The 288358-nt window shown below is 44.9% G+C and overlaps 4 protein-coding genes across 9 annotated transcripts in view; 3 read left to right on the top strand and 1 right to left on the bottom strand.

The window, feature by feature from the left end:
• Positions 1-44507, top strand: part of tenm4 (teneurin transmembrane protein 4) — an 811512-nt gene extending 767005 nt beyond the window's left edge. The window contains exons 24-36 of one of the 5 annotated variants that reach the window (XM_031895582.1): positions 661-928; positions 1499-1642; positions 1736-1985; positions 3646-3666; positions 9620-9852; positions 12445-12599; positions 19622-20499; positions 28973-29145; positions 29517-29752; positions 30659-30955; positions 31454-33068; positions 35907-36049; positions 41433-44507. In XM_031895582.1, coding sequence (XP_031751442.1) covers positions 661-928; positions 1499-1642; positions 1736-1985; positions 3646-3666; positions 9620-9852; positions 12445-12599; positions 19622-20499; positions 28973-29145; positions 29517-29752; positions 30659-30955; positions 31454-33068; positions 35907-36049; positions 41433-42191 — 5172 coding nt within the window. In that variant the 3' untranslated portion in view covers positions 42192-44507. 5 annotated transcript variants of the gene reach the window in all.
• A 78349-nt stretch (positions 44508-122856) lies between these two features.
• Positions 122857-150002, top strand: nars2 (asparaginyl-tRNA synthetase 2, mitochondrial). The gene is made up of 14 exons (XM_031896237.1): positions 122857-123343; positions 125327-125521; positions 127284-127393; positions 127783-127903; positions 128087-128332; positions 131149-131249; positions 132822-132954; positions 136413-136511; positions 137981-138018; positions 139994-140060; positions 144900-145037; positions 148736-148833; positions 148957-148983; positions 149829-150002. Exons 1-14 carry the CDS (start codon positions 123008-123010, stop codon positions 149971-149973), a joined length of 1854 nt encoding a protein of 617 aa, XP_031752097.1. The 5' UTR covers positions 122857-123007; the 3' UTR covers positions 149974-150002.
• Positions 150003-164667: 14665 nt separating this feature from the next.
• Positions 164668-251915, top strand: gab2 (GRB2 associated binding protein 2). Of its 2 annotated transcripts, none has more exons than XM_004912182.4 (10): positions 164668-165186; positions 213387-213687; positions 237590-237833; positions 239652-240223; positions 244181-244275; positions 244740-245028; positions 246147-246237; positions 246906-247008; positions 248144-248269; positions 250563-251915. In XM_004912182.4, exons 1-10 carry the CDS (start codon positions 165115-165117, stop codon positions 250704-250706), a joined length of 2037 nt encoding a protein of 678 aa, XP_004912239.1. In that variant the 5' UTR covers positions 164668-165114; the 3' UTR covers positions 250707-251915. The 2 variants fall into 2 exon arrangements, with proteins under 2 accessions (XP_004912239.1, XP_002936593.1); XM_002936547.5 differs by having other exon boundaries at positions 239649-240223.
• Positions 251916-259113: 7198 nt separating this feature from the next.
• usp35 (ubiquitin specific peptidase 35) lies at positions 259114-283142 on the bottom strand. Its single transcript, XM_002936548.5, has 11 exons — positions 282256-283142; positions 279030-279726; positions 272781-272916; positions 272349-272478; positions 268082-268183; positions 266254-266412; positions 264382-264575; positions 264212-264305; positions 263301-263407; positions 260384-261608; positions 259114-259759 (listed from the first exon to the last, which is right to left on the bottom strand). The coding sequence occupies exons 2-11, from the start codon at positions 279709-279711 to the stop codon at positions 259595-259597; spliced, it is 2994 nt and encodes a 997-aa protein (XP_002936594.2). The 5' UTR covers positions 279712-279726; positions 282256-283142; the 3' UTR covers positions 259114-259594.
• Positions 283143-288358: the final 5216 nt, after the last annotated feature.

The raw sequence follows: 288358 nt of genomic DNA, 5'->3' as shown, positions 1-288358 counted from the left end.
AAATGTTCAATCTGCTGCCTTCTAGCTGTTGTTAAACTGCAATCCCTAAAATTCTCCCCTCTTTTCCGCTGCATTCCTTGGTTAAGTACTTTTCAACAATTTAATGTAAATGGGCCATTGCTCAAGGCCAAACGTGGCCCGACGGTTATTGGGTACATGGTACTTGCCGAGGTAAGGAGAGGGCCCCACACCAAATGTTGTACATAGGCCATTAGGCTTCAGAAATCATTGCTCAAAACCAAATATCTGATTGGTCAACCACAACCAATAATAGAATGGGACCACCCTTGTATGTAGCAGTCTACAAAAAATTCCTGTATGGGATTGGTGTTGGTTGGCTAGGCATATGTGCGTGGCATTGCACAAGGGTTAGGGCAGGCACTGAATACTTGGATACCCTCAAAACCAACCCATGTAAGGCCATCCCATACCCAAGAAATGCTTTGCTGAAGTTTAATGCTCAGTTAGGCAAGTATTCAGCCACTTTGATGATAGCCTGGGCTTTGAGTGGCGCTGTTGTATTTAAGCTTATAAAGTCCAGACAGCCAGTATTATCTGTATACTGTATCATACTGATTTGGGAACCTTTTGGGGGCTTATTGGACCATGCTTTTAATATAGGGGGTTTTTTCAAAATACAACTTTTTTGAATTTCCTTAGGCCCTGCAAGAGGAAATTCCGATCCCGGGAAGCAAAATCAGACTAAGTTATCTGAGCAGCCGGAACGCTGGTTACAAATCTGTCCTGAGAATCAGCCTGACCCATCCCACCATCCCCTTCAACCTTATGAAAGTCCATCTGATGGTGGCCGTGGAGGGACGCCTCTTCCGGAAGTGGTTTTCTGCTGCCCCCGATCTCTCGTACTTTTTCATCTGGGATAAGACCGATGTCTACAGCCAGAAAGTCTATGGACTGTCGGAGGCTTTTGGTAAGAGCCTGAATCTTGTGAACGTTTGCTTTGTAATAGTGTCCAACTTGTATGTGGGGTAGGTTGTAAAATGGATAACATTTGCCAGTACTCAAACAACAAACCAATCGGATATTTGCTTTCATTATTCTACCTACTATCAGTCACCATGTATGCCCTTGTCCTAAGCAAGGCACTCACACATTAGGGCCAGTATGGTAGAAAGTACTTTTTGGGGATATTCTTTATTTGTCAGTCACCGAAACATACACGAAGCATCAAATTATAATGCTATCCGCCCTTCCTTGTGTTCCGGCCAGAGAGGTGGATCTAATAATATTCCTTGTACTTCAATCAATAAAGTCTATTGACATAACCTATTACACTTTATACCATTCCAACTGCATTTTTTTCCCATTTATATGTTCATGAAAACGAATGCCACCCGTGGGGTCAATGTTCCATTTGGGATTCAGAGCAGGCTTTAGAGGGGGGGGGAATACTAAGCAGCCACATTAATGTGATGGGTTTTCAAGTCATTGTAGCTGTATTATTTAGGAAATTTAGGTCAGTTTTATTTTCCCTTTGCAGTCTCCGTGGGATATGAATACGAATCCTGTCCAGACCTGATCCTCTGGGAGAAGAGAACTGCTGTTCTTCAAGGCTATGAGATAGAGTCATCTAAGTTGGGCGGTTGGTCTTTGGACAAGCATCATGCTCTCAATATACAAAGTGGTAAGAGGAATATGGGATCATGAAAGTCAGTGTTGACCATGACATATGTTGGCTTATGGGACACAGGGTGAATTTATGGTGTTTGTTCTACAGGCATCTTGCACAAGGGCAACGGAGAGAACCAGTTCATATCCCAGCAGCCCCCTGTGATTGGCAGCACCATGGGAAATGGGCGCAGAAGGAGCATCTCTTGCCCCAGCTGTAATGGGCTTGCCGATGGGAATAAGCTATTAGCTCCTGTCGCTCTGACATGCGGACCAGACGGAAGCATTTACGTGGGTGACTTCAACTTCATCAGGAGGATTTTCCCCTCTGGAAATGTCACCAGCATCTTAGAGCTAAGGTATGGTTGGGATCAAATGATTCTCTGTCACCTCTGTAGCTGCATTTTGTTGTGTGTTGCATGGTGACATTACCCACAGTCCAGGAAGCAGGTCTCTTAAAGATTTCATTATTACTATTCTTACTCATTGCCCAGATATTATCTCTCCTTGGAGCCACATTGGTCCTTAAATGCAGTAAACTGATAAATTCTATGGCTCCCATGGAAGCAACTTCAGCACCAGCCAAATTGGTCACACAGGATGGCCAATATCAGTGATCCCCAACCAGTGGCTCAGGGGGAACATGTTGCTCCCCAACCCCTTGGATGTTGCTCTCAGTGCCCCCAAACCAGGGAGTTATTTTTGAATTCCTGGCTTGGGGGCAAGTTTTGGTTGGATAAAAACAAGATTTACTACCAAATAAAGCCCCTGTAAGCTGATAGGGTGCATAGAGGCCCCTAATAGCCAATCACAGCCCTTATTTGGCTCCTCCATGAACTTTTATGGTGCTCGTTTTGCTCTCCAAGTCTTTTTACATTTGACTGTGGATCTCGAGTAAGAAAGGTTGGCCAACATGGTCGGGCAGGATTCAGGGATGTCACTGTCTATGGGGAAATAAATTGTTGGCCAAACGTACTGCTACTATACATGTCTTTCTTTATAAACATGTATAATAGCTTTGGAATAAAAGAATAAATATCCAATGTGAGCATTTGTATATCCCAATAAACGTAGGGCTGCCCTAGGAATGGAATAAATGCGGGTAGGACAGACGTAGACAATGCTCAGATAGGACAGATTATTTTCTCCTGTCTATGTGATAGAATAGTGAATAGTGAAGGGCAAGTCTCCCGCCTCCCCATCGCAATGATATGCATCTCGCACTGATTTAATTAAGATGCAGATCTAGGAGCAATGCATTCCCCAGAGGGGATTATACTAAGAGAAACATCAAAACAAAAGAAAATCCCCAAACCACCCCTCGAGAATGATGGCCTTGATCTTCATATCCTCCTAAAGCAACTAAAGCAAGGATGGGAATCTGCATCCCTCAATGGGGGGAATTGCTCGTCCCTGTCCTACAATGCAATAATGGTTTCCACCTTTAGAATCCCTGTGCTGCAGGGCTAATTAGCAATGAATTGGGATTCCTTCTCCACAAAAAAGCAGTGCCATCTGCAGCCTGCACCTAAATTAATTTCCAATAAGCCAGACAGGCGGCTGATTTAATATGTGTCTGCTTTTAAGAGATTGAGGTGGCAACTCTAGTAGCAATCCTGTCATCCCGCTAAAGGTGAAATTTAGTTGGCGAGGGAATGAGCGCTCCCCGAGGAACGCGGGACAAATTCAATAATCCTGCGCCGGGCACGGAAAAAGCCATAAATCAGATTGCTGCCACTTGGACACTTGTCCTAATCGGAGAGCCTGATAAGCGCCTTTCACAGCTGCACTGTCTTCTGGAAAGTATTGAGGCCGCTGACAGAAATTTCTCTTGCACAACGACTGTCCATCTTCAGAGAGTCTGCCCATCACAGGGACTCTCGGCTGGGTCTCGCTGCTATGGGGACATGTTGTTTTCTGATTGCTTTATTAACCTGCTCTTCTCTCTGCCTGCTGACTCTGTTACTAACACCTGCCTTTTCTTTCCTCTATCCCTCTTGGCCTTCCCGTTTCTCTCAGAAATAAAGAGTTCAGACATAGGTAAGCTATCCCGGAGGATTTATTCAATTAACTGATATCGTTCAATTAATAAATATCATTCAATTCAAGCGGACACGTGCCTCAGCATAGGGAGAGTTTTCGAATTTGCCCAGCGCTGTGCAAGTTTACACATTGTGTAGTGGGTCCGTAAAGGTCCCCATACACGGGCCAATAGTAGCTGCCGATATGGGTCCCTTAGACCGATTCTGCAGCTTATCGGCCCGTGTATGGGCACTACAGACGGGCCTGCCCAACCGACCTCTGGCCTGAAATAGGGCAGATCTCGATTGGGCAGGTTAGAAAATCTAGTCGGATTGGGGACCGCATCAGCTAGTTGATATGGTCCCCGGACCGACTTTGCCTATACCCGTCATTATAATTCGATTGTTTGGCCCCAGGGCCAAACAATCGAATTACCCTGGATTCTCCCGATATCACCCATCCATAGGTGGGGGACATCGGGGGAAGATCCACTCTCTGGGCGACATTGCCAAGTTAGCAGATCTGCCCGTGTATGGGAACCTTTACTGTTAAATGATAAAATCATACAAAGAATTCACACTGAGACCATAAATATCTGCTGGACTGTAATTGGCAGATTTTAATGAATGCCTGGGGGGAGCTAAGCCCCCCTAAACCAACACTAGTGAATTTCATGGAAATTGGCACTTATATATCCTGCTGTGTGTTCTGGGGCATAAACATGAAATTATACATGAAATGGCCACTGGATTTATCATGCACTGTTTTTATCACTCCATGTGTTGTGGGGGTATTATACCTGGAATTGGCACTGTATTTATCCTGCTGTGGGTTCTGGGGTATTATTCATGGAATTGGCACTGTATTTATCCTGCTGTGGGTTCTGGGGTATTATTCATGGAATTGGCACTGTATTTATCCCGCTGTGGGTTCTGGGGTATTATACCTGGAATTGGCACTGTATTTATCCTGCTGTGGGTTCTGGGGTATTATACATGGAATTGGCACTGTATTTATCCTGCTGTGGGTTCTGGGGTATTATTCATGGAATTGGCACTGTATTTATCCTGCTGTGGGTTCTGGGGTATTATTCATGAAATTGGCACTGTATTTATCCTGCTGTGGGTTCTGGGGTATTATACATGGAATTGGCACTGTATTTATCCTGCTGTGGGTTCTGGGGTATTATACATGGAATTGGCACTGTATTTATCCTGCTGTGTGTTCTGGGGTATTATACATGGAATTGGCACTGTATATATCCTGCTGTGGGTTCTGGGGTATTATACATGGAATTGGCACTGTATTTATCCTGCTGTGGGTTCTGGGGTATTATACATGGAATTGGCACTGTATTTATCCTGCTGTGGGTTCTGGGGTATTATACATGGAATTGGCACTGTATTTATCCCGCTGTGGGTTCTGGGGTATTATACATGGAATTGGCGCTGTATTTATCTGCTGTGGGTTCTGGGGTATTATACATGGAATTGGCACTGTATTTATCCTGCTGTGGGTTCTGGGGTATTATACATGGAACTGGCACTGTGTTTATCCTGCTGTGGGTTCTGGGGTATTATACATGAAATTGGCACTGTATTTATCCTGCTGTGGGTTCTGGGGTATTATACATGGAATTGGCACTGTAATTATCCTGCTGTGGGTTCTGGGGTATTATACATGGAATTGGCGCTGTATTTATCCTGCTGTGGGTTCTGGGGTATTATACATGGAATTGGCACTGTATTTATCCTGCTGTGGGTTCTGGGGTATTATACATGGAATTGGCACTGTATTTATCCCGCTGTGGGTTCTGGGGTATTATACATGGAATTGGCGCTGTATTTATCCCGCTGTGGGTTCTGGGGTATTATACATGGAATTGGCGCTGTATTTATCCTGCTGTGTGTTCTGGGGTATTATACATGGAATTGGCACTGTATTTATCCTGCTGTGGGTTCTGGGGTATTATACATGGAATTGGCACTGTATTTATCCTGCTGTGGGTTCTGGGGTATTATACATGGAATTGGCACTGTATTTATCCTGCTGTGGGTTCTGGGGTATTATACATGGAATTGGCACTGTATTTATCCTGCTGTGGGTTCTGGGGTATTATACATTGGATTGGCGCTGTATTAAGGAATTTGTTTAGATAATGCCTTTACATAGTGTTCCCAAACACAGATAATGGCATTCTGGGACCAGTTTGGTTTGTTGCCTGCTTGTATTTATCTCCCATTAGACAGTTTGCCTCTGCTCCTTTCAGTGTACTTAAAGTTGATTTAAAGGTGGAACTCCCCTTTAATCAGAGAGAGTGGGGTGGGAAAGTGGAACGGGGAGATATTTTATTGCGGCATCTAATTACCTAATTGCACAAAAGAAACCATCATTATCCAGTTATAACCCACCTCATTCTCATCCATGCAGTTCAGCCTAATAAATAATGATATTATGTGTTATTGTGTCCAGCTTGCTGCATTCCTTCTTCTTAGAACAGTGTGTCTTTCATGGATAATTAGGCGCCCCACCGTGATTGCTGGATGGTTTTCGTTGAGGTCTAAATAAAGCTTTGCCACCTCATGTAACCCTCCATACGTGACTTAACCAGCATTCTGGGTAAATAAGTGTTTTTCTGCCAGCAAGCAACCCCTTCCTCAAAATATATATGGATTATATATCTCTCATCTGTCTCTCTCATCTATCTATCATCTATCATCTATCCTATCTATCTATCCTATCTATCTATCTATCTATCTATCTATCTATCTATCTATCTATCTATCATCTATCTATCTATCTATCATCTATCTATCTATTTATCATATATCATCTATCATCTATCTGCCTGTTTGTCTGTCTATCTATCTCACATCTCTAAACATTAAATAAACCCAATAGGGCTGTTCTGCCCCCAATAAGGGGTAATTATATCTTAGTTGGGATCAAGTACAGGTACTGTTTTATTATTACAGAGAAAAGGGAATCATTTAACCATGAAATAAACCCAATAGGGCTGTTCTGCCCCCAATAAGGGGTAATTATATCTTAGTTGGGATCAAGTACAGGTACTGTTTTATTATTACAGAGAAAAGGGAATCATTTAACCATGAAATAAACCCAATAGGGCTGTTCTGCCCCAATAAGGGGTAATTATATCTTAGTTGGGATCAAGTACAGGTACTGTTTTATTATTACAGAGAAAAGGGAATCATTTAACCATGAAATAAACCCAATAGGACTGTTCTGCCCCAATAAGGGGTAATTATATCTTAGTTGGGATCAAGTACAGGTACTGTTTTATTATTACAGAGAAAAGGGAATCATTTAACCATTAAATAAACCCAATAGGGCTGTTCTGCCCCCAATAAGGGGTAATTATATCTTAGTTGGGATCAAGTACAGGTACTGTTTTATTATTACAAAGAAAAAGGAAATATATTTTTAACATTTAAATTATTTGATTAAAGTGCATTCTATGGGAGATGACCTTCCCGTAATTCGGAGCTTTCTGGATAATGGGTTTCCGGATAACGGGTCCGATGCCTGTATCTTGTGAGTGTCACAAAGGGCCTTGTTTAGGGTAGGGCAGAAAGGGTGTTTTCCGTAAGGCCCCTGGTGGGCTAAAATAATAAATATCCAGAAAGCTCCAAATTAAGGGAAGGCCATCTCCCATAGACTCCATTTTTAATCAAATAATTCAGATTTTAAAAAAGGATTTCCTTTTTTTCCGTAGTAAGAAAACAGTACTTTGATCCAAAAATATTAAATATAATTAATCCTTATTGAAGGCAAAACAATCCTGTCAGGTTTAATTAATTGGGTTTAGCAGACTTAAGGTATGGAGATCCAAATTATGGAAAGATCCCTTATACAGAACACCCCAGATCCTGAGCATTCTGGATAACAGGCCCCAGATCTGTATTTCTATGCATGATCTAGTCATATATAGTCATCTGTATTATAGTATGTAAGCAGAATGGGCTCAGATGAGGCTGTAGCAGATAATAATAGTACGGCTGAGGGACGGTGGCTTTACACCTGGGACAGAGAAACTAGAGGAAGCATGGGGCCCTATCTGGCCATTCCCAGGGGCCCCAGAGCCACCTGCTTAATGTGAGTGACATGCAGGTAAATGTAATAATATCCCAGCAGCCGTGCTGTCAAGCCCAAGAAACACAGATGGGACGCAGGCTGCCAGCGGGGGCTTGTCTTGAAGGTCAGACCATTTTATTAAGCCAGGAACAGTGTCATTTGTCGAGATGAGATCTGCCCACGATTTAATTGGATAACTGACTGGGGATATACAGGAATATATCAAACCGACACGTCCCTTTTCCCCTATCTCAGGGCTGTTGTGGAGCAGCGAGAGGCTTGTAGCTCATAATATCATTCTTAGCATGGAGATATAAAAATCACTTACACCCCTCGTTGGTGCAAGTGGCTGGAGATATTCGGCCTTTTGAATATTTTTGTTTGGGTGTCGGTGCTTTACATTCAGTAGTGCAGGTATGGGACCTGTTATCCAGAATGCTCGGGACCTGGGGTTTTCCGGATAAGGGATCTTTCTGTAATTTGGATCTCCATAACTTAAGTCTGCTAAAAATCATAAAAATATTGAATAAACCCAATAGGGCTGTTCTGCCCCAATAAGGGGTAATTATATCTTAGTTGGGATCAAGTACAGGTACTGTTTTATTATTACAGAGAAAAGGGAATCATTTAACCATTAAATAAACCCAATAGGGCTGTTCTGCCCCCAATAAGGGGTAATTATATCTTAGTTGGGATCAAGTACAGGTACTGTTTTATTATTACAGAGAAAAGGGAATCATTTAACCATTAAATAAACCCAATAGGGCTGTTCTGCCCCAATAAGGGGTAATTATATCTTAGTTGGGATCAAGTACAGGTACTGTTTTATTATTACAGAGAAAAGGGAATCATTTAACCATGAAATAAACCCAATAGGGCTGTTCTGCCCCCAATAAGGGGTAATTATATCTTAGCTGGGATCAAGTACAGGTACTGTTTTATTATTACAGAGAAAAGGGAATCATTTTTAAAACTTAGATTTATTTGCTTACAATGGAGTCAATGGGAGATGGCCTTTCCATAATTCGGAACTTACTTGATAACGGGTTTCCGGATAAGGGACCCCATACCCATATTAGCAGTTGTAACAGGCAGACATGGGTTTCCATGTCCTCTGCTTGAAGGCAGTGCCCATTATAAATCTTTATGTGCCGTTAGTCTATAGGTTTTATCCAGGTTGAGAATAGGCAATTGGCATCTATCTTTGAGAATTTCATAAACTTATTCCATGGGGGGAAAGACAGGCAAATCTCATACTGAAACGACATAGAACATATTGCGGCGGATAGTGGCCTGTGTGCCTGCCAAGCAGGGCAGATATAAAGCAATCGCCTTGCATATAAAACTTCTGATTATCCCCCCTATCCCCCTGATCCTTCACAGAGCGCCATATTGCAGCCCTGCCATCCATGGCTGTGCGTCACACAAATGACTTCTTATCCAAATTAGATGAATTTAAACCAGCGCTTCAATTTCATGGTGAATAAAAAGCAATAAGGAACCCGCTGAACTCCATAATGTTACAGATGCAGAGGAGTTTACAGGGTTGGCGGCTACCGGGGGTTTGGGGCGAAGAAGCTTGACATGGAGCTCGGCAGATTCAGGCTTGCTGGTCATTTATTTAGAGAATATGCACAGCGCTGAGGGGAATTTTCCCTTTAAATTAACTCTTAAAAGGGAGTAATGTAATGTACCAGGCATAGCAACCTATCGAGGCCTAATGTTAATACTTGGAATTGGATTTTGTAAAATAAAACTCAGTTTTTATTGCTTTAATTAAGTTCTTCTGCTGTTCTGTTCTACCCAATGTCTGTTGTTTGGGCTCAGTCGCTTGAATAACACAGTTCTGTCCCCCCTTTTCTTGCTTTAATTACAGTCACAGTCCCGCCCATAAATATTACCTGGCCACAGACCCAATCACAGGCGCCATTCTCCTCTCCGATACCAATAGCCGGCGGGTTTACAAGATCAAGTCAACGAACGTGGTGAAGGAATTTGCCAAGAACTCGGAGGTGATAGCCGGAACTGGGGACCAGTGCCTTCCCTTCGATGATACTCGATGCGGGGATGGGGGCAAAGCTATCGAAGCTTCTCTCAACAACCCAAGAGGTAAGGATATTATTATGTACCCCCTACTGTAAATGATAAGGATATTAGCAGTCACTGAGGGGTTCTGTGCCCATATAAAGGCACAAGGCTGCAGGCTGAGTTATACAGGGAACTCTGAGTATCACTCCTGTATTATAAGGGATAATGTACCCCCTACTGTAAATGATAAGGATATTAGCAGTCACTGAGGGGTTCTGTGCCCATATAAAGGCACAAGGCTGCAGGCTGAGTTATACAGGGAACTCTGAGTATCACTCATGTATTATAAGGGATAATGTACCCCCTACTGTAAATGATAAGGATATTAGCAGTCACTGAGGGGTTCTGTGCCCATATAAAGGCACAAGGCTGCAGGCTGAGTTATACAGGGAACTCTGAGTATCACTCATGTATTATAAGGGATAATGTACCCCCTACTGTAAATGATAAGGATATTAGCAGTCACTGAGGGGTTCTGTGCCCATATAAAGGCACAAGGCTGCAGGCTGAGTTATACAGGGAACTCTGAGTATCACTCATGTATTATAAGGGATAATGTACCCCCTACTGTAAATGATAAGGATATTAGCAGTCACTGAGGGGTTCTGTGCCCCCCATATAAAGGCACAAGGCTGCAGGCTGAGTTATACAGGGAACTCTGAGTATCACTCATGTATTATAAGGGATACTGTACCCCCTACTGTAAATGATAAGGATATTAGCAGTCAATGAGGGGTTCTGTGCCCATATAAAGGCACAAGGCTGCAGGCTGAGTTATACAGGGAACTCTGAGTATCACTCATGTATTATAAGGGATAATGTACCCCCTACTGTAAATGATAAGGATATTAGCAGTCACTGAGGGGTTCTGTGCCCATATAAAAGTGCTAATTAGTGACACATTGGTAAATCAAGCGCAACTTGCGTCGCATGCTTTTTAGCAACCAGTCTGTATTGCAGTAGAATTCTGGGGGTACAGAGAAATGGCGCTCCGTGTTTTTCTGGAATTCCAGCTGTGCGCAATATGTATAAAAGCAAATGAAATGACATTTCCCTTTCTCCATGCTCCTCATCCTTGAGAACATGATCAATGAGAGCCCCGAAGCCTTTGTGCTCATCATCTGACGAAATCAAAGGATTTCTTGAAATTAAAAATGATAACTCCCCCTAAATAATGCAAATGGTATTATATATCAGCCCCAGCCGGACTCCTGCAGAGGGTATCTGGGGATTTAAACTCCCTATCAATTCCAAGCGGAGTTCAAAGGGATATTTAAATAGACGCCTCGGCCTCGGCTTATAAGCCCCTCCCACCAGTTGGGTTCATTTTGGGAGCTGGTTTTTGGCCCTAACTGTGCGACAGCTCCTTCTGCACTAATAACATTGCAGTGTTTGTAGGTTTCATTAGCCAAAAGGAAACCCTCCGTGCATTATATAAAGCATGTCTGTGCCATCAAAGCAATAACAAGAGCCGCCTCCAGTCACACAAGCACCACGAGGGGCTTTTAAATCAATCCATATGAGATCCAGGCTGCGCCTTTTTATCATTTCATTGTAATCCGGGCCGCAAATGTCTCTGCCATATGTACAACTGCACATCGTGAAGTCTCCTTTCCAACGGGAAATTTTAGGGGGAAACAAGTCTGCAAGTCTGTCACCGCGATGAATCGGGAATCAGCCATATCCTCCATAACTTGCCCTTAATATGGCTATCTAAACTATATTAACCTGAATATTAACCTGCCCTGTGCCATTTATTGCCTCTCTACTGTATTTGTGTAATTGGCCAACATCGCTGCGCTACTCTTCATTTCCAAAATAGGAATGGAGGGAAGGGGGCGAATCACAGTTGGCGGATGGAGGGGGGCAAGCTGGCCTGTGCAGGGAGTGGACTGGTTTTTGGGGGTCTGTCCAATCAGCCTAGAGCAGCTGGGGGAGCAGCTGGGGGTCTGTCCAATCAGCCTAGAGCAGCTGGGGGTCTGTCCAATCAGCCTAGAGCAGCTGGGGGTCTGTCCAATCAGCCTAGAGCAGCTGGGGTTCTGTCCAATCAGCCTAGAGCAGCTGGGGGTCTGTCCAATCAGCCTAGAGCAGCTGGGGTTCTGTCCAATCAGCCTAGAGCAGCTGGGGTTCTGTCCAATCAGCCTAGAGCAGCTGGGGTTCTGTCCAATCAGCCTAGAGCAGCTGGGGGTCTGTCCAATCAGCCTAGAGCAGCTGGGGGTCTGTCCAATCAGCCTAGAGCAGCTGGGGGTCTGTCCAATTAGCCTAGAGCAGCTGGGGGTCTGTCCAATCAGCCTAGAGCAGCTGGGGGTCTGTCCAATCAGCCTAGAGCAGCTGGGGGTCTGTCCAATCTTAACCTGTGGGTCGGGACCCCTTTGGGGGTCAAACGACCCTTTCACAAGGGTCGCCTAAGACCATCGGAAAACACATATTTCCAATGGTTTTAGGAATAATTTTATGGTTGGGGGTCACCACAACATGAGGATCTGTATTAAAGGGTCACGGCATTAGGAAGGTTGAGACTATTAGACTATATTCAACAGTAAAGAGAATATTGTGATTTCTTCCAATGGAATGCTCTGTGCTGATCTCTGCTCTACAATTATTCCTTAACAGGCATCACGGTAGATAAATTCGGGTTGATTTACTTCGTCGATGGAACGATGATCCGTCGCATTGACCAGAATGGCATCATCTCCACCTTGCTGGGATCCAATGACCTGACCTCGGCCAGGCCCCTGAGCTGTGATTCTGTAATGGATATTTCCCAGGTACCCAGATAAACACACCGGCCCTCAAAAGGGCCACATTTGTTCTACTCCATCATCTTCTGGGATCCATGTTTGCTTATATAGGTGACTTTTCCGCAAGGGATGGAATCAGATTGGTTTGTACTGGTTTGATGCCTCCCTCCTGGGGTTGGTTTTGGGTTTGGCCCCCCAGCTCTGAGGAGCCCCCTGTAACTTCTCATTATTTGTTTTACATGTTTATGTAGAAAATTCTAACAGCAAAACTAGGACATATTATTTTGCTAAGTTAAGATGACTAAAAAGTTTGCCCATCAGAGGTAAAATCAGGATTACTATATAAAAAGTAGAAATAAGTTAAAAAAAGGCACATTAATACTATACAAATGTTCAATATTTTCAACCGGAGGTGCAATAGTTAAACTGCAGCTCTCAACGCCTGCTATAGGTTGGGCATGCCTAATAAGAATATTTTTCTCCCTGAGCTGGGGTCCCCATCCATCCTGCCCTGGTACCTCCCCCCCCCCCCCACCCCTCGGCTCTAACTAAAATCAGCAGATTTGGGGCTGTATCGGATTGCTAATTAGTTGCAGTCGGACTCACGCTGTGCTTTAGAGAGCTGAAGATAAAAACAAGCTCCTCCAGATTAGCGCTAATGATAAATGTATCCGACGATGGATGTTGTTTAAGGCGATGGTCTTAATACCGCGGCGAGGCATAGATTTATTAATTATTCCTCCGCATTTTAAAGGCAAAGCAAACATTTCTAGTTCTCTTATAAGTTGTCTAATGGCAAGGGTAAGGGTCCCCATACACGTGAAGATTCGCTTGCTTGGCAAGGTCGCCAAGCGGGCGGATCTTCACCCGTTATCCCCACCTACGGGTGGGCGATATCGGGGAACATGTAGGCTAATTCCCTGGGGCCAAACAATCGAATTATAATGGCGGCAGTGGGGCAGTTGGTTCAGAGACGGCATCAACGAGCCGATGAGGTCCCCGATCCGACCGAATCTTTTAACCTGCCCAATCAATATCTGCCCAATTTCAGGTCAGATGTCGGTCGGGTATGGCCGTCGTTTCTGCCCCTACACGGACCGATAAGCTGCCGAATCGGTCCAAGGGCAGCTACAATCGGCTACAATCACCTTAAGAGGTGAATCATTATGTTTCAGTTGCTGGGCTTTCCCTAGATCACTGATCCCCAACCAATGTAGGCGCCATTTTTACATTTTTGGCTTGGAAGTAAGTTTTGGAAACCCAGAGACACAGTTTTACCCCAAGCAGAACCTCCTGCAGGCCAGAAGTCACATGGGGCTACCAAATAGCCAATCACAGCCCTTATTTGGCATCCCCAAAGAACTTGTTTCATGCTTGTGTGGCTCACAAGGTTGGGGATCCCTGCCCTAGATTCTATAGAAGTGTTACTGCCTCTGCCCGAAGAGCTGCTTCTTCCCATAATTCTCCCCTGCAGGTAGTTAGTGGCCAAGGAGGCAGTATTGGTATCCTCCTATACTAGGCACACATTGGCAATATGGCTGAGTTATGAGTGTATAATAAGCCCTACCCTTATACTATTCTATATAATGGGGGCATCATGGTAGCGCCCACACATATGTATATAAACAAGGAATGTTCTGTGCATAGAAGGTTATCCTTATGCATTTCTAGTTTTTAAGCAAGATAAACAATACTTTCCCTTTAGCAATAAACTGACAATAAATATCTAATCGCCGTTATACATGCAAGTGACTGTGTGGAATCGACCCCGTCGGTTTCTGAGTTATTGCAACGGCACCGCTGGGGCCCCCTAGAGAGGAACAAGAAAAAAACCATCTCAGTGACGGAAATTGATGAGGACGGTGGGGGAAGTGAAGGCAGATGAGTATTAATTTGGCTCAGCTGGGTGGCTGGGATACATGGCAGCTACAATACTGATTGGCTAGGGGGGTCTCTCTGTGGGCAGATAATATTTTAAAAAGAAAAATGTCATATTAGTGTCATGTAGTATATAATATTAACAATGAAACCTTCCTATAAAGGGATACAATTATATGTGATATTCGTCCCTACTCCCTTCAGATTAGGGGTCTCAAGGTGGGAGGAGGTTGAAGCTGGCGTAATGATGCCAAATGGTCACTAGTAGCAGGATGTAATGACTGGTATGCTGTGCCCATAGGGTTGGTGCTGGTTTACTGTCAACCACAAGGTGCAAGAACGTTGGGGCTGCCATACTGCTGGCCAAAATGGTAAAATTCAACTATAGGGGCCATAAAGTCCCGGGAGGTAGGTGCTGGCCATAATGTACAGGGTTATGGCTAATACACTGCTGGCCACAAGATTAAGATTCAGCTTTAGGAGTCACAAAATGAGAGGATGTTGAAGCTGGTATAGTGTTCGCCACCAGGTCCTGATTGAGATTCAAAATAGGACCAAGCATATGAAGTACATAGAAGCCCAAGCAGCCCCCAAACAGGCCCAGTAAATAGCGTGGCATGTCCCAGAGTCCACAGATTGCCAGTCTGTGCCTGCTGGCCGCACAGTGCAGGAGGTAGGGGTTGGCATACTGCTTCCCATAAGGGGTTGGGGTTGGCATATGGTCAACTACAAGGTTCAAGGAAGTTTGCATAGTGCCGGTTATAAGAGTAAACTCACTCCGTTACGTTCCCAGGGAACTGCCCACTCATGCCCAAGACCCAATTAATGTAGCCTTCCAAAACCATTTGGATTCATGGGCTAATGTTCAAAGCAAACAATATGGCAGCTCCTACCAACCTATCAAAAAAATATACTGAGAGTTTGTGCACAGTAAGCTCGTGTCCTTAGACCGTCTAATGGAAACACTATGGCAGCTTCTTCCTTAGGGAATGAATATAACGCTCACCATAAGCTATACCCCCATAATTTAGTGCCTATTTATATGAAAAGAAATTGCAGTTAAATCAAACTTATACACGGGGAATATTTTCCTTTTTATAGGTCTTCAGCAAACCCTATTCTGGCAGTAATAGAGTTCCTTTAATAATTCATTTCTATCCCCCCTTTTTAATAGGAGTGACTGTATTCCGTGCAGATATTTATTGTTAGCAGATATTGGGCAGGTCGCGCTCGGGCAGCATTTTGCTCCGGCTGTAGACAATCTATTTTGCCTTTAGTGGCTGTCCAAACAGCGCGGGGTGAAATAGAGCAGCCTAATACAGTATAAATATATTATATATATACCGCCACTTCCCAATGCAAGACATAAATCTCATCCCTGGCAGCCAGAAAGGTTCCGCAGTCAGGTCTCTGGGGCACAACAAGTCCGAGGCCCATAAATTATTTTCGCTGTCAGCGATGACAAGGAATGGGGTTTAAAAAATGGAAAATTCCCTTGTCGGCTGGGAGTGAGCGGTGTTCTTGATGCTAACATGAAGCTGCAGTGTAAGCCGAGCTCCTCGCATTATTGCAAGCTATGGAGACATGCATTATTAAAGAGCAAACCGCACACTGTACTCTACTAGTACAGAAAGGCAGGCGCGCAGCCAACTGGGAATCCATCCAGGGCCTGCCTCCAATGCACACAAGCTTCGGGTCAGCCAAGTAAGGGGGGAGGCAGCCTAACTTGTTTATCTTCCACGGACGGTCCCCTTGGGGATAAAATATATGTTCAACGGACTATAAAAGTGTTGGTGATATCTTATTATAGACATCAGGTTGTCTATCCGACATCTTTACAGCAAAGTGGTGTTGGCGGGGCGCTGGGAGTTGTAGCTTAACAACAGTTAGAGGCTCGTATGTGTGATAAACGCAGCCCCGAGTAAGTTCTTTAATGAAGGGGGTCTTTATTTGTATTTGAAAAAAGTGTTGGGGGTTGCTATTGTGTTTCCTGAGATATCCTCCGTAGCCTTCATTGGAATATGGCGGTATATTTGCTTGGTTCTGAGGCTCAGCTTCTTGCAGGAATGGGCAGGGCCAGATTTGTGGGTGCCCACAAAAGTCCAGGACTAAAGGTGGCCATACACAGGAAGATTCACTCGTTTGGCAAGGTTGCCAAGCAAGAAGGGTCTTCTCCCGATATGTCCACCTAAAGGTGGGTGATATTGGGATAATTTGATTGTTTGGACTTAGGGCCAAATGATCGAATTACAGAGGTGGGCATAGGCGCCATCAGATCGGGGACCGCATCAACAAGCCAATGCGGTCCCCAATCCCCAAACTTGCCCAATCTGCCTAAAATTTGCCAGATTTCAGTTGGTTAGGCCCATTGGAGGTGCCCATACACCAGCAGCTTAAATCTGCCCGTGTATGGCCACCTTTAGGCAACCGACTACTCCTGTTCCGGTGACTTCCAGGGTATAAATGACCTGTAGGTGCACCTTAAAGTGCTGCCATCAGTAATTATAGGGGGGTCCCATATTATTAAGTTAGCAGGGACCTCCCCCTAGGGCAGTGGTTCTCAACCTTCTTAATGCCGCAACCCCCAACCATAAAATGATTCCTAAGACCATCGGAAATATGTGTTTTCCGATGGTCTTAGGCAACCCCCTGTGAAAGGGTTGTTCCACCCCCAAAAGGGTTCCTGACCCATAGGCTGAGAACCGCTGCCCTAGGGACTCCAATTATTTGCACACTAGTTACCTGGACCTCCCTGGGTTGTGGGCCCTGCCCCTTGCCTGCCCCACCCTGCCGTACCCCAAAGTATGCCAAGGATTCATCCACAATCCACCTATTGAGTCCCCCTCTGCCACCGGGCCCCTGACTGCTGGTGGCCCTGGAACCTTTGAAGTTAATATTGTAAACAAGAGAGTTGCTCAAGTCTATCCAGGGCCACCCTTTTAGCCTGGAATTCTCTAACTCTACTCACCATTAAGGCACCCTGTATTGTTACACCTATTCATAGTACAGCACTATTGGTACAAAGCCTAACACAACAACATGTTGTTCCAAAACCCAAATCTGCTCTTCGCCCTGTCACTCGCAAACTGTCAACCAGCCCCAATAAACTTCATTCTGGTCTCAAAATATTTTGAAACAGAAAAATAATTGGCTCATCAAAGCCAAAAAGTCGCAGCCTATTTTTAAGACAACATTGTTTTTTTGGTTTTTTTGCCGCTGCTGCTTCCTGGCATACCAAAGCTTTCTGTCATCTTCCGCTGCCTGCCTGACACTTGCTAGTTTGTTAGTGGCACTTTAGAGGAGGCCACCCGCTGATGCCCATCTCACATGCTGGAAACCCAGCGCAGGAGATGACACATATTTCAGGTTCAATCAGCCAGCGAAAAACCCGAACACATCCATCCGTTGTCGTAACAAAATACTCTTTTCTTTGTATTGTTTTAGAGGCTAAAGGGAAAATATTCCAAGTCTCATATTTATTTATAGCGCTGGTATCAAAGGGCTCCATATTCTGATTGTGTTCCCGTGCCTTCAAGTTGTTAATATTTTAGCAGGAGATGTGCGTCGGTGGGTTGCACGCTCTTCCAATGCTTTCTTTTTATTCTTTTCTATGATGTTATTTGATATAAAGGAAGAACAATGGCGTTCACTGATGGCGCATGTAGCAGGCTGCATCATCTGCCCAACCTACATCATGGCCAGGCCCAGGTGGGAAAGCTGGATATTCTCACAAATGCCAAAGGGGCTGCTGTTAGATGGCAATAACTGGAATTTTTTGTTGGATCAGATTGTACATAAAATGCTCATCAGGTGTTCTGGTTCTCAGTCCATTCATGATGGTGCTACTGTACTACTACCTGCCTTCATAGTTACATAGGGTTGAAAAAAGACCAGAGTCCATCAAGTTCAACCCTTCCAAGTAAACCCAGCACACACAACCTATACTTACCAATCTATACACTCACATACATAAACTATATATACCACCACTAATACTAACTGTAGATATTAGTATCACAAGAGCCTTGGATACTATGCTTGGATGTCTGTGGTACCTGTAAAATTGTCTACTGATAATCAGCTATGTTGAGGGTTTTATGTGATTTTCATCCACTTTTAGGGTGAAGAGACACTGAGCTACTAGTAGCAGCTACTTTTTCATGGCTACTAAACACCAGAAAATACCCTGCCATAGACAATACTTAGAATTGCCTCTGCTAAAACACACAATGAGACAGTTATCAGTAAATGATCAGCATTGTCTATTTTAGTAGCCACTACAAGTAGCTGCTACTAGTAGCTCTGTGTGTCTTCACCCTTAGGGTGAAGACACATGGAGCTACTAGTAGCAGCTATTTTTTCATGGCTACTAAACGCCAGAAAATCCCCTGCCATAGACAATACTGAGAATTGCCTCTGCTAAAACACACATAGAGACAATTATCAGTAAATGATCAGCATTGTCTATTTTAGTAGCCACTACAAGTAGCTGCTACTAGTAGCTCTGTGTGTCTTCACCCTTAGGGTGAAGACACATGGAGCTACTAGTAGCAGCTATTTTTTCATGGCTACTAAACGCCAGAAAATCCCCTGCCATAGACAATATTGAGAATTGCCTCTGCTAAAACACATGTAGAGACAGTTATCAGTAAATAATCAGCATTGTCTGTTTTAGTAGCCACAACAAGTAGCTGCTACTAGTAGCTCCGTGTGTCTTTACCCTAATAGTAGAGCAAAGAAAATGCCCTTACGTTCCACACCACTAAGTATTAGGGCAATGAGTGTAGAAGCCGAGTAGCATTGCAATAAGAAAGCAAAATGGTATCTCCCACCTACATGTATAAGTACAAACACAGCAAGGAATGTTCTATGTACATAATAATCTATAGTCGCCACCGTACTAAGGGTGAAGACACACGGAGCTACTAGTAGCAGCTACTTTTCCATGGATACTAAACAGAAAATCCCCTGCAATAGACAATACTGAGAATTGCCTCTGCTAAAACACACATAGAGACAATTATCAGTAAATGATCAGCATTGTCTATTTTAGTAGCCAGGACAAGTAGCTGCTACTAGTTGCTCTGTGTGTCTTTGAGGGGTCAATCCAATCTTTATTGGGTAGGCTTTGGCTGGAAATGATCGATGTATCTACTTTATTTCTATTTCAGGTTCGACTGGAATGGCCAACAGACTTAGCAGTAAATCCCATGGACAACTCACTGTATGTCCTTGACAACAACGTGGTTTTACAGATCTCCGAGAACCACCAAGTGCGCATTGTAGCAGGAAGGCCGATGCACTGCCAGGTCCCAGGGATTGACCATTTCCTGCTGAGTAAAGTGGCCATCCATGCCACCCTGGAAGCAGCCGTCGCGTTGGCTGTGTCACATAATGGAATTCTGTACATTTCTGAAACGGATGAGAAAAAGATTAACAGAATCAGACAGGTCACCACCAATGGGGAAATCTCATTGGTCGCTGGGGCCCCTAGTGGATGTGACTGCAAGAACGATGCCAATTGTGAGTGCTTTTCTGGGGATGATGGCTATGCCAAGGATGCAAAATTAAATTCCCCATCATCCCTGGCTGTTTGCGCAGACGGTGAGCTGTATGTAGCCGATCTGGGAAATATACGGATACGATTTATTCGCACTAACAAGCCGTTCCTCAACAGTCAGAACATGTATGAAGTTTCATCTCCGATCGATCAGGAGTTGTATCTGTTCGACACCACGGGAAGACACCTTTATACCCAGAGTCTAACCACCGGAGACTATCTCTACAACTTCACATACACTGGGGAGGGAGATTTAACCCTCATTACCGATAACAATGGAAATACTTTGAACGTAAGGCGGGACTCAACCGGAATGCCACTTTGGTTGGTGGTACCTGATGGACAAGTCTACTGGTTGACCATAGGTACAAACAGTGCTCTAAAAAGTGTGTCCGCGCAAGGTCATGAGTTGGCCATGATGACCTACCATGGAAATTCAGGTCTGCTCGCCACCAAGAGTAATGAAGACGGCTGGACGACATTTTATGAGTAAGTATTGCTACCCCTAATTCTTATTTGGATATTTTTAACCCATAGAACTTTTTGAACTTAATAGCAAGGCAGCAAAGGTTCCAAACAACAACACCAGAGATCTCATTATTCTTATCAATTCCTTGGAGTAGGTTGTCTCCAAGCACATGTGTCATTTTAGCCATGACTTATGTAGCTTGGATCAAACTGCCATTACTCACCTCCCACATGGAGAAATATTACGTATGCTATATAAGCTGGAGTGTACAAAACCAATATAGATCACAGGACAGGACAGGCCCGCCCATACATCAGCTTCCATGACCACCACCAACATTAAATTAAAATAAAAATAAATTTGTAAATACATATAGGTGGTCAGTAACGCCGATGGAAAAGCATTTTCGAAAGATAAGTTGCCTGCGGTGACTAATCTCCACATGTGCCGTAGCACTTTGACTTCAGAGAGCTTCAGGCAGAACAGCCCTATCGGGTTTATTTAATGGTTAAATGATTCCCTTTTCTCTGTAATAATAAAACAGTACCTGTACTTGATCCCAACTAAGATATAATTACCCCTTATTGGGGGCAGAACAGCCCTATTGGGTTTATTTAATGGTTAAATGATTCCCTTTTCTCTGTAATAATAAAACAGTACCTGTACTTGATCCCAACTAAGATATAATTACCCCTTATTGGGGCAGAACAGTCCTATTGGGTTTATTTCATGGTTAAATGATTCCCTTTTCTCTGTAATAATAAAACAGTACCTGTACTTGATCCCAACTAAGATATAATTACCCCTTATTGGGGCAGAACAGCCCTATTGGGTTTATTTCATGGTTAAATGATTCCCTTTTCTCTGTAATAATAAAACAGTACCTGTACTTGATCCCAACTAAGATATAATTACCCCTTATTGGGGGCAGAACAGCCCTATTGGGTTTATTTAATGGTTAAATGATTCCCTTTTCTCTGTAATAATAAAACAGTACCTGTACTTGATCCCAACTAAGATATAATTACCCCTTATTGGGGCAGAACAGCCCTATTGGGTTTATTTCATGGTTAAATGATTCCCTTTTCTCTGTAATAATAAAACAGTACCTGTACTTGATCCCAACTAAGATATAATTACCCCTTATTGGGGGCAGAACAGCCCTATTGGGTTTATTTAATGGTTAAATGATTCCCTTTTCTCTGTAATAATAAAACAGTACCTGTACTTGATCCCAACTAAGATATAATTACCCCTTATTGGGGCAGAACAGCCCTATTGGGTTTATTTAATGGTTAAATGATTCCCTTTTCTCTGTAATAATAAAACAGTACCTGTACTTGATCCCAACTAAGATATAATTACCCCTTATTGGGGGCAGAACAGCCCTATTGGGTTTAATTAATGTTTTATTGATTTTTTAGTAGACGTAAGGTATGAAGATCAAAATTATCCGGAATACCCTTGGTCCCAAGCATTCTGGATAACGGGTCCTATACCTGTATCTTCATATTTTCTTAAATGCCAATTTTTCCCAAGCCCTTGACCAGAAATGAAACTTACCAGGGAACATTTTTATCTGTTGTCGAGAAAGAATATCTTTTTAGTTTTTTTTTTTAAACATGAAGACGTAAATTACTGACCACCTTCAAATGGGGTTGCGGATACAAATGTAATTCTGGCTATATTAAATTGGCTGCAAATAGGCAGGGTCAGATCTTTCCATCTGTGACTATTTCCATTATGATGACAATTGATGAATGGCGCTGAGCAGAGAAATTAGATTGCGAGGTTAGATCTTACACTGTGATTTAGCTTTAACATAGAGGGAGGGGGGAACCGATTGGGAGATGGGGATTATTTAGCTACATGAAAGGAAGGAGAGAGAAATATTCCCAATGTATTCATGATGAAGGCAGCACAGAGAAAACCAAAACCAGATTTTATTTTTACTTCAATACTAACATAGGCCTTGTAATGTATCTGTATGGAGTTAACTCTAACAGATTTGTCAAAAATATTGGATATATTTCAACCTTTTTTTACCAGGTTATTAACTCGTAAAACGTGCCTTTTTTTGTCTTATTATTAGAGAGTTCGTTCTCAACCATAGCCTAATTTCAGTAGCAACATCATGGGGGAGGAGTCAACTTTTTAAGAAAGTGAAAAAAATTGGGCCATTGAAAAAAAACATTTGTAGTAGATATCAACCTGGGGAAGAACCTTAACTTTATCTCTATATCTTCCCCAAACTGTGCACTACAGGATGAGCACCATTTGTAGTAGATACTGATCCAGGGGAAATAAGTCTGCACTTAAGGTGGCCATACACGTTAAGATCTGCTTGCTTGGTGAGGTCGCCAAGCGAGCGGATCTTCTCCCGATATCCCCACTTACGGGTGGGCGATATCGGGGAACATGTAGGCCCTGGGGCCAAACGATCGAATTATAATGGCGGCAATGGGGCAATCGGTTTGGGGACCGCATCAACGAGCCGATGAGGTCCCCGATCCGACTAAATCTTTTAACCTGCCCGATCGATATCTGGCCAATTTCAGGCCAGATATCGGTCGGACAGGCCCCTTGTTCCTGCCCCTACACGGGCCGATAAGCTGCCGAATCAGTCTAAGGGGCCCATATCGGCAGCTACAATCGGCCCGTGTATGGGGACCTTTAATACAGTGTATCTGCACCAAATTTTGCTTAAGTAAATAGGGAAAAATATGTTTAAAAGTGCTGGAAAACTACTGTAATAAGGGCCATTTTTATGAAATGATTCTTATGAATGTGAAAAAAGGGGAAACAGGTATTTTTAATACTTTTGAGAAATGTTTGTTTGATTTGTTAAATTTTGGCTTTGATTTTTTTTTTTGGAGACTAAAGCTTCTTATTAGTGATGGGCGAAATAATTATTCAGGCATGGATATGGGGCAAATTTCTGTTTTTCGCCATTGGCAGATTGTTTCGGTGGTGTGGAAAATTTCAGCCTGCATCAAAAAATTGTCGCCCGTGTAAAAAAATTTGTTGCCGCATAAAAAAATGCGACAATTTTTTGATGAGCAACATTTTTGCAGTTGCGTGAATTTTCTGCCGAACTTTGTGGCGAAGCAAAACGGGACAGATTCGCTCATCTCTACTTCTTATCCATTTTCTTGGCCAGGTATCACTGGATATATTTTAGGCTGATGCATTCCACCCTTAGTCCAGTGTCCACAGCAGGGGTCCCCAACCTTTCTTACTCGTGAGCCACAGTCAAATATAAAAAGACTTGGGGAGCAACACAAGCACCATAAACGTTCATGGAGGAGCCAAATAAGGGCTGTGATTGGCTATTAGGGGCCTCTATGCACCCTATCAGCTTACAGGGGCTTTATTTGGTAGGAAATCTTGTTTTTATTCAACCAAAACTTGCCCCCAAGTCAGGAATTCAAAAATAACTCCCTGGTTTGGGGGCACTGGGAGCAACACCCAAGGGGTTGGTGAGCAACATGTTGCCCCTGAGCCACTGGTTGGGGATCAGTGTCTATACTAGTGTCCCCAAAACAGAGACCTACAGTCAGATTTTGTCAACCAACACAAAGTATTCAAAGCACAGCGTCAAATCTACAGAAGGCTTCTTGCTGGGCAAGTCCCTTAGATTAATAATTGAAGCTCCTTATTTTGTTTGCAGCATTCTGATTTAAGAAAGATGTGTAGCTTTCAGTGTTAAATCTTTCATTACCTTTGGGCTGGACCTTATCGCATTCGGCTGCCTCCCAGAAGCCCCATTGCTAGTAGGAAGCAAGGCTAATTTGCACCCCATGCACTTGTGTGGATTGTGCACTATGCTGCATTTCTGTTGCTAACGACCTTTAGCCAAACAAACACGGCGTGCACTGGATGATGTCATTTCCATTTTCACACTAAATTGCTCATTTGTTTTACATTAGTGATATTAACTCAAACTTAATGAAGCTTGCTCAATCTAGGTCTTAATGCACTTCTAATCTATAACCAGTATCATAAAAATCTCCTTACCTTGCAATCAGCATCAACTGCATATTAACAGGCCTCCATCAACTCCGAGTAAATGGGGCCATAAATCAAGTTAAGCTCTTCTTTCCATTTATCCTTGAAGATTGTGAAAAGGGGTTGAAGTTCAAAAAGGTCTATAGCCGCACATCTAGGGTAGATTGGCTTCCAAAGGGTGAAGGATACTTCCACTAAAGGCGGCCATACACGGGCCGATTGTAGCTGCTGATATGGGTCCCTTAAGGTGGCCATACACGTTAAGATCCACTCGTTTGGCGAGGTCGCCAAGTGAGCGGATCTTCTCCCAATATCCCCACCTACGAATAGGCGATATCGGGGAACATGTAGGCTAATTTAATTGTTTGGCCCTGGGGCCAAATGATCGAATTATATTGGCGGCAATGGGGCAGTCGGTTTGGGGACCGCTTCAACGAGCCAATGCGGTCCCTGATCCAACTGAATCTTTTAACCTACCCGATCGATATCTGGCCAATTTCAGACAAGATATCGGTCGGGTATGGCCGTCATTTCTGCCCCTACATGGGCCAATAAGCTGCCAAATCGGTCCAAGGGACCCATATCAGCAGCTACAGTCGGCCCATGTATGGGTGGGCGATATCGGGAGAATTCAGGCTAATTCGATCGTTTCATTCGATTGTTTATCCTTGGGGCCAAATGATCAAATTATAACAACGGGTATAGGCAAAGTCGGTCCAGGGACCGCATCAACGAGCCGATGCGGTCCCCGATCCGACTAGATTTTTTAACCTGCCCGATCGATATCTGGCCGATTTCAGGCCAGATATCGGTCGGGCAGGCCCATCGATAGTGCCCCTACACAGGCCGATTAGCTGCCAAATCAGTCCAAGGGACCCATATCGGCAGAAAGAATTGGCCTGTGTATGGGGACCTTAACACAAATGTGTTGGCCTAGATGTTCTTGGAGCTATAGAAGGTATACAGTGATATCAGAATATTCATATATAAGTGTAAGCTCATTACATTTAAGGCCATCACCGGCCAAGCATTGGTCCACAAAGACGTGTTTTGTTTGGACCAAAAAGTTCTGAAGATCACAAAGCTAGCTGGTTGCACAACTGTATGTGTAGAACCTTCACGGAGGCCATGTTAAGCACTTCAGGTGCCTAATTTTATGTTCAAGAAAAACCCCCATATACGAAAGGGCATTTTCAATGGAAAGCCCCAAGTGAAGACTTTTGGTGGAACCATGCAGCTAGAAACCAATTCAAAGATGGTGTTCCTTGCTGTGTTGGGCAACTAAGGCTTTGAAGGATAAACAGAGCCCTCCATGTCTGGGAATCTCTTCATCTGGAATGTCCTTTTATAGACTTGCATAACTAGATGAACCCACCGGTGGCCAATCGAGGATACCCTTACCTTCTGAAGGAGCGATTGGATTTCTTATCAAAGAGAAGATTTCCATTTTATTTATTTTTTTACCCTTCCAACCTCTTTTCAAAGCAAAGCTCAATGTCATATAAAGGTTAGAGTCTCATTTCCCAGCTCGGAGTTTACACATGGCTGGATTTGATATTATGGGAGCAGTCAAACATCTTCTGGCTTTTGTCTGAGGATCTAATGGCCACGCGCATATTCACTCACTAACCATAATGGTTTGAAGTCTCTATTTTTAATTATAGGGGCTTGTTTCTATTATTTTCCTTTTATATCATCATATCATTTCGCAGAGTTAATACAATTTAATTAGCGTGCGTGTTTGAGTAGCGCGGCATAGTGTCTGTGAGGAATGGATTTTATCAAATAATGTAATTTTTAAGTTACTTTGGGTTTGACATCTGTCCTTTAATTAACATTTTTCTGAGGGTCTTCAAGTCCCAGAATCCATCACTTCTCAATAGAACAGCTTGAGGGGGAGGGGTTGCATTACACTGTGCCTAAGAGGGGTTGGATAGGTGTACTGTATGTTTAACTGGACGTCAAATATTATTACTTTTACATATGTCATGATGAAAAAAAGACATTTTTGGGGGTGGGCCAGTGTTCATGAGGCATTACAAAGCCCACCTACGGGGCAGCTAGGGGCGGAGGATAACCCCTGGGGCCAGTGTTCATGAGGGATGTGGGCCAGTGTGTATGAGGGGGTGTGGGCCAGTGTGTATGAGGGGGTGTGGGCCAGTGTGTATGAGGGGGTGTGGGCCAGTGTGTATGAGGGGGTGTGGGCCAGTGTGTATGAGGGGGTGTGGGCCAGTGTGTATGAGGGGGTGTGGGCCAGTGTGTATGAGGGGGTGTGGGCCAGTGTGTATGAGGGGGTGTGGGCCAGTGTGTATGAGGGGGGTGTTGGGCCAGTGTGTATGAGGGGGTGTGGGCCAGTGTGTATGAGGGGGTGTGGGCCAGTGTGTATGAGGGAAGTGGGCCAGTGTGTATGAGGGGGTGTGGGCCAGTGTGTATGAGGGGGTGTGGGCCAGTGTGTATGAGGGGTGTGGGCCAGTGTGTATGAGGGGGTGTGGGCCAGTGTGTATGAGGGGGTGTGGGCCAGTGTGTATGAGGGAAGTGGGCCAGTGTGTATGAGGGGTGTGGGCCAGTGTGTATGAGGGGTGTGGGCCAGTGTGTATGAGGGAAGTGGGCCAGTGTGTATGAGGGGTGTGGGCCAGTGTGTATGAGGGGTGTGGGCCAGTGTGTATGAGGGAAGTGGGCCAGTGTGTATGAGGGGTGTGGGCCAGTGTGTATGAGGGGTGTGGGCCAGTGTGTATGAGGGGGTGTGGGCCAGTGTGTATGAGGGAAGTGGGCCAGTGTGTATGAGGGGTGTGGGCCAGTGTGTATGAGGGAAGTGGGCCAGGGGGGGTGGCCAGTGTGTATTGAGGGGTGTGGGCCAGTGTGTATGAGGGGGTGTGGGCCAGTGTGTATGAGGGGGTGTGGGCCAGTGTGTATGAGGGGGTGTGGGCCAGTGTGTATGAGGGGGTGTGGGCCGTGTGTATGAGGGGTGTGGGCCAGTGTGTATGAGGGGTGTGGGCCAGTGTGTATGAGGGGGTGGTGGGCCAGTGTGTATGAGGGGGTGTGGGCCAAGTTGTGTATGAGGGGGTGTGGGCCAGTGTGTATGAGGGGTGTGGGCCAGTGTGTATGAGGGGGTGTGGGCCAGTGTGTATGCAGGGGGTGTGGGCCAGTGGTGTATGAGGGGGTGTGGGCCAGTGTGTATGAGGGGGTGTGGCCAGTGTGTATGAGGGGGTGTGGGCCAGTGTGTATGAGGGGGTGTGGGCCAGTGTGTTATGAGGGGGTGGGCCAGTGTGTTTGAGGGGTGGGGCCAGTGTGTATGAGGGGGTGTGGGCCAGTGTGTATGAGGGGGTGTGGGCCAGTGTGTATGAGGGGGTGTGGGCCAGTGTGTATGAGGGGGTGTGGGCCAGTGTGTATGAGGGGGTGTGGGCCAGTGTGTATGAGGGGTGTGGGCCAGTGTGTATGAGGGGTGTGGGCCAGTGTGTAGGGGGTGTGGCAGTGTATGAGGGGTGTGGGCCAGTGTGTATGAGGGGGTGTGGGCCAGTGTGTATGAGGGGGTGTGGGCCAGTGTGTATGAGGGGGTGTGGGCCAGTGTGGAACAGGCAGAACAGAAACGATAGGATATAAAAGGGCTTAATTTGAACCCAAGGAACAGAAGAAATGTATTTTTTCGGAACAAATGCTTATCGTATTATATCACTCCCAGGGAACCAGCCGTAAATTGTACTCGCCAATATATATTTTTTTCATAGCTCGTAATTCACATTCAGGTGAAGCATTCATTGCCGCCTTGAAGTTTGAGGCGAAATACTATTAAATCAATAGTTTTCAATCTTTTAAGTTACACAGATTCCTTTTAAAAAAAATTCCTCAGGACCCGAAGGCACAGAGACACATAAAAATGTCCACATTCGCCTTTCCCGCCCTATAGAAACCATGTATTTTTTAACAACACATGTGATTAAATGTTTATAAAGGTTCTGCACGTTGTATTGCATTGTTATGGGGGTCTCTACAATCCTGTGTGGGGCTATGAAATGTGTATAAGGTTCTAGATAGCGCCGGAGATTTAATAGATTTAATAGAGGTCAGCCATTGCACAAGTCTACCATAAGGTCATGGCACACAAGGGGGGTCATTTATCAACACTGGGCAAGTTTGCACATGGGCAGTAACCTATGGCAACCAATCAAATTGCTGAATTCATTTTTCTACATGCAGCTGGCTGGAAAAAGAGAAATACTGATTGGTTGCTATGGGTTACTGCCCATGTGCAAATTTGCCCAGTGTTCATAGATGAGCCCCAAGGCGTATTCTCCTCTGCTGGTAGAGTAGTGGCCAACAGTCATTGCATTTGGGAGCTTCTCCACTTTGGTGTCCACTTTGTAGACCCAGGACAATCACAAAATCCCTCTTTTTGGGCATTTTGGCAGGTTGAGCATTCTGGGAGTTCTAGCTGATGGACCTATGTAAACCCTCACACCTCATGCACCTTCTCTGCTCCTTTTCCAGATATGACACCTTTGGGCGTCTCACCAACGTTACCTTCCCAACGGGTCAAGTCAGCAGTTTCCGCGGCGACACGGACAGTTCGGTGCATGTCCAGATGGAGACGTCCAATAAGGAAGATGTCACCATTACGACCAATCTGTCCGCCTCGGGGGCCTTTTACACTCTGCTACAAGGTGAGCAGCTTTGCTTTTATCCCTACGCCCTACGGACGTGACTGTATATACATGGTGCCTTAGTGATCTTTCCCACACTGCTGCTCTCATGGGTGCCAGGGAAGGGACCCCTCCTTGCATTGCCCCCCCCCCCAAGTCATCTCTAATCCTGATGAGCTGTCTTCTCTTTTTATGGGAAACCTCTGGCAGGGTCCTCGGTGACCGCTTAAACTCTATTTTATAGACTTCATGTTAGAGATGCAACAATCCTGCCGCTCCTAGCAGCCTGGTGTGTGCAAATGGCACCGCCGAGACCCCATTTTATGAGTCTTGCATTGCTCTGCTGTACTGTAACACTGACAAATGTCTGACAAACATGTTTCCTTTTGCAGACCAAGTACGAAACAGCTATTACATAGGTGCCGATGGCTCTCTCAGGCTTATTTTGGCTAATGGCATGGAAGTGGCCTTGCAGACTGAGCCTCATCTATTGGCTGGGACGGTGAACCCCACGGTTGGCAAAAGGAACGTCACGCTGCCCATAGACAATGGACTGAACTTGGTAGAGTGGAGGCAACGGAAGGAGCAAGCGAGGGGACAAGTCACTGTGTTTGGGCGAAGGCTGAGGGTAAATCCTATAAAGATTACATTCACCTACCCACTATGAAACCCCTCCTCAATCAACTTTGTGCCATATGTACAATCGCACATAGTTTGCACTTGGTACCCTGTAAAATATCAGGACAGGGCAACAGTCTGGCTTCTCCAGCCATGTTATCATTTTTACCCCTGGGATTTAATATAAAGGTCATGGCAACCCAAAAATACAATTTTGAATAATCGTAGTCAACATTCTTTACTATTTTTCAATGTTTAATTGTATAAGTAATTGCTATTGAATAGTGATGAGCGAATGTGTTCCGTTTCACTTTGCCGAAAAACTTGCGAATCTTTCAAAAGATCCGCGAAACTGCAAAAAATTTGCGAAACGGCGAAAATGTTGTGCAACAAAAAAAATTGTTGCACGGCTATTGTTTCGTCGCCTGCGGCTATTATTTTGTCACGCGGCTATTATTTTGTCGCGCGGCTATTGTTTCGTCGCCCATGGCTATTATTTTGTCGCGCGGCTATTATTTTGTCGCCCACGGCTATTATTTTGTCGCGCAGCTATTGTTTCATTGCCCGTGGCTATTATTTTGTCGCACGGCTATTATTTTGTCGCCCACAGCTATTATTTTGTCGCGCGGCTATTGTTTTGTCGCCCGCGGCTATTATTTTGTCGCGCGGCTATTGTTTCGTCGCCCGCGGCTATTGTTTTGTCACGCGGCTATTATTTTGTCACGCGGCTATTATTTTGTCACACGGCTATTATTTTTTCGCCCGCGACTATTCTTTTTTGACGCCGGCGACAATTTTTGGACGACAAATCCATGCCTGGCGAAACATTTCGCCCATCACTACTATTGAAAGCAGTGCTTGTCTGTCCCTTTCTATTCTCTGCCAGTTATTCATTTATATATATATGTTCCAATAGGTGCACAACAGGAACTTGCTCTCTCTTGATTTCGACCGAGTTACAAGAACGGAAAAGATTTATGACGATCACCGCAAGTTTACCCTGAGAATCCTGTATGACCAAGCGGGTAGGCCAAGCCTTTGGTCCCCGAGCAGCAGGCTAAATGGAGTCAATGTTACCTACTCGCCAGGGGGACATGTAGCGGGGATTCAAAGGGGGACAATGTCCGAGAGAATGGAATATGATCAAACTGGAAGGATCATATCGCGGACATTCGCTGATGGCAAGACATGGGGCTACACTTATCTAGAGAAGGTAAGCAACATGTTGAATGAATGTTACAAAGACTGTACATAGACTCCTATAGAATAAGTTATCTAGTATAAATAAATCTAAAGCAACTGGAATTGTTAAGTAATCACTGGAGACGTTTCACTACTCATCCGAGCAGCTTCTTCAGTTCAACTGACTGGTATGGGAAGTTACAAAGTGCCATTGTGATTGGATTAGTGGAAGAGTACATATGCTGAGGACTTCCCATACCAGTCAGTTGAACTGAAGAAGCTGCTCGGATGAGTAGTGAAATGTCTTCAATGATTATATAACAAGTCCAGTTGCTTTAGATGTATTTATACTAGATATACCATGACCTGGATGAATGAAAATCTTCATAGTTATAGAATAAGTTGTTGTAGGGCCACACCAGGTCTAAACAAAAAACCTCTTTTAAACTATGTTTTTGTAAAAGTATTGCTCCACCGGCTGGTTGTTATCCATTCACTGCTGACCCAAAGTCTTCTCCTTTCTCTCCAGTCCATGGTGTTGCTCCTGCATAGCCAGAGACAGTACATATTCGAGTTTGACAAGAACGATCGCTTATCTTCAGTCACAATGCCCAATGTTGCAAGACAGACCATGGAGACCGTCCGCTCTATTGGATACTACAGAAATATCTACCGGCCCCATGAGGGAAATGCCTCTGTCATCCAGGACTTCTCAGAGGAAGGGCAGCTCCTGCAAACCCTCCACATGGGCACGGGGAGACGTATCATATACAAATATGGAAAGCTGTCCAAACTTGCAGAGATCTTGTATGACACCACCAGAATCGCTTTCTCTTACGACGAGACTGCCGGCATGCTGAAGGCTATCAACCTGCAGAATGAGGGGTTTACTTGCATTATAAGATACAGGCAAATAGGACCTCTGATTGATAGGCAGATATTTCGCTTCACGGAGGAAGGCATGGTAAATGCCCGATTCGACTACAACTATGATAACAGTTTCAGGGTCACCAGCATGCAGGCCGTCATCAACGAGACTCCGCTGCCCATCGACCTGTACAGGTATGATGACGTCTCCGGCAAAACGGAGCAGTTTGGTAAATTTGGAGTGATCTATTATGATATTAACCAAATCATCACCACAGCCGTTATGACCCATACGAAACACTTCGACACCTATGGAAGAGTCAAGGAGGTGCAGTATGAGATCTTCAGATCCCTTATGTATTGGATGACTGTGCAGTACGATAATATGGGCAGAGTCGTGAAGAAAGAGCTGAAAGTAGGTCCCTATGCAAATACTACCAGATACTCTTACGAGTATGATTCCGACGGGCAGCTACAAACTGTGTCCATAAACGATAAGCCACTATGGCGTTACAGCTACGATCTCAATGGGAATTTGCATCTACTGAGCCCCGGAAATAGCGCTCGTCTCACACCGCTCAGATACGACCTGAGAGATAGGATCACAAGACTGGGGGATGTTCAGTACAGGATGGACGAAGATGGATTTTTGAGACAGAGAGGTGGGGACGTGTTCGAGTACAGTTCTGCTGGTCTTCTCGTTAAAGCGTACAACAAGGCTGCGGGCTGGAGTGTGAGATACCGCTATGATGGGCTTGGAAGGAGAGTCTCCAGGAAAACCAACTTGGGACACCACCTACAGTTCTTCTATGCAGATCTTGCAAACCCAACCCGGGTTACCCACTTCTACAACCATTCCAGTTCCGAGATTGCTTCCCTTTATTACGACCTTCAGGGGCACCTGTTCGCCATGGAGCTGAGCAGCGGGGATGAGTTCTACATTGCATGTGACAACATTGGGACACCGCTGGCCGTCTTCAGCGGAACGGGGCTAATGATCAAGCAGATTCTGTACACAGCCTATGGTGAGATCTACCTTGACTCCAATCCTGGATTCCAGATCATTATTGGTTACCATGGTGGCCTTTACGATCCTCTCACTAAACTTATCCATATGGGCCGGCGGGAATATGATGTCTTAGCTGGGCGATGGACAAGTCCAGACCATGACATATGGAAGCGCTTGAGTACCACCAACGTAATGCCGTTCAACCTCTACATGTTCAAGAACAACAATCCAGTTAGCAATGCTCAGGACACCAAATGTTACATGACAGGTAAGGAAATAAAGCTTTTGCACTGGGGTCTATGGTTAATAACAGTCACTGTTACATAGGGTAGTGTCAGTAAGGGGCTACAAAAGCCAGCACCATGATCTAATGTACAAACAGAGGCCAGTTAAAAACAGATTTGGGTAGAATGTCTGTTTGCTCTACTAGATACTCCTGCTCATACTACAATCAGATAGAAACTCCTGATATCCTACATATTTATGGTACCATGGCTGAAGGACAAATACAATAGTGCCTTTATAAGCATTGGGCCTCAGCAGTGGCTTAAAACAAATAAGCCAGACAACCCTCTGATTGATTGTTTTTGTTCTGAAACAGTCACATGATGTAGACATCATCGGTCAACCTGCTTCTCTGTCTAAAGGTGCCCATACACGTGAAGATCCGTTTGCTTGGTGAGGTCGCCAAACGAGCGGATCTTCTCCCGATATCCCCACCTACGATTGGGCGATATCGGGGAAAATGTAGGCTAATTCTATCGTTTGGCGAATTATAATGGTGACTAAATCTTTTAACCTGCCCGATCGATATCTGGCCAATTTCAGGCCAGATATTGGTCGGGCATGCCCCTCGTTACTGCCCCTACATGGGCCGATAAACTGCTGAATCGGTCCAGTGACCCATATCGGCAGCTACAATCGGCCCGTGTTTGGGAACCTTTAGCCAGTGATCAACCCAAAGCTTGACTGACCAAAGTGCTCAAAATTGTGGCCTTCAAATTAACCAATCACAATGCACTTTTCTTAATCTAATTGGCTCTATATAAATAATGATTATAATATGAATTTGTGTGTGTGGCCACCTTAACCCCCTAGTGAGGCAATATCAGAGCTTTCTTAAGGTGGGGGGTCAAGCAGGGCAAAAGGCCCCCATTCATTAGGGCCACAGAAACCAGCGTTTGTATGCAGAAGGAAAGTTGAGAAACTCCCCTCAGAAATTATTTCTTCATTTTGAATAGCCAGCACTGGGGGATAGCGTGGAGAATCAAGGCAAAGGGGGGTCAGTATTACAAGGTTAGGGGTTGTGGCCCTAGGGTTTATTTGTTGAAAGCCATAACATAGAGTGATTGACTATGAATGTGTATCATTAGCCCAACAACAGACGGACGGAAAGTCCAGAGGACTGCGCTACACGCCGCGTTTAACGCCATGATTAACTGTCCGTGGGTTGGGCAGATGCTTCTCTTAAGAAGCGCTCACATCTGGTTAATTATTCTCCCATTGGCTCCCAGTGTGTAGATTCCAATGTTCAGCTCCGTCAATCAGAACCTTCCGCACTTGCGCTTTTTCCTTTACTAAGATTCCCGGGGGAAAATAGTCATCGACTTTGTTGTTAAAGATCATTTTTTTGGGGGGGGGGGCTGGCATTGCTGTCTGCACAGGCTGGTCCTTCTGTTACCCCAGAGCAGCCGGCTGTCGGCAGACTGATTCATGGCCTCATCTCATACAAGTGCTGAGCGCTGAATGCCGATGTACAGCCCTTTGCTCTTACACTGAATATAGAGAATTAGGCCTTTGGTCATAGCTAAAGCTCTATATAAATACTACTAACCTTGATTAGGGATTAGCCACAAGTGGGTCTCTGAAAGCCTAAAGGCAAAATGGACCTTCCCTTTTACATAGAGAGTATAGCTTATACCACACAGTGGGAGCTGCCACAGTGATTATTGCAACTAACCCATATACAGTAGCTAATGTACCATGTTAATGTCCTTGTTAGTGCAAGCTATAGAGGAAGCAATATGGCGGCCCTCACTCAGTTGGAAAGATAGAATGATACACTGCAACATCTACTCATTTGGGAAGTTTGGATCTGTGGCCCCTTTTGTGCACTCACTTGGTTTAATCCGATTTGGGACACCTGGGGTGGTCATTGTTAAGAACCCATACACAAGCCAGTAGACTGGGTCTAGAGGGGCCATGTTTGCAGCTAATATTTCCCCCTAGATGGGCACCTGAAGAGTCCTTCGTGCACACTGTGGGGAATATTTTCCCATTCAGAACATCAAGCACTGAGGGTAAATCACTCTATAAAGGGCAAGGCCAGTTGCCATCGGTTACAAGGGGCCCTTGGAGCCCCACAACAGCTTTCAGAATTACTGCACTGTGTCCAGTCAGGTACAGGATTTAATGGACATGGTGGGGCCTAGAGAACTATTGGTCACAAAGTTAAAGGGAAACTATACCCCCAGAATGAATACGTAACCAACAGACAGTTTATATCATATTAAGTGGCCTATTAAAGAATCTCCCCAAACTGGAATATATATATATCAGTAAATATTGCCCTTTTACATCCTTTCCCTTGAGCCGCCATTTAGTGATGGGCTGTGTGCTCCCTCAGAGATCAGCTGACAGGAAGTGATGCAGCTCTAACTGTAACAGGAAGTAGTGTGGGAGTAACAGGCAGAACTCTGCCCATTCATTGGCTGATGGGGCCTAGCATGTATGTATGCCTTGGCTTGTTTGTATGCACTGTGAATCCTATGATCCCAGGGGGCTTAGTACTTAAAATGGCAGTTTCCTATTTAGGATTACCCAATGGCACATACTGCTAATAAAGTATATTTCTATGAAAATGGTTTATTTAGATGCAGCAGGGTTTTACATATGAGCTGTTTATGCAATATATTATTATAGAGACCTACATTGTTTGGGGGGTATAGTTTTATGGGGGCTGGGGGCTATGTGCAGAGACTCGGCCTGTATGCCCTAATGCATATGGGAAATCCCTTTCCTACTCTCCCTATGTGTCTGTATGAGAATTCCCCCCGGTACCCAGGCGCCTGTATGTACTAACCCCCCCTCCTCTCACCCCCCCCAGATGTGAACAGTTGGCTGCTGACTTTCGGCTTCCAGCTGCACAACGTGATCCCCGGCTACCCCAAGCCCGATATCGACGCCATGGAGCCGTCCTACGAACTCATCAACACCCAGATGAAGACTCAAGAGTGGGACAACAGCAAGGTAATCCCCAGCATTCCCCGGGGCGGTGGGGACGGCGCTCTCGCCCCCGGCTGGAAATAGAAAGCAGATTCTCGTTTCGCTGCCTCTCGAATGAGTCCCCAAGCGAGACTGCTATTAACTTCAGCCGCAAATCCAATCCTTGTATTACAGGGAGGGGAGAAATATATAGTTATAGGGTTTCTCCCTTTCTGTTCTCTGGTTCTGACTCTTGAAACAATGTAGCATTTCCCTTGTCTTCACTTCAGGATTATTTATGTTTTACACATGAGGCAATATGTTAATAAATGTCACTTCCGTGTCAGATCAAATTGCGTGATGAGACCCGCGTGTGGCGCAGTTGCTCTGGGCCCGTCGTAGAGAGATATTAAGAATACACCGCTGTCAGTTAAACACGATAATGCGGTTTCAGCCGCGTGGGCCCCATGCAGTTGTCATGTTCGTCACAGTCTGGCGAGTGTACATTAAAGCCCTATCAGTGTGGCAGCCGTGACACGGCGTTTAAAACGCGTCTCTGGAGAGGTGACCTGATTCCGAATCAGAAGGGGGCGGCTGCATAATGTAACGGCATCTGTTTTGCGTAGGGAGTCGTACAATTCAGTGTGTGGTTAAGGGAGGATAAAGGGGAAATAACCCTCGTGGTAAAGTAGTGTATATTTGTTAGGGGGTCTCGGGGGGTTCCAGTGAGGCCGGGGGAGCCTGTGAGGTTTCACACCTAATGGATTTTACACTTCTAAGTGGTTTTACCTAAACTCCATCTTAATTTGTCATGCAATCAATTATGTATGGCTGCGGGTGCATTAGCCGGGGAGAGCTGGCAGCGCAGCTTTAATTAGCAGAAAGCGGCACTTTGGCCTAAGTGCAAAGAGGTTCTGCCTCTGTCCGACATGGGACACGGGGGTGTGAGATTTACAGAACCCACAGGGGGGGGGGCCTTATGTAGCACCAACGGGGCATAGACGGGGCTCTGGGGAAAGTCTGGGGAGCCAACCTGGGACACACTGATAGATATGCACTTGTTCATAAACAAATGTTCCTCTGTTGTAAGCAGCAGTCCTGCCCTGCTTTATGGCTGAGATTCTAGCTATCTGTATAACAGAGCATTCTGTCACAGTGGCACAGATCCTATCTGATCCCCCCATTGTAAGCAGCAGTCCTGCCCTGCTTTATGGCTGAGATTCTAGCTATCTGTATAACAGAGCATTCTGTCACAGTGGCACAGATCCTATCTGATTCCCCCATTGTAAGCAGCAGTCCTGTCCTGCTTTATGGCTGAGATTCTAGCTATCTGTATAACAGAGCATTCTGTCACAGTGGCACAGATCCTATCTGATCCCCCCATTGTAAGCAGCAGTCCTGCCCTGCTTTATGGCTGAGATTCTAGCTATCTGTATAACAGAGCATTCTGTCACAGTGGCACAGATCCTATCTGATCCCCCCATTGTAAGCAGCAGTCCTGTCCTGCTTTATGGCTGAGATTCTAGCTATCTGTATAACAGAGCATTCTGTCACAGTGGCACAGATCCTATCTGATCCCCCCATTGTAAGCAGCAGTCCTGCCCTGCTTTATGGCTGAGATTCTAGCTATCTGTATAACAGAGCATTCTGTCACAGTGGCACAGATCCTATCTGATCCCCCCATTGTAAGCAGCAGTCCTGCCCTGCTTTATGGCTGAGATTCTAGGTATCTGTATAACAGAGCATTCTGTCACAGTGGCACAGATCCTATCTGATCCCCCCCCCATTGTAAGCAGCAGTCCTGCCCTGCTTTATGGCTGAGATTCTAGCTATCTGAAACATACATACAAGTGAGATTAGTGTAGATTTTTAGCTGCTTACAAGGTGGTCTGCTCTCCGTTGCTCTATGTACAATATAGAAATTGTGAGCCGGGGGCCGATATCTGCCTCTCCAGAAAGCCCGTCACCTCTCCAAGGTGCTTTTGATCAGAATATTCCTCTGCTGATATTCATTCCAAGCATGTTCCGCCCGAAATCAAAGGGCCGAGCCGGCAGAATTCCATGGTTCATAGAGGGGATCAGTCATGGCTGACATTTACCCACATGTGCGCGACTCAGATTGTCTGGCCGTTCAGAAGTGTAATCCCCTCAAAGGGGAAACTGTCACTAACATACAGGCTGTTCCTGCACAAAGGGAAAGTATTAATAATACATTGTAACCACTTTCTTCCGAGTACACACAACCCAATGTAATTATTTCCAGTTTCATTTATTTCAAGAGTCAGAACCACCGGTGCAGAGAATACAAACAGCAATATACTGCTTTCCATGGCAATTGTATTTATATTATTCATCTAAAGACCCCAGAGGGTCTGAGATACGGGGCCCTAGGTCTGTCTGCCCCCCAGTCCCCTAACTCAAGCCCCTAAATATCTCCATTCCAAACAAACATAGCGGCGAGCAATCAATCCCAACATCGCTGCCTGAATTTCCATTGCTATAAACAAGCAGCCGTCTCACTGAAAAGGTCAGCCATATTTTAGTAAGTTCAGGAGACAATAAAGGGAGGGTTGGTGAGATACCTGCCCCGATTAATAAACTCCGGATCTGTCTCTTAAGGTCAGGCTCATTGTAATGGGCAGGGAAAGGCTGCCGGCCGTGCAACCGATTTGTGTTCTGATTCCTGCCGTCTTGGTAATGACCTGTAACCCCAAACTCATCTCCCCTCATAGGCACGAAGGGAATGTCTAATAAATGATTGAGAAAAGGATGAGAGGGCATCCACCTACCTCCCCTGGAACATAAACTTTATAAAACTTCATTTGTGCAGTTGGTGTTTTACTTATAGTAGCCTCTGGGAAGGGACTGGGGCTGTGGGATAGCAGGTATAGTAGGGAGAGATGGTGCCTATAGTAGCAGTGGGGGGATAATAGCCTCTGGGAAGGGACTGGGGCTGTGGGATAGCAGGTATAGTAGGGAGAGATGGTGCCTATAGTAGCAGTGGGATAATAGCCTCTGGGAAGGGACTGGGGCTGTGGGATAGCAGGTATAGTAGGGAGAGATGGTGCCTATAGTAGCAGTGGGGGGATAATAGCCTCTGGGAAGGGACTGGGGCTGTGGGATAGCAGGTATAGTAGGGAGAGATGGTGCCTATAGTAACAGTGGGGGGATAATAGCCTCTGGGAAGGGACTGGGGCTGTGGGATAGCAGGTATAGTAGGGAGAGATGGTGCCTATAGTAGCAGTGGGGGGATAATAGCCTCTGGGAAGGGACTGGGGCTGTGGGATAGCAGGTATAGTAGGGAGAGATGGTGCCTATAGTAGCAGTGGGGGGATAATAGCCTCTGGGAAGGGACTGGGGCTGTGGGATAGCAGGTATAGTAGGGAGAGATGGTGCCTATAGTAGCAGTGGGGGGATAATAGCCTCTGGGAAGGGACTGGGATTGTGGGATAGCAGGTATAGTAGGGAGAGATGGTGCCTATAGTAGCAGTGGAGGGATAATAGCCTCTGGGAAGGGACTGGGGCTGTGGGATAGCAGGTATAGTAGGGAGAGATGGTGCCTATAGTAGCAGTGGGGGGATAATAGCCTCTGGGAAGGGACTGGGGCTGTGGGATAGCAGGTATAGTAGGGAGAGATGGTGCCTATAGTAGCAGTGGGGGGATAATAGCCTCTGGGAAGGGACTGGGGCTGTGGGATAGCAGGTATAGTAGGGAGAGATGGTGCCTATAGTAGCAGTGGGGGGGATAATAGCCTCTGGGAAGGGACTGGGGCTGTGGGATAGCAGGTATAGTAGGGAGAGATGGTGCCTATAGTAGCAGTGGAGGGATAATAGCCTCTGGGAAGGGACTGGGGCTGTGGGATAGCAGGTATAGTAGGGAGAGATGGTGCCTATAGTAGCAGTGGGGGATAATAGCCTCTGGGAAGGGACTGGGGCTGTGGGATAGCAGGTATATTAGGGAGAGATGGTGCCTATAGTAGCAGTGGGGGGATAATAGCCTCTGGGAAGGGACTGGGGCTGTGGGATAGCAGGTATAGTAGGGAGAGATGGTGCCTATAGTAGCAGTGGGATAATAGCCTCTGGGAAGGGACTGGGGCTGGGGGATAGCAGGTATAGTAGGGAGAGATGGTGCCTATAGTAACAGTGGGGGGATAATAGCCTCTGGGAAGGGACTGGGGCTGTGGGATAGCAGGTATAGTAGGGAGAGATCGTGCCTATAGTAGCAGTGGGATAATAGCCTCTGGGAAGGGACTGGGGCTGTGGGATAGCAGGTATAGTAGGGAGAGATGGTGCCTATAGTAGCAGTGGGGGGATAATAGCCTCTGGGAAGGGACTGGGGCTGTGGGATAGCAGGTATAGTAGGGAGAGATGGTGCCTATAGTAGCAGTGGGGGGATAATAGCCTCTGGGAAGGGACTGGGGCTGTGGGATAGCAGGTATAGTAGGGAGAGATGGTGCCTATAGTAGCAGTGGGGGGATAATAGCCTCTGGGAAGGGACTGGGGCTGTGGGATAGCAGGTATAGTAGGGAGAGATGGTGCCTATAGTAGCAGTGGGGGGATAATAGCCTCTGGGAAGGGACTGGGATTGTGGGATAGCAGGTATAGTAGGGAGAGATGGTGCCTATAGTAGCAGTGGAGGGATAATAGCCTCTGGGAAGGGACTGGGGCTGTGGGATAGCAGGTATAGTAGGGAGAGATGGTGCCTATAGTAGCAGTGGAGGGATAATAGCCTCTGGGAAGGGACTGGGGCTGTGGGATAGCAGGTATAGTAGGGAGAGATGGTGCCTATAGTAGCAGTGGGGGATAATAGCCTCTGGGAAGGGACTGGGGCTGTGGGATAGCAGGTATATTAGGGAGAGATGGTGCCTATAGTAGCAGTGGGGGGATAATAGCCTCTGGGAAGGGACTGGGGCTGTGGGATAGCAGGTATAGTAGGGAGAGATGGTGCCTATAGTAGCAGTGGGATAATAGCCTCTGGGAAGGGACTGGGGCTGGGGGATAGCAGGTATAGTAGGGAGAGATGGTGCCTATAGTAACAGTGGGGGGATAATAGCCTCTGGGAAGGGACTGGGGCTGTGGGATAGCAGGTATAGTAGGGAGAGATCGTGCCTATAGTAGCAGTGGGATAATAGCCTCTGGGAAGGGACTGGGGCTGTGGGATAGCAGGTATAGTAGGGAGAGATGGTGCCTATAGTAGCAGAGCGGCTCCATTAGTTGTACAACTTTATGTTGTTGTAGCAGTGCTAGAAGATCCAGATATAGATTATAGGGAACTGTATATTTGTATAGACCTGGCCCACCCACCATTAAACACAGCCCTAAAAAATGTGTTAAGTGGGAAATGGCAGCTCTCACACCCCTGGTGTAATTTAATTAGGTTTTGTACTTTTAATTGAATTCTAAATGTCACCTTCTCTGTTTTTTTCCAGTCTATTTTGGGAGTGCAGTGCGAGGTGCAGAAACAACTGAAAGCATTCGTCACCTTGGAGCGATTCGGTCAGATCTATAGCTCCACCATTGCCGGCTGTCACTTGGAATCGGAGAACAGGAAGTTCGCCACCCTCGGATCCATCTTTGGAAAGGGCGTTAAGTTTGCCATGAAAGACGGGAGGGTAACCACCGACATCATAAGCGTCGCCAACGAGGACGGAAGGAGGATTGCCGCCATTTTGAACAACGCCCAGTATCTGGAGAACTTACACTTCACCACCGACGGCATCGACACTCATTACTTCATCAAACAGGGACCTTCGGAGAACGACCTCTCCATACTGGGTCTCACCGGTGGGAGGAGAACCTTGGAGAACGGAGTCAACGTAACCGTATCGCAAATCAACACCGTTCTGGGTGCAAGGACTAGACGTTATACGGACATACAGCTCCAGTACGGCACGCTGTGCCTAAACACACGATACGGCACCACGCTGGATGAGGAAAAGGTCCGTGTGCTGGAACTGTCCAGGCAGAGGGCGGTGACCCAAGCCTGGCAGAGAGAGCAGCAAAGACTGCGGGATGGGGAGGAGGGGACACGTGTATGGACAGAAGGAGAGAAACAGCAGTTGCTAAACACGGGCCGCGTGCAGGGCTACGATGGCTACTTTGTTATTTCAGTGGAGCAGTATCCAGAACTGTCAGACAGCGCCAACAACATCCATTTTATGAGACAGAGTGAGATGGGCAGAAGGTGACAGAGAGGGGTGAGGTGTTGACTTCTTGCCAAAGACAGCTACGGTTGTGGCCACATACCTGAACTGTGTTGGAACCAATCCTTTTTTCTAACGGACATAAAAGAGGAGGCGACCATTCTGTTGCACTGTTAACCCCGCAATGTTTATCCCCCCCTCCTGCCCCCCACTTTGGTTTCTTTTATACATTTGGCCTTCACGCGTTTTGCAATGAACAGGAAGTGGGGGATTTTTTTGCCGTAGCGTGATCACAGTGAGATTTTACCGTCTCTTGTTTTTTTAATAACCCCCCCACCCAGCGTCACCACGACATGACCAAGTGTGAATTGCAAAATGGATGTCTCTAATAATTTCCATCATCAACTCTCGAGCAGGGAACAACTCACCTTGAAAAAGGAAGGAGGGGGGGGGAACAAAATCTAAAGAACTGAAAATTTGCCTTGATTTAACCAAAACTGCTCATCCTCATTTCCTTTGTGTCTCAACGGCAGTATGTGACAGAATGAATCTCTGTCCCAATGTGTTGCAAATGATAGTATTTCCCAACAGGTTTGGATGACACTTGAGACTTGACTCGTTTTCTCATGTTCTTTTACGGACGAGACGTGACGGGGCTGGCAAGGCCTGTCTCCAAAAACAGAGTATCAATACGAATTGTGTGCCTCTAGAGAACAGCAGGACCTTCTCCGTTTTCACGTGGGACAATAAGTGTTTTTTTTGGGCTCCTAGTGCACAGAATGTTGTTAGGATCAGGAACGTAGACCCGGAACCCACCTCTAAGGGTTCTCCAGTAGATAAACGTCCGCCTGGTTTGGTTGCGAATCGAAGCCGTCTTGTGGGTTTTTGTTGTATAGTTTCTTATTCATTGTCAGTGTCCTTATCCGAATACATGCTTTCCTTTTCTGAAGGAACTCACTGGGTTCACGTTCAGTGTATTAGCGCTTTACCTGTTGTCATGTGTACTGTGTACATCTTACAGAATGCTTCACACCTACTCATGAGTTCAACGATTCAAAGATTTGGCTTCCCTTGAGCCTTTGTCTCCCCTCATTAATTGTGGAATTAATTGCATCGTTCTTGCCCTTGGGTCATGTTGGACTCCACTTGGGAGATCTACAAGTCCTGAATCTAATGAACCACTCGCTGATTGAACATGCACTCGGGGTGTTCAGCCAGGCCCGAATCATTGATCCAACAACTTGAATGCACTTGGGTACTCAACAAGGCCTGTGTCAATGAGCCACTTACTGTATCAATGAGCCACTTACTGTATCAATGTCCACATAAAGCACTTGGACGTGCAGCAACTTTTTCCTCTTGAAGACCACAAACTCCAACCCTAATCCTCCTGAAAGGTGGTAGCAATGTAGGGACTGGAGATTGTGCCAGAACATTCATGGTTCAGTCTCTGATTCACCATTTCCATGTTTGAGTAGCCTTATCCTTCTTTTTTTAATCTATTTAATTTATTGAAAAAATTGGTGAGCGGAGATAAATGCATTTCAGCCGAGAAAGAAAATCCTGTATAGGAAGCTCATACGTTTAATTCCTAATCACAGGGCCAGGCTTAAGGTCCCCATACACGGGCCGATTCTAGCTGCCGATATGGGTCCCTTAGACTTATACGGCAGCTAATCGGCCCATGTATGGACACTACTGACGGGACTTCCCAACCGATATCTGGCCTGAAATCGACCAGGTCTCGATCGGGCAGGTCTAAAAATCTAATCAGATCGGGGACCGCATCGGCTTGTTGATGCGGTCCATGGACAGACTTTGCCTGTACCTGTCATTTATAATTCGATCATTTGGCCCCAGGGCCAAACGATTGAATTGGCCTGGATTCTCCCAATATCGCCTACCGATAGGTGGGGATATCGGGAGAAGATCCGCTCGCTTGGAGACATCGCCAAGCGAGCAGATCTTAAGGGACCTTTAGAGAAGGACAAAGACAAGGCAAAGAACTGGGGCTTTGGTCTGAAGATGCTCAACTTGTGATGCTAAACTTTTTTTTTTTTTTTAATTGGGCCCCTATTCTAAAACTGGCCCTGGCCGATCATCGGTGACAGATGAAGGAAAGCCCTCGTGGGAGCCCAAAATGATGGTTCTGCAGCTGTATTTGGTTACACACAATTCCGAGCATCATGCTAAGTAACTTGCCGCGTCACAGAACAAATTCCGGTGTAGATATAGTTACGGGGGACCCGGTTCCCTAATAAAGATCGTTATATCCCTCCCATTTATGGAAGGAATTAGAAAAAGATATTTTGTAAAAAAAAAAAAATTGAAAATAAAAATTAAAAAAAAAAATATCCAAAATTGCAATCTTTTTATTGTTGTTTTGCTTGTAAGAGTGTAAGTATATATAGTTACAGTGTTATACTGACAATCAGAACCATGGGCCGGTACCAACAACAGAGGTGTGAGGAGTACATGACTCATGGAAACACATAGGGTCAAGGGACCGTTCATTAAGAAGTGGGACCATCCAAGAACCATATGGTTAGAAATGAATAGGGTCAAGGAAGCATCAATTATTAGATTCACATTAATGAATAATAGGTTAGGACACAAGTAGAATCAAGTTGACAGGCATTAAGGAAGGGTCATCATCAAAGAATGAAAGATATGGAGCAGGGTCAAAGAGCCATCTATTAAAAGAGAAACACTAAAGAACCATATGGTTAGAAATGAGTTGGGTCAAAGAACGATATAATAAGAAGACAGCTTCATCAAAAGAAAAGGGATATATATTAAGAAAAAGGTTTCATTAAATAACCATATGGCTATAAATGAGTTAGGTCAATAACCCATAAATTAAGAAGAGGGCACCATTAAAGAACCATATGGTTAGGGATAAATAGGGCCAAGGGACCATTAGTTAAGAAGAGGGCTTCATCAAAGAACCATATGGTTAGAAATGATTTGGGTCAGAGAACCATAAAATAAGGAAGAGAGCACCATCAAAGAACCATATGGTTAGAAATGAGTTGGGTCAAGGGACCATATATATATTAAGAAGAGGGCTTCTTGAAAGAACCATCTGATTAGAAATGAGTTAGGAACCATAAAATGAGAAGAAGGCACCATCAAATAATCATATGGTTAGAAATAAGTTGGGTTTAGGAACCAAAAAATAAGAAGAGGGTTTCATTAAATAAGCATATGGTTAGAAATAAGTAGGGTCAGGGAAGCATATTGTGACATGCTGAATGCCTGTACACGCAATTTTGGGGGAATTAGCATTGGTAGGCAGGCAGGCATGCAGAGGATCTGGAGCATAGAGACAGGGACACCAAGTCTTCAGGCAAAACTCAGGTTTATTTAGGGCCAGTTCTTCCCAACAGAAACATAAAGACAATAGTTCATACCCAGTTCAGGGTTTTGAGATGTCCCTTCTTCAGGGTTCTCACCTTCCAGGGTTATTTCCACACTCTGGAACACTCAGGCTTCACATTAAGCCTTGTCGGGCCCTCCCAGCACTCATCTGTTTGGTCAGAACTCCCTCTGCTTCCTGGCAGTGGCAAGGTGGCACCCCCAGCTCCTCTGGGAGTTCCTCACACAGGCAGCCCTCCTGCTCTGTGCCCTGCTCTGAGAGTGATCTTCACATAGTCACGGTTCAATTCCAACTCCCTCTGTGTAAATCATACAGCCCTTTTATTGGCTGCTCACCTGCAGCCTAATCAGGCAGCTCTCTACAGCTGGCCAAATCAAACCTTAAAGGAGATTTACTCCAACACAGCATTACCTGCTGTAAAACCAGGCATTTTACCTTGGGCCATTTGTATCCCACCTTAAACACTGGTGGAAATACACCAAATAAGGACCTTTCCCATTGCATCTCTCACAATATGTTAAGAAGAGTGCTTCATTAAAGAACCATATGGTTAGAAATGAGTAGGGTCAAGGAACCATAAAATAAGAATAAGGCACCATCACAAAACCATATGGTTAGAAATGGGTTTGTTGGGAGTTGGGTCAAGGAACCATATATATTAAGAAGAGGGCTTCATTAGAGAACCATATGGTTAGAAATGAGTAGGGTCAAGGGACCATATATATTAAGAAGAAGGCTTCATGAAAGAACCATCTGATTAGAAATGAGTAGGGTCAAGGAACCATAAAATAAGAAGAAGGCACCATCAAATAATCATATGGTTAGAAATAAGTAGGGTCAGGGAAGCATATATGTTAAGAAGAGGGCTTCATTAAAGAACCATATGGTTAGAAATAAGTAGGGTCAAGGGACCATATATATATTAAGAAGAGGGCTTCTTGAAAGAACCATCTGATTAGAAATGAGTTAGGAACCATAAAATGAGAAGAAGGCACCATCAAATAATCATATGGTTAGAAATAAGTTGGGTTTAGGAACCAAAAAATAAGAAGAGGGTTTCATTAAATAAGCATATGGTTAGAAATAAGTAGGGTCAGGGAAGCATATGTTAAGAAGAGTGCTTCATTAAAGAACCATATGGTTAGAAATGAGTAGGGTCAAGGAACCATAAAATAAGAATAAGGCACCATCACAAAACCATATGGTTAGAAATGGGTTTGTTGGGAGTTGGGTCAAGGAACCATATATATTAAGAAGAGGGCTTCATTAGAGAACCATATGGTTAGAAATGAGTAGGGTCAAGGGACCATATATATTAAGAAGAAGGCTTCATGAAAGAACCATCTGATTAGAAATGAGTAGGGTCAAGGAACCATAAAATAAGAAGAAGGCACCATCAAATAATCATATGGTTAGAAATAAGTAGGGTCAGGGAAGCATATATGTTAAGAAGAGGGCTTCATTAAAGAACCATATGGTTAGAAATGAGTAGGGTCAAGGAACCATAAAATAAGAATAAGGCTTTGTGCAAAACCATATGGTTAGAAATGGGTTTGTTGGGAGTTGGGTCAAGGAACCATATATATTAAGAAGAGGGCTTCATTAGAGAACCATATGGTTAGAAATGAGTAGGGTCAAGGGACCATAAAATAAGAATAAGACACCATCAAAGAACCATTTGGTTAGAAATGGGTTTGTTGGGAGTTGGGTCAAGGAACCATATATATTAAGAAGAGGGATTTATTAGAGAACCATATGGTTAGAAATGAGTAGGGTCAAGGGACCATTTGTTAAGACAAGAGATTTATCAAAGAACCAAATGGCTAGAAATGAGTAGGGCCAAGGAAGCATCAGTTATAATGGTTCACACAAATGAGTAATATATTAGAACACAATTAGGGTCACGTTACTGTACATTAAGAAATGGTCATCATCAAAACAACAGAAATGAATAGGGCCAAGAAACCATATATTAGCACAACTAAAGAACTATAGACTCACACCTGCACGGGATGAGCTGGAGAGCAGCGCACTGACTCATGGGAAGGACCAGCTAAAATGGAACATGCTGGCAGAACAGGCAGTTGCAGGCCAGTAAAGCGGGCTGAATCACATGCCATTCTTCTGCAGCTATATTTGTATCACCCCAAGATCTTGTGTATGCGCCAGGATGAGGGACCTGATGCCCATGTACATGCACAGGATACACAGCTATAGGTGGTGAGGAGGGTGGGGAATGTGAAGTGTGCAGTGACATCTAGGAAGTGCTGCATGGAAAGTGAAAGTAACTGCCTACACCTCCTCTATTGCCGAGGCATAGCGGTAGGGCAGGCAATATATGATTGACAGCTGAGATATTTAAATACCTTTATAACAGATATAAGAAGCAGCACTGTCAATTATAACTGAAAAACACCATACAATATAGACAATGAAGACCAACTGAAAGGATGCTTAGCATAGGTCCATCTATTCATACTCAAAGATTATTTGAAGGAGAAGTAAACCCATACTTATATCATCTAATAATCATAGGGCCAACGAACAGCCCCCCCCCCCCCAACTGCAATGGACAACCCACAGCCTCATTCTGCACTGAAAAAGTGGGGGTGCCCAGCATGGTCATCTGGCCTCATCATTTCCCGTCCTTGTTCCCTGGGGACGATCACTGAAGAGGAGCACACACACTGGAACCCAGTCACTTCCTGCCGCTGCTGATTGGTGATCACTGTCAGGAACTGGATGCAAAGTGGTAGCGGACATGGCAGCTGCCAACCACACTGTGCAAGTCCAGGGGGTGCAGGGCCATATATATATAGATATATACAGTAAATGTACAGCTGTAGAGCTCCAAGTCTGTTGACTGGTGAAGTGGAGGTGCTGGGAGTTGTTCTAGATTCGTGGGTAGGGTTGCCACCTTATTTTTACTATTATGCTGGCCTTTGGGTCAGGGGAGCAGGCAGGGGTGTCACATGGGGCAGGAAAATGGGTGAAGTGGGCAGGGAAATGGGTGGAGTGCGCAGGGAAATGGGTGGAGTGGGCAGGGAAATGGGTGGAGTTGTCGGGGAAATGGGAGGAGTGGGCAGGGAAATGGGTGGAGTTGTCGGGGAAATGGGAGGAGTGGGCAGGGGGATGGGAGGGGTTTGCGGGGAAATGGGTGGAGTGAGCGGAGAGATGGATGGAGTGGGTGGGGAATGGGAGGAGGGGGCAGGGAAATGGGCAGAGTACGGCCTTATGTGGGATAATCCTTCAGCCGAGAAGGTCAGGGAAGGGAGGGATTCATAGGATTTTACAAATTTACCAGCAATTACATTATAATTCAGGCCCTAGCTGCTGGGCCCGGTCGGATAGCAGGGTGGGACTGGGCCGACGGGACACTGGGAAAAAATGGTGGGCTCTGGCCATAGTCGGCCCTGTGGCCCCAGCTGACCCAGCCAGATCCTCCTGCACTGTGGAACTGTAGAACTGTGGGTGCCGTCACTCATTGAGGAGGGTACAAGGGGGGAGCAGGGGCTTGTGACTGGGGTTGGGGCCCCCAGATGGCATCTCCAGTGGCCCCTGACACCCCAGTCTGACGCTGCCTATTAGTGGGGCACCATAGGATGCTGACAATACTCTCCCCGCAGTACGGAGCCGGCCTGGGGTAGAAAGGAGTTAATAGGGATCCCCAGTAGGGGGGGGCTCCCCGGCACATGTTTCATGTTACCCACAACCTGCTGGATTTGAGTGCAGGTGTAGCGAGCTGTGGCGCGGCCGCATTAGCGAGGTGCTGGCAGATGCCGTTCCTGCAGATTATTACTTTTCCAGCATGGCTCCGCCGGGAATTCCTACACTTAATGGAATAAAGATTGTGCCGGGATCCGAACAAATATTACAAGCTCATTCCACAAAACCGCCCCCCATTTCTGGTTCATGTGCCGTTTATTCCTTTTCATTCTGTTTGAGCCCCGGGGCCCCCCCTCCCCCCCACACATAGGAACAATGTTTTCTGGATATGGAATTGATGAAAGGTCCCCCATTGCCTTATTGATGGGCACAAGGTGCCGCCGTGCCCCCCCATTGGGTAAGCCCGCTGCCATCCCTTTCATATTCCCTTCAGCAATTAAACACTGCTCGTTATTCCTATTAGAATTAGATACAGTTACAGCGCGCGCAGCGTAATCCTATAATGCTAAAGTCGTTTGGAACTGATTAACTGATTAAAATAATTACACATTGGGCTGGAAATGTATATATGATACTTTATGTCATTCCTATTGGGACTGGAACTGTAGCCAAACAGAAAGGAGAATGGGAAGGGAGGTTATTTAGGAGGGGTTATTAGCCCCACTTTCACTGGGACCCACTTGCAAAGAACAGCAAACCCCCCCCCATCCACCCCTGCCATGCCCCTACCTTGCCTCTATCCACCCCTGCCATGCCCCTACCTTGCCTTGATCCACCCCTGCCATGCCCCTACCTTGCCTCTATCCACCCCTGCCATGCCCCTACCTTGCCTCTATCCACCCCTGCCATGCCCCTACCTTGCCTCTATCCACCCCTGCCATGCCCCTACCTTGCCTCTATCCACCCCTGCCATGCCCCTACCTTGCCTTGATCCACCCCTTCCATGCCCCTACCTTGCCTCTATCCACCCCTGCCATGCCCCTACCTTGCCTCTATCCACCCCTGCCATGCCCCTACCTTGCCTTGATCCACCCCTGCCATGCCCCTACCTTGCCTTGATCCACCCCTGCCATGCCCCTACCTTGCCTCTATCCACCCCTGCCATGCCCCTACCTTGCCTTGATCCACCCCTGCCATGCCCCTACCTTGCCTCTATCCACCCCTGCCATGCCCCTACCTTGCCTCTATCCACCCCTGCCATGCCCCTACCTTGCCTCTATCCACCCCTGCCATGCCCCTACCTTGCCTTGATCCACCCCTTCCATGCCCCTACCTTGCCTCTATCCACCCCTGCCATGCCCCTACCTTGCCTCTATCCACCCCTGCCATGCCCCTACCTTGCCTTGATCCACCCCTGCCATGCCCCTACCTTGCCTTGATCCACCCCTGCCATGCCCCTACCTTGCCTCTATCCACCCCTGCCATGCCCCTACCTTGCCTTGATCCACCCCTGCCATGCCCCTACCTTGCCTTGATCCACCCCTGCCATGCCCCTACCTTGCCTCTATCCACCCCTGCCATGCCCCTACCTTGCCTCTATCCACCCCTGCCATGCCCCTACCTTGCCTCGATCCACCCCTGCCATGCCCCTACCTTGCCTCTATCCACCCCTGCCATGCCCCTACCTTGCCTTGATCCACCCCTGCCATGCCCCTACCTTGCCTCGATCCACCCCTGCCATGCCCCCTACCTAGGGTCAGACTAGAGGGAGCAGGGCCCATGGGGGGGCCCCCACTGCAGCCCCCACACCACCCGCAGGGCCCACCACCACCCACCTGACCCCCACCCCGGAACAAGCATAAATTAAACTTTCCTTCAGCATGTCAGGGGAGGGAGACCGACGGCCGGGGGAGCACCCAGCAGGGATCAGGTCTTGGACCAGTCCAACTCTGCCCCTACCATGCCTTTATCCACCCCTCCCATGCCCCTAGCATGCCTTGATCTACTGCCACAGTACCCCTTACAGGATTCCCACCTGTCCCACCCGGATTACAGCCTTTGGCTGGACCAACCTGTAGCCAATCAGAGCATTAGAGTAGGAATTGAAGGCCCTAGCCTAGAACATGATTATGTTTTGGTTCCCCCTCACTTTAAAATTTGTCAAGGAACATACAAAGAACATACTTAATGACATTAATCTCAAGCCCACAAAGCCCCCATGGATTCTGGGTCCAGAGTTCCAGCACCGGCCGCACTATGATGGTTCATCCGTCAGAATCAGCCAGATCCCATCACACCGATTTGGTCCAACCATTTTGCCCAAAAGCCTTTGTGCGGCCAGTTGCTTAAGCCAAAGCTGGAGAACAAGTGCTGACTGCCCCTCAAATGCTAAAATAGCCAATCAGTGGCCTTCCCTGGGGTGAGTTATGAGTGGGTCCCTAAGGGCAGGTAGGTGACTGGAGCCTGTGCAGGGAATCAGCAGAAAAGAAGATGGGGGGCTACTGGCCATCTTTGGGGGCACAGATCGTCTCTGCTGGCTGTTAGAGAAGCATAGGGTACAACATTTCTATCCTAACAACTCCCTAGCAACTCCTGACTGCGGTGAGGGCCCCAGTGGCCCCGGACACCCCAGTTCAACACTGCCAGCTCAGGAGGTGGCAGTAGCTCTATGGTTTGCCCCGCAGATCCTCATTCCTAACAGACGGCGGAAAGGACTGAGTGGCGACCAGTGCAACTATATAGAAGAGTAAGGAGCGTGTTTTGCTGAGCTGCCCTTTAGCAAACAGAGAAGGCGGCGGCTTGGGAGACAGAGTTGTTTGGCTAATGAAATAATTCACAAACAGGTTTCGCCCAATTAGAGCTCATTAATTTAGACCTGTTTTCCCGTGAAACGAGTCCCCGTGCAACTTGTGTGTGAGTTACAATCCGGCGGAGGCGGCGCTGGGCGTTCAGCTTGAAACAAGAGACCCTTTGGGTGCCCCCAAGCGTGCCCCCCCCCCTCACAGGGCCGGCATTCTGCACTGGGGAACTGGAAACAGGTGCACCCAGCGCTTCCACCGACACAAATGGGGGCTATTATTAGTGGCGCACAAATAAACATTATTAACATTATGATGCTTGATGGTCTGAAGTACGTTAATGGGGCAGCAGGTAGGAAGGAACGTGCGTTACACCCCTGTCATAATTACACTTATCAGCCGGGCAATGCCATTCAGCAAATAGGAGAGGGGGAAGAAAAATGGAGTTTTATAGAAACCCCGGGCCCTTCTTTTCATTGTGGTAATTAGTTCTGTATAGGGATGCACCGAACCCCCGAATACATCATAAGGCTGAATTCCAAACCGAATCTGAATCCTAACTAGCAAACGCTAAGAATTTGGAAGGGTTAAATGTCACCGCGGGCAGCGAAAAATGTTCTACTTCCGCGTTCACATGGCAACATTTAACCCTTCCAAATGCTAATTAGGATTTTATTCGGCTGAATCCGAACCCTGCCGAAAAAGGCCGAATCCTGGCTGAATACCGAACCGAATCCTGGATTCGCTGCATCCCTCGTTCTGTAGCAGGAAGAACTCGTTTTATTGTCGGACGCCCAGACATACGGAGATGGATAATGCCCCGCCGGGCAGTTCTGCAAAGGGAAAGGAAAAATTAGAATGCGGGGGGGTGAGTCCGTCACACAGGGCGGGAGCTACGGGATGTGAGTAGTGATGAGCGAATCTGTTCCGTTTCGCTTCGCCAAAAAATTAGCAAATCTTTCAAAAGATCCGAAGAAGAATTCTCGAAACGGCGAAAATGTCATGCAGCATACGGCTATTATTTTGTCGCATGACTATTCTTTTGTCGCCCGCGGCTATTATTTTGTCGCACGACTATTCTTTTTTCTCCCGCGGCTATTATTCTGTCACGTGGCTATTATTTTGTCACCCGCAGCTATTATTTTGTCGCCCGCAGCTATAATTTTGTCACCCGCGACTATTATTTTGTCACCCGCAGCTATTATTTTGTCGCCCGCAGCTATTATTTTGTCACCCGCAGCTATTATTTTGTCGCCCGCAGCTATTATTTTGTCACCCGCAGCTATTATTTTGTCGCCCGCAGCTATTATTTTGTCACCCGCAGCTATTATTTTGTCACCCGCAGCTATTATTTTGTCGCCCGCAGCTATTATTTTGTCACCCGCGGCTATTATTTAGTCGTGCGGCTATTCTTTTGATGCCAGCAACTATTTTTTTTTTTTTACGCCGGTGTCAATTTTTGGACGTGCGGCGAATTTTTCCACGGCTAATTTTTTCATCCGTTCCGCGAAACAATCCGCCAATGGCGAAACGCGGAAATTCGTTGCGAATCCATGCCTGGCAAAACATTTCGCCCATCACTAGATGTGAGATATCTCTGCCAATCACGTTCATGTACAGCTGTATGTAGGGCCCATTTAGACATGGGGGGCGGCACGGCTACATGCGACTGTATGAAAGAACAAACAAACTACTGCCAGGGGCCAGTCATTTTACTGAAGCCCAAAAAGTGCAAAGTGCAAAGTGCATTACACACATGCTCTAAAAGTCACCCATCTAGAAGGCATAAAGGAAAAAAAGAAACTTCTTCAGATCCACCTTTGACTGAAAGTTAGGGTAGATCCCTGACCGCCGCCCCCACCAGGGCCAAAATTCCCACAGGGCGAAGGGTCTTCAGACTCCCGTCACCACAAGTCTAGGGGAGTTCCACTATCCAGATCCCTCCAGCCAGAAGGCTTCCAAGGGAAGAGGTCTGGATACAAATGCTCCCTTGGCGGGGCCAGGTTTAAGGGGGTAACGGCCACAGACACCCCCTGGATGACAGAAATCCAAAGTGCCAAAGATAAAGAGCACAAGTGCCGTAATGATGGTTCCCAGGGGCACAAAAACCCTTGGGCTCTATAGCGTCCAGCCCTTTGTCCAGAGCACAGTTTCTCACCAGGAGCTCCCTGATAGGAACAGACACGATACTTAATCTAGCTAAAAGGGCAAGATAATGTTGGGGCTGATTTATATTTTAAAGCCTGAGGTCAGGGGGCGTATTTAGGTGTGTGTGATGTCACGCACACGTCATTTAGGTAATTTAGGCACCCGGGGGCCTTATTATAAATACGTCCCTGCCCGAGGTCAGTGCTTTCATATCCTAAGTGCAAAAGTGCAAAATCACATGTGCAGAAAGGGTGCAAAAAGCCATAATCAGGTCTCACAGGCCAAAAGGCACTTGTCTTTAAGCCAGGGCTCCCCAACCTTTCTTACTCGTGAGCCACAGTCAAATGCAAAAAGACTTGGGGAGCAACACAAGCACCATAAAAGTTCATGGAGGAGCCAAATAAGGGCTGTGATTGGCTATTAGGGGCCTCTATGCACCCTATCAGCTTACAGGGGCTTTATTTGGTAGCAAATCTTGTTTTTATTCAACCAAAACTTGCCCCCAAGTCAGGAATTCAAAAATAACTCCCTGGTTTGGGGGCACTGGGAGCAACACCCAAGGGGTTGGTGAGCAACATGTTGGCCCTGAGCCACTGGTTGGGGATCACTGCTTTAAGCCCTCCTAGCCAAAGCTAGGGAAACCCCAACCCCCAGGCATCAAGGGTCTTCAGACTCTCCATCGCCTCACAGCAAGGGTTCAGCCAAAGCTTCTCCCAGGGTTTCTTCCATGGCCGAAGTCTTGTTCTTTGGTTCAGGGAGAACCAGAGCCTGATGGCCACACATTCCTCCCCTAGGTCCGTGGGGCACCCCCTAATGGGACAACTGCACCCTCAAACCTTAGTGAGAAAAGTCACATACAAAAAGTCCATAATAAATAAACAATTGGTAAAAATGAGAAAATGTGCTGTATATATGGCCCCGACCAGCAGCCAAAATTATTATTATATATTGTTATTTTCTTTGCATCAACCAAAAGGCCGGGGAAAAAGAAGTGAGTGCAGAATAAAAACATAAAGTGCCATGTGGAAAGTGCCATAATAGTGCCGCGTGAGCCGTCACCTCAATGTGCAATTTCGGGGGCACCTTGGGCTTTCATGCCAGCGCCCCTTTGGCCAGAGGATCAAGGTCGTATATGGAGTAGCAGCCAGATTCCTCTCCTAAGAACAGATACTACACTTTATCTTAGCCAAAAGGTGGCTGATAATGCATCAGAAAAACTTTAATTTATTGCACTGTAAACCACATTATAGGGTGAGGTTGGTGCTAGGGAGAAGGGGTTGTTTATATGGAACCCATATACACAAGCCCATGCAGTGGGAAATAATTCAGCAAAATGAGATGTATATAAACCATAATTAGGGTACTAAGGAACAAGGGTGGCATTTTAAACCTTCTGCCCCTGGTCAATGTCACTCTTGTATAAAAACAAACCAGCCCTGGGGTACTTTACTAGGGGTAGTAGCACCACTATTTCCCCTCTGCTCCCAGGTGTTTGGCTGGGGGGGTGTACAATCTAGCAAATGCTGGGAAGCAGAGGTGCCCTGTATATGTGCCAATACCCAAACCCATGGAATGCCTGGGGGAAGAATTAAACTGGTGCCCCAGCAAGGAACCTGGGCCAGTTCATTTTTTATAGACGGGCCAACTGGTTCTGTTTAGATTAGATTCTATGTACTACAGGTTGTCTAGCAAAGGATAACCATAATACCTGGAGTATCTGTGAATAATGTCACCTTATTACGGTAATAATGATACACGGAGAGAGCATACCCCCCCGGGGCTGAACTAATGATAGTGAAGCAGTTCCAAGTATTTATATCCTATAATCTGTGGGGAAGTCAGAGCTCGCTAAGCAATTAGATTAAGCCGGTAGCTCTTCTGAGACGGAGAAGCACATTTTCAGCATTGGCCCACCCAAGAGAGGGGTTCCCTGGGAGGCAGCTGTAAGCAGAGGCGGCAGGGAGTTGTTATATTATTCCCGATACCCAGAGCGACACATTCCTCAGAGCTGTATCTATAGCCTGACTGCTGCTCAGAGAAGAGCTAGGGCTTAGTCTATACTTTATACTGTACATACTTGGATCCGTTATCCGAAATCCGTTATCCAGAAAGCTCTGAATTAGTGGAAGGCCTTCTCCCATTGACTCCATTGTAATCAAATAATTCACATTTTTACAGATGATTCCCTTTTTCTCTGTAATAATAAAACAGTACCTGTACTTGATCCCAACTAAGATATAATTACCCCTTATTGGGGCAGAACAGCCCTATTGGGTTTATTTAATGGTTAAATGATTCCCTTTTCTCTGTAATAATAAAACAGTACCTGTACTTGATCCCAACTAAGATATAATTACCCCTTATTGGGGGCAGAACAGCCCTATTGGGTTTATTTAATGGTTAAATGATTCCCTTTTCTCTGTAATAATAAAACAGTACCTGTACTTGATCCCAACTAAGATATAATTACCCCTTATTGGGGCAGAACAGCCCTATTGGGTTTACTTAATGGTTAAATGATTCCCTTTTCTCTGTAATAATAAAACAGTACCTGTACTTGATCCCAACTAAGATATAATTACCCCTTATTGGGGGCAGAACAGCCCTATTGGGTTTACTTAATGGTTAAATGATTCCCTTTTCTCTGTAATAATAAAACAGTACCTGTACTTGATCCCAACTAAGATATAATTACCCCTTATTGGGGCAGAACAGCCCTATTGGGTTTATTTCATGGTTAAATGATTCCCTTTTCTCTGTAATAATAAAACAGTACCTGTACTTGATCCCAACTAAGATATAATTACCCCTTATTGGGGCAGAACAGCCCTATTGGGTTTATTTCATGGTTAAATGATTCCCTTTTCTCTGTAATAATAAAACAGTACCTGTACTTGATCCCAACTAAGATATAATTACCCCTTATTGGGGGCAGAACAGCCCTATTGGGTTTATTTCATGGTTAAATGATTCCCTTTTCTCTGTAATAATAAAACAGTACCTGTACTTGATCCCAACTAAGATATAATTACCCCTTATTGGGGGCAGAACAGCCCTATTGGGTTTATTTAATGGTTAAATGATTCCCTTTTCTCTGTAATAATAAAACAGTACCTGTACTTGATCCCAACTAAGATATAATTACCCCTTATTGGGGCAGAACAGCCCTATTGGGTTTATTTAATGTTTAAATTATTTTTTGTAGACAAAGTATGAAAATCTAAATTACGGAAAGATCCCTTATCCGGAAAGCCCAGGTCCTGAGCATTCTGGATATCCTGTAGGTCGGCTCATTTAAACTATGTTTAATCTAGGGTCAAGTTGCTAAAATTGTTGACCCGCATCCAACCCTAGGCCTGACATTTCCCTTCTATTATACGACTGGAGGGGATGGGAACACGTCATTATATAAACCAGCAGCGGGGCCCCATCAATAGAGGGTCTTGGAGCAGTGCGGATAGTGGTTTCAGGCTGACCTGGACATCACCACTGCTGAAATTCTTGGGAAATCCTTTGGTTCTGTAAGTTGTGGCTCTAGAAAGCTACAGATGCCCATCCCTTATCTGTGGAAAACCTAATTGTGCCAAGATATAGCCTGCATGGGGCCATGGAGCCACAACCCCATGATACTGCAAGGTGCCAATGTCTCTTCTGAAGAAGGGTGAGGAAACTGTCCTTCACCCCTGGGGCAGTGTAGGTAAGGAGGGAGTCAGTAGGTCTCATCTTCCACCTCTTGCTTGATTATCCTCATTAATCTCTTCTCAAAATCACTTTCTCCCGATATCCCCACCTACGGGTGGGCGATATCAGGAGAATCCAGGCTAACTCGATCATTTGGCCCTGGGGCCAAACGATCAAATTATAATGACGGGAATAGGAAAAGTCAGTCCGGGGACCGCATCAACGAGCCAATGTGGTCCCTGATTCGACTAGATTTTCTAACCTGCCCGATCAAGATCTGGCCGATTTCTGGCCAGATGTCAGGCAGGCAGGCCCGTCGGTAGTGCCCATACATGGGCTGATTAGCTGCTGAATCTGTCTAAGGGACCTATATCAGCAGCTAGAATCGGCCCGTGTATGGGGACCTTTACTCCTATAGTTTCTGTCCATTCGACCCAGGCCTTCAGTATTCAGACCAAAGTGGTCAGAGATCCCATCTCAACCCCACTGTTTGCATCACAGCAGGATTCTGAGCCCTTAGGCATATCTAGCAGATCAGAAGAGCATTACCATGAAATGCCCATGTCTACTGTCTAGTTCTTTTTGAGACCTGATTTTGCTTTGTATAGATCAGCGGTTCTCAACCTGTGGGTCGGACCCCTTTGGGGGTGGAACAACACATATTTCCGATGGTCTTAGGAATAATTTTCTGGTTGGGGGTCACCACAACATGAGGAACTGTATTAAAGGGTCGCGGCATTAGGAAGGTTGAGAACCACTGGTATAGACAGAAGGTTCTCCAGCCACTCCCATTGGCCCCTACTGTGAGTTATAGATCACAACAACCGTGGCGACGCGAGTTCCATGTAGCAATTCATAAAAGACTCCACTCTGACAAGCAGCGGCCATTCGTTCTGTCCCCAAAAGGGAAAGCTAAGCTGAAACATCTGGGTCGGCATGAAGGAAAGCAGGTAATAATGTCGTAATTGGAGAAGCCAAATAATCTATAGTAAGCCCATCTGGAGTTGAAAGGGCTAGTTATGTTCCAGATTTAGGAAATGGATCCCGAGGTGAGCATGCCTAACTGCTCTCAGCCTTCTTACGGGCGGAGGGTAGAGTTTCAAGCAGAACCTGATATTTATAAAAGGGGCCGCAATAAATTTACACAAATGCACCCCCCGGGACTAGAGACCCCCAACCCCACACTGGCTGAGAAGCTTTAAGGGAAAGGTTGATGCAGAAGAACATACGTCCTTACTGATATGCCGGGGAGTTATAATACACAGCATATCAAAGCACAGGGCCACAGCTTGAACTGGTTTCCATTCCGGAGCAGTAAAACAAGAGAATTCTTATACTTATTATTCTCATTATTTACAGACAGCAAAGCAATTTATGTACTTTAGCCTATAATCACATATTCTGCATTGCAGCTGCCCAACATCACCTAAATAAAAACTGGCTCCATCCATGGAAGTGTATTTGAATGTGTCACGTGGTCCAATGAAATTAGTAAAGGCAAAATAAACCTAGATATCAGGAACCCACCCAGTTACCCATCATGGATGAGTCACATGGTTGGCTATAAAGGGGGCAGGGGTTGTATTGGATGGAGGGTGTATTGGGTAGGGATGCACCGAATTCAGGATTCGGTATTTGGCCAGGATTTGGGTTCGGATTCGGTTCAGTATTCGCCCGAATCCTTTACAATAGATTCGGGGGGTTCGGCCAAACCCGAAAAACTGGGTTTGGTGCATCCCTAGTATTGGGGCAGAAATATGTTTTAGGACATATGGGGTAACTCGGTGCAGTAACAACAGGGGGTGGCTACATTTACTGGCTAGGCTGGGGATATATTGGCCAGGTGGCGGCCATAACTAGAGTATAGGCTGCTGACTTGCTTGGTTCTTGGCTGGCATTCTGGGGGTCATTTATCAACACTGGGTAAATTTGCCTGTGGCCAGTAACCAATCAGGTTGTTTCACTAATTGTTCTAAAGAAACTGGCTAAAAAAGCCAATCATTGATTGGTTGCTTGGGGTTACTGCCCACAGTCAAATTTACCCAGTGGTAATAAATCTCTATCTCCAAAAATGTTTCCCCGCTCTTAAAGCTTGGATGACGAGCCCTTCCTAGTTGGAAGGCATCGTTGTATGGGATTGATTTTCCTTCTTTTCCAATAGTGCTTTTCTCCTGCCAGTTTGTGCTACTATGTACATCTACTAAATAAGGGATTCACAGTATTTGTAGCAAATATGTTTTTTAGACAAATATCACAGTTCCAAAAGCAATGGGTGACCAAATACAAGGTGTATGGGGTAAGTTGTTCTGTCCAATAGAGATGACATTAGAAATGACGTTAGGTTTGTCCCTCCTGAGTAGTTGAGTTGCCTCTGTGGCCCCAACCTTAGGCAATGGGTAAATTATGTCTGCAAACACCAGAGCAAACTCAATACAACCAGCACCAGAATACAAATGTGGGCAACTACCTGTCCAATGTGTGATTCCAAAAGCAAGGTTGTTAGTATGAAGTTGGTCCTCTCTTTACTGCTAAAGGAGACCTTATCCCTGGGATCCCAGCTTTTTTACTTGCGAGCCAACAAGTGTTGGGGAGCCACACAAGCATGAATAAAGTTCTTTGGGGGTGCCAAATAAGGGCTATGATTGGCTATTGGGTAGCCCCATAGGGGGCTTCTAGCCTGCAGGAGGTTCTGCTTGGGGTAAAACTGTGTCTCTGGGCTTCCAAAACTTGCCTCCAAGCCAGAAATGTAAAAATGGCTCCGACTTTGGGGCCACTGAGAGCAACATCAAAGGGGGTGGTGGGCAACATGGTGCCCCTGAGTCACTGGTTGGGGATGACTGCTTTTCTGGGATGTTGGAACCTTGCTGATAAATTTGCTTTCATTAGGTTGGGCACTGATGTTGGGGATCAGGCCTGGCGTCCATTGACATCCCAATTCATACCACGGGTGTTCAGTTGGTTTCAGGGCTCTGTAAAAGAGAGTCAGGTTCTTCCACTCCGATCTCAGCAAACCAATCTGTATGGATCTCACATTGTGTCACTGGTTAAAGGAATACTGTCATGGGAAAACATGTTTTTTTTTTCAAAACCCATCAGTTAATAGAGCTTCCCCAGCAGAATCCTGCATTGTAATCTGTTTTTCCCATGGGGCTAGCCATATTCTTCATTTCCCAGGGTGCCACAGCCATGTGACCTGTGCTCTCATAAACTTCACTCACACTTTACTGCTACGCTGCAAGTTGGAGTGATACCCCCTCCCCCTCCAGCAGCCGATCAGCAGAACAATGGGAAGGGAGCAAGATAGCAGCTCCCAGTAGGTATCAGAATAGCACTCAATAGTAAGAAATCCAAGTCCGGCTTGGGACTCCTCCAGTTACATGGGAGTAGGAGAAACAATAGGTTAGCTGAAAGCAGTTCTAATGTGTAGCGCTGGCTGAAAGCTCAGACTCAGGCACAATGCAATGAGATGGCGCCTACACACCAATATTACAGCTACAAATATTACAGAAAATCCTACAATATTATAACCTACAACATCAAATTTCATGTCCCCCCCCCCCCCTCGCCGTGATATTGAAGCAAAGTGTGAATATTAATGGCTCTGACATTGGAAGAACTGAATCTGATCGTTTGGTTTATGCGAAGAGAAAAAAAAATCCTTCTTGAATCAGGATTAAAATTCATCTTGGTATTTACTTTACTGCGGCTGCAATAATTGCTCGGCACGATCCATAATTTTCAGCGACGTATATGAAATGTCACTCGATCCGTTTGTTCTTTGGGGAGAGCTGCCTAATCATATATTTGCTTGCTTTGTAATTCTCTTGTAAAATTTATAACACACTCGCTAGCAGGTGTGAAATTAAACTTGCCTCCTGTCCCCGGATTTACTAGCCCCAGAGCAATGGGGGGCACAAACACTGTAGGAAATGAGGCTTTTTCAAACTAAGGAGGTTTAGAGAGATAAGAGGTAATTTAGTTTGTAAGATTATTGGAAAATATTAATGGAAAATCAACTATTTAGTGAAAAGGGCCACTATACCCTTAGTAAGGCTGAATACCCCCCAACGAATACCAAACAGAAGATGAAATTGGAACTGAATTTATCCTGCCGTGGGTTCTGGGGTATTATACATGGAATTGGCACTGTATTTATCCTGCTGTGGGTTCTGGGGTATTATACATGGAATTGGCACTGTATTTATCCTGCTGTGGGTTCTGGGGTATTATACATGGAATTGGCACTGTATTTATCCCGCTGTGGGTTCTGGGGTATTATACATTGAATTGGCACTGTATTTATCCTGTCGTTGGTTCTGGGGTATTATACATGGAATTGGCGCTGTATTTATCCTGCCGTGGGTTCTGGGGTATTATACATGGAATTGGCACTGTATTTATCCCGCTGTGTGTTCTGGGGTATTATACATGGAATTGGCACTGTATTTATCCCGCTGTGGGTTCTGGGGTATTATACATGGAATTGGCACTGTATTTATCCCACTGTGGGTTCTGGGGTATTATACATGGAATTGGCACTGTATTTATCCCACTGTGGGTTCTGGGGTATTATACATGGAATTGGCACTGTATTTATCCCGCTGTGGGTTCTGGGGTATTACACATGGAATTGACACTGTATTTATCCCGCTGTGGGTTCTGGGGTATTATACATGGAATTGGCACTGTATTTATCCCGCTGTGTGTTCTGGGGTATTATACATGGAATTGGCACTGTATTTATCCCGCTGTGGGTTCTGGGGTATTACACATGGAATTGACACTGTATTTATCCCGCTGTGGGTTCTGGGGTATTATACATGGAATTGGCACTGTATTTATCCCGCTGTGGGTTCTGGGGTATTATACATGGAATTGGCACTGTATTTATCTGCTGTGGGTTCCGGGGTATTATACATGGAATTGGCACTGTATTTATCTGCTGTGGGTTCTGGGGTATTATACATGGAATTGACACTGTATTTATCCCGCTGTGGGTTCTGGGGTATTATACATGGAATTGGGATCCTATATCTGTACATTTATAGGTGGTTTTGTGAGATGTGCGTAATGCCCCTAGGTATATTACTGTGCATGCAATTTTAAAATGATTTCAGTCTGAGGTCAAATTCCAGCCATAAAGCAGCCCCCACTGCGATGAACAAAACCCCTTCTTCTCTGCTCAGATCGGGGATTATCAAATCAGTCTGTATGTTTAAACATGAACTGTGCTCTATCAATTAGTTTCCAAGGATAACGCGTAGCTTAAAGGCAGGGGTATTTGTCTTCAAAAACAGAATTAATCTTTATCCAATTCATCTTCAAAAACAAAATCAATTTTTCTTTTATTAGAAACAACAGGCGGGATGTGTTTCCATTTAATATTTCTACTATTGACCTATCGGTTGCTGGGGTTTACATGCTTTCGATTGCATTTTAAAGAACCTTCCCGATGGCCAAAGGCTCCAAGCTGGAACAGCCTGACTTCAATTTATAATGCATTGTGGTTTTACTACCTACAATAGGGCCATAACTCCCTAGCCCCCAATAAAACCTCTGCCCAGCCCCCTCAATCTGTACAAAAGTCAAGTCTAATTAATCAGACCTCCTTAACTAGCATTACTGCCATACTTGTCACAGTGCTGTTAGCATGATATAGGGATAACTGCTGGCTGAGCTGGGAATAAATGTAATATACCCATTAGGGGAGAGGGCATCGCTGTTAAGGTAGGGAGAGGCCTCAATCTAGAGGAAGAAAATAAATGAACCATTACCAACCAGTAATATTTAGCCTATATCAGCTCCAGCTGTTGTTAAGGTGGTCATACACGGGCAGATTTCAGCTGCCAATTTGGGTCCTTAAGGCTGACTTGGCAGCTTATCTGGCGTCCTCCGACAGGCCTCCCCGAGCAATATCTGGCCAAAAATTGAGCAGATGTCGATCAGGCATCATTGGATCGGGGACCACATTTGACTCAATTTGACTTTTCCTATCCCCTTCATTGTAATGTGATCATTTGGCCCTAGGGCCATAGGTCGCATTATCACGATGTTGCCCACCTAAGGTGAGATATTGGGGGGATTCCCAAATGGGCAATGATACCATGTATGGCCACCTTTACCTGGTACTATCCTTCCTTTCCCTGCTGGTTTGATATACAGTAAAGCAGTGATCCCCAACCAGTGACTCGGGGCAACATGTTGCTCCCCAACCCCTTGGGTGTTGCTCTCAGTGCCCCAAAGTAAGTGCCATTTTTAAATTTCTGGCTTGGAGACAAGTTTTGGAAGCCCAAAGACACAGTTTTACCCCAAGCAGAACCCCCTGCAGACCAGCAGTCCCCATGGGGCTACCAAAACCAGGGAGTTATTTTTGAATTCCTGACTTGGGGGCAAGTTTTGGTTGAATAAAAACAAGATTTCCTACCAAATAAAGCCCCTGTAAGCTGATAGGGTGCATAGAGGCCCCTAATAGCCAATCACAGCCCTTATTTGGCTCCTCCATGGACTTTTATGGTGCTTGTGTTGCTCCCCAAGTCTTTTTACATTTGACTGTGGCTCACAAGTAAGAAAGGTTTGGGATCCCTGCAGTAAAGCATAGGTTACACTTGGACCTATTAGTGTCGATCTCTAGGAAGAGGTCCCTGCCATATCATGTAGCTGCTCACCTTCTGGGCTCTACCTATCTAGCTCTGTTCCAGCACCTCAACATTGCAGTTATCCAGCACCTTAACTATTGGCTGGTATCCATCACTCTGGAGGTCCCAAACGGCCCTATGCAGATGCCACATCCGGGCAAGTGGTTGGAACATCAGCATACAGTACGTAGAATAGAGAAGAGCTGCAGTTCCCTCTTAGGTCTGCTCAGATCAACTTCATTGGAACAATGCTACTTGGCTAAAATGAATTCAACTAGTGTGTGACCTTCTAAAAAAAAATAAGGGAAGCAAATGTCTCATTCTTAGGATATATTCCATTAAAATATTTTGTTAAAAAATAGAGCAATTTTTTTTCATTACTTTGCAATATTTCTCCTGTCACCCATGACACCAATCAATGATGATTGTAGTAATGCAGACTACTGCAGCGAACAGTCTGCCAATAATCTAATGCAACATGGACAATAAAACTAATAAAAATTGTCAGTTTTAAAAAAAAAAAATTGAGCGATTTGTTGTGCTACATGAATTGCTTGTTATAACAAACCCATCCCAGTTAAAGCCTAACTTAATCCCTGTTATCCATATAGGTAAGGGCTGTCTAACTGGAGGCCTGTGGGCTGGATGTTGGCCCTGCAAAGGATTTTGATCTTTTCAAAATCTTATTTGTCGCAACGAGTACGAAAGTTTCGGATTCATTCAAGCTTTGGCATGGTGACTTTCCTTGGGCCGGGTTGGAGCTGCAGAGTGCCATTGAGCCCTATGGGAGACTTTCCTTGGGCCGGGTTGGAGCTGCAGAGTGCCATTGAGCCCTATGGGAGACTTTCCTTGGGCCGGGTTGGAGCTGCAGAGTGCCATTGAGCCCTATGGGAGACTTTCCTTGGGCCGGGTTGGAGCTGCAGAGTGCCATTGAGCCCTATGGGAGGCTTTCCTTGGGCCGGGTTGGAGCTGCAGAGTGCCATTGAGCCCTATGGGAGGCTTTCCTTGGGCCGGGTTGGAGCTGCAGAGTGCCATTGAGCCCTATGGGAGGCTTTCCTTGGGCAGGGTTGGAGCTGCAGAGTGCCATTGAGCCCTATGGGAGACTTTCCTTGGGCCGGGTTGGAGCTGCAGAGTGCCATTGAGCCCTATGGGAGACTTTCCTTGGGCCGGGTTGGAGCTGCAGAGTGCCATTGAGCCCTATGGGAGACTTTCCTTGGGCCAGGTTGGAGCTGCAGAGTGCCATTGAGCCCTATGGGAGGCTTTCCTTGGGCCAGGTTGGAGCTGCAGAGTGCCATTGAGCCCTATGGGAGACTTTCCTTGGGCCAGGTTGGAGCTGCAGAGTGCCATTGAGCCCTATGGGAGACTTTCCTTGGGCCAGGTTGGAGCTGCAGAGTGCCATTGAGCCCTATGGGAGGCTTTCCTTGGGCCAGGTTGGAGCTGCAGAGTGCCATTGAGCCCTATGGGAGACTTTCCTTGGGCCAGGTTGGAGCTGCAGAGTGCCATTGAGCCCTATGGGAGACTTTCCTTGGGCCGGGTTGGAGCTGCAGAGTGCCATTGAGCCCTATGGGAGACTTTCCTTGGGCCGGGTTGGAGCTGCAGAGTGCCATTGAGCCCTATGGGAGGCTTTCCTTGGGCCGGGTTGGAGCTGCAGAGTGCCATTGAGCCCTATGGGAGGCTTCCCTTGGGCCAGGTTGGAGCTGCAGAGTGCCATTGAGCCCTATGGGAGACTTTCCTTGGGCCGGGTTGGAGCTGCAGAGTGCCATTGAGCCCTATGGGAGACGTTCCTTGGGCCGGGTTGGAGCTGCAGAGTGCCATTGAGCCCTATGGGAGACTTTCCTTCAGTTGGAGCTGCAGAGTGCCATTGAGCCCTATGGGTGACTTTCCTTGGGCCAGGTTGGAGCTGCAGAGTGCCATTGAGCCCTATGGGAGACTTTCCTTGGGCCGGGTTGGAGCTGCAGAGTGCCATTGAGCCCTATGGGAGGCTTTCCTTGGGCCGGGTTGGAGCTGCAGAGTGCCATTGAGCCCTATGGGAGACTTTCCTTGGGCCGGGTTGGAGCTGCAGAGTGCCATTGAGCCCTATGGGAGACTTTCCTTGGGCCGGGTTGGAGCTGCAGAGTGCCATTGAGCCCTATGGGAGACTTTCCTTGGGCCAGGTTGGAGCTGCAGAGTGCCATTGAGCCCTATGGGAGACTTTCCTTGGGCCGGGTTGGAGCTGCAGAGTGCCATTGAGCCCTATGGGAGACTTTCCTTGGGCCGGGTTGGAGCTGCAGAGTGCCATTGAGCCCTATGGGAGACTTTCCTTCAGTTGGAGCTGCAGAGTGCCATTGAGCCCTATGGGAGACTTTCCTTGGGCCGGGTTGGAGCTGCAGAGTGCCATTGAGCCCTATGGGAGACTTTCCTTGGGCCGGGTCGGAGCTGCAGAGTGCCATTGAGCCCTATGGGAGACTTTCCTTGGGCCGGGTTGGAGCTGCAGAGTGCCATTGAGCCCTATGGGAGACTTTCCTTGGGCCGGGTTGGCCCCTAAGTGTCAACAGGAATGAGCAGACAACCCATAGCAACCCATCAGTAGGAGGCATTTACTGGTCACCTGTTTAAAAGCAAATGTCTTTTTGGTTGCTATGGGTTACTGCTCCTGGGCAAACTTAGTGCCTCTTATTACATATGAGGGTAAGTGTATATATATATATATAGTGTGGATTCTGAGCAATATAAGGAATATTTTACCGGTCTGGCACAGGCGGCAGTCACTGTCCCACAATGAATGCCAGCTGAGGCTTGGGTACAGGGAACACAGGAGGCCCCAATGAATAGGAAAATGCTTCTTTTCTTTATATTCTGACAGATTTCTTTTTATCGCGGCTGTCACGTCTCATAACATTTCTCCTGGAGACTGAAGTCATTTCATTTTGCCGTTTGCATCAAATTTGCAACTCACTTTGGCAGTCTGTGTCCCCTGAGCAAATTTCTATCATCAGCTTATCTGGCAACCTGAGATCGACTGATCGGCGCAAGAAAGCGCTTTGTATTCTATTTCTCACCTAAATCATTCCTGATTTTATCTCAGAGCAGGGAAAACGAATATGCATATGTCTAAAAATAAGAAAATAATGTTTTAACCCTGTGCTCTGCTAATGTAGAACCTGTCATGTTAATGTGGCTTAAATATGGGTTGGATTCAGCTTGACCAGTGGTTCCTAAACTAGGGGTATTGGAGCGGCTGCAGGAGGGGCTCAACCTGAAGTTATTTTTCAAAACCCATCAGTTAATAGAGCTTCTCCAGCAGAATCCTGTATTGTAATCTGTTTTTCCCATGGGGCTAGCCATATTCTTAATTTCCCAGGGTGCCACAGCCATGTGACCTGTGTCCTGATAAACTTCAGTCACACTTTACTGCTGCGCTGCAAGTTGGAGTGATATCCCCCCCCCCTCCCCCCCAGCAGCCGATCAGCAGAACAATGGGAAGGGAGCAAGATAGCAGCTCCCAGTAGGTATCAGAATAGCACTCAATAGTAAGAAATCCAAGTCCGGCTTGGGACTCCTCCAGTTACATGGGAGTAGGAGAAACAATAGGTTAGCTGAAAGCAGTTCTAATGTGTAGCGCTGGCTGAAAGCTCAGACTCAGGCACAAGGCACTGAGATGGCGCCTACACACCAATATTACAGCTACAAATACATTTGTTGGTTCAAGAATAAAATTTTAAATGGCAGAGGGAATTATTTGCTATGTAAACAGTGTAATTTAGAAATAAAAAGTACCCCATAGAAATCATGACAGAATCCCTTTAATGTTCCTCTATGACTTTATTTTACTATTACTTGGCAGATTCCCATGTATCTATATTTGAATTTACATATACCTGTATTATTGGCCCATAAGGCTTACAACCACTTCCTGCCACACTTTGATACAGTGTTTAGCAGGGGGTGGATCTTTCTTTTTGACCTGAATCTGTTGTACTAGGTGAATGCTCCAGGGAGCCTGGGATCAACAAGGCCCACAAGTTTCTGCCCTAGAGCAGGGGTGGGCAAACTTTTAGGCTCAGAGGCCACATTGACTTTTAAAATTTGAGAGATGGGCCGGGCCAGCGCCGTCTCCGCTCGTCAGTCCCCTAGGTTTTGCGTCACTGCGCTTACGTGCAGTCTTGATGCCAATTCTCGCATGATGAGACTTTGCGGAGTCGGGATTTTCTGTAAGACAGAATATTGTCTCTGTTAGGAAAAGCGAGACACAACAATCCTCGGCGGGCCGAATTAAAAAGACCAACGGGCCGGATGTGGTCCATGGGCCGTAGTTTGCCCACCCCTGCCCTAGAGAGACCTGTACCTCTAGTAAAGTCAGGGAGCAGGGAAGCTGTGAACAAGGATAGTAAGAGCAGGTTAATTATCTAATAGCACTTTAAAGGAAAGTGAGTCTTAGTTAGTAAGAGCAGCTTCTTTGCTCCAACCAGGAGAGACAGTGGGGAGTATTCTCCTTTACAGGCTCTGCTGCCTTAGTGAAGGGTATCAGGTTTAGATTGATTCTCTCTCAAGCCCACTGTTGGGATCCGGACCATTTAAGGTGAAAACCCTAATGATATTAATCTACTTGCCCAGCTGGTCCTCTATAGTGGTGCACTAAGTAACTGGACATGGTCTATTCTAGCCAAAAAGGGGTTATATCTCATTTCCTGAAGGATGGAGCTGGAGGGCCCTGGCCAAAGGCTGACCATTCAAGTTGAGCTTAAACTAAAAAGGTTGGACATTTGACTAGTATACCATCTAGTTAAGCCACCAACATGGGCTAAATAATAAAATAACACAAAGCAGCAGCAATTTTCTACTTAAGCTTAGACCTAAAACCATGAAAATTCTATGCTTTTTTTTATAATTAAAAAGCAGAAAATGTTATTTATGCTGCACTCATAATTATTTATTTCAGCAAAAGAAATGATCAACAGACCCAAAGCAATGACCTCACGAGCCGCGGATCCAGATATATGAAACACATCATGCAAACGGCTCCATTCCGGGGTTATTCGCGTATCTATAAATTACCGGCTGTAAGTCGGGTCGCAGTTCCATAAATGTGTTTCATATTGTCTGGGAATTTGATTTCAAACTCCAGCGGCCGAATGAGCTGTCAGGTCATTAGAGACATTAAACAGAGCCGTACAAGTCATTCTGAATGGGAGACGGGGCATGAAACCCGCTTGTTACGGTGACCAGTCCGGAGCGCATGTTATTGGAACACAACTCAGCATTTAAAGGGAAATACCATTACAGGTATGGGATCCCTTATCCGGAAACCCATTATCCAGAAAGTTCCGCATTACGGAAAGGCCATCTCCCATAGACTCCATTATAAGCAAATAATTCTAATTTTTAAAAATGATTTCTTTTTGCGCTATAATAATAAACAGTACCTGTACTTGATCCCAACTAAGATATAATTACCCCTTATTGGGGCAGAACAGCCCTATTGGGTTTATTTAATGGTTAAATGATTCCCTTTTCTCTGTAATAATAAAACAGTACCTGTACTTGATCCCAACTAAGATATAATTACCCCTTATTGGGGCAGAACAGCCCTATTGGGTTTATTTAATGGTTAAATGATTCCCTTTTCTCTGTAATAATAAAACAGTACCTGTACTTGATCCCAACTAAGATATAATTACCCCTTATTGGGGCAGAACAGCCCTATTGGGTTTATTTAATGGTTAAATGATTCCCTTTTCTCTGTAATAATAAAACAGTACCTGTACTTGATCCCAACTAAGATATAATTACTCCTTATTGGGGGCAGAACAGCCCTATTGGGTTTATTTAATGGTTAAATGATTCCCTTTTCTCTGTAATAATAAAACAGTACCTGTACTTGATCCCAACTAAGATATAATTACCCCTTATTGGGGCAGAACAGCCCTATTGGGTTTATTTAATGGTTAAATGATTCCCTTTTATCTGTAATAATAAAACAGTACCTGTACTTGATCCCAACTAAGATATAATTACCCCTTATTGGGGCAGAACAGCCCTATTGGGTTTATTTAATGGTTAAATGATTCCCTTTTATCTGTAATAATAAAACAGTACCTGTACTTGATCCCAACTAAGATATAATTACCCCTTATTGGGGGCAGAACAGCCCTATTGGGTTTATTTAATGGTTAAATGATTCCCTTTTCTCTGTAATAATAAAACAGTACCTGTACTTGATCCCAACTAAGATATAATTACCCCTTATTGGGGCAGAACAGCCCTATTGGGTTTATTTAATGGTTAAATGATTCCCTTTTCTCTGTAATAATAAAACAGTACCTGTACTTGATCCCAACTAAGATATAATTACCCCTTATTGGGGCAGAACAGCCCTATTGGGTTTATTTAATGGTTAAATGATTCCCTTTTCTCTGTAATAATAAAACAGTACCTGTACTTGATCCCAACTAAGATATAATTACCCCTTATTGGGGCAGAACAGCCCTATTGGGTTTATTTAATGGTTAAATGATTCCCTTTTATCTGTAATAATAAAACAGTACCTGTACTTGATCCCAACTAAGATATAATTACCCCTTATTGGGGGCAGAACAGCCCTATTGGGTTTATTTAATGGTTAAATGATTCCCTTTTCTCTGTAATAATAAAACAGTACCTGTACTTGATCCCAACTAAGATATAATTACCCCTTATTGGGGCAGAACAGCCCTATTGGGTTTATTTAATGGTTAAATGATTCCCTTTTATCTGTAATAATAAAACAGTACCTGTACTTGATCCCAACTAAGATATAATTACCCCTTATTGGGGGCAGAACAGCCCTATTGGGTTTATTTAATGGTTAAATGATTCCCTTTTCTCTGTAATAATAAAACAGTACCTGTACTTGATCCCAACTAAGATATAATTACCCCTTATTGGGGGCAGAACAGCCCTATTGGGTTTATTTAATGGTTAAATGATTCCCTTTTATCTGTAATAATAAAACAGTACCTGTACTTGATCCCAACTAAGATATAATTACCCCTTATTGGGGGCAGAACAGCCCTATTGGGTTTATTTAATGGTTAAATGATTCCCTTTTCTCTGTAATAATAAAACAGTACCTGTACTTGATCCCAACTAAGATATAATTACCCCTTATTGTGGGCCAAAAAATCCTATTAATTCAATACTTAAATGATATTTAACAGACTCAAGTTATGGAGTTTCAAATTACGGAAAGATCCCTTATCCGGAAACCCCCAGGTCCCGAGCATTCTGGATAACAGGTCCCATACCTGTATTAGCATGTTACATGCTGTCGTGAATGCTTATTTACTGACTTGGATACTGAATACCTGAACCTATAGATCAGTGACTGTTACAGCCATGTTTTCATAGCACCAAAGGGGCTATAGACCTCTGGCCTAAAGGGGACAATAATGGTTAAAACTATACGCCCAGAATGAATACGTAACCAACAGACAGTTTATATCATACTAAGTGGCCTATTACCGGCCCAAAGCCACCACAGCCCTTTAGCAGGGAAGATCTGTGCCCCCAAAGATGCCCCCAGTAGCCCCCATCTTTTTTTCTGCTGACTCAAAGTACATACTCTGGGCTGCTGTCACTTACCTGAGCTTAGTGACCCGCTCACAATATACTGTATCTATACAATAGAAATGTCACAATATAAGGCTGATTAGTATTACTGAATGGAAACCAGTGCAATTAGTATGAAATATTAATCAGCCCTATAGCATCACCCTCTATGACAGACAAACCTGTTATTCTGCTTGATAATTTGCTACGGACTCTAAGCATAGCAACAGCAGCCTAGAGCGCACTGAGCATGAGCAGTGCCACTGACACCCCCAAACAAAAACAGGGAGCTGCAATGACAACTTTGAAGGCCTGGATGTTATAGAGATGCTGAAACTATAGTCCGGTGCTCTGTATATAAAATATGGCATTTCTACCTATATTTGTCTTTAGGGCTTAGTTCTCCTTTAAAGCACTGACAGCAAAACCCAATATATTTCGATGTGAATTTATCCTTTGGGTCTACTGTATAAAGAATCCCAGTGTGGTGAATTGAATTGCTGTACTGTAAAGCAGAAAAGACAACTTTGCAGGCTGCAGACCCTTACATTCAAACGGATCTATTTACAGCTGTAAATTGTCTGCACTATATTCTACAGCGGAGTCATAATTGTCTCTCGGAATTCAAGTGCTCGCTGTAATTTACAGTAAATCTGTGTTGTAGAGGCGAGGGAGGCTCGAGCCTTGCTCAGAACAATAGCGTACCTCTTAAAATAATTGGCCCTTAATTTAGCAGAAGTGTATCCCGGATAGGAAAATACACAGGGCAATGATTTTGCATTGAAAGTCAGTGAGTGCTGAGGGCGGTGAGGCCTTATTTACAGGGAAGCTCTCGTCAGAGCAATAAAAGGTTATTATTAATGAGTTAATGCTCAAAAAAAGGAGATTTTACTCTTAGTTACTAAGCATAAGGCACTTGTGGCTAATGATGCCACCCACTAAAGGGGCCACAAGGGGCCCCTCATTCTCTAACGCCACCCCAAGCGGAACCTGCGTGCTGTGCCGGCAGCACTCATCTACAAAGGGGAGGCTCTGGGGCTCAGGGAAAGGGTATGTAAATACAATAGGTGCCATTTAAAGGCTAATGCCAGGCAAGGATGGAGTTGCCAAGGAGACGGGCATCAATGTGATGAAGACGGAAGAGGGAAAAATAAAAGGTGAGAATAACAAGCAGAGTGAATGCTGGGAGCCGAGCGGCCATGAAGGCTTTGCCCTGTGACCTTTCATACAAATGTGCCAACATTCCTGCCCATTTACATGGTGAGTATAAAGTGTAGCAGAGTGTCAGATCAAGGGGGCACTAGTTACACATGTACCCCGGGGAATTAAACCTGAACCCTTAGCTTCATAGAGGGGCCCCATTTAATAGAAATACCCTTGGCTCTTAGATTTGTAGATTGTTAGCTTTTCATTACTAGAACACTAGTAATGTCAGGGGCAACTAGCAGCCTTCAGGTCTCTAGATAATGGGCCCCACAGAGCCCTAGTGGGAAGTGAGGTGTGAGAATGTCTAGTTATAAACCACATATTCACTGTGGGATAGCACATATAGTAGGGAGAGATGGTGCCTATAGTAACAGTGGGGGGATAATAGCCTCTGGGAAGGGACTGGGGCTGTGGGATAGCAGGTATAGTAGGGAGAGATGGTGCCTATAGTAGCAGTGGGATAATAGCCTCTGGGAAGGGACTGGGGCTGTGGGATAGCAGGTATAGTAGGGAGAGATGGTGCCTATAGTAGCAGTGGGGGGATAATAGCCTCTGGGAAGGGACTGGGGCTGGGGGATAGCAGGTATAGTAGGGAGAGATGGTGCCTATAGTAGCAGTGGGGGGATAATAGCCTCTGGGAAGGGACTGGGGCTGGGGGATAGCAGGTATAGTAGGGAGAGATGGTGCCTATAGTAGCAGTGGGGGGATAATAGCCTCTGGGAAGGGGCTGGGGCTGTGGGATAGCAGGTATAGTAGGGACAGATGGTGCCTATAGTAGCAGTGGGATAATAGCCTCTGGGAAGGGACTGGGGCTGTGGGATAGCAGGTATAGTAGGGAGAGATGGTGCCTATAGTAGCAGTGGGATAATAGCCTCTGGGAAGGGACTGGGGCTGTGGGATAGCAGGTATAGTAGGGAGAGATGGTGCCTATAGTAGCAGTGGGGGGATAATAGCCTCTGGGAAGGGACTGGGGCTGTGGGATAGCAGGTATAGTAGGGAGAGATGGTGCCTATAGTAGCAGTGGGGGGGATAATAGCCTCTGGGAAGGGACTGGGGCTGTGGGATAGCAGGTATAGTAGGGAGAGATGGTGCCTATAATAGCAGTGGGATAATAACCTCTGGGAAGGGACTGGGGCTGTGGGATAGCAGGTATAGTAGGGAGAGATGGTGCCTATAGTAGCAGTGGGATAATAGCCTCTGGGAAGGGACTGGGGCTGTGGGATAGCAGGTATAGTAGGGAGAGATGGTGCCTATAGTAGCAGTGGGGGGGATAATAGCCTCTGGGAAGGGACTGGGGCTGTGGGATAGCGGGTATAGTAAGGAGAGATGGTGTCTATAGTAGCAGTGGGGGGATAATAGCCTCTGGGAAGGGACTGGGGCTGTGGGATAGCGGGTAAAGCAGGGAGAGATGGTGTCTATAGTAGCAGTGGGGGGATAATAGCCTCTGGGAAGGGACTGGGGCTGTGGGATAGCAGGTATAGTAGGGAGAGATGGTGCCTATAGTAGCAGTGGGGGGATAATAGCCTCTGGGAAGGGACTGGGGCTGTGGGATAGCGGGTATAGTAAGGAGAGATGGTGTCTATAGTAGCAGTGGGGGGATAATAGCCTCTGGGAAGGGACTGGGGCTGTGGGATAGCGGGTAAAGCAGGGAGAGATGGTGTCTATAGTAGCAGTGGGGGGATAATAGCCTCTGGGAAGGGACTGGGGCTGTGGGATAGCAGGTATAGTAGGGAGAGATGGTGCCTATAGTAGCAGTGGGGGGATAATAGCCTCTGGGAAGGGACTGGGGCTGTGGGATAGCGGGTATAGTAGGGAGAGATGGTGCCTATAGTAGCAGTGGGGCATCACTACTCCCAACACACACTGCCTTCTATAGGCATATGTACTGTATATAATGGAGTTTAGAAGAATGCAGGTTATCATTAGTTATGTGCTGTTTCACAATACATACACACATATATATATATAGAGAGAGAGCAATAGAGGCTATTTTTCTTTACTGGCTGAATGTTTACATTTCAGATTAAATAGCACGTGAATCCCAACAGCTGCTTTCCTTGCAGAAAGAGAGAAATCGATTGCAGAAAAGGACGAAACGTTATCCGAAGCCAAAGGAAGGTATTGACATAACATATACAAACGCAGCCTTTATCAGCGATGCTATCAGAGAAGGAGAGATAGGAGAGATAGGAGAGAGCAGTGTCATATTCATTCTCCCCAGACTCTCACAATATTGATTTATCCGCAGGTGGGATCTGTGGAACTGCACATCACAAGGTCATTGCTGCCTCCCCCTCTCTGTCCTCTTGGTTCCCCCCAACCAGTTAATAATGGAAACCAGTCACCAAGGGGAGCGTTTAAGACCTTGGGGCCCCTGCGCCACATCTGAAAGAGAAGTCAGGATTGTCCACTTTGCAGCTCTTCAGATGTTGCTGCACTACAACTCCCAGCATGCTGCACTGAAAAGCAGCTGGAGACCTTTGGCTTGGGCAGGACTGATGTGTACGGGAAAAGGTATGGGAAAGCTCCGAATTACTAGAAAGCCTGTCTCCCATAGACTCCATTTTAATCAAATAATTCAGAATTTTAAAAATGATTTCCTTTTTCTCTGTAATAATAAAACAGTACCTGTACTTGATCCCAACTAAGATATAATTACCCCTTATTGGGGCAGAACAGCCCTATTGGGTTTATTTCCATGTTAAATGATTCCTTTTTCTCTGTAATAATAAAACAGTACCTGTACTTGATCCCAACTAAGATATAATTACCCCTATTGGGGGCAGAACAGCCCTATTGGGTTTATTTCATGGTTAAATGATTCCCTTTTCTCTGTAATAATAAAACAGTACCTGTACTTGATCCCAACTAAGCTATAAAGAATCCTTTTGGATGCAAAACAATCCTATTGGGTTTAATTAATGTTTTATTGATTTTTTAGTAGACTTAAGGTATGGAGATCCAAATTATGGAAAGACCCCTTATCAGGAATACCCTTGGTCCCGAGCATTCTGGATAATGGGTCCTATACCTGTACTGTGAAAAATCTAGCCCATGTCATTTCCAGCATTTGGCGTGTAAGTGACACGTGAGTCCTATTCTTGCAACTTTTGGAACCCTGGAGACATTACCCGGTTTGGAGGCTGCGGTAGCCCCAGGGTTCCCCTGCGTCAATAGGCGTAGCAGCGCTCAAATCAGAAAAGGGGGTGGGAGGGACTGAGTGGCGCTGAGGGCCACCATACGGAATTCCAAGGGGCGCCTTTTGATGCAAATACCTTGAATGAATTGGATGTTTCATGCAACTGACTGCTCCCCGCAACTATAATTGATCCCCATATACTGCAGATCCAATTTCCCAAAACAACAGTTCAGCCCGCAGAGCTTGGCATTTTCTGGTCAATTAATGACCCCCAACAGTCCCATGGGGGCCTACAAGAATTTTAGGGTTCCAGCCAGTAACATAACTTTTATGGACAGGGCCTGGGTGCAGGACGTGCACCCCCCCAGCACCCCTCTAAATGCAATTTTCTCTCAGGGGCAGGCAGGACCACTACCCGCACCCCCGGTAGTTCCGCCACTGGTTCCAGCATCATCTCTAGACAGGGGGATATTTTTGCCCGTAGACGTAGGTGCCAATGTGATGCCCACGGGCGGCAAATAAATGAGCCCATAGGCCTGGGGAAATCAGGTTTTGCTTATTCACAGGAAACAGAGTGTCTGTAAGTCACGTAGCGACTCCACTCAGAGCCATATCTCTGCCACTTGCTGTACTGTATGTAGCGTCCCTATGTGATTTGTAGGTTACAATAAGCCTTTAATGAGCCGCCATATACGCGAGGCAAATTACGCTCCGGCATCAAATGGCAAATCGTGACGTGACTCACTTCCATAATGATAATAAACACGAGCCTCTGTGATCCAAAGCGTGTCAGTTAGTGATCAGCCAAGTTTTTCACCAGGCATGAGTGAGGGAAAAGTTGCAGTCACATCAAAAAGGTCACGTAAAAAAATTGGGGCCATGATGAAAAACTTGTCAAATAAGTTGTGGTTGCATCAAAAAAGTTGCACAGTAGCCACATTATGGGCTAGTAGGATAACTATCTATATGCTGCTATATACAGGATAATGACCCCACTGCATGAAATACAGGATAATGAACCCACTGTATGATATACAGGATAATGACCCCACTGTATGATATACAGGATAATGACCCCACTGCATGAAATACAGGATAATGAACCCACTGTATGATATACAGGATAATGACCCCACTGCATGAAATACAGGATAATGAACCCACTGCTCATTATTACAGTGTGAATGTTACATATCCCCAGTAGTTCAGTGACCATATCAAGGCAAAAAGTTGCAGGCTAAGCTATACATGTGGGGAAACTCTATTGCTCGTGTATTATAAGGGATAATGTACCCCCTACTGTAAATGATAAGGATATTAGCAGTCACTGAGGGGTTCTGTGCCCATATAAAGGCACAAGGCTGCAGGCTGAGTTATACAGGGAACTCTGAGTATCACTCATGTATTATAAGGGATAATGTACCCCCTACTGTAAATGATAAGGATATTAGCAGTCACTGAGGGGTTCTGTGCCCATATAAAGGCACAAGGCTGCAGGCTGAGTTATACAGGGAACTCTGAGTATCACTCATGTATTATAAGGGATAATGTACCCCCTACTGTAAATGATAAGGATATTAGCAGTCACTGAGGGGTTCTGTGCCCATATAAAGGCACAAGGCTGCAGGCTGAGTTATACAGGGAACTCTGAGTATCACTCATGTATTATAAGGGATAATGTACCCCCTACTGTAAATGATAAGGATATTAGCAGTCACTGAGGGGTTCTGTGCCCATATAAAGGCACAAGGCTGCAGGCTGAGTTATACAGGGAACTCTGAGTATCACTCATGTATTATAAGGGATAATGTACCCCCTACTGTAAATGATAAGGATATTAGCAGTCACTGAGGGGTTCTGTGCCCATATAAAGGCACAAGGCTGCAGGCTGAGTTATACAGGGAACTCTGAGTATCACTCATGTATTATAAGGGATACTGTACCCCCTACTGTAAATGATAAGGATATTAGCAGTCACTGAGGGGTTCTGTGCCCATATAAAGGCACAAGGCTGCAGGCTGAGTTATACAGGGAACTCTGAGTATCACTCATGTATTATAAGGGATACTGTACCCCCTACTGTAAATGATAAGGATATTAGCAGTCACTGAGGGGTTCTGTGCCCATATAAAGGCACAAGGCTGCAGGCTGAGTTATACAGGGAACTCTGAGTATCACTCATGTATTATAAGGGATAATGTACCCCCTACTGTAAATGATAAGGATATTAGCAGTCACTGAGGGGTTCTGTGCCCCCCATATAAAGGCACAAGGCTACAGGCTGAGTTATACAGGGAACTCTGAGTATCACTCATGTATTATAAGGGATAATGTACCCCCTACTGTAAATGATAAGGATATTAGCAGTCACTGAGGGGTTCTGTGCCCATATAAAGGCACAAGGCTGCAGGCTGAGTTATACAGGGAACTCTGAGTATCACTCATGTATTATAAGGGATAATGTACCCCCTACTGTAAATGATAAGGATATTAGCAGTCACTGAGGGGTTCTGTGCCCATATAAAGGCACAAGGCTGCAGGCTGAGTTATACAGGGAACTCTGAGTATCACTCATGTATTATAAGGGATACTGTACCCCCTACTGTAAATGATAAGGATATTAGCAGTCACTGAGGGGTTCTGTGCCCATATAAAGGCACAAGGCTGCAGGCTGAGTTATACAGGGAACTCTGAGTATCACTCATGTATTATAAGGGATACTGTACCCCCTACTGTAAATGATAAGGATATTAGCAGTCACTGAGGGGTTCTGTGCCCATATAAAGGCACAAGGCTGCAGGCTGAGTTATACAGGGAACTCTGAGTATCACTCATGTATTATAAGGGATAATGTACCCCCTACTGTAAATGATAAGGATATTAGCAGTCACTGAGGGGTTCTGTGCCCCCCATATAAAGGCACAAGGCTACAGGCTGAGTTATACAGGGAACTCTGAGTATCACTCATGTATTATAAGGGATAATGTACCCCCTACTGTAAATGATAAGGATATTAGCAGTCACTGAGGGGTTCTGTGCCCATATAAAGGCACAAGGCTGCAGGCTGAGTTATACAGGGAACTCTGAGTATCACTCATGTATTATAAGGGATAATGTACCCCCTACTGTAAATGATAAGGATATTAGCAGTCACTGAGGGGTTCTGTGCCCCCCATATAAAGGCACAAGGCTGCAGGCTGAGTTATACAGGGAACTCTGAGTCAAAGTGTCTGAAGCAGCCCCCCACAGGCTTGAGTATAAGTTGCCCCCGTTACTGCATATTGGCAGTTATCACAGCCGGGCCATGGATCTCTGTGCCTTTCTGGGCTACTGTTGCCGGATGTGCCGGCTGATGTGCAGATTTACACACGGGAGGAGACCAAGGGCCACATATCAGGTCACATCCAATATGAATCCTACACGCAAAGGCCGAGCACATTAAAATGAATAGGACATACATCTGATTTAGCCATTGACACAATCACTATGAAAACTTGTAACTGTGTATCGAATTCAAGTAGCAGAAAAAAAGAATGCAAAAGAAAATGTAATTATAATTAACATAAGCTGGCCCTGGTATCGACCTGCTATTTGCAGAGAGAGACGGGCGCATAAACATAATTAAAATGTCACAAAATAATGAAAATCACACTACAAAAGCCGCGTGTTAAACAGCAGTGCAGGAGTAACGCCATAGGCTGCAAGGCCCGGCTATTCTTTCATAAGTATTAATTAGAATAATCACTATTTACAGATGGCTTATCCACCGGTTATTTTCCCTTTAAAGAGACATTATACCGATTAATTATAAATCCTGAAAATAATAACAGTTTTCCTTGCAGAATGGAACAAGGAGCTGCACAGAACAAGCCGCAATGTAGTGGGTCACCGTGATCCATCAGAATACAGCGTCATTGGCCTTCACAATAGCTGTGCCAATATGTAGCCTAGAGCTAATAGAGTGCAAGCCTTTGTGTTCTGTACACAGCCTTGAGCTGTGATCAAGGATCTTTTGCATCCAAGGGAAGGGAGGTGATCTCCACTCTTCCAGTGCCCCCCCCCCCCCACCATGGTTCCACCACACCATCTGGGCCAGAACTAGGGGTAGGAACTAGGGGTAGGAACTAGGGGTAGGAACTAGGGGTAGGAACTAGGGGTAGGAACTAGGGGTAGGAAGTAAACGTAGGAACTAGGGGTAGGAATTAGAGTTTGGAACTAGGGGCAGGAACTAGGGGCAGGAACTAGAGGTAGAAACTAGGGGTATGAACTAGAGGTAGGAATTAAACATAGGAACTCGGGGTAGGAACTGGGGGCAGGAACTAGAGGTAGGGACTAGGGGTAGGAAGTAAACATAAGAATTAGAGGTAGGAACTAGGGGTAGGAAGCAAACGTAGGAACTAGGGGTAGGAATAAGAGGTAGGAACTAGGGGCAGGAAGTAAATGTAGGAACTAGGGGTAGGAACTAGAGGTAGGAACTAGGGGTAGGAACTAGAGGTAGGAACTAGGGGCAGGAACTGGAGGTAGGAACTAGGTGCAGGAACTAGAGGTAGGAACTAAAGGTAGGAACTAGAGGTAGGAACTAGAGGTAGGAACTAGGGGTAGGAACTAGGGGTAGGAACTAGAGGTAGGAACTAGAGGTAGGAACTAGGGGCAGGAACTGGAGGTAGGAACTAGAGGTAGGAACTAGGGGTAGGAACTAGGGGTAGGAACTAGAGGTAGGAACTAGAGGTAGGAACTAGGGGCAGGAACTAGAGGTAGGAACTAGAGGTAGGAACTAGGGGCAGGAACTAGAGGTAGGAACTAGGGGTAAGAACTAGGGGTACGAACTAGGGGTAGGAACTAGAGGTAGGAACTAGGGGTAGGAACTAGAGGTAGGAACTAGAGGTAGGAACTAGGGGCAGGAACTGGAGGTAGGAACTAGGGGTAGGAACTAGAGGTAGGAACTAGAGTTAGGAACTAGAGGTAGGAACTAGGGGTAGGAACTAGAGGTAGGAACTAGAGGTAGGAACTGGAGGTAGGACCTAGAGGTAGGAACTAGGGGTAAGAACTAGGGGTAGGAACTAGGGGTAGGTAGAAGAGGCACCTGCCTAGGGTGCAATGAAGGAGGGTGCTAGACTTCTAGTCCGGGCTCTCTTGCAAGGTGGCTGCCCAAGTTGCCAAGGGTACCCGGCCAGCTTGGCCTGCCTCTGCCCACCATTTCCCCTTCTTGACATAGGAAAGTTAAGGATGAGCTTCTCACATAGTGTCCATATTGCAATAAACACATTTTCTGGAATTTTACAAGCCTTTTTCATAAACAGAGGCACCCCAGGGAGACCCACAGCCTACCAGTAGGTGTTTGGACTGTGTGGTCGGGCACCATAGTTCCCAGAATAAACCAAGCCTACATATGGGAGCTAAACCAAAAGGAAGCTTAGTGACTACATTTTGTATGTAACAATAACCAATGTATATGGAATAGGAAATAGCAATAACGTGGGATAGAGTAAAGGCTTAGGCATAACAAGGAGAGAACAATAAGAGAGCAAATGAACACTTGGGGGGTTAGCAAACCCGGAGCCTTTTATTGCACTGGGCCCAGATATTAATGAAGGCACAACTAAAGGGGCAGTATGCCAAAGATAACTAATGGGCAGTGGGCACCGTGTGAATTAGAGATGTAAGAACCAGAAGCCCACAGTTCAGATGCCACCTAACTAGAAAGGAACAATAAGTAATCATTTCTGCAAGCAAAGCCGCAGTGGGTTTCCATCTTCAATAAGTGGCAGAATTGCACTGCTTGGAGCCAAATACACCTGCAACACAGACATTGTAGTAAATAGAAAATCAGCTTCATGAGGCTGTGAGAATGGACTCGGGTAAGTACCTTTCCATAACTCACCTGAATGCTCTGATGAACCGCTCCGTGCCAGCGTAGTATGAATTGAGGGATGATTGCAATTAGCCGATGGCACAACAAGCTTCCTTCTAGTCTCTGGGCCTAAGGATGTGATTGGAGAGCACTCTCTCCTTCCATGGGGAAACTCACACCTGTATAAGTGGAGAACACACAGCAGTCTGATTTTATAGTTATATTTCAAAAGTTTGAAGCATAGTGATCAGTCATTTCTGGCAGATTTTAGATTTTCCTTTGGAATTATGGGAATTAGTAAAGGGTTAGGGTTGGGCAAAGAGGGTAACCGTCTTGAAGGCCCAGCACTATGATGGGGGAAAAGTTGTGAAAAGTACTTAAGGCTCATTAAAGGGGAAATTCACATTTTAAATCAGCTTATAGCATGATAAAGGCAGTAGTAATGGAGGCTTGGACTGGCTTAGCCTCCCCAAACAAATGCTAATGAATAAATATAGGTATTATTGGAGCTGGCACTGTATCTGTCCTACCGTGTGTTCTGGTGTTATTATATCTTAAATTGAAATTCCAATTAACATGTGTTCTGGGTATTGTATATTCCACCGGCATTATATTTGTCCTGCAAGATGTGATGGGAGGTATTTTATGGGAAATTGCCATGGCATATATCCTGATATCTGTTCTGGGGTGTTATACATGGAATTGGCACTGTATTTATCCTGCTGTGGGTTCTGGGGTATTATACATGGAATTGGCACTGTATTTATCCTGCTGTGTGTTCTGGGGTATTATACATGGAATTGGCACTGTATTTATCCTGCTGTGGGTTCTGGGGTATTATACATGGAATTGGCACTGTATTTATCCCGCTGTGGGTTCTGGGGTATTATACATGGAATTGGCACTGTATTTATCCCGCTGTGGGTTCTGGGGTATTATACATGGAATTGGCACTGTATTTATCCCGCTGTGGGTTCTGGGGTATTATACATGGAATTGGCACTGTATTTATCCCGCTGTGGGTTCTGGGGTATTATACATGGAATTGGCGCTGTATTTATCCTGCTGTGGGTTCTGGGGTATTATACATGGAATTGGCACTGTATTTATCCCGCTGTGGGTTCTGGGGTATTATACATGGAATTGGCACTGTATTTATCCTGCTGTGGGTTCTGGGGTATTATACATGGAATTGGCACTGTATTTTTCCTGCTGTGGGTTCTGGGGTATTATACATGGAATTGGCACTGTATTTATCCTGCTGTGGGTTCTGGGGTATTATACATGGAATTGGCACTGTATTTATCCCGCTGTGGGTTCTGGGGTATTATACATGGAATTGGCACTGTATTTATCCCGCTGTGGGTTCTGGGGTATTATACATGGAATTGGCACTGTATTTATCCCGCTGTGGGTTCTGGGGTATTATACATGGAATTGGCACTGTATTTATCCCGCTGTGGGTTCTGGGGTATTATACATGGAATTGGCGCTGTATTTATCCTGCTGTGGGTTCTGGGGTATTATACATGGAATTGGCACTGTATTTATCCCGCTGTGGGTTCTGGGGTATTATACATGGAATTGGCACTGTATTTATCCTGCTGTGGGTTCTGGGGTATTATACATGGAATTGGCACTGTATTTTTCCTGCTGTGGGTTCTGGGGTATTATACATGGAATTGGCACTGTATTTATCCTGCTGTGGGTTCTGGGGTATTATACATGGAATTGGCACTGTATTTATCTGATGTGGGTTCTGGGGTATTATACATGGAATTGGCGCTGTATTTATCCTGCTCTGGGTTCTGGGGTATTATACATGGAATTGGCACTGTATTTATCCTGCTGTGGGTTCTGGGTATTATACATGGAATTGGCACTGTATTTTATCTGCTGTGGGTTCTGGGGTATTATACATGGAATTGGCACTGTATTTATCCTGCTGTGGGTTCTGGGGTATTATACATGGAATTGGCACTGTATTTATCCTGCTGTGGGTTCTGGGGTATTATACATGGAACTGGCACTGTATTTATCCTGCTGTGGGTTCTGGGGTATTATACATGGAATTGGCACTGTATTTTATCCCGCTGTGGGTTCTGGGGTATTATACATGGAATTGGCACTGTATTTATCCTGCTCTGGGTTCTGGGGTATTATACATGGAATTGGCACTGTATTTATCCTGCTGTGGGTTCTGGGGTATTATACATGGAATTGGCACTGTATTTATCTGCTGTGGGTTCTGGGGTATTATACATGGAATTGGCACTGTATTTATCCTGCTGTGGGTTCTGGGGTATTATACATGGAATTGGCACTGTATTTATCCTGCTGTGGGTTCTGGGGTATTATACATGGAATTGGCACTGTATTTATCCTGCTGTGGGTTCTGGGGTATTATACATGGAATTGGCACTGTATTTATCCTGCTGTGGGTTCTGGGGTATTATACATGGAATTGGCACTGTATTTATCCTGCTGTGGGTTCTGGGGTATTATACCTGGAACTGGCACTGTATTTATCCTGCTGTGGGTTCTGGGGTATTATACATGGAATTGGCGCTGTATTTATCCTGCTGTGGGTTCTGGGGTATTATACATGGAATTGGCACTGTATTTATCCCGCTGTGGGTTCTGGGGTATTATACATGGAATTGGCACTGTATTTATCCTGCTGTGGGTTCTGGGGTATTATACATGGAATTGGCACTGTATTTATCCTGCTGTGGGTTCTGGGGTATTATATATGGAATTGGACCTTGGGCACTATGAAGGAGGTTTTGTTGTAATTGTCTTTAATTAACATCCCCAAACACAAAAATCACCCTCTGCTATAGTTTCTAGAAACGTTGGCAACCTTATGGGCCACACCCTTCCTGATTGTAAACCATAGACCTCCTGTTGTGTTATAATCAGCATGCAAAAGCCAGAAAGCTGTTTGTATGACATCATTGGGAGTGCTGCCAATAAAAAAGGGTTATAAGTATAACTCAGCTGTTGTACAATACCCAATTCTGCAGGATATAAAAGGGTATAATGGTCCCTTATTTAGAAAAGAAGATGCAATAAAGCCTTTATAAATTGAGTGTGCTTTCCCTTTAAGCATTTGGCAGCAGGAATAACAAGCCGTGTTGGTGTAGAACACCTTGTTTTATTCATATGCAGCTATCAGGGGCGAGCGGCACACTCTCTGCTGTGTGACATTCATTTGCCACTAAGTGGAATTCTCTGAACCGAAAATCCGTATTCTGCCCAGCGTGATTAAAAGTCAAGCGGCACATTTCATTATACTGTTAGGATGACAGAGGCACCACGCATGCATTTTTAATTTTCCATGATATTCAGATTAGATTAGCAGGCTTGTGACGTACGGATAGAAAGTGTGGACATATATATATATTTATTTTTATATATAATAAGACAAAATTTTTATATATATATATTATAGGGATGCACCACATCCAGGTTTCATTTCGGGACTGGGCCAATATTGTGCATTCGGTGCATCCCTATTATATATATTTATATATAGAGATAGAGAGAGAGAAACAAAGGACTCAGCACTCGCAGGATTTGTAGAAAAAATAAAAAAATTCTTTTATGTGCAATATCAAGATGAAAAAGGTCCCAAGATGTGACTGAAACGTTGATATTGCACATTAAAGAATTTTTTTATTTTTTCTACAAATCCTGCGAATGCTGAGTCCTTTGTTTCTCTCTCTCTATCTCTATATATAAATATATATAATAGGGATACACCGAATGCACAATATTGGCCCAGTCCCGAAATGAAACCTGGATGTGGTGCATCCCTATAATATATATATATATATATATATATAAAAAATTTGTCTTATTATATATAAAAATAAATATATATATATATGTCCACACTTTCTATCTGTTGTTTAGGTGGTGAGTGCTGATTATGTTATTATATATATATATGTACAGCTGCAACATTACTAATAATACACTCTGTTCTGCTGGGGGTTAAATTCTAATAGAATATCATGGAGCACTTTAGGGTGTAAATAACCTTGGAAATGTGAAGTTCCGGCAATTGTAGAATTGGGGGGATTGATCAGTCTGTCTGTGGAGAAGTGCAGATAGGCGGCGACTGTTGCAGTCATTATATACAGTGGGGCCCCACAGAGCAGAAGTTGCAGGTAGTGGGGGGTAATAGGGACAATAGGTGATGTCTATTAAGGGTTTAGGGTTATATTTTCTATAAAGGCTCTTGAGTAGGACGTAAGCTTTTGGGGCCTTGGCTGCCTATGTACAAACATAAACGTTTCCCCACAGCCTGATGCTTGCCGGTACATCTGTAATACCTGTAACCCATTTTTGGCTGTAACAGACCTTGTCCAGTTAGTTATGGTGGCCATAGACCAATTCAGCAGCTTATCGGCCTGTGTAGGGGCACAAACGACAGGCCAGCCCTACCGACATTTGGCCTGAAATCGCCCAGATATTGTTTGGGCAGGTTAAAAAATGTATTTGGATCGGGGACTGCATTGGCTCGTTGATGCGGTCCCCCAGGGCCAAATTACCAAATTAGCCTAAATTCACCTGATATTGCCCACCTATAGGTGCGGATATCGGGAGAAGATCCACTCACTTGGCGACCTCGCCAAGCGAGCGGATCTTAATGTGTATGGGCGCGTTTAGGTTAGTGCATGGGGTAACACTCGATTCTTTTTCAAAGGATGGGCCTTCGCTATGTTTATATGGAGGGTGTTGGACTACACCTCCCACTGCTATATGTAAAGTAATGATGCAAAACTGGGACTAATAACTTTATTGTCCAAGACAATAGAAATGCAGGGTTATCAGAACTCACAAATGCAGATGGAAATAGCAGCAGAATCAGAATGATGCACCACTGCAGAGGACCAACTTGGGGCAAGTAGATTAATATCCTTAGGGTTTCCACCTTAAATGGCCCAAATCCCAACAGCCAACTTGCTCAGGGAGAATCAATTTAAGCCTGATACCCTTGTCCCTCCTGTGGTCCCCCCAAAGGAGAATACTTCCCACTGTCTCTCCTGGTTGGAGCACAAAAGAGTTGCTGCTACTAACTAAGACTTACTATTTTGCTTTCGTAGAAAGAGCTGTTACAAAGTTAACCTGCTCTTACTATTCAAAACACTAGAGAATCACAGTTTAAGCATGTTCAAAGTGGAAATTTTACCCTTAGAACAGGTGGGTCTGGGTGCTCATTGCTCATGCCCCAGACCTTCAGCTTAGGGAGCCAATAGGTAAATCACATTGGAAGTATTGCTGGCAGGCACATCAAAAAGTAATAATCAGGAAGCAGCGTTGTTAAAATAAAAACTCTGAAAGTTTATTTATCCATACATAAAAGCCAGGAAAGTAGCCTTACACGTTTCGTAAGCTCATGATTAAGTACCCTTCTGGTACGAAATGCGTAAGGCTACTTCCTGATTATTACTTTTGATATCCGGAAGTGCCTGCCTGTTCTTAGTATCATGAACATGCTTAAACTGTGATTCTCTATTGTTTTGAATAGTAAGAGCAGGTTAACTTTGTAACAGCTCTTTCTACGAAAGCAAAATATTCAGTCTTAGTTAGTAGCAGCAACTGTTTTGTGCTCCAACCAGGAGAGACAGTGGGAAGTATTCTCCTTTAGGGGGACCACAGGAGTGACAAGAGTATCAGGCTTAAATTGATTCTCCCTGATCAAGTCGGCTGTTGGGATTTGGGCCATTTAAGGTGGAAACCCTAAGGATATTAATCTACTTGCCCCAAGTTGGTCCTCTGCAGTGGTGCATCATTCTGATTCTTGTTCAAGGGGTCCCTGTTTCCCCAACTTTTCACTAGAGAGAGACCTTATCTAGGGCTACAGCCTTCTGGTTCTTGTTGATGCCAGGCTCCCTGGAGCACATCCACCTGGGTCAAGAAAGGAAGGCCAAAGAGGAAGGACCACCCCTAGCTAAGCGCTGTATTAAAGTGTGGCGGGAAGGTGTCATAAGCCTTATGGGCCAATGATATAGAAATATGTATGTACAGAAATGGTAACATGTAGTCTAATAAGCCTAATAAAAGTAGAATAAGAAAGTGCAGGGTTTAAAGCCATAGGGGCATATTTACCCTATGGGTCCCTATATACCGTTACGGCCGACGACACATGAGGAGATTAGTCGCCCTGTGATTTATGTCCCATCTCTGAATGTCTCTTGTAGGATGGTGGGAGTCGTAGTTCAATATCAGTTGAATACACTAAGGAACTAAAAATGGCTGAGAAATCCGGCAGATCCGGCAATGGAACAGAACATAAATGCCGCCACATTGTCGATCGCTGCCGTTACTACAAAAGGCTGCACATTGTAATGTATGTGTTTTATGTTCCCTTCACCTGTAACCGGGTTAAGTGCTTAGAAAAATGATTGCGATTATAATGCTTTGCGCTTACAAGTGCAGCCATCAGTACACACTGCTGTTACTTAATATCCCCAGCCCTATCTCCCAATCTTGGATTCATATCGGCCCTGGATCGGAGCCACACCACATATAAGGGATGCTCCGTAAGGCTCTCTGCTTGATTTGCTCAGAGAATTCTCTTTGCCAAGACACAGACGTCGGCTTTATAAACCGTTAGAAACTCGGTGTTTATTTTCCCAGTGTGCAGTTCTGCACCTGCATCGTCTAATCAAACTGTTTTGTGCCCGCAGTCTGGGGTGTCAACTTTAAAGGGCAAGTAAAGCATTTATGCTTGTGTGTTTAGGGCTGCCCTATGGCACTAAAGATATTCCTCCATAAAGATGCATAGTGGTGGCTTCTGTAGCCCTGCCAACCAGGGCTGCCCTAGGTACCTGGCCCCCCTTTACATGGCCGCTTGGTGTATGTGAGTCTACACAGGAGCCGATCACAAGGAAGGGGGTACCCCCTCAGCTGAAAATGGGATTTTTTTCTTTTCTTTCTCTTTTTTTCTTGCTTTTCTTCTTTTTTTTTTTTTTTTCCTATATAGGCAGCACCTGACAACTAAACCCGGCACTCTAGGCACGGGCCCTTGACTGACAGCCTGGCTGTATATTGGGGGCCACTCTAGGCACGGGCCCTTGACTGACAGCCTGGCTGTATATTGGGGGCCACTCTAGGCACGGGCCCTTGACTGACAGCCTGGCTGTATATTGGGGGCCACTCTAGGCACGGGCCCTTGACTGACAGCCTGGCTGTATATTGGGGGCCACTCTAGGCACGGGCCCTTGACTGACAGCCTGGCTGTATATTGGGGGCTACTCTAGGCACGGGCCCTTGAGTGACAGCCTGGCTGTATATTGGGGGCCACTCTAGGCACGGGCCCTTGAGTGACAGCCTGGCTGTATATTGGGGGCCACTCTAGGCACGGGCCCTTGAGTGACAGCCTTGCTGTATATTGGGGGCCACTCTAGGCACGGGCCCTTGAGTGACAGCCTGGCTGTATAATGGGGGCCCAATGAAAAAAGTTCCCTTGAGTACATGCACCTGGCAACACACCATTATACCAAAATCCAACCCAATATCCCCACCTACGGGCGGGCGATATTGGTCTAATTTGGGCGTTTGGCCCTGGGGGTCGGGTATAGGCATCTCAGTTTGGGGACCATATCAATGAGCCGATGCGGTCCCTGATCCGACTAGGTTTTTTAACCTGCCCGATCGATATCTGGCCTATTTCAGGCCAGATGACGGTCGGGCAGGCCCGTCGTTAGTGCCCATACACAGGCTGATAATCTGTCTAAGGCCACTTTAAGATTAAGGACCCACAGAGCGATTCAGTCACCCGTGGTAGATCTCTTCTATCTCAGGCAACTAACCACTCCGAAATGGCTTTCCACCGGCAACAACAGAAGTCACCTGTGGAAAGCCCTTCGGTTTCCCAAAGTCACGTGAAGTTGCTACAGGAGGAAACTTTGCGCGACTTCGGAATACGGAAACGATGCAAAAGGGCTTTCCACGGGCGATTCCTATTGTTGCCGGTGGGAAGTTACTGAGCGGTTAGTTGCTGGAGATAGTAGAGATCTATCTCGGACGACTGAATCACTCTGTGGGTCCTTACTTTAAGACACACGGAACTACCAGTAGCAGCTACTTGTCACGGCTACAAAAATATAAGGGCTTTAGCAGCGCCCCCTGTTCTACTAACTTACCAACTGTTTCTAGCTCAATATTAGAACATAAATCAATAATTAAAGTTATATGCAACTTTTCAATTGGTCTTCCTTATTTATTTTTTACAGTTTTTTTTATTATTTGCCTTTTTCTTCTCACTCTTTCCCACTCTCAAATGGGGGTCACTGACCCCCCGCAGCAAACATTGCTCTGTGAGGCTACACTTTTATTGTTATTGTTACTTTTTATTACTTATCTCTCTATTTAGGTCCTCTCCTAATCAAATACCAGTCTCTCATTCAATCTACTCTGTGGTTGCTAAGGTAATAGGAACCCTAGCAACCAGATAACTGCTGAAATTCCAAACTAGAGAAATGCCGAACAAAAAGTAAAATATTTACAAAACCACAAATTATGAAAAAAAAATGCACCAATTGCAGTTTATCTTAGAATATTACTCTTCCCATCATACTTTAATGGGGCGGTTCACCTTGAAGCTAACTTTTAGTATGCAATAGAATGGCCCATTCTAAGCAACTGTTTGAATTGGTTTTCATTATTTATTTGTTATAGATTTTTAATTATTTGCCTTCTTCTTCCAACTCTTTGCAATTTCTAAATGTGGGTCACTGACCCCGGCAGCCAAAACCTATTGCTCTGTGAGGCTCCAGTTTTATTGTTATTGTTACTTTTTGTACCTTTCTTTTCTATTCAGTCCCTCTCCTAATCATATGCCAGTTTCTGATCCCAACCACTCCCTGGTTGCTAAGTTAACTTGGAACCTAGCAACCAGATAGCTGCTGAAACTCCAAACTGGAGAGCTCCTGAATTAAAAAATGAAATAACTTAAAAACTACAAACAATAAAAAATTAAGACCAATTGCAAATTGTCTCAGAATATTACTCTATACATCATACTCAAACATGAACAACCCCTTTAAAATGCTCCATTTCCCCAAGGCATGGCTAAAGCAGATTGCCCATAATTCCCTGCAATATTTGCAACCCATCATGGATGGAAAGTAATCCAAAGCACTTGAGTTGGATATATTATTGACTTTTTTGCTGTTCCTTCACTTTTTTTCCCAGAATGCACTGGGGCCCCTATAGGTGCCTTTGAATTACACCTTCCTCTTGTAGTTCAACATATGGAGACGAGGAGGCTGCCGACGCCCGGCTTCTGAAAGCAAAAGAGAGATATAGGAGAGGGAGAAGCGGCAGGCAGCGCATAGGGACGCCAGTCGATCCATAGAAGTTCATTTACTAGCAGATTACATGTGTGTTCCCTCTTGCTGATTATCATAAGGAACAAGTAACCTCATTACTGCCAAAGCCTCAGACTGACAACGTAACCCCGACCCTTCTGCCTGCGCCACAGCCCAATTTCTGCGGCTCCGAATAAATTACTGTCATGCTCTTCCCAGATCAATAAATTGCCAAAGTGCTAGGAACGGCACAGAGCTCCAGGAGCGGCGCAAAGGTGATGTCGAGATGAAACACATAATAAATTAATAGCATAGTTTAATATATTAGACAGCGAACGCGGGGATACAGAAATCCGCCGCGCAGCTGAGACACGCCGTGTCACGCCGAGGGCACCGCTAAAGTCGTGTTGTTGCTGTACTACAATTCCCAGCATGCCCTGACATCCCCGCTTGCATTTGGAGATGAATTTAATTACGGTACTGTTGTTTCACAACTAGTGATGAGTGATTTTTTTTTGCATGGATTGGCGGCACAATTCCGCATTTAGCCATTGGCAAATTGTTTTGTAAAAAACTTTATCAAAGTTTCACCGCAAAACATTCGCGGTCATGTCAAAAAGGGCGAGGGTGCCTAAAAAAATAGAAAAAAGGCCATAGAAAAAGGTGCAGCCGTGTCAAAAAAGTTGCATGGTACCCACAATTCTCTCATCACAATCAGCGCCGGATTTCAAAGGCCGCCCCATATTCGCTCCCCCTGTGCATGCACGAACAAACCCCCCTCCCCCCATGCCGCGCAGATGCAAGCGTGCATGAGCAAGCATTTAACTCCCATACGGAGCAGTGGGGAGAAATCCTCTTTGCTCCGTATGGGAGCAAAATGTTAAAATTTCGTTGTGGCGGGGCGGCATGCTGCCCTAGGCCCGGGCCTTTGTGGCCTCACCACAAATCCAGGCCTAATCACAATTGTGACCGCCTAATTTTGTTTTGTGCCTCCGGCACCCAGAGCACTTTGAATTCTCAGCCACATCGGAAGGGGTGATGTTTTTTTGGGGGTTTGGGGTGTCCTGCAGCTGCACTGAACAGTGGTGTAAATACAGAGAAAGCAGATGAGGGAATCTGTCCCGTTTTGCTTTGCCATAAAATTCACAAAAGGCCAAGAAAATTCACGAAAATGGTGAAAAATCCTCGAAACTCATTTGCTGAATGACTTTTTTGTCATCTGCGTCTTATATTTGTCTGCCAATTGGATGCAACAGTGGCATTTTTGATGCAACTGCCAAAAAAATTCTCTCATCACTAGACCCCACAGTTGCAGGGACAGGGGGGATCGGACCGTGGCGTCTGCTTCCTCCATAGGTTTAGCCAGTGATCCCCAAGCAGTGGCTCGGGGGCAACATGTTGCTCCCCAACCCCTTGGATGTTGCTCCCAGTGCCCCCAAACCAGGGAGTTATTTTTGAATTCCTGACTTGGGGGCAAGTTTTGGTTGAATAAAAACAAGATTTCCTACCAAATAAAGCCCCTGTAAGCTGATAGGGTGCATAGAGACCCCTAATAGCCAATCACAGCCCTTATTTGGCTCCTCCATGAACTTTTATGGTGCTTGTGTTGCTCCCCAAGTCTTTTTACATTTGCCTGTGGCTCACGAGTAAGAAAGGTGGGGGACCCCTGGGTTTAGCGATCTCCCCTCCCCAATGCTGAGAGGGACACGAGGGAGTGACTGGCAGGGAATTGGGACATGAGGGCTGGGCGGGAAAAGGACATAAGCAGGTCTGGACTGGCATTCAAAATAGATTCTGGCATTTCAAGTACACAGAGGCCCAATCAGCCCCCATAGGCCCAATAAATAAGTCTGTGGCATCTTACAGCCCCTCTGGCATTTGCCAGAACCCACAGATTATCAGTCCGGGCCTGGACATAAAGGGCAAGTAGGTGCTTAATGGGAGGGGTGGGTAGAGCTTGCCTTGAGCACTGGGCCCCTCTGAAGATTTTATATGCAGGGAGGGCCGGCGTAGTCTAGGAACACCACTGGCACCGAACTCTGAACTCTGGTTGATTGACCTCCATAACTGTGCCCAGAATTGACTTTACTCCATTATGTTTCATCCAACACCGGCTGAATCGTACAATGATCCCCGTAACTGTAAGCAGCCATTATACTGCGCATTGAAGGGGAACTCTGCCCAAATCAACATTTTCAACAGTTGTATACGTAACTGCAATTGGAACTGGAGTCCTGGCTGGCCACACTGATTCCACAGTCAGAACCAGCAGTGCAGAAGGGGACAAACAAACTCTACCTTCAGTTGAAAATAAATTACAAATAAATTTAATGGACTTATTTATCCATTTTCAAGTTTGTGAATTCGAGTTTGTTGTTCTAAATTGAATAAACTGGCATATCGAATGCTCACTTTGAAAACTCGTTCGAATAAAAAACTTGAATATCTCAAATTTTTAGAGTTTACGAGCTCTGTTCATCAAATTCTTCATTTTGTCACTATATAGAAGGGAGTGATATTTCCCTCATCCGCCAAGTGTGCCTCGTTTTGCTTACACAGCCGTCTCAGTGTTCTGACCCGTAATTGATTGCTCTGACTCCGTGATTCCGTTTAGCCGAGTTTGCCTTTGCCCCGATAAGCTGCTTTAATTAACGGGGTTTTAATCATAGCGTTATGGGCTTCCCGCCATCAGGTTGGAGGGGCGGCCGCGCCACTAATGAGATTCCCTTTACTTCCAAGTAGAGCAGTAACTTTCCAGAATCGTTGCCTTTATGCTGATGGAGAAGAAGAGGTGGCCCCTGTATGCACCCGGGGGGGTATGAAGTCCGGGGCCCATCGGGTTTTTCCCGGTATGTTTGGCACATGATGCACATTATGCTGCAAAATGAGCCTGCCCACTCTTAAAGCTGCTGTGTAGCCATGGGGACAGCCATTTAAACTGAAAAAAGGCAGGGGTTACATAGCAGATAACAGATAAGCTGTGTAGAATGCCATTGTATTCTACAGAGCTCATTGGTTATCTGCCCTTTCTCTTTTTAACACATTTTAAACAGTTACTGTTCCTTTAAAGTTTGTTGTCACATGGTTTTATGGGACCATATTGTAACACTGCAGAAATCCACGAGATGACTGGTTGCTCTGTATAGATTTATAAGCCTATAGCAAACTGCAAAGTAAAGTATTAATTGATGAACCATGGAAGCTGCAGATCAGTGACCCCCAAGATCTACAGTAGTCAAATTACCATAAAGGAACACTGTCATGGGAAAACATGTTTTTCAAAACCCATCAGTTATTAGAGCTTCTCCAGCAGAATCCTGCATTGTAATCTGTTTTTCCCATGGGGCTAGCCATATTCTTCATTTCCCAGGGTGCCACAGCCATGTGACCTGTGCTCTGATAAACTTCAGTCTCACTTTACTGCTGCGCTGCAAGTTGGAGTGATATCCCCCCCCCCCCCCCCTCCAGCAGCCGATCAGCAGAACAATGGGAAGGGAGCAAGATAGCAGCTCCCAGTAGGTATCAGAATAGCACTCAATAGTAAGAAATCCAAGTCTGGCTTGGGACTCCTCCAGTTACATGGGAGTAGGAGAAACAATAGGTTAGCTGAAAGCAGTTCTAATGTGTAGCGCTGGCTGAAAGCTCAGACTCAGGCACACTTTACTGCTGCGCTGCAAGTTGGAGTGATATCCCCCCCCAGCAGCCAATCGGCAGAACAATGGGAAGGGAGCAAGATAGCAGCTCCCAGTAGGTATCAGAATAGCACTCAATAGTAAGAAATCCAAGTCTGGCTTGGGACTCCTCCAGTTACATGGGAGTAGGAGAAACAATAGGTTAGCTGAAAGCAGCTCTAATGTGTAGCGCCGGCTCCTTCTGAAAGCTCAGACTCAGGCACACTTTACTGCTGCGCTGCAAGTTGGAGTGATATCCCCCCTCCCCCCCAGCAGCCGATCAGCAGAACAATGGGAAGGGAGCAAGATAGCAGCTCCCAGTAGGTATCAGAATAGCACTCAATAGTAAGAAATCCAAGTCCGACTTGGGACTCCTCCAGTTACATGGGAGTAGGAGAAACAATAGGTTAGCTGAAAGCAGTTCTAATGTGTAGCGCTGGCTGAAAGCTCAGACTCAGGCACAAGGCACCTACACGCCTACACACCAATATTACAGCTAGAATAAAATGTTAAATGGCAGAGGAAATTATTTGCTATATAAAAGTGTGCTGGGTGACTTTAGTAGTGGAGACCTAGCTTTATTATATAGATAGAGACAGTGGGAACTGGCACCCCAAGCACATTATACAATGAAGCCAATACGCATTATGCAAGAGTCTCTGGATACTGCACATTATATACAATATGAAATGGTGGGAACTGGCAGCCTAAGCACATGGGTTCCAGCACCCATGTAATTATTTTTAAAGAAAATCAGTGGGTACGGGCACCCCAACCATATAATACATTGAGAGTGAAAAATACATATTATTTTATGTTTTTGTTTACCTCTATATAAAGGTAATGTGCCAGCTAGTCATTGCTTGCCCTTTTTTTTTTTTGTTTCCAAAAACATTAAGGGACTGACAGTGTGGGGTGGGGCAATTGCACAAGCGTTTAGGGGCAAAGATCTGGACCAAGGCATTGAAGGCAGAAGTCCATGGATAGTCTCTAGCGCCTCTGTCCCCCCCACAACATGGCAGTGGTATGGCCTAATGGAAGACTGTGTGAAGATCTTTGCAAACAAACATTATTGCCATAATTGCTCCTTCGAGCTGAAAGTTCTGTGAAACAATCTTATATTTAATGCATGGTGCTGTGTATTTATAGGAACAGCCGAATGTGGGAAAATGTAGCGAGTGTGAAGGCTTTTTACAAGGCGCTGTAGATAAATCTGGCACGGGCCCTTTGCCCTGGGGAGTTACAAGCCCTAAGAACAATATGTGATCACTCTCAGGAAGGGGTTTCCATTGATAGTATAGGATTTTTCCTGACGATATATATACAGTACTGGCGGAAACACAAAACTGCAATTGAGGGACCCCCCCACCTTTTGTTTAAGAGAGATTAATTCGACCACACACAAGCTGACTGGCCAAGCGGGCTAAACGTGATCCAGTTTGATACCTCTAATTATGGGGCCCATACATAGAGTTGCCACATGGCCGTTATTCAACCAATCTAGCCAGTAAGTTACCAGCTAGGGATGGCACCGGTATTGCTAATGTACCGGCAATGTACTTCCCAGTAAATTTGTAATACTCTATGTAATACTCTATAAATCCCTCCCATTCCTTACCTTCTCCACTGCTGACCAGCCTTTATAGTCATAGGCCCACCTCTGCCCCGCCTCTTTCCCCACTCAGTCCTTGCCCATTTTCCGGCTCCATCTGCCTTTTCCCCACCCAACCCAACCGCCTACCCATTTCCCCTGCCCACCCATTTCCACTGCCCCTTAAGGTGGCCATACATGTACCAATAACAATCTTTCCTGCAACCATTGGTCATAGACCATTGGTCTCAGGAAAGATTGTTCGTTCCCTCCATTGATGTTCAGGGCTGAATCGTCAGATACGGAGGTAGAAACAATAGGAAGTCTATCTCCACCTGATGATTCAGCCCTAAACGCAGATTTTGCTTGGGCTCCTTCAGCAACTCCCAATCAAAATCTTTTGACCCGCCTGATAAATTAGACCAGGGCTCCCCAACCACCGATCCGGGGACCGGTGTCGGGCCGTGGGCTGTGCTGAACTGGGCCACCTCTGGTCCCAATTACCTGTGATCCCAACTCCCCGATGTGTTACACAGCCATGACAACCCAGGCAGCTTTCTACTGATCAGTACAAGGACCAAAGTACTTTATTAAGCTGTATTTAATTATAATAAAGTGCATAATATAACATTTAATAATTACATTTACATTATATATGTAATAATTAAAATTATATACTATGCACTAGTTGCACCACCCCCAAATCCCCGGTCCTTGGAAAAATTGTCTTGCTTGAAACTGGTCCGTGGAGCAAAAAAGGTTGGGAACCACTGAATTAGACAATCGATATCCAAAGCATTTGCGATATTGGTCATCTTGATCCGCCATACACACGTTGAATTTTGTACGAAACTAGGCTTTGTATACTACTGGTGCGTGTATGGCCAGCTTTCCATCATAACCCCACCCCACAAATGACATCAAGGCCAGCACCCCCACCCAAAGGCCAATATTAGAAAAGGTGGTAACCCATACATGCACATTGTGGGGCTCATTTGCAACTGTAAGTGCAGTCTCAAAAGTGGATGCAAATTGTCGTGTTTTTTACCAGAATACATCTTTCCCACAATTCCAGAGCAGTGTTTTAACCACAACGCAGCATTTATTCTCTAAACTCCAGTCCCATTCACCAGGGGGAGTTGCTCTCACACTTTGACGCAATTCAAACACCAATTGGGCTGAGTCTAGTTGGACTGTTTCTGGCGTTTACCTTGATCTGCACTACGCCTATTGACGCAATGGGAACCCCGGAGCCATCACCTGATTGGGACATGAAGGCAGCTCCAGGGCTCCTGTGTGTCAATAGATGGAGCAGTTCCCAAATGGAACAGACGCCAGGAGGAATGAAGGGGCACAGTACAGAACTGCAAGGAGCCCATACTGATGAAGTGCCTATATACGTAATAATAGAAAAAACATACACATTAAAATGGTTACTTGCAGTCTATGTAAATACAGCCATAAGCACTCACAGAAACGCTGCACTGACTTCTCTGTCAAAGGATTTGTTGTGTCTGTTTTCCTCTCTCACAGACACGCAGCTCTCTCCCCTCTCCCCTCTCCTGCCCCCCCCCCTCAAGAATGCTAAGAACTCACCCCCCGCTTATGAATGTGGATCTGAGCCAATCAGCAGGAAGCTGACTCATAGGGGCTGATTTACTAACCCACGAATCCGACCCGAATTGGAAAAGTTCTGACTTGAAAACGAACATTTTGCGACTTTTTCGTATGTTTTGCGATTTTTTCGGCGTCTTTACGAATTTTTCGTTACCAATACGATTTTTGCGTAAAAACGTGAGTTTTTCGTAGCCTTTACGAAAGTTGCGTAAAATCAGCCCCATAGTCTTAATAACTGAGCATGTACACCGGTCTTGGTCTTGGTGCAGGAGCGAGGTATTATGGGAACTTTCTTTGCAGAGCTCAGCATTTTTTTTCAGGCTTCTGATCATCTGAATGGGAGAAATATGGGGAGACTTAAGGGCACTATTGAGATAACTGAAGGTATGCCTGCAGCTTGAGATTAACTCTTTACTAGCCTTTCCTTCTCCCTTAACAAAAATCCGGCTTTTCTGCTCAACTGCACATTCGTCGGCCCCGGGATTCTGAAGAAAAGAGACAGAGGGAAGTGGAATACTTCTCACCTATATCCCAGGCCGGTGCAGTTTTCTTTTACCAGCCAGGGGTATCAGGGAAGCGATTACAATCACTGGGGGGTACCTAGCATAAAGGGGTGCCTGACCTAATGTAATATTAGGCACCCCCCGTTCCTTGTCCTTTCAGCAATGCTTCCCGTAAGCGGCCCCCGGGGGGGACGCTGGCTACTGTGCCACAAAGGGTGTTAACTATTCCAGTTTATTACTCACAAGTGTTGATGGACTTCTGACCACAGTTCTTGGCACGGACCCGATGCTAAGAAAGTAGATTAGTAGGCACAGATGGGGCTTTGTGCCCTGGATGAGACAAGTGTGCAAATACTCCATCCCATAATAGCAAAGCCGATGGTTTCACTGGTACTCCGAGGGCAGAATCCCACAGCCTGAGGAATAGCGGAACCCTTCCTGTGTATATGTGTTAGAATCTACGCATTATCATGTAACCAACACATGTGCTTTATTTGTCACTGTATTTTTGTTTCCTGAGAAAACACTTTACACCTCATTTTTCTGCATGAAGGGAACCGATTACACTAGTTGTGTTTATAAATCAAGTGGCATATTTATAAATATAAAGTAATTAAAAACATTTTTTTGTCCTGCGTCAGTACACACACTGCAGCCAATGTGTATATTTTGAATAAATAGCATTTTTATATGCTGAAATCCAGCTGCAAAACAGTTCTACTCTTTCTGCATCATTTGAAATCCTGGCAGGGGAGGAGGGACTAAAACACTGATGTTACCAATTGTAACAACTTCCCCACAGCATGCAGGAACTACATAACCCACAATGCATTGCACTGGGATGTTCCTTTCCTTATTGACATCACGTGTGCAGCAGGGGATTGTGGGATTGGGGGGAGGCAGGCTGAGGACAGGCGACTACTGTTACATTTTATTTGAGTCACAAAGTAGTCAGCCAATCAGCAGGGGAACAGGGGGTGGGGCTTAGGGAACTGTTCCAAACCAGATTATTACATTAAACATCATATTTTTTAATTGTATATTGCAACGTTGCTTGAAATTATGTTGTGTTTGGGTGGAGTTCCCCTTTAAGTTGAACTAAAGCCCAAATGCTAAAGATAAAATGGACTGTATTGAAATAAAAGGGAATGACTATCATAAGACTCAACATGCTCGGAATGTCCATATACCTTGGTTGGCAGGAGAACTAGCAGACACCTTGCCGGTGCTTTAATGTGGATATTTTGGTGCCAGCTATAGCATTAGATATGTAGCTGTTGGCACATACATCCCATTGCCAGATGGCTGATTTAGCATTGATTGAGCTCCAGCATAGCTCCCGCTGATTCTCCGCCACGTCCTCCAGCCCCAACTATCTGAACTGAAGATAACACAGCTGACATCTTGGCAATTCTGGCAAAGAAGAAACATTACATCAAATGGCTGGCACAATAATGCCCCCCGGCCAGGTAGCTAATGCAGGGCAGGCGGGGAGGAAAACAGCTACTGGGAAAGTTTTACCCACAACCACAAAACCTTTTAACTGAAGAAGCAGGGAAGGAATAAGGGTCACCCAGTTAACTCATATTAAAGGTCATTGGGATGTTTTGTGCAGAAAAGGGTTATTTGTTAATATACAGCATTTGTAATATAATGAATCCAAATTAAATCCAAGTTATTGCTGCTCGGCCAATCCGACGTTCGGTTCTATTTGATTCATTCAGAATTCCAACATTTGTTGTTATGTATGGACGTCGTTTTAACAACGGTTTGCTTTGCCGAGGTTACAGTTCTAATATGGTTGAGTGGAAACCACAGGGATCACTGGGAAAGATGCTGGGATGAAGGAAGGAAGATACGGCAAGGAGACTGGCAATGCTCTTGCAGAATTTAATAGCAAAAGGGAAGATCTTAACGTAATTAAGGCTAAGTGCAGAGCATATACTTTGTGTGGGTGGAATACAACTTGAAAGTATACTGAAAGTATGAGAGAAGGCTAAAGGTGCCCATACACGGGCCGATTCTAGCTGCCGCTATGGGTCCCTTAGACCGATTCGGCAGCTTATCGGGCCGTGTATGGGCACTACAAATGAGCCTGCCCGACCGATATCTGGCCTGAAATCGGCCAGATCTCGATCGGGCAGGTTAGAAAATCTAGTCGGATCGGGGACCGCATTGGCTCGTTGATGTGGTCCCCGCAGGGCCGCTGCTGGCCAAATGGGTGCCCTAAGCAGAAATTTACTTTTGTGCCCCCTCCACCAAATATTACGGAAGTAAAAATAAAATAATAAAAAAAAAACACCTACTATAGGGGCCCCACACACAGTGCCCCCAATTGCCCCCATAGACAATGCCCCCATAGTAAGTGCCCCCAATAGCCCCCATAGATTGATTGAACTATCCGGGGAAGCGGGATGCGCTATAAAAACCGGCGGGACAGTGTTGGGGGGTATGTTATAATATATAAAAATGTTTTGGTTTTTTTTGGAGCAGCTGGGATGGTGCCTCCCTGGGAGTTGGTGCCCTATGCAGACTGAGTACTCTGCTTATAGGGAGCGGCGGCCCTGGGTCCCCGGACCGACTTTTGCTATGCCCCTCGTTATAATTCGATCGTTTGCACCCAGGGCCAAACGAGCGAATTATCCTGGATTCTCCCGATATCGCCCACCCGTAGGTGGGGGATATCGGGAGAAGATTCGCTCGCTTGGCAACATCTCATTGCGATCCGACAAATTATGGTAAGGTTAGTGGGCACCAAACAATCGCACATCTGGTGATTTTTCATCTGATGTCGGTCAGAAAATGTGACCAAAATTTTCATCTGCCCATTGTCCAATTGTTTGCAGGACCAAGCACGTAGTTTTCCTGGCTTCAGCTAGACCAGAGCTTACTCGTGAGCCACAGTCAACTGAAAAAGGACTTGGAGAGCAACACAAGCACCATAAAAATTAATGGAGGAGCCAAATAAAGGCTGTGATTGGCTATTAGGGGCCTCTATGCACCCTATCAGCTTACAGGGGCTTTATTTGGTAGGAAATCTTGTTTTTATTCAACCAAACTTGCCCCCAAGTCAGGAATTCAAAAATATCTACCTGGTTTGGGGGCACTGAGAGCAACATCCAAGGGGTTGGGGAGCAACATGTTGCCCCTGAGCCACTGGTTGGGGATCACTGATTTGTTATTTTTAGGACTTTACTCCTACAATTTCAATCTGAATGTTCGTTTTAGATCGTTGCCTTATAACGTACAATCGATACCCGAACGTTCATCGTAAGAAGACTAATAATTAAACGGGTATGGCCAGCTTAGGATCCAAGAAAGTAAAGGGAGCTATCACTGTTATGCAGAGTTTGTATTAAAACTTCAGTCAACTGGATTCCCAAAAATATAAATTCATCAAACATATCAGTTCACACTGGATTTCTCATTTCTCTCTGGATTTCTCATTTCTCTTGGTTTTTTGCTCTTAAGGCTACATTGACTTTATTGGCAAAGCAAATCAAGACTTTTCGAGTAAGTGGCGTGATAGAAACTTCCATTCATATGTAGTGCCCAATGGTTTTAATGGATCTCAGCAAGTTCAAACGGCCAGATTTTTGGGTCCAAGGAAAAACGGTGGCAAAAAGGTGCCAGAGAAATTGATAGAATAAAATTGAACCTGCTGGAGAAGAGTGATTTGTTTTAGTCATAAAATTTGCCTTAAAACAGCCATTGAGCAACAATAGCAGCTTATGCAAAACTGAAACTTCACTAACACCTTTGTAGAAGCTCGGGGAATAATAAGCAAAGGGAATATAATAATGCCTTGGGCTTTTGATAATTTAGTTTGGACAAAGACAACACTGAGATATATTGGCTCTTTAACATGAAGCTTGAAGTTCTCCTTTGCTTTGTGTATTTAGATCCTGGCAAACACATCACAATGAGAGCACGGACAAAGAATCTGGGGGGGGGGGGTTATGTATGTGACGGGTCTATATTTGCATTGGAATGTGTATAGAAAAGCTTCCCTGTGTGGAACAATGGCTAAAGGAATACCAGCCAAATGCCGTACATATTCTCACATCTACTGGCCCGTCTCTTAATCTCCAGAACATTCAGATGTTCAGCTTCTCACTTTCATCCGCCCAGAATAAAAGATCAGACAATCCTGAGTCATCTGAGGCAATGACTACGCCGTGTTTAATCCACCCTGTTATATATATCCCCAGACAACTCTCTTGCTCTCTTTAGGGGCGAGACATCTCAGCAGGATCTTCTTTAGATGTTGGGAGTTGGACTCTGATGGGCACCTCCAAAGAAAAGGCACATTTATATCTTATATACTGAAACAAGAATATCAAATCCATAAAAAGAAAGCTATACGTATTGTTCCCTTTATCTGTCCAATGGAAATATTCATTCAATATTCAATAATTCTCAATAGCTTCCCCAAACCCCCATAACCAAACCCCACTTTACAAGTGGCCACACCCAGAAGTTGTAATGTAGTGCATCTTTGGTTGGTTTGGCTACCTATGTGCTGGAATAAATCTGCCTGATTCAATAATTTGGCCCCTAGGCCAATGATCAGATGATACTACTAGCCTATGCAGACCCATTAGGGTAGATTTATCAAAGTGTGAAATGAGAGAATTTCCGACTGTCTGTATTCAGTTCTATGGGACTTTTAGAGGCACATTTATCAATGGGTGAACATTAGAGTTCACCATTTGATGAATATGCCTCTAAAAACCGATAGAGAATGGTGGAATTTTACTATACTGAGCTCTAATTTCACATTTTGATAAACCTGCCCCCATTGAGAGAGGCTATAATGTACATCAACAAGTCAGTGTGGTTCCTGTACAATGGGATTTTTACACCCATAGATATCTATCCAGTTTTCTGATACTGGCAATGTGGACTCTATGATTGATGCTGTAGATAGTGGCACTATGAGATATGTGAAGGATTGATAATGGCACATTGAGCTCTGTGATGGACCAATATCAACACTGTAAGATCTATATCGGACCAACAGTGGGGCTATGAGCTATATGAAGGACTTATATTGTCGCTGTGGGCTATGGGAAGGACTGAAAGTAGCATTGTGGGGTATGTGATAGAATGATAGTGGCACTGAGTGCTATGTGATGGGCTAATAGTAGCACAGTTGGCTTTGTAATGGGCCTATAGCAGCACTGTGGGTTCTAGACGTTAGACGTTATTCCATAGCGGCACTATAAGCCATGTGATGAGATTTTGTAAGAAATTACATCTGTATGTAAACAGAAAAGGAAAATGGATGCCAAACAAATTACTGGTGGCTACTTAGTAGCGGCTACTTGTCAAGGCTACTAAATGCCAGAAAATACACTGCCATAGACAATACTGAGAATTGCCTCTGCTAAAACACACATAGAGACAATTATCAGTAAATGATCAGCATTGTCTATTTTAGTAGCCATGACAATAGCTGCTACTAGTAGCTCCGTGTGTCTTCATCCATATGCTTTACTGAAGCCTCTGGGGAAAGCGTCTGAGCCAACTAGTGTTTAAATTTGAATCCTAAACCCAACACTAATACACTTACCCTGACCTTCACCCTAACCCAAATACAAAACCCTAACCCTAGCCTTAATACACCCTAACCCTAGCCTTAATACACCCTAACCCTAGCCTTAATACACCCTAACCCTAGCCTTAATATACCCTAACCCTAGCCTTAATACACCCTAACCCTAGCCTTAATATACCCTAACCCTAGCCTTAATATACCCTAACCCTAGCCTTAATATACCCTAACCCTAGCCTTAATACACCCTAACCCTAGCCTTAATACACCCTAACCCTAGCCTTAATACACCCTAACCCTAGCCTTAATACACCCTAACCCTAACCTTAATACACCCTAACCCTAGCCTTAATACACCCTAACCCTAGCCTTAATACACCCTAACCCTAGCCTTAATACACCCTAACCCTAACCTTAATACACCCTAACCCTAGCCTTAATACACCCTAACCCTAGCCTTAATACACCCTAACCCTAGCCTTAATACACCCTAACCCTAGCCTTAATACACCCTAACCCTAGCCTAACCCCTAACCTTAATACACCCTAACCCTAGCCTTAATACACCCTAACCCTAGCCTTAATACACCCTAACCCTAGCCTTAATACACCCTAACCCTAGCCTTAATACACCCTAACCCTAGCCTTAATACACGCTAACCCTAGCCTTAATACACCCTAACCCTAGATATAACCATGGATTAAAAAACTAATAGGCAAATTCCTTGAAAAACATCACTGCAGCAAAGGCAATGGGCATATATATTGATATGAGCTCTTTTGTGCATACAATAACATAAATGCTTAGGGTGGCCATACACCAACTATTCTAATGAATGTCCTGCCCCAAGATAACAAGTAAGTAGCGTATTGGCCTGTGAATGGGGGCAAACAGATAGCTTGCCAGACTGATATCTATCATACAGGTTTAAAAATCCTGTCGGGTGAGGACTACGTCAACCCACTAATACTCTATTTTATATATTATATATGCTCTATATTGCCTGTGAAGGTTCTCATTCATCCAGGTCATGGTATATCTGTAGCGATAAATCAAAAATGTCTTCAAGAGAAACGCAGCAAGTCCAGTTGATTTGACTTATTACTACAGGTCTCCATATTATGATAAGATCCTTAGCCCAAAGACCAGGTAATCAGATCAGCCTGATTTAGCCCAGCCCATGCGTGGCCCTATAGGGTAATGATCTTTTCATGTGGTGACCTTACCTAATAAGCAGATCTTCTGGTGTATGGCCAGCTTTATTGTTTACAGGAGATATATAGGATAAACGAAAAAACATCTGATGTTCTAAAAATTAATACTATTTGTAAAAATCGCCCTACTCTTGGAGCTCCCTATAGATCCTCTCAGGTCCCTGTGTGTGTTTCAAATGAGGGGCGGGCATGTCCTAACAGTCCCTGCGAGAAGCACAGTAGGAGGGGAGTAGCCAATCACAGCCCTGCAGTCACACAAGCACAGATAGGCTTCATTTCCCTCTATCAGGCCAGCCTAGCTGCTGATTGGTTCCTATCCTAAAGTGCAGTGTGCTGAGTGCCGCCGGCCCCCCTGCACAGCCTGGGAAACGAGGCACCAGGAAGTGGAACAGATGGGTGGGACTAGTGGGGTTTTTGGAGAAATATTCAATAAATAAGCCTGAAACACTACAGGTATGGGATCCCTTAACCGGAAACCCATTATCCAGAAAGCACCAAAAGGCCGTCTTCCACAGACTCCATTTTAATCAAATAATAGAGAACTGATTTCCTTTTTCTCTGTAATAATAAAACAGTACCTGTACTTGATCCCAACTAAGATATAATTACCCCTTATTGGGGCAGAACAGCTCTATTGGGTTTATTTCATGGTTAAATGATTACCTTTTCTCTGTAATAATAAAACAGTACCTGTACTTGATCCCAACTAAGATATAATTACCCCTTATTGGGGGCAGAACAGCCCTATTGGGTTTATTTAATGGTTAAATGATTCCCTTTTCTCTGTAATAATAAAACAGTACCTGTACTTGATCCCAACTAAGATATAATTACCCCTTATTGGGGCAGAACAGCCCTATTGGGTTTATTTAATGGTTAAATGATTCCCTTTTCTCTGTAATAATAAAACAGTACCTGTACTTGATCCCAACTAAGATATAATTACCCCTTATTGGGGGCAGAACAGCCCTATTGGGTTTATTTAATGGTTAAATGATTCCCTTTTCTCTGTAATAATAAAACAGTACCTGTACTTGATCCCAACTAAGATATAAATAATCCTTATTGGATGCAAAACAATCCTATTGGGTTTAATTAATGTTTTATTGATTTTTTTAGTAGACTTCAGGTATGGAGATCCAAATTACGGAAAGACCCCTTATCCGGAATACCCTTGGTCCCGAGCATTCTGGATAACGGGTACTATACCTGTACTTTTTACAACACATTCCTTCTATGCTTAGATGAGTACAATTCATTGTCCCGATATTATTTTTCACACAATATGTCCCCTTTAACACATATCTTTTTCGCTATGTCTATTTCTATTTATTTATAGCCATTTGTTCCCTACAGTACATTATTATTGTACGGTGAGAATATACACTGCTGCTTATGCACACAGATCTGTATAACTAAAGAAACGCATTCGTACATTCATTACTGGTTATTGTACTCGAATAAAACAAGGTGTATGCTTTCTGTGATAGCCTCACAATGAGAAAATAAGCAATCATCCTGTATAATTATCTCAGCCCCCGTCTTTATCCAAAGCTGGCTTTCTAATAAATCCTCCTTCATGGGCATTTCCCTAAGATTCCCTATTTCATTTACTGAAACATTATCTTTAATCCGCCCCAATCCTGAAGTAATACCAAATCAAACTCCATTAGTAATATACAGTAAATAGGTAAAACGCGGGCGGCGGGATTATGCCTTGTAATAATATTTTCGCTTGCTGTAGCAAAGGAGCGAAAGTATAAAAATGGCATCTTTGTAAAACAAATGTATTCAGATGCTTAAGGAAAGCACTGAGGCTTGTCTTAATACAGAGTGGGGCTAGACGGAATTTCATGGGAAATGGGGGCTCAGCGCGGTGCGATACTGCCATCATCTGGTGAGCAATGCTACGAAGACGATAGGTTTCTTGATAAAGCTCTCTCAGCGAAACGCGCGTCGGCGTTGTTGACCTTGTGTTTGTTAGATTTCAGTGCCGAGATGAAATGGAGGAGATTATGGGCGCAAAAATGATCAGGGACATGTTAATGTTGAAAGCACCAATTTATGGCTGCTAGGGAAAGATAAGGTTTTACTGCAGTACCTTAACAATAGTATACAAATAGGTGCATGTTGGATTTAGCCCTGCGGGTATGTTGACTGTAAGGTGGGGGCTACGGTAATATATATCGACAGGGGATAATTATAAGACCTCTAGTTAATTATTTTAGAGGTACCCTGAAATTACCGAAATCACGGGGAGCTTGCTATTGTAATTGATCGCTTAAATTAAATAAGGCTTTCTAGAGCTTGTTTATGGCTTCTGAAGTGGAGCCAAAGTACTCTCTCGCTCCCGTGCATGATTGTATTCCAACAGGTAAATATGTTGCTCCTTATCACTGCCGGTATTATGTGTGAAATGACCCCGGTGGGGGTATAGATGTATACTCTGTATATTAAAAACAGAGACGCTTAATACAAACGGCGGGCAGATATATATTAACAGTGTTTAAGATAGGTGTGGAGTGCACACCTGCAGTTAAATATTAGCACGTTTGCATCCCAGCAGGCAAGTGTGGTGCTCTTTATAACTGCCGATATTGATCGCGACCCGACCCCGGCGGGGGTATATATGCACACACCCCGTATAAGCAGAAACGCATAATAGAAATACAGGGTGTGTGACTATTACCACTGATCTGCAGGCCCATCTTTGAATGGGAGCGGATGAGGACCTGCTTTAGTAGTAGGGGCAAGAGTTAATAGGCGGTTTTTGACACTATCGGTTTGATTACTGCTCCTAATACAGATTTGCCAGACCAGTGAGTAAAATTAAAAAACTACATGGTTCTTACCCGATAGGATATATTTATTATATTTTTTTGCACCCATAATACTTACCTCTGTGCTTGATCCATATTTTGGTTGTTTGGTATGTAGACGTTGTAATCTACAAGTTAGTTCATCGGCATTGGGCATTAGACGTAGCCCCTAACAGGGGAATTAGAGTATTAAGTCTGACCCCTTGTGGAGAATATATGTAAGTGCGGGCCATTTCAGTAGCTCGCATAGCAGCTAAAATCGGATACAATAAATTGCTACTTTGTTCCGGCTCGTATATTATGACAATTTGACTTCAGAGTGGCCTACATAGTGTCTAATTTTAGATACATCAAATTACCACTTAGTCCTGGTCTTTGCAAACACACGAACCTGTTATTGTTTTGGATTTTGTAGCTGCACTGAACCCAAAGAGGATATTGCTATCTAACAAGCATAAGGTCACTGTGATCTTAACCTTTCTCCCCTTCTTTCCTTGTATGTGATTTTAAACCAATTTTTAAAGTGAGTTTAATAAAAATAACTAATTTTTAATCGATAGTATTGGTGTGCCAGTGTCTTTCCTTCTTTTCTTGTGCCTAGAACAAGATATACCTTAATAGGTTTCTAGTCTTGACTCGGAAAAGAAATCTCTGTACCTACCGTGTTGTCTTCTGGATTGTTTCATTGCAGATGGTGGGGAGAGGCATCGGCAGATTGTGGCACCTATTCATGGGCCATGGCGGTGCAGCAGAATGGGTACAAAGGCCCTGCAACTAGGGGGTACAAAACCTTTTTTACCTGTGAGCAACATTTAAATGTAAAAAAAAGCTGGGGAGCAACACAGGCATGAAAAAAGTCCCTAGGGAGTGACTAATAAGGGCTGTGATTGGTTATTTGGTAGCCCAAAGTGAACTGGCAGGCCACAGGAGATTCTGTTTGATAGTACACAACTTGCCTCCAAGCCTGGAATTAAAAAATAAGCACCTTCTTGAGGCCACTGGTAGCAACACCCAAGGGGTTGGTGAGCAACATGTTGCCTCCGAGCCACTGGTTGGGGATCACTGACCTAGAGTCTGGTTAAACACAGGCTCAAACAATATTTTTGCAGGAATTGGTATGTTGATGTAGATGCATTGATATCACACTCAGTCATGCCTGTCTTCCATGCCGGACTGGAGGGGTTGTATAGTCAGAAAATGCCAGCCAGGGCTGATCTGCTATTACAAATTTATTGGTAATGTACCTGCCATTAAATTTGTAATAACTTGCCCTCTGCCTCCAACCCCCGTTCCCAGGGGGCAACCCAATGGATTCAGGTAAATGCCAGAAGGGCTGCTGTAAGATGCCATAGACCAGGGGTGGCCAATACGTCGATTGCGGTCCACCAGTCGATCCCCTGAGGATTCCTGGTGGATTGCGATCAAGCCGAGGATGCGGAAGTGCACCGTCAATGCGTACGCACACCGCACTTCCGCATTCCATGCCCCTGCCATAGACCAGTGGTCCTCAACCTTCCTAATGCCGTGACCCTTTAATACAGTTCCTCATGTTGTGGTGACCCCCAACCATAAAATTATTCCTAAGACCATCAGAAATATGTGTTTTCTGATGGTCTTAGGTGACCCCTGTGAAGGGGACGTTCGAACCCCAAAGGGGCCCCTACCCACAGGTTGAGAACCACTGCCATAGACAGTCACTATTTATTGGGCCTGTGAGGGGCTGTTTGGGCCTCTGTGTACTTGAATTGCCAGGGCCTGTTGAATCCCAGTCCAGACCTGATATCTTCCTCCAGTGCTGTAACTTGCAGTCACCGGTCAACAATAATTTAAATGTGAACAGCAGACGCAACCAGTAGAAAAAGGCTCCATCCTGCATCTGGTCGGGTTCACATGGGTTTTGGTTCTGGTGATGCCACCTCCGGTTTGTGGCGATGTCGCTTCCAGTTTGCAGAAACAGCACTTCCCGTTTCATGATGGCCAGTGGGTCAGGTTGAAAATAAGACAGAGGCAGGTTGGATCAAGTATTGGGTCCAAGCAGATAAATGTTTATTCCTGCCGTGATGGCTGCTCTTGTATTTTGTCTATTGTTCTGAAATACAGGTATAGGACCCGTTATCCAGAATGCTCGGGACCAAGGGTATTCCGGATAAGGGGTATTAGGATATATCAGGCTCCAAGTTAACCCACCATGTAATACCAGTATGCACTGACCCCACAAAGACAGGAACAGTTACAGTATATAAAGCTGTTACCCTCTGGAGCACTAAAACATTATTTTGCCCAGTCCTGCGCTTAAGGGCAAATGCCCATACCTGGTGCACTCTTACCTTCCAATTTGTGCCTGTATGTTACCCAACCACTTAGACTGTAAGCTCTACGGGGCAAATGCCCATACCTGGTGCACTCTTACCTTCCAATTTGTGCCTGTATGTTACCCAACCACTTAGACTGTAAGCTCTACGGGGCAAATACCCATACCTGGTGCCTCTTACCTTCCAATTTGTGCCTGTATGTTACCCAACCACTTAGACTGTAAGCTCTACGGGGCAAATGCCCATACCTAGTGCACTCTTACCTTCCAATTTGTGCCTGTATGTTACCCAACCACTTAGACTGTAAGCTCTACGGGGCAAATGCCCATACCTAGTGCACTCTTACCTTCCAATTTGTGCCTGTATGTTACCCAACCACTTAGACTGTAAGCTCTACGGGGCAAATGCCCATACCTAGTGCACTCTTACCTTCCAATTTGTGCCTGTATGTTACCCAACCACTTAGACTGTAAGCTCTACGGGGCAAATACCCATACCTGGTGCACTCTTACCTTCCAATTTGTGCCTGTATGTTACCCAACCACTTAGACTTTAAGCTCTACGGGGCAAATGCCCATACCTGGTGCACTCTTACCTTCCAATTTGTGCCTGTATGTTACCCAACCACTTAGACTGTAAGCTCTACGGGGCAAATGCCCATACCTAGTGCACTCTTACCTTCCAATTTGTGCCTGTATGTTACCCAACCACTTAGACTGTAAGCTCTACGGGGCAAATGCCCATACCTAGTGCACTCTTACCTTCCAATTTGTGCCTGTATGTTACCCAACCACTTAGACTGTAAGCTCTACGGGGCAAATACCCATACCTGGTGCACTCTTACCTTCCAATTTGTGCCTGTATGTTACCCAACCACTTAGACTTTAAGCTCTACGGGGCAAATGCCCATACCTGGTGCCTCTTACCTTCCAATTTGTGCCTGTACGTTACCAAACCACTTAGACTGTAAGCTCTACGGGGCAGGGACCTCCTTCCTACTGTGTCTCATACCACATGGCACTTATATATATATATATATTTATTGTATTTATTTATTATAACACTTGTCCTCCCTGTGTGTAATTCTGTATATTGTAAGACTGTACTGCGCTGCGTACCCTTGTGGCCCTTTATAAATAAAGTTATACATACATACATACATATATACGATCCGATAAAGCGTAGAGATTCCAAAATTTCATTTGGAAGCAGAAACAGAGTAAGAAATTACCTGAGAGAGTGAAAAAATAAAACACTCCCCCCCCCCCAGTTGCGCTTATATAGAAAAGGTACAAAAATACTCTGAACTGAATCTGAACTTTAAAAAATAAATACAAATGTCTACAGACGTCCCTTATTCCACAAACTGAAAGGAAGTCAGGTTAGTCTGCCTGTGTGATCGCTTGGAGCCGTACCTAATCCCCTTAGGCTCACAGTGTAATGCAATCCCTCTCTCACTTTGTTCTATTGTAAAGTGCTGGATGTTGAGACTTGAAGTCCCTCTGATTTCTATAGTGATACAGGGAATCTCTGGAATGCAGAAGGACAAGCCCCAGAATCCATCACTTCCATCATATTATGTTAAGTGGCCTATTAAAGAATCTCGCCAAACTGGAATATATATATCAGTAAATATTGCCCTTTTACAGCCTTTCCCTTGAGCCGCCATTTAGTGATGGGCTGTGTGCTCCCTCAGAGATCAGCTGACAGGAAGTGATGCAGCTCTAACTGTAACAGGAAGTAGTGTGGGAGTAAAAGGCAGAACTCTGCCCATTCATTGGCTGATGGGGCCTAGCATGTATGTGTGCCTTGGCTTGTTTGTGTGCACTGTGAATCCTATGATCCCAGGGGGCGGCCCTTAGTACTTAAAATGGCAGTTTCCTATTTAGAATTACCCAATGGCACATACTACTAAAAAAGTATATTTATATGAAAATGGTTTATTTAGATGAAGCAGGGTTTTACATATGAGCTGTTTATGTGATATATTTTTATAGAGACCTACATTGTTTGGGGTATAGTTTCCCTTTACAGTTACCAGCGTCCCACCAGATGGCAATGGACAGAACACTCCTTGTGCCATAGGCCTCCATGTAGTAGGGGCAGAAATGTTACTCTAATTCCATCCCTGATTGGCTGCTTTTCTCTGTGATTTGTTATTCAGAACCAAACAAACCGAAATTCTCGGTGCTTTATATTATTAATGCCATCAGCCCCCCAGTCTATAGATATCTGCATAAACGTCTCACACTCTGGGCCGTCACTGGCAGCGACGGGATGACAGGTGAAATATTTATTGACTTAATGAAGATTTAGCTGCTCGTCTCTGCGAGGAGCCGGGTCCCCTCATGAAAATCAATAAACGGATATTTAAAAAAAAAAAAAAAAAACAAAGATGTTCAGATCAGCAAAATAATAAATTAAAAAAAAAAAGCAAAGATCAGTGGAAATGCATTAAATAGTAAAAGCCGTTTTTCGCTGCTTTTGCATAAAATACAACTGAGTTAAAATACAGTTTTTAATGCAGTACAGGTATGGGACCTGTTATCCAGAATGCTCGGGACCTGGGGTTTTCCGGATAAGGGATTTTTCTGTAATTTGAATCGCTATAACTTAAGTCTGCTAAAAATCATTTAAATATTAAATTATCCCAATACGATTGTTTTGATGCCAATAAGGGGTAATTATATAGTTGAGATCAAGTACAGGTACTGTTTTATTATTACAGAGAAAAGGGAATAATTTAAACATGAAATTAACCCAATAGGGCTGTTCTGCCCCCAATAAGGGGTAATTATATCTTAGTTGGGATCAAGTACAGGTACTGTTTTATTATTACAGAGAAAAGGGAATCATTTAACCATTAAATAAACCCAATAGGGCTGTTCTGCCCCCAATAAGGGGTAATTATATCTTAGTTGGGATCAAGTACAGGTACTGTTTTATTATTACAGAGAAAAGGGAATCATTTAACCATTAAATAAACCCTATAGGGCTGTTCTGCCCCAATAAGGGGTAATTATATCTTAGTTGGGATCAAGTACAGGTACTGTTTTATTATTACAGAGAAAAGGGAATCATTTAACCATTAAATAAACCCAATAGGGCTGTTCTGCCCCCAATAAGGGGTAATTATATCTTAGTTGGGATCAAGTACAGGTACTGTTTTATTATTACAGAGAAAAGGGAATCATTTAACCATTAAATAAACCCAATAGGGCTGTTCTGCCCCAATAAGGGGTAATTATATCTTAGTTGGGATCAAGTACAGGTACTGTTTTATTATTACAGAGAAAAGGGAATCATTTAACCATTAAATAAACCCAATAGGGCTGTTCTGCCCCCAATAAGGGGTAATTATATCTTAGTTGGGATCAAGTACAGGTACTGTTTTATTATTACAGAGAAAAGGGAATCATTTAACCATTAAATAAACCCAATAGGGCTGTTCTGCCCCAATAAGGGGTAATTATATCTTAGTTGGGATCAAGTACAGGTACTGTTTTATTATTACAGAGAAAAGGGAATCATTTAACCATTAAATAAACCCAATAGGGCTGTTCTGCCCCCAATAAGGGGTAATTATATCTTAGTTGGGATCAAGTACAGGTACTGTTTTATTATTACAGAGAAAAGGGAATCATTTAACCATTAAATAAACCCTATAGGGCTGTTCTGCCCCAATAAGGGGTAATTATATCTTAGTTGGGATCAAGTACAGGTACTGTTTTATTATTACAGAGAAAAGGGAATCATTTAACCATTAAATAAACCCAATAGGGCTGTTCTGCCCCCAATAAGGGGTAATTATATCTTAGTTGGGATCAAGTACAGGTACTGTTTTATTATTACAGAGAAAAGGGAATCATTTAACCATTAAATAAACCCAATAGGCTTGTTTTACCTCCAATAAGGGGTAATTATATCTTAGTTGGGATCAAGTACAGGTACTGTTTTATTATTACAGAGAAAAGGGAATCATTTAACCATTAAATAAACCCAATAGGGCTGTTCTGCCCCAATAAGGGGTAATTATATCTTAGTTGGGATCAAGTACAGGTACTGTTTTATTATTACAGAGAAAAGGGAATCATTTAACCATTAAATAAACCCAATAGGGCTGTTCTGCCCCCAATAAGGGGTAATTATATCTTAGTTGGGATCAAGTACAGGTACTGTTTTATTATTACAGAGAAAAAGGAATAATTTAAACTTTAAATAAACCCAATAGGGCTGTTCTGCCCCAATAAGGGGTAATTATAACTTAGTTGGGATCAAGTACAGGTACTGTTTTATTATTACAAAGAAAAAGGAAATCATTTTTTAAAAATTAGAATTATTTGCTTATAATGGAGTCTATGGGAGTCGGCCTTCCCGTAATTCGGAACTTTCTGGATAATGGGTTTCTGGATAAGGGATCCCATACCTGTATTTTTAAAAGAAAAATTTTAGCCATACAGGTGTCAGGAAGCTGCTACCTTGCTATTGTTGTGCTGATCGGCTGCTGGGGAGGAAAGGGGGGTGATATCACTCAAACTACAACACAGCAGTAAAGAGTAACTGAAGTTTATCTGTCACATGGCTGTGGCACCCTGGGAAACAAACATGTCTAGCCCCATGTCTCATTTAAAAATGAAATACAAAAAAATCTGTTTGCTCTTTTGAAATACAGATTTCAGTGCAGGCTTGCGCTGGAGGAGCTCTATTAACCGATGCATTTTCTAAAAAACATGTTTTGTAGTGACAGAATCCCTTAAGCACAATTGCCTGTATAAACACAGTGTGGCAAGTCCTTCTTTATAACTTGAGTCCTCAGATCCAGTAAATGTATTTTTCTCTGCAGCTTTGATTCATTGCTAAAGATTTATCCTGCCCAGACACACTCGCAGATCACTGCGTATCTAGGACTCATATATTATTTTTATTAATGATGCTGAAATGTTTCTAGCAAATACTACACATAACAGAGAGGAGAATAATCGGTTTGTAAGCAGCGAAGATATAGACAGGATTTCTTTTGAAAAAAAAAAAATGTTCAATAAACGAATGTTTTTCTGCCCATTTGGTAGCGACATTAGAGAAGAGTAAATAGCTCTTGTGGTTACACAGTGCTCGTTAAGGACCCTAATTTATATCCTCGTCAGATGGGAAAATAGAAATAAAGCAGCCTGGATAAAAGGGAAAGTAAATAAGAGAAGCGGCCTTCACTCCTGTTATCTGCTGGAAGTGACAAAGCCACGGAAAGCTCATTAGCGTTATCTCACAGGAGTAATGGGCTTGCACATTGTTTATTATACACTGCGTTCTTTTATAGAAGGGGACGATCCTTTTACTTTAGCCGAATCTCACTGGGCTTCTCATGAAAGGAAAGGAGGACGGGAAGATACAGGGAAATAAACTGGCACAAGGAAAGCTGGGGTAAGAAGGCTGGAGTGGGGGCAGAATCTCACTGGGCTTCTCATGAAAGGAAAGGAGGACAGTCAGATACAGGGAAATAAATTGGCACAAGGAAAGCTGGGGTAAGAAGGCTGGGGTGGGGGCAGAATCTCACTGGGCTTCTCATGAAAGGAAAAGAGGACGGTCAGATACAGGGAAATAAATTGGCACAAGGAAAGCTGGGGTAAGAAGACTGGGGTGGGGGCAGAATCTCACTGGGCTTCTCATGAAAGGAAAGGAGGACAGTCAGATACAGGGAAATAAATTGGCACAAGGAAAGCTGGGGTAAGAAGGCTGGGGTGGGGGCAGAATCTCACTGGGCTTCTCATGAAAGGAAAAGAGGACGGTCAGATACAGGGAAATAAATTGGCACAAGGAAAGCTGGGGTAAGAAGACTGGGGTGGCGGCAGAATCTCACTGGGCTTCTCATGAAAGGAAAAGAGGACGGTCAGATACAGGGAAATAAATTGGCACAAGGAAAGCTGGGGTAAGAAGGCTGGGGTGGGGACAGAATCTCACCGGGCTTCTCATGAAAGGAAAGGAGGATGGTCAGATACAGGGAAATAAATTGGCACAAGGAAAGCTGGGGTAAGAAGACTGGGGTGGCGGCAGAATCTCACTGGGCTTCTCATGAAAGGAAAGGAGGACGGTCAGATACAGGGAAATAAATTGGCACAAGGAAAGCTGGGGTAAGAAGACTGGGGTGGGGGCAGAATCTCACTGGGCTTCCCATGAAAGGAAAGGAGGACGGTCAGATACAGGGAAATAAATTGGCACAAGGAAAGCTGGGGTAAGAAGACTGGGGTGGGGGCAGAATCTCACTGGGCTTCTCATGAAAGGAAAAGAGGACGGTCAGATACAGGGAAATAAATTGGCACAAGGAAAGCTGGGGTAAGAAGCCTGGGGTGGGGGCACAACTGCAGGGAGAGGGCAGGTAGCAAGACTCGTCTCTTCCCTCATTAGCTCTACACATCCGTGCATGAAGGACTTCACCAGGGCTACATCTTTTCTCTGGAATACCCTACCATAGTCCATCAGACTTGCACCCATTCAGCCTTCAAAAGATAGCTTAAAGGAAAAGTACACCCCCAAACAATGTAGGTCTCTATAAAAATATATTGCATAAACAGCTCATATGTAAAACCCTGCTTTATCTAAATAAACCATTTTCATATAAATATTCTTTTTTAGCAGTATGTGCCATTGGGTAATCCTAAATAGGAAACTGCCATTTTAAGTACTAAGGGCCGCCCCCTGGGATCATAGGAGTCACAGAGCACACAAACAAGCCAAGGCACACATACTTGCTAGGCCCCATCAGCCAATGAATGAGCAGAGTTCTGCCTTTTGCTCCCACACTGCTTCCTGTTACAGTTAGAGCTGCATCACTTCCTGTCAGCTGATCTCTGAGGGAGCACACAGCCCATCACTAAATGGCGGCTCAAGGGAAAGGATATAAAAGGGCAATATTTACTGATATATATATTCCAGTTTGGCGAGATTCTTTAATAGGCCACTTAATATGATATAAACTGTCTGTTGGTTAAGTATATTCTGGGGGTATAGTTTTCCTTTAAAGTAAATCTATACCCCTACATTTTAAAGGCCTTTATAAAAATATATCAGGCATATAACTGCCCACAGTTATTTGGGACATGTGACATATTTATCAAAGAGTGAAACTAGAGCAGCGGTTCTCAACTTGGGGGTCGGGACCCCTTCGGGGGTCGGTACTCTTTCACAGGGGTCGCCTAAGACCATCGGAAAACACATATTTCCGATGGGCTTAGCAATAATTTTATGGTTGGGGGTCACCACAACATGAGGAACTGTATTAAAGGGTCGCGGCATTAGGAAGGTTGAGAACCACTTAACTAGAGGTAGCCACAGTCTAATGATAAATGTTTACCAGGACATGCATACAGAAATTCATACAATAAAATTATTTTATACAATTTTATCAGCACGTTTATGGCCAGCTTTAGTGGCAACCAAACTAATGTGATAAAATACCCTGACATCAAATAAGCATGAGTATAAATAAGGTTGCCATCTGGTTCGTTTTGACCCGGAACAGCCTGGTTTTTGGAGAGGGCTATCCAGGTCAAAACCCCCTTCCTGGTTTCCCCAATTTGGAAAACTGGGCAGGACTCTTTGAGATTGATGTGGCGATCGGCCAATTGTGATAGCCACGTTACAGCCCTGCCCCTGGCCAGTGACGTCACACCCCTCCCCCCTACCCCGAATTAGCCACTGCAGAAGGCAGCGCCGGATTTCTAACCCGGGTTCCCCCGAGGCCCACCCCCCATCCCGCCGTGAGTGCGCATGCGTGGACATTGGACATTTAAACTCCCATACGGAGTAGTGGGGAGAGGCCCCCATTGCTCCGTATGGGAGCAAAATTTCATTGTGGCATAACGCCCCTAAATTTGTGCCGCCCTAGGCCTTGCCTAAGAGAATGTGAAGGAAGGGCTCACCATATTCAAACAGTGATTCCCCTTTAGAATACTCAGTTTATGGTACCTTGGTTGTGCTCCCCTTATATCAGCGATACCTTTTGTTATTGCTTGCTTTAGGGGCACATTTATGAAAGGTCAGAGTTGGAGATTTGTGTTCAATGAAGCTAAAGCGAGCTAATCGAGTTTCCCCTTGATTTAATAAAGATTTGCTGATCGATGTCGTTCCATTTGAGGTTTTCAATATCTGTGATATAATGAACTCAAAGTATCATCTCTCCTTCTCAAATCTACCAGGATACCATTGAAATGAAGGGGAACGTGATATTGTAATGTTGGGAATGGATACTGGCTTTTTCCAAGATGTCCACAAGATGTCCAAGATGACTCCACAAATAGCCGGAGACAGCGCAGAATGCTGGCCTTCGATAAAACAGCGTTCGAGTATAATTTCTCCAGTTGAACTCAATTAAGCCATCTGAGATATTTCTTAAAGGAATACTGTCATGGGAAAACATGTTTCTTTCAAACAATTTTTTATATCTAATTTTGAAATGTGATATGGAGCTAGATATATTGTTACTTTCCTAGATGCCCACAGCCATGTGACTTGTGCTCTGATAAGTTTCAGTCACTCTTTACTGCTGCGCTGCAAGTTGGAGTGATATCCCCCCCCCTCCCAGCAGCCGATCAGCAGAACAATGGGAAGGGAGCAAGATAGCAGCTCCCAGTAGGTATCAGAATAGCACTCAATAGTAAGAAATCCAAGTCTGGCTTGGGACTCCTCCAGTTACATGGGAGTAGGAGAAACAATAGGTTAGCTGAAAACAGTTCTAATGTGTAGCGCTGGCTGAAAGCTCAGACTCAGGCACAAGGCACTGAGATGGCGCCTACACACCAATATTACAGCTACAAATACATTTGTTGGTTCAAGAATAAAATGTTAAATGGCAGAATGAATTATTTGCAATGTGAGTGGTGTAATATAGTGTAATACAGATTCAATGAAATTTAAGATTTATTTATATATCCATAGGCGTGAGTGAGAATACACAAGAAAATTAAATGTATCCATTATACAAACACAAACGGAAAATTTATGAAGGTATGATGGTCCTTTAAGGTCTTCCCGCAGATCTAAGCAGTTTCAGTGGAAAAATGCAGCTCTATTGCTTCCTTATGTTTCTAGCGATTGAACAAATGCAAGTTGATAAATAATAATCTCATGGTCGAATTGGCTTAGAGTAAAGCAATAAGTATTGATAGAGTGCACCATAAGCACTAATGTTACCTCACTTAAGTCATAGCGCTGGTATAAACATTACTTACGGCAACAGTAGGGGCTGGCAGATAACACAGTCGTTATAGTGTGCGCCACAGCCATAAAGCACCATTTGTAAATGCATCTGTAGTTATAGTACCTCTATATAAATTACTCACAATAAATGTTAATGTACTGGGGTTTTTTTCTGCAAAGCACTACTGTAAAATTTAGTCTGTGGAGCCAAGAGCGGCTGATTTCTACTCACCCTTCAAACTAAAGTCGGCAGGTTGCTCTCTGTATTATATCACTCCTGTTAGCTGCCAGCCTGTTGTGGATAAATGTTTGTTTACTTGTGGGCTCTGTACTACAGCTCCCACCATCCCCTGGCAAACTGTATTCCCATTATTATCCTATTTTTATGATAGGTTTCATTCTTGTGCCTCTGTAACCTCCTTAGATTTCCATCTGCAATCTTCTGTAATTACAGTGCTCAGTCATTTAAATACAACCACAGCTCTCCTTACAGCTCTTTTGGCACCCATATCTTCTTAATATAGGTATAGGATCCATTATCCAGAAACCCGAATCCAGAAAGCTCTAAATTATGAGAAGTCCACCTCCCATAGACTCCATTTGAATCAAATAATTCAAATTTTTAGAAATTATTTCCTTTTTCTTTGTAATATTAAAACAGTACCTTGTAAGATATAATTACCCCTTATTGGGGGCAGAACAGTCCTATTGGGTTTATTTAATGGTTAAATGATTCCCTTTTCTCTGTAATAATAAAACAGTACCTGTACTTGATCCCAACTAAGATATAATTACCCCTTATTGGGGACAGAACAGCCCTATTGGGTTTATTTAATGGTTAAATGATTCCCTTTTCTCTGTAATAATAAAACAGTACCTGTACTTGATCCCAACTAAGATATAATTACCCCTTATTGGGGGCAGAACAGCCCTATTGGGTTTATTTCATGGTTAAATGATTCCCTTTTCTCTGTAATAATAAAACAGTACCTGTACTTGATCCCAACTAAGATATAATTACCCCTTATTGGGGCAGAACAGCCCTATTGGGTTTATTTAATGGTTAAATGATTCCCTTTTCTCTGTAATAATAAAACAGTACCTGTACTTGATCCCAACTAAGATATAATCACCTTTTATTGGAGGCAAAACAGTCCTATTTAATATATTAGCTGTTTATATGATTGTTTAGTAGACTAAAGCTGGTCATACATGTACCAAGAAAATTGCACTAAATCTAGTTTTGGTCATGTGCGGAATTATCGTCCCAATAATTTTCATGCCATGGCAATCTGTCATTTAGTTGATCGGACAGGTTAGAAAATTTTGGTCGGCTAATGCTAATATCTGCACTTGTACTGTGTATCTGCCAATACCCTTGGGGGATACAATCGGAGTCGTACGATAGGTGCCTGCCAACTATTTCATGTTCAGAACATCCTCCCATTTGTTATTAGAGGTATAGGACCCATTATCCAGAATGCTCGGGACCAAGGGTATTCCGAATAAGGGGTCTTTCTGTAATTTGGATCTCCATACCATAAGCCTACTAAAAAATCAATAAACCATTAATTAAACCCAATAGGATTATTTTCCATCCAATAAGGATTATTTATATCTTAGTTGTGATCAATTACAAGATACTGTTTTATTATTACAGAGAAAAAGGAAATCAGTTTTAAAATTCTGAATTATTTGATTAAAATGGAGTCTATGGGAGACAGGCTTTCCGTAATTCGGAGCTTTCTGGATAATGGGTTTCCGGATAAGGGATCCCATACCTGTATTAGGGCTTTATCCTACAATTTCAGGCTGAATGTTAGTTTTAGATCATTGCATTCAAACCTAGGCCCAATATCCGAACGCTCATCGAAAGAAGACTAAAATCTGAACGTGTATGGCCGGCTTTAGGGTCTGTTAGCATCTCTTCTAAGGTTTACAAAGGCAGCCCTATTGGTTAAAAACAATCAACATCATACCGCCCAACTGTCCCGCTTTCCGCGGGACAGTCCCGGTTTTGGTAGCGCGTCCCGCTGTCCCGGATAGTTCCATGAATGTCCCGCATTTCCGTAATGCGGGACATTCATGTAACTATCCCGACAGCGGGATGCGCTGGCTGTAGTCAGGCGTTCCCCAGTGGCTCCTCTCTATATGCGGCTCCTTGTTCTGTGGAGCCAGGTCCTTTTATAAGGTTGCGCCCGTGCGTATTGACGTGACACCCACGCACGGGCGCAACCTTATAAAAGGGCCTGGCTCCACAGAACAAGGAGCCGCATATAGAGAGGGGACGCTGAAGAAGAAGCTGTAGCATGTATGGAGGCACTGTATGGGGGGCACCTGTGTATGGGGGGCTAATGTGTATGGGCGGCTAATGTGTATGGGGGGCTAATGTGTATGGGGGACACTGTGGGGGGGGCTACTCTGTATGGGGGGGCTAATGTGTATGGGGGACACTGTGTGGGGGGGCTACTGTGTATGGGGGGGCTACTCTGTATGGGGGGGCACCTGTGTATGGGGGGGCTACTGTGTATGGGGGACACTGTGTGGGGGGGGCTACTGTGTATGGGGGGACTACTGTGTATGGGGGACACTGTGGGGGGGGCTACTGTGTATGGGGGGGCACCTGTGTATGGGGGGCTACTGTGTATGGGGGCACTGTGTATGGGGGGGGTAAAACTGGTACATAGTTATAACTCACTTATAACTGACTGCCTTCTCTCTATATTTGTATTTATATGTAGGAGTTGCTATTTTGTTTTCCTTAGGTAGTACAGTATGAGGGTATAGCACATTTGCGTCTGCTCCCGCCATTTCATCTATTTAAAAGGAGTATTTTTTTTAAAAAATGGGGTGTGGCAATTGGGGCGTGGCCACACAAAGTGGGCATGGTCAAGGGCACTTATAACACACACACATTATAATCCTGTGTTTAATGCAACCAGCAAATTTTTAATGATTTCCTATGAAGATTTTTATTTCTATTCCACCCTTAACTCCCTCCATGTTCTCCACTCTACGGTCTGTTTAAAGAATTTACTTAAACACTGAAGCCATGCACTACTCTAATAGAGGCTGTCCGTGGCTTCTGGGAGCTGTAGTTAAGACTAAGCAAACAACTACTCCTGCCATAATTCAAATTGCCTTTCCATTCCTTACTGCCCTATTGTTTGGGCAAGTCACTACTCCCTCACAAGCAGCCACCTTGCTGTACAGGACCAGCACGTCTAAACTCAGTGGACCCTGCAGCAGCCTCACTTATCCTTTCAAGGAACTACATTTCCCACAATTCATCGGGGGCGCTTCCTGGTTTGTCGCTTCCTGCAGGCGCAATGCTGATTGGTTCTCCAGATCACATGCGCTACAGCGATTGAAAAGGACAGTGTGTGAGGTGAGACAAGGGAATGATTAGATGCTGGGGCTGTCACTGTGCTTACTGAGTATGGGGAGCCCGGCTGGTATTAGTGTAACTGCACTCACAGCTGCCTTATACTGCCATGTTACTTTGTGTGTTCCATATTACTGCCCTGGGTCCAGCTCACAACTTCTTGGGGCTGTAACTAACTAATACTTACTGTAACACTACTACTTACTGTAACACTGCTACTTACTGTAACACTACTACTTACTGTAACACTGCTACTTACTGTAACACTGCTACTTACTGTAACTTACTACTACTTACTGTAACACTGCTACTTACTGTAACTTACTACTACTTACTGTAACACTGCTACTTACTGTAACTTACTACTACTTACTGTAACACTGCTACTTACTGTAACTTACTACTACTTACTGTAACACTGCTACTTACTGTAACTTACTACTACTTACTGTAACGCTGCTACTTACTGTAACGCTGCTACTTACTGTAACGCTGCTACTTACTGTAACACTGCTACTTACTGTAACTTACTACTACTTACTGTAACACTGCTACTTACTGTAACTTACTACTACTTACTGTAACACTGCTACTTACTGTAACTTACTACTACTTACTGTAACGCTGCTACTTACTGTAACGCTGCTACTTACTGTAACGCTGCTACTTACTGTAACGCTGCTACTTACTGTAACACTGCTACTTACTGTAACACTACTACTTACTGTAACGCTGCTACTTACTGTAACGCTGCTACTTACTGTAACGCTGCTACTTACTGTAACACTGCTACTTACTGTAACACTACTACTTACTGTAACGCTGCTACTTACTGTAACGCTGCTACTTACTGTAACGCTGCTACTTACTGTAACGCTGCTACTTACTGTAACGCTGCTACTTACTGTAACACTGCTACTTACTGTAACACTGCTACTTACTGTAACTCTACTACTTACTGTAACTTACTACTACTTACTGTAACGCTGCTACTTACTGTAACACTGCTACTTACTGTAACACTGCTACTTACTGTAACACTACTACTTACTGTAACACTGCTACTTACTGTAACACTACTACTTACTGTAACACTACTACTTACTGTAACACTGCTACTTACTGTAACTTACTACTACTTACTGTAACACTACTACTTACTGTAACACTGCTACTTACTGTAACTTACTACTACTTACTGTAACACCGCTACTTACTGTAACTTACTACTACTTACTGTAACTTACTACTACTTACTGTAACTCTACTACTTACTGTAACTTACTACTACTTACTGTAACGCTGCTACTTACTGTAACGCTGCTACTTACTGTAACACTGCTACTTACTGTAACGCTGCTACTTACTGTAACGCTGCTACTTACTGTAACACTGCTACTTACTGTAACACTGCTACTTACTGTAACACTGCTACTTACTGTAACTTACTACTTACTGTAACACTGCTACTTACTGTAACACTGCTACTTACTGTAACACTGCTACTTACTGTAACACTGCTACTTACTGTAACACTGCTACTTACTGTAACGCTGCTACTTACTGTAACGCTGCTACTTACTGTAACGCTGCTACTTACTGTAACACTGCTACTTACTGTAACACTGCTACTTACTGTAACACTGCTACTTACTGTAGCGCTGCTACTTACTGTAACGCTGCTACTTACTGTAACACTGCTACTTACTGTAACGCTGCTACTTACTGTAACGCTGCTACTTACTGTAACACTGCTACTTACTGTAACACTGCTACTTACTGTAACACTACTACTTACTGTAACACTGCTGCCCTGTGGCATGTGTACCTGGGAGCCTGGCAGCCCAACCTTCACTACATTGTGCCACTAATGGTGAACTGGAATCTCCATGTCACATGAATGCTTGATCGGTGTTATATACAAGATGCACTTTTCATAATAGACAATTCACTTGTGGTACATTTTTTTCTTGTATATTCAAACAGGGAGAAGCGATATTGCCCCAACCAAAGGCTGTAGGGCACAGAACCATGTACAGCCCTAGGAAACTCCTTGTAGCCGTCCTGGGTTACTGTCCCTGGCGCCGTTGCTATAAGAGACATATGGCGGCTGCTGTCAGGATAAGTGTGAGGGAGGCCCTGGCAAAAACTGATGGAAGCACGGCCGTTGTTAAACTGCAGGTGAGCGAATGAATAGTAGAGTCTGTTTAGGGCAGGGGTACACGGGGAGATTAGTCGCCCTGCAACAAATCTTCGTTGTTGCAGACAACTAATCTCCCCACAATGCCATCCCACCGGCTAGAATGTAAATCGCTGGTGGGATGGCATACGCGTCGCTGCGATGTCCCGCAGTCGCCCGAAGTGGCCTTGAGAGGAAACTTTGGGCAACTTCGGGACATCGCAGTGGGGTGACTAATCACCCCATGTACCACTGCCCTTAAGGGTGAAGACACACAGAGCTACTAGTAGCAGCTACATGTCATGGCTACTAAAAACAGACAATGCTGATCATTTACTGATAATTGTCTCTATGTGTGTTTTAGCAGAGGCAATTCTCAGTATTGTCTATGGCAGGAGATTTTCTGGAGTTCAGTAGCATTGAAAAAATAGTCAGTGTGTCTTCACCCTTAAGGGAAGTGGTACACGGGGAGATTAGTCACCCCACTGCAATGTCCCGAAGTTGCCCGAAGTTTCCTCTCAAGGCCACTTCGGGCAACTGCGGGACATTGCAGCAACACATATGCCATCCGTTATGGCACGTGGGGCATCTTGGCCACCCCTGTAATCAGGTCTGGACTGGGATTCAAAATAATCCCTGGCCTTTCAAGTACACAGTGGGCCAATCAGCCCCCCAGCAGCCCTGTCTATGACTGTCTATGGCATCTTACAGCAACCCCTCTGGCATTTGCCAGAACCCACAGATTGCCAGTCCAGGCCTGACTAATCCGACAGCAAATGGCACCAGTCGAAATGCTACTATCAACATGTCAACTACACAATTGCCTTCTGCACATATATTTGCAATGTATCACTATGGGAAGTTACCAGTAGTTAGAAGTTTTGTTTCTTGGTTATAGCAACAGTCAATTACTTTGTGTCTAAGAACTAGTCCTACTTAAAGGAGACATATTGTATAAATGGGAAAAACCCAAATTTTTTTAAGCAATTATGAATAATATACGGTGCCGGTTTCACTTTGTGCTAAAAAATAATCCTATCTGTAAAAATGGCCCCTTTATTGGAGCTCCCTATAGATGCTATCAGTTCTCTGTCCATGTTTTAAATGAAGGGTGGGCGTGTCCTAACTGTCCCTGCCAGAAGCACAGTAGGCACTCACACAAGCAAAGGCAGGCTTTAGTTCCCTATCAGGTCAGCCTGGCTGCTGATTGGTTCATATCCTACAGTGCAGTGTACTGAGAGCCGCCGGCCCCCCTGCACATCCAGAGAATTCAGCCAGCAGGAAGTGGAACAGATGGGCGGGGCTAGTGGGGTTTTGGTGGAATTTCACAATAAATCAACTTAAACACAACTTTTTTAAGCACAATCCTTTTATATCTAGGAGTATAATTCAGTGGTACATTCTTAATTTTTATTGGATATGTCTTCTTTAAAATGGAAACTGGGCCCTCGAACATTCTGTATGAGAAATAATTGGCCCAGTACATGTAATAAGTTGGACAGCGCTGACCTACCACAATGTACTATGTATATATATCCATCACAGATATGAGATAACATTTATAATATTAAAGTTGGTGTTTTTTGCATAGGAGAGAAGTAACTTAAAAGATAATAACAGTGGTAACTTTTGCTCTAATTCTAGTTTTCTAGCAAGCAACCTGCCAATTGGTTGTAATGGAGTTATTAGGCCTTATATTCCATAATATATTCCATTGTGGAAACATTTCGATGTCGTACATTAATGCTTTCTGTTTGGTTTTAGGGATGGGTACGATCTGTTCGGGCCCAAAAAGAAGTGCTCTTTCTACACATTAATGATGGTTCCTCCATGGAAAATCTCCAGATTGTGGCTGAGCCAGATCTAAAGAACAGGTGAATCCGTGTCATTTTGCTAATCCAGGCACTGCAGAATGGTTTGCTCCTAACAAAGGAATGAGGCATAACTGGAAAACTGCTGAACAAAATTATAAAAATACACAAAATATAAAGACCAACTATAAACTGTCTTCGAATATATTGATAAAAAGGCATTTAACCCTTTCCTGAAGCTGTCTAATATATCTGCTAGGCCAACTGCTTCAGGGAGACAATTCCACAACTTTACTTTTATGAGCCCTCAAGGACCTTTCTGCTCCTTGTGCCCAAACCACGCTCCCATGCATGTTTCTCCATCAGTATATATATATTAATAATATATATTTATGGCTTACCTGCTTTTTCTGTGACTAATAAAGATATTTCTGTTTTCCAATGTTGGCCAGCAGTGTCAGTTTTGGGAGCTCAGTTGAAGTCCAGGGGATGCTGGTAAAGAGTCTGCACAAAAAGCAAAACGTAGAGCTGAAAGCAGAAGGCATTAGAATTATTGGACCATGTGATTCTGTTGTAAGTAGCCACACCGGAAAATATGGGTAAAAAAAACAGTGGTCTATCATGTGTTTATATAGCTCTGCTGTAATTTATGGCAGATTTATGATAGATTTACAGTTTATTTGTAAGGTGAGAATGGAATAAGATTCATAATCTGCTTACATGCATTTCTTTCTTTCTTTCTTTGTTTCTTTTCAGGATTTTCCCTTTAAATTGAAAGAGCGGCACAGCCCCGAGTATGTCAGGCAGTTCCCTCATTTGCGCTGCAGGACTCCCACATTTAGTTCCCTATTGCGAATTCGCAGCGAAGCCACTGCAGCCATCCAGGAGTTTTTCAAGGTATTTGTATGCGATCTAACAATCTTTGTGAAAGTAAGAATTAGTAAGTTTTTAGTCCAACAATCTGTGAATGTTCCATATAAAGGCACAAGGCTGCAGGCTGAGTTATACAGGGAACTCTGAGTATCACTCATGTATTATAAGGGATAATGTACCCCCTACTGTAAATGATAAGGATATTAGCAGTCACTGAGGGGTTCTGTGCCCATATAAAGGCACAATTGCTGACAGGAAACTCTGAGTATTAATGTTTTGGCTGACATGCTAGCTGCTTGACAGAGCAAGTGTGGCCATCCCGAAATGCATTTTTAATGTAAGGATTGTCCAGGGTCATGGTATTGATCAGCGGCACCATTTCCCAGCTGTGGACATTGGAAATATACATTTATTGGCATTTCCTGCAGCGAGGGTCTCAGCTTTACCTTTGGCACATGACTGCACACTGGCCACCCCCATAAGGAGATTCTGCATGGCACTTTGGATTTACTTATGCAGCAGAAGTTGTGTGCCAGATAAACCACTAGATGGCAGCATTTCCTCATCTTCCTATGATTTTAGTTTATATTTATCTGTATTTATTGCCATAACGGTACCTGACTTTTCTTACACTGCATTTCTCCGTTCTAAGGGCATTTCTGTAATTTCATAACCTTTCTGCGAGATGGTTAGGGGTCACTCAATGCTGTGGTCAGGTGCCTGTTTTTATATTCATACCCCCTTACGGCCAAGTGCTGCTCACAATGCTGATGACTGCTGTTGTGCGTCAGTAACCGTGCCCTGGCCCCCCACACACAAAGGAAGGCCAGGCATCCGAGGAGAAGGCTAAATTCTTTCCAGCCCCACTCCAAATCCCTTCTTTCACTTTCTGTCCTGAATAGAGCTTTGGAGAGGGTAATGTCATGGTTGTTGCTATATTTGGATAGCTTGATTATTGCTAGTGTTTGCCCTCGCTCCGTCATGGAAGACTTGGCAGGGAGACTGACGGCAAAGGTTCAGTAAAATATGATCATTAAAGGGACACTACCATGAAAGTAACAAGGTTTTCAGCTATTCCCATAGGTACTAATGAGCAGCAGCATAAATTCTAGTGCTCTGTTGAGTTGTTAATATTCCATGAGTGGCTTTTTAAGATGCTCATCAAACAGCTCTTCAGTGGGCAAATTTACTTAAAGGGGTTCTGTCATCATTTTTATGGGGTACTTTTTGTTTCTAAATGACACTGTTTACATAGCAAATAATTCACTCTGCCATTTAAAATCTTTTCTTGAACCAACAAATGTATTTGTAGCTGTAATATTGGTGTGTAGGCGCCATCTCAGTGCATTGTGCCTGAGTCTGAGCTTTCAGCCAGCGCTACACATTAGAACTGCTTTCAGCTAACCTATTGTTTCTCCTACTCCCATGTAACTGGAGGAGTCCCAAGCCGGACTTGGATTTCTTACTATTGAGTGCTATTCTGATACCTACTGGGAGCTGCTATCTTGCTCCCTTCCCATTGTTCTGCTGATTGGCTGCTGGGAGTGAGGGGGGGTATCATTCCAACTTGCAGCGCAGCAGTAAAGTGTGACTGACGTTTATCAGAGTACAGGTCACATGGCTGTGGCACCCTGGGAAATGAAGAATATGGCTAGCCCCATGGGAAAAACAGGTTACAATGCAGGATTCTACTGGAGAAGCTCTATTAACTGATGGGTTTTGAACATGTTTTCCCATGTCAGTATTCCTTTAAAAATTAAATAGTTTTGCTAGAAAATTTCCAATACAATACAGTAGCAATAAATGCCTTCTCCTACTCCCACAATAGCTTTCAGCTTCCTGTGGTTCTTGCAAGCAGTAGGCATTTAGGCCTGTGGTACCTGTGAGACAGCACATCTGTTTATAATATATAGGCTCCCTTGTATTTTATATTTTTAATGTAAATAAATCTGCCATGTAAATATCATTGCTTTTGATGGTTATGAATATAACCCATATTCTCTGTGACCTTTATGCTGTTGACAGATACTGCATGCCGACATCAGCAACTGAAACAAAAAATATTTCCAGCTGTGCAGTTTCTTCGGGATGATTCCACTGAGTCAAGCTTATTTCTTCTATTTTAAGACACGTGGGCACGTTGGATGTGCAAATCTCTTAATGCAGAACTAGAGTATCGGTTTTAAGTCTAAAGGTGGCAACCATTGGTCGCACGAAAGATCGTTCAATCGGCCACTAACGTTCAGGGCTGAAACGGCAGAAAAGGAGATAGAAACAATAGGATTTCCACCTCCTTCTGCCGATTCAGCCCTGAAGGCAGATTTTGCTCAGGCGCCTTCAAGGTGCCCGATCAAAATCTTTTAACCTGCCTGATAGGCGAGTCGTCCGATAGCGGTCGACTCGCCGACTTGCCATACATGCACCGAATATCGTACGAAACGAGTTTCGTACAATATTCGGTGCGTGTATGGCAAGCTTTAGTCATGGCATTGATAGCCCCAGGTTCCATAGCAACTTCACACATTGCTTGTGTACCACGTTCTGAATATTCCAAATTATTGTCCTTGGCATTTCCTTTGCCAGTGCACTTTTCAGTACTTGGATCTAAAAACCAGGCCTGAAAATATTAGGACCAGCACACCATTTCACAGCAATTCTATTTATTCATTCACCGTCCCAGGAGGGTCCGAAATGTTGGGAAAAACAATTGCTGTGAAATGGTGTGTTGGTCCTGTTTATAGGTATATATATCTATAGTCAATGGTAGCAGGCACTCACGTTTAATTCCTCTTTTTGATGGCCTGGGTGCAGTCCGGAAAATAAGGTATTCAGAAGGTAATGGTGATCCGCACATCACAGGTCTTATAGGTGATAAAGAACACTTTATTTTTATATATAATACATGTCACATTCTGACTTATCATGGCCTCTCTCTTTCTGTTTAGGCTGCAAACAAGAGTCCTGCTGCCGGAGAAGAATCCAGCTTTTTCGGTGTACCTGCATTCCTAACAGTCTCGGGACAGCTTCATCTTGAAGTCATGTCAGGGTAAGGCTACAGACATTGGCTCAAAAAACTATTTTTCATATGCTTGGTATGTGTCCTCTGGTATGTGTCCTCTGGTATGTGCTAACATAGGTTTTTGTTTTTTTACGGACTGTTTTGAAGACTATAATGACCCCCCTGCATATTTTTTTCCACTTATATTGTCTCTAATTCCTTTCCAGTCCCCAACTGTTTCATGCCCCTATTAGTATATTTACTGCTATATGGAATATGCCTTTAAACTATTAACTAATTTCCCTTTTTAATGTTACTGTTGCAGGGCTTCCCTTTGCTTATGCAGAAGCGTTTCTTTCTCTGCTTCCAGATTCTGTCTTTATTAGCATGGATTTGTTTACAGCTCTGATTAGGGGTGCTCCTAGCCAGCTTTGAGGCACTCTCTGATGTAACTGGGGTTCTAGGTCTGGTGATCACTGGTAATGATATAGAACAAGTGAAGAAAAGACAAATTGATCACCCAGAGTCTGTTCTAGCTTGTAAGGGACAACAGAAAACTGTGCCTATGTTCATTACCCTGTATAATCCCCAAGTAAATTAAGATTTAAGTGTCTTTAATATATCTTATATCTTATTCAGGTTCATTTACAAGTTCAAGGTTCAGATGCAAACGCCCATTTTTTTTTTATCCACAATGCAGTATTGAATTATGGATTGCAGACACTTTTATTTCCAATATCTTTCTGTTGTCTGTCAAAAAATACTGAATATTGAGTATTCTTTCTAGTCATTTGTGAAGTTCCTTCCATGTTTCAGTAATTCAGTTCATTGCCCCAATATCTTTCTTAATCAGAGTTTGGTCATTGAGCTGCCTCCACAGTGCATGGTAGGTTAGGTTAAAGGAACAGTAACAACAAAAAACAAAATAGTATAAAAGTAATTACAATGTAATATATTGTTGCCCTGCACTGTGTGTTTGCCTCAGAAACCTTGCTATAATTTATATAAACAAAGCTTCTGTGTAGCCCCGGGGGCAGCCATTCAAGGGAGAAAAGGCACAGTTTACATAGCAGATAACAGGTAAACTCTATAGAATATAATGATGTTTTATCTGTTATCTGCTATGCCACTTACTGTACAGCAATTAGGGCTCTTGCACACGGGGAGATTAGTCGCCCGCGACAAATCTCCCTTGTCACGGGCGACTAATCTCCCCAAACTACCATCCCACCGGCGAACATGTAAGTCGCCGGTGGGATGGTACGAGCTGCGCTGGCGAATTCGGCAAATCGCCGAAGTTGCCTCGCGAGGCATTATCGGCGATTTGCCGAAATCTCGCCGCCGCGTGTGCCATCCCAACGGCGACTTACATGTTCGCCGGTGGGATGGCAACTGATGGCAACTCGGGGAGATTAGTCGCCTGCGGACAGAGAGATTTGTTGCGGGCGACTAATCTCCCCGTGTGCCAGAGCCCTTAGGTGCGTCCCTAGATCAACATTTCATATTAATACCAGTTACCTTGTATTTTCTCACTTGCTACAAAGGTATCTGACCCTTTTTTTTTTTTTTAAGCTCTCTAATGTTCCTGCCAGTACATTATCTTCTTGTTTCATTATTCAGAGCATTTTCCCGAGTCTTTACCTTCGGTCCGACATTCAGAGCGGAAAATTCCCAAAGTCGACGGCACCTTGCAGAGTTTTATATGGTGGAGGCAGAGATTTCATTTACAGAGAGTCTAGAGGACATTATGCAGGTGCGTAAACAGCAGTTTAACATAGGGGAATTTACATTCCCGCTGGTGGGATGGTATTTCGGGGAGATTAGTCACCTGCGATAAGGGAGATTTGTCGCGGGCGACTAATCTCTATGTGTGCCACAGCCCTAAAGGTGAAAATTCACGGAGCTACTATAGTAGCAGCTACTTGTCACGACTACTAAAACAGACAATGCTGATCATTTACTGATAATTGTCTCTACGTGTAGAATGGACGTTGCTGCAACTAATCGCTTATGTAATTTCGCTGAGCAGATTAGTTGCCGTGACTTTTCAAAAAATATGGCTGCCCCCTCATAGAGGAACATGGGGGGGTCAGATAGATAATGAAAAAGCATTAGGCAAAACTTTTATGGTGAAGACACACAGAGCTACTAGTAGCAGCTACTTGTCACGACTACTAAAACAGACAATGCTGATCATTTACAGATAATTGTCTCTACGTGTGTTTTAGCAGAGGCAATTCTCAGTATTGTCTATGGCAGGGGATTTTCTGGCATTTAGTAGCCGTGACAAGTAGCTGCTACTAGTAGCTCTGTGTGTCTTCACCCTAAGGGCGGTTAATCGCTGTGACTTTTCTCCTATAGAGTACAATGGACGTCGCTGCAACTAATCGCTTATGTAATTTCGCTGAGCAGATTAGTTGCCGTGACTTTTCAAAAAGTCGCAGCGACTAATCGCCCCGTGTGTCTTCACCCTAATAGCAGGCAACAGAATACTCCGTGGCTATCACTTGGACCTGCAGATGTTCTTGTGTGTCCGGTAATTGTTGCTTGTAAAAGTTATCTGCCACATTTCCATTGGTCAATGATCTCACCCTTTAGTGCACCCATGGGTCAGTAAAAAATGGTTCTAAAGCTATAAATGCACTCAGACTAAAAATGCCCTTGGCTAAAGTGGTGCATTTGTAAATTATACTTTCAGTTAAAGAATCATTGATCCTGCTACAAGTCTGGTCTTATAAACCACAGAAACCTATCCGAGTGCTTGATTGTAATATTCAGACCAGTAAATGGTACCGTTAATTGTTTGCTGGGAGTTACTAGAATTAGGGATACCTAGCTCTCCAGTTTGGAATTTAGCAGCTCGTTGCTAGGGTCCAAATAATATATAAAAATGGCTGACAGGGTCAGCGACCCCTGTTTAAAAGCTGGAAAGAGTCATAAGAGGAACACAAATGAATTAAAAAACTATAATTAATAAAATAATAAAGACCAATTGAAAAGTTAAGAATTGGCCATTATATAACAGAGGGGTAGAAGGGTTGGTACGCTTTGTGGGGGCTGGTGATCCTGTTAGAAGAAAACCGTACCAGCCCGGGGTAGCTGCGATCCTCTTCCCGGGGTATAAGGTGATTACAATCATTGGGGGGTACCTAACATTTTGGCACCCCCCAGGGATTGTACCTTTCCTTCCCCTTCAATTCTTGTTTTCTTTTGCCCACTCCTCACTGATCACTTTTAATTCTGAGACCTTCTTGGGCCAGTACTGTGCTTGTTTAAGATCTGCCCCCAGATTTGTAATGAGATTTAAGTCAGGGGACTGTGAGGACCATTCCAAATCCTTCAGCTTTCTTTTCTTTAGTTAGCTCATAGTGGCTTTTGAGGTATATTTAGGATCATTATCCTGTTGTAGGAGCCGGATCTCCTTTTCATCCACAATTAGCTGATATTCAGTGGAATCCGTTCTTCCATCTACACAATGTTCCCTGTGCCCCAGGCTCACACACACAACCCTGAAGCATATGTGTAACAGTTGGCATGGGATTTTTATTCATCAAATGCTGCTCTTTTTTTTTTTTATTTCTCCAAATAAACATTCTGGTTATTGAGGTCTAGTTGCTGGTTTTCACACCTCAGAAGGTGACGTTTATGATGAGACCACAGTTAAGATTTTTTCATGCTAATTTTCCCAGTCAGATGATTTTTGTGCAAGTAACGCTGTAGCGTGGAACAGAGCAACACCGCTCCTGTTGCAGCTCCTTGGCGGCCCTGGGAGGGTTTGCCTTTGCCTCACAGCCAGCATACGAGCAGCTCTCTCTAAAAGTTTTATTTTTTTGCTTCTCCAAATCTTGCCCTGACTCCCACACTTCCCCTTAACAGCCATTTCTTAATGACATTACGGACAGAGGGAATTACGAGCTGGAAGCATTTTGCAATCTGTTTATAGCATTCCCCTGTTTTGTAGGCATCACTTATCTTCATTTTCACATCCCTGCTCAGCTGCTTAGAGGAACCCATGATTGCTGAGTGACAGCACAAGGTATGGGGGGGTCAGAACTGGCGTACAGGGCCGGAACTAGGCAGAGGAGGTAGGCAGAAGAGACACCTGCCTAGGGTGCAACGCAGAGGGGGTGCTAGGCAGTTACCTTAACTGCCTACCTCTAGTCTGCGCTCCCTTGCACCCACCGCTTGTCATTGTGCAGCATCCTACAAAGCACGCACACATGGGGGGCAGGAACAAAGGTGGCCATCTGGGTTGCCTAGGCTTGGCTTGTTCCACCCTTCTGGGTAACTATAGAGGAAGCAGACCCCTCAGTTGTCGGACGGGGGTAGCCCAGACCATCGGATCTGCTTCCTCTATAGTTGTATAGAAATCCCCCTCCCCGCCAATCCTCTACCTGAAATCTGTGCAGTTAGTGGGGGGCTGGGTCAGACTAGGCTACTATAGAAAAACCCGATGGGCTCCGCCGACCCAGACCCCAGGTCGCTGCCCCCCTCCCCTGATCATGTCAAATAAAGTATAAGATACGTGCATGGGGGGAAGAGTGGGGCTGGCAGTGGGTGAGAGGGTGTGCAGCGGGGGCCCCTGGGGGAGTAGTAGCCACTGGGGGCCTTAAAAACCCCAGTTTCTCACTGATTCCTGCAGTAGCTGTGCACTACTTTTCACTGACACAATTAACGAAATATGTCGTTAATTGTGTCAGTATATATATATATTATAGTTAGTGATATGCTGTGATAAATCATGTGATCCTTTATTGGTAGCGATTTTACAGATAGCTCTGGGCACTAACAAACAGTTCTGAAATCCCATTCTGGTTTAAACAAAATTAATTAATTCTTAATTGAAGTCGGCAGAAAGTCTTTAGGTTTAATGAGCAGTGAGTCATTTGTCTATGCAGAAATTACAAATTAAGCAGCAGTTCAGCTTGTTGGACATAATAGGCTTTTCTTATTAAGGGAAAGTGACCAAATATGTAAAATAATGAACTTTTTTCTTTCCACCTAAGAAGAAGGCTTTTTTTGCTAGGGAGTTGCAGTCACTTTGCATTAGGGGTGTTTTGCGTGAAGCCAGTCCTGAGCCAAAAGACAAGGGTAGTGGGGAGCATAAAGCTGCTATATCTAGCAAGTAATACTATGTCTATATGTACTGCTGGCATTTATGTTTTCATCCATGTGATAAATGATTTATAATGGTTCCATGTTTTCTCTTAGGTTATGGAGAGCCTTTTTAAAACCACAACCGCAACCTTACTGGCACGGTGCCCTGACGACATAAACTTCTTCAGTAAATATGTGTCTCCTGGGCAGAAGGTAAGTCTGGTGTAGTTCTGAGGTAGGTAAAGGCATTTAAGAAAGGCTGGTACCCCAAACATGAAAAGGACATTTCCTGGGTTTTGTTCAGCCTGCATCTCTTTAACTGTTAAAGAACAGTCACATTGTGAACAAACTAAGAGGAGCAGAAAGCACACCGCCTGTACAGAGAGATACCATAAAACTATGGCAGAATAGGGATTCCCCTGTACTAAGCACAATTCAGCAGGAACAGCCCCCTAAGTTTGCTCATAGCCTGTACAGAGATACCATAAAACTATGGCACATCCCCAGGGATTCCCCCGTACTAAGCACAATTCAGCAGGAACAGCCCCCTAAGTTTGCTCATAGCCTGTACAGAGAGATACCATAAAACTACAGCAGAATAGGGATTCCCCTGTACTAAGCACAATTCAGCAGGAACAGCCCCCAAAGTTGGCTCATAGCCTGTACAGATAGATACCATAAAACTATGGCAGCATAGGGATTCCCCTGTACTAAGCACAATTCAGCAGGAACAGCCCCCTAAGTTTGCTCATAGCCTGTACAGAGAGATACCATAAAACTATGGCAGCATAGAGATTCCCCTGTACTAAGCACAATTCAGCAGGAACAGCCCCCTAAGTTTGCTCATAGCCTGTACAGAGAGATACCATAAAACTATGGCAGCATAGGGATCCCCCTGTACTAAGCACAATTCAGCAGGAACAGCCCCCTAAGTTTGCTCATAGCCTGTACAGAGAGATACCATAAAACTATGGCACATCCCCAGGGATTCCCCCGTACTAAGCACAATTCAGCAGGAACAGTCCCCTAAGTTTGCTCCTAGCCTGTACAGAGAGATACCATAAAACTATGGCAGCATAGGGATTCCCCTGTACTAAGCACAATTCAGCAGGAACAGCCCCCTAAGTTTGCTCATAGCCTGTACAGAGAGATACCATAAAACTATGGCAGCATAGGGATTCCCCTGTACTAAGCACAATTCAGCAGGAACAGCCCCCTAAGTTTGCTCATAGCCTGTACAGAGAGATACCATAAATCTATGCCAGCATAGGGATTCCCCTGTACTAAGCACAATTCAGCAGGAACAGTCCCCTAAGTTTGCTCCTAGCCTGTACAGAGAGATACCATAAAACTATGGCAGCATAGGGATTCCCCTGTACTAAGCACAATTCAGCAGGAACAGCCCCCTAAGTTTGCTCATAGCCTGTACAGAGAGATACCATAAAACTATGGCAGCATAGGGATTCCCCTGTACTAAGCACAATTCAGCAGGAACAGCCCCCTAAGTTTGCTCATAGCCAGTACAGAGAGCTACCACAAAACTATGGCAGCATGGGTATACATACAAAGTATAGCACAAATCACACATTTATGTATCTTTCTTGCTAATCGCCATACTATACAACTGAGGTATATACTATAGTGACCAATTTTAAATGACATGACTTTTTTTTTCCCCACAGGAAGTGTTAGATAAGCTCCTAAAGAATACATTTATTGTGTAAGTCAAAATACTTCCTTGAATTTTATAACACAATTTAATTGATGAGGAATTTGTCCCTCAACCTATAACACACATTATACCAATCCAGGCGCTACATGGCCACCTCAGTTATTAAATTCCCCGAGCGTAGGAGTTTGTAAAGATCAGAGAGTTAATGGAATGCATGTTGTGCTGTTGGGTAACCTACGTCTGATCATCGTTCCAACCACACAATCCGGGTGTTCAGTAGAGGCTGACACATGATGTGCATAATACAATGGCGTGGTCTGGCAGGCACAACAGGCATTTTTCATGCATACATTAGATACAAGGGTTTAATGCGTTTCTTACTAAAGGTCTGTAATATGGGGAGCAGTCATTGAGCACTGGGCACAGGGCACGTGGATGAAAGAATGCGGCCTCTCAATGGGACTATTCATTTTTTGTTTTATATATCGAGCATATTAGTGCGACCATCAAAGCGGCCTGTGCCGAGATCCTTATAAAGGCCACCGTGCATCCTGCTTTAATGCGCATAAGGACAATGCATTTACTCCTTTATAGAGAACATTCATGGAAAACTTGATTAAGTATATCATTCCCCCCCTCCAGTAGTATCTCGTGCTCTTAGACTGCCATTGGTTAATGGAACTGATCTTCCTGGAAAGTAGCATGTTCATGAGTATCCAGTTATTTCAGTATCTTTGATGGTTTCGTCCAGTGAGGCCTACTGGGGCAAACAATAGCCAGCTGTAAGCTGGAGATGTGCTTGTTTGGTGCCCTGATCAGGCCCAGACTGGCAATTTGTGGATTCTAGCAAATGCCAGATCTATACCTAATTTAGCCACCGAAACAGTGGGCCAAATCAGGAAGGCTCTGGGCTAACAATTACACCATAATTGGGTAGGGATGCACCAAATCCAGGATTCTGTTTCTATATATCTGTAACCTTGTTATGAGCTAAGGGGTCCCAGCCTGAAGGCCAGTTAGGGGGGGATTTGGGGTGAGTGCTTATTTGTGCCCTGGGTACCCCTGGAACTATAGCAGGGTGACTGTTACCCCAATGTTTCTATATATCTGTAATCTTGTTATGGGCTAAGGGGGCCGAGCCTGAAGGCCAGTTAGGGGGGGATTTCGGGTGAGTGCTTATTTGTGCCCTGGGTACCCCTGGAACTATAGCAGGGTGACTGTTACCCCAATGTTTCTATATATCTGTAATCTTGTTATGGGCTAAGGGGGCCCAGCCTGAAGGCCAGTTAGGGGGGGATTTCGGGTGAGTGCTTATTTGTGCCCTGGGTACCCCTGGAACTATAGCAGGGTGACTGTTACCCCAATGTTTCTATATATCTGTAACCTTGTTATGGGCTAAGGGGTCCCAGCCTGAAGGCCAGTTAGGGGGGGATTTGGGGTGAGTGCTTATTTGTGCCTTGGGTACCCCTGGAACTATAGCAGGGTGACTGTTACCCCAATGTTTCTATATATCTGTAACCTTGTTATGGGCTAAGGGGGCCCAGCCTGAAGGCCAGTTAGGGGGGGATTTGGGGTGAGTGCTTATTTGTGCCCTGGGTGCCCCTGGAACTATAGCAGGGTGACTGTTACCCCAATGTTTCTATATATCTGTAACCTTGTTATGGGCTAAGGGGGCCCAGCCTGAAGGCCAGTTAGGGGGGGATTTGGGGTGAGTGCTTATTTGTGCCTTGGGTACCCCTGGAAGTATAGCGGGGTGACTGTTACCCCAATGTTTCTATATATCTGTAACCCCCATAGATGTTTGATTCTCATTAGTGCACTAGCTTTGTGAATGAGCTGATCAGTGATCGCTCTGTAGTTCTTTGGGGATCATGGTGGCCACCTTTGTTAAAATGAAGGAAAAATTCAAGAGCAAGTTTGGATCACTCTGTACTATTATTATTATTATTACATGCTTTATACTGTAATATTATTCTATAAACCTGATACAAACTGAACCTCATCTTCTCTTTCCTTCCCCTAGAATGTCTTATACAGAAGCTATAAATATCCTAAAGAAGGCAAAGTGTCCCTTCCAGTATAAGCCTGAGGTAACTCTTCTAGACATGTTATTTCTTCTGAAGTATAGAACCTACTGGTGCTTATCATTATGTGTGTGAGAAACCATTGCTCTGCTATCTTTCTGTTGTAGTAGAGACGTGTCCAAATGCCTTTCCGCAAGAGCAGACCTTCTGGCCAAGCCTGTTAAGTCTGCAGAAATTAGCGGGGAATAGAAACCGTCTGCTGCTTCTGTGAAAAAACATTTTCAAAGAAAAACCACAAACCACTTGTGTGAAAGTGGGGTTTCTACATTCATTTAACACACGAGATGAGACATTTGCCCATCAGAATCTATCATGTGTCTTTACATATTGCAATGTGTGGATTGTGCCTGGAAAGAAGATGATGTTTTGGATTCAAGCCCTCCTTGTAGCCTGGTTTAGTCCCCCCCCAACTCATAGCATGGTTGCTAATATGTTAAAGCATTGTGGCACCAGTAATAAAAAGGAGTATCCAAGATAGCATATAGGAATAATATTAAGCAGTAGCTTTCAGGCTTGCCCCCTTTAGAAAGACTGCCCCCTCAGGTCATCTGTTGATTGAGATCCAGCCCTGGGGTGGGGGCAGAGGAATGTGCTTTGCAGCCTTGCTTGCATGGCATTAGAGAATAGCATTGATATGAAATAATTATAAAAAAAACAACCTAAAAGGGCATAAGACCCCAACTTTTGTGATTAAAATCTAATTATCCCTTGTGTTGCTGCTTAACCACAACTACAGCTGTTTGTAGAGGGGGTATAATAGGATACTAACTCCAAAAAAATACTTTTCAAAATATAAATGTACATTAAAAATTATGGTAGACCCGGTAGGTCTGCTAGGTTTGCTTTTGTAAGTAATGTAGCTTGAAGTCCCTAATCCTGACAGTTTTGCCAACCTGACTGTCCCTTTTCAGCCTCTCAGTTATAGTTTCTAATGCTAACGGATTCCTGCTGCACAAATATGGCCACCGCCCCATAGAGGAACATGGGGGGGGGATCAGATAGATAATGAAAAAGCATTAGGCAAAGCTTTTAGGGCTGTGACAGATGGGGAGATTAGTCGCTGCGACAAATCTCCCTTGTCGCGGGCGACTAATCTCCCCGAAATGCCATCCCACCGGCAAGAATGTAAATCGCCAGTGGGATGGCATACGCGGCGCCAAAATCGCAGAAGTTTCCTCTCACAGCAAATCGCTGCGCCAGCTATGCCATCCCCATGCGGCGACTAATCTCCCCTTCTGTCACAGCCCTAAGGGTGAAGACACACAGAGCTACTAGTAGCAGCTACTTGTCACGGCTACTAAAAAAGACAATGCTGATCATTTACTGATAATTGTCTCTATGTGTGTTTTAGCAGAGGCAATTCTCAGTATTGTCTATGGCAGGGTTTAGTAGCCTTGAAAAAGTAGCTGCTACTAGTACTTCACCCTTAGGGCTCTGGCACACGGGGGAGATTAGTCGCCCGCGATAAAACTCCCTGTTCGCGGGCGACTAATCTCCCCGAGTTGCCTACCCCTGCCATCCCACCGGCGAACATGTAAGTCGCCGGCGGGATGGCAGACGCGACGGGGCAATTTCAGGGAATCGGCGAAAAAGACTCGCGAGTCTTTTTCGGCGATTTGCGCGAAATCGCGCCGCCGCGTCTGCCATCCCGCCGGCGACATACATGTTCGCCGGTGGGATGGCAGGGGTAGGCAACTCGGGGAGATTAGTCGCCCGCGAACAGGGAGTTATTTGCGGGCGACTAATCTCCCCCGTGTGCCAGAGCCCTTAAGGCACATTTATAAAACATATAATTGCTGCCTGTGTCTTCTTCACCTTCTTCTAATTAAAAGATGTCTGTTCTTCTGCATGACCATTTGGAATACAGGAAGCTTCCCCTCTATAGAATTTCCTCCTCAACTGTATGTTTGTTGTTTTATTAAGTGTAATGGTACTTGGCCTTGCAGAGAAGTTTCATTTACTTGCCCGGGGGGGGGGGGGATTTGTTTCATTTCTCCGTGCTCTTGGCAGCGCCTCTGACCACGATGACCACTGGAGTTGGTTGGAAACATAGGTTGCTTTTCTACGGAAGATGATGCAATACAGACACTGTGATATTCGTTAGACAGCAGAAATACACAGGCGAGGAAATGCCAATATAATTAGCTACCTGAAAGTTTCACCCATGTTTGTGTGGGTGTTTCACTTAGCATTACAGTTGGTTCTAACCACGCAAATGTGCTAGATTGCCTTTGCCATTTCATTCATCTAATGTATGTACCGTATTTTTCGCCGTATAAGACACACTTTTTCTTCCCCAAAACTGGGGGGGAAAAGTTGGTGCGTCTTATACGGCGAAGTGTCTTCCTCTCTGTGCCGTGGCTCTCTGCCGCATCCTCGCTTGAAGGATACTTGGGGGGGCCCTGTGGGAAGCTGAAGGATACTTGGGGGGGCCCTGGGGGAAGCTGAAGGATACTTGGGGGGGCCCTGGGGGAAGCTGAAGGATTGGGGGGGCCCTGGGGGCAGCTGAAGGATACTTGGGGGGGCCCTGGGGTAAGCTGAAGGATGCTTGGGGGGGCCCTGGGGGAAGCTGAAGGATACTTGGGGGGGCCCTGGGGGAAGCTGAAGGATACTTGGGGGGGGCCTGGGGGAAGCTGAAGGATGCTTGGGGGGGCCCTGGGGGAAGCCTCATTATGTACGAGCCCAGAGACAATTAACTTTATACAGTTGATATAAAATATTTTACTACAGTATTTGGTTAAGAATCTTTTTTTTCTAGATTTTCCTCCTTTAAAATTGGGTGCGTCTTATAGGGCGAAAAATACGGTATATATATATATAGTGCTACTTATGTACACAGTGCTGTACAGTAGAACAATACATTAACACAACAAACTGGGAGTTATGATAATAAATACAAGGTACAGTTACAATAAGTTAAGAGACAAGAGAATAGAGGTCCCTGCCCTGTAGAGCTTACAATCTAAACAGGAGGGTAACTTACAGACACAAATTGGAGGATAATAGGGCTGCAGGTTACAGTGTACACCGCAGTATAAATGCCAGTTCCCAGATGAGGTGCTGTGGGAGGGCTCCAAGAGGGGGTCTTTGGGTTTAATTCTGAAAAGACTGAAGGAGAATCCTCTCCAGAGGAATTCAGGGATGGCATTCCACCAAGCGTTGGCTCTGAGAGGAGCGGTGGAGTCGGCCAGGAACGTATGTAAGTTATTCCTTGTTTAATGGGAAGCAGGAAGGACTTCAGCAGGGGAAGGGCCTGCACTTTCCTGGATGAGAGGAGGAGAATTCTGGCAGCAGAATTCGTATGAATTTTGGACCATGTGTGGGCTCAGAATTATTGTATCAATAATTTTCATACCATGGTGATTAGTGGTTTAGTGGATCAGACAGGTTTATAAATCTGCCCCCCCCCAAGGACGATATCCTTGGGGGATACAATGGAAGTTGCTTTCATACGATTGGTGGCCAATTATTTCATGTTCAGAACATCCTCCCATTTGTTATTTTTAGGGCTTTATCCTACAATTTCAGGCTGAATGTTAGTTCCAGATCGTTGTATTTAAACATGCAATCGATATCCAAACGTTGGTAAGAAGAAGGCTAAAATCTGAATGTATATGGCCAGCTTTAGGGAGGCGAGGTAGAAGCAGGTTACAGTAGTCTGGTTGGGATAGACTAAGAGCAGGCATAAGCAGCCTAGCTGTTACAGTTAAATAAAAGGAATGGATTTTGGTAATATTGAGGAAGAAAAAGTGACAGGTTTTGACAGTGGTGTTAATATCGTCTGAGAAGGAGAGGGAGGAGTCAAAGATCACCCCCAAGCAACGTGCAGCATTGACAAGGTTAATGAGCGTGCCGTTGATAGAGGTAGCAAAGGGGAGGGGGGTGTAGAACCAGGCTTAGGCGGAAAGATGATCAGTTCAGATTTAGTTAGGTTCAGTTTGAGGTGGCATTGGTTCATCCAATTGGAGATAGCCAGGAGGCAGTTAGAGATTTGAGTCTCAGTTTCAGCTGTTAATGAATGGGTCAAAAAGTATATTTGGATATCATCAGCATACAGATGTTATTTAAAGCCACATGAGCGGATGAGTTCTCTGGCTTCATAGCGGTCATGTTCCAATAACTTAGATTTCCAATTGGCTGCATCCTAAATATCTAATGCTTTGATAAACTACAAGTCGGTCTAATCGGCTAATGCCCCATGGAGAGATCGCCCATAATAATCTCTCCGAAAGGTGTTCCCACTGGCAACAAAGCGAATCATCAGAGGAAAGGCATATGTGTTGCTTAGTTTTCCCAAAGTCATGCGAAGTCTTCTCCTGCGGCAACTTTGGAAAAACGAAGCAACGCATATGCCTTTCCTCCGGTGATTCACTTTGTTGCTGATGGAAAGGCATTTCGGAGAGCAGAGAGAGGGCGATGAATCTTTCCATGGGGCATTAGCTTAAAGTACCAGTGTAATCAGTGCTAAGAAAATTTTTTGTGGACATTTCAGTTTCCATTTGGCTACAGGTTGGCCAAACATTATGAATATCATAGAGAACCCATCACAACTTCGGAGCACTTTTGCAATATACATCAATTATTTATTTTTCTTTTTGTTTACAACTTCACATAACATCTCCTAATGCTTCTGTGCTCAGTTATATTACTACTGTGATAGAGCTGAGCAGAGAGGCATCAGGAGAAGCTTTCTGTATCAGTTATTTAAGCTTCTGTCATTCTGACCAAACTGACACCGGGGGCGATGGTGTTACATATTGATGATTGCAGGTTGGTTACAGAACCCCACATATTTACATTAGGTTGCACATAATACTAAATCATAATTTCCTCCTTCTTTTATAGTGGGGCTGCGATTTACAAACAGAGCATGAGAAATATTTGGTAAAACACTGCGGAGAGGTTCCTGTGTTTGTTATCAACTATCCGCTGGAGCTCAAGCCTTTCTATGCCCGGGATAATGAAGATGGACCACAGCAGACAGTAAGGATATTGCTTTTGTTCTATTCAGTGCTACAGTTTACAGTATGTAAATAATTACATTGACATACCCCCAACTGTCCTTATTCAGGGGCTTAGAAATCGGTAGGAATGGATCTGGCAGATCATTAAAATATACTTAATTATAAAGGGGAATGGAGGAAGGTGTGGTTCGGGACCCACTGGGCCTCATTTACTGCACTTAAAGCAGATGGTAGGTACAGGTTCCCTTAATATATAATTGTGCTTCTTGCATAAGCTTAATAATGGGCAATAGCCCAAAAGGTTCCAGCGCTCGTCCTCTTGACTACTCCATATCATAGGATAACAGGATATAAATTCTGCTATCTATTTTGGCTATTTAGGCTATTTCCACATAACCGGTATGATTGAAGTTTTAGCCACACGTTCATTGTCGCCAGTCTCTTGCCTTTGGTGGTATCATATACAGGAGGGGGTCACATCAGCAACACAGGCATCAAAGGAATTTAAAAGTCTACTGACACAGGCCCCCTCCAAAGTTCCTTCACTGGCATTGCTTAGGGTCCTCTTCTCTGCAAGCTCACCATAGGAGTATGTGCCATTGATGCTGTCCGGACCGGGCTTCAACTCTGGGCGCTCCTTGTTGGCAAGTGTTAAGAAGACCCAAAGTGGCCAACTTAGCGCCCAACAACCCCACCACAATACTGCTTTTTTGTCCAAGGTGGTGTGGTTTGGGGAAGAAGGCCTTTGAATGTGGTCTGTGGTTGCCAGAAGGCTTTAGTTCTCCTTTAGGCTAGTGTCACATGGGGCTGATAATTGGCCTGTGTATAAACGCAGGATGAGAATCGGCCAATCCGCTGCCCTCCGCTCTCTCTTGTGTCTGCACTTGCTGGTATGGCGCTGGCCTGGGTGATACTTGGATCTGGTTTTGGCACGGAAATTAGGGATGCACGGAATCCAGTATTCAGTCTGGGATTCTGCCTTTTTCGTCAGGATTCAGATTTGTCCAAATCCACGCTCCTGGCCAAACCAAATCCGAATCCTTAAAATCATGTGACTTTTGTAAACACAGATGTTGAAAATTTTTCGCACACGGAGACGTTTAACCCTTCCATAACCTATTTTGCATATGTAAATTCGGTTCAGTATTCGTCAGATCACTCAAAGTTTTCTGGTTCGGGCTAATCTGACAAAAGTGGATTCGGTGCATCCCTAACAAAAATGCATATTCACACATTTATACAGGGAAATTGTCTCTGTGTCTCTGCCCCAAGGCCAACGCAGCGAGTGCAGACACAGGAACGAGCGGAGGCCAAGTGCAGTCCAAGAATCAGCCACGCGTGGAACTAGCCGTAAGGACTTTATCGGCACAGTTGGTGGCCATATTGGCATGCACAGCTCTGTAATACATTTTTCATGACCCACTTTGTGGCTTTTTGTTAGTATCAGTCTGCTCTTTCCAGCCTTGTGTGGGTTTAACTATAAAACAATGCAGCTCTGCGTCTGCCAAGACTTCCTCTTTGTCTGCTTGAAAGGCTTTGGAACCGTGAGAAATACTGCTGGCAAAACCTCATCGACAGCTTTTTATGGACCACCATGAGCTGGATGCGCTCATCCTCCCATCAAGTGTAGCGTGCCATCGGCTAAAAATACTCACCCTGCTTATTCTAATGATGTGGTTTTTATGAAATGACTCCCAGCAGTTGGAGAGGAGACAGAAATGGAAAGGGACGTTAATCCGTCAAACATGTTTCTCTTATGCTAAGGCAAACTGGAACCCTCACACACACATAACATTCCCTGTCCTTTCCTAGATTTCTCAGGACACAGTGGACTGTGTGCTTGGATAGCGCTATAGCCACAAAGTGTGTGTCAGTGTGATAGGGACTTTAGTTTGTAAGCGCCACTGGGGCAGGGACTGATGGGAATGGGATAGGGACCTTAGATTGTAAGCTCCACTGGGGCAGGGACTGATGGGAATGTGATAGGGACCTTAGATTGTAAGCTCACTGGGGCAGGGACTGATGGGAATGTGATAGGGACATTAGATTGTAAGCTCCACTGGGGCAGGGACTGATGGGAATGTGATAGGGACATTAGATTGTAAGCTCCACTGGGGCAGGGACTGATGGGTATGGGATAGGGACATTAGATTGTAAGCTCACTGGGGCAGGGACTGATGGGAATGGGATAGGGACCTTAGATTGTAAGCTCACTGGGGCAGGGACTGATGGGAATGTGATAGGGGCCTTAGATTGTAAGCTCACTGGGGCAGGGACTGATGGGAATGTGATAGGGACCTTAGATTGTAAGCTCCACTGGGACAGGGACTGATGGGAATGTGATAGGGACCTTAGATTGTAAGCTCACTGGGGCAGGGGCTGATGGGAATGTGATAGGGACCTTAGATTGTAAGCTCACTGGGGCAGGGACTGATGGGAATGTGATAGGGACCTTAGATTGTAAGCTCCACTGGGACAGGGACTGATGGGAATGTGATAAGGACCTTAGATTGTAAGCTCACTGGGGCAGGGGCTGATGGGAATGTGATAGGGACCTTAGATTGTAAGCTCCACTGGGACAGGGACTGATGGGAATGTGATAGGGACCTTAGATTGTAAGCTCACTGGGGCAGGGGCTGATGGGAATGTGATAGGGACCTTAGATTGTAAGCACACTGGGGCAGGGGCTGATGGGAATGTGATAGGGACCTTAGATTGTAAGCTCACTGGGGCAGGGACTGATGGGAATGTGATAGGGACCTTAGATTGTAAGCTCCACTGGGACAGGGACTGATGGGAATGTGATAAGGACCTTAGATTGTAAGCTCACTGGGGCAGGGGCTGATGGGAATGTGATAGGGACCTTAGATTGTAAGCTCCACTGGGACAGGGACTGATGGGAATGTGATAGGGACCTTAGATTGTAAGCTCACTGGGGCAGGGGCTGATGGGAATGTGATAGGGACCTTAGATTGTAAGCGCCACTGGGGCAGGGACTGACATATACTTTTATAGGGCTGTGAAGATGGTGTTGCTTTATAAAAAATAAAGGATCCTGTCACTAGATCTTTATTGCTAGTAAATATATTTATTACTTTTATTTTGGTTCCACAGTTAAATCAAAGAGGTTGAGCAGACAACCTTGATATGTATGCAAATAAACACAAGGAATTATGGGAACTAACCCCAAAGAGCTCCAAGAAAATTCCATTTATATGGGTTTATCCTATAAAAAAAAAAAGCCAGGATAATAGCTGATTAGATTCCCAACTAAAGACCGGTTTCACCCTTCTTGGGGCTCATCAGTGTAGGGTTTTCTGATCAGCTTAGGGCGAGCCAGGCGTGTGGATCCACAGATAAATCAGAAGGGTTTAGGAGACCAATTTGTACCCATATCATCATGGCTTCTGCTTTAGAAACCCAGTGGGTGAGGTTTAGCCTATTGGATAAATCCATGTAAATGGGATTTTCCTGGAGCTTAGCATTAGTTCCCAGAATTGCTTGTGTTTATAATTGGTCGGAACTCTCTTCTAGACACCGTCCAGTTGGTCATTCAAATCTGTCTGGTTGCTAGGGCAAGTGTAATCTCAGCAACCAGACAACTGTTTAAATTCCAAATTGAAGATCTGTAGATTCCAAATAAATATACTTGTTAAAGTCATCTGTGGTTTCTTGCTGATCTGCTTCAAACACCACTTTTCCTTTTTACCATCTCAGGCGGCTGCCGTGGACCTTCTTGTGCCGGGGATAGGGGAACTGTTTGGGGGGAGCCTGAGGGAAGAGCGGCCCCAGCTTCTGCAGCAGAGACTTGACAGGTAATTTCTATAATCCCCTAGATTCTGCATGGAGTCAAGATGGCTGTGTGCCTAAATGTCTGCACATTTTTATTTTTCTGTTTTGTTTTGGTTTTTAACTACCATTTTTTTCTCTAACCACAGGTTAGGCCTTAAAGATACATACCAGTGGTAAGTTAGCATCGCATAGGTTTTCATACTGGGAAACTTGCTATAAATATAAGTAGGGTGTGATACATTGGGGTGGGGGGAGTGTTTGCAGGCAAACAAGTGGCTATGCATAGGCTGAACAGAATATATACAGGGGGCCATACACTGTATGCTGTTTGGTTCCATTCCTGCAGGGTGGTTACCCAGGGTGGTTTTGTAGGTTGAATAAAAAAGAAGCCATAACCATTATTCTCTTTCTACTCTACAGTAGAAAGAGAACAATGGTTATGGCTTCTTTTTTATTCAACCTACGACAAATTGACATCAGGAATGATAATTCTCGATCCACCAGGATCACAAGATTATCCCCCAAATGTAATAAAAGGAGCTAAGTTTGCCCAGATGCAGTAACTCATAGCAACCAATAAGATAAACGGGTGACCAGTAAATACTACCTGCTGATTGGTTGTTATGGCTTTCTGCTCCCGGGCAAACTTAGTACATTTTATTACATAACCCCCCAATAGGTCTTAAGGGCCCTTACTTGCCATGCACAGGGTCGGACTGGGGTGTGGATTGCCCACCGGGGCCCGCGCCCATAGCCTCCCCCCACTGGGCCCCCCTAACCCCCTCGCAGGGCCCCCCACCCGACATCCTTCCCCGAGCGTGTAAATTTAATGCGTCGGGGCAGGAGCTGTCGGGCAGGGGGAGCGCCGCAAGGGTCGGGTCTGGGCCGCCGGGGCCCACTATGGCCCAGTCCGACCCTGACCATACATGCCCAGAGAAGTATGTCAGACTGTCCCTGTTGGTCAATGGTCACGTTTTGGAGATATTTTACTACTGTGTATGTTCTTTTACCAAAACAGGTATTTAGACCTACGTCAGTTTGGATCTGTTCCCCACGGAGGCTTCGGAATGGGATTTGAACGCTACTTGCAGTGCATTCTGGGTGTAGAAAATATCAAAGATGTCATTCCGTTCCCAAGGTTTTCTCATTCCTGTCTATTATAAGGTCATTAAATTCCCTCACTATAAACATATTGTAATGGTGTCATTTCTGTGGGAATGGGCCTTATACAGGGTGGAATGTGCCCAGCAGGCCCGGACTGGCAATCTGTGGGTTCAGGCAAATGCCAGAGGGGCTGCTGTAAGGTGCCATAGACAGTCACTATTTATTGGGCTGCTGGGGGGCTGATTGGACCTCTGTGTGCTTGAAATGCCAGGGCCTATTTTGAATCCCAGTCCAGACCTGGTGCCCAGTACTGCAAAATCTGCATTTAAAATCACATTTCTCTGCTATAAAATACATCTAATTATATTTAATGGGGTGGTTCACATTTAAGTTCACTTTTAGTATGTTATAGAACAGCTAATTCTAAGCAACATTTTAATTGGTCTTCATTTTTCCCCTAACTCTTTGCAGCTTTCAAACGGGGGTCACTGACCCCGGCAGCCAAGAACTATTACTCTGTGAGGCTGCAATTTTATTGTTATTGTTATTTTTTATTCCTTATTTATCTATTCATGTCCTCTTCTATTCATATACCAGTGCCTCATTCAAACCACTCCCTGGTTGCTAAGTCAATTTGGACCTTAGCAACCAGGTTGCTGCTGAAACTCCAAACTGGAAAGCTGCAGAACAAAAAGTGAAATAATTAAATTCAATATTAAATGAAGACCAATTGCAAATTCTTTCAGACTATTACTCTCTACATCATACTAAAAGTTAACTCAAGTAAACAACCCCATTAACTAAGGTGCCCTAGGCCAATGGATTTTTTTGCAGAAGAGGAGCACCAGCCTGTGGTAGGCTACAAGCGATCAGCCTCGCTGGGAGATGATTGGCCGAGTGCCACCCCTCCAGTGAATTCTACATTTCCTTCTCCTTTATATGTTCAGTAAGTCCAAACAGTAACATTTCCCATAAATCTCTATTTTGAAATGCCCTCATCATCATATTTTGTAACGGCACCAGAAATATCTGAGCAGCCTCTGCTGGAAATGCAAAGAGGAAGGAATTACTATGTGCCAATTCCAACCGGCTCCTTATGGGGTCAGTTCTGCACAGAACGGCAGCTTATTTACTCACTTTATAGCACGCAACCCTAGAAACAGAGGGCAAGGGATGATCCTAGCTTTTACTCCTTACTATGGAAAGCGGTGACAGGTGACTTGGGGCATTTGGCCATTGCAGTGCTACACAATCAAAGGGTAACTGATCCCACTTGATGTCTTAAGGTGGCCATACACGGGCCGATTGTAGCTGCCGATATGGGTCCCTTAGACTGATTCAGCAGCTTATCGGCCCCTGTAGGGGCACAAACGACGGGCCTGCCTGACCGACATAAGTCCTGAAATCGGCCAGATATCGATCGAGCAGGTTTAAAAATTTAGTCGGATCGGGGACCGCATCGGCACCGGTGTTGTAATTCGATCGTTTGACCCCAGGGCCAAACGACCGAATTAGCCTGAATTCCCCCGATATTGCCCACCGTAAGTGGGGATATTGGGAGAAGATCCGCTTGCTTGGCGACCTCACCAAGTGAGCAGATCTTAACGTAAATGGCCACCTTTATGTCATAAAGCAAGAGGGGGCAATTGTCTCATTTTATTCGAGCTCGATGAAAACACGCGTTTCGTGTCTTGCACTTAGTTATAAGGAGTAGGAAATACTCTCACAAGCACCTATCTATAACATTGCTTATGGGCTTTATTTTCTGATGGAAGCATCCCTTTAAAGGGGTCGTTCACCTTTGAGTTAACTAATTATGATGTAGAGAGTGATATTCTGAGACAATCAGGTCTTCATTTTTTTTTTAATTATTGGTAGTTTCATTATTTTACTTTGTTCCGCAGCTCTCCTGTTTGGAATTTCAGCTGTTCTATGGTTGCTAGGGTCCAATTTACCTTAGTAACCAGGGAGTGGTTTGAGAGAGTGACTGTAGAGCGGCTGAATAGAACGTTAAGGAATAAAAAATAACAATAAGATTGTAGCCTCACAGAGCAATAGTGTTTTTGGCTGCCGGGGTTTCCATTTGAAATCTGGAAAGAGTCATAGGAAGAAGGCAAATAATTCGAAAACTATAAAATATAATAAATAATGGAGACGAATTGAAAAGTTGCTTAGAATAGGTCATTCTATAACATATTCAAAGTTAAGTTAAAGGCAAACTAACCCTATAAAATATTCAGGCCACTGGTCTCAACCAATAAATGTGTGTTATATGGCTGTCCCTATGGGTCACCTTATTGGTAATATCAGGAGCCTGATATTACCAATAAGGTGACCCATTACCCATTGGTTGGGTAACAGCACAGTTGACCCCTCCCCTAATGGCTTTGGGAAACACGGATACATTTACTTCCGACTGCCTTTCTTTGGAAGCCTGTGTCCGTGCCATATTGCATTGGCTGTTTTGTATTATTATTATTATTCACTGTTCTGCTTTCCTCCATAGGCTATTTATAGGCAGCGTTTCATATTATCAGGCAGCGTTCGATTACATCAGCGCACAGAACGTTCCATTTTTATTTCTGCACAGAAGTAGGTGCTGCCATATGGCCACGGCGGCTGCATTGATATACGGACAACCATGTATTTAAGGATGCGACTTTTAGTGTGTCAAGGGTGAATGCCTGAGACACGTGGAGAGGTCCCTATTCGCAGGTATGAACGTAAACACACTACCCGGGAAGGCTTAGTCTGTGCTCACAGTAAGCCATTACCTACGCTATTACTATTAAAGTGACTATTCAGAAACAGTGAAGGCTTATTGCCATTGTAAGAACAGAGCTACATGAGTGACTCCTTATCCTCCAGTGACCTTTCTACTGGCATTTAGTTAGGTGAGTGTTGCTATGTATGGGATGGAGTTCTAATGACCGGGTCATAAGCAAGTTTCCATGTAATAGGTGATATTTTTAAAGGAAAACTTTACCCCTAAACAATGTAGGTCTCTATAAAAAATATGTTGCATAAACATGTAAAACCCTGCTTCATCTGAATAAACCATTTCCATTAAAATATACTTTTTAGTAGTATGTACCATTGGGTAATCCTAAATAGGAAACTGCCATTTTAAGTACTAAGGGCCGCCCCCTGGGATCATAGGATTCACAGTGCACACAAACAAGCCAAGGCACACATACATCATACCTCCCAACATTTGAAAAATGAAAAGAGGGACAAAAAGATTTGGTGCGCGCAGCGCAGCAATTTTTGTGACCACGCCCCAATTACCACACCCCATCCATTTTTTTTTTTTTCAAAAAATTCTCCTTTTATATAGTAGAAATGGCAGGATCAGATGCAAATGTGCTATACCCTCATACTGTACTACCTAAGGGAAACAATATAGCAACTCCTACATATAAAATACAAATATAGAGAGAAGGCAGTGAGTGAGTTATTAGTGAGTTATAACTATCTACCAGTTTGCCCCCCCATACACAGTGCACCCAATAGCCTAAAAGACAGTACTACCCATACACAGTGCCCCCATACACAATGCCCCCCATAGAAAGTGCCCCCCATACACAGTGCCCCCAATTGAGACAGTCCCACCCCATACACAGTGCCCCCAATTGAGACAGTCCCACCCCATACACAGTACCCCCAATTGAGACAGTCCCACCCCATACACAGTACCCCCAATTGAGACAGTTCCCCCCATACACAGTGCCCCCAATTGAGACAGTCCCACCCCATACACAGTACCCCCAATTGAGACAGTGCCCCCCATACACAGTGCCCCCAATTGAGACAGTCCCACCCCATACACAGTGCCCCCAATTGAGACAGTCCCACCCCATACACAGTACCCCCAATTGAGACAGTGCCCCCCATACACAGTGCCCCCAATTGAGACAGTCCCACCCCATACACAGTGCCCCCAATTGAGACGGTCCCACCCCATACACAGTACCCCCAATTGAGATAGTCCCACCCCATACACAGTGCCCCCAATTGAGACAGTGTCCCCCATACACGGTGCCCCCAACTGAGACAGTGTCCCCATACACAGTGCCCCCAATTGAGACAGTCCCCCCCCATACACAGTGCCCCCAATTGAGACAGTCCCCCCATACACAGTGCCCCCAATTGAGACAGTCCCCCCCCATACACAGCGCCCCCAATAGAGACAGCCCCCCCCATACACAGTGCCCCCAATAGAGACAGCCCGCCCCATACACAGTGCCCCCAATAGAGGCAGCCCCCCCATACACAGTGCCCCCAATAGAGACAGCCCCCCCCATACACAGTGCCCCCAATAGAGACAGCCCCCCCCATACACAGTGCCCCCAATAGAGGCAGCCCCCCCATACACAGTGCCCCCAATAGAGGCAGCCCCCCCATACACAGTGCCCCCAATAGAGACAGCCCCCCATACACAGTGCCCCCAATAGAGACAGCCCCCCCCCCATACACAGTGCCCCCAATTGAGACAGTCCCCCCATACACAGTGCCCCCAATTGAGACAGTCCCCCCCCATACACAGCGCCCCCAATAGAGACAGCCCCCCCCATACACAGTGCCCCCAATAGAGACAGCCCCCCCATACACAGTGCCCCCAATAGAGACAGCCCCCCCATACACAGTGCCCCCAATAGAGACAGCCCCCCCATACACAGTGCCCCCAATAGAGACAGCCCCCCCCATACACAGTGCCCCCAATAGAGGCAGCCCCCCCATACACAGTGCCCCCAATAGAGGCAGCCCCCCCATACACAGTGCCCCCAATAGAGGCAGCCCCCCATACACAGTGCCCCCAATAGAGACAGCCCCCCCATACACAGTGCCCCCAATAGAGACAGCCCCCCCCCCCCATACACAGTGCCCCCAATAGAGGCAGCCCCCCCATACACAGTGCCCCCAATAGAGGCAGCCCCCCCATACACAGTGCCCCCAATAGAGGCAGCCCCCCCATACACAGTGCCCCCAATAGAGACAGCCCCCCCATACACAGTGCCCCCAATAGAGACAGCCCCCCCCCCCCATACACAGCGCTCCCTTCGTCTTCTTCGTCCCCAGTGGCTCCTCGGTGTATGCGGCTCCTTCTGCGGCGGTCCCAGGCCCTTTTATAAGGTTGCGCCCGTGCGTAATGACGTCACCCGTGCGTAAGGGCGCAACCTTATAAAAGGGCCAGGGACCGCCGGAGAAGGAGCTGCATACACTGAGGAGCCGCTGGGGAAGAAGGAGCGCCAACACATCGCGCTGTCCCGGGTAAGTCAATGAATGTTCCGCATTTCTGTAATTTATTACGGAAATGCGGGACATTCATGGAACTATCTGGGACAGCGGGATGCGCTCTAAAAACCGGGACTGTCCCGCGGAAAGTGGGACAGTTGGGAGGTATGCATACATGCTAGGCCCCATCAGCCAATGAATGGGCAGAGTTCTGCCTTTTGCTCCCACACTACTTCCTGTTACAGTTAGAGCTGCATCACTTCCTGTCAGCTGATCTTTGAGGGAGCACACAGCCCATCACTAAATGGCGGCTCAAGGGAAAGGATGTAAAAGGGCAATATTTACTGATATATATATTCCAGTTTGGTGAGATTCTTTAATAGTTTATATTATGTTAAGTGGCCTATCTGTTGGTTAAGTATTTATTCTGGTGGTATAGTTTTCTCTTAAGCCTTTCAGTCTGTCCAACCAGTGTTGATCTATGGACATCAGGAACTTGTTCTCAATGGCAAACTGGAGGGGATCCCTGCAAAGCTTCACATATGCCCCCATCCTATAACCTAAAAAGCAAGGGCAGAACAAGATGGTAGAGCTCATGAATGCAAACTGACATGCCTTTTACCCATAATGCAGCCTTCCTTGATTACAATTGGCCAACGTGGACACAAATTAGCGACAGCTTTGGAAAATCGTGTGTAGCTCACTTTTTTCTTTTAAAAAATGATGAATTATGTCAGTGTGAGGGGGCAACAATAGCTTTTGAATCCAATTGACTGGACACGTCCACTGCATGTGTAAATGCAGCCCATCATGGGAGGCCAGGAGTTAGCGGCAGGTCCAGGCTGGGTGTTGGTTGTGGGGCTCCATATTGATAAACCTTGGTAATGTCTTGTTCTTGCACCAAGTATGGGTAGGTTGGTAGGCGCTAAGGAGAGATATATATAGCCCCATACAGGACATATATAAAGGAGATTAGATACAGGAGATTGCAGAATTTACCTTCAGGGGTTCCTCTGGCTCAGTGTGCTGCCTGGGGCCCAAAGTAAGCTTCACTGGGGCAGGGACTGATGGGAATGTGATAGGGACCTTAGATTGTAAGCTCCACTGGGGCAGGGACTGATGGGAATTTGATAGGGACCTTAGATTGTAAGCTCACTGGGGCAGGGACTGATGGGAATGTGATAGGGACCTTAGATTGTAAGCTTCACTGGGGCAGGGACTGATGGGAATGTGATAGGGACCTTAGATTGTAAGCTCACTGGGGCAGGGACTGATGGGAATGTGATAGGGACCTTAGATTGTAAGCTCCACTGGGGCAGGGACTGATGGGAATGGGATAGGGACCTTAGATTGTAAGCTCACTGGGGCAGGGACTGATGGGAATGGGATAGGGGCCTTAGATTGTAAGCTCACTGGGGCAGGGACTGATGGGAATGTGATAGGGACCTTAGATTGTAAGCTCCACTGGGCCAGGGACTGATGGGAATGGGATAGGGACCTTAGATTGTAAGCTCCACTGGGGCAGGGACTGATGGGAATGGGATAGGGGCCTTAGATTGTAAGCTCCACTGGGGCAGGGACTGATGGGAATGGGATAGGGACCTTAGATTGTAAGCTCACTGGGGCAGGGACTGATGGGAATGGGATAGGGGCCTTAGATTGTAAGCTCACTGGGGCAGGGACTGATGGGAATGTGATAGGGACCTTAGATTGTAAGCTCCACTGGGCCAGGGACTGATGGGAATGGGATAGGGACCTTAGATTGTAAGCTCCACTGGGGCAGGGACTGATGGGAATGTGATAGGGGCCTTAGATTGTAAGCTCACTGGGGCAGGGACTGATGGGAATGTGATAGGGACCTTAGATTGTAAGCTCCACTGGGGCAGGGACTGATGGGAATGGGATAGGGACCTTAGATTGTAAGCTCACTGGGGCAGGGACTGATGGGAATGTGATAGGGGCCTTAGATTGTAAGCTCACTGGGGAAGGGACTGATGGGAATGGGATAGGGACCTTAGATTGTAAGCTCACTGGGGCAGGGACTGATGGGAATGTGATAGGGACCTTAGAGTGTAAGCTCACTGGGGCAGGGACTGATATAAATGATGTATTCTCTCAGTAACATGCTGGGCAATATGCCTGTGGTATATAAATAAAGGATGAGAATAACAACCCTAAAAAATTCTGAATATTCAGCAGACAGCGCTAAAAACTCTGGATCACAAAGCAACGACCTAAATGAAACCACATATTGGAATTCCAAATATTTGTGCTCCGAATGGTTCGGGTTGAAACTGGGTGCAGATAGAAAGTCAACCAGAAGCTATTGTAACGAAACCAACACCTACATAGATACTTCTCACAATGGCTCTAAAAATACAGATACTCTGCAGATGCGCAACCGGCCCCACGTCATTGTTTATCTACACACAAACATAAATATACTCCCGGCCTACTCACTGCCTCCGTGCCACTCCTCCTTACTACTCTCCTCCTTGTGTCCCTGCTCAAATGGACTTTAAACTACAGCTGATTCTGATTTCATCTTTCCATCCTCCATCTTTCAAACCAAAATGTGTTAAAGAGCCCCACACAACACAGAAACCCCTAATATCCCTATCCCTGTAATCTGTTCCTTCAAACAGTAGGAATAAATACCATTTTATATGCTGAAATCCAGCTGCAAAACAGTTCTACTCTTTCTGCATCATTTGAAATCCTGGGAGGGGAGGAGGGACTAAAACACTGATGTTACAAATTGTAACAACTTCCCCACAGCTTACAGACAGCATGCAGGAACTACATAACCCACAATGCATTGCACTGGGATGTTCCTTTCCTTATTGACATCATGTGTGCAGCAGGGAATTGTGGGATTGGGAGGAGGCAGGCTGAGGGACAGGCGACTACTGTTACATTTTATTTGAGTCACAAAATAGTCAGCCAGATCAGCAGTGGAGGTGATAAGGACACTTGTGGCTGGCCAACCAGAGAGACAATGGCAATTTAGGCATGACTTAAAAACTGTGCCAGTGAGACCTCCATAGAAAATAATTTTGCCTTCAGAAGGTCCAAACAAAAATGTAAGTGTTAATGTTTAATTATTACATAAACGCACAGCTCTCTCTTCTGATGCTAAAATACTGGGCCATTCACCTTTGACCATCGCAGAGCCTGCCATTATTATATCAGGCCCTTAAACAGCAGCCGAGACAGAAGTTCAGGCGTCTACTGAGTCTTTCTCTATAGCCAGAGCTTATCTGAGCTGCCCTGGAATGAACTGTTTATAGCACACAGCCTAAACAGTTCATTCTATACAGAGTTTCACCATGTTGTTGCAGAATAGATATCTACAGAATGGAAATGCCTTGTATTGCCCTCTGTGTATTTACAGGCAGCATTCCCTTAGTCTGTGCGTTAATATTCTTCATTATTTCAAATAAGTGTGATATTTATATAAAATAAGGGCTGTGATTGGCTATTTGGTAGCCCCTGTGTGGAATGGCTGCCTATAGCCTTGTAAACTTGGTTTTTAATGCCTCCAAGCCAAGAATTCAGCAATAAGTCCCTGCATTGGGGCCACTGGGAGCAACTCCCAAGGGGTTGGGGAGCAACATGGTGCCACTGGTTGGGGATCACTGGTCTGTGTCATTAATATGTATTATCTATAATCCCACTGTAAAACATTGCACCTGAGTTTGTATGGGGTGGGTGTCCATTTATATGATCAAAGATCTTGCTGGAAATGCTATGGTGGTCCCTCCTATTATGGGAATTATGGCTGATGTTTATAACGCTGTAGGTGAACTTATACTTCTATGGCAGCGGTCCTCAAACTACGGCCCGTGGGCCGGATCCAGCCCCCCAGGGGAATTTACCTGACCCCCCGCTGCGTCCTATCCCCTGGCAGCAGAGAGAGAGGACTCAGCGGGACAGGGAAGCTGAGAGGGAGGACGGACGGCAGGTAGGACGAAGGGAGCACCGGGGGGGAGAGGAGTTGGGGGGAAATGCGACCTGTATGGGCCACATTTTGCCGCTGCCGCCGACGGGGGAATGGTGCTGTTGATGGAGGTCCGGCCCCCCAACAGTCTGAGAGGTCCTCAATACGGCCCCAACTACAATATCTGTGGTCACAGGTAGTGGTCACCTGGTTCTTCCATACCAGCCTACAGCTTTACCCTCACCTTCTCGCACCTGCGTTCCAACCCAAGAGCAGGCTCCATGGTACGTGGGACGTCCTTATCCTTTCTGCCTACAGCCTTTCAGCACCGCTCACTGGAACACAAACATATTCCGGGATGGAGATGCCTCCAACCTTGAAACCAGGTGTCTCCACAGAGCTTTAGCGCATCAAGGGCGGCCACAATAGCCCAAACCCAATAGCAGGTTTCAAAGGTTCTCATCCCTCACTTTGGTTTCATGCCTGGGCAGCTGTCCTAGTAATAAGAAGCCAAAATGGTCCATGATTGTCATTTAAGAACAGTGGTTCTTCTGTGTGGAACCCAAGGAGAGGGGCAGTGAAGGTGGTGGGGGACGTTTTGCTTCACTTTTAGACTCATAATGATTGGATATAGGAATGTGAACTATAACTATAACCCACCAAGCAGGGTACTGGGAAGAAACTTGTGGGCCTTGCTGACCCAGACCCGATCCCAGCAGGCACTCCCCCCCAGATGGCACCTAAGATGAATATAATGTAGTGCGCTCGGGGGGGGGGGCAGCATGGGCCCCTGGGGTGCTGTGGGGGCCCCTGGCTCTGCTAGAGGAATAGTTTTTCCTGTAGATTTCAAGATATTACCATCTTTGATGTTGCTCTGCTTAGAAAAGACCAGAGAAGACTCATATGACATTTTGATATTTATCTGCTCTTTTCTAAGCTCAGCAACATAACAAGACTTTTCCTCTTCTGAGATTTTCTCCTGACAGTTAGAGGGTCGGCAGAACTGACCAGCAGGTGGCGCTGTTAGATTAGCAGTTCAAAAGTCCAACTATGTTGAAATATAGAAAAAAATGAATGTCAATTGCAAAAGTGCTCGGAAGAGTGGTTAGAGCAATTGTACACTCATTGGGTTTGAGGGCTTACATTGCCTTTAAAGATTGTTTCAGAAATGTCATGGTAAAATGCTCTCAAATAAAATATCTCCGAGATCACAGCTCCAATGTGGAATTTGTTATTCATTTTGTTAGAATTGGTCGAGGCGCTAACATATTTTTGCACTTTACATCGTGTTACAAAAGGAAATATTACTATTGGGAGCATTTTTGTCGCCCCATTCCCTGTCTACCTTCTTCATCAATCATATAGAATCATACAGTATCAGTGGTTCTGTACCCAGGGTCGGACTGGGGGGTGCACGGCCCCCTGACAATCAAAATCAAACTCCCAACTCCTGTATCAAGAGAGGCAGATACTGACACGGGAATAGTGAAGAGTAACTAGATTATTTCAGTAATGGGTCCTGATTTATATTTGATTATACAGGTATAGAATTTGTTATCTATTATCCAGAAAGTTCTGAATTTTGGGAAGCCCATCTCCGTAGACTCCATTATAATCATATCATTCAATTTTTTAAAAATGATTCCCCTTTCTCTGTAATAATAAAACAATACCTGTACTTGATCCCAACTAAGATATAATTACCCCTTATTGGGGGCAGAACAGCCCTATTGGGGTTTTTTAATGGTTAAATGATTCCCTTTTCTCTGTAATAATAAAACAGTACCTGTACTTGATCCCAACTAAGATATAATTACCCCTTATTGGGGCAGAACAGCCCTATTGGGTTTATTTAATGGTTAAATGATTCCCTTTTCTCTGTAATAATAAAACAGTACCTGTACTTGATCCCAACTAAGATATAATTACCCCTTATTGGGGCAGAACAGCCCTATTGGGTTTATTTAATGGTTAAATGATTCCCTTTTCTCTGTAATAATAAAACAGTACCTGTACTTGATCCCAACTAAGATATAATTACCCCTTATTGGGGCAGAACAGCCCTATTGGGTTTATTTAATGGTTAAATGATTCCCTTTTCTCTGTAATAATAAAACAGTACCTGTACTTGATCCCAACTAAGATATAATTACCCCTTATTGGGGCAGAACAGCCCTATTGGGTTTATTTAATGGTTAAATGATTCCCTTTTCCCTGTAATAATAAAACAGTACCTGTACTTGATCCCAACTAAGATATAATTACCCCTTATTGGGGGCAGAACAGCCCTATTGGGTTTATTTCATGGTTAAATGATTCCTTTTTCTCTGTAATAATAAAACAGTACCTGTACTTGATCCCAACTAAGATATAATTACCCCTTATTGGGGGCAGAACAGCCCTATTGGGTTTATTTAAGCATTCTCGATAGTAGGTCCGATACCTACTACTTAGTTTCTTATTTCAGTTTGATAAAGCTTCTTTTTTGCTACACTTCCCCTTTAAATACCTTGGTGAGGATAGCAGCCTCTTTTAAATATTATATTGTTAATTCTTAATGTAAAATTAGTAAAGACAAAAAAAAGGAAAAGGTTAGCAAAAAAAAGTCTAAAAATAAATGAAAAAAAAGCTTTATTTTAGCAAATATTTTATCCTTAGTGGCAGAAATAGCTCAGATGTTCCCTTTTTGTTGTTGTGTAATTGGGAAAGCGTAAGGCAGTGAGTCCTATGTGTATCAGGGGCCACGGCTCTTGGGCAGTCTGCATTGTGTATGATTCATGTACCCCAAATAGACTGTTCTATAATTAACCCTGGTGTCACGGGGGCAAATGTTCTTATGTCACATGAAAAGTGATAGAAAATGATGCAACTTTGGATGCGACTACTAAACCACATTTTGAGTAGTAATTGGGCAATTCCCTCTGCTCTGGTCAAACAAGTGATTTGCTGCCTTTGATTCACTTTACAGCAATCAATTACTCTAATGTCCTACAGCGTCAGACTGGGGAAGGTGGCAACCCTAGTTGAGCAGCTCTCCAGTTTGGAATCTGAGCAGCTATCTGGTTGCTAGGGTCCAATTTAACCTAGCAACCAGACAAATGGTTTAAAAGAGAGACGGGACATGAACAAAGGAGGACCTAAATAGAAGGACAAGTAAAAGAAAGTAACAATAAAATTGTAGGCGCAAAGAGGGATCGGTTTTTTTGCTTCCTGGGGTCAATGACCCCCAACTGAAAGTTAAAAAAGAGTCAGAAGAGGAAGACAAATAATTGAAAAGCTAAATAGAATAGGCCATAATAAAGTGAACCACTCCTTGTGCAGGCTCCTAATATGTTCCTGGATCCTAGCTAATTTGTTAGGACCCAATATAGTATATTATAAGTACCAAGCTGGAATGAATCCAAGATCTTTCTCTGTTCCTAAGTAAAACAAACAAACATGGATCGGTCTGAAAACACAGCACTAGTATATAGGCGTGTATTCCGGGGGAATTCCCTACCAGTCATTTGAACTGAAGAAGCCACTCGGATGAGTGGGGAAACGTTTTCAAGAAAAAAACAGTTGTTTTAGACTTAATGCTACTAGATACTGTATATCATGACCTGGATGAATGAGAATCTTCATAGACACAGGCGTGTAATTCGTACACACGGCCACTAGATGGCGCAAACACTGAAAAACCTGAACTTCGTAACCTAGCGGAGAAATCGTGGGGCAGAAGCGCAGGTTAATGGATATGAATTGCGAATGAGGCCAATGTTTTTACATTTGAGGGCAGCACACAGAAGCTTTGAGTGAGACCTACAGAATTCTGTAAATATGTGGGTTTTCCTGCTGCACTGGACACAGTTATGAAAAATCCACTCAAAATTGCTGTCTTCCTAATCTGGAAGTGCAGGCTGCACTGATTTCTATGCAGCCATGCAGGGTGTATCTATAGGAATGGCTAAGCAGCATGGGGTGTTTATAAGCAAGTAAATGCTAGGGGTGAGGGCTCACCTTTATATATCACCTTTATATATATATATATATATATATATATATATTGCCCTCATTCGCCTTCCTATATTCTGAGTTATTTAGATGTGGCTAGTGAGACTATGCCCAGTTAGTCCCCCATAGCCCTCTAATGCAGATTTATTGTAGTCCAGTCTAATAGGAGTGTTACAATAAGTTGCATCCAATCCTCTAATCCTATCCAACCTGATCTGTTGGAACAAGAGTTGCATCCTCATTCACATCAGATCGGTTCTATGGGGCTTATTTGCACTTGTTTGCACTATTTGCTGGGATAGATATCCTTGGTATTTGCTATGGGGCATTCTTTGCTGCTGGGTAGTCGGAACCCACTGTGTGTATGTTTGCTGCTGGGTAGTCGGAACCCACTGTGTGTATGTGTTTGCTGCTGGGTAGTCGGAACCCACTGTGTGTATGTGTTTGCTGCTGGGTAGTCAGAACCCACTGTGTATGTTTTTGCTGCGGGATAGTCAGAACCCACTGTGCGTATGTGTTTGCTGCTGGATAGTCAGAACCCCCTGTGTATGTGTTTGCTGCTGGGTAGTCAGAACCCACTGTGTATGTTTTTGCTGCGGGATAGTCAGAACCCACTGTGCGTATGTGTTTGCTGCTGGATAGTCAGAACCCCCTGTATATGTGTTTGCTGCTGGGTAGTCGGAACCCACTGTGTATGTGTTTGCTGCTGGATAGTCAGAACCCACTGTGTGTATGTGTTTGCTGCTGGATAGTCAGAACCCACTGTGTATGTGTTTGCTGCTGGATAGTCAGAACCCACTGTGTGTATGTGTTTGCTGCTGGATAGTCAGAACCCACTGTGTATGTGTTTGCTGCTGGGTAGTCGGAACCCACTGTGTATGTGTTTGCTGCTGGATAGTCAGAACCCACTGTGCGTATGTGTTTGCTGCTGGATAGTCAGAACCCCCTGTGTATGTGTTTGCTGCTGGATAGTCAGAACCCACTGTGTGTATGTGTTTGCTGCTGGATAGTCAGAACCCACTGTGTATGTGTTTGCTGCTGGGTAGTCGGAACCCACTGTGTATGTGTTTGCTGCTGGATAGTCAGAACCCACTGTGTGTATGTGTTTGCTGCTGGATAGTCGGAACCCACTGTGTGTGTGTTTGCTGCTGGATAGTCAGAACCCACTGTGTGTATGTGTTTGCTGCTGGGTAGTCAGAACCCACTGTGTATGTGTTTGCTGCTGGATAGTCAGAACCCACTGTGTATGTGTTTGCTGCTGGGTAGTCAGAACCCACTGTGTATGTTTGCTCATTCACATCAGATCAGGTCGGTTCTATGGGGCCTATTTGCACCCCCAGTATAACAGGGGCTCTTGCTGGGATAGATTTCCTTGGTATTTGCGTCCCTGCTAACTGAATTGCAGTCATTGCATTGGGCTGTATATAAATCCATTTCTTTATTGGGCTTTAGGCAGGGGTGTGAGTTTAACCACTTGATTGCCTGAGTCACCCAAAGGCGTTGACAAACTCCCTGCCAGCTGAAGGGTTAAAAGCCCCAGCTGGTGACCACGCCCACTCCAGAAATATGGGTGTGGCTAGGCTGCACTGCTCTGGGAGACATACACACACACAGAGAGACAGTTTCCTGCTTCCCAAAGCGGCTGTGGCTGAGACAGGAGGGGACAGAGGGGACAGCAGGGACCGGGCAGCCCGGGATGAAGGCGCATCATTCAGCACAGTGAGGGCACTGTATGCTGGTACAGAGGGGGCACTGTACTGGCTGCCCCCCCCCTCACCCCCTGGGTGGCTCTGGGACACTGCAGGAGAGACCCCCCACCCATGGTACTGTGAGTGCCCCCCTGATGGTACTGATGGTGCTCTAACTGCTGGGAAAGTCTGACCCCCCCATGGAAAGTGAGTGACCCACCCCCGGTACCGAGACACCTTGGCTTGCGGTGCTGGTTCTGTTCCCAATGCTGCCGGGCTAACAGGGCAAGGAGGAGTCGTGCCCGGACCCCATAACCGCCTCCCGGTTATCCGACCCCCCCAGGATGAGCGGCGGAGAAGTGGTTTATTGCGGCTGGCTCAGAAAATCCCCCCCGGAGAAGAAGTTACGGAGATATGTAAGTACATGTGGCTGGGAGGAGTGGGGCAATTACATGGGGCAACTGGGCAGGGAAGCGGCTATGGGGCAATTACATGGGGCAGCTGGGCAGGGAAGCTGCTATGGGGCAATTACATGGGGCAACTGGGCAGGGAAGCGGCTATGGGGCAATTACATGGGGCAGCTGGGCAGGGAAGCTGCTATGGGGCAATTACATGGGGCAGCTGGGCAGGGAAGCTGCTGTGGGGCAATTACATGGGGCAACTGGGCAGGGAAGCGGCTATGGGGCAATTACATGGGGCAGCTGGGCAGGGAAGCTGCTGTGGGGCAATTACATGGGGCAGCTGGGCAGGGAAGCTGCTGTGGGGCAATTACATGGGGCAGCTGGGCAGGGAAGCTGCTGTGGGGCAATTACATGGGGCAGCTGGGCAGGGAAACTGCTGTGGGGCAATTACATGGGGCAGCTGGGCAGGGAAGCTGCTGTGGGGCAATTACATGGGGCAGCTGGGCAGGGAAGCTGCTGTGGGGCAATTACATGGGGCAGCTGGGCAGGGAAGCTGCTGTGGGGCAATTACATGGGGCAACTGGGCAGGGAAGCTGCTGTGGGGCAATTACATGGGGCAACTGGGCAGGGAAGCTGCTATGGGGCACTTGTATGGGGCAACTGGGCAGGGAAGCTGCTGTGGGGCAACTGGGCAGGGAAGCTGCTGTGGGGCAATTACATGGGGCAGTTGGGCAGGGAAGCTGCTATGGGGCAATTACATGGGGCAGCTGGGCAGGGAAGCTGCTGTGGGGCAATTACATGGGGCAGCTGGGCAGGGAAGCTGCTGTGGGGCAATTACATGGGGCAACTGGGCAGGGAAGCTGCTGTGGGGCAATTACATGGGGCAACTGGGCAGGGAAGCTGCTATGGGGCACTTGTATGGGGCAACTGGGCAGGGAAGCTGCTGTGGGGCAACTGGGCAGGGAAGCTGCTGTGGGGCAATTACATGGGGCAGCTGGGCAGGGAAGCTGCTGTGGGGCAATTACATGGGGCAACTGGGCAGGGAAGCTGCTGTGGGGCAATTACATGGGGCAACTGGGCAGGGAAGCTGCTATGGGGCACTTGTATGGGGCAACTGGGCAGGGAAGCTGCTGTGGGGCAACTGGGCAGGGAAGCTGCTGTGGGGCAATTACATGGGGCAGTTGGGCAGGGAAGCTGCTATGGGGCAATTACATGGGGCAGCTGGGCAGGGAAGCTGCTGTGGGGCAATTACATGGGGCAGCTGGGCAGGGAAGCTGCTGTGGGGCAATTACATGGGGCAGCTGGGCAGGGAAGCTGCTGTGGGGCAATTACATGGGGCAGCTGGGCAGGGAAGCTGCTGTGGGGCAATTACATGGGGCAGCTGGGCAGGGAAGCTGCTGTGGGGCACTTACATGGGGCAGTTGGACAGAGAAGCTGCTATTGGGCACTCACATGGGGCAGTTGGGCAGAGAAGCTGCTGTGGGGCACTGTGTTTGCTGCTGGGTAGTGAGAACCCACTGTGTATGTGTTTTGTGTTGGATAGTCGGAACCCACTGTGTATGTTTGGTGTTGGATAGTCGGAACCCACTGTGTATGTTTGGTGCTGGATAGTCGGAACCCACTGTGTATGTTTGGTGTTGGATAGTCGGAACCCACTGTGTGTATGTTTGGTGCTGGATAGTCGGAACCCACTGTGTATGTTTGGTGTTGGATAGTCGGAACCCACTGTGTATGTTTGGTGCTGGGTAGTCGGAACCCACTGTGTATGTTTATCGGGTGAGGGGGGGGAGTGTGCACCTGTCACAGGTGCGCGGAACTCAAACTGTAAACAAAGGCGGAGTGGGAGGAGCCTAATTAACCATTAACCCATTGAGTGCCGGGGGCGGTTAGAAGTTTGCCTCTGATGACACAGCAGCAGGTGTAACACTAAGCGGAGCAGAACGCTGCGGGGTTTGCGTTTCGCCGCTTGTTACATTGCGGCAGGTGTTTGGGCTGGTGACGTCACAGAGGAGGTTCCCGGGTGCGGGGCAAAGGGGGGGCAGCACCTGTCCGTATACTCGCAGTGTTCTTATATACCGTATATTGTTCTCTGCATAGGGGCGGGGCTTTATCCAACCCCCCCCCCCAACCCAACACACATGATTTCTGGGGGGGCTAGTAACAAATGCAGCTATTATGGCCCTAATTGGTTGGGGGCCACGCTTGGCAGTATGCGGGGAGAAAGTACGAGGTGCTTCTATGAACTGAATCTGAGTTAAATAGTGACCTGCAGGGGATGCTGGGAATTGTAGGTCAGCAATAGCCCCCCCCCATAAATAATGCAGCTAGCAGGACTGACAGCCATGAGTGTCACTGGGGCATGTGTGGAACATATGGGCCTCAGGGGAAATACATTTTAACCCCTTTTAGGTCTAGGAGAGGTTCTCTGTGATTTAGTGTTTAAATCTGCACTGTCGCCCATTCCCTGCCCTTAGGGAATATTGTCACAATCTGGAGTTTATTAAAGTTAGGGATATCCTACCAGCTAAATTGCCGAGAATCCTATATACTATACTATATATATATATATATATATATATATATATATATATATATATATATATATATATATATATATATACACACACACACACACACACACACACACACACACACAGTTATAAGCTATAACTACATTTAATATGAGTTAGTCCATACATTAACCCTTAATGTACCAACTATAGGAAACACAAAGGTGACTGTGACTGCTGTAGTTGGTCAGGTTGGAACAAGTACAGAGCACTCCACCTGGGAAAAGACCCTTTATTTGCTGGTACCATCTGACCCAAACTGCCTAGGGCCAATTGCACATTAAATATATAGCAATGAAACAGTTAAAATTCTTTATTGGCTCTTTACAGGCTCTGGAATCCAGATTACTACTGGTGCAGCAGGGTTAGGGTGCATGGGTGCTATAGTGTCAAGGTGCAGGCTTAGTTGCCCTTTTACTATGTAATTTAATCACTTTTATCACCGTTATTTGTAGCTGCAGCTGAATAGACTACAACTATATTGCACAGAATAGTAGTTACTACATGTAGTTGACTAGACTACTACACAGAGATTACTAGCACCTCCTAGCTGACAAGGCTACTAGAGGTTAGTAGCTTCCCCTAGTAGATGGCTACTAGCCTCAGTGGCCTAATAACGAGCCCCCAGATGGATGTGTGCTTGGCAGCTGGGATAAGAACTTGCCCCCCCCCCCCCCCCCCCAGTTATAGGGTCTCCTGTATGGTAGTTACGCCACTGACTAGCCTAGTACTACAGATCAGTAGCTCCTACTTGTAGCTTATTGGGCTACTACTATAGCTCCTAGAGATATAGTCGTTAAAGGGCAACTAATCTTTACTAGAGAATCATAAGACAATGCCACATATAGCGTTTTGTAGCCTGCTTGTAATCGCCTCACCCTTGGGCAATAGGGCACCCAAGGATACCGTCTCCTCTGTTCCGCTTCCCTTAGTTCTTCTTTAAAGGGAAACTGACCCTGCAGGTGTAGGGGCTATCATTATATATATATTATATTAAATAATAAAGCCCTGTGAGTAATGGCAAAGCTGGTAGTGGGGATGTTTGACAAAGCAATCCCAGTCCAATGGGGGATTTTGCTGTAAGTCTTCAACAAGCGGGCAGGGTTGCGCTGTGCTTAAAGGGTTAATGCCGGAGACTGGAGTGTCACGTTTTCCCTTTATCTCCCATGGAGCTGTGCTGGCCTTGGGGGGGGGGGGGGTAGATGGGATCTCCCTACAGTGTATATATGTTATAAATAAACCAGAGGGAGAGTTTACAAGAGGGGGGGGGGATAAGCGGCGAGACAAAAAGAAGGTAAGGGGATACGTAAGGCACTTGGTTGCGCTTGGTCGCTCCGTGCCGCCTTTATACCAAGTTCTATCAGCTTACTATGTGGGCCAGTATTTACTGACTGTGCGGTGGGCTGAATATCCGCTATGTAACATATCAGATATATATAAAAAAAAAAAAAAAACTATGCCTAGGGTGTTAAAACTATCCTGGGGGGGGTCTCCCCTTGGGCTGCCCTGATGTCTCTTTACTGTACAGCTGTACAACCAGGATAGGGCTCAGGGTATCTTTGCTCTTTGTACTGTACTATGTCATAGTGATAGGAAAGGGTCCATGGTGTTATGTAATACAGGGGAAGTTGTTCTCAGCAGTACATTTAAAATCATTAAGTGGGGGTGCGATAAAATTCATACATAGACAACCATTTGGGGGTTTTAACCTTGAAAGCAAGTAAGTTGCAGGTAAAACTCAGTCCCTCTGTTAAATGTATAATTAGGCAGTAGAATTCTTAATGTTTTAGAAAGTGAGTGTAGGACAGGCCAGACCGGGGGTGAGTGAGTGTAGGACTGGCCAGACCGGGGGTGAGTGAGTGTAGGACTGGCCAGACCGGGGGTGAGTGAGTGTAGGACTGGCCAGACTGGGGGTGAGTGAGTGTAGGACAGGCCAGACCAGGGGTGAGTGAGTGTAGGACAGACCGGGGGTGAGTGAGTGTAGGACTGGCCAGACCGGGGGTGAGCGAGTGTAGGACTGGCCAGACCGGGGGTGAGCGAGTGTAGGACAGGCCAGACCGGGGGTGAGTGAGTGTAGGACGGGCCAGACCGGGGGTGAGTGAGTGTAGGAGGGGCCAGACTGGGGGTGAGTGAGTGTAGGAGGGGCCAGACCGGGGTTGAGTGAGTGTAGGATGGGACAGACCGGGGGTGAGTGAGTGTAGGACAGGCCAGACCGGGGGTGAGTGAGTGTAGGATGGGACAGACCGGGGGTGAGTGAGTGTAGGACAGGCCAGACCGGGGGTGAGTGAGTGTAGGACTGGCCAGACCGGGGGTGAGTGAGTGTAGGACAGGCCAGACCAGGGGTGAGTGAGTGTAGGAGGGGCCAGACCGGGGGTGAGTGAGTGTAGGAGGGGCCAGACCGGGGGTGAGTGAGTGTAGGATGGGACAGACCGGGGGTGAGTGAGTGTAGGACAGGCCAGACCGGGGGTGAGTGAGTGTAGGACAGGCCAGACCGGGGGTGAGTGAGTGTAGGACAGGCCAGACCGGGGGTGAGTGAGTGTAGGACAGGCCAGACCGGGGATGTTAGGGGGCTCAGTGCAAAAGGAAACCACTGTCGGTGAGATATTATGGGATGATGAGATTCTATATGACAGATAATTCTATCCGACCAAAGTCCCTCCATGTAGTTCAGCCCTCAGGCAACCAAGTCCATATTTCCAAGCCCCCCCTGCCTGAGCAGTCTGTAGTTCAGCCGTGGTGACAAGTGCCACTGACCCGTATTTACTTGATGAGCAAATGTCCAAAATGAGCCCCAGAAAGATACAAAATATACAATAAGTAAATAGTTTTCTGTCCCTATTTATTTTATGTAAAGGGAATGTGATTTATTAATTACGGTAATTAGTAAAGGAGAACTAAACCCTAAAATATAACCTGGCTGGAAATGCAGTATTCTATGTATTCAGCTCACTGTACAAGCCCAGAGGGTATGGCAGCCGTATAGCAGTAATGAGCCTTTAGTATTGTCCAAAGCAGCTACTCCTCCATCTTGTTAGGCAGTCTTTTGTGTGTCAGTGGCACTGCACGTGCTCAGTGGGCTGCTGTCAGGAAGCCTTGTATTGTGACTGGTATATTCTGTATATACGGTATATTGTCCCTAAACTCAGGTAAGTGACAGCAGCCCAGAGTATGTGTGGTAATTAGCAGAAGATGGGGAGCCACTGGAGCTTACAATCTAATTTCTAGGGATGCGCCAAACCCATTATAGTTGTTTCATTATTTGCTCTTTGCAGCTTTCAAATGGGGGTCACTGACCCCGGCATCCAAAAACGATTGCTCTGTGAGGCTACAATTGTATTGTTATTGCTACTTTTTAGAACTTATTTTACTATTCATTGCCTTTTCTATTCATATACCAGTCTCTCATTCAAACTACACCCTGGTTGCTAAGGTAAGTTACACCCTAGCAACCAGATAACTCCTAGCTGAAACTCCAAACTGGAAAACTGCTGAACAGAAATTCAAATAATTAAAAAAAAAAAAACTGCAAATAATAATAAATGAAGACCAATTGCAAATTGTCTTTGAATAGCACTCTACATTATTAAGCATAAGGAGCCCATCCTTTCCCCCAGCTGCAGCCTGTGTCTCGGGTTTACAGATAAGTAGGAGTTCATTATACAGTATAAGTGTGAATGTTAATGTTTATTAGACTCCCTTCTCCTCCTTCCGCAGTTGCTCTAAAGAACTATGGGCGTTGGAAAGTGAAAGTACTTTCAGGGTGAGAGAGATGATAAAAAATAGGGGGGGGGGGGGAAGCCAAGGGCAGAATGGGAAACCCTCGGTGCAGTTCTTTCCCTGTGACCTTGCTGCTGACCTACTGACTCCGACCCAGTGATGGGCACATCCATTAGCTGTCAGTTTTTTTTAGAGGGGGGTGTCTCTTGGACTCATTGGGGAATAGTTCTTTAATGCTGTAACAGGAGAGGATTAGAGAGCCTGCCAGACCCCCCCTCCCCACCATGCAAATGCAGGAACCCTCCATCAGTGCAGGCTGCATCTCATCATTGGGTCTGCTGGGATCGATACCAACCTGATCCTGTTTCAGCCACTTGCCCAGCCCCCCCCCTGATGTTCTGCTGGAGGGGTCTCTGCAGTGTGTGATGCACTATTAACCACTTCTGCACCGGACTGAGAGTGACTTCCATTTAAGCTAGTGAATCTCTAAAGTGCACCTCCCTTATGTATATGCTGAGAAATCTGTTTTTATCCGTATCTGTTGTTATCATAGCAAGGTTCCTCTGCCCTGCTTAGCTTCCTTACCCTGATCACTCTGCCGCCAGATCCTGACGAGCGTAAAATGTTAAATATGTTGCAGCATGGGATAAAATACCCATGTACATACAGTAAATCAAGTTCATCCCTTCCCTTGTATAAATCAATTTAATGGGGAACTCTGGCTCCTGAATCATAATTAGTTAAAGAGCCCACACAACACAGAAACCCCTAATATCCCTATCACTGTAATCTGTTCCTTCAAACAGTAGGAATAAAAACCCATGTTTATATGCTGAAATCCAGCTGCAAAACAGTTCTACTCTTTCTGCATCATTTGAAATCCTGGCAGGGGAGGAGGGACTAAACTACTGATGTTACAGATTGTAACAACTTCCCCACAGCTTACAGACAGCATGCAGGAGCTACATAACCCACAATGCATTGCACTGGGATGTTCCTTTCCTTATTGACATCACGTGTGCAGCAGGGAATTGTGGGATTGGGAGGAGGCAGGCTGAGGACAGACGACTACTGTTACATTTTATTTGAGTCACAAAGTACTCAGCCAATCAGCAGGGGAACAGGGGGCGGGGCTTAGGGAACTGTTCCAAACCAGATTATGACATTAAACATCATGAAAAGGCTGCAGATTGTTTAATTGGTGTATATTGCAAAGTTGCGTTTTGGTGGAGTTCCCCTTTAAGATACATTTTCCAGGTCATTACAGAGACATGTAGGAACATTGTTGGCCCCTGACCCTTATAGGGCCACAGTTTGACCTTATCCTCTCCCACATCTCTGAAACATATTCAGCCAGCAGGTCTGACCACAGATCCCCCCCTGTATATATCTTTATATCAAGTTTCCTTCTTTGTAAATGTCACTGGTAGCTGATATTAGAAAGCAGTTGCCGCCTATGAATCAGCCGAGAAATATTCGGAACCCAGAGGATTTCATTATATTTCATTTAGCGCAGATGCGGCTGAGATCATGTCAGGCCAGAGCAATGGAGCGCCGTGCTTGGCCCCGGCCCGGCACCGGCTGCACATGGGATTGGCTCCTTGATGGTTAAGTTGGGAAATCCTGTCAATAGAGGGATAAACACACTCCACCCAGATAAGCCGGGACCCAGGGTGGGGTACTGCGGCTTCCAGATGTTTCAATGGAGCCTGGGAGAGACTACGTGTTATACAGTGTGTGTTGCACTAACCCTAACCAACCCCACAGCTGCCAGGCTGCACTCACAATAGACTGTAGTACAGTATCCCTTATTATAGAAATGTTGGTATTATGGGATGTAAATGCCCTGACTATGTGCCCCTTGCAGCCTCAGGTAACCCTATGGTCTCTGACTCTGGAAGAGAGCAATTGAGCAGAAAGCCTGATATTGGCAGTATAAAACTGCTAATAGCCCATAAATCACTAAATATGAAAAAATTATATATATAGTAATTTTTTACATTTATAAATAAAAAAGGAAAGTTTTAGGCCCAACCCATGATCCTTCCCGGTCCCACCCAGTTAACCCTGTCCGTTTTGGGACTTTTCCGCTCAGTTTGTGGTAATGGAAGGGTATGGGCACTTCTTGGTCTGCCGACCTGCCAGAAGGTCTCGAGGTGGGCCCTGACTCTAGTGGGCTGCAGCCAAGGACAATACTCATATTATTACCATCATAAGTTCACTTAGAAGGCCTTGATCTTAGGTTCTCTGATGGGCCCTATGGGCCCCTCTCTGACACCGAGGCTGTAGGGCCCATGGCAAATGTCGTTTCTGCTCTAATTTTATAATGGGCCCCAGGATGATTATCTTTGGGGCACTTTTTTCATCTTCAACTATTCTTATAGCTTGTTCTGTAAAATAATGTAAAGCTATGGCAGCATAGGGATTCCCTTGTACTAAGCACAATCTAGCAGGAACAGCCCCCTAAGTTTGCTCATAGACTGTACAGAGAGATACCATACAACTATGGCAGCATAGGGATTCCCCTGTACTAAGCACAATTCAGCAGGAACAGCCCCCTAAGTTTGCTCATAGCCTGTACAGAGAGATACCATAAAACTATGGCAGCATAGGGATTCCCCTGTACTAAGCACAATTCAGCAGGAACAGCCCCCTAAGTTTGCTCATAGCCTGTACAGAGAGATACCGTAAAACTATGGCAGCATAGGGATTCCCCTGTACTAAGCACAATTCAGCAGGAACAGCCCCCTAAGTTTGCTCATAGACTGTACAGAGAGATACCATAAAACTATGGCAGCATAGGGATTCCCCTGTACTAAGCACAATTCAGCAGGAACAGCCCCCTAAGTTTGCTCATAGCCTGTACAGAGAGATACCATAAAACTATGGCACATAGGGATTCCCCTGTACTAAGCACAATTCAGCAGGAACAGCCCCCTAAGTTTGCCCATAGTCTGTACAGAGAGATACCATAAAACTATGGCACATAGGGATTCCCCTGTACTAAGCACAATTCAGCAGGAACAGCCCCCTAAGTTTGCCCATAGCCTGTACAGAGAGATACCATAAAACTATGGCAGAATAGGGATTCCCCTGTACTAAGCACAATTCAGCAGGAACAGCCCCCTAAGTTTGCTCATAGCCTGTACAGAGAGATACCATAAAACTATGGCACATAGGGATTCCCCTGTACTAAGCACAATTCAGCAGGAACAGCCCCCTAAGTTTGCTCATAGCCTGTACAGAGATATACCATTCATCTGTACTAAGCACAGTGCAGCTGGAAAACTCCTGTGTATTTGCCCTTTAATACTGCAATAACTGTTTGCTTTTTGGCAGACGCTTCCAGTATTTATCCCTTTTTCTTTCCCTCTGTAAATTTCATGCTGTAATTCTCTTCCGCTCCCGCGCCGTCGGGATATGATAACAGGTTATTTGCAGAAGAACAGGTGGACACAATTACCCCGGGGCTGACGACGTACGAGGTCGCAGTACAGGAAATAAGGATTTATTTTGTATTTTTTTTTTTTCTATTTGCGCTGTAACGCGACTCCATTCATTCGCTTCTTAATCATGAAAAAAAAAAATAAACACAAAACTGCCGGGTCCCCAAACAGGCAAAATGGTCTCTCCGCTTGTCAGCCGCGCGTTTGCTTTTCCTTTCATCTGCGTCGCCCACTTAGGCTCAATCAGCTGCCTTCTGCTACATTGTTTCAGGAGTCAGAATACTGACTCAGCAGATACTGCTTTCCCTTTACAGTTCCATTGTAATGAATGCAATATTGGAAAGTTCCATTTATTTGGGTGGAGAAGTTCCATATTCTGGTTACGCTTCCTCAGAGACCCTGTGTAATAGCCCCGGGGGGGGGCAATTCATATTTTTATTCCATTATGTTCAGGTAAAAGGGGTCATTTCCTTGCTGGGGCCGCAGGTCGGGAATGGCATTTACAGTGCTGAATAATTATAATTATAGCCCAGTGACATTATCAAGAAGCCGAATGGACGTGCAGTGCGGGGCTGCGTATGGCGGGGGCTGATATTCAGGAAATGATGGGGACGATTACGTCTATATGCTGCCTAATAAGCCCCCTGCCCCGGCAGCGCAACCTGGACTATTTCCCAGTATAGAAACCGACAATGAGTTATTGGTTAGCGCTGTCCCATAATGATCCCATTTCCTGAATGTATGAGGCTTTATATACACTGAATTATGGAATTCTCTGTTTATGTTCAGTATTAAGATGGATGTGGGAGCTGCCTCGGTGCTTGCTATACGTGGTAATGAAACAGCGCCCTCTTGTGGCACCATGTTCTTGGGGGGGGTGGAGCTAAAATGCTTTGACTTTACTGGAGTCAATATACAAATATTCAGGCTTTGCGGTGCAGTTGTTTAAAAAATGGCATTTAAAGGGGCAGTTTCAGTGGGGGGGGGGAATAGGTGGAGCTTTATGTTTGGGGGGGGTCACTGGAGATTTGATAGGCTGGCGTCACTGTATAAATAAGGACTTCATGCCCCCCCCCTTGTCTAGGGTTGCCTCCTGGCTAGTAGTTCATGCCCCCCCCCCCAACGCTATTTTAGTTGTGTTCAGCATGGTTGAATCTATCTGTCAATGGGCATTGGGGCAAATCACTCTTTGCCTCCATATTGGATAAATGGGCAAACTGTCATCCCACAGTGTTTTAGCCTTTACTTGTCCTTTACATGTAAAATGGGTCATTGTCTTATATGAAAAGAGAGATGAATTTCCCCTTTAGTCATTTGCCTGCTACACTTCCTAGACCCTACCTGACTGCCAGCGCCATAGGTTGTATGTTTGTGGCCCCCCCAGGGATGAGCTGCAACCTGCTAGGAACTGTACAGCAACAAAGGAGCGCGGCGGAACCGATAACGCAGAGCAAATGTTTGGCAGGCGCGGGTAGGGGCTCCCGGCCTTCGCTGGGGGGGGGGCGCCTGGAAATGGCCGGCAGCTGTTCAGTGTTGACTTACGCTTCATATCAAACAGAAAGCGAGCAGGAATCTGGGCTGGTTCTGCTAAGGAGACAGTCGCAGGCTGCCATTAACCCTCTCGCTGCTGAAAAGTTGTTCTAGAGTGGCAGTTAAAGGGGAAGTTAACCTTTTCATATCATCATCATATCATATTCAAATAGTTCTTCCCAAATAATGACTTTTGCCACGTGGGACTAACTGTTCAGTTAGTTTGCCTTTAAACCAGACCTGTGTGCTCGCTAACCAAACCGTTATATCCCATGTGGCCCCCCCCCCCCACTTCAAGTTACCAACTGCCACCTTCTATTTACCCAATTTTATTTTTACACTGAACTGTTCCTTTAAGGGGGGACGTTTCTTCCATGTAAAACACAGAAGCCACCTTGAGACTGACGCCACCTTCTGTGCCGTGGGGCAGATCTTGGCACCCCTATATTACATGTAGCACCCCTGTATTACATGTAGCACCCCTGTATTATATGTAGCACCCCTGTATTATATGTAGCATCCCCTATATCACATGTTGCATCCCCTGTATTACATGTAGCACCCCTGTATTACATGTAGCACCCCTGTATTACATGTAGCACCCCTGTATTATATGTAGCACCCTATATTACATGTTGCATCCCCTATATTACATGTAGCGCCCCTATATTACATGTTGCATCCCCTATATTACATGTAGCGCCCCTATATTACATGTTGCATCCCCTATATTACATGTAGCGCCCCTGTATTATATGTAGCATCCCTATATTACATGTTGCATCCCCTGTATTACATGTAGCTCCCCTATATTACATGTAGCACCCCTGTATTACATGTAGCACCCCTGTATTACATGTAGCACCCCTGTATTACATGTAGCACCCCTGTATTACATGTAGCACCCCTGTATTACATGTAGCACCCCTGTATTACATGTAGCACCCCTATATTACATGTTGCATCCCCTGTATTACATGTAGCTCCCCTGTATTACATGTTGCATCCCCTGTATTACATGTAGCTCCCCTATATTACATGTTGCATCCCCTGTATTACATGTAGCTCCCCTATATTACATGTTGCATCCCCTATATTACATGTTGCACCCCTATATTACATGTAGCGCCCCTAAATTACATGTAGCGCCCCTATATTACATGTAGCGCCCCTATATTACGTGTTGCATCCCCTATATTACATGTAGCGCCCCTATATTACATGTAGCGCCCCTATATTACATGTTGCATCCCCTATATTACATGTTGCATCCCCTATATTAAATGTTGCATCCCCTATATTACATGTAGCGCCCCTATATTACATGTAGCGCCCCTATATTACATGTAGCGCATGTACGGTGCCCCCAAGTCTATAAGAGATAGAAGTTGGCAGAATTAGTCAGATTTCCGGCACATTTGGGGTACAGAGCCAGTATGTAAGCGCCACAGACACTACTTCACCTGCTAAATATCCGTGTACGTATGGGGCTGGGACAGCGAGGGTGCAGGGAGTGATAAAGCCGCACAGCCAGGGGGCCTCCAAGGGGAATGTTTTCAGGTCTCAGGGTTTAGATGAGGCCACAAACTCTTGTGTCGCTAAGAAACCGTCGGCCCTTTTGTCCTCTCCCTAAAATGCTGCTTGTCCCACCGTTACCGTTACTGTCCTGCAGCCGAGAGCCAAGATGGTTCTACAAGGACTGAGCTGAACCCTTATAAAGGCAGTTATACAGTGTTAGAGGCACAGACCTATTGTAAGCAGCAGTCCTGCCCTGCTTTATGGCTGAGATTCTAGCTATCTGTATAACAGAGCATTCTGTCACAGTGGCACAGATCCTATCTGATCCCCCCATTGTAAGCAGCAGTCCTGCCCTGCTTTATGGCTGAGATTCTATCGATAATGGGACCTGTGCCACTGTGACAGAATGCTCTGTTATACAGATAGCTAGAATCTCAGCCATAAAGCAGGGCAGGACTGCTGCTTACAATGGGGGGATCAGATAGGATCTGTGCCACTGTGACAGAATGCTCTGTTATACAGATAGCTAGAATCTCAGCCATAAAGCAGGGCAGGACTGCTGCTTACAATGGGGGGATCAGATAGGATCTGTGCCACTGTGACAGAATGCTCTGTTATACAGATAGCTAGAATCTCAGCCATAAAGCAGGGCAGGACTGCTGCTTACAATGGGGGGATCAGATAGGATCTGTGCCACTGTGACAGAATGCTCTGTTATACAGATAGCTAGAATCTCAGCCATAAAGCAGGGCAGGACTGCTGCTTACAATGGGGGGATCAGATAGGATCTGTGCCACTGTGACAGAATGCTCTGTTATACAGATAGCTAGAATCTCAGCCATAAAGCAGGGCAGGACTGCTGCTTACAATGGGGGGATCAGATAGGATCTGTGCCACTGTGACAGAATGCTCTGTTACAAAGAACCAAGGCCCAGAATGCTTTGCCCTGACAAGAGATTTACCCCCAGATGTAATGAAAGGCACTAAGTTTGTCCAGTAGCAGTAACCCATAGCAACCAGTAAGGTGTTGATTGGTTGCTATGGGTTACTGCACATGGGCACCTGTCTTTTATTACATAACTCCCAGTGAATCTCTTAAAGCTGAAGGTACTTGGAGGGGTTGAAGTTATAAGAGCTGGAGGGCCGCAGGTTGAATATTCCTGGTTAATGTTAATTGGGACTTTTCTGCTTTATTTGTGACCCCCTCCTCCATATTCAGTGCCGTTCCCAGGAGTCGGCTGGGCAAGGCCCTAATGCAAGGCCCTAATGCAAGGCCCTAATGCAAGGCCCTAATGCAAGGCCCTAATGCAAGGCTCTAATGCAAGGCCCTAATGCAAGGCCCTAATGCAAGGCCCTAATGCAAGGCCCTAATGCAAGGCCCTAATGCAAGGCCCTAATGCAAGGCCCTAATGCAAGGCCCTAATGCAAGGCCCTAATGCAAGGCTCTAATGCAAGGCCCTAATGCAAGGCCCTAATGCAAGGCCCTAATGCAAGGCTCTAATGCAAGGCCCTAATGCAAGGCCCTAATGCAAGGCCGCCTTCCGAACTGGTTGGGCTGGTTATAAAGGTTTAAGCTGTAAAACTTGTTGGTGTTGCAGAAAGTGGCGGCTACTTTGCCTTTGCTGTGTGTGTCAGTGTGGGATGTAACCAAACAGACCGCAATGGGCAGAAACCCACGCAAGGGACTCGGCTACTGGAAACCACAACAAGTTTGTGACTTAAATGTGACAGTGAAGCTAAATGATAAGTTGCATTTGTCTGAAGGATGTTGGGTGTCTGTGAAGTCTGTTGGGGCCCCATGGAGCCGTTCCTGTACAGGGAAAATACATGCAGCACTTTAGTAGTCTTGGTATATATTTAAAGGGTAAGTTACCTTTGATTTAGTTTTTAATGGGACATGACTTTGAAGACCATTGTCTCCATTATAGTTAAGATCTATGGCACAGTTGCCGCTGCTGATAGACCGCTTTCATTTATGTCTACGCCTGGTGTGCCATGGGCCTGAAAGTTCATTTTGAAGTGAATTTCCCCTTTAAACTGCTGCTATTGTGAGAGATCAGTATAGAACAGGTTGCAGAAGTAGAAACGGGAATGAATAGGAGCAGGGCAATCTGATACTGTCAGAGACAGAACGATAGAGGAAACTGACTCTACTACTCCTGGGGGCACAGTAGGTATAGGGGGCACAGTATAGATTGTAAGCTCTACGGGGCAGGGACCTCCATCCTCTTGTGTCTTTGACTCTTAACTTATTGCAACTGTATCTTGTATTTATTTGTATTTATTGTTATACTTTGTATTTATCTATTGTTATCTTTATAACCCCCCGTTTGTATTAATCTATTCTACTGTACAGCGCTGGGTACATAAGTAGCACTTTATAAATAAAGATATACATACATACATACATACAGTAGGTATAGGGGGCACAGAAAAGATTGTAAGTTCTACGGGGCAGGGACCTCCATCCTCTTGTGTCTTTTACTCTTAACTTATTGCAACTGTATCTTGTATTTATTTGTATTTATTGTTATACTGTGTATTTATCTATTATTATCTTAATAACCCCGTTTGTATTAATGTATTTTACTGTACAGCGCTGCGTACATAAGTAGCACTTTATAAATAAAGATATACATATATACATACATACATACAGTAGGTATAGGGGGCACAGTGGGTATAGGGGGCATAGTAGGGGGCACAGTAGGTATTTGGGGCACAGTGGGTACAGGGGCACAGTAGGTATAGGGGGCACAGTGGGTACAGGGGGCACAGTGGGTCATTGTCTTATAATATATCCTTATATATCTTCTTCCCAAAGTTTAAAAGGGGGACTGTTGCAAAGCAAAAATCTAATTGGTTGCTGCGGGTTATTATACCTTTGTTCCTTTTATCCTATTACCTTCTTTGTGTCTGGGCAGAATGTGACATTTTGTGTTTTTCCCCATATTGGATTATTGGTTATATGTTGTGCTACTTCCTTGTGATGAGGCCGTGGGAAGGCTGTCCTGTCTCTGTGGGTACATACAAGGCAATAATAATAATAATAGGTTTAATGATAAATGATGGGGCACCTCACTGGGTATTTGCCCTACAGTAACCTACAACTCTGCCCCTGGCACTTTTCATGCTACACTATGCACCAAAAAGTCACCCATACGGTACCCGCCTATGGCACAGGGGGTGGGGTCTCTCTAACAATGGAATGAACCAGGCGTCCATTCCCAGGGTCCCTAAAACCTGAGAATTTGACCTACTTTGCCCAGAAGTAAAGACCCCAATAAAGCCCCCTGTTTTGCACTAACATTTGCACTAGAACATACGGGTGAGTCGGTGCCGTAGAAGCGGTTCAGGTGTGTATGTGTGTGTGTGTGTGTTTATTTGAATTTTTGTCGGGGTGGGGAGAACAAGTATCTATGCACAAAGGAATGCTGTATTTTCTATTTTAACTCACTGGAATGTTCATTTAATCATCATCATCTTTAGCGCTTATTTTATAGTTGACTTTAAATGTTCTAAACAAATATCCTTTTTGTGTTGAGCTTTTTGCTCGTATTTACCCTTTATTCCATTACACATTCACAAATATCATGTACACAATTCATATAGTAAAGCCCTGGACCCTGAGCCTTTTAAACTCAGTCACCTGATTGTGGTAAATATGTGGTCACAAATTTCCTCCTGCAGCCTTGTGCCTTTATATGGGCACAGAACCCCTCAGTGACTGCTAATATCCTTATCATTTACAGTAGGGGGTACATTATCCCTTATAATACATGAGGGATACTCAGAGTTCCCTGTATAACTCAGCCTGCAGCCTTGTGCCTTTATATGGGCACAGAACCCCTCAGTGACTGCTAATATCCTTATCATTTACAGTAGGGGGTACATTATCCCTTATAATACATGAGGGATACTCAGAGTTCCCTGTATAACTCAGCCTGCAGCCTTGTGCCTTTATATGGGCACAGAACCCCTCAGTGACTGCTAATATCCTTATCATTTACAGTAGGGGGTACATTATCCCTTATAATACATGAGTGATACTCAGAGTTCCCTGTATAACTCGGCCTGCAGCCTTGTGCCTTTATATGGGCACAGAACCCCTCAGTGACTGCTAATATCCTTATCATTTACAGTAGGGGGTACATTATCCCTTATAATACATGAGTGATACTCAGAGTTCCCTGTATAACTCAGCCTGCAGCCTTGTGCCTTTATATGGGCACAGAACCCCTCAGTGACTGCTAATATCCTTATCATTTACAGTAGGGGGTACATTATCCCTTATAATACATGAGTGATACTCAGAGTTCCCTGTATAACTCAGCCTGCAGCCTTGTGCCTTTAATAATAATATCCTTATAATTTATAAACACACATTTTCCCAGTGGTAGGATTGGCGCTCGGGGAGCCTATAAAGGTTCCGCCGTAGGAAGGCAGTGGCAGCGCCAGCTTAACTAGTTCATTCACTTTCCCCTAATTACCATCGTTGGCAATTCTCGCTGGCAGGAAGGCACCAAGCCAGACATTTAAAGGAGCAGATAGTTCCTAACACGTTGGGCATCTGTACCGCGGGAATTATTGTCTTTTCAGTCATTTAAACTTCAGAGGATTTGAGTTACTCAGGGACATATTCCCATGGAAATCTGTAGAATAGATTGTAAGCTCTTTAATCCCATCCCTGCCCCAAATGCATATTGTATCCCAGTTCAGTAGCCGGCTGCTAACACTGCTAGCCTGTGGCCAAGGGAAGGCTTGTGAGTGCCATAGGGATAATACTGCAGATACGGGGCAGCTGTCCCCATAGCAGGAATAAGGCTTTATATCTGGTTATGAATTGCCATTAAACCGTATCACCATAAAAACACTAAAGGAGCAGAAACATCAAATCAGCACGGTACGTTCTGTGCCATAAGCGTCGCTGTCAGACTGCGCATCATGTTTGTCTGCATGGGATTTGTTGGGTAGGGGAATACTCGGCGCAGCAAACAAAGCCACAAGTGGATGATGAGGAGGAGACACCGTGTACCTTTATGTTCCTCTGTACAAATTGTCTCTCTTTGCTGATCGTCCTACTAAATGCACATTGTGACGTCACTCTATGGACGGAGCTTTGTTTTCAAGAGTAACTGCACCCCCTGCTACCTCTATGCCAGCTTCCAAACCAACATTTATTAGAACCCCAAACAACACAGAAACCCCTAATATCCCTATCCCTGTAATCTGTTCCTTCAAACAGTAGGAATAAATACATTTTTATATGCTGAAATCCAGCTGCAAAACAGTTCTACTCTTTCTGCATCATTTGAAATCCTGGCAGGGGAGGAGGGACTAAAACACTGATGTTACAGATTGTAACAACTTCCCCACAGCTTACAGACAGCATGCAGGAACTACATAACCCACAATGCATTGCACTGGGATGTTCCTTTCCTTATAGACATCACATGTGCAGCAGGGGATTGTGGGATTGGGAGGAGGCAGGCTGAGGACAGGCGACTACTGTTACATTTTATTTGAGTCACAAAGTAGCCAGCCAATCAGCAGGGGAACAGGGGGCGGGGCTTAGGGAACTGTTCCAAACCAGATTATTACATTAAACATCATGAAGAGGCTGCATATTGCCCCAAAATATAGATGTATGGGTTCCCATGCAAGTCTCTCTGTGTGCAGTAAATCACAATGGGAAGCCATTTTGGCCTTGATCCCCCTATTTGTACCTGGTTGTTTTGCCCCCCCCCCCCCGCCTTTTTAGAAATGTTTTTCCTAGTCCCTTAAAAAGAAAAAGCGCAATTATTTGCCCCTCCGCTCCTACCGAGTTGCCTGGTTACTGCAAATCCTCCCCCATTGTGTCCCCAAATGCATCTGCAACTAGAATTATTCACTCCAAATAATGCTCTGTTGTCATATATTTTTTTTCTCCCTCTTCTGCAAACAAACCATTGGAACGGGGCCCCAGTAACCTGATAACATTTGTTTGTGCCCCTAGGGCGGCCCTGCACCTGTTGTGCTGAAAGCCCCGCGTGAATGGAGCCCAGCACAGCAAATACACAAACTTCTCAATGTTTCCTGAACGCCGGGCAGATGTGCTTGTATAGAGCGCTCGTTAGTAATAATTAGTTACCTTCTTCCCTTTATAGGTACTTGTGGCTTTAGGTGAGTCAGTGCCACGCTACATTACATGGCCCTGTGCCATAGTGTTTCCCAGAGCATTCCTTATCCTTATTTTTGTTTATATATACAGGTATGGGATCCCTTATCCAGAAAGCTCCGAATTACGGAAACCCGTCTCCCATAGACTCCATTTTAATCAAATAATTCAGAATTTTAAAATTGATTTCCTTTTTCTCTGTAATAATAAAACAGTACCTGTACTTGATCCCAACTAAGATATAATTACCCCTTATTGGGGGCAGAACAATCCTATTGGGTTTATTTAATGGTTAAATGATTCCCTTTTCTCTGTAATAATAAAACAGTACCTGTACTTGATCCCAACTAAGATATAATTACCCCTTATTGGGGGCAGAACAGCCCTATTGGGTTTATTTCATGGTTAAATGATTCCCTTTTCTCTGTAATAATAAAACAGTACCTGTACTTGATCCCAACTAAGATATAATTACCCCTTATTGGGGCAGAACAGCCCTATTGGGTTTATTTCATGGTTAAATGATTCCCTTTTCTCTGTAATAATAAAACAGTACCTGTACTTGATCCCAACTAAGATATAATTACCCCTTATTGGGGCAGAACAGCGCTATTGGGTTTATTTAATGGTTAAATGATTCCCTTTTCTCTGTAATAATAAAACAGTACCTGTACTTGATCCCAACTAAGATATAATTACCCCTTATTGGGGCAGAACAGCCCTATTGGGTTTATTTAATGGTTAAATGATTCCCTTTTCTCTGTAATAATAAAACAGTACCTGTACTTGATCCCAACTAAGATATAATTACCCCTTATTGGGGCAGAACAGCCCTATTGGGTTTATTTCATGGTTAAATGATTCCCTTTTCTCTGTAATAATAAAACAGTACCTGTACTTGATCCCAACTAAGGTATAATTACCCCTTATTGGGGGCAGATCCTTTTATTCTTGAACCAACAAATGTACCCTGGGAAATGAAGAATATGGCTAGCCCCATGGGAAAAACAGATTACAATGCAGGATTCTGCTGGAGAAGCTCTATTAACTGATGGGTTTTAAAAAAATACATGTTTTCCCATGACAGTATTGCTTTAAACCCATTTTGTTTTTTGATTGTTGTCTGCAGCCAGAGTAACCCACATCATATAAAAACGGTTTTGGGATTAGTCTTTGCCTGTGAATCTTTTCATTTGCTTTATTGGCCTTCTTGGTAGCTGCCTTACATTTAATATTACATGTATAGGTCCTTAGAGAGGTGTCTGACCCTGAGAGAGGCAGGTATAGGCAGCAATCCTTCCACAATACATTTCAGCGTAGGATGCGATAAAGGTCTTTTTGATTAGAATTCCGGCCGTCCCATCACCCTAGTGCTCCCAGGCGGCCCCCGCTCCCCTTATCTTCCATCAGCCCCTGTGCCTCGCAGCTCCAGTAAATGAAAGGCACTCAGCAGATTGGCACCGGGGAAGCTAATTTAGTGTCGGAGAAGGACACGGCTTCATTAGGCAAAGTGAGTTCTGTGGATTTTCTTTTTCCTAAATATAAAATGTCATTTTGAAAATGAGCTTTGAAATCTCGCAAATAGGGCTGCTCTATGGCAAGATTCCCACAAGGAAAATTTGATTGGAACCAACCCCCCCACAAACAACCAGACTACACTTGCCCAAAGCAAAACCAGCTGCTCCATCTCGGCCGTACTGGAGTTAGTGCAGTAAACTGGGTCAGACTGGGGGGTGCAGGGCCCACCCAGGCACCCCCCAAGGTATGCGTACCCTGCCCCCCCCCCACCGGGCCACTGGGTATTTTCCCAGCGGCCTAGTCCGACCCTGGCAGTAAACATAGGAGGGGCTATATGCTGAGGGGCTCTGGGCTACCAAAAGGTGGTTATTTGGTGTTTTTGAATTATTTTAGCTTCTTGATCAACTCTCCAGTTTGCAATTTCAGCACCTATCTGGTTGCTAGGGTTTAAATGAACCTAGCAACCAGGCAGTGGTTTAAATACCCTCAGTCCAAGGGCACCAGCATTGAAGTGCCCTCCATAATTGCCAATGGCACATCTTTAAAGAACAAGTGATATTCATTGGGGGGTGCAAATGTGTTAGGCGCCCCCCATAAATGAAGGTGCCCAATGTGTTTATTCTGCAAAGAGAAGCACTTGGGGTCTGAGATGAATATTTTACTACAGGTGTGGGACCCTTTATCCAGAATGCTCGGGACCTGGGCTTTTCCGGATAAGGAATCTTTCCGTAATTTGGATCTCCGACCTTAAGTCTGCTAATAAAATTATTTAAACAGTAATGGGTGATGGCCTTTCCGTAATTCTGAACTTTCTGCTTTATGGGTTTCCGGATAAGGGGTCCGATACCGGTACTTTTTTACTTTTATTGCAATATTAGGTGAGAAATATAACAGAAGCAGGAAGAGCAGAAATACAGTAAAACAAATGTCATAAGAGGCTCTGCTTCCCCTTTAAATGTGATGCTGCAGAGTGTAGGTCCTAATGACTGGATTGGAAAATAAACCCGAACAATAACGTTTAAGCCTTGTTTCAGTCTAAATGAAAACATTGCTGTTTTGGGTCGGTCTGACATGACCCGTTGCCAGAATGAGATCAGGGGGCCGGCCTTGTCTAATAAAGAGATATAGCCCATCCGTACATTACTGGCGGATACAGATTGAATTAGAGATAATCAGCCCCAGCGGTGAGGCGGCAGCGGTAGGTCAATATCCCAGCGCCTCATTGGCCAGAGCTCTTGTAATCATCTCTGGGAAAGTGCATGGTCCTGGGAATAGAGATTGAATTCTCCAGGCTGTGCGAGGATTCCCATGGGGGTGGAAGATTCAATATATTTTATACTTGGGGGCAGGGATTTTATTATATGGGGAAGGGGATATGGGAAGAGTGGGAGTTAGATGTGAACACACCAGGGCAGGAGAACCAGGTGCCTATAGTAGCAGTGGGATAATAGCCTCTGGGAATGGACTGGGGCTGTGGGGTAGCAGGTATAGTAGGGAGAGATGGTGCCTATAGTAGCAGTGGGGGGATAATAGCCTCTGGGAAGGGACTGGGGCTGTGGGATAGCAGGTATAGTAGGGAGAGATGGTGCCTATAGTAGCAGTGGGGGGATAATAGCCTCTGGGAAGGGACTGGGGGCTGTGGGATAGCAGGTATAGTAGGGAGAGATGGTGCCTATAGTAGCAGTGGGGGGATAATAGCCTCTGGGAAGGGACTGGGGCTGTGGGATAGCAGGTATAGTAGGGAGAGATGGTGCCTATAGTAGCAGTGGGGGGATAATAGCCTCTGGGAAGGGACTGGGGCTGTGGGATAGCAGGTATAGTAGGGAGAGATGGTGCCTATAGTAGCAGTGGGGGGATAATAGCCTCTGGGAAGGGACTGGGGCTGTGGGATAGCAGGTATAGTAGGGAGAGATGGTGCCTATAGTAGCAGGGGGGGATAATAGCCTCTGGGAAGGGACTGGGGCTGTGGGATAGCAGGTATAGTAGGGAGAGATGGTGCCTATAGTAGCAGTGGGGGGATAATAGCCTCTGGGAAGGGACTGGGGCTGTGGGATAGCAGGTATAGTAGGGAGAGATGGTGCCTATAGTAGCAGTGGGGGATAATAGCCTCTGGGAAGGGACTGGGGCTGTGGGATAGCAGGTATAGTAGGGAGAGATGGTGGCCTATAGTAGCAGTGGGGGATAATAGCCTCTGGGAAGGGACTGGGGCTGTGGGATAGCAGGTATAGTAGGGAGAGATGGTGCCTATAGTAGCAGTGGGGGGATAATAGCCTCTGGGAAGGGACTGGGGCTGTGGGATAGCAGGTATCGTAGGGAGAGATGGTGCCTATAGTAGCAGTGGGGGATAATAGCCTCTGGGAAGGGACTGGGGCTGTTGGGATAGCAGGTATAGTAGGGAGAGATGGTGCCTATAGTAGCAGTGGGGGGATAATAGCCTCTGGGAAGGGACTGGGGCTGTGGGATAGCAGGTATAGTAGGGAGAGATGGTGCCTATAGTAGCAGTGGAGGGATAATAGCCTCTGGGAAGGGACTGGGGCTGTGGGATAGCAGGTATAGTAGGGAGAGATGGTGCCTATAGTAGCAGTGGGATAATAGCCTCTGGGAAGGGACTGGGGCTGTGGGATAGCAGGTATAGTAGGGAGAGATGGTGCCTATAGTAGCAGTGGGGGGATAATAGCCTCTGGGAAGGGACTGGGGCTGTGGGATAGCAGGTATAGTAGGGAGAGATGGTGCCTATAGTAGCAGTGGGGGATAATAGCCTCTGGGAAGGGACTGGGGCTGTGGGATAGCAGGTATAGTAGGGAGAGATGGTGCCTATAGTAGCAGTGGGGGGATAATAGCCTCTGGGAAGGGACTGGGGCTGTGGGATAGCAGGTATAGTAGGGAGAGATGGTGCCTATAGTAGCAGTGGGGGGATAATAGCCTCTGGGAAGGGACTGGGGCTGTGGGATAGCAGGTATAGTAGGGAGAGATGGTGCCTATAATAGCAGTGGGATAATAGCCAGAAAGGCACTTAGCTCAGACTGAAGGTGAAAGCAGTTTGTACCTGCCTGTCAGTATATAGTTGGTACTATAGTGTAAGTAATACTGTACTTTGCAGATAGTGGATAAATATACTGCCCTATCATTCAGCTTAGTATTGATTTTGCCTGTTTTAGAACCAGAGAGCAGGACTGGCAGAGCAGTGAAGGCAGAGCCGAACTAAAACACAATATTTATAGATATACAGGACCAAATGGAATGGAAAGATCATTTGGCCCAATCCAATTGCTCTGATATACTCAGCAAATTCCTTTGTCCCTGTTGTATCTGATAAAATGTTTTAAAGGTAAAGTATGACACAGGATTCCATGATTTATTTCCCATTAGGATGTTGCTGACAGGCAGGGCTGGTTATGGGCTATGGCTGAGAAGGCATGTTCCTGGGCCCCTGGCATGGTAAGGGCCCATTAGGGAAACCTGCTGAGAAGTAGTTGATATCTACGTCTGGCTCGTCCTATTGAGGCCTTTTCAGCCCCTGTTTGGAGCTATATATGAACAGCTGGAGGGTCCCTGCTTTATAAAGAAAGCTATGTACAGCCCCCAGTGGCTGGAAGGACAGCATAGCGTATCTGAGAGTCTTTTCAGGGAAAGAAGTCATCTATTGATTTTTGTAGCCATCTGTGCCAAGTTCATGTCATGTTTTATTTACCTTCACTCTATAATAACCTGCTGTTTATTTGCTTTGCTCTAGCAGCTCCCAGTAGGTATCAGAATAGCACTCAATAGTAAGAAATCCAAGTCCGGCTTGGGACTCCTCCAGTTACATGGGAGTAGGAGAAACAATAGGTTAGCTGAAAGCAGTTCTAATGTGTAGCGCTGGCTGAAAGCTCAGACTCAGGCACACTTTACTGCTGCGCTGCAAGTTGGAGTGATATCCCCCCCACCCCCCAGCAGCCAATCAGCAGAACAATGGGAAGGGAGCAAGATAGCAGCTCCCAGTAGGTATCAGAATAGCAATCAATAGTAAGAAATCCAAGTCCGGCTTGGGACTCCTCCAGTTACATGGGAGTAGGAGAAACAATAGGTTAGCTGAAAGCAGTTCTAATGTGTAGCGCTGGCTGAAAGCTCAGACTCGGGCACACTTTACTGCTGCGCTGCAAGTTGGAGTGATATCCCCCCCACCCCCCAGCAGCCAATCAGCAGAACAATGGGAAGGGAGCAAGATAGCAGCTCCCAGTAGGTATCAGAATAGCACTCAATAGTAAGAAATCCAAGTCCGGCTTGGGACTCCTCCAGTTACATGGGAGTAGGAGAAACAATAGGTTAGCTGAAAGCAGTTCTAATGTGTAGCGCTGGCTGAAAGCTCAGACTCAGGCACAAGGCACTGAGATGGCGCCTACACACCAATATTACAGCTACAAATACATTTGTTGGTTCAACATTAACATTTTTTTTGCTAACTATCCATGCAGGAAGTGGATTCAGTAAGGGGCCAGTATTAAAGGGGTAAAGTTGCAACCCTATCCCTGCGTTGGGTGGTATTCTCGTGCAGGACTTCTTATTCCTGGTGTTTGCAAATAATAGATTTACAGTATATACTAATACCCCACTTCCCTGCATATGTATGACTGTTGGCTGGAGCTGCCATGTTGCCGTATTCATTCTGTACCTTTACTATGGCATTACATAACCGATTCCCTTCCAAAGGAGTTTAGCAAGTGATTAGACTAATGGCATAACTATTCCTTATCCTTTTGCTTCATTAGGATTTGTTGTTGAACTGGAACAGTTAACTCTGGGCAACTTCTCAATGCACAAAGCTGTCTCTGGCAGGATGGCTTGCACATAATGGATCCTATTTATTGGCCATATAAGTTGAGTATAGACTGGTAGCTCTTCTACAATAAGAAATGTATAATAGGGGCTTGGGATATAGAACGGCACTTACGCAGCTTATTTGGCTTCTCCCGGGGCCCCTCTGTTTATACCAATAGCAGTTTATCCCTTGGCACTGGAAGAACAGTTGCCCTTTGTTTTGGGTTCCACGGAACAACTAATTAGAGTGTTGCATTGTGCCTTCAGTAAAGAACAGTTGGTTTGATCTAATTGGCTGCCCCCAAGAAAGGGTTCGGATCATGTGACAGGCAGGCACAAGTCCCCCTCGCTGAGTTGCAGATTTTGTTTTTTGGCTTCTTGGGTTTCTCAGAAAAGGGCAGCGGGTTCCAGAACCACTGGCGGAGTCTCGGAACTGAACTTTGCTGCCAGTGAGGTTTTTGGGACACGAGGGAGGAAAATATAGGTTGTTTATAATCGTTAGTCTGTTACACTAGTATTTAAAGGGTAAGTTAAACCTTACAATTAACTTTTAGATGAGGGTGAGAATTTTTTTCTTTCTTTATTGGATATTGTATTTTTATTGCCTTAGTACAGTGGATCACCGGCCCCCTATAGAGCTGTATAGTAGGTGAGGCTGAAATAATACTCAGGCCCATCAACCTCAACCATGTAAATCCTGCCAATGGACAGAACTGACATTCTCAGCGTTTTCCAGAATAAATTGTATATGTTTTTAGTTGTTTAATGTCCTGCGGATCACAATACGGGCATCTAAGCAGCATCTCCGGTAGCAAAGCCTCCGGTATAATCCAGTATTTTCCCCCCAGGTATCAGTGACTGTAAAGCTCCGTATCAGTGCGAGGGAATATTCCATTCCTGCTTGGCCGGATCAATGCTTGGCTGCCATCTGTACTGCTCCCATAATCCCATTTCAGTGTTAGACCCTCCAGCTGAAAGCTTGGCTAAGTACTTATTAGTATGTATGAGAGGGTAAGGGCATGCTGGCCATTGATCAGAACGTCAGGGCTCTCTTGTTATTCTCTGGCCTGTAGAATTTCTGTTCTTCTTGGCTGGCAAATTAGTTTTTTTGCACCCCAGTGCATTTGCACTTTGGCCAAGAGTTATAGTAAATGCCCCCTATTGTGTAATGCCTAATAATAACAATCATTATTATTATTATTATTATTAACATTTACTTATAAAGCACCAACGTATCCTGCAGCGCTGTACAATAAGTGGGTTTCTTACATTGGACATACAGAGTAACATATAAAGCAATCAGTAACTGATACAGGAGGGGAAGGGAGCCCTGCCCAAAAGAGCTTACACTCTACAAGGAATTACTGCATTTCATACATTGGGCATACAGAGTAACATATAAAGCAACCAATAACCGATACAGGAGGGGAAGGGAGCCCTGCCCAAAAGAGCTTACACTCTACAAGGAATTACTGCATTTCATACATTGGGCATACAGAGTAACATATACAGCAATCAGTAACCGATACAGGAGGGGAAGGGAGCCCTGCCCAAAAGAGCTTACACTCTACAAGGAATTACTGCATTTCATACATTGGGCATACAGAGTAACATATAAAGCAATCAGTAACCGATACAGGAGGGGAAGGGAGCCCTGCCCAAAAGAGCTTACACTCTACAAGGAATTACTGCATTTCATACATTGGACATACAGAGTAACATATAAAGCAATCAGTAACCGATACAGGAGGGGAAGGGAGCCCTGCCCAAAAGAGCTTACACTCTACAAGGAATTACTGCATTTCATACATTGGGCATACAGAGTAACATATAAAGCAATCAGTAACCGATACAGGAGGGGAAGGGAGCCCTGCCCAAAAGAGCTTACACTCTACAAGCAATTAAATGTTCTGACCCCCTTACCGCTCTATAAGATCTATTCAACTGTGGGCCCTCCAGCTCTGGGCCCAGACAAACCCTGGCTATTGGCTGCTACTCCGCCCAAGCCAACACCCTACCCAGCCTTCCCCTAGAATCCTCCAAGGATCTCCTGTTCTTGATGCACTTGTTTTAATGGTGCTTTTGGCAACATGCAATGGCAGCAGGGACCAGGTAAGGCAGTCTACAGACACATTGCTACTTATAGGGGTACAACTGCCATTAACTAGGTGTTTGTTGGGGTCATTTGCACCCTCACCCATACATCTATTTATTGGTCTATCTATATCTTTAGCATTTTTATATTTATAACATATGTATATTGTATGTCATTTTCCATAATACAGGTTGGCAGTAGCAGTGAGTATGGCATTTCCTGGTATAATTTCCAAACACATTGGTGCAAGTTGCTGCTTCCATTGATGTCTATGGAAAAAGCCTAAATGCATCAATCAGTATGGTAGTTCCCACTGCTGTGCAGCAGCAACAAGACAGGCACAATACAAACTGCCGCGGTACCTACTGGGCACTCTAGGTGGTGCATCTCCTGCTGGGTACGGTGATACTTGGCATTTGGGCTGTGACTCCAGAGAGTAATCTTGGAATGGCAGATTCTAAATCCTGCCCTGCTCCAACTGGGCCCATTTCTATTGTTCTGTTGGATCCCTCAGCCCCAGGCTCTCTGCCCTGTTCCAACTGGGCCCATTTCTATTGTTCTGTTGGATCCCTCAGCCCCAGGCTCTCTGCCCTGTTCCAACTGGGCCCATTTCTATTGTTCTGTTGGATCCCTCAGCCCCAGGCTCCCTGCCCTGTTCCAACTGGGCCCATTTCTATTGTTCTGTTGGATCCCATGTTGGCTTGTCGCCTCTGCCTGCACCTGATTCTCACACACATTCCTGTGCCCCCCTCCCCGCACCATTCCCACGCACGTCCCTGGGAATTCCGCCTCATGCCCTATCAGTGGTGCTGCCCCTTAGCCCCCATTCTCCTCCGCTGGCACTTTCTGCCAATTCTTCTTCGTATTCCCATGGCCCCGAATGCAGCCTTAGACCCTAATGCAACACTGGGGATTCTGTAAAGGGGAACTTTCTAGTCCCTTCCTCCTCGATCCTAGAAAATCGGCACAAATGTGGATGTGTAGATAGTACTAATTAGGTCCAAGGACTGGCACCCAATGGTCCAATAGTGGCTACTGAAATACAACTCCCAGCGACCCCACCAGGGCCCATTAGATCAAGGTAGTTGCTGATAGGAGTTGAATTCAACAGCAGCAAAATGTCTGTACTCCCATTTTAGGTTCCCCAAGCATACCGTCAGATACACAATACATGGGCAGAATTTATCGTGATCCGACCAAAATGTTCTAACCTGCCCAAGGACCGGTCGCCATGGTATGATAATTATCTGGAAGATAATATGGAGCCCACACATGGTCCGAATATCATGTAAAACTGTGTTTCCTATTACAGGTATCGGACCCCTTATCAGGAAACCCATTATCCAAATTACGGAAAGTCCATCTCCCATAGACTCCATTTTAATCAAATAATTCACATTTTTAAAAAGGATTTCCTTTTTCTCTTTAATAATAAAACAGTACCTTGTACTTGATCCCAACTAAGATATAATTACCCCTTATTGGGGGCAGAACAGCCCTATTGGGTTTATTTAATGGTTAAATGATTCCCTTTTCTCTGTAATAATAAAACAGTACCTGTACTTGATCCCAACTAAGATATAATTACCCCTTATTGGGGCAGAACAGCCCTATTGGGTTTATTTAATGGTTAAATGATTCCCTTTTTTCTGTAATAATAAAACAGTACCTGTACTTGATCCCAACTAAGATATAATTACCCCTTATTGGGGCAGAACAGCCCTATTGGGTTTATTTAATGGTTAAATGATTCCCTTTTCTCTGTAATAATAAAACAGTACCTGTACTTGATGCCAACTAAGATATAATTACCCCTTATTGGGGGCAGAACAGCCCTATTGGGTTTATTTAATGGTTAAATGATTCCCTTTTCTCTGTAATAATAAAACAGTACCTGTATTTGATCCCAACTAAGATATAATTACCCCTTATTGGGGCAGAACAGCCCTATTGGGTTTATTTAATGGTTAAATGATTCCCTTTTCTCTGTAATAATAAAACAGTACCTGTACTTGATCCCAACTAAGATATAATTACCCCTTATTGGGGGCAGAACAGCCCTATTGGGTTTATTTAATGGTTAAATGATTCCCTTTTCTCTGTAATAATAAAACAGTACCTGTACTTGATGCCAACTAAGATATAATTACCCCTTATTGGGGGCAGAACAGCCCTATTGGGTTTATTTCATGGTTAAATGATTCCCTTTTCTCTGTAATAATAAAACAGTACCTGTACTTGATCCCAACTAAGATATAATTACCCCCTATTGGGGGCAGAACAGCCCTATTGGGTAAAGTTGCTGGGCCAGCGGCCCGGGCCAGATGAGAATGATATACATCTTTAATGACTCACAGCGGCCGCTTCCCATTTATTTAGATTATGACAGTAACATGAATGCGCTGTACCAATCAATCTCTATGGAGTGGGTTTCTATTCCTGAAATCCATACGCTATCTAATAGGCAATGGTACTGGCTGGATGAGGTCATGGGGGGGGAGCGGTTTCAGATTAGCCTAATCATGTTCATGTGCCTGGGGGGGGGGGGGGGGGGTACGGATACAGAACAGATTAGCACTTATATCCTTACAGTATTTTATAATAGCCTGGGATATTATTTATAGGAGAAGAGGACACTCCTTGTTGAATAATGGCTGGTCATGTGACTGCTTATTTACACGCAAAGGGCAAAATCCTAATGCAGATTGTCATGTTTTTTTTACCCACAATGCAGCATTTCCCCCCAGACTTTCTGCATAGTCGCGGCACTCGCTGTCGCAACCTCTCGTGGTGCCTTATGGCAAATCCCTATGTATGTATGTATATATGTATATCTTTATTTATAAAGTGCTACTTATGTACGCAGCGCTGTACAGTAGAATACATTAATACAAACAGGGGGTTATTAAGATAATAATAGATAAATACACAGTATAACAATAAATACAGATAAATACAGGATACAGTTGCAATAAGATAAGAGTCAAAGACTCGAGGGTGGAGGTCCCTGCCCCGTAGAGCTTACAATCTAGATGATTGTGCAAATAGTCGCTTCCAGGTCATGGCGTGTATTTATTAGACATGTCCCTGAAGTTCCAGGCGGTCTGGTCTCCCTATGCTAGAGGAACCCTGGAGTTACCAACAGGCCTAGGCTGCCAGTATCCCTTGGGTCTGTGTGTTGCTGAACTACACCTCCCTTCATTCCCGTGCCAGCTTGCCTTTCCCTAGGCCTCCTGTCCTTTCTATCCCTGGCCCTGATTGTTACACTGCAGCCTCCTTTCTCTCTCTGTACAAACAGTAATGGGCTTCAACTCCTGGCAAATCGGTGCCCGAGCCTGGCAAATCCCATGATCCACAGGGGCGGCTGGACCTGCGCCAGTGCGATTTGCTCTGCTGCTTGTGGAGATTAAATTAGATCCCAGGACAAAGGGAGATGTGCAGGGCCTGGCGTGTGAGTCAGCTCTTTCATTCCCCTGCCCCAGTGATCTCAGCCAATTAGCTAATTGCTCTGGGGAGGGGACCTGTCACTGACTAAAGGGATAGCTTGTTTTATCGGCCATAACAGGGCCAAGGCTGCCCGCCTGCTCTCCCCATGTTATATAATGAGAGGTGCCTTGGCATACGGGGCAGTGACAGTGCAGTACATTATAGCCCACCCCCTGAAAAGTGTGTCTGATTGGCATTCTGGAGCCCTCTGTGCCCCTAGAAGCGACTACTGACAATAGATTTCCAGTAGTGAGCAGTGCATTGTGCTTTAAAGCTGTTGAGAAATCTCTGCAGCTCCTGAACTGGTGTTCTGGGGTATTATACATGGAATTGGCACTATATTTATCCCGCTGTGGGTTCTGGGGTATTATACATGGAATTGGCACTGTATTTATCCTGCTGTGGGTTCTGGGGTATTATACATGGAATTGGTACTGTATTTATCCTGCTGTGGGTTCTGGGGTATTATACATGGAATTGGCACTGTATTTATCCTGCTGTGGGTTCTGGGGTATTATACATGGAATTGGCACTGTATTTATCCCGCTGTGGGTTCTGGGGTATTATACATGGAATTGGCACTGTATTTAGCCTGCTGTGGGTTCTGGGGTATTATACATGGAATTGGCACTGTATTTATCCTGCTGTGGGTTCTGGGGTATTATACATGGAATTGGCACTGTATTTAGCCTGCTGTGGGTTCTGGGGTATTATACATGGAATTGGCACTGTATTTAGCCTGCTGTGGGTTCTGGGGTATTATACATGGAATTGGCACTGTATTTATCCTGCTGTGGGTTCTGGGTATTATACATGGAATTGGCACTGTATTTATCCTGCTGTGGGTTCTGGGGTATTATACATGGAATTGGCACTGTATTTATCTGCTGTGGGTTCTGGGGTATTATACATGGAATTGGCACTGTATTTATCCTGCTGTGGGTTCTGGGGTATTATACATGGAATTGGCACTGTATTTATCCTGCTGTGGGTTCTGGGGTATTATACATGGAATTGGCACTGTATTTATCTGCTGTGGGTTCTGGGGTATTATACATGGAATTGGCACTGTATTTATCCTGCTGTGGGTTCTGGGGTATTATACATGGAATTGGCACTGTATTTATCCTGCTGTGGGTTCTGGGGTATTATACATGGAATTGGCACTGTATTTATCCTGCTGTGGGTTCTGGGGTATTATACATGGAATTGGCACTGTATTTATCCTGCTGTGGGTTCTGGGGTATTATACATGGAATTGGCACTGTATTTATCCTGCTGTGGGTTCTGGGGTATTATACACGGAATTGGCACTGTATTTATCCTGCTGTGGGTTCTGGGGTATTATACATGGAATTGGCACTGTATTTATCCTGCTGTGGGTTCTGGGGTATTATACATGGAATTGGCACAGTATTTTATGGAAGCTTATTGTGAGCACAGGAACGTGCTCCTCTCTGTATTGACGTTTGTACAAAGGCCACGGTGCTGCTATGAGAGACAATTTCCGTAGCCCTGAGTAGAGCACCGTCCCCTTATGATCACAGGAGATGCCAGGCATTCGAACGCCCCATCACATCATTTCTTATTTTAACTTTCCCTTTAATGCGAGTGGCTGCAGTATTTGTCGGGCGGGGAACGTTATCTCCGGGGCGCAGCTTTTGTTCTCTAATCTAAAGAAAACTGTGAAGGAAGCAAATGATTTCACATATTTTCAAGGCTGGAGGAAATGCTTTGGAAACAAAATATAAACTTCCTGTGGGATACGGACTGCACGCTGATGCCATCATTGTTCCTCGCCGCCATACGGGCCCTTTCATTTATTCAGATTCATGTTTAAAGGCAAAGTAAAGCCTATTTCATGTGTTTTGCAGAAAATATTCAAAATATAAATTCTCATTATGTGCGACCCCCTTCCCCTTCATATTTATTACAGAGACCCTTTGGGGGGGCCAAGCTCCATGCTAATACCAGTAACTGCCATAGGTAGAACATTTTCCATTCATTTCAGTGGTAAGCACAGCACAGTTGAGCTCCACAAAACAAACCCCTTCCTTGTCATTGTCATGCATTGATTTTTCGGTGTTACTGTTCCTTTAAAGGGGTGGTTCACCTTGAAGTTAACTCTTAGAATGTTACAGAATCTCCTATTCTCATCAACTTTGCAACTGGTCATCATTATATATTTTTGTATAGTTTTTAAAATATTTTTCTCTCCTTTCACAGGCAGCCAAACAACCATTGCTCTGTAAGGCTAAAATCTTATTGTTATGGTCATTTTTTATTTCTTATCTGTTTATTTAGTCCCTCTTTTATTCATATTCCTGTCTCTTGTTCAAACCACTAACCTGGTTGCTAAGGTAAACAAGGCCCTAGCAACCAGGTAGCTGCCGAGATTCCAAACTGGGGAGCTGCGGAACAAAAACATAAATAACTGAAAAATGAAAACCAATTGCAAATTGTCTCAGAACATCAATGTGTTTTAGACCAACTATTAGATACCCTAGCACGTATGGTTACCCTAAGGGGGAGCCAATAAAGGGCAAGTGTGATGGCTTTACCCTCCAATCTATCCTGTTTCACAAATCCCCGGTGGGACCCTGAGCTGTCGGGGTGTCAGGGTCTCTTGCTCGGAGTTTAGCCTGGGCTGCAGAGCTTCTCCTCGGTGCCATCACGGAACCTGTTTTCTAGGTGCCCCGTCATTGGCCGCACTCGCCCTCCTCTTGCTTTTAATCTGGGGGGGAGATTAAAATGCATGGACCTATACCCCCCGCCCTGTGGCACAACCTAAGCATCTGTGATTTCTGTCTGCCCATGTAAAAGACAACACAGACTCCCCAGTTATTCTGCTTTTCTTTCTCTGCCATTCGCTGGCTTTTGCTTTTTTAGGCTGAAATTGGAGACCGTATTATTATCCTTATTCTCAATATTATGATCCTTATCCTCTGATTTTCCTCTGGTTACTAAGCCAGAGGCACAAGGCTTTGTGATTGACATTATATGGCTCAGACCTGCCCACCGTGTAAAGGTGGCCATACACTCTGAGATCCTCTCGCTTAGCCCTGGGGCCAAACGATCGAATTGGAACGACGGGTATAGGCAAAGTCGGTTCGTGGACTGCATCAACGAGCCGGTGCGATCCCTGATCCGACCAAATTTTTTAACCTGCCCGATCGGTATCTGCCCGAATTCAGGCCAGATGTCGGTCAGGCAGTCCCGTCAGGAGTGCCCCTACATGAGCCAATAAGCTGCCAAATCAGTCTAAGGGACCCATATCGGCAGCTACAATCGGCCCGTGTATGGGCACCTTTAGGCTCTCTGCATTCCCCTGCACTAGTATTCTCCATGCCACAGGGGCCAGCAGTGCTGTAACTAAAGGCTTATGGGCCCTGGGCCCCTACTTTAGCACTGGGCCCCCCCATCTTGCAGCCACAGGACTTGACTTGCTGGGCTTTAGTGGATTCTGACTGCACCAATGACATTTTCCCAGCATCCCCTGCTAGTGGTGGCAAGGAGCAGCGCTAGTGGGCTAAGGGTGATTGGGAGTCCTGTACTTGCCATACCCAGGCTTCTTGTGCCGGATGCAAAAATATTATTATTTTTTATTCTATTTTTTGTCTCAAAATGGAACCTTATCTTTCAATAGTAACTGTACCAAGGGGAAATACAATGCGGTATCTAGATCAGTACATGCTCTCTCTCTGTTTGCCGGCTGCTTTTTCCTCTTGCAGAGGGTTATTTGTCTGTTTCAGCTACTATTTTTATCCAGAATCTTCCGGCCTGTCCTCCAGGCCACCGGGGAGCCTTTTTCGTGCTTATTTCCTGCAATTTGTATTTCCTCCTTTTCCTTTTTTTTATTTAGAGATGGGTTTAAAGCTCTCATTCAACCATCACCACTTCCTTTTGAATTTAAAGGGGAAGTACAAAAAAAAAAACATTGCACAAGTCTGGTACAGCATGGGAATGCATTGGAGGAGCAAGCATGGGGGGAAGAGACGACAGATAGGAGGGAAAGAGGAGACTGGGGTAGGGCTGAAGGCGAGACATGGGAAGGGGGTGCTAAGGAGACAGACATGGGTGAGTGATAGGGAGACAGGACCTTGGGGCAGAGTAGGGCTCAGTGCAGATAACAGAAGCATGTAGCACAGAGAGTCTGTTTAACTAACTGATAACAGAGCAGAGCAAATGGCTAGAAGGCTTTCCTTTCCCAGCAGTTCTAGCCAACCTGCCAACCTATCTGCCCCATGTGTAAGGGTTATAGAAGTTGCAATGTGACCTGTGGGCAGTCGCTATTAGGGGAATCCTCAGGGTTGTGACTTGTTTGGCAAGACCAGCAAATAAGCTTTTGGACCAATACCAATGGTTGGATTATAATGGGGTCCTAATACTGACAGGGGACTGCAGTGTGCCCACGTGGTCCTCTATGGATGGGATTATTTAAGATAATTGATATCTGGCCAGTTTGGCCGGTCAGAAGGGGCCACACCAGTAGCTCTTATGAGTCCTTGTATGGGCAGTTCAAAATTGTGATCTTTGGTCGCTTCAGCTAATCATGCCAAAGGGTTAATGGCACAGAAAGACACCATTTTACAAGGACGGTGGCCTAGTGGTCCCATTATTGGGTGCATTTTGGCCCCTCCCAAACAGACCTGGACTGAGATTCAAAATAGGCCCTGGCATTTCAAATACACAGAGGCCCAATCAGCCCCCACCAGCCCAATAAATAGTGAGTGTCTATGGCACCTTACAGCAGCCCCTCTGGCATTAGCCAGAACCCACAGATTGCCAGTCCGGGCCTTCTCCCAAATAAGCTTACTACTCGGCTGGTATTTGACTGTATTTGACTCGGCTGGTACATCACCAGTTAGGGCTAGATTTACAAATTTACCAGCAATGTAACTGTTGTAAATTTGTAATACCCTACGAATCCCTTCCTTCCCTGATCTCTGTTGGATTACCCCTTTTATAAGGCCAAACCTACCTATACTCTGCCTATTTCCCCGTCCACCCATTTCTCCACCCATTTCCCACCCCATGTGATGCCCCCGCCTGCTCCCCCAACCCAAAGGCCTGTATAATAGTAAGCAAAAAGTTGACCAATCTACTCCCGACCTTTGATTGTGCTCCAAGCACTGCCCAACCTGGCCTGTACCTGGTCTATTCAAGCACTGCCCAACCTGGCCTGTACCTGGTCTATTCAAGCACTGCCCAACCTGGCCTGTACCTGGTCTATTCAAGCACTGCCCAACCTGGCCTGTACCTGGTCTATTCAAGCACTGCCCAACCTGGCCTGTACCTGGTCTATTCAAGCACTGCCCAACCTGGCCTGTACCTGGTCTATTCAAGCACTGCCCAACCTGGCCTGTGCCTGGTCTATTCAAGCACTGCCCAACCTGGCCTGTACCTGGTATATTCAAGCACTGCCCAACCTGGCCTGTGCCTGGTATATTCAAGCACTGCCCAACCTGGCCTGTACCTGGTCTATTCAAGCACTGCCCAACCTGGCCTGTACCTGGTCTATTCAAGCACTGCCCAACCTGGCCTGTACCTGGTCTATTCAAGCACTGCCCAACCTGGCCTGTACCTGGTCTATTCAAGCACTGCCCAACCTGGCCTGTACCTGGTCTATTCAAGCACTGCCCAACCTGGCCTGTACCTGGTCTATTCAAGCACTGCCCAACCTGGCCTGTACCTGGTCTATTCAAGCACTGCCCAACCTGGCCTGTACCTGGTCTATTCAAGCACTGCCCAACCTGGCCTGTACCTGGTCTATTCAAGCACTGCCCAACCTGGCCTGTACCTGGTCTATTCAAGCACTGCCCAACCTGGCCTGTACCTGGTCTATTCAAGCACTGCCCAACCTGGCCTGTACCTGGTCTATTCAAGCACTGCCCAACCTGGCCTGTACCTGGTCTATTCAAGCACTGCCCAACCTGGCCTGTACCTGGTCTATTCAAGCACTGCCCAACCTGGCCTGTACCTGGTCTATTCAAGCACTGCCCAACCTGGCCTGTACCTGGTATATTCAGGTGGGTCTTGGAACTGGGGGGGTCACAGTATTTATGATGGGGGATCCAAATATAATGAAATTCCGTAAGTTTTTTTGTCTTCTGCCATATTTTTCAGATTTGGTGCCATTAACCCAATAATACTCTGTTTGCAGGGGCAGCCAAACATGCACCATCTCATATACAGGGTAATTCCCTGTGATTTATTTCATTGCATGGGTTAGGTACCCAACAGGTCTTTTCCACCGGCCCAGTCCGACCCAGTTGCATAGTAACCATAATTGATTGATGGACGGGAGGCTGCAGGTTCAGTCTGGTTCCAGACAATCTATCTATTAAGACTTTTGAAGTCGCCCGGGATAAATGGAGGCGCTTTGGGTGCTGTAAAATCAATGTGTTTCATTTCCTTGTGAGAATGATCAGTGTCGTACCCGCAGCAATGTGACGTTCCCCGGGGGATATAATAAATGGGTGCGCTTGGATCATTCTGCAGCTCTCTGGCAGGGGAATTTTATGATCCACGAAGCAAATTGTACTGCTGCTCATCTTACAGCTAATTGTATCCCATAATATGCCACCCCCTGCTCATGCCTTTAATTACACTGCCTTTATATTATCCTTTATCCTTATTACCAATATGAGCAACCTGTAGCGCTTGTGCCCTACAGAACTACAACTCCCAGCACCCCCAGAGAAGATGAATAGTATTTCCAGTGTCCATATGGAAAAAATGACTAGATTTTGATTTATTTGTGAAATGATTGAAAATGACTCTGGTTCTCCTGTTGCCTTGCCCTTGGTTCTCCCATCAGCGCTGCTCCGAATGGGCCGGTTCCTTGCCAGCGTCAGGGTTGGTGGGAATGTTTAAATTCTGATTTGCAGCAATAGAAGCAATTTTGCAATACCCACCCCCTGCAAAGTGAAATAAAGGGGCCTGGACAGCTTGTTAGATAGATGTTACTCTGCTGATAAAGAAAATATAAGGTTCTGGAAAGGACATTGATTCTTTCAGGGTTGGACTGGGCCAGTGGGACACTTGGAAAAAACCCAGTGGGCCCTGCCGACCCAGACCCTATCCCCGCCGGTGCCCCCTGCTGGCTTCCAGGGTCGGACTGGGGGGTGCAGGGCCCACCGTGGCTCCCGCCCCAAGGGCCCCACATCCCCCAAGGTGCATTCTCCGACCACGTCCCCCGCAGGGGCTCCCTCCTTGCCAGGGGCGGGCCAAGCCGACCGGGCGCCCTAGGCAACCCGGTCGGCCAACTCTGCGGGGCGACAAAGTAGCACTAGAGGTAGGCAGGAGAGACTGCTGGCGCCCCTCAATCGTTGCGCCCTAGGCAGCTGCCTCTTCTGCCTACCCCTAGTTCCGGCCCTGCTCCTTGCACCCCTAAACCCCCCAGACGTCGTCCCCTGAACGTGTATGTGAAACACATCAGGGGAGGACATCGGAGGCCAGAGGAAGCAGCAATAGGGTCAGGTCTTGGCCGATGGAGCCCACTAGGGCCGGGGCCCACTGGGTATTTTCCTGGCGGCCCAGTCCGACCCTGCTGGCCTCCCTTCCCCCATAAAGCCTAGTTATGTATTAGATATCTGTGCTTGGGGGTGGCGTGGGGGGTTTGCAGGCAGCAAGGGCCCCTGGGGAGGTGTAGGGGGGCCCCTGGGGTGGCAGTCCCAATGGGCCCTGCATGTCCCAGTCCGACACTGGATTATTTTCAAGCAGTTTCGGTGCTGCCTGTTCTCTCGCCCAAGAACAAAGGCAGGATGGAGGCTGCAGACATGGGCGCATTAGTGAGATTGTGATTGCAAATAATGGCCTCAATTAACGGCTGCCTCATCCATTAGCAGCTCCAGCCCGGGCCCCGGGAACGGAACACAGTTGTGGGCCTTAGAATGTAGGTCACTACCTGTGATTGGCCATTTTATACATATTCCTTCCTATAGCAACAGAAACCCTGGCACAGGAAGTGGGGGGGTGTGGGAATAGGGAAAGGGGGTCACGTGGCAGAAGATCCCTCCTTCCTTCCTCCTGTCCTGGGGTATTTTGCCACAGGGACAGATTTAGAGGCAGGGAAACTTGCCCCAGGGACAGGAAATCTGAAACAGAGTCAGTCCCCCTGAAACGGGGACCAATGGGAAAGGGAAACTCCATCTTCCGAACCAAAATTCCCACAACACAGAAGCCCCTAATATCCCTATCCCTGTAACCTGTTCCTTCAAAAAGTAGGAATAAATCCCATGTTTATATGCTGAAATCCAGCTGCAAAACTGTTCTACTCTTTCTGCATCATTTGTAATCCTGGCAGGGGAGGAGGGACTAAAACACTGATGTTACAAATTGTAACAACTTCCCCACAGCTTACAGGCAGCATGCAGGAACTACATAACCCACAATGCATTGCACTGGGATGTTCCTTTCCTTATTGGCATCACGTGTGCAGCAGGGAATTGTGGGATTGGGAGGAGGCAGGCTGAAGGCTGCATGTTTTTATAATTGATGTCTGTTGCAAAGTTGTGGGACATAACTGCTCAGTTAGTTTGTGAGAGCGCAGGTCAGATTTAAATACAAGCTAACTGAACAGTTATGTCCCAAGTGGCCCCCCCCTCAAGTCACTGATTGGCTACTGACTGCTAACAGCTTAGAGATCTGTAAAGCAAGAAGTAGTGTTCTGGCTATTATGTTAGACATCTGCCCACTCCAGCCTTTATAGATTACATTTGTGCCTAACTGACTATATTGAAAACAGTTTTTATTTTGCCCATTAAACAAAACCCAGGAATGATCCTGGAGCAGTAAGGGTTAATCAGGGAGAGAGCCATTGTGGCTGTAGGGCTAGCATGGCTAGTGTGTGTGCACCCCCAGAATGTCATTATGCAGGATTTGGGATCTGCTCCAGGCGCTACAGATCGGGAGCCAGTGGGGGGGCCTATGCACCTGCAGCTCTCTCACTCCGTGCAGCGGCGGCCGCGGCAGCAGGGAATAATGTTGTTTTTGGCTGGAGAATGAAATACTTTTATTTCCCACGTCACGCAGCGCATTCTTTATCAGGCAGTAACACACAGAAGGTATTTAAGGATTCTGCGGGTCAGTTTGTTACCGCTCACAGCGGGGGCTATAACATATTCATGTTCCGGTGGGGGGGGTTAATAAACATGGCGGGTCCCTGGTATAGGGAAATACACGACATGGAATTGGCGCGGCAGCAGCGTAACATTAACTTGCCCGGAGCTGCTCTCTGTGGTTAATGGGGCTCCCACTGCATTGGAAATGAGCAAGCTTGAAGGAAGGGTTGAACTTGATGGATGTGTGTCTTTTGTCTGCCTTAGCTACTGGGACTTATGGCTAGAGGCTTGGCAGTTACACCACTCTGAGTGATTATTGTAATAAAAAGTATCATCCCCAGGACATCCCCACGTGAGGGGTGCTGTTAACTAGAACATTCTACAGGTATGGGACCTGTTATCCAGAATGCTCGGGACCTGGGATCTTTCTGTAATTTGAATCTCTATAACTTAAGTCTACTATAAAATCAGTTAACATTTGGCTTGTTCTGCCCCCAATAAGGTGTAATTATATCTTAGTTGGGATCAAGTACAGGTACTGTTTTATTATTACAGAGAAAAGGGAATCATTTAACCATTAAATAAACCCAATAGGGCTGTTCTGCCCCAATAAGGGGTAATTATATCTTAGTTGGGATCAAGTACAGGTACTGTTTTATTATTACAGAGAAAAGGGAATCATTTAACCATGAAATAAACCCAATAGGGCTGTTCTGCCCACAATAAGGGGTAATTATATCTTAGTTGGGATCAAGTACAGGTACTGTTTTATTATTACAGAGAAAAAGGAACTATTCAAACATGAAATAAACCCAATAGGGCTGTTCTGCCCCAATAAGGGGTAATTATATCTTAGTTGGGATCAAGTACAGGTACTGTTTTATTATTACAGAGAAAAGGGAATCATTTAACCATTAAATAAACCCAATAGGGCTGTTCTGCCCCCAATAAGGGGTAATTATATCTTAGTTGGGATCAAGTACAAGTACTGTTTTATTATAACAGAGAAATGGGAATCTTTTTTAAAAAATTAGAATTATTTGCTTATAATGGAGTCTATGGAGATGGCCTTTCCCTAATTCAGAACTTTCTGGATAATGGGTTTCGGACCAAGGGATCCCTTTCTGCCCCATCAGCCCATATAACCTTTGGCTCTGTTCCCCATACAGTTACACCCCGGACCATAACCCCTGCAGTTATTATTATTTATATAGCACCATCTATTTACGCAGCACTTTCCTTTGGCTGCTAACCAGCGCCGGCTCTGTCTGACACTGGGTTGGGGCAAAGTTCTGGCTTTTGCCCCCAATACATTAGTGCTTTAATCAATCGGGTCTTCCCCAGCCCATAGACCTGGCTACAAACGTAGGGCTCCTAGAATAGAAAATGGCTTATGGCAAATAAACGGGCTCCTGGGTGTTGAACTGTTCTACACTGACAGTTACAAAACCCCGTAATGTGCCAGTATCACTCTATTGGTTAAAGGGGAACCTAAGCTTTCGAACCAAAATTTGCTATAGAGCCCTGCAGAACACAGAAACCCCTATAATATTATTATTATTCTTTATTTATAAAGTGCCAACATATTCCTCATGACTGTACAATTAGTGGGTTTCATACATTGATCATACAGGGTAACATATAAAGCAATCAGTAACCGATACAGGAGGGGAAGGGAGCCCTGCCCAAAAGAGCTTACACTCTACAGGGAATTACTGCATTTCATACATTGGGCATACAGAGTAACATATAAAGCAATCAGTAACCGATACAGGAGGGGAAGGGAGCCCTGCCCAAAAGAGCTTACACTCTACAAGGAATTACTGCATTTCATACATTGGGCATACAGAGTAACATATAAAGCAATCAGTAACCGATACAGGAGGGGAAGGGAGCCCTGCCCAAAAGAGCTTACACTCTACAAGGAATTACTGCATTTCATACATTGGGCATACAGAGTAACATATAAAGCAATCAGTAACCGATACAGGAGGGGAAGAGAGCCCTGCCCAAAAGAGCTTACACTCTACAAATAATAACACAGAAACCCCTAATATACCTATCACTGTCATATGTTACTTTAAAACTTATATATAAAAAACATTTTTATATGCTGAAATCCAGCTGCAAAACAGTTCTTCTCTTTCTGCATCAATCCTGGCAGGGGAGGAGGGACTAAAACACTGATGTTACAGATTATAACTGCTTCTCCGCGGGTTACAGACAGCATGCCGGAACTACAGGACTCACACAGGCGCATGTATCTAGGGACACGCTGATTACTGGTGCCAGTGTCTCTCTTGTTGGTGCCAGACAAGGGGCTGATTGTGGTGGGAGTGTGTGGGAGTCGAGGAGGAGCTACGGGGTCAGCCCTGTTGTCAGAGTTCCATGGGCCAAATTAATGGGGTTACGGCGGAAGAGGGAATGAGGCCATTCTTGCACAAAGACGATATTGACAGTGGTGGCAGCCGCCACGTGGGGTATCTGCTCGGAGCGGATTAGATCTCCTCCCCACGTCTCCTCCTAAAGATCTTTTCCCAAGGTTTCATTTTGTAATCTGGAAATCAACTGCTCCGTGATGTATTTCCAGCCATCGCATCTTATAACGTGATCCATAATTACTAGCTGTGGTTAATTTACCCTTGAAATGAAAATAATCATTACACCAAAATGAACGGTGTTATCTCCATCTATCTGTTTTATTCTCTGCACTGCTGGTTCTGACCCCTGAAACAATGTAGCAGAAGGCAGCCGATTGACAGAACTGACTTCTGCTACATTGTGTATGTATGTATAACTTTATTTATAAAGCGCCACAAGAGTACACAGCGCTGTACAATCTTACAATATACACAATTACACACAGGGAGGACTAGTGTTATAATAAATACAATAAATAAGTATAAATACACAGGGAGTAAGTGCCATGTGGTATGAGACACAGTAGGAAGGAGGTCCCTGCCCCGTAGAGCTTACAGTCTAAGTAGTGTAACTTAGAATTGCTATTTCTTTAATATTACATTTTTGGTTAGAAAAGGCCTTTAATACAAATGAATTGTGAAGCCATGACGCGGCGCTGTCTGAGCCCCCCGGCCATTGTATGTCACAGAAAGGGAATTGATTTGCTGCATCCGGCTGGGCAGTTTGCACTGGGGCCGATGTGCTGGGAGCTCTCTGACACCTTCAATGGGGAATGGGCTGTGCGGCAGCAGCCGGATGATCGATTGTACATTTAACATGTCTGTGTCTGACCGGAACAAGGGCTGTAGTGTTTGTCTCTTGGACAGAGCACAATAAAGTGCTACCGCTGGCATAGGAACTGCCAATAACACCTGTACAGAGAGATACCATAAAACTATGGCAGCATAGGGATTCCCCTGTACTAAGCACAATTCAGCAGGAACAGCCCCCTAAGTTTGCTCATAGCCTGTACAGAGAGATACCATAAAACTATGGCACATAGGGATTCCCCTGTACTAAGCCCAATTCAGCAGGAACAGCCCCCTAAGTTTGCTCATAGCCTGTACAGAGAGATACCATAAAACTATGGCACATAGGGATTCCCCTGTACTAAGCCCAATTCAGCAGGAACAGCCCCCTAAGTTTGCTCATAGCCTGTACAGAGAGATACCATAAAACTATGGCACATAGGGATTCCCCTGTACTAAGCACAATTCAGCAGGAACAGCCCCCTAAGTTTGCTCATAGCCTGTACAGAGAGATACCATAAAACTATGGCTCATAGGGATTCCCCTGTACTAAGCCCAATTCAGCAGGAACAGCCCCCTAAGTTTGCTCATAGCCTGTACAGAGAGATACCATAAAACTATGGCACATAGGGATTCCCCTGTACTAAGCACAATTCAGCAGGAACAGCCCCCTAAGTTTGCTCATAGCCTGTACAGAGAGATACCATAAAACTATGGCACATAGGGATTCCCCTGTACTAAGCCCAATTCAGCAGGAACAGCCCCCTAAGTTTGCTCATAGCCTGTACAGAGAGATACCATAAAACTATGGCACATAGGGATTCCCCTGTACTAAGCACAATTCAGCAGGAACAGCCCCCTAAGTTTGCTCATAGCCTGTACAGAGAGATACCATAAAACTATGGCACATAGGGATTCCCCTGTACTAAGCACAATTCAGCAGCAACAGCCCCCTAAGTTTGCTCATAGCCTGTACAGAGAGATACCATAAAACTATGGCACATAGGGATTCCCCTGTACTAAGCACAATTCAGCAGGAACAGCCCCCTAAGTTTGCTCATAGCCTGTACAGAGAGATACCATAAAACTATGGCACATAGGGATTCATTTGTACTGAGAATATCAGCTGAGAAGGGACAAGAGGCAGTAGTGCTTTGTGCCTCTGTGTATGAACATTGTTACTATTATCAGCCTTTCCTATTATTTCCTCTGTCTTTATCTATGGAATGAAGGAAATTGCTCTTGTTTTCACATTTCACTGTCTCATTATTTTGTCTCTTGTTGTTTTGGATTTCCTGAATCTGAGATTTGCAGCAAAGTGACCTTGTGCGGGTACCTTTAGGGTTATGGACAAACACATTGGGTAAGCTCTGGCATTGGAGCCCATAGCTATACAATCAGGTGTTGGCTTCTATTATTCTTAGTGCTTTGGATGAGTTAAAGCTTACTGCTGATTGGCTGCAGTGGGTTACAGAACAACAGCCATCTTTCCTCAGTATAGTAACTTTAGGGCTCACTGATCCTTACATTTTGTTGCATTTGTACTTGATCCCAACTAAGATTATAATTACCCCTTATTGGGGGCAGAACAGCCCTATTGGGTTTATTTAATGGTTAAATTATTCCCTTTTCCCTGTAATAATAAAACAGTACCTGTACTTGATCCCAACTAAGATATAATTACCCCTTATTGGGGCAGAACAGCCCTATTGGGTTTATTTAATGGTTAAATGATTCCCTTTTCTCTGTAATAATAAAACAGTACCTGTACTTGATCCCAACTAAGATATAATTACCCCTTATTGGGGGCAGAACAGCCCTATTGGGTTTATTTAATGGTTAAATTATTCCCTTTTCCCTGTAATAATAAAACAGTACCTGTACTTGATCCCAACTAAGATATAATTACCCCTTATTGGGGGCAGAACAGCCCTATTGGGTTTATTTAATGGTTAAATGATTCCCTTTTCTCTGTAATAATAAATCAGTACCTGTACTTGATCCCAACTAAGATATAATTACCCCTTATTGGGGGCAGAACAGCCCTATTGGGTTTATTTAATGGTTAAATGATTCCCTTTTCTCTGTAATAATAAAACAGTATCTGTACTTGATCCCAACTAAGATATAATTACCCCTTATTGGGGGCAGAACAGCCCTATTGGGTTTATTTAATGGTTAAATGATTCCCTTTTCTCTGTAATAATAAAACAGTACCTGTACTTGATCCCAACTAAGATATAATTACCCCTTATTGGGGCAGAACAGCCCTATTGGGTTTATTTAATGGTTAAATGATTCCCCTTTTCTCTGTAATAATAAAACAGTACCTGTACTTGATCCCAACTAAGATATAATTACCCCTTATTGGGGCAGAACAGCCCTATTGGGTTTATTTAATGGTTAAATGATTCCCTTTTCTCTGTAATAATAAAACAGTACCTGTACTTGATCCCAACTAAGATATAATTACCCCTTATTGGGGGCAGAACAGCCCTATTGGGTTTATTTCATGGTTAAATGATTCCCCTTTTCTCTGTAATAATAAAACAGTACCTGTACTTGATCCCAACTAAGATACAATTAATCGTTATTCTGTATAACAGGTCCCATACCTGTACTTGAATTTATATTATCTTTTATTAGAGAAGATTTTGTTTCTGTTTGACGTTCCGGGCAAGGAATGTCTTTGGTTAATGGGTATATTTATCCTCTAGATACCTATCCTGCTGATGGGGGGTTGTTGCTCCGGCTGAACCCCCACGCTAGGGGTAAGCAGGAGGGGAGAAGAAGGGCGGATTCGAGTGTGCTGCCCTTTAACCCTTTCCAGGCGTGTAGAATAGATGCTATTAGCAAGTCACTGCTCCCAGAGGAGCTACGGTGGCCCTGCAGGGGAAGGGTTAAACCCTTTAAAATCTTTTGGCCTTTATATATTTCCATTAGCGCTGAGCTCTCATAGCTGTAATGTAGGCAATTAGCTCTTATCTCTGTCTCTTTCTCTCTGTTCTGATTCTATCCTCACAAATCTAGGCTCTTTTATGGGCAAAATGGAGAAATAAATTCAAATGGTTTCTCTTAGTAACTAAATGGGAAACTCGGCCCCTTGGGCCTTTAGACTCCTGGCTGATCTGGGGGCCACTCTCCCATCCAATAAAAGCCTTAATTCCATCCCCAGCCCAAGCCCTGTGTATAATGTTCCCCCAGCCTTAGTTCCATCAGCCAATAATAACAAGGCCTCGGCTTGGCAGGGCCCCAAAGAATTAACTGCATTACACGATCCATCAGCCGGGCTCATATTCACCGGCGCGCGGCTCTGACACTCACAGTAACTGTCAGCAGCTCATTCTCCTTTTAAGATTTATTTTATGGGAGCGTGAAAATATTAAATACGAGAGTCAAAAGGAGAAGGAAATTAAATGTATCCTGTTCCATTGCTGAGCATTGAAGTGCTTGGCTTTACAGCACAGAGGCAGGTAGAACAGCGCCAATGAATCATTTATATAGGGGTTGTGCTGGGGCTGATGGCTCACTGGGCATCTTCTCAATGTATTTCAGCCAGGGGAGGAGAGCCCAAAACTGTCCCTGCTGCCTCCTTTTCACTTGAATGGGGACGTGCTCAGAATTCAGCAAATTCTTGACTTTAATTGTGGTGGCTTTCCCCTTGGACAAATGATAAACTCCTATACTATTCAAAAATAGTTCGTTTTATTTTATTTCAATCCATTAAAGCATTAATAACCTCATATGGATAGCCTAACGCGTTTTGTGCTTACCCAGCACTTAATCATCGACTCCATGGAAGTGACACAGATGCACAGAAAATATTTATATATATATATATTGGTTAGGCATGCACTGAATCCTGGATTCGGTTCAGGATTCGGGCCGAATCCAGCCTTTTTTTTATGAATTCGGATTCGGGCGAATCCACGGTCCCTGGCGAACCGAATCTGAATCCTAATTAGCTTTCGGAAAGGGTTACATTTTAGGGGGGAAAACTTTTAACCTGAATTCAGATTCGGTACGGGATTCGGCAGAATCCGTCAGGGTGGGTTCAGGGGTTCAGCCGAACCCAAAAAAGTGAGTTCAGTGCATCCCTAATATATAGATCAAACCCCACCTACCCTTAATTATAACCAATCAGTAAAAGATACATTATTATTATTAACATTTATTTATAAAGTGCCAACATATCCCGCAGCGCTGTACAATAAGTGGGTTTCATACATTGGACATACAGAGTAACATATAAAGCAATCAATAACCGATACAGGAGGGGAAGGGAGCCCTGCCCAAAAGAGCTTACACTCTACAAGGAATTACTCTGTATGCCCAATGTATGAAATGCAGTAATTCCTTGTAGAGTGTAAGCTCTTTTGGGCAGGGCTCCCTTCCCCTCCTGTATCGGTTACTGATTGCTTTATATGTTACTCTGTATGCCCAATGTATGAAATGCAGTAACATATAAAGCAATCAGTAACCGATACAGGAGGGGAAGGGAGCCCTGCCCAAAAGAGCTTACACTCTACAAGGAATTACTGCATTTCATACATTGGGCATACAGAGTAACATATAAAGCAATCAGTAACCGATACAGGAGGGGAAGGGAGCCCTGCCCAAAAGAGCTTACACTCTACAAGGAATTACTGCATTTCATACATTGGGCATACAGAGTAACATATAAAGCAATCAGTAACCGATACAGGAGGGGAAGAGAGCCCTGCCCAAAAGAGCTTACACTCTACAAGGAATTACTGCATTTCATACATTGGACATACAGAGTAACATATAAAGCAATCAGTAACCGATACAGGAGGGGAAGAGAGCCCTGCCCAAAAGAGCTTACACTCTACAAATCATTTGTTATGTCAGAGGCTCACACATCCCAAGAAAATCCAAAAGACCCTCCCTCTTATGTAGAAGGATGACTATATCCCCCGTACTTTTATCTGTTCTATTGCCTACACGTACCCCAAGTTGTGTATATATTAGAATTGCGAGCTCTTTGGATCACAGGGCAGGGCCACATTTACCCCTAAACCTGTTTATTTATAGTGTGATGGTTTATGAGACTAAGCAGACATGTTGTTTTCTCTGTTGCACGTAGGCATGGAAGAAGCGCTGGTTCATTCTCCGCAGCGGCCGGATGAGCGGGGATCCAGATGTCTTAGAGTATTATAAAAATGACCACGCGAAGAAGCCCATCCGGGTCATTAACCTCAGCTGCTGTGAACAAGTGGACGCCGGTCTGACGTTTAATAAGAAGGAGCTGCAGGACAGCTATATCTTCGACATAAAGACCAACGATCGGACCTTCTACCTGGTGGCCGAAACGGAGGAGGAGATGAACAAGTGGGTCCGGAGCATATGTCAGATCTGCGGCTTTAACCAGTCGGAGGAGAATGGAGGTAACGCACTGAATGTTATAGGTGTCTGTAGGTGGAATTATAACTGGGTCCCACTAGCTAGTCTCCAACCAGTGGCTCGGGGGCAACATGTTGCTCACCAACCCCTTTGATGTTGCTCCCAGTGGCTACAAAGTAGGAGCCATTTTTACATTTCTGGCTTGGAGACAAGTTTTGGAAGCCCAGAGACACGGTTTTACCCCAAGCAGAGCCTCCTGCAGGCCAGCAGTCCCCATGGGGCTACCAAATAGCCAATCACAGCCCTTATTTGGCATCTCCAAATAACTTTTTTCATGCTTGTGTGGCTCCCCAACACTATTACATGTGATCGTGGCTCATGAGTAAAAAAGGTTGGGGATTCCTGAGCTAGATCCTCCAGCCCTGCTACCAGAAGAGCTAAAGCCTACAGTCCAATATATGGTCCCAATCACATTCACTGAGCCACCTAGTCAATTGCTAAAGGTTTTAGTTCCCCTTCAACTCTGATTCATCAGTGATAGAATTATGTAGGCGTTGCCAATGTCTCGGCAAAAAGAGTCCCCCCATTGAGAAACCCAAATGCACAAAGCACTTTCATGGGAAAGCTATTGTTACGGCTCTGGTGATTTTATGACTGGGTATCATTCAGTGTATTTGGACCATATAATTAAATAACAGCTGATTCCTGTCACAATGGAAAATATGAATGAAGAACAAGGGTTTTTTATCTGCTGTGAAGTTGGCATGAAACTCTAATTGCAGGTTACCAAACGTTGTCCCTGTACCCACATTGCCAGGCATTGTACTATAGGAGGGAGTGAGTGTATTTCCTATCAGAAAAGGTATCTCTTGCACCCATGTAGCTACCAGATGTCCTCACCCCAGATGCCCTTAGCATAAAGCGCCAGTGGTGCCATTCAAGCATAACTAAAAGTCTTACTATCTTGTACTGTGCTCCTAAGTGACTGATTGGGCTTTATCAGAACCTATCGAATATCGGTGGCCTCCAATCAGTTTCATAAGTCCTTCCTTATTTATTATGCTGGTCCAGCTCTGGTTACACTCATTCCCAGTGGTCCCAGTTTGGGCATGATATCCCATGATGTCCTACATCCCCCAGAGAGGGGTAGGGGTTGTTGCAAAGTAGAAAGGGTTTGTGTGGATTTATTGAACGTCTCAGTGTTACTGGGTATGGTTGGGGGTGGATTGGCAGTATAGCATAAATGGTCCTGTAATAGGTTGAAGTGCAGTTACCCAGATATAATGAACGATTGGTTGAAGGCCACTATTTTATGGAATGGTGCTTCTCCCAAGAGTTATAAGGGGCACAGCTTCTAAACCTATCCCATACCTTAAGGCTCTTAAGAAGTCAGGTTGTGGCCAAGTTGTATAGAAGAATGCAGGCAGTAAGCTGACTTTAAGCACAGCTTAAGGTGGCCATGGCAACCATGTATGGGGTCCTTCAACCCTCCTACTTGACTTATATTTTGCTGAAAATTGTCCAGATATCCATCTTGTTTGAAGACTGCATTGGCTTGTTGATGAGGTCCTCACCCCGATGGCCTGTTTTTGTGATCCAGTCATTTGGCCCTTGGGCAAGACAATCGTATCAGCCCAATATCTGATACAATATCAGGTAAAAGGTGGCTGTATACTATAAGGGCGAAGACACAAGGGGCGATTAGTCGCCACTACTTTTTAATTTTTTTTTGCCAAATAATATCTTTATTGAACAGGAAAAAAGACATTTTTACATTGTGCATTGGTATATGTTGGGTGTTAGCACTTATTAAGGTCTAGTCCATAGGCACGCCTGTTGGCGCTTGGGGCTAAGGAGTCATTGCTGGGGGGCAATTGCCAATGGTGGAGGATCACCTAGGGGGAAGGGAAGTCACCACCACTTTTAAGTAAGTCTGTCCTGGCAACAAATTGCAGCGGCTTTTCTTCCATAGGCTTCAATAGAAGTCCTCCAACAAAACACTTATGAATTTTCGCTACACAGATTAGTCGCAGCAACTTTCTAATCGCCCCGTGTGTCTTTGCCCTAAGGTTTATTGTTTGGTTGGAGATATTGGAGTAATCATCAGCGAGAATAGGACCGTGTCAGAGTGAGGACCACATGAATGAGTCGATGTGGCCCCAAAGGGAAAATCATACCTGCCTGATTGACATCTGGACAATTGCAGGCCAGATATATGTGGGGCCCATTGGGGCAGATAAGCTGTTGACCTGGTCTGAAGGACCCAAATCTGCCCGTTTATGGCCACCTTAAGGTGGTCATATCAGGGAAAGACCTGTTCATTTATCGAGGTTGTCAATGTATGCTGAAAGTTTGGATTCCTGATTCCGTACCCCCCAAAATTCTTGGTTTTAAATACAAAAATGGGCAGCCCCAGGAATTTCTACATATATATTATAGTAAAGCGCATGTATGTAAGTGTATGGCACAGACTCTCTGCACGGGTGAGCGCTCACTGCCCATTGCACAGCACCTGACAGCCTTCGGGGCTGAACGTCCTTATTCCCCTGTGCGTCTGCCAAAGAATGTGGGAAATGTCAGCACCAAGTCATTTTTGTTTTTTTTTTTCCAGGAAAAGATAGAAAAAGAATATTTTATAGTAAAGGCATGCAAGCAAGAATTCCAGTTATTGGACAGGACAACTGAGTGCCCTACAGTTTTAGGCTGATAAAGGGAAAATATGCCATGTTACAGATCAACAACAGCTGAGGGTAGTCTCCGATCCAACAATTACTTACCAGTATAGTTATTTTTCCTCCCAAGGGGCCTTGTGATTCTGAAGGTCTCCTTAGTATATACCAGCGGTCCCAAAACTACAGCCCGTGGGCCGGATCCAGCCCCCCAGAGCAATTTACCCGGCCCCCACTGCGTCCTCCCACCTGGCAGTGGAGAGAGAGGACTCAACGGGGAGCGGCACTGGGGAGCTGAGATGAAGAACGGACCGGGGGAACTGGTACAGGTAGGACACGCTGGGGGGGGGGGGAGAAGTTGTGAACTGTCTGGTTTGATGGTTTGATGGCAGCGGGCGGGATATGAAAGAGGATTAGGGCTAATTCACCAGAGGATGTGGGACCGCCATCACCAGTGCCCCCCCGGTGCGGCCCCCCAACAGTCTGAGGGGCCCTTGGGTTAAAAGTTTGGGGACCCCTGGTATATACCCTCTCTGGTCCTATTACCAGTTCCTTTATGTTATTGTATTCAAAACTGGCCAATTAGGGTGTGAGATGCATAGGAGACCCACTACAGGAAGCCTATAAATGCCCACTGAAACCACTAAATAGGCATGGGAGAGAAATAGCCAGACTTATCCCAAATTGATATTTCTTGCAGTTCCATCAGGGCTGCCACCAAGGAGGTTGGGGGGGGGACAGTTAGGTGCTGTATGGTAGTTAGGGACCCGGACAGACGCAATGATCAAATCTGCAAACAGTAAAGGGGTCGGGTTGGTGGGATTAGAAGAACTGTGGGCGTATTTAGTTGTACTGGGGCCAGGATGGATCAGGGGCATGGCAAGGATGCTATATAGTTGGCCAATATGTTTGGGTGCCCCATTGTACTTAGTTGGCAGGGATCACTACCCAGAGCACATAGACCTGGGGTCCCCGACCTTTCTTACTTGTGAGCCACAGTCAAATGTAAAAAGACTTGGAGAGCAACACAAGCACCATAAAAGTTCATGGAGGAGCCAAATAAGGGCTGTGATTGGCTATTAGGGGCCTCTATGCACCCTATCAGCTTACAGGGGCTTTATTTGGTAGGAAATCTTGTTTTTATTCAACCAAAACTTGCCCCCAAGTCAGGAATTCAAAAATAACTCCCTGGTTTGGGGGCTCTGAGAGCAACATCCAAGGGGTTGGGGAGCAACATGTTGCCCTGAGCCACTGGTTGGGGATCACTGACCTAGACAAGCAGTGGGCCAATAATCCGGACCTGCTGGAAGGGAGAACCCTACTAACTAGTAGTAAGTTACCATTTGCTAATCTTCATCTGTCATTAGAGTAAGAGAGCTCGGCATTTGGGGTAACCACAACTGCACCTCTGTGCCTCCCAACAAACACCGTGATTTGCCCAGTCTGGCTATTATACCCTCTGGCTATTATGCCCTCTGGCTATTATGCCCTCTGGCTGTTATACCCTCTGGCTGTTATACCCTCTGGCTATTATACCCTCTGGCTATTATACCCTCTGACTATTATACCCTCTGGCTATTATACCCTCTGACTATTATACCCTCTGGCTATTATACCCTCTGACTATTATACCCTCTGACTGTTATACCCTCTGGCTGTTATACCCTCTGGCTGTTATACCCTCTGGCTGTTATACCCTCTGGCTGTTATACCTCTGACTATTATACCCTCTGGCTGTTATACCCTCTGGCTATTATACCCTCTGACTATTATACCCTCTGACTGTTATACCCTCTGGCTGTTATACCTCTGACTATTATACCCTCTGGCTGTTATACCCTCTGGCTATTATACCCTCTGACTATTATACCCTCTGGCTGTTATACCCTCTGGCTATTATACCCTCTGGCTATTATACCCTCTGGCTATTATACCCTCTGACTATTATACCCTCTGACTGTTATACCCTCTGGCTGTTATACCCTCTGGCTGTTATACCTCTGACTGTTATACCCTCTGGCTGTTATACCCTCTGGCTGTTATACCCTCTGGCTGTTATACCCTCTGGCTGTTATACCCTCTGGCTGTTATACCTCTGACTGTTATACCCTCTGGCTGTTATACCCTCTGGCTGTTATACCTCTGGCTGTTATACCCTCTGGCTATTATACCCTCTGGCTATTATACCCTCTGACTGTTATACCCTCTGGCTATTATACCCTCTGGCTAATATACCCTCTGGCTATTATACCTCTGACTGTTATACCCTCTGACTGTTATACCCTCTGGCTATTATACCCTCTGGCTGTTATACCCTCTGGCTGTTATACCCTCTGGCTGTTATACCCTCTGGCTGTTATACCCTCTGGCTGTTATACCCTCTGGCTATTATACCCTCTGGCTATTATACCCTCTGGCTATTATACCCTCTATTCTCACATTTCTGGAGATACAACTTACATCAGTGCAGTTGTTTGCTTTGGAATCATAATCACTTGGCCCGAACAACCAAAAACTGAACTCTTCCTCAGAAGTCGGGGCCATGGGCAGCTCTATTTGGTGTGGGAACACCGTGCCGTAACACGTTATATAAACTTGTGATCAGGGATTAGCGTTGGTTTTTCCAGTGATTGTATAATATGTCCAAGAGAACAAAGTGCTCCTTATTTCCCAGATAGCGGCAACATGTGACCGGATCATGCCACCTGGTGATTACGGGGGGCATTGTGCTGAGACTCTGATTTAGTTTCACCTTGGCAGCGCTGCCGTGTATGGGAGGCACATGACTCCGGTAATAACAAGGAAACCTGTCAGTGTCACATGTCAAGAAAGTAATAGTATGCAAGTCTTAACTGGTATGTACAAGACATTCACATGAATAAATGAGTGTGGGCCAGACCTCGTGCTGCTTAATGGTTCTTAAAACCTTGGCTGATGGAGCAAATGCTTGAGAAATGGAAAGTCAAGTCTTATTCCAGGAAAGACTTAATCTGCAGAATTGCGGTTTATTTGTGCTTCTTAAGGTGGCCATACACCTTCAGATCCGCTCGCTTGGTGATGTCGCCAAAGGAGCGGATCTTCTCCCGATATCCTCCACCTACGGGTAGGCGATATCAGGAGAATCCAGGCTAATTCTGGGGCCAAACGATCGAATTATAACGATGGGTATAGGCAAAGTCGGTTTGGGGATTGCATCAACGAGCCAATGTGGTCCCCGTCACTTAAGGTGGCCATACACGGGCCGATTAGCTGCCAAATCAATCTAAGGGACCCATATCGACAGCTAGAATCTGCCCGTGTATGGCCACCTTAAGTGGTTCTGTGTTTGATCTTCTTCTGTAGGAAGTAGATTTCCTTTTAGGAACACTTTAGAGGCACTGGTGTATAAACCTATATAAAATGGCAACGTCCATCTTGGCTATCCTGAGATTGGCATCTAATGCCAGCGCTCTCCTTTTTGGGAAAATGCATGGAACCATACATTCCTGCATCCCTGGGGCCTTCAGGGCCTGGGTGGCAATCTACACGGTCTTATAGTCCAGTGGGTTTGGTGCTATTAGTTCTTCCTTCCATATAACTGGTCAATAAGCAAGATGAACTTGATGGACATGTGTTTGTTCAACTTCAGTTGTTATATTTATTATCACTGGCAACTTTTTGTAATGGGAACATTAAGTCTGTATCTCCTTATGCTGTAGGCCCTTTGGGAAATTATTGGAAAATGAGACCCATGGGCTGTTCTTACTGTAACACATATATTTCATCACCAGAAAGTATTGAAACTAAAGAACTCTAGACAAATGAACTAAACCCCAGCCTGGAACCCCCCCCCAAAAACCTCTTAATGTTTTTTTTTTTCAGAAAATCCCTTTTAGCCCTATTTCAGCAAGAGAGCATTTTATATTAGACAAAAACGTGTTCAAGTATTAATAGCAAGGAAGCATCACTGGTTCTCTTTGAAAATCCACACTGACAGTTCTGCTGGATGTGCATGGGAATATTCCCAGGGTGACCAGTTAGCTTAATGTAAAAGGAAGTGCAGGACTCACATGACTTAAGGCAAAACGTGCCCTATTTTTCAGTTGGGTTCTTTCCGTCTTTTAAAAGAGAAGGGTACTGGATGATTGGGTGGTCTCTTGGACCGATTCGGCAGCTTATCGGCCCGTGTAGGAGCAGAAACGAGGGGCCTGCCCGACCCACATCTGGCCTGAAATTGCCCAGATATCGATCGGCCAGGTTAAAAGATTCAGTCGGATCAGGGACCACATCGGCTTGTTGATGCGGTCTCCATTGCCGCCAATATAATTCGATCGTTTGCCCCCAGGGCCAAACGATCGAATTAGCCTGCACGCTCCCCGATATCGCCCACCCGTAGGTGGGGATATCGGGTGAAGATCTGCTCACTTGGTGACCTCACGCCCAGTGTTGGACCTTTCTACAAGAACCTGGGGAGATCTCCTGCATCCAACTGATCTACAGAACGGCCATCTTCACTCTTCTTAGGGGGTGTGGCCTACAATTAGCGGGCCAAGCACTGCAAGAGATCCAAAACTGAAAGCCTCATTACTCTTGCCCAGTCATGGAGGGATGTCCTTCTGTAAGAAAAAGTCTCTTGGTAGATGAAAGAAATGGTTATAAGAATAGGTAGAATGGGAATGGACAACACAAATGGGAAGGGGAAGAATAGCACAAAAGGCTCTGACGGAAGGATAGGGGGAGCGAGTATCTTTTGCGTTTGCTCTATATATGTTTATGTGCTTGGTGGTAAAATTCCTTCCCATATTGTGATACTCGGGCAGCTACGAGACTCTATATATTGGTACTGTAGCTTATTAGGGCTGGGCATTGCTCTGAAAATAGGCCTAAGAACCTGCTTGGAATCTGGCTCCAATCAGACAGGTAAAGCCATTCCACCAATGGTCAAATCTGTCAGTTACTGGCCGTGACGTGACAAGGGATTGGCTGGGCTTTTATTGCCCCTTTCTGCTCCCTGTCTCTTAATAAAGTGTCCGTGATCCATTTGGATCAGACAGTGTGTTACCAGCCTAAGAAATAGAACTATTGTGTTATCTAAAATAACATGTTTATTAGCTGGAACTAGGCACTGAGGAACGGATAGTAAAGAAATAGAAGCGCTGAATAAGAATGGAAAGTTCTGCTAAATAGAATGGGGAAAAGGAATAGAGCCCTGGGTGTAACAGCCCACTTACCCCTGTGTGTCCCAGGAAACCCCTGGTGTTAAACTGAAGAGAACCGATACCTGTAAATTCTCCTGTATCCTACTCTGCCGGTGGTGAAATAAACAGTCCAGAGATTTACCAGGTGGATTATTGATTATGCTTAAAATTCAAAAGAAATTCCACGTGAACAACTGTGTATACAGTTAGAGACAGCACTTGAGTAGATAATAATATTGTAATTATAAAGCTTCTCCTATCAACTTGGTACTGCCCCCTACCAGCCACTTACACATCATTCTATCCACCCTCTCACCATTCTATCCACCCTCTCACCATTCTATCCACCCTCTCACCATTCTATCCACCCTCTCACCATTCTATCCACCCTCTCACCATATTATCCACCGTCTCACCATTCTATCCACCCTCTCACCATTCTATCCCTCCTCTCACCATTCTTTCCACCCTCTCACCAGTCTATCCACCCTCTCACCATTCTATCCACCCTCTCACCATTCTATCCACCCTCTCACCATTCTATCCACCCTCTCACCATTCTATCCACCCTCTCACCATTCTATCCACCCTCTCACCATTCTTTCCACCCTCTCACCATTCTATCTCCCTCTCACCATTCTATCCCTCCTCTCACCATTCTTTCCACCCTCTCACCATTCTATCCACCCTCTCACCATTATACATTCTATCCACCCTCTCCACCATCAGTCTATTTGAAGGTGCCACAAGGTAAATCTGCATCAGTGAAGGCCAATTCCATCTAGATATGGGGAAACATCTCTTGAAATATTTAACATGATTTCAGGGAACCCTCAGAAGACTCTCCATTTGGAACTAGCTCTTTGCAGGACACAAGTCTTTTAGCTGATATTGTAAATAATGAAGCGCTGCTGACAAATCTGTTTTTACAGCTGGGTGAGTCTTTCATCGTTTGTCTGGGTGACCCATATCTTAAATGGGATTTACCCTGGAAATACTTAGCCAGTGTCGGTGCCCTAGGTGCAGCCATACCCTGTAGGTCTCCCTCAACTGGCACTCACTTAGTTTATTATTTGGGAATTAGTATGCATTCTTCTTGGCTAAAATTCACTTGTATCCTCTCCCTTACACCTCCCAAACTAACTAACCCATACAGGTGATATTACATTCCTACGTTCCACCAATCATGACCCAGTGAGCCCTTTCATTGGGCGCATCTTGACCCCGCCCATCAGCTCTGAATTCACTGTTTAAGAAATATTTTCTGGGGGGTGTTCTGGCCTTCTTAATTTGTGCTTGATAGCCCATTGGGCTAGTGCTGTGGGCCAGGTACTGGGCTAGTGCTGTGGGCCAGGGACTGGGCTAGTGCTGTGGGCCAGGTACTGGGCTAGTGCTGTTGGCCAGGGACTGGGCTAGTGCTGTGGGCCAGGTACTGGGCTAGTGTTGGGGGCCAGGTACTGGGCTAGTGTTGGGGGCCAGGTACTGGGCTAGTGCTGTGGGCCAGATACTGGGCTAGTGCTGTGGGGCAGGTACTGGGCTAGTGTTGGGGGCCAGGTACTGGGCTAGTGCTGTGGGCCAGGTACTGGGCTAGTGTTGGGGGTCAGGTACTGAGCTAGTGTTGGGGGCCAGGTACTGGGCTAGTGTTGGGGGCCAGGTACTGGGCTAGTGTTGGGGGCCAGGTACTGGGCTAGTGTTGGGGGCCAGGTACTGGGCTAGTGTTTGGGGCCAGGTACTGGGCTAGTGTTGGGGGCCAGGTACTGGGCTAGTGTTGGGGGCAGGTACTGGGCTAGTGTTGGGGGCAGGTACTGGGCTAGTGTTGGGGGCCGGTACTGGGCTAGTGTTGGGGGCAGGTACTGGGCTAGTGTTGGGGGCAGGTACTGGGCAAGTGCTGTGGGATGATTCACAACAAAATAGTTGAGTTTCCATGGCTGACGCTCGTCACATTGTAGACGATGAAGAGCCTAAAGGTCCTTACAGACCAGTTTGGCAGCTTATCTGCCCATGTATGGGGCCCCTTCGACAGGCTTCAAAAAAACAATATCTGTCCGAAAATCGTCCAGATATCAGTCGGGCAGGCTCAATTTTCCTATCGGATCGGGGACCGCATATACATAAAACATAAAATTAACCAGTATATTTTTCCTGCTATATAATTAATATTACATTGCCACCAAGCATAAAACTATGTGCGGTACATATGCTAGTGCTGTGTAATATTATTTCATTGGAATGAATGTGAGAGTTTATTTGCACCATATTAAGCATTTTGTTATCATGTTTGTAGGGAAATATCTGCAATATATGCTCTGTATTATATATTTCAGTGGTGTTTGTAATATTAAAGATACTTTAAATTCCATAGGAACAAAATGTGCCCATAGCTTTCTACAGGGTCGGACTGGGCTGGCGGGGCACTGGGAAAAAACCTGGGGGGCCCTAGTGGGCCCCTCCAACCCAGACCTGGTCTCTGCCGATGGTTTGTGGGGGCCCCTGTGTGGTGTGGCGCTGCGGCGGGGGCCATTTGGGGGGCAGCAGCCCTGGAGGACCCTGCACACCCCAGTCCGACCCTAGCTTTCTAACTTAGGTTAGAGGCAGAGATGTTAACCCCCTGCCAAGGTGATTTTTGGGAAGTTTTTGGCCACAAAATTTCATAGAATTCTCATCTCTCCTTTTAATGGAACATAATGTATAAGTAATTGGTAAGTGTAGGTTGTGTTTTGGTAAGTATAGGGTGTGTGTGCTGGGTTTACTTGGAGGGGTTGAACTTGATGGACTCTGGTCTTTTTTCAACCCTATGTAACTATGTAACTATATATAATATTGAGCGCCAATGTGATCCCCATCGCAGTTCCCTTGTCTGTGTCGGTGCATTGGCCGTATTTGTACAGCTGTTAGCTTTGTGCTTAGATGTGAAATCATTTTTATTATTACCTCTCGTACAGATAATACCTGTCTATGGGCTGGGAACATCCTACTGCTGTGTTGCCCCAGACGGCTCTGCCTGACCCAGACATGCACTGGGACACACTATGGTTCCAATTACACGGCAGATAACGTGAGTGGAAATTTGCTGCTCCTTTTTGGTCAGACAGAGAACAGATTCTGCCCCGGAACCCAAACACACATCAATCTGCCAGCTAGACCTAACATCTGAGGCGGTGGCTTGCCAGATCCATCCCACACACTTGTACATGCACCTAAGCACTTGTTTTCATGGGGATTACATAGTCCTGCTGCTGCCATGAAGCACTAACTCTTTATATATCTATATCAGGCCGCCCCAGGTTAGAGGAAGATAACAAACAAGGCCATAATTGTAACGTCTGGCAGGGAGAAAGCAATCATCTGGGCTCATATATGGGAGGCCTTCATGGTGGTTACACTAAAACAAGCTCTGTGCAATAGCCCACATCCACATGACTGTTAGCCTAACCCCTTTCATTGGGAATGTTTATATAGGAAATAATGCAATCTCTTATGTAAAAATGCAAGCCCTCTGTTGTGTTTATGATAAGGTTATTGGGTACTGTAGGCAATACCAAGCCTGTGGTCTGGGTCTATTGAGAAGCTGGCTTCACCCTTCACCCTGTGCCATCTGCAGATCTGATATTGCCTTTTCAATAGATAAGCTCTAAGCCAGCAGGCAGAGGTTTCTTCTGTGTTGGAGCAGGCAGAAGTTTCTTCTGTGTTGGAGCAGGCTGAGGTTTCTTCTGTTGGAGCAGGCAGAGGTTTCTTCTATTGGAGCAGGCAGAGGTTTCTTCTATGTTGGAGCAGACAGAGGTTTCTTCTATGTTGGAGCAGACAGAGGTTTCTTCTATGTTGGAGCAGACAGAGGTTTCTTCTATGTTGGAGCAGACAGAGGTTTCTTCTGTTGAAGCAGGCAGAGGTTTCTTCTTTTGGAGCAGACAGAGGTTTCTTCTATGTTGGAGTAGGAAAAGTATTCTTCTATGTTGGAGCAGATAGCGGTTTCTTCTGGTGGAGCAGGCCGAGGATTCTTCTATGTTGGAGCAGGCAGAGGTTTCTTCTTTTGGAGCAGGCAGAGGTTTCTTCTGTTGGAGCAGACATAGGTTTCTTCTATGTTGGAGCAAGAAAAGGTTTCTTTTGGAGGAGCAGGCCTAGGATCCTTCTATGTTGGAGCAGGCCAGGGATTCTCTTCTATGTTGGAGCGGGCAGAGGTTTCTTCTGTTGGAGAAGGCAGAGGTTTCTTCTTTTGGAGCAGGCAGAGGTTTCTTCTGTTGAAGCAGAGAAAGAATTATTCACTGTTGGAGCAGACAGCGGTTTCTTCTGTGTTGGAGCAGGCTGAGGTTTCTTCTGTTGGAGCAGGCAGAGGTTTCTTCTGTTGGAGCAGGCAGAGATTTCTTCTGTTGGAGCAGGCAGAGATTTCTTCTGTTGGAGCAGGCAGAGATTTCTTCTGTTGGAGCAGGCAGAGATTTTTTTGTTAAGCAGAGAGAGGTTTCTTCTGTTGGAGCAGAGAGAGAATTCTTCTCTGTTGGAGCAGGAAGAGGTTTCGTCTGTGTTGGAGCAGGTAGATTTTCCTTCTGTTTGATCTAAGTAATAATAGTTAAAAACTACAGTGATGGAAGATTTGTTTGACTTGAAAGGTTGAGTTACTTGATACCCTGCCTTTGTATTTAATGTTATTTTCCTTTTGTCCCTAAGGTGTGAATAATAAATGCCATATAGCCAATGAGTTTTTTAGCTGCAGTCTCCAACAACATTGCACTGACTGAGATGTGAGTGACAGAGGCAGAGGGGATGTGCCTTGGGGCATGTGTGGGGGTAAATGGCAAAGCTGAAAGGCAAACATGTTGCTTATTTACCAACCAAAAACTACTGTTCTTAGTTCCCCTTCAATCAATAACTTGACTTTTGTAGCCGCTCAAGTATCTTGTCAACAAGCTGACAGGATTTCATACATTTCCTGGGAAAGAGGCTAAATATATCACTCTGCTGGAAATGCTTTTTCAAAGGAAAAGTATCAGAGGACGTCCCAAGGCGTGCCAGAGGCATTAACCCATTCTGATCTGGGACCCGGGGCTTAAAGGGACAGAGGTTCTGCTTATAGGAAGGCTTAACATCCTCTATACAAAAGGTAAATGATAAGGATATTAGCAGTCACTGAGGGGTTCTGTGCCCATATAAAGGCACAAGGCTGCAGGCTGAGTTATACAGGGAACTCTGAGTATCACTCATGTATTATAAGGGATAATGTACCCCCTACTGTAAATGATAAGGATATTAGCAGTCACTGAGGGGTTCTGTGCCCATATAAAGGCACAAGGCTGCAGGCTGAGTTATACAGGGAACTCTGAGTATCACTCATGTATTATAAGGGATAATGTACCCCCTACTGTAAATGATAAGGATATTAGCAGTCAATGAGGGGTTCTGTGCCCATATAAAGGCACAAGGCTGCAGGCTGAGTTATACAGGGAACTCTGAGTATCACTCATGTATTATAAGGGATAATGTACCCCCTACTGTAAATGATAAGGATATTAGCAGTCAATTAGGGGTTCTGTGCCCATATAAAGGCACAAGGCTGCAGGCTGAGTTATACAGGGAACTCTGAGTATCACTCATGTATTATAAGGGATAATGTACCCCCTACTGTAAATGATAAGGATATTAGCAGTCAATTAGGGGTTCTGTGCCCATATAAAGGCACAAGGCTGCAGGCTGAGTTATACAGGGAACTCTGAGTATCACTCATGTATTATAAGGGATAATGTACCCCCTACTGTAAATGATAAGGATATTAGCAGTCAATGAGGGGTTCTGTGCCCATATAAAGGCACAAGGCTGCAGGCTGAGTTATACAGGGAACTCTGAGTATCACTCATGTATTATAAGGGATAATGTACCCCCTACTGTAAATGATAAGGATATTAGCAGTCAATTAGGGGTTCTGTGCCCATATAAAGGCACAAGGCTGCAGGCTGAGTTATACAGGGAACGCTGAGTATCACTCATGTATTATAAGGGATAATGTACCCCCTACTGTAAATGATAAGGATATTAGCAGTCACTGAGGGGTTCTGTGCCCATATAAAGGCACAAGGCTGCAGGCTGAGTTATACAGGGAACGCTGAGTATCACTCATGTATTATAAGGGATAATGTACCCCCTACTGTAAATGATAAGGATATTAGCAGTCACTGAGGGGTTCTGTGCCCATATAAAGGCACAAGGCTGCAGGCTGAGTTATACAGGGAACTCTGAGTATCACTCATGTATTATAAGGTATAATGTACCCCCTACTGTAAATGATAAGGATATTAGCAGTCACTGAGGGGTTCTGTGCCCATATAAAGGCACAAGGCTGCAGACCTCTAATTTGTAGCCTGACATATACACATAGAGTTGGGTGTAACTATCCCAGTACAGTTTAATGTTTCTTTTAACAAAAAAATAAATCAGTCTTTTTTAGGTATTTGTGTGTGTACATTGCAGCAGTCTGTGTACAAATGTTTACAAATGCATATTCTTGTGTTGTAAACACACTAACATGCCTAAATATTTGGTTTGGTTCCAGTTATATTTATTTGATTTCTTTGTTTCTTTATGTGACCAGTTCCAGATGCTGAATGTGTTCTCCAGAGCCCACGGGCCTTTTATGGACTTTTAATTACCCAAATAATTCTATTAGACCCAACTTTATATATATATATATATATATATATATATATATATATATATAGAGTGAGAGAGAACTAAGCTGAAGATATTAATTACCAGGGAATTATATATAGAACTATTAGAAGACGGCAATACAACGGAATTGTATTCTGTGCACCATGTAGGTAGAACTCCCACCTGTGCTGATTGTGGAAGAACATGATTGACAGGCCTTGAAAATTTGGGGGTGACATGAAAATGGCCATGGTATGGGGGAAGGGGGTAAGGGCAGGGCTGCATTGGGCCTCCTGGTACCCACTAGAGAACCTGACATCCAGGGCCCACTCTCACCGCCAATAGATAGATGCACTGCAAATTGTAGAGGTTATATTGACTAATGGTGGGTATTGGAAAGGGTTAATTGAAATGGAGAATCCGGGGGATCCTCTGGTATGTCTGCCCGGTCAGTCTGACTCTAGATAAGGGCCATATCCTGGTGGAACTGGGAGTAACCAGCGGATACAGGGGTTAGTCGTTGCGGGGGGGGCATGGCAATGACTAGACTATTGAGGAAGAATGGATTTTATAGCAGCATAGTAAGGGGATATGTGGGATACAGGGCTGTAACCCCACCATCTGGCCTTGCAGAACCATATGCCCATGTAGGTACATTATACGTTTGGGGGACCCAACATTGGGCATTGGGTTCCCAGCACCAGGGGGGGGGGGGGGTTCCCCATCAGATAAAAATAAAATGGGAAAAGTACAGATGACATATTGTTTGACATTAGAAGACCCATTGGATACGTCCAACCTGTTGCCTCTGGCTGTTGTTGGACTACAGTTCTAGAATCTACTGGACTGTGCCTGAGCTTTGGTTCCCTCTTCTGGATCTTTTGTTAGTGGCCTGAGAGGCAACAGCCTTACGTTGGCCACTTGTTTGGTGAGGTGAGCGTATTGGTCATTCAGTCCAACTTTGGCCCAGGCCCGGACTGGCAATCTGTGGGTTCTGGCAGATATCAGAGGGGGGCAAGATGCCATAGACAGTCACTATTTATTGGGCTGGGGGGGGGCTGTTTGGGCCTCTGGGTACTTGGTATACCAGGGCCCCAGTACAAACCTGCTTTGGCCCACTGTTTTGGAGAGGTTTGCATTTGCTACGGTTCTGTCCCACAAGGCTTTTCCAGGCCATCGTGCCAATAATCCATTGACCCATGGGGGGCGGGGGGGCAAGTAAGCACAGCATTTTCACTACTCTGCTGGCTGGATGTTCCCATTAAAGCCACACTCAAACCTACTCTTATTTCTGCCAATGTTTTTTTGATTTCCAACACCCCCTAAGCTCAGCTTTTCAACAGCAGCCCCGAGCAGACTGAGCATGTGCAGTGCCACTGACACTCAAAAGTAACCGTACATGCAGGGAAACTGTGATCCAAACCATGACTGATGCCCCAAGGGTTTCCTGTGTGGGACTATTACATATTTACATGGAAGGCCTTTGTCACATGAGTGCCTTCCACTAATACGTTCTAAAGGAAACAATATGGCGGCTCCCTCCAATGCGTTCAACAAATGAATGCTCAGCACTGAAAATATCCTGAGCAAGGAACAGAATTCAAATAAAATAAATATTTCTTAGCTTGTAGCAACCGTAGCCCAATGATGATTGGCTAACGAATATAATTGTATCCAGCCACGGGATATTTTTAGGCTGCGGTGACATTCCGGCATTCCTTTTGTCACAGCTAGAAATCTGGGGACAATCCTGACCCGATTGCGTTATTAATGTGTTTTTTATTAGCCTTTATTTATAGAAGGTAACGTTTTACTGCAATATAAATGTCAGATGTTTTAGGTTATTAGTTTATGTTTAACGGCTTTTATTAACTCAGGGACAAACATTTATGGGTATCAACCCAGCCATAAAAGGCTATTCCTACTGCCCTGTCTCTCCTACTGCCCTGTCTCTCCTACTGCCCTGTCTCTCCTACTGCCCTGTCTCTCGTACTGCCCTGTCTCTCGTACTGCCCTGTCTCTCCTACTGCCCTGTCTCTCCTACTGCCCTGTCTCTCCTACTGCCCTGTCTCTCCTACTGCCCTGTCTCTCCTACTGCCCTGTCTCTCCTACTGCCCTGTCTCTCGTACTGCCCTGTCTCTCGTACTGCCCTGTCTCTCCTACTGCCATAGAAATAGGGCATTCCCAAGCTTGTGGCCTATCTTTGTCCTTTAATTGATCCAGCATATTCCTATCTGTCACAGAAATCTCATCAATAACATATTACATAGCCTTCCCAGAGGCTATTATCCCCCCACTGCTACTATAGGCACCATCTCTCCCTACTATACCCGCTATCCCACAGCCCCAGTCCCTTCCCAGAGGCTATTATCCCCCCACTGCTACTATAGGCACCATCTCTCCCTACTATACCTGCTATCCCACAGCCCCAGTCCCTTCCCAGAGGCTATTATCCCCCCACTGCTACTATAGGCACCATCTCTCCCTACTATACCTGCTATCCCACAGCCCCAGTCCCTTCCCAGAGGCTATTATCCCCCCACTGCTACTATAGGCACCATCTCTCCCTACTATACCTGCTATCACACAGCCCCAGTCCCTTCCCAGAGGCTATTATCCCCCACTGCTACTATAGGCACCATCTCTCCCTACTAACCTGCTATCCCACAGCCCCAGTCCCTTCCCAGAGGCTATTATCCCACTGCTACTATAGGCACCATCTCTCCCTACTATACCTGCTATCCCACAGCCCCAGTCCCTTCCCAGAGGCTATTATCCCCCCACTGCTACTATAGGCACCATCTCTCCCTACTATACCTGCTATCCACAGCCCCAGTCCCTTCCCAGAGGCTATTATCCCTCCACTGCTACTATAGGCACCATCTCTCCCTACTATACCTGCTATCCCACAGCCCCAGTCCCTTCCCAGAGGCTATTATCCCCCCACTGCTACTATAGGCACCATCTCTCCCTACTATACCTGCTATCCCACAGCCCCAGTCCCTTCCCAGAGGCTATTATCCCCCCACTGCTACTATAGGCACCATCTCTCCCTACTATACCTGCTATCCCACAGCCCCAGTCCCTTCCCAGAGGCTATTATCCCCCACTGCTACTATAGGCACCATCTCTCCCTACTATACCTGCTATCCCACAGCCCCAGTCCCTTCCCAGAGGCTATTATCCCCCACTGCTACTATAGGCACCATCTCTCCCTACTATACCTGCTATCCCACAGCCCCAGTCCCTTCCCAGAGGCTATTATCCCCACTGCTACTATAGGCACCATCTCTCCCTACTATACCTGCTATCCCACAGCCCCAGTCCCTTCCCAGAGGCTATTATCCCCCACTGCTACTATAGGCACCATCTCTCCCTACTATACCTGCTATCCCACAGCCCCAGTCCCTTCCCAGAGGCTATTATCCCCCACTGCTACTATAGGCACCATCTCTCCCTACTATACCTGCTATCCCACAGCCCCAGTCCCTTCCCAGAGGCTATTATCCCCCCCACTGCTACTATAGGCACCATCTCTCCCTACTATTCCTGCTATCCCACAGCCCCAGTCCCTTCCCAGAGGCTATTATCCCCCCCCCCCCTGCTACTATAGGCACCATCTCTCCCTACTATACCTGCTATCCCACAGCCCCAGTCCCTTTCCAGAGGCTATTATCCCCCCACTGCTACTATAGGCACCATCTCTCCCTACTATACCTGCTATCCCACAGCCCAGTCCCTTCCCAGAGGCTATTATCCCCCCCCTGCTACTATAGGCACCATCTCTCCCTACTATACCTGCTATCCCACAGCCCCAGTCCCTTCCCAGAGGCTATTATCCCCCCACTGCTACTATAGGCACCATCTCTCCCTACTATACCTGCTATCCCACAGCCCCAGTCCCTTCCCAGAGGCTATTATCCCCCCACTGCTACTATAGGCACCATCTCTCCCTACTATACCTGCTATCCCACAGCCCCAGTCCCTTCCCAGAGGCTATTATCCCCCCACTGCTACTATAGGCACCATCTCTCCCTACTATACCTGCTATCCCACAGCCCCAGTCCCTTCCCAGAGGCTATTATCCCCCCACTGCTACTATAGGCACCATCTCTCCCTACTATACCTGCTATCCCACAGCCCCAGTCCCTTCCCAGAGGCTATTATCCCCCCACTGCTACTATAGGCACCATCTCTCCCTACTATACCTGCTATCCCACAGCCCCAGTCCCTTCCCAGAGGCTATTATCCCCCCACTGCTACTATAGGCACCATCTCTCCCTACTATACCTGCTATCCCACAGCCCCAGTCCCTTCCCAGAGGCTATTATCCCCCCACTGCTACTATAGGCACCATCTCTCCCTACTATACCTGCTATCCCACAGCCCCAGTCCCTTCCCAGAGGCTATTATCCCCACTGCTACTATAGGCACCATCTCTCCCTACTATACCTGCTATCCCACAGCCCCAGTCCCTTCCCAGAGGCTATTATCCCCCCACTGCTACTATAGGCACCATCTCTCCCTACTATACCTGCTATCCCACAGCCCCAGTCCCTTCCCAGAGGCTATTATCCCCCACTGCTACTATAGGCACCATCTCTCCCTACTATACCTGCTATCCCACAGCCCCAGTCCCTTCCCAGAGGCTATTATCCCCCCACTGCTACTATAGGCACCATCTCTCCCTACTATACCTGCTATCCCACAGCCCCAGTCCCTTCCCAGAGGCTATTATCCCCCCACTGCTACTATAGGCACCATCTCTCCCTACTATACCTGCCTATCCCACAGCCCCAGTCCCTTCCCAGAGGCTATTATCCCCCCACTGCTACTATAGGCACCATCTCTCCCTACTATACCTGCTATCCCACAGCCCCAGTCCCTTCCCAGAGGCTATTATCCCCCCACTGCTACTATAGGCACCATCTCTCCCTACTATACCTGCTATCCCACAGCCCCAGTCCCTTCCCAGAGGCTATTATCCCCCACTGCTACTATAGGCACCATCTCTCCCTACTATACCTGCTATCCCACAGCCCCAGTCCCCCAGCTTTCCCCAGAGGCCCTCCCTATCCTATCCCCCCCAGCCTCCAGGCTTTCCCCTACTATAGGCACCATCTCTCCCTACTATACCTGCTATCCCACAGCCCCAGTCCCTTCCCAGAGGCTATTATCCCCCCACTGCTACTATAGGCACCATCTCTCCCTACTATACCTGCTATCCCACAGCCCCAGTCCCTTCCCAGAGGCTATTATCCCCCCACTGCTACTATAGGCACCATCTCTCCCTACTATACCTGCTATCCCACAGCCCCAGTCCCTTCCCAGAGGCTATTATCCCCCCACTGCTACTATAGGCACCATCTCTCCCTACTATACCTGCTATCCCACAGCCCCAGTCCCTTCCCAGAGGCTATTATCCCCCACTGCTACTATAGGCACCATCTCTCCCTACTATACCTGCTATCCCACAGCCCCAGTCCCTTCCCAGAGGCTTTTTGTTTCTGGTACTGTAGGTGCCAGTTTGCTGCATTGCTGTTTGAGAAGTAAGTAAAGTATACAAGGTTCTATACTGGGCTTTCCAACACACAGCCAGCCCCGAACTGAAAACCTCTGAGTTCTGGCAAATACCAGAGGGGCTGCTGTAAGAGGTAATAGACAGTCACTATTTAGTGGACTTGGGGGGGGGGGGGAGCCTATTTTGTATCACACTCCAAACCTGTGTCCAGCTCCTGCTTCTATATAAGAATGTATAATGGCAGAAAGGAGAGAGTATGTGCAGATGAGCACAGGGGGGGGGGGGGGGGTACCTGTTTATATCATTGTTACATTTACCCTGGGACAGGACGGGAGTATCTCACATATTCTCTTTGACTTCATTGCCCTTGAAAGCATTGATTTCTCTAAAAATAGCCGAGACACTTAATGCGTTTAGGTCACTATGAGCTGCTTTTTGGCTCCATTCCCACCCTCTGTATCTCCCTACCCCACCCCTCTGTGACCCTTCATTCTCCCATCTTCCTCCTCCCTATTGTTTGCTATTAAAGCCCTTCTGAGCCGCAGACTGTTTTTCTCTTCCTATGGAAGGAGCTGCTGCAGTCGGAGATCTGAGGATTCTGTTTATACAAATCTGTTTTCCTTGGACTGAAGGGGAATTCGGCTTGGCTGTGCGGCACTGGGAGATGTTTATTTAGAGCCACACGCTGGGTCCTTTCATGTTAAGATGTGGGCATTGGTAATTAGGGGTATGGGCAAATGTATCCGGGCACTCAGGGCTTAGTTTCACCCTTATCTCCAGGAGCAATGTCCATACAGAACTATTTATTGGGAGTAGGGTGGCCACGTGTCCTGTTTTAAACCCCGACAGCCCGGTTTTCGGAAGGACTGTCCCGGTCAAAACGTGCCCGGTTTTCCTAATCTCGACAGACCGGGCAGGACTCACTGAGACTGACATGGCAGTCGACCAATTGTCTATCAGCGCATTGTTGCCCCATCCCCTGCCTGGCGAAAAAAGCAATTGAGGGGGTTTGTATGGGTGATCAGGGGCAAATAAACCGTCACCGCCAGTGGAAATGTATCCTCTAGGGCAGGGGCCCCCAACCTTTATTACTCGTGAGCCACAGTCAAATGTAAAAAGACTTGGGGAGCAACACAAGCACCATAAAAGTTCATGGAGGAGCCAAATAAGGGCTGTGATTGGCTATTAGGGGCCTCTATGCACCCTATCAGCTTACAGGGGCTTTATTTGGTAGGAAATCTTGTTTTTATTCAACCAAAACTTGCCCCCAAGTCAGGAATTCAAAAATAACTCCCTGGTTTGGGGGCACTGAGAGCAACATCCAAGGGGTTGGGGAGCAACATGTTGGGGATCACTGATCTAGGGTGATAAAATGGCATTGTCTGATGGAAAAGTCTGGGTGTGGCAGAGCAGATGGAGATGGAGGAGAAATAATGGTCTCGACCTGGTAAAATACCAGCCAGGTGGGAACCCTACCTACAGCCTATTGTGGCGCTGAAATCCCACAGATGGCATCTTCTTTACATGGGCAGAAACTGATGGAAAATATATGCCGGGGGGTTAGGGGATGAGATATAGAGTGAATTAAAGAGGTTGTTCATTGAGTTAACTATTAGTATGATGTAGAGAGTAATATTCGCAGACAGTTTTCAATTGGCCTTCATTATTTATCTTGTAGACTTTTTGAATTATTTGCCTTCTTCAAACTCGTTGTAGCTTTCAAATGGGGGTCACTGACCCCGGCAACCGAAAACTATTGCTCTGTGAGGCTCCAATTTTACCGTTATTGTTACTTTTTATAACTTTAATTTCTATTCAGTCCCTCTCCTCTTCATATACCAGTCTCTCATTCAAGCCACTCCCTGGTTGCTAAAGTCATTTGGACCCTAGCAACCAAATAACTGTTATAATTCCAAACTGGAGAGGTTGCTGAACAATTATTGAAAAACTACAAATAATAAAAAATGAAGTCCTATGGCAAATTGTCTCTGAATATTACTCTGTACATCATACTAATAGTAATGAACAACCCCTTTACTCGCCCTATATATAATCCCCTAAGCCCCCAGCATATATACAGTATTTCCACCAGTTTCTGCCAATGTAAAGAAGACACAGTGCGTTCTCCCACAGCATGAAGTGCATATTATCATGTTTTAGCTAGAATTGTCCTTTTCATTTCCAAATTGCATCCGGTTGCTGATTCACATCCATATTGATATATAAATCACCCGGAATCTAGTCGTTGGCTGAGTGTATCTGGCTCGCAGGCCGTTGAATGGCTCCGCTCAGTAGCGGCACAGGGATATAACTCACATTGCTGTGTATGATATGGGCTCATGTATATTTTATCCATTTTCTCCATATTTGCACAGCAGCCCTAATGGGCCTTTATATATCATATAAAGTGGGTTTATCCGTATGTGAATGGCAGTAAAGCTGCAGTAGAAGCTAGTCCCTGTGAGTCAGGTTAGTGAATACGTGGGTAAGCGCGTCACTCGCTTGTTTTGTTGTAACGATTGGTTTGTTTGTTCAGCGGGGACACTCTCATCTCTCCGAGCCAACGCTCTTCTCTTTCCTTAAATGATTCCATTCAGGTTCCTCGCATCACATCTTCACAATTCTTCTGCTTCATTCTAGTAAACCCCCCCCTGGGGTGCAATGAATAGAAGCCTAATTGTCGTCTTTGTTTTTAAATATATGTATCTAAATGCATGGGTAATAGGATTTTCTACCATTGTTCTTCGTTATTTTCATCCCCGCAATACATTGCAATTATTATTACATTATTATTATTATTATAAAAAACGTGGACGGAGAACCCTTGGCAACATCATTGAAATCATAACCTTAAAAACTACTACTTTTTTTTTTTTTTACCATCAGAATAAATTAATTTACGATTGTTTTAGATATATTTTATGGATATTGATATTTGTGAGTTTATTTGTAAATATTAATACGTTTGTTTCTTCTGTTTTACTTTACTTTACTGAACAACGTGATCTTATTTCATTTTTAGATCTTGTTTTATTTGAACACAAAAACTGATTAAAAAAAAAAATAATGGAGTTTCAGCAGTTATTTGGTTGCTATGGTCCAAGTTACCTTAGCAACCAGGGAGTGGTTTGTATGAGAGACTGATATATGAATAGGGGAGGGGCTGAATAGAAAAGAAAGTTACAAAAAAGTAACAATAACAATAAAACTGGAGCCTCACAGAGCAATAGTTGTTGGTTGCCGGGGTCAGTGACCCCCATTTAAAAAATGCAAAGAGTTGGAAGAAGAAGACATATAATGAAAAAAATATTACAAATAAATAACGAAGACCAATTGAAAAGTTGCTTAGAATTGGGCATTCTATAACATATTAACAGTTAGCTTAAAAGTGAACAACCCCTTTATTAAAGATATCTGGATTTCAAGTCATAAAGCTTGGCAGTAATGCTGTTCTTTTAACAGGAAGTCACATGACATCAGAAAGCCAACGATCAATGGCAGATGTTAGTAAATGAGGCCAAAGGAGCAGAGCATTTAGAGAAAGCCATTGGGTTGCTAATGGTAGTGTTTCTAACCTACACACGATCAGCAGTTTATGGCAGGGAGCCCCAACTTGTTTTCACAACATTCAAATGTAAAAAGACTTGGGGAGCAACACAAGCACCATAAAAGTTCATGGAGGAGCCAAATAAGGGCTGTGATTGGCTATTAGGGGCCTCTATGCACCCAATCAGCTTACAGGGGGCTTTATTTGGTAGGAAATCTTGTTTTTATTCAACCAAAACTTGCCCCCAAGTCAGGAATTCAAGAATAAGCCCCTGCTTTGAGCCCACTGGGAGCAACACCCAAGGGGCTGGGGGCCACTGGTTGGGGATCACTGGTTTATAGTATGTTTCATGCCTTCTTTATGTTGTATTGGCTCAACTGTCTGCTCCGTTCTTTACAGATTCCTTAAGGAATATTCAGTCTCTGAGGCACGGCCCCAGGTCTTCTCCGGCAGAGTTCAACAACTCCTCCCACCACCTTCTCAGGGAGAGAAAGACTTCGGCACCTTCCCATTCCAGTCAGCCCACTTTGTTTACATTCGAGTCTCCTTCTAACCACGCTCACCAGACGGCGCTATCCACCAGCGCGCCTCAGGATTACCTGTTCCTGCACCAATGTATGAGCCAAAAGTCCGAGACCATGAGGTAAGAACCGTCGCCGTTCTGGGAGCCCATTGTCTGGACATGGGTGGTTTGTTGACCATTTAATGAACAAGTCAAAAGGGTTGAGGAGACACAAACCAAAGGGATTCTGGGAACAAATTCCTTAAGGCTTCTAAAAAAATCCCATTTACATGGGTTCATCCTATAGGCTAAAGCTCACCCACTGGGTTTTTGAAGCCAGCCAACTGATCAGATTCCCAACTACAGACTGGTTTTGGGGGCTCATCAGTGTAGTGCAGGGTTTTCTGAACCGCTTAGGGAGAGCCAGGGGTGAGGATTCACAAACAAGTCAAAAAGGTTGAGGAGACCGCCTCATACATATACAAATAGACCCCAGGGATTCTGGGCCTAAGCTGATCAGAAATCCCTGCACTACACTGATGAACCCCAAGAAGAGCGAAACCCGTCTGTAGTTGGGAATCTGATCAGCTATTATCCTGGCTTTTGCTTTAAAACCCAGTGGGTGAGCTTTAGCCTATAGGATAAACCCATGTAAATGGGATTTTTTTATTTGTTCCCAGAATCCCTTTGGTCTATAGACCATTTAACCAATGTCTGAAGCAGTAATCCTGAACAAAAGCTCAGAAGAGCAAATTTGTGGAGGGGATTTGTGCCTAAAAAACCAGAGACTCCGACGACTGATAAACACAGAGACTGTATACGGTGCTTTATGGGGCATTAGCAGTTGGGGCAATACTGAATGTATGCAAGTGAATGGGGGAGGTTTCGAGTGCCCGTGTGTTATTGCCCTTGAACAAGACACAAATGGCTGAGCAGATACTGATCGGAGACATCTGGAGACGAGAGAGGAAGTGAGATAACCATAAAGAACTTAGAAGGAGAGCAGTAAAACACTAAATAAATTAGAGTGCAGATAACGATCAGAGACGATTGACAGATAAGTGAGATGAGCAATCATAAAGAGCCAGGGCAAAGATGGCTGCACAGGGAGCAATGAAGGTGAAACTGGCCATAAACCATAATGGAAAACCTCTAGGTCAATACTGAGAACCTACGGTAAACAAAATATCTCTTCTGTGATTAGGAAGTTGCTGTTCATACAAATACACATTATTCTACATAGGAACATAGTAGTTGGGGTTGCAAAAAAGATAACGGTGCATCAGTTTCAACCCTTTACATAATCCAGAGGAAGGCAACCCCCCCATCCATAGCCATCTACAGTTTGGCCTAAAGGTCCCCTTTACACGGGCTGATCCGCTCGAGCAGATCTTCTCCCGAATATCCCCACCTATGGGTGGGCGATATCGGGAGAATCCAGGATAATTCGATTGCTTGGCCCCGATCCCAAACGATCGAATTATAATGACGGGTATAGGAAAAGTCGGTCCGGGGACCACATCAACAAGCCGATGCGGTCCCCGATCCAACTAGATTTTCTAACCTGCCCGATCAAGATCTGGACGATTTCAGGCCAGATATCGGTTGGGCAGGCCCATCAGGAGTGCCCATACACAGGCCGATTAGCTGCCGAATTGGTCTAAGGGACCCATATCATCAGCTACAATCGGCCCCTGTATTTCACTTGGGCATCTAACCCTTTCTTAAAGCTCTCTAATGTATCTGCCATTCTAACCATTTCAGGGAGGGAACTTTACATCTCTCACTGTAAAGAAAACCCTTATCTCAAGGAATCTCCTTCTGTTTATTGGAAGGACCTACAGCTAAATAAGTTAGTTTACATTATGGTGCCCTTATACATAGTTATCATATCCCCCCTTCTAGTGCAAGAGCTGCCATCTTGGCCAACCTTAACATTATTTTTTTTTCCCCCAGAAGTGCCAGTTTTTCCCAAGCCACAAGGTCCTCCTTTTTTATGAGAAGCGACTCGGCCGTCCAGAAGTTGGTCCAGGGTTACGGTCACTGTTTGAACGGGATCAGCGGACAAGTGCACGGCTTTTATAGTTTACCCAAGCCGAGCAGACTTAGTTCTGAGCTTAGGGACAGTGCTTACGACCTGCCGAGAAGCTTTGGCTCTGACACACCAACCAAGTCAAGCCTTACAGGACTGGAGTCGGAAAGCGAGGATGTTTACTGCTACAAAACTCCCAGCAATGCTCTGTGTAAAGAGCTTAGGGAACTGTCAACGGATTCCTATGATATCCCTGGGACGCCGCTCTCTGTGTATCAGATCCCAAGAACTTTCACTTTAGACAAGAACCACAATGCTCTGGGTCTTGCCTCCAATGACTTCCATTCCACACCCCCTCCCCGTCCCCCTAAACCAGGACAAGCAGAGACGATTTGGGGTAGCCCACAGCCACAACATCATCATAATGGCGATAACGTGGCAATGGTCAATCTTCCAAGGAGGAACACGTTACCAGCCGTGGAGAATAAGCGCCATCGAGGTACTACTGGCTTTGAAATCTTCAATATTCCGCCATATTTATCCACTCAACACTGTTCATTGTTCCATATTTAGTCAGTAGACTATGTTTCACCTTTTTTTGTTTTTTTCCCAGTAATAACTAGATTCATAACTATTGTTCCATCAATGCCTACATTCCATTTGGTGGCTCTTTGGAAAAATGATATGCTTCATGCCAAAGTGGCAAATGTACATCATAAGTCAATTTATTTGAATGGTATAGCTCAGGGGTAGGGAACCTATGGCTCAGGAGCCAGATGTGGCTCTTTTGATGGCTGCATTTGGCTCGCTGCCAAATCTTTAATAAAAAAAATAACGGGGGGATGAGGCCAGCGCTCGGCGGATAGAAGACGTGTTCTAAGCCTTAGAACACATCTTCTATCCGCCGAGCGCAGGCCGCACCCTCCACTGCATCGCATCAGCGTCCGGCATCCTTGGGACCCACCCTACCTTGCCCCGCAGCCAAACATTGTATGGCTCTCACAGAATTACATTTTAAAATACGTGGTGTTCTCTCAGCCAAAAAGGTTCCCGACCCCTGGTATAGATAACTGGTGATACATAATATTTTTTCTCTGTCGACCAGTGGTTTTAGGACTTAATTGTTTTGAAGGCCCTTTGAGGTCCAGCTATTGGTGATGGTCCCTTTAGCTCAGTGATCCCTTAACTAGTGGCTCAGGGACATCATGTTCCCCACCACCCCCTTTTGATGTTGCCCATTTTTACATTTCTGGCTTGGAGACAAGTTTTGGAAGCCCATAGACACAGTTTTACCTGCAGGCCACATGAGGCTACCAAATAGCCAATCACAGCCCTTATTTGGCACCCCCAAAGAACTTTTTTCATGCTTGTGTGTCTCCCCAACACTTTTTACATCTACGTGTGGCTCACGAGTAAAAAATGTTGGAGATGGTTTGAAGGATATCTAGAACATCTCCAACCCCCATGCTTAACAACATTGAGGTTGGGCTTCCTGGTGTCCCTAGGAGAAGAAGAAGCTATTCTCTTAAAATCCCATCCTACTGGTCTGCAGGTTACCCCTCTACCCAACACCACAAGTGCTCTGGCTCTGGATTAGTGGCAGTTTCCTGGAAGCAATAACTCGGTAACAGGTAGTGGCAGAATCTCCAGTTGCTGATGTATTGTCTTCCATCTCGTTGACTTCTTGCCCATTTTAATGCCTCTGCATAGGGAGAGTTTAAAAATAGAAATAATAAAAGACATCTGCTTTACATTAGTGAGCATTCCCTTTCTCTGGAGAACAAATTGCTTTTTATTCTATAAAAAGTTCATATTATGATATTGCCCCGTAATTAAAAACACCCCCCCCTTACCATATGGCTTTGGTTTTGCTTTATTCTAAAACATCTACAGACACTTGATAACCACAATAGTAATGACAAGAATGTTGGTGGATTAATTTACTCACGCCGAGGCGTCAAAAATAGGCTTCTAAAAATGGCCTTTTTTAAGTTGATTGATGAAATATTGACCCTTTACTCAAGCAATGTGGGTGGGGCTATAGCAGTCTAATGGCAGCCTACATGGGCCAGGGGTCCTTGATGCAAGAAGAGAAGTAGATGCTCTGATGGGAAGAAACAGGGCAGGGGTCTTCAGTCCATGATAATTTGTGAGGCTAAATCCATACAGGGAGGAAGATAAAGACATAATTACTCCTTGGGGACAAAAAGCTTTATAGAATAGTAATAAAGAGACCATCATAAGAGCTGAGCACTTGTGGCTAATAAACTCAGATGAATGCGGCCCCAGTGACTTCATTGATTGCAATGAGAGAGTCACAAGAAATGGCCCCACCCAGACACATTCACTAATAGCACCGTTATGGCCTGTATTTATCAGACAACTACATTTCACTCATCTTTACTCAGTGATCGAAAAAGTTCTGCTAAATCGAAAAATGGTAGAGAATTATCATTAATTCTCTACCATGTTGATTATATGGAAGATCCTGTTGCCTGAGGTGGTAGTGCCCAACAACCCCCTTCTGCCCCACTGTGTTTATCCACACTTGCCTCTATAAGGAGGTCCAGATGGTCAATAAGTTGGACAAGAGGCTGCATTTTACATTGCATTACACTACTGTATCCTGGGGTATCCCATGGGTTAATCCATGTACAGAACTTCTTAGGGGAGCTACTAGTAGCAGTTACATGTTGTGGCTACTAAAACAGACAATGCTGATCATTTACTGATAACTGTCTCTATGTGTGTTTTAGCAGAGGCCATTCTCAGTATTGTCTATGGCAGGGGATTTTCTAATATTTAGTAGCTGCGAAAAAGTAGCTGCTACTAGTAGCCCAGTGTTTCGCGCAAATCGCCGTAGTTGCCTCGCGAGGCTTTTTTGGTGATTTGCGCAAAATCGCGCCGCTGCATGTGCCATCCCACCGGCGACTTACATTTTCGCCGGTGGGATGGCAGGTGAAGGCAACTCGGGGAGATTAGTCGCCCACGAACAGGGAGTTTTGTCGCGGGCGACTAATCTCCCCGTGTGCCAGAGCCCTTAGTGTTGCTGCTTCTGCTTAAATGTGACCTGAGGGGGTGCCCAACTAGTGGATGGGGGGGGGAAGGGCTTATTTACTCAGGTAGGAGCAGAATTTACCGTTGCAGTTGGTAGGCCCGGCACTGGCTGTGGGTAAAGGCATAAGTGGTTTTTAGTGCCATAAATCAGCCCCAGTGTGTTTGAAATACTTTTCTCAATATCCTCCATAGTCATCATCATACTAAAGGTTGGTGATTATTTCCTTTTCTCTGTAATAATAAAACAGTACCTGTACTTGATCCCAACTAAGATATAATTACCCCTTATTGGGGCAGAACAGCCCTATTGGGTTTATTTAATGGTTAAATGATTCCCTTTTCTCTGTAATAATAAAACAGTACCTGTACTTGATCCCAACTAAGATATAATTACCCCTTATTGGGGCAGAACAGCCCTATTGGGTTTATTTCATGGTTAAATGATTCCCTTTTCTCTGTAATAATAAAACAGTACCTGTACTTGATCCCAACTAAGATATAATTACCCCTTATTGGGGCAGAACAGCCCTATTGGGTTTATTTCATGGTTAAATGATTCCCTTTTCTCTGTAATAATAAAACAGTACCTGTACTTGATCCCAACTAAGATATAATTACCCCTTATTGGGGGCAGAACAGCCCTATTGGGTTTATTTCATGGTTAAATGATTCCCTTTTCTCTGTAATAATAAAACAGTACCTGTACTTGATCCCAACTAAGATATAATTACCCCTTATTGGGGGCAGAACAGCCCTATTGGGTTTATTTAATGGTTAAATGATTCCCTTTTCTCTGTAATAATAAAACTGAACCTGTACTTGAGCCAAGTGCTGAAAAACGTGGGTCAAGAATCTGCCCCTCCGCTGGCGTCGGCCTTCTTCCTTGCCTGCATCCGTAGCCATTGCTTCAGGCCAGTTGCTGGCATATACAGCGGATTTCGGTGCAGAAATGCATACTCATGTTTCCATGCCACAATCCACCATGTGTGCCTGAGCCAACGCAATGGTTCCTGCTGCAGGTAAGGAAGATGGCGGATAACATTGTACGGGCGGATTCTCAACCCGTGTTGTTTCGCAGGCTGAGAATCAGCACTGTGTGGCATTCAACTTAAGGTACTGAGATCCAAATTACAGAAAGACCCATTCTCTGGAAAACCCCAGGTCCATAGCATTCTGGATAACAGATCCCATACCTGTACAATGGAAATCTTGGCATTGTCGGCTTTGCTCCTGCCCAGGCTGCACTTTTTACTGCCAAGGAAGGTGGGACTTTGGAATGATAAGGTGGGGACACTAACATATACGGGCAAGCTATATATTTCAATGTGTGCACCCCCCCAAAAAAAAGTCGTATTCTGTCACCATTAAACCGGATTTCTCTCTTTTGCACATATGGCAGCTTCCTCCGTTGAAGCCTATGACTACCCCCAGCTTGGCGACTTCAGCACCGATCAGTCTGTGGAGTCGGTACACGATGGTTTCAACTCCTATCTGGTGAGTTAGTGAGGCCCAATGTCTCCTACTTAAACCTTTGCCTACATTTACCTTACATTATAATCCCATTGTGTATAAAATAATGAACCCACCTCTCCATACTATAAGGGTGGAGACACACAGAGCTACTAGTAGCAGCTACTTTTTCATGGCTCCTAAACCCCAGAAAATCCCCTGCCATAGATAATACTGAGAATTGCCTCTGCTAAAACACACATAGAGACAATTATCAGTAAATGATCAGCTTTGTCTATTTTAGTAGCCACGACAAGTAGCTGCTACTAGTAGCTCTGTGTGTCTTCACCCTTAGGGAATTGGATGTCCACTGAGAGTCCTATGACCTATGTGGCCAATTAAAAGCACTGGTCATGGAACTCCTTGGTGACCTCCAGTTTCCTTATATTAAACCAATGGGGGTAAATTATCCATTGTCTATGTGACTATTTGATTGATATTCTTTCCAGCAAACCAAATCCTCACTTGTACGGTCAGACAGCGCTGATTCCGAAGACAACTACGTTCCCATGAACCCCGGCTCCTCATCTCAGTTTAACATTGAGAAACTGAATGACAATGCTCAGAGCGCCTACCTCCCTATGAGCCCTGGCCCTAACCAGTTTGACTTCCTGGGCTTTTCCTCCAACACACTTCCTGCCCGGAAAGGAAGCACCGCCTCCTTATGTCCAAGGCCGAGTCGAGTGAGCGATATCCAGCCCCCACCTGTGAACCGGAACCTAAAGCCCGATAGAAAATGTAAGTTCTAGAAACAATTAAAGGCCTGTTGTTATACAGGGAACTCTGAGTATCACTCATGTATTATAAGGGATAATGTACCCCCTACTGTAAATGATAAGGATATTAGCAGTCACTGAGGGGTTCTGTGCCCATATAAAGGCACAAGGCTGCAGGCTGAGTTATACAGGGAACTCTGAGTATCACTCATGTATTATAAGGGATAATGTACCCCCTACTGTAAATGATAAGGATATTAGCAGTCACTGAGGGGTTCTGTGCCCATATAAAGGCACAAGGCTGAAGGCTGAGTACTTTTATACAGGTCATGTAACTCCATGGTGACTTTTAATATCCTCATATTTTACAACAGGGGGTATATTATTTATTATAATACACAAGTTTGATAATACACAGTCATGTGACAGAAATTAACTAAGCACCGATTATAATTATATATAATTTACAGAATATTTATGGGTATAAAATAGATGTCTATCTGCGCATCTTCCTTTCCTGTACCCATGTTTTCTGCTAGTAAACACTCGGCCTCCATGTTACTACTGTTTATAATGTACTAAAAGCTCATTTTTAGGTCACCGTCTCTTTAACTTATAACTGTCACATTGTTACTCATGCTATGGTACAGAAGACTTACCCCAGACAAATTGCCAGTGGCTTACAAAGGATGTGGTAATATTTAAGCAGAGTTAATGTTACTAGGATCCAGGGCTAGCCGGAGTACAGCCTACTAGTATTTACAGAGCTTAGTTCTAGATTAACTAGATTAACTAGACCTTAGTTCTGTTTTTCTCAGACTTCTTTTCATTGGGCATGGATTGGAGGAAAGCTGATGTAATAATGATATTTAAAAAGGGATAACAATCTCCGCCTGGCAATTATAGGCCAGTAAGTCTGACATTTGTAGTGTTACCAGTGCAAGGCAACAGTATATTCTATTTCATTACTTGAAAACACTTTCTTTTTTGGGTGTTACTGTTCCTTGAATTATCTCAGGTTATGAATTGTGGCGGTACTAGTGGGGGGACAGAGGGGGCAACTGCGCCAGGGCACTAGTTACATTGGTGGTTATGAAGAAATGGCTGACCAAATTGGCATTGTTTTCCATTTGTCTACAGCCAAGCCCACGCCACTGGATCTGAGGGGTTCGGCAATAATCGATGAGCTTCCTTTCAAATCCCCAGTCACCAGGTCTTGGAGCCGACCGCCGTAAGTGCCTTTTGCTGATTAAAAGGAGGACTGACAGGGGGAGCTGCCTGATGGGTATTTCTCTTTGCTGGCAGTAGGGGCAGCATTTCCCAATTTGCACCATTACATTTCCTGCTAGTGGTAGGGGAGTCCGTGAGGGTGCAACTGGGGGGGGGGGGGGGCAGATTCTATTTCTAAAAAGAACTGGAATTTCTCTCTTTTTGTGTAATTTTGTGGTTGACAGATTTTTTTTTGTGGGGGTGGGCTAGAGAAGGGGGTGGTTATTGAGAATGGGGTCCTCATTGAAGGTAATATATCATTATTATATATATATATATATATATATATATATATATATATATATATATATATATGTGTAATATTATTATATTATATATATCTATATATCCCATATAGATTGTAAGCTCTACGGGGCAGGGACCTCCATCCTCTTGTGTCTTTGACTCTTAACTTATTGCAACTGTATCCTGTATTTATTTGTATTTATTGTTATACTGTGTATTTATCTATTATTATCTTAATAACCCCCCCGTTTGTATTATTGTATCCTACTGTACAGCGCTGCGTACATAAGTAGCACTTTATAAATAAAGATATACATACATACATACACATACATTATACCTGTATATAGCCGAGTCACATATAATGCAAGATGTATATTTCAGGCATTCTATGAAGTCCAGCTCATCTCAGTGCTGCCGCCCAGTGTCTGCACAGAGTATTACAAGCACCAGCTCAGGAGACAGTGAGGAGAATTATGTAGCCATGGTGAGTTGCCCTTTATTTTATAGAGATATGGGGGGGGGGTCATGTTAAAGGTACAGGGCTGTCTGTGCTCAGACAGGTGATTATGATGGACAGCGGGTGTATATTTATATATATATCCATAGTGAGGCGTCATAAATGAGCAATGCTGTGACTCCTTGTTTTATTGCTCACAGACTTTTTATATTCACTGGGTTTGGTGTTTTATAATGTAACTGCCATCATCTTATAGTCGTGTTTATAGGGGTGTGCGCCTATTGTGATCATATCTTTGGCTTGTTAGTCTGTAGGTGACCAAGCTCGGCTTTTACCCCAGCTCTCAGGGCTAGTCCGACCAGCCAATCAGAATATTAGAATGGTCACAGAACTAGACCAGCCCCTAGCCAATCAGAATATTAGAATGGTCACGGAACTAGACCAGCCCCTAGCCAATCAGAATATTAGAATGGTTACAGATCTAGACCAGCCCCTAGCCAATCAGAATATTAGAATGGTCACAGAATTAGACCAGCCCCTAGCCAATCAGAATATTAGAATGGTCACAGAATTAGACCAGCCCCTAGCCAATCAGAATATTAGAATGGTCACAGAATTAGACCAGCCCCTAGCCAATCAGAATATTAGAATGGTCACAGAATTAGACCAGCCCCTAGCCAATCAGAAAATTGGAATGTTCGCAACCCTTGACCAATACATAATGCTGCTGAACTTTATTATTCATTGCTTAGTGATGTCATTGTGTCACATGATTGAACTATATGTCAGCAGTCTCTATAGCTCCACGGCCTGCCTATGTGTGAAGACACACGGAACTACTTAGTAGCAGCTGATTGTTATGGGCTGGCTGTGGGTCATAAAATGGAGGACGCTGGGTTGAGACCTAACTGCCAGAAAATCCCCTGCCATAGACAATACTGAGAATTTCCTTGGCTAAAACACATGTAGAGACAATTATCAGTAAATGATCAGCATTGTCTGCTTTAGTAGCCACGACAAGTAGCTGCTACTAGTAGCTCTGTGTGTCTTCACCCTAAATGACAAGTGGATATAGAATTTGGGCATTTTAGTTTTTTATCCAATTTTCCTTCCAAACTAAATAACATTTTTAATTCTTCTGCCTTTTTTTTTGTTCCTCCAGCAAAACCCAGTATCTGCATCTCCGGGAACCAGCGGAACCAACAGTCCGGCTCAGAAGAAGAGCACGGGAAGCGTGGATTATCTGGCCCTCGATTTCCACCCTGCGTCTCCCAGTCCTCACCGGAAGGTAACCGAGCACTCTTTGCTTGCTGGTCTCTATCTGCATTGGATATAATGGCAGCTAATGGCACCCAGGGTGCTGGTGGGGGGGGTATTATGCCCTCGCAAGCAATTTCCATATGATTCTCCCTAATCGTGGGCCCCTGCGAGCACTTACATTGGATTACCGCAGGCATCAGGAGAGGGACTGGGGGCACCTTGCTGCATGTGGAAAAAACCATGATGTCAAAACACCCAGAGTCCCCCTTAAATATAGAATGATGGGGAAAATGTTCGATTGGATGGTTTTTCCAGGAAGTGTGCGACTCGGGGGCCCTGGGATCATGCAGTTCATGTAGGGAGGGGGGAGCTTCAGCCAAGAACATTAGCAGCAGTTATTGATTGGGAGAGCAGAATCATTTCAGGACAGAATCCCATATGCTCGGCCGTAAATAGAATTGATGCTGCAGAGTTGGGTGACCTTCAGCAAGGTCGCCTCCATAACCAGCAGCAATTCATTTCTCTGAAAGGAACTGCAGCGTCTACTGTAAATGCATCTGGGAGAGGCTCATGTCTGCAGTGTGTATATATATATATATATATATATATATATATATATATATATATATATAATATAATACTCACTGCACCCACAGGCAGCCACCAGTGCTCATTTACATGGTCAGAAGATTATATTTATAGTCACATTTCTATCCCAGCAGCAACAACAATCATTATAATTACAGCTGCAGACAAAACAAGCAATATGGCAGCCCCCGCTCTTGTATAACTATAAATAGAGAACCAGGTCGGATCCACTGGGATACCATGCAAATCCTAATGGGATCCAATCCTGCCTTCCTGCTAATGGCCTTATATCTAATACCACCTATGTTGGGCCGGGGGGCCCAGGACACAGGTACCACAGACACTATTGAAGAGTATTTGTCCTGGGTCCAATTCTACTTGCTGCTTCTCAACCCCATTCTCTTCCATTTTATGACCCACAGCCAGCCCAACTCCCTTCTGATGATGTCATGAGGGGGCGGGACCAACATCCACAAAGGAGGGGATAGTACAATTAAATCACCATAGGGGTGGGGCTCAATTCCAGCAAGTTGTATAGAAATATTGTTAAGGATTAGGTGATGGGGGTTATGTTTGCCTTTAGTATATGTTCTACACAACAATGTGTGTTGCTATGTGATCTTATTCTGTGTAATTACAGAGGCAGAGTATAGTGGGGCAATGGCTGAAAAATATCTATCTTCAAGATTGCTAAAATGATTTTGATGTGGGGCCCATTGTCCTCTAGTTACACAACTGGCCGTGTCCTCACAGTTCATCCAATGGAATATGGGTCCTAGGTGATCCTTTTTATTTGCCGGGTTGCCCACGTGATCCCACATTATTTTATTCTATTAACAGGGGTGGGCAAAATTTTTAGTTCATAGGCCACATTGACTTACAGACAGACCGGGCCGGGCCAATGTTACGCCCAGGGCTGCCATCAGGAATCACGGGCCTCTCAGCTCCCCCCCAGCATCCTGCAGCTCCACTCCCCAGCATCCTGCAGCCCCCCCAGCATCCTCCCCAACATCCTCCAGCTCCCCCCCACATCCTCCAGCTCTACTCCCCAGCATCCTTCAGCTCCCTCCAGCATCCTCCAGCTCCACTCCCCAGCATCCTTTATCTCCCCCCCAGTATCCTCCAGCTCCTCTCCCCAGCATCCTTCATCTCCCCCCCCAGTATCCTCCAGCTCCCCACCCCAGCAACCTCCCCAACATCTTCCAACTCCCCGCCCAACATCCTCCCCAGCATCCTTCAGCTTCCCCCCCAGCATCCTCCAGCTCCACTCCCCAGCATCCTCCAGCTCCCCCCAGCATCCTCAATCTTCCTCCCTTCCCCCCCAGCGACCTGCAGCTCCCTCTTCCAGCGACCCCCTCCTTCCTCCGTCCTCGGCTGCTTCTGTCCCCCCGGCTGCTTGCATCCTTTTATACGGTTGCACTCCGTGCATGCTGACGTTGCGTGCACGCACTGTGTGAAACCAATCAGGGCCCGTCATTCTTTTAAGGGGGAGTCGGCAGGCTGGATTAAAAAGGCCAACAGGCCAGGTGTGGCCTGCGGGCCATAGTTTGCCCACCCCTGCTGTACAATATGGTAGAGCCCTACCTGCTTCAATCATGACGATGTAAAGGGGAAGCCTACATCAGAACTTCTTACAGGCCTACCCACTAATTCTGGTGCTGTCAGTTAGAAGTGAAGAAGACCTTATTTACATTATTACAACCTCTTCTAAGACCATAACTTTCTTTCTTCAGCCTTCCACTTCATCCGCAGCATCTGATGAGAAGGTGGACTACGTCCAGGTGGACAAGGAGAAGACCCAAGCGTTACAGAACACCATGCAGGAGTGGACCGATGTGCGCCAGTCTTCAGAACCAGCCAAGAACACAAAGCAGTAGTGGGCCGTAACCACGCCAAGCTTCTGGACCATACCAAGTGATAGCCTCCTCTCTTACCAACCATTCATGGAATGCTGCTCTGACTCTTGCATGACTGTTGGGCCGCCTAAGGGTGCATTGTGGGCTGTGCCTCGAGTTGCTGAGTGTAACTGTGAGCCTTTGGCACTGGATATATATAGGGGATGTGATTGCTGTAGAGTGACATAACAGACCGGAGCCTCCAATTGAAGGCCAAAGAACAGAAAGTAGATTTCTCTGTAACGGCACACACATATATACTGATAGAACTAGGAAAAAGGCTGATAGTAAAAGGTAAAAAAAGATTAGACGTTTGATCCTGCCATGTTTTCCATAGTGCTCAGCTGTGATTTGGTGAGTGCCTATATCTGTTCTGGTTCCCAATAGATTTACTGCCTATAAAGTGCATTAATATTCTGGCCTTGTGGCCAGTACAATGATACTGTTCCCTTGGGTTAAGGTTTGTGGGGGCTACATTACCGTTCTTAACCCAAACTGTTGGAAGGGCATGCTGGGAATTGTAGTTAAACCACAGCTAGTTCATCAACAATTATCTATCCCATGTGTCATATATTTGTTGAACTGCAACCCTCATTACTTTTAGCCTACCCTGAGGATGGAGGGAGGATTACTGGTCCCCATTGCTGGTTTAGATGCAGGGAATGATATTATCCCAGTTTTATCCTCTGTCTTTAAAGCTCCCACACTAAGGGGAGGAAACTAGTATTAAATATATCAGGAAAATGAGCTTTAAGCGCATTGAAAGGTTCCCACACTGAAGAAGGACATGTCCATTATACTGGCCGTTGCCTTTATAATAATGTGTAAAGTGAGTTTGTCTCTTTTATAAAGTTTTAACCTGTTTTTTAACGAGGAAGAAAAAATATTTTTGGGCCCACATTCCCTTGGAAGAATGAAAGTGGGTTCAGCAGCACACAGGCCATTTCTAAGATATATTCGCTTTTATTATTGGGTGACAATTTGCCACTGAGGGTGAAACACCCATCGTTAAACCGTAATTAGTAGCGTGGTGTCAGCTCCGCCCCCGCACAGTTTTATAGTTACAGGCAGGGATATTGGATGGGAAGAGGTTAACGGAGCTGGGAGAGCTGGTCTGGCAGGTACAACCACGCGTTTCATTCGCTGTCATTGTCAGCTTTCAGTCACTGAACAATGGAGCCTCGCTGCTGCCTACAGCCCCAGACAGACAGGGTATTAAAAGGACAGTGACCTTATCATTCAGAGCTCGTTAGGGGATTGAAGTCCAAAAATTAAGTTGATACTTAGATTGTTCCTTAATTGACGTTGTTTAGCAGATTCAGAGATATTGGCAGTTTTAGACTGCTAACACCAGTATTTAGTGTCCCTTATGCTTAAGGACATTAAACCCTTAAATGTATTTCTCTGTATTGGCTATGAAAACCACCTGGAAGTTGTCTCTTCTATGGAGGTACAACTCCCCCCTCTTGCTTGTAGTTAGATGATTAAAGAAGGAGGGCTATGGAAGGCTGTAGTAAACCACTTTATGCGGTTAACAGGCAAGGCTAAAGGTGGCTATTGGTCCCTTAGACTGATTCGGCAGCTTATCGGCCCGTGTAGGGGCAGCAACGAGGGGCCTGCCCAACCGATATCTGGCCTGAAATTGGCCAGATATCAATCGGGCAAGTTAAAAGATTTAGTCGGATCAGGGACCGCAACGGCTTGTTGATGCGGTCCCCCAAACCGACTACGCCTATTGCCGTCGTTATAATTAGCCTACATTTGCCCAATATCGCCCACCCGTAGGTGGGGATATCGCGTGAAGATCCGCTCGCTTGGCGACCTCGCCAAGCAAGTGGATCTTAACGTGGGCACCTAAAGACTCCAGCTGGACTCCATTATACCAATATACAGTACAATGGTGGGGGCACATAAATAGATTGATGACACAAAGAGACTGATGGCTGTCTTTACCAGGTGCCTCTGTATATCCAGGGTTGGACTGGGCCGGCGGGACACCAGGAATAGACCCATTACCCCTGCTGACCCAGACCCCATCCCTACCTGCAAGACTTCTAACTTCCTGCTGCCCTCCCTCCACCAATTGTGACAAAGTATAAGGTACGCCCACAGGGGGGAGGGGCTGGAGGTGGGTGAGGGCCCTGGGATAGCAGACCCGGTGAGCCTCACACACCCCAGCACTTGAAGTTAAGTGAGGAATATGTCTCTAAAGCTGGGCATTCTTGGCAAAGTCACCCCAAACGGTGGGCCAAATTGAACATTTTCAGTCTTTTAGCCCTCTGTCCAATAGTTCCAGTCTGGGGACTAGAGTGGAATCATTAGCTGCAGACTACATCCAACAGAATCTTCTACCATTACTATCTACATTATCCCCTTCCCTCAAGTGGTGGGTCAAACCAGGCTCATTCACTTTTCCACCAATCGGATTATTTGGGACCAATTGCTGCCAGCTTTATCTTCTTATATTAAATACCATGCTGAGTCCTTATTTGTAAGAAGGCGCAATAACACAACATCAGCATTTGCCATCTCATGGTACTTCTACTTAACGTTTATTGCCCATAAACATCACACACCATTATTTATTGGCTTCCTACAGACAACTCGACTATCTGCATGCTATTATGGGTAATGTATGGCATGGTGCGCCAGGGAACATGTTCTTATGTAATAATTAGGGCTTCACAAGGTAGGCACAGAATTTACCCCCCTGCCCCATATAGTATTTCTGCACGAGTAACAGCACCTCTTGTGTTAGGAATCTGCAAAGTGAAGAGAAACCACTTCCATATAGAATATACATATATACTGCAGCAATGGGATTTACTCTGTGTATTGTACAAACTGAAGGCTGGAGTCTGTATCATCAGAGCCATCATCTGAGTATAAGATTGTTTATATGAGACTGATCTGTTTATACAGTGTGTTGGCAGGAAGCAATACAGGTTGGTCTGCTCTTACCTGGCATCTCTAGTATTAAAGGTATTAGGCACATCTATTCACTACAGATCACTAAAGGCTGCCCGAAAATCACTAGGTTTCTTTCTTGGACGGTGACACACTGGGCAAAGGAATGGGGGTTTCACTGTATTACTAACCTGGGCCTCTATTTATTCCCCAAATGCTCAGCGATAGAAATATTTCATGTATATTTAATGTTTGTCTACATTGCCAATATTTATTTCAATAGAAGCCTTAAAGGGGAACTCCACCACTGAACACTGACAGTATAATGTATATTAGCCACCACTGGTACCTTTAGGGAAAAAATTCATTCTTTTAACTAGAAATGAGCATTATTAGCATAGGGTGTGTATCTGGCGTGGCTGTAGTGCCTGAGGGGTTGCTCACTGGTTTTACTTTGAGTTTCCTCGCCATATTTATCCCATTCAGTGGACATCAAGTGGGGCTAGTGACACACCACACAGTATTGGTTAGCCCTAATTAATCTAAGGGGTATATTTATCATGCTGTGTAAAAAGTTTAGTGAAGCATTATCAGTGATGTTGCCCAGGGCAACCAATCATCAATTAGATTTCCACAGTTAGAAAACCAAAGCAAAGCATCTGATTGGCTGCTATGAGCAACATCACTGGTAAAGTTTTACTCCACTTTTTACACAGCATGATAAATATACCAATTAGGGTCACTAAACATGGGGGATTTTCTTCCTGCAAAGCAATATAAAGGTAATAGAATGAGATTGCCTGGGTGCCAGTAAATAACATATAGTATATGCAGAACAAAGTAACTGTACTCACAAGGTTCCAGAAGAGTGTTTTGTATTTTCAATGAGCCTAAAGGTGGCCATATACGTTTAGATTTTAGTTGTCTTACGACGAATGCTCGGATATAGATCGTATTAACATTCAGATTGAAACTGTAAAGGGTTAAAATCCTAAAAATAACAAATCTGGTAATGTTCTGGCCATTAATAATTGCCAGACAACAATCTTAAGGTGCCCATACACGGGATGATTCTAGCTGCCGAAATGGGTCCCTTAGACCTACTTGGCAGCTTATTGGCCTGTGTATGGGCACTAACGTCGGGCCTGCCCGACCGATATCTGGCCTGAAATCGTCCTATCGGGCAGGTTTAAAAATTTAGTTGGATCGGGGGCCGCAATACATTGTAGCTCCCCCAAGGATATGATCAGATATATCAGGCAATTCATGCACAGATATTATCATTATCTGACCAAAGTTCTCTAACCTGTCCGATCACCATGGTACAAAAATTGTCAGGACGATAATTCGGAGCCCTCACCCGGTCCGGAACTTTGTACAATTATATCTGTGAGTGTATGGCCAGATTAACGTGTCGGCCAGCAACAGTGACCTTTCCCCGGGGCAAGCACACAGACCTCTGTGGTATAATGAATAAACACAACCAGATAAGGTTAGGGGATCCCCTTGCCTCTGTGGGGACTCGTAGTCCTGGCACATATATGAAGTTCACTCTTATTGATCATATATGTCTGGTTTATGATACCCTAATTCTATATTCTGGTCAGAGCTTGGCTTTTATTTTAATATTTTCTTTTGTTCACAAAGGATTTCACAGATAGTTTGCTCCTGAGCTTGGCAATTATTTGTTTTATGTTTTGGCACTTCCTGTGTGTTGTTTACACTTGGTTGCTAAGGCAATCAGCTTGTTTTGGTGTCCTTTTTGTGGGGAGGAGTTGTAAGGGACGTGGGTCACTGTGTTTCTGTTTGTCCCTGAGGAAGGTCACTGTTGCTGACTGAAACGCTGGGCTTATTTCAATAAAATACAGAACAGCACTTTGTTCAGTATTTATAAATATATAATAATATGTATTTCAAACAGATCCCATAGAGAATTAGGGGGCAGCATACCTACTCCCAGTTACTGGGAAGCTATAGACCCACACTATCCCTTTAATCACACTTATCTACCATATACCGTATAAATAGTGATGTATAGGCCAGGCTAAAAGCCATGGGCTGGGCTGGTTTGGTCTGGCAATGTGACCTTGGTCATTGTGTTTCTGTTTGTCCCTGAGGAAGGTCACTGTTGCTGACTGAAATGTTGGGTTCATTTCAATAAAATACACACTTTTTTTTAAAGCCCTGTGAGTGCAGCACTTTGTTCGGTATATATATATATATACCCATGGGCTGGGCTGGTTTGGTCTGGCAAAGTGACATGGGTCACTATGTTTCTGTTTGCCCCTGAGGAAGGCCACTGCTGCTGACTGAAACGTTGGACTCATTTCAATAAAACACACACTTTTTTTAAAGCCCTATGAGTGCAGCACTTTGTTCAGTGTGTATATATATATATATACCCATGGACTGGTTTGGTCTGGCAAAGGGACGTGGGTCACTATGTTTCTGTTTGTCCCTGAGGAAGGTCACTGTTGCTGACTGAAACGTTGGACTCATTTCAATAAAATACATACTTTTTTTAAAGCCCTATGAGTGCAGCATGTTGTTCAGTGTGTGTATATATATATATATATATATATATATATATATATATATACCTTAAACAGAACTGTCACCGCACTCATCCATAGCGTAGACCCTGGTGCTCCGCAACTTAAGGGCGCCGTCTCGCCCCTCCACAATAGAAAGTTCGAAAAAGATGCAGCACACAGGTTATTTGCAAAAAAGTGTATTAAAAAGAATCACATCACATATGGCATATGTGATGTGATTCTTTTTAATACACTTTTTTGCAAATAACCTGTGTGCTGCATCTTTTTCGAACTTTCTATATATATATATATATACACCCATGGGCTTGGGCAGGTTTTGGCTGACAAATGCTTTGCAGGATGCAGGAGGGTGTGGCCTTTGCCCCCTGGCCACAAAGGCATTAGCCCCCACTTCCACCTCCAGTAGTCAGTTTGGGCATAGGTATATAAATACCAATGGCTCGCCGGGTTTGGTTGACTACATGTTAAAGCCACAGAAGAAATGCCTGGGGATATGAGCCTTAATTGTGCTGCTGCCATATTGATTCTTATTGATTGTTACATTTCATTGGTTCTTGCCACACAGCACTGTGGTTTCCAATAGCCCAATATGTATGTAATGTTATATTATTCTGTCTTGGCACTGACAAGGGGCAGCGATCTACCAACGCCAGTCTCCTCTTATTCTGTATTCACCCTCTTCTTCCTCCAAGGCCTCAGTCTTTCATTGGTCCTTATTTCTTTCCGTGACACTCGTCGCTCTGTAAATATCGTAACAGAGATATTGTTTTTGGAAGAACTCCTTGCCGGGAGGGCTACCAACTGCACTCAGTACCTTAGTGACCGCTGCACTAATGATGTAGCTAATGCCTATGCTGTCAAGATGAGCAATTGACACTTTGCTTGCAGTGCCCCCTAGTGGTGAAAGAGTTACACACACCTTGCCCGTTGGACTTTGATTTTTCATGTATTTGTCTCCCCCCCCCCCCATGTACAACGTTAAAGACTGGAATGTATATCTTGTAATATTAACAGCTGCGTGTCTCTAATTCTCACGTCGACCACATAAGTTATTAATTTATTCCTGTATTAATAATAAAAGTCACAGTCTCGGTTATGTTGGTTATTATTTATGCTGTAAGTAGGGCCTCATTTTTAAAATAAAAAAAAAACCTGTAGAAGAAACCTGTTAGGCATAGTAATATTTTTTCTGCCATTAATAAATATGGTACATTCATCTTTGTTGTCTTCTCCCAGCTCTGTTGTACATGTGGTTCCTATGTTAGTAACTGACTCCCATAATGCTTATGGGCTTTATGAAAAACATACCATCCCTACATTTAGATACAAATTTGGATAAATTCACCCCAGCTCCACCCACCCACGTATGCCCCCAGTCCACCCAAAAAACAACTCATTTTCCCATAAGCCTTGCTCATTTTGGGGGTCAGTAATGTTGGACTGTCCCATCCTAATTGGGATCATTGAGAGATATGTGCTATGGGTGGGGAGGAGATGGTAGGAATCCTCCTATTTAGTTTCACGTAGGGTTGCCACCTGGCTAGTATTTGACCGGCCTTTGCATGGGGGGGTGAGTAGGAGGGGAAGTCACATGGGGTGGGGAAATATGGGGACTTGGGATGAAAATGGGCAAACTGGGCATAAAGATGGGCATGGAATAGGAAGGACGAGCCTAATAAGGGGGATCCGGCAGCAGAGGGGTTCTGGGAATGGAGGGATAAAACTATATCAATTATACATCCGCTAATTATCCTCTGATCACCCAACGGTATCAACTGAGACCCCCACACACACCAAAGCTCATAAGGAAACACAAATACAAATGCCTGCTTCCAACATAAAAAACGAAACCTTTTACATGTAGTGAGTGCCCATAATCGGCATCTCAATCATCATACATTTTTATTGGGTTACTTGCCCTTTGCTGCACAGTCTCTTCAGCCCACCCACTAAGAACCAGTATAGAAGGGCACGGATTTCTTCCTCCGAGTTAAGCAATAAAGTTCATACAACACAATCTATGTACTTTTTTTTCCCTAAAAGAAGCCCCAGAAAAGAGCATCTGAATCCACAGCCTAACATACATACTGTATATACTCGAGTATAAGCCTAGTTTTTCAGCACCCAAATTGTGCTGAAAAAGTCACCCTCGGCTTATACTCGAGTCGGGTGCCATGGGTCCCTCCAGACTAGCACCCTCTGTCCTTTGTGTGCAAATTAGGCCAATTAGGCCACCTGCAACCAGACCCTCCAGTGCCCTGGCCCACGCAATACTTATTCCCCCTTACGTATCCTCCGGGACTGGGTCTGCTGCCAATTTGCCAATGTGCAATGAGCGTGGGGTAGCACTCATATTGTTTTTGTTGACCCTCTTCTCCACTTACAGAGTTAGTTTTCTTAGGTAAAATGAGGTACCTCGGCTTATACTCGGATCGGCTTATACTCGAGTATATACGGTATATATAGGCAGTGGATTCAGTTGCTGAGTTGTTTTCCCTAGGGTTTCTTTTAGGGACCAAATTCACTGGCCCAGAGCACTGAGCTCTAACACCCCACTGTATCATTCAGCCCCAGAAATAAACGAACATTGAATTTAACATGAAGACAATGGGAATACAAGGCCACTCTGAGTTTCACTCGCACTCAGGCACCATGGCGCCTCAGTCTCCCACTTCCCATAACTTAACCCTGACATTTTAAAAACCCGGGAACAGTCCTGAATTTTACCAAAGTGCCCCAAATTCACAGTGTTGAGGGCGTGATCAGGGAGAAGGTTAATGAAGATCGATATCTGCCCCTATACATATATACTGTATATGTTACTTGGAATGAATACAGCAGATAATGATGCTTATTTATAAACACTGGGTAAATTTGCACGTGTGCAGTGCAGTGCAGTAACCCATAGCAACCAATCAGTGACTACATTTTTCCAGTAAGCTGCTGGTATAACAATGAAAGCAGACTTCTGGTTGGTTGCCATGGGTGCAAATTTGCCCAGTGTTTATAAATGTCCTCCAGTGTGTACTGTTCCTAATGCTGACGTTGTGCTTAATGGAGAAAGAAGAAACTGATTGGTTTCTATACTCAGCAATGCCTTTAACCCCTACAAATAACAAAACAAAATAAAGGTATTCAGTCTAAAATTACAATTAATTGATTAGAGGTTCAAAATATATTCCAGTCTGGTCACTGTAGCCCTTTATGCAGTTAGTATCCCTGACAAATCTTTCTTCAGTGCATTGTTACTAAGCGGCTGAAAAGCAATATATATACATATATATCCTAACGTGGGGCTGCTGTATGTACAGCTGAACACACCAGTTGTAGGCTGATCATTACTGATCCACAGATACCCTTGTGCAGTACCAGTCCCACTCATTGAGACGATACAGAGCAACCAGAGACCTAAAAAACAAGCCCGTGGAAAGACCCTGAACCCCCTCCTGCTGGTCCCAAACTCCCCGAGGAGCCATCATCATCGCTGTCCTTGTCATAGTCTTGCCACCAGAGGGGAGACTTCAGGAGGGGGGAGATGTAGGCACTTCGGTTCCGAGCTTCCTTTTCTTGCTCCTGCAATGACACGAGGCATGAAAATAAGTAAAGGCCACATCTACAATAACAAGTCCATAGTAGAAAGGAACTTTGCCCGACGCATAGGTCACCCAAAACCCCACCAACATTTCTGTAAGCCTGCCCCATATTGGGACTGTCCCACCCAAAAGCTGCCCATACATTGGTTTAAGAAATGCTTGATGACTTCACCCCTCCAGCCAATATCTGGCTGAAAATTGGTTCATGCAGCCCTCTCATTAATAAGCCCCAATTATAATCTGATTGTCAGCCCAGTGGCCGAATGATTGGATCATCCCAATTTGACCAATCTCAGTGTTTGCCAAATAAGCTGATCTCACCATGTATGGCCAGCCTAATTCAGTACCGCTTGAGGAAGTATGTGGAGAAAAAATATCAATACTGAAGTAGACTCAGGTTGTGGTTGGCTTTCCATAGTCTAGCTTGTTTCTGGTACCCCAAGATCTATACGAAGCTTTAATAAGCCACTGCTAAGGTGCCAAGATGGACCATCACCAAAACCCACTAGAACCCTACCATGAAGGCAAATAAATGGGCATTCCGTATTGAATGTTGGCTTAACATTGCATTTATATTATTGTTTATGGTAGAATCTGGTTTTACCTGCAGATACTTGATGTTGTCTTTAGAAATTGCTTCCATTAACTCCTTGCTTAGAGAAACCTCCCCATGGGACAAGGCGACAGCAGCCTCCAGGTCTGACGATGGCCCAGCCTGCTGAGGTCTATGCTTGTAGAAAAGAACATAAGCAGTGTCTTTGGGGAAGAAAGACGTCACGTTGCTGACCGATTCGAAGGAAGAGAACGAGACTCTGGTGTCGTTGAAGAGATACCACTGAATTTCCAAGTCCAGGTGTTTATCAGGATTTAGCTTTTTAACCCCAGTACTGGGGGGTTTCCTGTTATCTTTTTCCAGGCAGTCTCTAGCATAACAATAGTAGTGTCCTGTTTCTGAGGATAACCCAGAATGCACTATAACAGAACAGAGGTCGTAGGTGACAGACTCTTTGGTAGCCTTGCATCTACTGTCCTTCCCAAAGTGAGCATCATTGAGTTCTGTGCCTGCCACCTGAATGGGTAACTTGAGAACCAAAGGAATGGACACATTGTCAAGGATCTTTCTTCGTTTCATGGCCTTCAGATCAAAGGAGAACCTCAGCAAAGTCAAAATAAGATACTGAGGACCTGTGGTCAGCTCCACAACCTTCTCAGCGTCCTGCAGCGAGACGCAGGTGTCGCATCGGTACTTGTTGTCCGCGGTCAGCATCTCTGGGCACAAGAAATGGTTGATTAAATCGGACAAAGACAGGGAACCCCTCTGACCTCCAGTCCCTTCTTTCAATGTCGCAGAAAGAAGGTTCTTGTTTCTAACGATAGAACAGTTATTCTCGTCTTGGCTTTCCAGTCTGGAGATGAAAGGATCTGCCTTGTCTACGTTTCTACTGAATTCTGAAGTCTCTCCGGGAGGAGGGTCATTGGTTCTCCACTGCCGTCTGACTGTCTCTGGAGAATTGGTGACTTGAGGTTCCTGGACTTTGCATGTCAAGTCTGATTTCTGTGGCCCACTTTCCCCAGCTGAGAGTGGCTGTGGGAGTTGCTTTGCTGCCTCATTGGTGGGGGGGAAAGCAAGTGACAAGTCTGTAAAGACTTCTTCCCTAGAAGAAACACTGTGACATTTCAGGCAACGGATTTTCGTTGTGATTCTTCCACCAAACATCTGCTCAAGCAATGTTCTGTGACTGGCCATCGTCTTCTTCACACCGGAGCTACTGTTGGTTTGCGCCAGGGCTTGGGAGATCCTCTTCCCTGTTTTTTCCTCTTCATGGAGCCTTTGAAGCAAGTGGAAAACATAGGTTAGAACAGGGGTCCCCTACCTTTCTTACTCGTGAGCCACAGTCAAATGTAAAAAGACTTGGGGAGCAACACAAGCACCATAAAAGTTCATGGAGGAGCCAAATAAGGGCTGTGATTGGCTATTAGGCAGCCTCTATGCACCCTATCAGCTTACAGGGGCTTTATTTGGTAGGAAATCTTGTTTTTATTCAACCAAAACTTGCCCCCAAGTCAGGAATTCAAAAATAACTCCCTGGTTTGGGGGCACTGAGAGCAACACCCAAGGGGTTGGGGAGCAACATGTTACCCTGAGCCACTGGTTGGGGATCACTGGGTTAGAATTTAACAGGTGGTTTTGTATTCCCTTTGGTCTAGTCTAGCTCCGCCTTTCTTTCCCTTGGCACAACATGTATCAAAAATCATTACAGGAACAAAACTGTGACTCATTACGACTAATCACGTGACTTTTCCTGCAGTTGGTCATTCTTTACCAGGGTGGTTGCAAAATTGCAGAAAAAAACTCACTTTCAACTCACTTCTTATGCTAAAGATACACTTTCCATTGACTTCTGTGGCATCTTGACAGGTTTTAGGTTTTAATTTTTTATGTTTGACAGGGTGTTTTTTTGGATAAATGACAATTTCATGGACAATTTGAAGCTAATATGTGGCAAAATCGTGGCCGGGAATTACTGTAATTCTGAATTATTATCGGCCGCAAAGAGTTGAACTGGACCAATTATACAGCATGCAGTTGGTCACTTTGTGTTAGTGATACACTTGTGCCGGCCAATGCTGGAGAGGTTTATAAGGGACAGTTAGGGGGTATATATATTATAGTGTGTAAATCAGCATCATTAGTGATGTTGGCCATAGCAACCAATCAGATCTTTGCTTTTGTTTTCTAATTCATAGCTGTTAAATTCTAATTGCTGATTGGTTGCTATAGGCACACTGTAATAAATACGCCCCTTAGTAACAGTGGAAAAGGTTATCCTGGCCAAGTATCCTATAGCAACCAATCTGATGTTTTCTTTCATTACTGTAAGAATAATGACACATGGGTTACAATGCCAGGAATCACTAAAAAATGCTGTAGGCAGCTACTGCATTGCGGGGAAAGGGTATTTCCAGGCATTTTGTTGCCCATGGGGACCACAATTTTTTTAAATGGTACCTGTTAACCATTAATTGGTTGCTATGGGTATCTGGGCTCAACTCAGTTGCTGAAGGGGATAATGAGGCTTTTAGAATTTCAGCTGTACTAAATGGATCGTGTTCTCATGGGTAACCACGGCCCACTAGGCTCATATCCCATAATGCAACATGCAGAATTCTCTTAGGCAGTGATCCCCAACCAGTAGCTCAGGAGCAACATGTTGGTCACTACCCCCTGTTGCAACGTGTTGCTCCCAGTGGCCCCAAAGTAGGTGCCATTTTTACATTTCTGGCTTGGAGACAAGTTTTGGAAGCCCAGAGACACAGTTCTACCCCAAGCAGAGCCTCCTGCAGGCCAGCAGTCACATGGGGCTACCAAATAGCCAATCACAGCCCTTATTTGGCATCTCCAAAGAACTTTTTTCCTGCTTGTGTGGCTCACCAATACTTTTTACATCTGAGTGTGGCTAACGTGTAAAAATAGGTTGGGGATCCCTGCTGTTATGTGGTGCAATGTGCAGGATGCCTACCGGTCTAGAAGGTACTTTAGATACTCAGAACAATCCTGCTGAACACCCGGTGTAAACCAAGGAGGCAAGAAGGATGCCAGGAAATTCGCCGGTGAGATAGCTGGGCGCTGTTGAACAGAAAGCAAAGGCTTATTATAGGCATTGGCTGCACAATATCTACCCACTGTGATACCCAGCTTTACACGCTAGCTTTGAAACATGGCTTATTATACTATTATATTTAAAATGTACAGTTGGCTGAAAATGAATTTTCAGAGAAAGGAAAAGTCTTGTGATAGTGCTCAGCTTAGATGACTCTTTCCTGCTCACTAAAGGTGGCCATACACGGGGCGATTGTAGCTGCCGATATGGGTCCCTTGGACCGATTCAGCAGCTTATCGGCCCGTGTAGGGGAAGCAACCACGGGCCTGCCCGACCGATATCTGGCCTGAAATCGGCCAGATATCGATCGGGCAGGTTAAAAGATTTAGTCGGATCAGGGACTGCATCGGCTCGTTGATGCAGTCCCCAAACTGACTGCCCCATTGCCACCGTTATAATTCGATCATTTGGCCCCATGGCCAATCAAATTAGCCTACATTTGCTCATCATCGCCCACCCGTAGATGGGGATATTGGGAAAAGATCTGCTCATTTGATCTTAACGTGTATGGCCACCTTAACTTCATTTTCTCTTCTGAGGAAATTAATTGTTACAGTTGGTCGAAAGACCAGCTGGTGGCGCAGTTGTTTCAATTTCATTATATTACAGTTAAAAAAACAGCTAGTATCTAGAAAACTACAAAAAAGGAATGTAAACAGCAAAGATGCTTAGAAGGGGGCTCAGAAAATTTTTACATTCATTTGTTTTGAGGGATGACACCTAGAAAGATGGAACAGAGCAGAATAACGGTTCGAGTAACGACTCTTCACCTGACTGTGCTCCAGAAAAGCGAACAGACATTGCAGCTTCATCATCAGCGGCTGGGAATGGGTCTCCTTCAGGGAAAGCACCGCGTGCCGGAAGCTGAAATGGCAAACAGAAGCCTCAGTGGGCTAAACACCTAAAACCCAGATATGTAGCGGAGAAGCGTGCAACCTACTCAGACGCCATGAATAAGGCCTGGAGGATGCTGTTCATGTAACAGGTGTTTCCCAGGTTGAGGAGGCCAATCTTGCCGGTGTCGGATTTGGATGCCAGTCTGGGGTAGTAAGCTGCCAGCTCGTTCTTCTGTGCCGTCCAAGCGTTCTGCCCTAGGAGCACTTTTATTCGCTCCTCATTGGGGACTGGAAGTTTCTAATGAAAAAGAGAAATATAAAACAAGTGTCTCCTACAAGACATTTTACTAAGCAGTTAATACAGGCCCCATTCCTCTCAGATTTCCCAGGACTGTGCCTTTTTAATTTGCTGGCTCTCAATGTCCAGACTGCAACTACTGGTTGGCCTGTTGGAAGCACCGGTGCTGCCAGGGTGCATAGTGCATTTTTCTTTAGGCACCAACTGTTTGCAGTCACATGATGGTGCCACCACAAGATGACTGGACGCTTGTGGCTTATAAAATGTCCAGAGTGCAGGGCTGTGCTGAAATCTCTGAACTCCCAAGATCTAGTTCATACATTTCCCACTATTAATGGTTAAGCGCATACACCCAGAGGGGCAGAAGAGATTTTAAAATAACAGTACCCACGTGGCTAATTTGCAAGACTATGCAGAATACATTTAGCAGACATCATTCCAGAAGTAGCGACACCTAGTGGAGAAAGAAAGACAAGCAGCGGCTCTGTGGGCACAGAGCAGACACCTGATATGTAATAAAGGCACTAAGTTTGCCCAATAGCAGTAACCCATAGCAACCAATAAGATGTTTGTAGTTGGCCCCACCCTGTTGGGCCCTGCCACCTATCCACACCGTTCCGCCCCAGCCACTCTTGCTCTGCTGATGGCCGTGGGTTCCATTTAGCATTTATATTAACAGAATTGTAGAGAAAAACTAAGGAAATGCCACAATGTTTTTGCACTTTGCCCACAATAGTAAATGAGGCCCGTGGAGTATAAAGGTGAAATAACAGTTTGGGTTGGTTTATGGGTGGGGCTATAACAAAGGCTGCAGTTCACTCACAAATGGCTAAAATTTACAGTAAATAAATGTAATCTCAAAGATAACAGCCCATGAAATCGTCAAAATATTCACACACCTATAATAAATCTACACTGATTCTTTCCCTTGGATAGAAGCAGAAAATCCTGTTCTTGCCCTGTGTAGCCTCAAGATGTGAAAAGATCAGGGTCAACAAGTAATTAGATATGTGGCCATTTCAGCTCCCATGTGACAGAATTAATATGGCTGACTCATTCTAAATGTGTCCATATAAGGGACCCCAAGCCCCACAACTGATTAGTGTTCTGTAAAGGTATTTCCAGAATGAATAGAATCTTATTAAAATATGAAACCAAGTAAGGTTGCCCATGGCTGTAGAAGCCAGCCCCCTTACCCTTACTGCTTCCATGAAGACAAGGAAGGTTGCCCATGGCTGTAGAAGCCAGCTCCCTTACCCTTACTGCTTCCATGAAGACAAGGAAGGTTGCCCATAGCTGTAGAAGCCAGACCCTTACCCTTACTGCTTCCATGAAGACAAGGAAGGTTGCCCATGGCTGTAAAAGCCAGACCCTTACCCTTACTGCTTCCATGAAGAAAAGGAAGTTTGCCCATAGCTGTAGAAGCCAGACCCTTACCCTTACTGCTTCCATGAAGACAAGGAAGGTTGCCCATAGCTGTAGAAGCCAGACCCTTACCCTTACTGCTTCCATGAAGACAAGGAAGGTTGCCCATGGCTGTAAAAGCCAGACCCTTACCCTTACTGCTTCCATGAAGAAAAGGAAGTTTGCCCATAGCTGTAGAAGCCAGACCCTTACCCTTACTGCTTCCATGAAGACAAGGAAGGTTGCCCATGGCTGTAGAAGCCAGCCCCCTTACCCTTACTGCTTCCATGATGGGCTCATAGAGGTCAGGGTATCCAGAGAAGCGGAAAATCATACAATGGATAAGCTCTGCGATATGCTCCAGGCAATTGGTGGCGGAGTTTGAGTTTTCATTAGAGAGATGGAGAATGAGCTGGGGGATGTGGGGGATAATCTAAAGAAAACAGAGATATGTGCCTTGTTATTGCTATTATTTTAACAGCAAAATTGGCTTTATTGTATTGGTCTATAACAGCAAATAATGACCGTGCATGGAAATCAGTCTCTTCGCCACCAGGGTTGGCCCCTAAGGCCTGTCTGGGTTACTTTAAAACCATGTTACTGGCACATTAGGAAGGTACTCATAAGGAAACTACTTGGTTGCGCCAAGAGCAATATAATCATCCATGGAGAAGCCTCAAAGTGGTGGAAAAGAAGTTGGATGAGGCTGGAAAATGCAGCACTGTATTTATAAGGGTCAGGAATGGAAATACATGTAGGTGACCCTCTCCAACCCCCTAAATTGTGCACTAAGATGGCCAATAAGTGCCAGGGAGTGAGAGTGGACACAAGGTGCAGCTGAGCCCTGTACTTTCCACCTGCCTATGGAAAGCATTAAGGACAATGTTGAGCAGAAAATGGTGAGTGAATAATCAGGTAGTGGCAGGATTTTGTGCCATTTGGCACTCTTGCACTTGTGTCGGGCATAAGTAAGCCCTAAAATCTCTATTACCCTCATACTCCACTACATGGGGGCAAAATTCTCCAAACTTGGAGAATTTCCCTGTTCCTGCTTCGTAAGATACATAATGGGCAGATCCAGGCCCAGCAGTATTTCTGTTTAGCTAATATTATCTGCCTGGGCTCTCCCTCTCGCACCCACAACCCCCCTTGCATCGCTGCTGCTAACTCCCCATTCCCCCGAGCCTGCCATTCTAGCTATTGTTTGGTCTGTCGTGCCCCAATTTCACTTATTACTGCATATCCCCTAAAACTGGACCCAAGGTACGTGTGTACCCCTAGTTCTAGCCCTGCTAATGGGCCTCTACAACCTAAAATATTCAGATCAAATTTAGGGGGCTCTTCCTGCTGAATTATGCTTAATAAAACCTAAGAGGGAGAGTGCTATTGACAGCCTTGTTGAGCTTGATATGCCCCTAATAATGCTGTGCCATGACTTCAGATCTGTTGGGTCATAGCACCTCTTGGCTCTATATAATGGGACTATAAACAGAAGAAGCCATTTTGGAGATAATAAGAAAACTTGTGGCCAGCCTGCCACTGAGAAACACAGGCAAGGCTAAACTATACGCAGAGCCAGTAATGCCTTCACTGCTTGGGAGGAAAGGCAAATAAATATAAATTCAATGCTTTATTTTTCCATTAGACAAATCCATATTGCTTTTTTACAGAACGACAGGATGGCTTTGGCAGGGGATAAAGAAGAATACAGACAGCACATAAAGACCGATAGGGAACGTCCTGTAATAGCAATATCTTTACACATTCATTTCTTAATGTTTTCACTGAGGTTTCTAACCATCTGGCTGTAGGGCTGCCACCCAGCTAGTATGTCACCAGTCTAGCCGGTAAAATACCATCCAGGGCCAGTACTACAAATTTAGTAGCCAATAAATTTGTAGTCCCTAATGTTCTACCTCTGGTCCAAGCCAGTTCCCCCCCACACTCCGCCTCCGTCCCGCCCCCAACTTTCCCGCCTATTACCTCTTCCACCCTGCAGCTCCCTCTAGTTTTTCCAAGCCTCACATCATCGGCCAGTAAGGGTGAAAAGGTGGCAACCCTATCTGGCTGTGTATATACGCAGGAGATAGCCCAGTCCTTACCAGATGGAAAGCTTCAGGCGAGTGCTGGAAACTCAGTAACATGTATCTGAGCACAGAAAGAGCTCCGTCCCGCAGCACAGGGTACACAAGCTTAGAAAACACCTAGAACAATCAGAATAGTGAATGTAACCCCAGGCAGAGAGCCCAGCAAGGCAAATAATTACACATCTTATAGCACATTGCTTTTATCCTAGCCTACAGGCACCCACGCTGGGTAGGGGAACTCTCCATTTACCCATTTGATAAAATTCCTAAATTAGGCAATAGTAATAGTAATAATTAATTAAAACTAAACTAATTATGGAGTTGCAAATCTGCATCCCAAAAATAATTTGGGTCCCCTGGGATAAAGGTTAATCAACTCTCTTAGGGTAATTAGTTATATTAAATACAGGTATGGGATCTCTTAGCCAGAAACCCAATATCCAAAAAGCTCTAAATTACAGGAAGGCCATGTCCCACAGAGTCCATATTAAGCAAATCATTTAATTTTTTTGATTATTTTGTTTTTCTCTGTACAGGTATGGGACATGCTATCAAGAATGCTCGGGACCTGGGGTTTTCCAGATAAGGGATCTTTCTGTAATCTAGATCTCCATACCTTAAGTCTGCTAAAAATCATTTAAACATTAAATAAACCCAATAAGATTTTTTTTTCACCTCCAATAAAGATTTACTCCATCTTAGTTGGGATCAAGTACAGGTACTTGATCATTTAACCATGAAATAAACCCAATAGGGCTGTTCTGCCCCCAATAAGGGGTAATTATATCTTAGTTGGGATCAAGTACAGGTACTGTTTTATTATTACAGAGAAAAGGGAATAATTTAACCATTAAATAAACCCAATAGGGCTGTTCTGCCCCCAATAAGGGGTAATTATATCTTAGTTGGAATCAAGTACAGGTACTGTTTTATTATTACAGAGAAAAGGGAATCATTTAACCATTAAATAAACCCAATAGGACTGTTCTGCCCCCAATAAGGGGTAATTATATCTTAGTTGGAATCAAGTACAGGTACTGTTTTATTATTACAGAGAAAAGGGAATCATTTAACCATTAAATAAACCCAAAAGGACTGTTCTGCCCCCAATAAGGGGTAATTATATCTTAGTTGGGATCAAGTACAGGTACTGTTTTATTATTACAGAGAAAAGGGAATCATTTAACCATTAAATAAACCCAATAGGACTGTTCTGCCCTCAATAAGGGGTAATTATATCTTAGTTGGGATCAAGTACAGGTACTGTTTTATTATTACAGAGAAAAGGGAATCATTTAACCATGAAATAAACCCAATAGGACTGTTCTGCCCCAATAAGGGGTAATTATATCTTAGTTGGGATCAAGTACAGGTACTGTTTTATTATTACAGAGAAAAGGGAATCATTTAACCATGAAATAAACCCAATAGGGCTGTTCTGCCCCCAATAAGGGGTAATTATATCTTAGTTAGGATCAAGTACAGGTACTGTTTTATTATTACAGAGAAAAGGGAATCATTTAACCATGAAATAAACCCAATAGGGCTGTTCTGCCCCCAATAAGGGGTAATAATATCTTAGTTGGGATCAAGTACAGATACTGTTTTATTATTACAGAGAAAAGGGAATCATTTAACCATTAAATAACCCCAATAGGGCTGTTCTGCCCCAATAAGGGGTAATTATATCTTAGTTGGGATCAAGTACAGATACTGTTTTATTATTACAGAGAAAAGGGAATCATTTAACCATGAAATAAACCCAATAGGGCTGTTCTGCCCCCAATAAGGGGTAATAATATCTTAGTTGGGATCAAGTACAGGTACTGTTTTATTATTACAGAGAAATAAATATTATAACGTAAATTATTTTATTAAAATGGACTCTATGGGAGATGACCTTCCCATAATTCAGAGCTTTCTGGATAACAGATCCCATACCTGTAATAATAAAACAGTCACTTGTATCTAAGCTGTATGAATCCATATTGGTGGGGAAACAATCCTATTGGGTTTATTTCAGGTTTAAATGGTTTTTAGTAGACTTAAGGTATGGAGATCCAAATTACAGAAAATGATCTGGAAACTCCTAGATCCCAAGCCTTTCAGGTGTGCTAACCCATATTCCTATTACAAGAAAGAGGCCCATTTATTAAATGTAATTCCCATGGAGTTCTTGGGTGTAAATCAGCATTTTCTTGGCTTCAGGGTGCGGTCACTGAGAGGTGTCAGGTTTTGGATTTGTGGTGGTTTAAACAATAAGCATGGCATAACTGTTCTTGGAAAATGCACCTAAGACTAGAAGTCTATGTGGCTGTTTTAATTTATTATTATTATTTTGCTGTGGCCACCTGTACATTGGTCTAAAAGGGTCTATTAGACTGCCCCAGGGTGCAGAAGTGGTGATGGATGGGAAACTACTCTCGATACAAGTTTCCACCCAAACTAAGATGGCGGCAGGGCTTCAGGGAGTAAACAGGCCAGCAGCTTTTGGCCAACAGTTTGGAGATCCTTCATCTATATACCGTATATACTCGAGTATAAGCCGAGTTTTTCAGCACGAAAAATGTGCTGAAAAACTCAGCCTCGGCTTATACTCGAGTGTACACCGCTTCCCATACTTCTCACAGTACTGCTCCGTCTTCTCTCTCGGCTGGCAGGTGTGACAGAGGACGCAGGGGGGGGGGCCGAGTCAATTCACAGGGGGAGGGGGCGCATGAATGCAGCTAGCCGCTCAGCAAAGAGAAGACACAAGAAAGAATATGGAAAGAATCATACCTTAATAGTTTTCATAGAATCATCCGAGAACTGAACTCCACTTAACTGAATCATCCGAGAACTGAACTCCACTTAACTGAATCATCCGTGAACTGAACGCCACTAACGCACGAATAATCCCAGTACCGCCAGGAAGCCTGTCTGTTATAGTGAACATAATCATCCCAGCGCACATTCGTTGCGCTCTGACTGTGCGCGAATCATCCCAGTACCGCTCTGACATTGCTGACATTCGCACACGGGAGAGGGGAGGGTGCGCGAATGTCAGAGCGGTACTGGGATGATTCGCGCACAGTCAGAGCGCAACGAATGTGCGCTGGGATGATTATGTTCACTATAACAGACAGGCTTCCTGGCGGTACTGGGATTATTCGTGCGTTAGTGGCGTTCAGTTCACGGATGATTCGTATGATTCAGTTAAGTGGAGTTCAGTTCTCGGATGATTCTACGAAAACTATTCACGTATGGTTCTTTCCATACGTGTCTTCTCTTTGCTGAGCGGCTAGCTGCATTCATGCGCCCCTCCCCCTGTGTCCTTCGTCACACCTGCCAGCCGAGAGAGAAGACACAGCAAGGAGCGGTATGTCAGCAGTGTCAGCCTGTGTTGCTATTAATTCTACCATAAGAATAAGAAGTCTGCTAACACTTCTAATTGCCACTTTATCCATTAAAGAATGCAGCCCTAAAAACATATCAATGTGTAGCACACTTCATCCCATGTCAGTTTGTAGTATTAGCCAACAGTGCTTAATATCACAAGTGGGATTGCACAGGCCGGAGATATGGGAAGTTTATGCCGACCATTGTTGCATATCACTTTTAATTGAACTACTACTGGGAGCAGTATGGGGAGCTGAGAGAAAGGATGTAGAGACGGAAGGCAGACTGAAGGGAGGCCAAATTGGCATTCATTGTGTTATGGCATCAGTGGCTGTGCCCATAACATCCTTTGTAAGCATAAATGGTTTTATGATGCACACTTCATCCCATGGCACAACAGTCATTTGGATAATCAATTAACAACCTCAGCCATTAAGGGATTCCTGGAAACTGCAATTTACCACAGCACAACAATTTCAAGTTTGATCAATATATATTTATGTTCTCTCCCAGCAGTGCAGTGTAGTAAGACATTTATTTGTAAATGACATAATGAAAAAGGACAAACCTTTCCCACCCTAGGCTTATACTCGAGTCAATAAGTTTTTCCAGTTTTCTTAGGTAAAATTAGGTACCTCGGCTTATATTCGGATCGGCTTATACTCGAGTATATACGGTACTAAGAATATTTACTGATTCTTATGCAATGTATATGTCCAGTGGGCTATTACTGATATTTCTCCCCCCACACAAAACCCAGGTAACACCCTCTGCTCCAAAACCAGCCCCCCCCCCCACCCCTGTGTGGCAGAAATCACTAGTTTCTCAGTGGCACGTGTTTTAGAAAACCAAAGGGGGGAAGGCAATAAGCATCATTTCATCATTTCCAGCATACACTACTGACCTTCTGGATTTTGGAAAGGGAAACTTCAATCAATATACTAAATTTCTTCACTGCAGCCAGAGCCTTCAGTAAAGCAATTATCCACTTGTCGATATTCTTTCCCAGCGGCCACGAGACCCAATCAATCATTCTGCAAATAAAACATCATATATATAGTTATTGTTATATGTATGCTATAAACTGCCAGTAAGAAACCAGGCGGCAGGGAACACACTCCATATCTGAAGCTAAACCCACCTTGAAGTGCAAGGGGGCCCCATATTATATCCTGACCCAAAAGGTAAGAACCATTGATCTAGGTAGGCCAAGCTGCTGAAGGAAGAGTAATAACTAGTGCCCAACTGTACATTATACAGGCAGAACGGATAAGAACCCCATTACATTATGACAGAAGAGCATAGACAAATGGACTCTGAGGGTTCCAACATATACCTGCTAATGGCGGCCATTATCTGGATATCTGAGACACTGTCTGCATTGGCCAAATTCTTCACAACCCCTTCCATCAGTTCCAGGGGGATGTACTGTACCACACTGGCCAGGCAGTTGGAGGGAGCTTCGTACTCATCTGTAAAAATGAAATATACATTATATCCATGAATAAACAGTGCTTAGAAATATAATCATTGTAACTGTAGTTTAGAGATGTTATTTGTGTCACATGATTCATTAATTTCATTAATTTGAGCATTATAACAAATAATTGCATCCTAACTATAAGTAAAATGATGTTAGAATTAAATTACCCATATAACAGCACTTGTACACTCAGCCCTGTACACTCATGCCTTTAAATTATCATGGAAACCCTCAATGACTTCTTACATCTGTATTATTGAATATACTGTGTTCATTATTTCCTATATAATGTACCCCCTACTGTAAATGATAAGGATATTAGCAGTCACTGAGGGGTTCTGTGCCCATATAAAGGCACAAGGCTGCAGGCTGAGTTATACAGGGAACTCTGAGTATCACTCATGTATTATAAGGGATAATGTACCCCCTACTGTAAATGATAAGGATATTAGCAGTCACTGAGGGGTTCTGTGCCCATATAAAGGCACAAGGCTGCAGGCTGAGTTATACAGGGAACTCTGAGTATCACTCATGTATTATAAGGGATAATGTACCCCCTACTGTAAATGATAAGGATATTAGCAGTCACTGAGGGGTTCTGTGCCCATATAAAGGCACAAGGCTGCAGGCTGAGTTATACAGGGAACTCTGAGTATCACTCATGTATTATAAGGGATAATGTACCCCCTACTGTAAATGATAAGGATATTAGCAGTCACTGAGGGGTTCTGTGCCCATATAAAGGCACAAGGCTGCAGGCTGAGTTATACAGGGAACTCTGAGTATCACTCATGTATTATAAGGGATAATGTACCCCCTACTGTAAATGATAAGGATATTAGCAGTCACTGAGGGGTTCTGTGCCCATATAAAGGCACAAGGCTGCAGGCTGAGTTATACAGGGAACTCTGAGTATCACTCATGTATTATAAGGGATAATGTACCCCCTACTGTAAATGATAAGGATATTAGAAGTCACTGAGGGGTTCTGTGCCCATATAAAGGCACAAGGCTGCAGGCTGAGTTATACAGGGAACTCTGAGTATCACTCATGTATTATAAGGGATAATGTACCCCCTACTGTAAATGATAAGGATATTAGCAGTCACTGAGGGGTTCTGTGCCCATATAAAGGCACAAGGCTGCAGGCTGAGTTATACAGGGAACTCTGAGTATCACTCATGTATTATAAGGATAATGTACCCCCTACTGTAAATGATAAGGATATTAGCAGTCACTGAGGGGTTCTGTGCCCATATAAAGGCACAAGGCTGCAGGCTGAGTTATACAGGGAACTCTGAGTATCACTCATGTATTATAAGGATAATGTACCCCCTACTGTAAATGATAAGGATATTAGCAGTCACGGAGGGGTTCTGTGCCCATATAAAGGCACAAGGCTGCAGGCTGAGTTATACAGGGAACTCTGAGTATCACTCATGTATTATAAGGGATAATGTACCCCCTACTGTAAATGATAAGGATATTAGAAGTCACTGAGGGGTTCTGTGCCCATATAAAGGCACAAGGCTGCAGGCTGAGTTATACAGGGAACTCTGAGTATCACTCATGTATTATAAGGATAATGTACCCCCTACTGTAAATGATAAGGATATTAGCAGTCACTGAGGGGTTCTGTGCCCATATAAAGGCACAAGGCTGCAGGCTGAGTTATACAGGGAACTCTGAGTATCACTCATGTATTATAAGGGATAATGTACCCCCTACTGTAAATGATAAGGATATTAGCAGTCACTGAGGGGTTCTGTGCCCATATAAAGGCACAAGGCTGCAGGCTGAGTTATACAGGGAACTCTGAGTATCACTCATGTATTATAAGGGATAATGTACCCCCTACTGTAAATGATAAGGATATTAGAAGTCACTGAGGGGTTCTGTGCCCATATAAAGGCACAAGGCTGCAGGCTGAGTTATACAGGGAACTCTGAGTATCACTCATGTATTATAAGGGATAATGTACCCCCTACTGTAAATGATAAGGATATTAGCAGTCACTGAGGGGTTCTGTGCCCATATAAAGGCACAAGGCTGCAGGCTGAGTTATACAGGGAACTCTGAGTATCACTCATGTATTATAAGGATAATGTACCCCCTACTGTAAATGATAAGGATATTAGCAGTCACTGAGGGGTTCTGTGCCCATATAAAGGCACAAGGCTGCAGGCTGAGTTATACAGGGAACTCTGAGTATCACTCATGTATTATAAGGGATAATGTACCCCCTACTGTAAATGATAAGGATATTAGCAGTCACTGAGGGGTTCTGTGCCCATATAAAGGCACAAGGCTGCAGGCTGAGTTATACAGGGAACTCTGAGTATCACTCATGTATTATAAGGGATAATGTACCCCCTACTGTAAATGATAAGGATATTAGCAGTCACTGAGGGGTTCTGTGCCCATATAAAGGCACAAGGCTGCAGGCTGAGTTATACAGGGAACTCTGAGTATCACTCATGTATTATAAGGAATAATGTACCCCCTACTGTAAATGATAAGGATATTAGCAGTCACTGAGGGATTCTGTGCCCATATAAAGGCACAAGGCTGCAGGCTGAGTTATACAGGGAACTCTGAGTATCACTCATGTATTATAAGGGATAATGTACCCCCTACTGTAAATGATAAGGATATTAGCAGTCACTGAGGGGTTCTGTGCCCATATAAAGGCACAAGGCTGCAGGCTGAGTTATACAGGGAACTCTGAGTATCACTCATGTATTATAAGGGATAATGTACCCCCTACTGTAAATGATAAGGATATTAGCAGTCACTGAGGGGTTCTGTGCCCATATAAAGGCACAAGGCTGCAGGCTGAGTTATACAGGGAACTCTGAGTATCACTCATGTATTATAAGGGATAATGTACCCCCTACTGTAAATGATAAGGATATTAGCAGTCACTGAGGGGTTCTGTGCCCATATAAAGGCACAAGGCTGCAGGCTGAGTTATACAGGGAACTCTGAGTATCACTCATGTATTATAAGGGATAATGTACCCCCTACTGTAAATGATAAGGATATTAGAAGTCACTGAGGGGTTCTGTGCCCATATAAAGGCACAAGGCTGCAGGCTGAGTTATACAGGGAACTCTGAGTATCACTCATGTATTATAAGGGATAATGTACCCCCTACTGTAAATGATAAGGATATTAGCAGTCACTGAGGGGTTCTGTGCCCATATAAAGGCACAAGGCTGCAGGCTGAGTTATACAGGGAACTCTGAGTATCACTCATGTATTATAAGGATAATGTACCCCCTACTGTAAATGATAAGGATATTAGCAGTCACTGAGGGGTTCTGTGCCCATATAAAGGCACAAGGCTGCAGGCTGAGTTATACAGGGAACTCTGAGTATCACTCATGTATTATAAGGATAATGTACCCCCTACTGTAAATGATAAGGATATTAGCAGTCACGGAGGGGTTCTGTGCCCATATAAAGGCACAAGGCTGCAGGCTGAGTTATACAGGGAACTCTGAGTATCACTCATGTATTATAAGGGATAATGTACCCCCTACTGTAAATGATAAGGATATTAGAAGTCACTGAGGGGTTCTGTGCCCATATAAAGGCACAAGGCTGCAGGCTGAGTTATACAGGGAACTCTGAGTATCACTCATGTATTATAAGGATAATGTACCCCCTACTGTAAATGATAAGGATATTAGCAGTCACTGAGGGGTTCTGTGCCCATATAAAGGCACAAGGCTGCAGGCTGAGTTATACAGGGAACTCTGAGTATCACTCATGTATTATAAGGGATAATGTACCCCCTACTGTAAATGATAAGGATATTAGCAGTCACGGAGGGGTTCTGTGCCCATATAAAGGCACAAGGCTGCAGGCTGAGTTATACAGGGAACTCTGAGTATCACTCATGTATTATAAGGATAATGTACCCCCTACTGTAAATGATAAGGATATTAGCAGTCACTGAGGGGTTCTGTGCCCATATAAAGGCACAAGGCTGCAGGCTGAGTTATACAGGGAACTCTGAGTATCACTCATGTATTATAAGGGATAATGTACCCCCTACTGTAAATGATAAGGATATTAGCAGTCACTGAGGGGTTCTGTGCCCATATAAAGGCACAAGGCTGCAGGCTGAGTTATACAGGGAACTCTGAGTATCACTCATGTATTATAAGGGATAATGTACCCCCTACTGTAAATTATAAGGATATTAGCAGTCACTGAGGGGTTCTGTGCCCATATAAAGGCACAAGGCTGCAGGCTGAGTTATACAGGGAACTCTGAGTATCACTCATGTATTATAAGGGATAATGTACCCCCTACTGTAAATGATAAGGATATTAGAAGTCACTGAGGGGTTCTGTGCCCATATAAAGGCACAAGGCTGCAGGCTGAGTTATACAGGGAACTCTGAGTATCACTCATGTATTATAAGGGATAATGTACCCCCTACTGTAAATGATAAGGATATTAGCAGTCACTGAGGGGTTCTGTGCCCATATAAAGGCACAAGGCTGCAGGCTGAGTTATACAGGGAACTCTGAGTATCACTCATGTATTATAAGGATAATGTACCCCCTACTGTAAATGATAAGGATATTAGCAGTCACTGAGGGGTTCTGTGCCCATATAAAGGCACAAGGCTGCAGGCTGAGTTATACAGGGAACTCTGAGTATCATTAATGTATTATAAGGGATAATGTACCCCCTACTGTAAATGATAAGGATATTAGCAGTCACTGAGGGGTTCTGTGCCCATATAAAGGCACAAGGCTGCAGGCTGAGTTATACAGGGAACTCTGAGTATCATTAATGTATTATAAGGATAATGTACCCCCTACTGTAAATGATAAGGATATTAGCAGTCACTGAGGGGTTCTGTGCCCATATAAAGGCACAAGGCTGCAGGCTGAGTTATACAGGGAACTCTGAGTATCACTCATGTATTATAAGGATAATGTACCCCCTACTGTAAATGATAAGGATATTAGCAGTCACGGAGGGGTTCTGTGCCCATATAAAGGCACAAGGCTGCAGGCTGAGTTATACAGGGAACTCTGAGTATCACTCATGTATTATAAGGGATAATGTACCCCCTACTGTAAATGATAAGGATATTAGAAGTCACTGAGGGGTTCTGTGCCCATATAAAGGCACAAGGCTGCAGGCTGAGTTATACAGGGAACTCTGAGTATCACTCATGTATTATAAGGATAATGTACCCCCTACTGTAAATGATAAGGATATTAGCAGTCACTGAGGGGTTCTGTGCCCATATAAAGGCACAAGGCTGCAGGCTGAGTTATACAGGGAACTCTGAGTATCACTCATGTATTATAAGGGATAATGTACCCCCTACTGTAAATGATAAGGATATTAGCAGTCACTGAGGGGTTCTGTGCCCATATAAAGGCACAAGGCTGCAGGCTGAATTATACAGGGAACTCTGAGTATCACTCATGTATTATAAGGGATAATGTACCCCCTACTGTAAATGATAAGGATATTAGCAGTCACGGAGGGGTTCTGTGCCCATATAAAGGCACAAGGCTGCAGGCTGAGTTATACAGGGAACTCTGAGTATCACTCATGTATTATAAGGATAATGTACCCCCTACTGTAAATGATAAGGATATTAGCAGTCACTGAGGGGTTCTGTGCCCATATAAAGGCACAAGGCTGCAGGCTGAGTTATACAGGGAACTCTGAGTATCACTCATGTATTATAAGGATAATGTACCCCCTACTGTAAATGATAAGGATATTAGCAGTCACTGAGGGGTTCTGTGCCCATATAAAGGCACAAGGCTGCAGGCTGAGTTATACAGGGAACTCTGAGTATCACTCATGTATTATAAGGGATAATGTACCCCCTACTGTAAATGATAAGGATATTAGCAGTCACTGAGGGGTTCTGTGCCCATATAAAGGCACAAGGCTGCAGGCTGAGTTATACAGGGAACTCTGAGTATCACTCATGTATTATAAGGGATAATGTGCCCCCTACTGTAAATGATAAGGATATTATAAGACACTAATGTATTATAAGGGATAATGTACCCCCTACTGTAACTTGCTACTTTGCTTAATACATTTCTTTACCTGTTGAAGATATGATGGCAAAAAGCTCTTTTAGGCATGGAAGCACTAAGGAGGTCTGAAAGCTCCAGATTTTTTGCAGCAGGCCGCAGACCCTGTTGACCTGATCCAGAAACTGCACTATGTATTCCTCTGCTTGAGATGAACAATGGAACTGCCCGATAGAACGGATCAGCTGCTGGCAGAACAGCACTTGGTGTTTCCCAGCCGGGATGCATTGTGGGTAGGATACTAAGAGGTTGCTGATCCGAACACAGAGCTTCAGTCCGGGCCTTTCACAGACCATACGAAGAACTTCTATCCTGAGTAACCTGAAGATGTCCTCAGCCGAGGGCTTGTCAGACACAAACTTGAGCCCAAGATGAACATAATCCAAAATGTGGGTGCTCCGCTTTCCCAGCACCCCGTAACCTTCCTGCAGAAGACTTAGGATAAATCTAGCGTTGAAAAATTCTTCAAACTCCTCCGGGTGGTACCTGCCATAGACTTCAAGGACTTCCCTGGCCGTTTCCCTGCTGAAATGAGACTCCCCCAAAAAGAACAGCTTGGTGGAAAGTTCCAGCATTGACCAGCACTGCTCGCTGTCCACCGGCTGCTTGGAAGCTTCAATGACCCGTCGGGCCAAGCTCTGCTTCACATGCATGGGGTAGGAAGATTGCATGACAGCCTCTAATATCTTATCCATGGTCTCCCCTAGATCCTGAAACAAAAGAGATGCAACCGGCTTCATAACGGACATTTTACTGACCAAATACTGATTATTTATAATTATTACGTATACAGCAGCCCTGGGCACCAGATAAAGATAAATGGGAGCTCCTATTGTTCAATAAAGGGGTATGAAGCCTGATTACATGTAGGGCACAATTAACATTTAGGCTCTCTAGAATTAGGGTTTTCATTATTGGCCACATTATATATATAATAAATGTGAGCCCTCGTTGGACGGGAAACTCAAACTTGCCTGAAAGATATCTGGACAACTTTTTATCAGATATCAGTGGTTCAGGCCTGCCGGTGGGCCCCATACACGGCTCAATAAGATTCTGACTTGGTCGGCAGCTTTTAGAGAGCATGTATGGGGTGGTTTGCGTTAAAGGAAAACTATACCCCCAGAATGAATACTTAACCAACAGAGAGTTTATATCATATTAAGTGGCCTATTAAAGAATCTCACCAAACTGGAATATATATATCAGTAAATATTGCCCTTTTACATCCTTTCCCTTGAGCCACCATTTAGTGATGGGCTGTGTGCTCCCTCAGAGATCAGCTGACAGGAAGTGATGCAGCTCTAACTGTAACAGGAAGTAGTGTGGGAGTAAAAGGCAGAACTCTGCCCATTCATTGGCTGATGGGGCCTAGCATGTATGTGTGCCTTGGCTTGTTTGTGTGCACTGTGAATCCTATGATCCCAGGGGGCGGATCTTAAGGTTAATTCCACTGCCCCCCAATGAATTGACTAATTAGTACATTAATTTTTTTTAACTATTTATATGAACTACTTCATACAGAGTAACATCAGCTGTTTATATTGAAAGCTATTTACTGAATTATATAAGCGTCTCCTACATGAACTTATTATTGGGCCCCAGCGCAACATCATTGGGCCCCCATGCTTACACAATTTACGTGACTTATGCAACTTACGTATGAACTCCCCTGACTCCACCCCCAATTTAATAACTGACCTATTAGCACATTGTTTTACTATTTTTATGAACTAATACTGACTAGTTATTGGGTATTTTACTGGCTTGCGGGTAAAAATGATACTTGATGCCAATGTTATTGGTTCACTTTTAAGATAAATGTTAGTATTCTATAGAAAGTCCTATTCCTAGCAACTCTGCAGTTGGTCTTAATTATTTCATTTTTATAGCTTATTAATGACTTGCCTTACTCTTTTGCCTCTTTGCAGCTTTCAACTCAGGGTCACTGACCCCATCAGCAAAAATTGCTCTGTGAGGCTACAATTTTATTGTTATTGTTACTTTTTATAACTTATTTTCCTATTCAGACCCTCTCCTGTTCATACTTCAGTCTCTCATTCAAACCACGGCCTAGTTGCTAAGGCAAATAAGACCCTAGCAACAAGCTACTGAAATGCCGAACTGGAAAGCTGCTGAACAAAAGATCAAATAACTGAAAACCACAAAAGATAAAAAATGAAGACCAATTGCAAATTGTCTTAGTATATCAATATCTACACTGTACTAAAAGTTAATATAAAGGTGAACAGCCTCTTACATAGGGCAGAAAGAGCCTGGCAGCCTGTGCACCCCTGTAGCAATACCCGAGCCCCCTGAGGGTTCCCCCTTCAATAAAGTTCTTCTCTCCCAGATAAGCTGGAAAGCTCAACGATTTGCAACTCCCTGCAAATGATTCATTACTCAACAGACCAATCATTCCCCCCCCCCCCCCCACGGCTCATCAGTTAACCAAAATAACAGCATTTGTGCCTGATTAAGCAGGAATGACACAGTGTGCAAAAAAGAACAATTATTACACCTTAGATATTGAATGTGCATACCACAGAACTTCAGCTGCTGCAAACTACATCTCCCATCATCCTCAGCAAGATAGATACTTATATCTGTGTCTGTATGTGCATCATGAGTAATGGTGGCCACTCGTATGGCGAGGTCGCCAAATGAGCGGTTCCTCCCCCGATATGGTGGGCAATATCGGGCTAATTCAATTTTTTTGGCCCTAGGGTCAAATGATGGAATTACAGTGGTGTGCATAGGCGCTGTTGGACCAAGGACCCCATCAATGAGCCGATGTGGTCCCCGGAAAACAACCTGCACATTGTTATCTGCCCAATTTTATTTAATATTTATTTATCATTCGGGGAGGGGCAGATAAGCTCTCGAATCAGTCTAAAGGACCCGAATTAGGAGCTGAAATCTGCCCTTGTGTAGGCACCGTTACACTGCCAGGGATGTGCAACGCTACAGCTTTTGTTGCATTCCTGCTCTTACCATCCCTCCAGGCTACCAGGGAGTTGCAGTAACAACAGCTAGAGGGACACAGACTGGAGACAACATTATATATCATGGCATTTTCTAACATAAAGATTACTACTCTGCATATATTTCCCTGAGCCAAATACATTGTCAACTTTTTTTTTTATAGACAGAGGCACTTGCACCTTGTATTAACAATCTGACTATACATTGCTGAACTACACTTCCCCCCCCCCCATCATACTGGTTGTGCCACTTACCTTAGGTGCCCAAGGGCATCCCCAATGCAGGCAAGGCGGGGGGGGAGGGATTCAGAGAAGCCAGCACAGGGCAGCGTCCCAGCTCGCTAGCAATCAGCCCATCACCGGATTCCAGCTCAGCAGGGACAGATAATGCAGTGCTTTCCAGAAATGATGATTGTGCTGGGCAGCTGGGATCCTGGATCAGAACACTGGCTGCGGAGATACAGGCAGCCCTCGCTCCCGCGCAGCGATCTGCAGATGAATATAGAGAATTGCGTGTCCCATGCAGAGGTGATCTAATGCCTTGCAGATTGATTTATTGGATCCTGCCCGGCTCTGAACTAGTGGTTTATAGAGATACCGGTCCCACGTTGTGATAATAAGTCACTTATCTGCAGATATAGCGGTCACAGGCAAAGACCAACTGCAGGATTACAGGTCCCCAAGCAGTTTGCAAGTATAATTGTCCCAGGCAAGTAGTACTAGTAGTACTAATCCCACACCATAGATGATCTGCAGATATATGTTATAGTGCTCTGCTCACATACTAGTGAGTAGGATCCATTTGCAGATAAGTCATACTAGTAATGCTCTTTTATACTAGTCCCAGGCAGAGATGGGCTAGTGATATGCAGACCTAATGGTCCCAGGCAGAGATGGGCTAGTGATATGCAGACCTAATGGTCCCAGGCAGAGATGGACCAGGAAGGACCAGTCCCAAGCAGGGACGAGACGATGCTTTCCAGGGAGGGACACTGCGTCTCATGGATCTGCAGAAAACTATTTTAAGGTCCAAGTTGAAAGCTTCTCCGGGTCAAAAGCCCCGCCCCCTACAGTAACATGCTTCTTTGGGGGCCGGCCCATTTTGGTCAGGGAGGCCACACACCCCTCATATTCTCTGTAATAAATGTATCATCCAGTTGGCTGCAATGTCCCATAAAAGCAATAATAAAGTCAGAAATAATTGTCTGCCTTCCATGGTATTGCATTTAGTATGTATATATATATATATATATATATATATAAAGGCACAGTGAAAATATTGGAAAGTGTGTTCTAATTACTTACTGTGCATTGTTGATTATGCAGGATGCTCAGGACCTGGCCTTTTCCAGATAAGGGGATTTTTCTGTAATTTGGATCTCCATAGCTTAAGTCTGTCCAAAATATAATTTAAATATTATTTAGACCCAACAGGATTGTTTTGCTACCAATATGGATTAATTATATCTTAGTTGGGATCAAGTACAGGTACTGTTTTATTATTACAGAGAAAAGGGAATCATTTAACCATGAAATAAACCCAATAGGGCTGTTCTGCCCCAATAAGGGGTAATTATATCTTAGTTGGGATCAAGTACAGGTACTGTTTTATTATTACAGAGAAAAGGGAATCATTTAACCATGAAATAAACCCAATAGGGCTGTTCTGCCCCCAATAAGGGGTAATTATATCTTAGTTGGGATCAAGTACAGGTACTGTTTTATTATTACAGAGAAAAGGGAATCATTTAACCATTAAATAAACCCAATAGGGCTGTTCTGCCCCAATAAGGGGTAATTATATCTTAGTTGGGATCAAGTACAGGTACTGTTTTATTATTACAGAGAAAAGGGAATCATTTAACCATTAAATAAACCCAATAGGGCTGTTCTGCCCCCAATAAGGGGTAATTATATCTTAGTTGGGATCAAGTACAGGTACTGTTTTATTATTACAGAGAAAAGGGAATCATTTAACCATTAAATAAACCCAATAGGGCTGTTCTGCCCCCAATAAGGGGTAATTATATCTTAGTTGGGATCAAGTACAGGTACTGTTTTATTATTACAGAGAAAAGGGAATCATTTAACCATTAAATAAACCCAATAGGGCTGTTCTGCCCCCAATAAGGGGTAATTATATCTTAGTTGGGATCAAGTACAGGTACTGTTTTATTATTACAGAGAAAAGGGAATCATTTAACCATTAAATAAACCCAATAGGGCTGTTCTGCCCCCAATAAGGGGTAATTATATCTTAGTTGGGATCAAGTACAGGTACTGTTTTATTATTACAGCGGAAAAGGAAATCATTTTTAAAATGATTTCATTAAAATGGAGTCTATGGGATATGGCCTACTTATAATTCTGAGCTTTCTGGATAATGGGTTTCCGGATTATGGATCCCATACCTGTACTAATATTCAGTCATGGTGCCGTGATGCACATGGAAAATGTGACTTACCCAAAGCCACACCAATGTAACACCAGAACTGAACCAAGGAGTGATGCACAAACCTGCAACTTGATCACTTAAAACATTAATTAATATTTATGTGCAAAATGGAGAGGCACAAAACCTTGACGCGCTGTGTGCAACAAAAATATACCGGCAAGAGAACATAACAATCATGGGAGCCAGCTGTTCTTTATAAAGAACTTGGACGCTTCATGCATAAGAGTTGCCTGGGAATTGTAGGTCTGTCCATTAATGGGGCCCAAAGTGTGATGTTAAGAAAAAGACCAGCGTTTGGGGGGAAAATGTGTGTAGTGGGTATTAGTGGGGCGTTGCTATACACCATAGGTCTATTCCAATTACTCCTAAAGACTTTAATGTACATTATCTAAAAAACACCCAAAGTTACCTGTGTGCCATTACCCTTTTTTTTTTTTTCCACCTCCCTCTGGTGACCCCCAAATTAAGTCAACTTTGAGTATGATATAGAGAGTAATAATCTGAGACAATTTGCAATTGGTCTTCACTTTATATTATTTGTAGTTTTTTAACAAATTCAATCTTTGTTCAGCAGCTCTCCAGCTTGGAGTGACGGCAATCCATCTAGTTGCTAGGGTAACAATTACCTTAGCTACCAGGGAGTGGTTTGAATGAGAGACAGGAATATGAATAGGAGAGGACCTGAATAGAAGAGTAAGTAATACAAAGTAACAATAACAATTAAATTGTAGCCACGCAGAGCAATAGTTGTTTGGCTGCCAGGGTCAGTGACCCCCGTCGAAAAGCTATAAAACGTTAGAAGAAAGGAAATAATTTAAAAACGACACTGAAGACCAGCTGAAAAGTTGCTTAGGACTGGTCATTCTGTAACTGCTAAAAGGTAACTTAAGGACAAATGACAGTGAGCCTCAATTCTAATTGGTGCAGATAAAATTAGATTGTGTATCGGGGGCTTAACTACGGACCCTGCAACTACTGGGGGCCCAGAGAGCAATGACAGATAAAAGTGGTTACTCGCTGAAATCCTAAAGAAGGATAAAAGAGAACTCTGAATGGGTCAGGGCAGAGTAAGCCCCAGACACTACCTTACCGTAAGTGCAAAAGGAACCAGTGTGGTAACCCAAAGCAACCAATCAGCAAGTGGCTTTGATTTGTCCAGTGCAGACAGAATAATGAGAGGAAATATCTGAATGGTCGCTCTTGGTTCCAGTAAGTGGAGCGACTTTGACTGAACTAAAGCCACAAGCCATTGGAGTCAGTGTGGCCCTTATCACTACCTGTACTACTGGATACAGAAAATACTTTATAGACTTTATGTATCCACTAAGAATATGTAGTGAGGGCAGTGAAGGTTAAACATGCAGAACTGTGAGATTGTTGGAGCAGCAAATCTGGAATGGATCAATGAGAGACACACACCTCTTGTGCCTCGTATCCATAAAAATCACTCGTTTTGCCATTTACTGCAAGGTTATTCATGGTCAGGACGGAAATTACCATGTAAATAGCTTCTAAACCCAGCCGCAGAGGTCTGGCCATTACAGAGACGGTGAGCCTATCAATATTTACTATGCACAATGCCGGAAATACTCGCAGCTCGTGGCTACTCTCTGAGAGGCCATTAGTTTGCCAACGGGAAGGGAGCGTGGGGAAGGGGCTTAGGTACAGCAGCAATCATGCATTGTATGGAAAGGAGAAAGGCTAATAAAGAGTTAATCCCAAGCTGCAGGCATACCTTCAGTTCTCTCAATAGTGCCCTTTCGTCTCCCCATATTTCTCCCGTTCAGATCAGAAGCCTCATAGGAAAAAAAACGCTGAGCTGTGTAAAGAAAGTTCCCATAATGCCTCACTCCTGCACCGAGACCCAGACCAAGTGAACATGCTCAGTTAGTAAGACTATGAGGAAGCTTCCTGCTGATTGGCTCAGATCCACATTCCTAAGGGGGGGGGAGGGAGTTCTTAGCATTCTTGAGGGAGGGGGGAGCAGGAGAGAGGAGAAAGCAGAGAGCTGCGTGTCTCTGGCACAGGAAAACAAAGAGACAAGAAATCCTGTTTCTTTTGACAGAGGACTCAGTGCAGCATTTCTGTGAGTGCTTATGGCTGTATTTACATAGCCCATTCTGATAAAGCTTACTGAGTTTTTACATTTCCTTCTCCTTTAAAGTATGGTGTCAGATGGAAGGAATGTAAGCAGCTTTTCAATTGGTCTATCTTTTTAGGGTTTGAATTGGTGGTTCTGATAGAATCAGGGCCCCCAGCAATTAGAATGTGTGATTAGTGGGCTCACATATTACAGGTATGGGATCCCTTATCTGGAAACCCATTATCCAGAAAGCTCCGTACTATGGAAAGCCTGTCTCCCATAGACTTCACTTTAATCAAATAATACAGAATTTTAAAACTGATTTCCTTTTTCTCTGTAATGATAAAACAGTACCTGTACTTGATCCTAACTAAGATATAATTACCCCTTATTGGGGCAGAACAGCCCTATTGGGTTTATTTAATGGTTAAATGATTCCCTTTTCTCTGTAATAATAAAACAGTACCTGTACTTGATCCCAACTAAGATATAATTACCCCTTATTGGGGGCAGAACAGCCCTATTGGGTTTATTTCATGGTTAAATGATTCCCTTTTCTCTGTAATAATAAAACAGTACCTGTACTTGATCCCAACTAAGATATAATTACCCCTTATTGGGGGCAGAACAGTCCTATTGGGTTTATTTAATGGTTAAATGATTCCCTTTTCTCTGTAATAATAAAACAGTACCTGTACTTGATCCCAACTAAGATATAATTACCCCTTATTGGGGGCAGAACAGCCCTATTGGGTTTATTTAATGGTTAAATGATTCCCTTTTCTCTGTAATAATAAAACAGTACCTGTACTTGATCCCAACTAAGATATAATTACCCCTTATTGGGGGCAGAACAGTCCTATTGGGTTTATTTAATGGTTAAATGATTCCCTTTTCTCTGTAATAATAAAACAGTACCTGTACTTGATCCCAACTAAGATATAATTACCCCTTATTGGGGGCAGAACAGTCCTATTGGGTTTATTTAATGGTTAAATGATTCCCTTTCTCTGTAATAATAAAATAGTACCTGTACTTGATCCCAACTAAGATATAATTACCCCTTATTGGGGGCAGAACAGCCCTATTGGGTTTATTTCATGGTTAAATGATTCCCTTTTCTCTGTAATAATAAAACAGTACCTGTACTTGATCCCAACTAAGATATAATTACCCCTTATTGGGGCAGAACAGCCCTATTGGGTTTATTTAATGGTTAAATGATTCCCTTTTCTCTGTAATAATAAAACAGTATCTGTACTTGATCCCAACTGAGATATAATTACCCCTTATTGGGGGCAGAACAATCTTATTGAGTTTATTTAATGTTTTATTGATTTTTTAGTAGACTTAAGGTATGGAGATCCAAATTATGAAAAGATCCCTTATCCGGATACCCTTGGTCCCAAACATTCTGGATAACGGGTCCTATACCTGTATTTGTGTGACTATGTAACTTTGTGATGGTTGCACCTTTTGTAAAGTCTCCTGCGCCAGCTGCAAAGTGCAGCACCCTGTGCACAAGGGAACCCTATAAGGGTGGGTATGGGGGTATGGGGGCAGGACACTTACATGCAGCCCTATACAAGGGGGCACTAGTTAGCCTATTAGCACCAATACAAGTCAGGTGCAATTCATAACTTCCCCATATATATTTCACTCAGAAATGGTTTGAGCAGATAGATAAAATAAGCAGCACATTCTTTGGGCAGGACAGGTCCCTAGTATTAGCCTTGCTACCCTGCCACCTCCTACAACCAAGGGCGGACTGCCCCTACCAAATGCCATACTTGTGTTGTGGAATTAAAGAGAAACTATAC

Source organism: Xenopus tropicalis, chromosome 2 (assembly GCF_000004195.4).
Source record: "Xenopus tropicalis strain Nigerian chromosome 2, UCB_Xtro_10.0, whole genome shotgun sequence".
NCBI lineage: Eukaryota > Metazoa > Chordata > Amphibia > Anura > Pipidae > Xenopus > Xenopus tropicalis.
Note: the sequence above shows the minus strand (reverse complement) of the source record. Positions and strands in the feature narration are given on the sequence as shown.

Excerpts from the sequence above, each read along its gene's own strand:
- nars2 (XM_031896237.1), top strand. The coding sequence starts at position 123,008 with ATGCACTACTCTAATAGAGGCTGTCCGTGGCTTCTGGGAGCTGTAGTT. Across the intron at positions 125,522-127,283 it reads CGGCCGTTGTTAAACTGCAG|GGATGGGTACGATCTGTTCG; the intron begins GTGAGCGAATGA and ends GTTTGGTTTTAG. Across the intron at positions 148,984-149,828 it reads CTTAAAGATACATACCAGTG|GTATTTAGACCTACGTCAGT; the intron begins GTAAGTTAGCAT and ends TTACCAAAACAG.
- gab2 (XM_002936547.5), top strand. The coding sequence starts at position 165,115 with ATGAGCGGCGGAGAAGTGGTTTATTGCGGCTGGCTCAGAAAATCCCCC. Across the intron at positions 213,688-237,589 it reads CCAGTCGGAGGAGAATGGAG|ATTCCTTAAGGAATATTCAG; the intron begins GTAACGCACTGA and ends CGTTCTTTACAG. Across the intron at positions 237,834-239,648 it reads CAAAAGTCCGAGACCATGAG|AAGTGCCAGTTTTTCCCAAG; the intron begins GTAAGAACCGTC and ends TTTTTCCCCCAG.
- usp35 (XM_002936548.5), bottom strand. The coding sequence starts at position 279,711 with ATGGATAAGATATTAGAGGCTGTCATGCAATCTTCCTACCCCATGCAT. Across the intron at positions 272,917-279,029 it reads TGCCATCATATCTTCAACAG|ATGAGTACGAAGCTCCCTCC; the intron begins GTAAAGAAATGT and ends TCATTTTTACAG. Across the intron at positions 264,306-264,381 it reads GCCTTATTCATGGCGTCTGA|CTTCCGGCACGCGGTGCTTT; the intron begins GTAGGTTGCACG and ends TTGCCATTTCAG.